This window comes from Muscardinus avellanarius (assembly GCF_963383645.1).
Source record: "Muscardinus avellanarius genome assembly, chromosome: 2".
Classification (NCBI taxonomy): domain Eukaryota; kingdom Metazoa; phylum Chordata; class Mammalia; order Rodentia; family Gliridae; genus Muscardinus; species Muscardinus avellanarius.
Window position 1 is genome coordinate 139,458,867 of NC_137787.1, and position 288,358 is coordinate 139,747,224.

Consider the following 288,358-nt stretch of genomic DNA (forward strand, 5'->3'; position numbering starts at 1 on the left):
GGAGCACTTTGGCAGAAAGCCTTCCCTAGCTTAAGTTGTTGTTGTTGTTGTTGTTGTTGTTGTTGTTATTTGGTACTAGAAATTGAATCCAGATGCATTCTACCCCAAATCTATATCCTCAACCCTATTTTATTTTATTTTTAATTCTCTTTGTGTGTAGTACTGGGGACTGAACCCAGGAGTATTTTACCTCCAACCTATACCCAAGCCCTAGTTTTTATTTTTACTTTGAAATAGAGTATTGCTAGGTTGATATGAGTCTCACTACTTGTTGAGGCTATCCTCAAACTTGCAATCCTCCTGTCTCCATCTCCCAAGTACTTGGATTACAAGTGTGGGCCACTATGCCCTGCTTATTTTTAAATTTGAAGTGGTCTCTCTAAGTGGTGAGAGTCATGCTAAGTTGCTGGGCTTGAAACTTAGATCCTCCTGTCTCAGTCTCCCAAGTAGTGGAATTACAGGCATGTCCCACCACACTCAGTAAGTCTCCATTATTTACCTACACAACAACATTAGTCAATATTCAGCCAATATTTATCAGGTTTATAACACAGGCACTGTATAGGAGAGGAGTTTCAAATATATCAGAGAACATAATCTACCCTTTATTTATGATGTATATCATAATTTTAATTCAGATAATTATCTAGCTCACTGGTTAGTGTCTATCTTATTACTAGATTGTAAATTCTATATAGACATAGATATTGTCTGTCTTTCTTTCTTTCTTTCTTTCTTTCTTTCTTTCTTTCTTTCTTTCTTTCTTTCTTTCTTTCTTTGGTACTGGGGTTGGAACTCAGGGGCATTCTATTTCCAAGCTATATCTCTAGCCATATTTTTTATTCTTTATTTTTGAAACAGGGTCTCACTGAGTTGCAGAGGGCCTCACTGAGTAGCTGAGGCTGTCCACAAACCTCGATCCTCCTGCTTTAGCCTCCCAAATGCTGGGATTACAAGCATGCGCCACCATGCCCAGCTTTGTCTGCTTGTTTTCTAATGCCTGACTCGAAGTAAGTGTTCAGTTAATATTTGTTTTTTTTAAAAAAATATTTTTTGTTTTATTTTGTGGTACTGGGAATTGAACCCAGGAGTATCCTACCTCTTAGCTATACCTCCGGCCCCATTTTATATTTTATTTTGAAACAGGGTCCCACTAGGTTGCTGAGAGTCTTGCTACATTGCTAAAGCATTCTCAAACCTGAAATCCTGTTTCAGCTTCCCAAGTTTGAATATTAAGGTTATGTGCCACCATACCTGACTTTCAATTAATATTTGTTGAAGAAATTAAAGGAGCTTTGGGATCAGACAGACCTGAATTTGACTATTTGATAGACTACTTACAAACCATGTAACTTGGGCACAGTTTCACCATCTATAAACCTACTTCACAGGGTTAATGTAGTATTAAATCATGCATGTAATGTGCTTGTAACAGTACCTTATACTTAGTAGGCACTTGTGCAAATGAGCTACTTTTGACTAAAAAGAATTTTATATCACATTCATGTGACAGAATCATAATTTTGAGACTTTGTCTATTTATTGCAGTCTGCATTTTCCTGAGTCATATCTTCCTCCAAAATGATAATTTTGTTGTTACTCAGTTTAGCTAACTGCACTTGCTTTGACTCTTTCAGTATTTTTCTGAAATCTTGAACTGATGCAGCATTTTTTGGTTTGCTATAAAATTTCCCACTTAGACTAAAGATTTTAAACGTGCATGTATATTTGTGGGGAAAAACAATAGATACCTTTCAGGAGGACTCTGTGTCAAAGAATTAGCAGCAATGAACCGGGGTAGCTGGATCTCAAAGAACATGGTAGATACAGATCAAATGGACAAAGAGGAAGTCATATGGCTGCTGTGTTTACTTATCCTGATCAGGATCATTTGTAGCAAGTCTTGGTTTGTGTTTCTGATGAAGGTTTAAATAAGTAGAAGAAATAGCTTAAAACATACCCACCAAACTGCTCCTGGAGTTACCTTGGGAAAAAAGATGCATAGAAGAGGCTTTAAGTTTTATTTTGGTAAGAATCCTTTCCAACAAGAATATGCAAAGAGGAAGAGAAAGTTGAGGTCTCCGTCTTGGCTTCTACACAAAACTATCAGCTAAAGAGAAAACTTTTTTTTTTCCTCTTTAATGTGAAGGAGAAAGCGAGGAAAAGCAGAAAGAGGGACACTGGAGAAAGGGAGGCTGGCTACTCAGACATATTATGTAGCTTCATTGTTAATTTAAAATATTATAAATTTCTGAAGTATTGAAAAGTATTCATCAACTATTTGCTGAATGCCTTCTTTGTGGACGTCATAGTGCTACATAAGCCTTTCAGTGGTCAGATGAGACAAGCAGCAGACCCGGGACACATGCGACAATGGGTTAAGTGCTGTAGGGTGAATATTTCTCCGTCAAAGGTTGTACAGTTTAATGGAAGCAGAAATCACATTGTGGAACATGTGAAGGGTAACATTCTATGAGGAGGGCACAGAACGTGAGACAGAAATTTCCATCGTGTTAGAGCAAGAAGTCAACACCATGCCAGAGGTGGAGCTGGACAGTGTACAAGGAAGGAGCAAGGAACCCCAGGAAACTAATACAGGTAAATGTATCCTTCCTCCCAGAAAGAAGGCGAGAGAGAGCAGCATTGGTTGTTGGGGTTGAAAATAGTTTCTTTTTATGTTTTGTTTTTAAAATACAAGAGACCTATGATAAACTTGGATTTAGGCAATGATAAAGGGAAAGGATGGGGAAAAGAATAGGTAAACAAAGCAAAAATACTTTAGAAGACTCATGAGAGGCTGAGATGAACACAAGTGGATTTGTTTAGAGTTGGAAAATATAGGGTATGCCTGGGCAGTAGATACTCAGCATGATTATCATCTTTGTTGGTGAAAATAGGAACATTTAGATATGGAAAAGATAGCTTTAATCTGCCAGACAAACAAAGAAACAAAGAGGAAGTGAGGTCATTTTTGGGAATGTGGGGGTAGGAATGGGGTTTGAGAATCTATAAAGTTTTGGTACAGCTGCTATGGGGAACTGGAGAAGCAGTCAACTATATATTATTTGGAAGGGATATATATATATTTTGGGGGGTCAGGGAAGATATATATATATCCCCAAAATTTACATATATATATATATATATATATATATATATATATATATAGAGAGAGAGAGAGAGAGAGAGAGAGAGAGAGATAGATAGATAGATAGTTTCAAGAGTTGGCAATTGTTATAGTCAGGTATAGAGTGCCCCCCTTAAGAGCTCATATATTAATGTTCAGGGTTGGTATGGCTTGGTTGTAATCATATCAGTAGATCAATCCATTGTAATAGATTTATCTGGGTGATAATCTGGGTTGGTGGGTGTGACTGGAGAAGTGGTCTCTGGGGGTGTGGGCTTGGAGATTGTGCTTGTGTCTTTGAATCCTTTTGCTTGCTTACTGTCTTGCTTCTGGCCTCCATGATATGAGGAGAGAGCCAATGTGCTTGCCCTCTCTCCACTTCCCACTGCCATGCCCTGAGATCTAGACACTGGCCTCACATGGACTAAACCCTGAATCTCCAAAACACTATGAACAAATAAATCTTCTTCCTCTAAGCTGTGTGGTCAGTCATTTTGGATATATCAGTGAGAATGTAGACTAAGACAGCAATTAAGAGTAAATAACTCAGATTTGGAGATGACTCAATGAATATTTTCTTTGTGGCCAGTAATACCTGATAGATTTAGGATTACAAGTGACAGAATGATAGTAAGTGGTCCTAAATTGGGAGCTGAACAGGAATGTGTAAATGTGAAATTCAGAGAGACTATTATACAAAAAAAGCTTTCTAAAAACCTCCAGAAATGGAGTAGATTGCCTTCAGAATAAGTTAGTCTGCTCACTGGAGGTTGTTATAAGCTAGATGACCACTGGGAACTGATGTTCAGGATTAAGTACTAAATGAGTGGTTGGGTGATATGGTCTTCTAGCCATTATACTCTTAAATTTTGTGATTCCAAGCCGGGCGTGGTGGTGCACGCTTGTAATCTCTGCGCTTGGGAGGCAGAGACAGGAGGATCGCGCAGGTTCCAAGCCAGCTGTGCTGGCTTAAGAGACCCTGTTTCCACATAAAAAAGTATAAAAATAGGTCTGGGAGTGTAGCCCGTGGGAGTGTAGCCGGAGGTAGAAGGGCATCCAGGAACCCCAGTATCACCACCAAAAAAAAATATATATATATAATAATAATAATAAATAAAAAATTTAAAAAATTGTGATTCCAAAGTAACATTAAGAGAATTAATGCCAGCTGGTGATTGGCAGTGGGTGTGGTGGCTCATGCCTGCAATTCCAGTGTACTAGAGGATCACAGGTTTGAGGCTAGCCTCAGCAACTTTGTGGGACCCTATCTCAAAATAAAATATAAAACAGGGCTAGGGTGTGTAGCTCAGAAGTAGAATACCTATGGGTTTAATCCCCAGTACCAAAGGAAAAAAAAAGAACATTAATGCCCAACACATCAAAAGCATCAGTGAATTGGAGCTGAGTGATGTTGCACCTTCAAAGGGAAAGAATATGCCTCTATTCCCTCCCTTGTCTCCATCTTGCTGCTGAATATAATTAGACATCTTGCACCATGATGTGAAGGACCACAGTCTAGGTGTCAGAGTAATAAGGTAACACAAGCCTGGGTCTCAGGCACTGTGAAGCTGCCATATTGACCTTGAACTGCTTAAAGTTATACTTTAATACTGTCTTGTGTTAGAAAAGTCAAAGTAATATAGGAAAGTCTTTTAATTGTTGCATAGTAAGCTGGTTCAGTAATAACTTTGTTGTGAAATATATACTAAAACTGTGTAACCAACTTAGGCTTTTCCTGAGTGGTGCTACTCTTGGCTCCAAGTTGTGACTTCTGCTGTTCTCTCTCACTTTATAGCCACAGTTGCTGAACTGGAGCCAGAGCACCCATGACTGAGTTCCCATCTGAGCTTTGACATATAGCTATCAGAACCAACTCTGGACTCTTTGAACCTTTTCTCAGCAAACTTGACAATGTGACGGCATGTGGTCACTGTCCTTATCCTTGTTCCTGAGGTACCATCTTGTCTTCTGATGGAAAGTAAGAACTGGAAACTCAGGCTTCAGAGACCTCCATAATAAATAAGGAACAACGTAACCCGTTCTAAAAACCCCACTGAGATGACCATTGATTTAGTGCTCATTATTGTTTGAATGTTTTCCTATCCAAGATCATGTGCTGGAAACTTAATCCCCAAATCATATGGTAATGGTATTTGGAGGTGGGGCCTTTGGGAGGTCATTAGGGTTAGGTGAGGTCATGAGAGTGTGGGTTGTCATGATGGAATTAGTGGCTTTACTAGAAGAGGAAGAGAGATTGACCTAGAATGCTTGCTCTCCCTCTCAGTGTGATGCTTTCTGCCATGTTATGGCGCAACGGGTAGACCCTTAACAGATGTTGAGCTGATGCTATCTAGCAACATGCTCTTGGACTTCTCATCCTCCAGAAACATGAACCAAATAAACTTCTTCTCCTTAAGAATTACCCAGTCTCAGGTATTTTGTGACAGCAAGAGAAAAAAAGATAGCACTGTTCATCTTTAGAGTACAAAATTTTTATTCTGAGGCCAACATTTAAGAAATTTTCTTTAGTCACATGGAGAACTCCTTTATCATTATATAGCTTGAAACTTGTTCTGGTTACCATATAAATGATGTAGATTTTCTCTACATATATTTCTATATAATTTTTATACCCCAATAATTCAAAAACTGATATATTTCTGCCTCTCATTTATAAACATTTACTGTGATAAAATATAAATAATACAAAATTTGCAATTTTAACTATTTTTAAATATATAATTTAGTGGCATTAAGTACATAATCATTGTTGTGCAACCATCACTGTTGTCATCTAAAGAATTTTTTCATCATCTCCACTGGGAATGACTATTCTTTCTGTTTGTATTAATTTGATTATTCTAAAACAGGGTCTTGCTAAGTTGCTGAGGCTGGCTTCAAATGGGAGATCCTCTTGTCTGGGATTACAGGATTAATGGGATTATACACATGCACCACCATGCACGGCTTGGCTTATTCAATTTTGCATAATGTCTTCAATATTCATCTATGTTATAGCATGAATCAGACATTCCTTTCTTGTTAAGGCAGAATAATATTTTATTGCATGTATATGTCACATACTGTTAATTCACTTACCTGTCAATGGATATTTGAATTGCTTACACTTTTTGAGTACTTTGATCAATGTTGCTACTATCATGGGTGTACAAATATCTCATTAAGTTTTTGTTTCCATTTCTTTTAGGAATATATCTAGAAGTGGAATTGCTAGATTAAATGGTAATTCTATGTTTAATTTTTTAGAACCATACTGTTTCTCACATTAAATGAATTTCCATTTCCATACTATTTCTACTAACAATGCACAAGTATTCCACTTCCTCTAAAACCATATCAACCTCTATTATTTTCTACTTAAAAATAAAATAGACATTATAGAGATGTGAAGTTGCATCTGTCCCTAGATTTTAATATCTTATATCAACGAGCATTTTAGAACTCCCTACCAATTGGTACTAGTTTGAATCTTCTAGCCCTGATTGCATTCTTTGATAAAATGGTTAATGGAGGAGTTATACATGGATAGAACTGGTGGCCACCTTGTCTATTAGTTTTCACACCTCATTCTTCAAAGCTCTTTCCGCAACTTTCAACCAAATTCCTTTGATTCTAATTTCATCTGTTTTACACAGTGCATGTCTAAGTGTTCATTTTTGTTTTTTTCACCTATGCCTTAAGTGGCTATATCAATGAGGCAATTTGGTGCAACAAACTTTTAAACATTTGTGCACTGGAATGATTATAGAATAAATAAATAAGTGTTAGGGTAGCATTTGGCAATCTATTACAATAGTTCAGGTAAAAAGTAGAGTCCCATAACCAGGACAATCATAAGATAGGACACAGATGGGAAAGGCAGAAGTACAAGGTATAAGATTTTGTAATTCTGTGTACAGCAAAAAAGGAAGACAGATAAACATGACTGTGTAAGAATGAGTAACCAGAGGAATGCTGGCGCAGGTTAGGAGGAGCAGCAGGTATGGAATTGAGATAGTAGGTGATTATGGGTTTGGTTTGGGATCTGTTGGTGAGAAGATACTAATTGTCATGCTAGTCAAATTTTCCAGCAGACACCTGGATTAAGTATAATTAGGGATATATTCTCAGAAATCTTGCATAGTGCTAAGAGTTAAATCCATGCATAAGACTACGAGAGAGCAAAAGTTCTCAAGGAAGTTGTTAAAGATTGGATGTTTAAAGTCCCCTAATGGCCCATGAGCTAAAACCTTGGCCCCCAGAGAGATACTACTAACAGGGGAATCTTTTGATAAATGTTGACTAGTGGGAGGACCTTCAGTCACTGGGACATGTCCTTGAAGGGGATAGTAGAACCTAGCTTCTTTCTCTCTTTTGCTTCCTTGTTATCAGGCAAGTAGTTTTGCTCTACAACACACTCCTGTCATGATGTCCTACTTCACCAAAGGCCCAAAGACAATGGGGTCAATTCATCCTGGACTAGGACTTCTAAAACCATAGCCAAGGCAACCCTTTTCTCTTTATAAATTAATTGCCTCAGGTATTTTATTATAGTGACAGAAGCTGACTAACACAGAGGCTCTCTGAAGGTGAAGTGTTGAGAGATGATTGGGGAAGAAGAGGCAGAGATTGATTGGTTACAATGGTAAGAAGAGGACATATCATATTTTGGAAATACAAGGGTAGCATATAACTTATATTTGCTCCTCTGAATTTACTATCTACCTTCTGTCTACTCTCAGCCCCTGAGGCTTCTTTGCATGGCTCCATGTTCCTTGGCTTCAGGATGGGTTTAGCTAAAGGAAATCTAAATGAGAGAGGGGAGTGAGTTTACATTGGGCTGGCTGTAACCTTTATTCAAAAATTTCTTCTCAAGGTATTTGCTATGTATGATTCTTTCTCTGTATAGGCTCCAGAATGTTCCCTCTCCTCCTCCCTTTGGGTCCCAAAGAAGTAATTGCTCAACTTTTGAGTTGTACCTGTCCCTCATTATTCCCTTAACCAGCTGTGTTAGTCAGCTTTCCATTTCTATAACAAATGCCTGAGATAATCAACTAACAAAGAGAGAAGGCTTGATTTGATTCACGGTTTTGGTGATTGTAGTCCATGGTCAGTTGACCCCATCGCTTTTGGGCCTCTGATGAGGCAACACAACATGGTGGGAGCATGTGGCAGAGCAGACTGCTCACTTCATAGCTAGAAATAGAGAGGAGAAGAGAGAAAGAGAGAGAGGAAGACAGGAGGGCAGGAGTTCCACAATCCCCTTCAATAACATACCCCCACTAGTCTAAAGACCTTCCACTTGGCCCCACCTCTTAAAGTTTCTACTACCTTTTAGCATCAAGCTAGGAACTAAGCCTCTTACATATGGGCCCTTAGGGAACATTCCAGGTTCAAGCTATAGCACCTTTCCTTAAATTGGTCTGTTATAAACCCTCCTAAGTGGGCATGGTAATCCCAGCATTTGGGAAGCTGAGTCCAGAGGATCACAGTTTGCGGACAGCCTCAGATACTTTAGTGAGGCCCTTTGCAACTTAGTGAGACCCTGTTTCAAAATAAAAAATAAAAAAATAGGGCAGGGAATGTAGCTCATGGTTAAATGCCCCTGGGTTCCATCTCCAGACCCGCAATAAATAAATAAATAAACCCTCCTAAATTATCGTAATGTGATTGTTCACTTTTTTTTCTTATTGAGGCACAGACTAATATGCTTGTGATGCCTAATAAACCCTACCATGAACAGGTAAGTGTTGGCCAGGCATATGACTGGGACCACTGATGCTGTTCTACATCCAACCAATAGCTCCTTTTACTTATTAAAATTAACAGAAAATTTTAATTTCAGTCCAATTCGATCTGGTCCTTGGACTCCTACCAAGATCTTGCCATGCAACTGAGTAAGAGAGATCTTTGGTTAATCAGACTGTGTTGATCAGCTCTTTGTCACTGTGGAAAATACCTAGCAAGGTATTTAGAGGAGAAAATGTTGATTTTGGCTTGTGGTTTCAGAGGTTCAGTCCATGATTAGTAGAAACATCATGACAAAAGGATGTGGTGGAGAAAAGCTGCTTAGCTTGTGGCATTTAGGAAGGAGAGAGAGAGAGAGAGAGAGAGAGAGATAGGTACTGACCAGGGATAGATGTAGTCCTAAAGGCCATGACCTCAGTGATCTATTTCCTCTAGCCATGCCTATAGCCATCTCCCAGTAATCCATTCAAATTATTAATCAGTAATGGATTAATAATATCCATCAATGGATTAATAATGCATAATGGTCAGAGTCCTTGTGGTTCAATTATTTTACCTCTGAATATTGCTGCATTGCCTAGCACATGAAAATCCAAACCATAACACAAACCAAGCTTCTTAAAATTAATCTCACACTTTGGAACAAAAATGCTAATTATACATGAACAATGTGATCACTACCACAGATAAGAGGGAGGCATCCCTAATCTTTTTTTTTTTTTTTTTTTTTTTTTTTTTTGGTGGTACCGGGGTTCCTGGAAACCCTTCTACCTCCGGGCTACACTCCCAGACCTATTTTCTATTTTTATTTGGAAACAAGGTCTCTTAAGCCAGCGTGGTTGACTTCGAACCTGTGCAATCCTCCTGTCTCCGCCTCCTAAGCCACGCCCGGCGTGGGAGGCATCCCTAATCTTGATTCTCTTGAGATGCTACCAGAGAAGTTCTGCAGGCTTACTATCTCTGCTCCCAAGTGAATCAACTCAATTAGCTGAGGTTTATCTAGCTGCCACCTATAGGTAGCCTTAACATTGCTGGGCCTGGGTTGATGGTCATAATGTTGATCATTGATTTTTTTGCCCTGAGTCACTATTGCTACTTGTGCTGCACTGATGCGAGAAACTCAGTCCCTATTGCTGGGAACATGCCTTGTAATTTCATTTCCAGATTCTGGTTCTTACTGTTGGAAATCCCTGTCCTGAGCTCTCCATTTGCTTAAAGCATTGGTAATTGCTTGCATTCTCCCCAAATGAGTGAATTCCCTGGATCTTAAGTCCTGAGTCTCTGCAGCTCTCTGTTTTGGACTGATTTTTTGTGGTTGTGGATCTGCCTTCCACACTTACATTCTTGTGCTCTTATTCTTAGAATCACAGATTGGCTGGGCTCTGAGATTCTCAGTTACGACATAACCCTGCAGATCTGTCTTCATTCCGGAGCCTGACAGAACATAATATGGCTCATTTCATTGCCACACAAGCTTCCCAGGAGATTAGTGGTATTAAGTACATTTTTCACCCCATGCAATGTATTTCAGTGTGAGCATGTACATCCTCTATACATCAGTTCACTAAGAAAGTTATTTTCCTCACTTTACCATGAAGTAATAGAGCTTTAGGGGTGTTAAATAGCTTTCCTGGGTAAGTTGGGGGCAGAGATGGGACAGCATTCTTCCTTGAAGGAAATTTTTACAAATACAAATTACATCAATGCAAAAGGGATGTCTGCAGAGTTCAAGGAATCCAGAGTAAAAAATGAACAACTTCTGGCTGAAACAGTCATAGATGAGTGAGAAGATGGCCATGAGGATTGGATAGGATTCTGGTAGGTCTTGCTACAGCTAGTGAGTTAGTCAGGGAACCAATTGTGTGTGCATGCCTGTGTATATGTGGTGGTGGTGGTGGGGTTAGGACACTGGTTTATATGATGATGGTTTGGCAAGTGTGAGTGCTACAAGGTGGGCTGGCAGGGAGTAACCAATGTTGCAGCTGGAGCCCAAAACCAGTCTGGAGCAGAATCCTTCTTTCTTCCTGAGGAGACCTCAGTCTCTTAAGGTCTTTCTCTGTCTTTGTCTTGTCTTCTGGGATCTGCTAGGGCTCCACCACTACTGAGCTATATCCCCAGCACAACTTTTTCCCTTAGGCATTCTATTGATTGGACAAAGATCACGTATATTATAGAGGATAATCAGCTTTACTCAGACTCTACTGCTTTAAATGGATTAATCTCACCCCAAAAATACTTCCATGGAGACATCTGAACAAATATTTGACCACATATCTGGTACTGTACCCTACCCAAGGGAATATAAAATTGTAGGCAAACCTACAATACCAAGCTCACATGGAGAAGGGCAGAACAATAAAATGGAAAGCAGTCAGCCTCGGCTACTTAGTGAGGCCCTTTGCAACTCAGTGAGACCCTGTTTCAAAAATAAAGAATAAAAAATAGGGCTGGGGATGTAGCTCGGAGGTAGAATGACCCTGGATTCCATCCCCAGTTCTGCAAAAAAAAAAAAAAATTAAAATTAAAATTAAAAAATTTCTGGGGATGTAGTTCAGTTACAGGGCACCCCTAGGCTCAATCTCTATTATTGCTGCTGCTGCTGCTGCTGCTGCTGCTGCTGCTGCTGCTACTACTACTACTACTACTACTGCTACTATTGCTACTACTGCTACTGCTGCTACTACCACCATCACCACCACTACTACTACTACATAAAGACAAAACAAGGGTAAGGGTAACAGAACCTTGTCAGCATGGGTGAAGCATGAAGGAATAGATTGTTATCCTATGTCAGGTATGTATGGCACACATTGTTATATTTAATACTACCATCTTAAAAAGTAGGTTCTACTTAATGAATACTTGAGACCACTCTCACCCCTACTCCTAGTGAACCTGCTCCAAATCTTTAACTAGTCAGTGGTGGAGACAAGATTCAGACCCAAGTCTGATTAAAATCTATGCTATTATTAACAAAGATGATAGCAAGAGAACTAAGAAAGAAGTAGGCAGAATATAAAAATATTGTGGAATTAAAAGAATGCGGTAAACAATCAAATGTTCTAGTGACAGAGACAAAGATAACTACGTTTTGAATCTGGCTGGATTTTTAGCAGGAGAAAACTGTTGACTTTCAGGAAAAACAGGGTTGTCTGTACAAAAAGCTAGGTTTAGAAGAGTCAAAGATTTTTTTTTTATTCATTTAAGAAATATTCATTTAATGGCAATTGAGTACCAAATATTGTTCTATGCATTGGAGATCCTTCAGTAAACAAAGCAGACCAACACCCTGATCCCCATGCTTCCCAGCATGGAGTGACAAAAGCAAGCAAGGAAAAACCAATAAATATGTAAACTTCAGCTTATGTCAGTGATAAGTATTGTGGGAAAAAATAGAGAAGGGAAATAAGGAGCGGCAATGGCCGGATGTTCAGGGAAGACCTCACAGAGAAGTCATAGAAGAGAAGAACTTTTTAGTGACTTTTGTTTCAGGTTGCTTAATTTGTACTTATAAAAAGTGTGTTATATTCACCTGTGATGAGTTATTCTTCCCACAGGCAGTTACCTCATTCTTGCTTGGATTCTCTCTCTCCCTCTTTTTCTTTCTTGTAGTGCTAGGGATTAAAACTAGGAGCATTCTACCTCCAAGCAATACCTTCAGCCCTTTTTATTTTTGCTTTTTGAAATAGGGTTTTACTAGGTTGCTAAGTCTCACTAAATTGCTGAATCTGGCCACGAACCTGTGATCCTCTTGTCTCAGCCACCAAAGTACTGGGATTACAGCCATGTGTCACAATGCCTGGCAATCCCCGTGTTCTATATATTTAGAAAAAAGAAAAAAAAAGCGAGGTCGGGCATAGTGATTCACACCTGTAATCCCAGTACTTGGGAGGGTAAGACAGGAGGGTCTCAAGTACAAGGTCAGCCTCAGCAACTTAGCAAGGGTCTCAGCAACTTTGCTATACCCTCGTTCCAATAAAAAAATAAAATGTCTGGGGGTGTAGCTTGGAGGTAGAATGTCCCTGGCATTTCAATACACACACACACACACACACACACACACACACACACACACTTAATAGAAGTAAAACTGGCATTCCTTTCAGGCAAGATCCCTTTTTCACAGAAAGAGGCATTGAACAATTCAGAATGTTCTGTATTTTCCCCGATAGACTCAAGGCTTGCAGACCTCACACAAGTGCAGTGTCCCAAAAATGTCCTCCATCTTGCCTGTGATTTAGATTTGACTTTTATTATCCTAAGTCAGCAATAATCTCCTCTTGGTTGCATCTCATCAGAAATGCCATAGTACACTGTTATCATGGTTATCATTTGATCAGACCTTTTCTGCCTTGCCTCATCCTGTCAAGCGTCCATCCCCTTTACCTCTTGTTAAATAGGCCACACAAATTTCCTTCTGCCTGGAAGTGCTCCCACCCTTTAACCCTCTTATATTACTTTGTCTGAACACATTTAGTGACTGAGAGCATGTGCACATTATAACTGTCATAATTAAGAACAATCTTCTAGCACATAATGAATTCTAGGCTGAACATTTTTCAATTTGGGAGCTTCAGGTTTCAAAAAACATATTTTTGCATTTCCTTGCCAATACTCATTAACACAGAATAAACTTGAATAGACTAGTAGTAGCAATAGCCAGCACTAGTTGAGCGCTTACCATATGCCAAGCACTTTCTATACTTTAACTGGTTTAATGCTTACAACAAAATTCTATGAGGCATACATTACTATTATGCCCATTTTACAGATGGGGCAATCAGTTTTAGGCAATATAATAGCATGCATATCACAGAGACAGAAACTGTATTTATTTGTTGTGGGTTTTTTTTTTGTTGTTGTTTGTTTGTTTTTCTCTTTTGGCGGGTCTGGAGGTGGAACCCGGGGCCATTCGACCGAGCTACACCCCCTGCCCTATTTTTTATTTTGAAACCGGGTCTCACTGAGTTGCAGAGGGCCTCACTAAATAGCTGAGGCTGGCTTCGAACCTGCGCAGTCCTCATGTCTCAGCCTCCCAAATGCTGGGATTACAAGCGTGTGCCACCACACCCCGGTTGGCTTAGACCATTTTCAAAGAACTGCTTTTTTTTTTTTTTTCTTTTTTTGTGGTACTGAGGATGGAACCCAGAGGCATTGAGGATGGAACCCAGGGGCATTCTACTTCTGAACCACACCCCTACCCCTATATTTTATTTTTTAGTTTGAAATAGGGTCTCACTGAATTGCAAAGGGCATCACTAAATAGCTGAGGCTGTCTGTGGACCAGGATCCTCCTGTCTCAGTCTCCCAAATGCTGTGATTACAAGCGTGTGCCACCATGTCCGGCTTAAAGGACTGCTTTTTTTAAAGAATGTTGTAACAATGCTCTGGGATATGAAGTAGGAGGAATACATTCACTTAGGGAGTAAAAATGCAAGTATATCCTGGAATAGAATTGCATATAATTCTCTCCCTTTTTGTTTCATATGTTAAAATAGACAGTCTTAAGATGTTTTATACTGTTATGCTATATCTTAGGAATTATCACCAACATAAAGATGTTAGGTTTTGTTCTTGCCCTGTATTGCCTGTAATATATCTGTTTTGCAATATTCTGCCAGAGCTTGAGTAACAGAAGAAGAGAGATTTCTTGATGTCCCTGAAGACTTAAAATTTAGGCGTCATATTATGAGAACTATTTAAAATGATGATGTAGAGATTTCAAACAAGAATTTCCCTTTAAATGCTGTGATATGATGGGTAAACCTACATATCTGTGGCATAGCAAAATGTTTGAAATGCATATTATAAATCAGACAAAATGAAAGCAACTCACACAAAAAATGTTCTTAGTGGTTCCTTAACATTTGATTTACTGAAACTGTTTGAAATATTTTTATACCTGAGAAAATAAAGCAGAACATACTTTAGAAAGTAGTTCATCCACAATGCACGTGTGCATTATTGTTTGATTTTTAAAATCTACTGTGCCAGCCGGGCGTGGTGGCGCACGCTTGTAATCCCCGCGCTTGGGAGGCTGAGACAGGAGGATTGCACAGGTTCGAAGTCAGCCTCAGCTACTTAGTGAGGCTCTCAGCAACTTAGTGAGACCCTCTTTCCAAATAAAATATTAAAAAGGTCTGGGAGTATAGCCTGGAGGTAGAAAGCCTCTGGGTTCCACCCCCAGTACCACCAAAAGTTGCTGAGATATACCCCAAGCAATGAAGCATAAGCTATCAATTATATTTGAGTCCTTTCAAACCTGTGATTAGACAGAGATTCTGGAATTAAATCAAACCAATTACTAATATCATATTTTAACAAACTCAAAGGTATACTGTAAAAATACACTAAGTCCATGAGGTTTATAATGCTATTAAAAGTGAAAATAGGATAGTATGATACATGGCTCTAATATCTTATTTCTTTCAGTAATTCTCATGATATTGCTGGATCCTTTAGAAATATTCAATTTTGTGTGGGTATGGCCAAGGTATTAGATTATTATCCACATGCTATAGAAGCCTGCATGGCACCAAATTTACTTTCAGAAGTAGATGTTATGTGGCAGGTACAAAATGTGATGATCAATTTTGTGTTCTCAAGTGATTAAACTCCCTTATTTGGTTAAACAGCCAGTGTATACCAGAGTTCTACAAAGGTCAAAATTATATCACTTTCAGAGCAGCAATATGTGATCCAAGATTTTCTTGATAGTGCAAAAGATGCAGTTTATAATGATCTCCAGATTCAAGAGCTCTTAGGCTGTGCCTCTCCTGAGGACAAATCTGTAAATCATATGGCTTTCCAGCCCTCCCTAAAAACTCAGTAATATACTGGTGTGTGCATTTTCATCCAAGAACTCATGTAAGAATAGTGAACGATTTGGTTCAGAGGGGAGCTTTTTGGCTTGCGTGGCCATGGATCCTAAGTAATAGCCCTGCTCATTCTGGTCAGGGTGACCACATAACATTTTGTGTATCCTGTATAATAGAAAATCCATAGAGTGACTGGAGCTCCAGCAATAACAGTTAAATTGCTGAAGGTGGCCTTGAACCTATGATCCTCCTATCTCAGCCTCCCAAATATTGAGATTACAGGCTTGAGACACCATGCTCTACCCTGTCATTTTTCTTTTTTCTTTTTTTTACTTGTGGTAGTGGGGATTGAACTCAGGGGCATTCTACCTCTGGGAAACATCCCCAGCCCAATTTTATTCCTTATTTTGAAACAAGGTCTCACTAAGTTGCAGAGAGCCTCACTAATTAGCTGAGATTGGCCACCACCCTGAAATCCTCCTGTCTCAGCCTCCCAAGTATTGGGATTACAAGAGTGCACCACCACACCTGGCATTAAATTTTTCAAATTAGGAGTGGGGCCAGGCGTGGTGTCACACACTTGTAATCCCAGCATTTGGGAAGCTGAGACAGGAGGATCACTCAGGCTCAAAGCCAGCCTCAGCTACTTAGTGAGGCCCTCAGCAACTTAGTGAGACCCTGTTTCCAAATAAAATATAAAAAAGTATGGAAGTGTAGCCCAGAGGTAGAAGGCCCCTGGGTTCCATACTCAGCACTGGGGGGGAAAAAAAAAAAAAAAAATATATATATATATATATATATATATAGTATAGAAAAAAGTTAGAAAAGTACTATCTGGCTGGCTAAGTAGTATGGGAAAAAATAAAAATGTGCATTTTATTTCAGTTTTTTTTTTTTTTTTTTTTTTTTTGTGTGTGTGTGTGGTACTGGGGGTGGAACCCAGGGGCTTTCTACCTCCGGGCTATACTCCCAGACCTATTTTATATTTTATTTGGAAACAGGGTCTCACTAAGTTAACAAAAGGCAAGCAAGACAAAAGCTCAACCATGGTAGTTAAAGACAAATTTGAAGATATACGTGTGTGTGTGTGTGTGTGTGCGTGTGTATGTAAAATTAATTGGATAAGAGTGTCAAATACTTTTAGCCACTGTAGAGGAAAAAAAGATAAATCCTACAACCAAGGGGGTAGAGTTTGTTTTTTAACTTTGTCAAATGAAGTCATCATTTAATTATTCATTTTTTCTATTATGTTGCTTTTATTGTCTTGGATTGTATTTGGAGAGCAAAGCTGAATCAAAATTATAATGCTCAGATCTGAAAACTAAAACTATAATGTAGCTACTAATGACATCAAAGGCCATATATATGCTATATAAAACCTAAGAGGAAGAGCCCGGCGTGGTGGCACACACTTGTAATCCCAGCATTTGGGAGGCTGAGACAGGAGGATCCAGGTTCATGGCCAGCCTCAGATACTTAGGCCTTTTGTAACTCAGTGAGACCCTGTTTCAAAATAAAGAATAAAAAATAGGACTGGGGGTGTAGCTTGGAGGTAGAATGCCCCTAGGTTCCATTCTCAGTACTGAAAAAAAACAAAAACAAAAACAAACCCAAAACCTAAGAGGTAAGTCATTTTCATGAAACAAATATAGTTTCAGGCATGGAGGAGAGCAATCATCATAGGCCTCAGAGCCAGGTCTGAGTTTGAATCCCAGCTCTACAGTCCCTGTATGAGACACACATTTTCGCTGAATGTCTTCTCTCCATGTGACTCCATTTAGTGGAGTAATAACTATTCACAATTATTGTAAAGAGCAAGGCTTGGTGGTGCATGCCTGTAATCCCAATACTGGGAGAGTGAGACAGGAGGATCACAGGTTCAAGGCCAGCTTCAGCACTTGCATATTTAATTTACTTTAAAGAAAATGTTGAGACAAATGTTTTATATGAGCTAATTTCTTGTCTACTCATTTAGAAACAATTTCTATGATAAAACCCAGGATAACAAAATATTGCGTGATGCTCAGTCTTCTGTTTCATCATGAGATTGACTACACAAAGTATATCATGTGTATGAGATAGTTGTTCGCTCCAGATGCTTTTATGTTCATGAAATTCTGCTAAATATTTTACTTCTTTGTGTGTGTTTGTGTGTGTGTGTGTGTGTGTGTGTGTGTGTGTGTTACTGGGGATGGAGCCCAGGGACATTTTACCTCCAAGCTACACCCCCAGCCCTATTTTTAATTCTTTATTTTGAAACAGGGTCTCACTGAGTTGCAAAGGGCCTAAGTAGCTGAGGCTGTCCTCGAATCTTGATCCTCCTGTCTTAGCCTCCCGAATTCTGGGATTACAAGCATGTGCCACCATATCTGGCAATATTTTACTTCTATACTTGAAAAATGGTTAATTTTCTTTCTTAAGATATTGGTGCATTGTAATCACATATGATGAAGTTCATAGTGATAAGGATGTGCATGCACACAACAGTTGTAAAATAGCATATTTGTCTTTTCCCTCATATACCTTGCATAAAACTTCTGGTAGTCTTGCCCTAGTGGTAATACCAATAAACTAATATTGCTTTTGACTGAAATCAGAAACCCAGTGATCCTCAAAGGTACATGTTTTGAAGGTCAAGGTCTTCACTTAGCCATATATAAATAGTGCAAATAAATATCTGTGGTAAAATTGTAGGGGCTCAATGGGTGTTATTTTCCCAATATGTCACCAATTTGAATATGCTTTACTTCTGATAAAATACATAATCTAATAATACAATAAAATATCTTCCAGCTCACAAAACATATGGAAAGAAGTCATTTATGTTTTAAATTTATGAGATCATAGTGTTCTTTCATTGTCCAAATGATAATCTGGGTAGTTGAATGAGTTTTTAAAAGTTGCTGAAACCAACATTTTGGTGCCAAATGATAGTTTAGTAAAAATTAATTTTTCTAATACAAGTATTTTATTGCCATATTGGATTTAGTATATGTATGAAAACACTTTTTCATAATGGTTATAAAAGAATTTGGAATGCCAGGTGTGGTGGCACATTCAGGAGGCTGAGACTGAGGATCATGGTTTGTGGACAGCCTCAGCTACTTAGTGAAGCCCTCCGCAACTTAGTGAGACCCTGTTTCAAAAACAAAGAATAAAAAAATAGGGCTTGGGGTGTAGCTAGGAGGTAGAATGCCCCTGGGTTCTATCCCCAGTACTGCAAAAAAAAAAAAAAAAAAGAATTTGGAGACATCACTACTAGTTTTTTTTTTTTTCTAACAAAATAAGAGCTACCAGTTTTTCAGCAACTGCTAAGTACAAGATACAAGTGGGGAATCAAGGTCCTGCAGTGGTAGAGATTGTCTGTGCTGCCCAGTGTCCATTCTTTCTTTTCTGTTTTTCTGACTGCCTTAGTTTTGCTGGAGGTGGCAATATGCCCAGCCCCAAACTACATTTCCCAAACTCCCTTGCAGACAGAAGTAACCATGTGACATAGTTGACCACCAGATCTATGAGGAAATTATTAGGAACAGTTCCAGAGAATCTCTTTTTAAAGGAAGGCCAGCTCAACTGGCATGCTTTCTTCTTCCCATTTTTCTAACAAGGCAAACCTACAATATTTAAGGCAAACCTACAATACCAAGCTCACATGGAGAAGGGCAGAAGAAGAAAATAGAAAGCTTAGTGCTCCTGATGACATTATGAAACAGAGTAGACAGATGAGGCCTGGACTGCCTGTCTTCGACATACATGATAAAAATAACCCTTGGTTTTCAGGTTTCTTATTCATAAATGAATGAACTTGAACTGATTCACCTGTAAAGACGATGTGGATCTTTAAATCAGTGTCTGACAGGAGGTAGTCCAGCTGGTAGAAAAATCATTTGATACCTAGGCATCAGAATAGTTCCTAACTTGATTTAAAAGAGCTTTGAGATACTTAGATCTAAAGTGTTACACATAATGGGGGAAACAGAATGTAAAGAACTAGCTAAACATTTCTATAAATTTTATTTCAAGGCATTTTTACATTGGCAAAGTTCCTTTAACCCTAGTCCATAGTTTTATTCTTTTTGTGTGTATATGTATGTGGTACTGGGGACTGAACCCAGGGGCATTCTACCTCTAAGTTACACCTCTAGCTTTTTACTTTGAAACACTGAATTAACCCATGCTGACCTTGAACCTGTGATCCTTCTAAGCCTATAAGTATTGGGATTACAGTAGTGCATTACTGTGCCTGGCTAGTGTACTCTTTTTTTTTTTTTTTTGTAGAGAATGTTGTTGGAGGTTGAATCTAGGGCCTGCACATGCTAGGCAGGCACTCTATGACTGAGCCACTCTCCAACTCCACAAGAGAAAAAGAGAAATACACTAGATTATTTATAAGAACCAGGACAATCCGGCCGCCAAGTGCATAATTCCTGGTTATCTTATGAACACTAGTGAGTCATACATGTCTCACTGGAGTATGTGTATATGTGTTTATGTGTGTGCATGTGTATACACACATGCACACATATATACTTAAGAGGAAGTCTATGCAAACATGAATAGTGTGTACTAACATTTCACGTGAAAGTGTTGAAAGGACTCATGAGAGAAAGTTATTTTTACTTTTCTAGCCAGATTGTGCTTTTATAGGAAGAACAACCAAAAGTGCTTTACATATACAACCTTAAGTATAATAAAATCTCTATTATCCAACATAGGTAGGTGATTAGTAGATGGGGTAAGTCAAGTAAAACAAATTAAGAAAAGATATATGGTTTGGGCAATAGTTCAGTGGTAGAACATATGCTTACTTTATTGTTTTTTTTTTGGGGGGGGGTACTGGGGTTCCTGGAAGCCCTTCTACCTCCGGGCTATACTCCCAGACCCATTTTTACATTTTTATTTGGAAACAGGGTCTCCTAAGCCAGCGCGCGCGGCTGGCTTCGAACCTGCGCGATCCTCCTGTCTCTGCCTCCCAAGCGCGGGGATTACAAGCGTGTGCCACCACGCCCGGCTCATATGCTTACTTTATATAAAGTCAAGGATTTGATCCTCAGCACCAAAAAAAAAAAAAAAAACAAAACAAAAAAAAAAAACTTAGGAGTTGGGTGTGGCGGTGCACATCTGTAATTTCAATACTTGGGAGACTGAAACAGGAGGATCACAGGCTCTAGGCCAGCCTTGTCAACTTAGCAAGACCCTCAACAACTTAGTGAGACTTTAAAAAGGGCTGGTGGTATAGCTCAGATATAGAATGCCCTTGGGTTCAATCCCCAGTGCCAAACCAAACAAAACATCCTACATATTCTAAACTTTTAACTATGAATGTAGTTTCTTCTCCTTCTCACTCCTCCTCTTTCTTTACTTAGAATTCTACTTTTGAGGGATTCTACTTTTGAGTTTACACTCCCAGTCCTTTTTCTGTTTGTTTTTGTTTTGGAACAGATTGGATTTTGGAACAGATTGGATCTCACTAGGTTGCTGAGAGTCCCTATGTTACTGAGGCTGTCCTTGAATCTATGATCCTTCTGTCTTAGCTTCCCAAGTACTGGGAGTACAAGAATGTACTATCACACCTGGCTTTGTCTGCTCCTTTTTCTCCCCCTCCTTCCTTTTTTTTTTTTTTTTTTTTTTTTTTTGCGGTACTGGGGATGGAAGCCAAGGGAATTCTACCTTTGAGCTACACCCCAGTCTTATTTTCTATTCTTTATTTTGAAACAGAGTCTCACTGAGTTGCAAAGGACCTCACTAAGTACCTGAGGCTGTCTGGGAACCTGCTATCCTCCTGTCTCAGCCTTCCAAATGCCGGGATTATAAAGGTGTTCCACCACAACCTGCTCTTTGTCCTTGTCTCTCTACTTACTTCCTTCCTTTCTTCCTTCCTTCCTTCCTTTCTTTCTTTCTTTCTTTCTTTCTTTCTTTCTTTCTTTCTTTCTTTCTTTCTTTCTTTCTTTCTTCTTTCGTGGTACTGGAGATGGAATCTGAACTACACTCCCATCCCTATTTTTTTCAAGTCTTTATTTTTTAATTCTTTTTATTTATTTTATTTTGCGGGTTTGGGGATGTAACTCAGGGGCATTTGACCTCCAAGCTACACCCCCTGCCCTATTTTTTATTCTTTATTTTGAAACAGGGTCTCACTAAGTTGCAGAGGGCCTCACTAAGTAGCTGAGGCTGTCCGCAAACCGTGATCCTTCTGTCTCAGCCTCCTGAATGCTGGGATTACAAGTGTGCACCACCACGCCCAGCTTCTTTTTATTTTTCAAAACAGGGTCTCACTGAGTAGCTAAGGCTGTCTGGAACTGTAATCTTCTGGTCTCCACCTCCATCATGCCTGGCTTCTTTGTCTTCTTTTAAAACAGTTTCTCATTAGGTTGCTGAGTTGCTGAGCCTGACCTCAAACCTGCATTTCTCCTGTTTTAAATCCCAAGTACTAGCCAGCAGTGGTGGTGCACGCTTGTAATCCTCGCACTTGGGAGGCTGAGACAGGAGGATCATGAAGGTTTGAAGCCAGCCTCAGCTACTTAGTGAGGCTCTCAGCAACTTAGTGAAACCCTGTTTCCAAATATGATAGAAAATAGGTCTGGGAGTATAGGCCGGAGGTAGAAAGCCTCTGGGTTCCACTCCCAGTACCAAAAAATAAAAAACAAATCCCAAGTACTGGGATTATAGGTGTGTGCCCTCATGCTAAGCTCAAAAATATTTCATTTGATAGCAAAATACTTGTAGACTTTTACTATTTCTTGACTTTTGCAGTTGTCTTGCTCACAAATAACTTAATAGCAATTTCTTCAGTAACTTTTGTCTCACATTTTCTTGGTTTATATAACATCTAATTAATTAACATAATTTCAATAACAATTTTAACTGGTACAAACAGGTTTGGGGAAATTGCAACTGACTACATGAGCATATAAGTTGTAGTGGGAGCAGAGGTTCACAAATGTGTTAGAGGAAATCTATAGAATGAGAGCACCAGTTAATCTGGCAAATTAAGTGAATGTCATGAGGGCTCCTCTGTGCTCATCATCAATGACAGGTACTTTATAGTAAGATGGTAAGCCATTTTATTCAATCTTTAAGAACACAGAACTTCGGAGATTAGTAAGCTGAGTATTAAAAAATGATGATACCACTAACTTTCTTTTTTATCCTCACCATCTTATCTTATGGACAAGTTCTTGCCTTAGAAGTTATTTTGTTGATGGTCTTCCTGTCATTTTCTTCTGTGTCTGAGTGACGGTCTTGGGCCCTGGTTCCTATAGTCATCATGAGGATGGGAGGCTGCCTGTAAGCCGTCCACTACCATGGATGGGTAAACAACTGCTCTCAGCCTTACCCAGCATTTTGCCTCTTGATTTACATCCAAGTTCTAGTGCCATTTTGCTTTGTAACCTTGGATTATATTAACACAATTTATTCTTCATTTCCTTTCCTGGAAATGTATGATGACTCAGCTTATAAAGGTTTGTTTGGTTACATGAGCACAGGGAAGCCCTAGCAAATAGTGAAGTGTTTGTTTTCTTCTCATTTCATGATGCCAATAACATGTGGTCTTTGCCTGTTACTTCTCCTCCTGTCCCTGGCATAGATTCTGAACACTCGCAGTAATGTTTATTGAATCTCCTTGCAGTTGACCACTGCCCTGCTGTCATCTGTCTGTTAAGAGCCCAGGTGATCTGTGTGCTTGTCCATACTATTCCTTAGTAGTTTCTCTGGAGCATCGAGCTTGGCCTTAGCCTCACTGGTCACCTTGGGTTGCTGTCCTCTTCCCATTGCTTCTACCTCTGAATTTGTCATTCAACATATATTAAACATATTTAATGCTGAATATATTAGGGTACTCCAAAGAAATAGAACCAATGGAAGATACATTTAAAAATAAAAAGACTTAGCTTCCACAATTAGGGAGGCTGAAAAGTTCCAAGGTCTGTAGTCAGGAAGCTGGAGACCAGCAGGCCTGATGGGAGCTTCCAGAGTGCATCTGAAGGCCCGAGAGCCAGGAAAACTGGTAGTATAGTTCCAATCCAAAGGCCAGTTGACTCAAGACCCAAGAAGAGCAAATGTTTTAGTTTGATTCTGAAGGCAGGAAAATCCACATCCCAGTTTTAAACCATAGGCAGAAGAGATTCTTACTCAGCATTTTTTGGGGGCGGCATGGGGAGTTGAACCCAGGAAGATTCTACCTCTAACCTATATCCTCAGCCCTATTTTATTTTTTAAATTTATATCTAGGGATTGAATCCAGGGACATTCTCCCTCTGAGCTATACCCTCAAACACTTTTCTTTTTTCTAACAGTACTAGGGATTGAACCCAGGGGTGTCTACCTCTGGGCTTTTGAAACAGGGTCTCAAGTTGTGGAGGGCCTACATTGCTGAGGCTCACTCTGCACCTGTGATTCTCCTATCCCAAGTACTGGGATTATAGGTGTGTGCCACCATGCCCTGCTTAAATTTTTTGTGGTGCTGAGGATTGACTCCAGGAGCATTCTACCTCCAAGCTATACCCCCAGTCCTATTTTCTTTTTATTTGAAAACAGGGTCTTGCTAAGTTGCTGAGGCTGGCTTCGAACCTGTGATTCTCCTGTCTCAGCCTCCCAGGGAATGGAATTATAGTCTTAGCTACCAGCCCTTCTTATTTATTTTTAAACAAGGTCTTGCTAAGAGGCCAAGGCTGGCCTGGAACCTACACTCCTCCTCCCAAGTACTGAGATTATAGGATCACAGGCCTACACCACTGTGTTTGGTTCTTCTTTTTATTTATTTATTTTTGTATGTATGGTGCTAGAGATTGAACACAGGGGCATTCCACCTACAAGCTATATTCCCGGCCATTTTCTTTTTTTTTTTTTTTTGGTGGTACTGGGGTTTCTGGAAACCCTTCTACCTCGGGGCTACGCTCCCAGACCTATTATATATATATATAATTTTTTTTTTTTTTTTTTTTTTTTGGTGGTACTGGGGTTCCTGGAAGCCCTTCTACCTCCGGGCTACGCTCCCAGACCTATTTTATATTTTTGAAACAGGGTCTCTTACGCCAGCGCGGCTGGCTTCGAACCTGCGCGATCCTCCTGTCTCCGCCTCCCAAGCGCGGGGATTACAAGCGTGCGCCACCATGCCCGGCGTCTATTTTATATTTTGAAACAGGGTCTCTTACGCTAGCGCAGCTGGCTTCGAACCTGCGCGATCTTGTCTCTGCTTCCAAGTGCGGGGATTACAAGTGTGCGCCACCACGCCTGGCTATTCCCAGCCATTTTTATTTGTAGTTTTTTGAAATAGTGTTTGGCTAGGTTGCTGAGTCTTGCTAAATTGCTGAGGATGGCCTCAAACCTGTGATCTTTGCTCAGCCTCCCAATTACTAGAATTATAGATATGTACCATGGAGGCTAGCTTCAGCAACTTAGCGAGATCCTGTTTTATTTTTATTTATTTATATTTTTGATACTGGGGATTGAACCCTCGGGCATTCTACCTCCAAGCTACACTCTCAGCCCTATTTTATTTCTATTTTGAAAGAGGGTCTCACTAAGTTGTGGAAGGCCTAAATTGCAGAGGCTGTCCTCAAACCTATGATCCTCCTATCTCAAGTCTCCCAAGAACTGGAATTATAAGCATGCACTACCACACCTGTCCGAGATCCTGCTTTAAAGGGTTTAAAGTCCAGCTCCAAGGTAGAATGTCCCTGGGTTGAATTCCCAGTGGGGGGAAAAATAATTACTAAGGGCATAGAATTGCCAGAGTCAGTAAATAAAAATATTGAATATCCAGCTAAATTTGAATTTCAGATAACACACATATTTTTAGTATGTTTGAATTTCAGATAACATATAAATATACTAAAATATTATGTGCTGTTAACCTGAAATTCCAACTTAATTGTCCTATATTTTATCTGACAGCCCTACTGAGGGTAGGGATTAGTTCTATCAGACTTAACATTGAATTCCTAAAATCTAAAAACAGTAACTCTATACTATAAAGTAAATAAATATTATATCAAAAATATTTAATAAGTAACTGATGCTCTGCCTATCAGAGAACCTATATTAGCAAGCAATATTATTAACCAATAGTAATATTGCTTTTTATACATTAAGTACCAGCAAGGAATATTATTAATATTTATTGCTATAAGAAATGTTATTGAACACCAGCAAAAAATATATACCAACAGATAAAACTTTAATCCAGTATATCAAACCACCAGTGTTTTGCTATACTTCATGAAACCCTTTGTGATGTGGCCCAGCCTCCACTTACACACTCTTACACACACAGGCTTTAGCCCTTCCACCTGTTTTTACCTACTCACACATCCTCAAGTGGTCCATCTGCTTGAACATCACTTATTTATTTATTTATTTATTTATTTATTTATTTATTTATTTTTGTGGATCTGGGATGGAACCCAGGGTCATTCTACCTCCGAGCTACACCCCCTGCCCTATACTTTATTCTTTATTTTGAAACTGGGTCTCACTAAATTGCGGAGGGCCTAAGTAGCTGAGGCTCTCTGTGAACTGCGATCCTCCCGTCTCAGCCTCCCGAATGCTGAGATTACAAGCATGCGCCACCGCGCCTGGCCGAATATCACTTTATAAAGAGTTCTATCCTTAGTGCTCTTTATTTATTCTAATAGTTATTTTAATAGCTACGGGTACTAAATCATATTTTACCAACTCTAACATGTACATTTCTTTCCATTTTAACTTTTCTAAAATTGCAATGTGACTTACAATCAATGGAATCTTTACAATGTTGTCCCCACAAAGCAGTTACGAAGTAGTTATTATAGTCTGCGTATGTGTGAACTTTGTGGTTACTTCTGGTGGCATGACTAGGCAATTTCAAATGCTCAACTTTTCGGTAAACTATTATTTACTTTTGTGGTACTGGCATTCTACTTCTGAGTTACACCCCCAGCCCTATTTTATTTTTATTTTGAAACAGGGTCTCGCTAGGTTGAGGAGGGTCTCACTGCTTGCTGAGGCTGTCCTTGAACCTGTGAGACTCCCAAGTACTGGGATTACAGGCATGTATCACCACATCTGGCTTCAACTAACCATTTATTTCTTTATTTTCGTGGCACTGGGATTGAACCAAGGGGCAGCTGCCTCTGAGCTACATCCCCTAGCCTTATTTTATTCTTTATTTTGAAACAGGGTCTCACTAAGTTGTAGAGGGCCTCACAAATAGCTGAGGCTGGCAGTGAACTTGAGATTCTTGTCTCAGCCTCTCAAGTACTTGGGATTTCAAGTATGCACTGGCTTCAACTAACCATTTAAAACAAGAATTTTAAGTCCTGGTTGTGGTATGAAAGAAAAGCTTTCAATTATACTACCTTCTACTGGATCAAAGAAACACTAGCAACAAAACTCAGACTGGATGCCATGAGTTTAGAAAAAAATATTGAAGAAATGAGTATTGTGTAAAAAATGCTGTATCACTAGTGCTCCTGTTGGCACAATTGAGTATTGTGTAAAAATTTAAGTGATAAAAAAAACCCCACTGAGCTGGGCATGATGGCTCATGACTATAATCCCAGTACTTTGGAGGCTGAAAAAGGAGGATGGTAGGTTTGAGGCCAGTCTCATCAGCTAAGCAAGACCTTGTTTCAAAATAAAATATAAAGCTGGGTGTGGTGGTGTATGCTTGTAATCCCAGGGTTTGGGGGGCTGAGACAGGGAGATGGCAGTTTGTGGACAGTCTCAGCTACCTAGTGAGCCCCTTTGCAACTCAGTGAGATCCTGTTTCAAAATAAAGAATATAAAATAGGGCTGGGTGTAGCTTGGTGGTAGAATGCCTCTGGCTTCAATCCCCAGGGACTACACAAGTGAGCGTGTGCACACACATACAGACAGATATAATTATGTCATAGTTTAAAGTATTTCCCTCACCTCCAGAGTGGTCCAAAAGCAAGTGTTTCTTACAAATCATGGCATCCCCAAACTGATGAAATATGATATATTACCTTAAATTTCCAAAGTTACCCTCTAAGACAAGTCTTATGTGATAGCTGGGATCTGCTTATATAATACTGTATTCTCATTATCTGTTTATCTATATCCTGTCTTTCTATTAGATTGAAAACTCTATAAGAGACTACCATAGCGACTACTTGTCACATATTAGGTGTACAATTAATACGAGATGAAGAATGACAAGTATCCATGCTTTTTCACTCAAGAAACTTCAACTCTGATTCTAATTCTTAACCTGGATGCCCATTTTCAGGACTGATCTTGAATTGTCTGAGAATTGAACTATTACTGTGAAACACTGTTGAAAAGATCTACTTTCTTCTTAACAGAAGAATAACTGAAAAATGCTAAAAAATATAGCATTTTTTCTCCTGAGGACTAATATTAGTATAACCCCCCCAAAATTTATTTATATATGTTATCTAATTACACTGGCTCATTGGCTGTATGGATTCACATCTAAGGTTTTTTTTTTTTTTTTTTTTAGGTACTGGGGATGGAACCCAGGGGCATTCTACCTCTGAGCTACACCCCCAGCCCTATTTTTTATTCTTTATTTTGAAAACAGGGTCTCACTGAGTTGCAAAGGGCCTCACTAAATAACTGAGGCTGCCCACAAACCGCAATCCTCCTGTCTTGGCCTCCCAAATGTTGGGATTACAAGCTGTGTGCTACCATGCCAGGCTCCACATCTAAGTTTTTATGTGTACTTTCCATGTTTTTTGAGGTTCTCAGTATCGCTATTATGTTCTGAAAGGGAGTAACATAGCAGAGCTGAGGAAACAGCCAAAAGAAACTTTGTTAGGCTAGATATAAGGAACACTAGGTTCTTTCAGGTGAAATATCCAGATACTATATACTGTCATTGGCACATAATTATTTTTAAACTGTGTCACCCTGCTTACTTGGTTTAAAATAATTTGAGAGGGCTCTAGTTGGCTCCTACAAATAAATCTAATTCATCAGCTTTTAATTTTGTTACAATAACTTCTTTTCAACAAATTAGGCTATTGTTTAAGCCAGGTGACCATTCTTTTTTTTTTCTTTTTTTTTTCTTATGGTACTAGGGATTAAACCCAGGGATTTTCTACCTCTTAGCTATATTCCACTTGTTTTATCTTTAAAAAGGGTCTTGCTAAATTACTATATGCTGGCCTTGAACTGGTTTCTGACTCCCAAGTACTGGGATTACTACAGGCATGGGCCATCACACCTGGCTAAACACAACCTTTTTCAGGTCTTTTTCTTTCCAGTGCTGGGGAATGAACCCCTGGCCTTGCACTTGCTAGACAAACATTCTACCACTGAGCTATATCTCCAGCCTAGGTTATTTATTTATTTATTTATTTATTTATTTATTGTGGTACTGTGGATGGAACCCAGGGGCATTGTGCCTCCAATCTACACCCCCAGTCCTACTTTTTAGTCTTTTCATTTCTGAAACCTGTGAAGGGCCTCACTAAGTACCTGAGGATGTCCGTGAACTGTAATCCTCCAGTTTCTGCCTCCCGAATGCTGGGATTACAGGTGTGCACCACCATGCCCGGCTTTTCTTTTCTTTTTCTTTCTTTTTTTGAGCTCAATGGGTGATGCTGATGTATGTGTCTTGGTTAAGAACCACTGTTTTAAGCCATTATCAGCCAATAGATAAATTGTCAGTGACACTAAGAATAAAATTGGCCAATTTCACAATTTTATCTAGTGAATTCTTGTTTTCCCCTGGTTTTTGACTGACTCTGGATTTGCTATATATGTCCTGATTTTTTTCCTGTGCTGCCCCGAGGCCTTGCCTTCTACTACTTCTGGACTTCTGAACTGGAAACTTGACCTATGATCTCAGAAGCCATCATAAGCATGGGTTCAGGTTATACCCTCTAGTTATGCTCTCTCTTGGTTTTCTTGATCTTTGCATCTTTTTTCTCTGTATACCTCCACTCATGACCCTAGTATGATAACCTGCCAACACCACTGAATCAAGGAAGAGTAGTCACATTGCTACTGGAAAATAATTTCAAATACCTAATAAGATCATTATTAACTTGGGCTAATCTACTTCTATTAGTCTGACTCTCTTGAAATAATGCTTTGTACTTAGCACATTTCAAAACTCTCCAATTTATAAGGGGGAAAAAAAAATCTCTTAGCTTAGAATAAAGGCCCTCTACTGTCCAGATCTGACTTGCCTTTGTGAATCTTACACTATTCTTCATACATCTGGTGCTCTAGCCTAGTTGAAATTACTGTTGTCCAAGAAACCATTGGCAATGCTGTCTTAACTTCCTTTCTTCGTCAGTGTCTGGATGGATTTTTTTTTCACCAGTAGCTTCCCCTTCCTTCACCTATATCCAAATTCTACCAAGCTTTAAAGCAGCATTTCTCAAACCTATGTAATGTTCAGGAAAAAGAAATTCTTATGATCTAAATAATATGTTTTCAGACAGGCAGGGGTGCATAAAGCACAGCTGAAAAGCACTGATATAGAAAATGAAAGACCAATTCCATGGAAATTATGCAATTTCTTTGAAAGAAAAATATTGTTAAAATACTTTATATATTGTAGAACTATGAATCTTATCTTCAGATTTACAATTCCAATTTGAGAAACATTAAAGCACATGCTAACCTTGGAAAGTTTTCATCACCTCAAGGTAACAAATTTTTTCTTTCTTAGTATCTAATCACTTTGCCTTACTGTATCTAATAACGTGTATGTAATATTTTTCTAGAAAACCATATGCTCTTTGAATGCAGGGACATCTCTCTCTCTCTCTCTCTCTCTCTCTCTCTCTCTCTCTCTCTCTCTCCCTCTCTCTCTCTCCTCTCTCCTCCCTCTCTCTCTCTCTCTCTCTCTCTCTCTCTCTCTCTCTCTCTCTCTCTCTCTCCATACTCGGACATAGCAGGTCCTCCCCAAATATTGGAGGTCAGACCTGTATTTCATCATACTTTGTAAATCCAAATTTCTTAAAAATATCACATTTCTTTCATGGTCCAGACCTACAGAACGGAGTACTACTGAAACAGCCCATCATAAATTTTAAAAATCTTTGAGAGACTTATTAAATATGAGGAAAAGTCTAAGTTCTAAAACTCGTTTAATAAAAAAATACCCCAAAACATGTCTCTTCTGTGTTAATGTTAATTGGATCACTTTATACTGATCAGTAGACAAGAATTTCAGGGTAAAGAATGAAATTTAGAAATGTAAGGCTAGGAAAGATTCCCTGCAAATATCTACATAGTCTTAAAAGGGCTGTATGTCTGTAATTCAAATTATGTGTATGGCAGCATATTAATAGTCTTCCAACAAGATGTGAGGAAACTGTTCCTCAGACTTGCAGGAGCGGCTTCATGACTTCAGGTTTGGGGACAGGTGCTTTAACAGAGAACGTTTCCCCTCACTCAGTATTTAGATCGAGTCTGGGAGGCAGGGTTATGGGGAAAACTTTCTCTGGGTTACCTGGGAAGGCGGAAAAGCTATGAAGACAGCGTACTATGGTCTGCTAAGGTCCCTTTCAGCTCTGAAAATGACAACCTCTTGCCCTAACAGGGGTAGAGAAAGGTATTTCTTCGGGTAGTCCAGTGGTTTTTCTGTAGATATTTGGGGCTTCAGCGAAGAAGGGCAGGGCTGGTGGTTCTGCTGCTGGGGTCCGGGCGCAGGGCTCGGGCCGGCGGCGCGTCCAGCCGGCGTCGGGCTCCCCGGCCGCGGAGCCGGGTCATAAACAACCCCTCCCCTCCCCTCCCCTCCCCCGCCGGCCTCCTCCGAGCCTTCCCCGGGCGGCGCGCCCCGCCCCTTCCCCTCACCGGGGTCACTCGGCCCTCCCCGCGGGCCCGCGCTACAGGGAGCTCGGAGGGGGCCGGGGCCGGGCTCCGCTTCCCTTTCCCCCGACCCCTATCACCTCCAGCCGCTAAGGAGAGGCCCGCCGCCCAGCGCGCAGGCTCACAGCCCCGCCGCCCCGCGCGCGCCGGCGCAGCCCCCGCCCCCACCCCGCGGGCCTCCGCGGCCAGTCCCCGCCCCTTCCCGGAGCCCGCCTCCGCGTCGGCCCGCCCGCCCGCTCGCCCTCGCGCGCACCCGAGGCCCCGCCTCCGCGCGTCCTCAATAACTGTCCCTGGAGCCGGCCTGCAAGCTTCCTCCGCCCCTGAGCTGTTTGAATATGTTAATGAGAATCCAGGAACTGGCCAATAGAACAGCGGGGCGGCGCGTCACGTGGCTCGAGGACGTGTCAGGGGTGGAGTCTCCACAGCCCCTGCCCGAGTTAAAACCGGAGTGTGAGAGAGAAAAGCGCTTCAGTAGCGAGAGGGGCTGAGAAAGTGGTGGCACCGCCGGGGTGCGGAGGGAGTCCCTGAAACTTCTCCCAACAGCCCCAGGGCCAATCTCCCCTCAGCCCACTCCCCTCTTCGCCAGCTCCCTGGTCCCCACTCCCTGCACCGGGGGTGGGGTAGGGAGCCAGGCCCGTCTCCCGCGGGGACACACACAGGGGCCGGGAGCGGGGACGGGACCCCCAGGCGGGGGGGACGGACCGACAGACAGACGGCCGGGCGCCCGCCCCAGCGGGCAGGCAGGCAGGAGGCGGCGGAGGCGGGGGCACGACGGGGAGGACTGGGTCTGGGGAGTTTCCTCTCAACTATCGGGGGAGAAACTCCCCGCAGCCGGAGGAAAGACCCAGACGGTGTTTTCCTCCCGGGGGCCGCGCTCCCCCGCCCCGCGCAGCGGCGGTCGCCGCCGCCGCCACCGGTGCCTCCACCTCTACCATCTCTTTCTCCACCATCTCGGGCCCCGGTGTCCCCGGCCAGCACTATGCCCATCTTACTGTTCCTGATAGACACGTCTGCCTCTATGAACCAGCGCAGCCATCTGGGCACCACCTACCTGGACACGGCCAAAGGCGCGGTAGAGACCTTCATGAAGGTACCGGCTGACCGAGCCCGGGCGGCGACCCCGGCCCGCGGCCGCGGTGGGGGAGGCGGCGGCGGCGGCGGCGGGGGGTCGGGGGCCTGGTGCGGGCGCCGCCGGCCGGGCCCCCTCCCCCACCGCGCGGGCGGCGGCGGCGGGCGGCGAGCGGGCGGCCGCGGGTGCGGGGCGCGATCGGGTGGGGGGCGGCGTGGCGGGCGGCGGGCGGCCGCGGCGGGCGGTGGGAGCGGGCCCGCGCCTCCCGCCCGCTAACCTGGCCTCTCTCCCTCCCTCCCGCCCGCCCCGCGCCCCGCCGGCCGCAGCTCCGAGCCCGGGACCCGGCCAGCAGAGGAGACAGGTATATGCTGGTCACTTTCGAAGAGCCGCCCTATGCCATCAAGGTAACAGCCCGCGCCCTCCCCCACGCCGCCGGCCCTGTTCCTGCCGGCTCGCCCTCCCCGCCCCCCTTCCCCTTCATTCCGCGCCCCTCCCCCCGCCCCCCCCGCGCCCCCACCCCCGCCCAGGGCGGCCGGGCGCGGCGCGGAGGCGCGGGGCGGCCGCCGAGCCCTCCCCGGCCCGCCTCGGCCCGGCGGCGCGGCGGCGGCGCGGCGATCAACATGGCCGACATTTCCCCTCCGCGGCGTGAGCGGCAGCAATGAACTGTGGGGGATATTTATTCAAGTTAGCCCGAGTGACAGCGGCCCGGCCGCGCCGAGCCCCGGTGTGCATTAAAGGGGCCTCGGCGGGGCCCGGGAGGGGCCCCGGGGGCGGCGAGGCCCGGCCCTCCCCAGAGCCGCCCTCGCCGGGCCCGGGGCCGCCGGGACAGCTGGGGCCAACTTCGGAAGTCCTGCTCTCCGCCGAGACCTTCGCACCCCCCTGTGCTGGGTCTTGTGTCGGTAGCACATGTTCCAGCGAAGTTAAAAGTGCTAAGGACGTGAGCTACCCAAAGCAGGTTTAGTGTTGGGCGTCTCTGGAAGAGTTCCCTCAGCCAAGATACAGTATGAACAGGTTAAGCAGAGCAACCCCAAAGTGAAGTTAACCAGAGGCCCAACCCAAAGTGAAGCACCTCCTTGGTCACGGTCGTATTATAATGGCTGTCCGTGTGTATGTGGGTTTAAAAGATGAAAAAAAAAATGCTTACGTTTTTCTTTTCAGGCTGGATGGAAAGAGAACCATGCAACGTTTATGAATGAACTGAAAAACCTTCAGGCAGAAGGACTTACGACTCTTGGCCAATCCCTAAGGACAGCTTTTGATTTATTAAATTTAAATAGATTAGTAACTGGCATAGACAACTATGGGCAGGTAGGTTGAATATTAAGGTGGAAAAGTAGTTGATATATTTCTTTGGTGCACAGTTTAGTCCAAAACTCTATAATATAACATGGAAGTATAAAACATTTCAGATTGAAATGCAGTGCGCACATAATTCACAGGTGAAACCCCACTGTTGATGGTCTTATATCTTTCATCGCCCCCATCACTCCCCCCATATGCCTGTGTACTCAGAATCTGAATTCTGTGCTATAAAGTTGACATGAATTGGTTTCAGTCCCTTGGAAGTTCAGTAAAGACATAAAAGGGAAAATACTCTGCCCCAACATACCTGATACTCTACCCTCAGGCACATGCTTAATCATTGAACTGGTTTAGAGACACTGTATATTAGAAAAAGTAAATTATTCTGTATGTTTTATCAAGGCTTAATTTTACCATATTGTGTAACTATTCTGATAGGTAAAATTTTCATTGGAGTGCAGTAACTGGCTGAGTATAAGGATTTGTCCATTGAAGCACACACCATTAGCCACTATTACAGGAGGAATACTGATTTATTTATTTTTTTTGTGATACTGGGGGTGGAACCCAGGGGCTTTTCTACCTCTGGGCTATACTCCCAGACCTAGTTTATATTTTATTTGGAAACAGGGGTTCACTAAGTTGCTGAGAGCCTCACTGAGTATCGGAGGCTGGCTTTGAACCATTGCGATCCTCCTGTCTCAGCCTCCCAAGTGCTGGGATTACAAGCATGTGCCACTGGGCACGGCAGGAATACTGATATAACTTGCAGGTGCAGAGTTTTGTTTTAAAATTCTAAAACCTTGGAAATAAGGCCCTCTAGAAAATGGGAAGAAACCTTTTCTGTCTTAAGTCCCTCTCTTCTTTTCATCTATTTGGGGATGAGGCAAGATCTTTATGTCACACAGTGGTTCACTACAGTATAGTGTGAGGTTGTGTGTTAGAACTTTTTATGATATTGCTGCCCTGGAAATAAAAGATAACGAATGTGTATTGGTACACATAACAAAGGAATAGTATACCCAACAAACTCAGTTCTTACGTTATTGTGCAAAGCACTATTAACCATAACAGTAGGTAGACATGTGTTCTTTCCCAAGTTCCATAATCCATAATTCTCCTGAGTAATATTTCAGAGAGGGTTTTCCTGGGAATACAGCTAAGCACTGAGGCATCTTTAGAAATGGTTAAATTTAGTTGTATAGCATTTGAAGCAAACATTGCAATTTAGTGACTTTTGAATTGTCCTTTTGTCATTTCATGAGGTAAATCTTCTTTACCACATTGATATTTTTTTTCCTTTCTTGGTTCTGCATTATCTTGCAACTTGTTTACCTGTTTTTGTAAAACAGTCTTTCATATTCCTTTGCTCTATGTAATGCTACATAATCTTTCATTGCTTAACATTTTGATCCCAACTTTTATTCAGACACATTTGAAACTTGCGAGTACTTTCTTTGGTTGTCAGTGTATAGCAGACCTATTAGTTTCCTGTTTTTCTGCATCACATTTCATAAGTGGGAACGGCATTTGGACACTCACCTCCTACCACATATTAAAAATATTTCTTAAAGTGGTTCCCTAGAAAAACGGCTTGTCATGGAGAGGATGTGAGGACATTTGTAGCTTAAACTTGTATTTTTATTTTCCTAGTTTTCATCTCTGCAGAGAACACTTTGGTTCATATCTATAAATCTTAAAAAAAAAAAAAGTTCGAGGTTGAAGGTGGTCCGGCTGTGCTATTTTCACTTTGACCAAGAGAAGAACCCAGAGATTGAGCTGTTTTGCATGTTAGGGTTTATAAACAACAGGCAGAGATAATGCTTCTCAATTATCTTGATGAATAAGCAAGGATTGCAGGGAGCAATATTAATGCTTGTGTCCTGAATTGGCACATAAACTGAAACTAGCATTAAAATAATTAAGCCCTAATTTGTGAATGAAAATGAAAATGATAGAGTAAAATATTCAATTAGAAGACGATATCCCTCCAGAAGATTTTTTCATCAAACTATTTTTCTTGCTGATTTAAACATTTCATACAAAGGATATAAACTGTCATGAAGTTTGGATGTGTCATTTAATGCTAAATATTGGTTGTGTGTTTTCTTTGTTAAAGTACTTTGTATTTATGTTTTCTGTGGAATATCTTTATTCTGTAACCTCAGTATTTTTCATATAAATACTTCATACTTTATACTAGAATCTATGCAGTACACAGTATTGTAGATAATTTTACTAGTTGAAGGAAATAAGAAAAGGTGAGTTGGGTGAAAGACAGCATATTTTGATTTCACAGAGCATCTAAAAACTTTATGTAAATTTTTGAGTTTCTTTAAATATCCAAATAAGAGCTAATGTATATATATTTGTATATCTACATAATTCTCCCATATATAGGCACATATGCAATTTTTTTGATAACTAATTGCAAGAATATTAATACCCATATTGCATGTGTTAATTTACTTAGCATACTTAATTCTTCTTCTTTTTTTTTTTTTTTTTGGTAGTACTAGGGATTGAATCCAGAGGAGTTCTGCCTCTGGGCTATACTCCAGCCTTTTTTATTTTATTTTGAAATAGAGTCTCAGTAAGTTACTGCATGCTGACCTTGAACCTGTGATTCTCCCGTCTCAGCCTCCCATGTACTGGGGTTATACTGCTTTCATACTTAATTCTTTGAGTATGAGCTAGGATCCTCTCAGAATTTGCAAGAGATCAGGTTAAAATAGCTGAGAAAAAAAAGTGATTCTTGGTAGATGTTTCCTCAGTACTTTAGATGTCCTACTAAAAATTTTCTGCTTATAGAAGTCCTCATAAATTTTTGATTTTTGGTAATCAGTACCATTTGTTTATTTCTACAGTCATAGAATAATATGTAGCCTCTAATTTCTCTATCCCCTTATAATAGCATCTTAATAAATTTTCAAAATTTTAAGTAAATTTTATAATTTTTCTGAGTATGCCAACAATTTCAAATAATGCTGATCTTTTCAGCCACTGAAAATTTGAACCAGTTCAACTATTCACAATTAGGAAGTTATAAGGTTTTAGAGGTCTTAATTAAATTTTATGTGTAGTTTGGTTTGTTTCCATACTGTTTCAAGTTACTATTTTCAACCTTTTTTTTTTTTTTTTTTTTCCTGCGGGTCTGGGGATGGAACCCAGGGGCATTCTACCTCCAAGCTATACCCCCAACCTATTTTTAACTCCATATTTGGAAACAGGGTCTCACTGAGTTGCAAAAGGCCTAAGTAGCTGAGGTTGTCTGCGAACCTTGATCCTCCTGTCTCAGCCTCTCAAATGCTGGGATTATAAGCTGTGTGCCACCATGCCCAGCTCCTTCTTTTTCTTTTTAAATGTAGGTTCTAGTTAGGTTTATCAGCTAAATCTTGCTCTGGCTTTCCAGTCATTATTTTTGTTGCTGGCCTGACTCCACACCTCCATTCCCTAATACACCACTACTGATTAAATTGTTTTGTTAGATTCGTTAAAATGGTACCTGGTCTAATGTGTAACTTTGTTGATGATAATTCCTGGCCAGTATCTTAAAAGGACATAAAACTATGTATTTATTTATTTATTTTTTGTGTGATGGTACTGTGGATTGAACCTGTGGGCATTCTACCTCTAAGTTAACATTCCTAGCTATTATTGTTTTTTAAGATATGGTCTCACTAAAGTTCTCCTTGAACCTGTGATCCTTCTGTCTCAGCCTCCCAAGTACTGAAATTATAGACATGCCACCATGCCTGGCTATACATTGAGTTTTTTGAGGATTTTAAATGTTGAACATTTACTTCATTGAAAAATGATTTTTGCCTAAGATGAAAATGGGTGATTCTTAGGAAGTATATTTTTAACTCATTTCATTCTTGTAATAAAGGTATATTTGTGAAGTTAGTAGATAATCTTGGTAGAGTTCTAATAACATTACTTTTTCCGTTTACTCAAGTAGTAGGTAGTACAAAATACAGGATTTCCTTTTATTTTTATTTTTTTTGGGGGGTTTTGCTTTTAGTTTTGAATTCCCATTTGGGTTTTGGTTTCCCTCAGGCTATCAACACTTGGTACTTATTATGCTGTAGACATACTTTCAAATAAAAGTAGATTAGTATGCCTGAATATAATAACTGTGTTGAATGTGACCCGGAAACACAATAATGAATAGTATTTTGTGATTTTTAAATTTTTTTCGTGCTGGGTGGAACCCCAGGGCTTTGTTCATATTAGGCAAGCCCTATTTTGTAAATTTTACTGGGGATTAAATTCTTACATATGCTAAACAAGTACTCTATTCTAAGCTATTTCCCCAACCCTTTAAAATTTTATTTCGAGATAGTATCTCACTAAGTTGCCCAGACTGGCCTGAAACTTGAGGTATCCTCCTGCCTCAGCCTCTAAAGAGGCGGGATTATAGGTATTGTACTACCAGGTCTGGCCTTTTTTTTTTTTTTTTTTTTTTGCGGGTCTGGGGATGGGATCCAGGGGCATTTGACCTCTAGCCATACACCCCCTGCCCTATTTTTTATTCTTTGAAACAGGGTCTCACTAAGTTGTAGAGGGCCTCACTAAGTAGCTGAGGCTGTCTGCGAACCTTGATCCTCTGGTCTCAGCCTCTTGAATGCTGGGATTACAAGCGTGTGCCACCACGCCCGGCTTCGTTCTTTATTTTGAAACAGGGTCTCACTAAGTTGTGGAGGGCCTCACTAAGTAGCTGAGGCTGTCCGTGACCAACAATCCTCCGACCAACAATCCTCCAGTCTCAGTCTCCTGAATGCTGGGATTACAAGCGTGTGCCAGCAACCCCGGCTCAGGTCTGGCCTATTTTATAATTCTTTTTAGTCCTTAATTAAAAGCAAGATTTTAATTATGAATAAAACTTACCCTATTAGCTTTTTTTTTTTTTCATGCTGGAGATTGAACCCAGGGATAGTCAACCTCCGAGTTACACCCCTACCCCTTTTTACTTCTGAAACAGTATTGTAAAGTTGCTGATGGTCTCACCATGTTGTTGAGACTTGCAGTCTTACTGTCTCAGCCTCCTAAGTACTGGTATTACAGTCATGCACCACCATACCTGTCCATCATAGCCATTTTTAAGTGGTAGTATTTAGTACTGTTAAGTGTAACCAGATATCCAGGACTTTTTCATCTTGCATAATTGAAACTATACCCATAGGCAGTAACTCACTGTTTCTTCTTATTCCGAGCCCCTGGGGGTAATGATTCTGTTTTATATTTTAAATGAGTTTGACTACTCTAAATACACCATAGAAAGTGGAATCAAACAGTATAGTTCGTTCTCCCACCTCCAAGGGTTTCACATCTATGAATTCAGCCAACCACAGATAAGAATATTTGAAAAAACAATTGTGCATGTACTGGACATGTAAGACTCTTACCATTGTTCTGAAAACAATATAAGCACTATTTATATAGCATTTACATTGGGTTAGGTAGAAGTGATCACATGATTCAGTGTATATAGAATAATGCATAGGTTCCATGAAAATATACCACTTTAAATGAGTATCTTGAGCGTCCTTGGGTTTTGGTATTTTGGTGGTAGGGATGGGTATGGGCCAATTTTGCATGGATACCTAGGGACTGACCATATTTGTCTTGTGACTGTCTTATTTAACAATGTTCTTAAGTTTTATTCATATTATAGCATATGTCAGGATTTCTTTTTTTTCTTTTTTTTTTGGTGGTACTGGGGTTCCTGGAAACCCTTCTACCTCTAGGCTACACTCCCAGACCTATTTTTATACTTTTTTATTTGGAAACGGTCTCTTAAGCCAGCACGGCTGGCTTCGAACCTGCGCGATCCTCCTGTCTCCGCCTCCCAAGCGTGGGGATTGCAAGCGTGCACCACCATACCCGGCTAGGATTTCATTTTTAAGGCTGAATCATTCCATTTTATGTATAAGCCATATTATGCTTGTCTACTCAACTGTTTGTGATCACCACCTCTGGTCTACTATGAATAATGCTGCAGTTAACATGTATATGTAAATATCTCTTGCAGATCCTGTTTCTTTTTGACATATACCTTGAGGTGGAACTGGGCTTGGTAACTCTCACCTGTAATCCCAGTACTTGGGATGCTGAGATGAGGATTGCAGGTTCTAGCCTATCCTCAGTAACCTAGGATGATTCTGTTTGTTTCAAAGTAAAATGGGGCCAGGGATGTAGCTTGAAGGTAGAATGTCTCTAGGTTCAGTCCTCAATACTATATACACAAAGGGGAGGGAGGAAGCTCTGAATTGAAATTAATTGAATCGTGGTAGTTTCACTTTTAGTTTTTTGAGGAAGTACATTCCATACTGTTTTCCACAGCAGTTGTATCATTTTACATTATAGTTCATAAGGGTTACACTTTGCATCCTTGCCAACCACTTGTTTTTGTCCTTCTCTCCTTCCCTGCTTTTTTAATGGGTATGGGGTGGTCTCTCATTGTGTTTTTCATTTGCATTTTTCTAAACTATGTTACCATCTTTTCATATGTTAGTTGGCCATTTGTATACTCTCTTTGAAGAAATGTCTATTCTAGTCTTTTCTACTTTTTAAATTAGGTTTATTTATAAAATTTTTGAGTTCTGGGGTTCTTTACATGTTCTGGATATTAACCCCTGGTCACATGATTTGCATGTATTTGCTCCCATTTTGTGGGTTCCATTTTCACTTTGTTGGTTGTGTCCCTTGGAGCACGGTTTTAAATTTTTATGTAGTCCAGTTTATTTTTATTATAGCCTTTGATTTTGGGGTCATCCACAAAATTATTGCTAAATCTAGTATCACTGAAGGTTTTTCTTTTTAGAGCAAGTTTTCTTTTTAGAGCAAGTTTCCATATATGTTTAGGTCTTTATTTCAAGGGGTGTGTGTGTGTGTGTGTAGGTAGCACTGGACCCTCTCCCTTTTTTAAAATTTTAAACAGGGTTTTGCTAGGTTGCCAGCTAGTTGTAAGTTGCTGAGTCTGGTCTTGAATCTGTGATCCTCCTGTCTCAGCCTCCTGAGTACTAGGATTACAAGCATGAGCTATTATGCCTAGTTGTTTCAAGGTAATTTTTCTGTATAATGTAAGGATCCAACTTTTCTTTTGCATATGGAGTCTAGTTTCCCCAGTATCATTTCTTAGATTTAATTCCACTTTTTCATAGAATGTTCTTGAAAAAAATTTTTTTTTTTTTTTTTTTTTTTGGTATGGGGATTGAACCCAGGGACATTCAATCCCTGAGCAACACCCCCAGCCCTATTCTTTATTTTTTTGTTTTAAACAGTCTTACTAGGTTGCAGATGGCCTCACAAAGTTTCTGAGGCTGGCCACAAATCTATGATCCTCCTGTTTCAGCCTCCCAAGTATTGGGGTTACAAGTGTGTGCCACCATACCCAGCTCAAATGTATTTTTAATAATTATCGGTGGAGGGATTGGTGAAGTTGCTCAGTGATAGTGTCATGCATGAGGCCCTGGGTTCAATCCCTAGTATTCAAGCAAAACAAAAACAACAACCAAACAAATAAAACCTCCCACAGCTACAGCTGGAGGCTGGAGAGGGACTTTCAATGTTTTCTCCCTATCTCTATTGTGTAGAAGAAAAGCATCTAGAAATAAGACAATTGGAATTCCAGTTTTGACCTTGAGAGGGAATTACTATGTAACATTGAGCAGTCATATTACCACCTTGTGCCTTTGCTTCTTATTCTAAATAGGTAATAATGAAACCATTGTACTCTGTTTATATAATTGATGAGAGTTTTAAATGGGATATATATTTAAAATACATTTTAAGATTATAAAGTAGAGCTGGGTATAGTGGCACTTGGCTATAATCCTTGGGAGGCTGAGACAGGATCTCAGGTTCGAGGCCAGCTTGGACAATTTAGTGAGACTCTGTCTTGATGTAAAATAAGGGCTTGGCTGGGCATCGTGGCGGACGCTTGTAATCCCAGTACTTGGGAGGCTGAGACAGGAGGATCACACAGGTCCAAAGCCAGCTTCAACTACTTCAGTGAGGCTCTCAGCAACTTAGCAAGACCCTGTTTCCAAGTAAAATAGAAAATAGGTCTGGGAGTATAGTCCAAAGGTAGAAAGCCTCTGGGTTCCATCCCCAGCACCACACACACAAAAGAAGTAAAATAAATAAATAAATATTAAATAAATAAGGGCATGGAAAATAGAACTCAGTGGTAGAGTGCCCTTGAGTTCAGTCTCCTGTACCATACACACAAAAGAAATGCTCAGTAGATAGAAAGTTACTTTTTAAGAGTAGATTTGTTTACCTCTAATTTACTGTTTTTTCAGCCTTAACTTAGAAGTTTTAAGTGAGATTCAAAGTTGAAAGCCGGGTGTGGTGGCGCATGCTGAGACAGGAGGATCGCACAGGTTTGAAGCCAGCCTCAGCTACTTAGTGAGGCTCTTGGCAATTTAGTGAGACCCTGTTTCCAAATAAAATATAAAATAGGTCTGGGAGTATAGCCCAGAGGTAGAAAGCCCTTGGGTTCCACTCCCAGTACCACCCCCCCCCAAAAAAAAAAAAAAAAGATTCAAAGTTGCCTTCTACTACATACTTTGAGATCTAGTAGTATATTGGGTATGTATTTTTTCTTTGGCCTTGTACTTGATCCTAGGGAAGCAGGTGTGAAAGAAAATGTAATTGTCTTCTCATTGGAGGTAAGCATGGGACAAAGTACTGGAGTGGTATTTTTTTTTTAGTACATAGTGTAAACTGGATGTCAGTAGTTTAGCAGATAAATCAGAATAGTGGCAAAAGCACATGCTTTAGGATGTTTTCAAATAGCGAGCTCCCCCTAGTGTGTTTAAGATGAGATTTACACAAGTTCGATTTACATGGAACTTTGCAGCACATCTGTTGAGTAAATCATGGGTTATTTTAATAAGATTTGACTGAGCTCAAAGTAGCATGAAATGGATATGATTTATTTTCTACTAAACATTAAATTTTAATGATAATTTAAACATTTCAAAACTCTGATTTTATCTTTCAAAACACTTTGTATAATTATTCACAATTTTATAATCTAAGACTCTGCTCTAAAGAATCAAAATATTGGTCATTATCTTTCAGAAGAACCAAGAAACAGTATTCTAAGGACATAATTGTAATCATAATTGTATTCTTAATCCCTTTTTTTTATTCTTTAATTTGAAACAGGGTCTCATTAAATTGTGGATGTCCTCACTAAGTAGCTAAGGCTGGCTGTGAACCTGCGATCCTCCTGTCACAGCCTCCCAAGTACTGGGATCATAAGCCTGCGCCACCAATGCCCAGCTAGGTTCTACTCTTATATTTTTATTTTCTCTTCATTTAAAAGAATGTCAGCAGTTTTAACACTAAATTATATATGACTAAAAAAATTAAGAGACCAGGAACAAATCTAACATTTGAATGGGAGAATTCTACATTCAACTATTTTGAGGTCTTCCATGGTCAGACTAGCTAAAGAAATTTTTTAGACACATATTTCTTCAAAAAGATTATATTTTATTTAAAATGTTCCTTAAGTATTTAAAATTACTTCAGCTATTATGATCTTCACTCAGATTTATACTCTAGTTATTGGTGTGGTTTGTTTTTTATTCTTAGTTGAGTGGGAAATAAACATTTCCCCTGTTTTTTAAACAAGTAATTTCCTTATTAAGCTTTATTTCTATTAGCTTTATAATCTATATAATTTAGGTGTACTATAAGCATAATACTAAGGTTTTTTTTTTTGGTGGTAGTTTTGGTTTTGTTTATCTTTTATCTTTTTTTCTTTTTTTTTGTGGTGCTGGGGGTAGAACCCCAGGGGCTTTTCTACCTCCGGGCTATACTCCCAGACCGATTTTATATTTTATTTGCAAACAGGGTCTCACTAAGTTGCTTAGAGTTTCACTAAATAGCTGAGGCTAGCTTCAAACCTGTGCAATCCTTCTGTCTCCTCCTCCAGAACACTGAATTACAAGTGTGCGTCACCATGCCCAGCTTGCTTTGGTTTATCTTTAATCATTGTTTTTCTCTTCCTCACACCCAATGCTTTTTATTGAGATATAACTCATATATACAGGTTGGAAGTGCAAAATTTAATTTACATATATGCTTTTGAAAAGAAAGCATTATACTTTAGCATCTAACAACTTTTTATTAAACTTAGTAGATTTTATTGTGATTATTGTTTTGTTAGGTTTTAGAATGAAAGTGGCATTAGAAGTTTACTCTGAGCTGGGCGTGGCAGCACACACTTGTAATCCCAGCATTTGGGGAGCTGAGACCAGAGGATTGAGGTTTGCTGACAGCCTCAGCTACTTAATGAGGCCCTCTGCAACTTAGACTGTTTCAAATTAAAGAATAAAAAAAATTGGGCAGGGGGTGTAGCTCACCCTGGGTTCCATCCCCAGACCCACCAAAAAAAAAAAGTTTATCTCATTTTACAGGTGAAGAAAGTCAGGTCCAGAAAAGTTAAAATACTTAAGTTTCTTTACATGAATGAAATATTTAAAAAATAATAATTGGTTTGGAATAGTTATGTAGAATTTGTTAGTAACTTATGTGCTATTTAATAAATATTATTTAAAGGTATAACTATAAATCTGAGTCACTTTCTTGGGTTGTGTCTTTAAGTGATGCAATATGAATTCTGGGAACATTTTACTTATTGTGTTACATTTGGCCATTCTTGTAACAGTTCATCTAATACTATTTGTTACCAGTTTCAATTGCATTTCTTCCCCTTGTTTGGAAAAATATAAGAATTTGAATGTAGGGGATAGTTGACAGAATCTTATGGCATCACTTTTAGGCCTAATTAGATTCTAATACATCTTTCTATTTAATTGCATTTTTAAGTTTTGCATTTCAACCAGGAGTGGTGGCACATGCTTATAATCCCAGTACTTGGGAAGCTGAAACCAGAGGATCACAGGTTTGTGGCCAGCCTCAGAAACTTAATGAGGCTGTCTGCAATTTAGACTGTTTAAAAGTAAAAATAAGCCAGGCATGGTGGCACATGCTTGTAAATCCCAGCATATTTGAGAGGCTGAGACAGGAGTATTGTGGCTCTCAGCCTCAGCTACTTAGTGTGGCCCTTTCAACTCAACTCAGACTCTATTTCAAAATAAAGAATAAAAAATAGGGCTGGGTGTGTAGCTCAGAGGTAGAATGCCCCTGGGTTCCACCCCTGGTACTGCAAAGTAAATAAATAAATAAATAAATAAATAAATAAATATAAAGCTGGGATATAGTTCAGAGTTAGATTGCCCCTGGATTCAATCCCTAGTACCTGTATGTGTATATGCATATGTATGTGTGTGTGTGTATATATATTTGCATTTCATAGTCTTAATTTTGTGGTATAGTTAGTTAATAGTGGTATTAGTAATAGTTTATAATAGTTATGTTAAAATAGTAATAAAAAGTGATATTAACCTTGTCAATCTGTCAATCAGTCCACTTTTCCAAGGTACTTTATTAGCTAGCATTAGGGATACACTGCGTGTGTGTGTGTGTGTGTGTGTGTGTGTGTGTGTGTGTGTGTGTGTGTGTATGGCACTGGAGACTGAACTTGGCTCTTCTACCTCCGCTACATACACAGCCCTATTTTATTTTTTCATTTTGAAACAGGGTTTCACTAAGTTGCTGAGGCTGGTCTCAAACCTGTGATCCTCCTGTATAAGACATCTAAGTAAGACATCTAAGTACTGGGATTACAGGCACGTACCACTCATTACTCCTGGCTTCACTGGTAGTTTTGTAAATAGTAAATAACTATATGGTTTTCTTCTATTTAAACTAATTTTGAAAATATCTAAATATGTGTCTTTAAGATTCAGAAAAATATGACTGGCTTGATTTATGAATTTGCGTCCTAGCCATAAATTCTAACAAGTTACATGACCTCTCGGCCTGTAATCTTGTAGGATTGTGGTGAAGATTCCCATGCAGCATAATTTATTATTATAATAGCCAGTCATCAGTTTTATGAATTTCTCATTTAATTTTTTTTTTTTTTTGTGGGTCTGGGGGTGGAACCCAGGGACATTCTACCTTCGAGCTACACCCCCTGCCCTATTTTTTTATTCTTTTGAAACTGGTCTCACTGAGTCGCAGAGGGCCTCACTAAGTAGCTGAGGCTGTCAGCGAACCACGATCCTCCAGTCTCAGCCTCCCAAATGCTGGGATTATACCCGGGTCTCATTGAATTTTAAAAATTACGGGTAGAGAGGTTTTTCTTTATATTAAATTCTGCTTTTTTTTTTTTTTTTTTTTAAGAACAAGCAGTGTGGTGATAGGAAAAGAACTTTATTAGAACCTCTTTGAACTTCAAATTCCTCATCCACAAAATGGTGTCAGTATCAATCTTGAAATTTTTTTTTTTTTTTTGGCAGGTCTGGGGATGGAACCCAGGGGCATTCGACCTCCGAGCTACACCCCCTGCCCTATTTTTTATTCTTTGTTTTGAAACAGGATCACACTGAGTTGCAGAGGTCCTCACTAAGTAGTTGAGGCTATCCACGAACCACGATCCTCTGGGTCTCGGCCTCCCGAATGCTGGGATTACAAACGTGCGCCACCATGCCTGGCTCAATCTTGAAAATTTTTATAAGGATTAGAAATAATGTTTGTTAATCATCCAGCAAAGTACCTGCCTAGCACATGGTAGGAACTCAGTTGATAGGATTATCATCCCCAATGTTATGGTAAACACTTAACAAGTTAAAATCTTTCTAATCTGAAATTTGTGATTAGAAGTTAAAAGTGTTCTGTTTGCAATGGATATTCATGCAAGAAACTAGAATTACCTGACTTTAATAGTTCCATTTGAGTAGAATTTCTTGCAGTAGGTGACATAATGGTTTTTGACTTTGAGTTGAATTTTTTTTTTTTTTGTGGTACTAGGGGTGGAGCCTAGGGGCTTTTCTACCTCTGGGCTATACTCCCAGACCTATTTTATACTTTATTTGAAAACAAGGTTTCACTAAGTTCCTGAGAGCTTCACTCAGTAGCTGAGGCTGGCTTTTAAACCTGTGTGATCCTCCTGTCTCAGCCTCCCAAGCGCTGGGATTACAAGCGTGCACCACCATGCCCAGCTTGATTTGAAGTTTTATATAGATTGTCCTGAAAATAATTTTTCCCTTGGTATTACTGAAGTATGTTTTTTAAATCTCGATTTAACCTTTAAGAGGAATTTCATAACAATTGAGTACTTAACATGTTTTTGATTTTCAAAGCAAGAAAAGTCTAAGTCTTTGAGGGAATTTAGAGCAAAGTTTACTTCTAGGACTTATAAATGTATATTTTGGATCTCAAGTTGGTGATTATTGGAGGAAGAGGAAGATGTTTTTGTCCAGAGCAAAGGACAGTGTGTGAACTGTTTTGCCTATTTTATTGTTTTATATATTTCTGTGGGAAAAAAACATAAAAAGATAAATGTAGAGGGATTTTTATATGAAGATATTTTTCTGAGTCATGTGATTTGAATTTGATTATTGGTATATTGAGAAGAAATAGTTGTACATGAAAAGTACTTTGACTTAAAAATCTTTTAATGAAGAACCAGGCATGGTGGTGCACTCTTGTAATCCCAGCATTTGGGAGGCTGAGACAGGAGGATTGGGGTTCACGGTCAGCCTTAGCTACTTAGTGAGGCTCTTTGCAACTCAGTGAGACCCTTTTTCAAAATAAAGAATAAAAAATAGGGCTCGAGGTGGAGCTTGGAGGTAGAATGCCCCTGGATTTAATCCCTAGTAGTACCACACACACACACACACACACACACACACACACACACACACACAAAAGATAATTGTAACCAAAGGACAAAATTTTGTCAGTCTAGTGATTAGTCTTGGCAAAATTTATTCTAATCCCTTATGTATTCTTCCTCTTTTGATTTAGCTCTAGAAAGATTTTTATTTAGCTCTCGAAAGATATTTTCATGCATTGAGTTTGTTCAAATAAGTGTGGGACTCAAGGTAAAGGGGTAAAGGATCTTAGTTATATCAACTACAAAACTTCATTATTGACATGAAAACAGCTCTCAGTATTTGAGAAAAAATAATCCTAATATTGTTAGATGATACAGTATATAATTAGTAAATGATAAGATTTGTTGTCATGGTAAAAGCTGTTTTGTCTTAAAGCTCATGAACCTCATTAGAAATTAGGAAATACATACAGTATTGCAACAATACATACTTGTAATCCCGTACTTGGGAAACTGAGACAAGAGGATTGCAGGTTTGCAGCTAGCTTCAGATACTTCGGCACTCTGCAACTTGGTGAGATCCCTGTTTCAAAGCAAAGAATAAAAAATAGGGTAGGGCCATGGGTGTAACTCTGTAGTTGCTCAAAAAAAAAAAAAAAAAAAAGAAAAGAAAAATTAGGAAACATCATTAAAGTCTTATGATTATTTTGGAATTTCAATACTGGAAATAACTAAATGGAGTTATTCTGAAGGAGTGAAAAACTTGTTACTGTAAATTAGAAATTGGGGGTGACTGAGTATGCTATGTGCTTAAAAAAGATTAGGCTGTAGATTATAGTGAGTGATGTTACAAAGGCTGAGTCCACAAGATAGTGATGAGGTACAGTACTTTTGAGTTATGAATTAGCAAAATATCTTGTTGGCTTCTGATATTGCCTGGATTTTGATAGTTCTTCATATATACTTTGGCAGGTAATAATGGATATAAAATTTTGAATTTTAGTTGTGCAGTCTCATTCTCAAGGCAGTAAATCAGAAAAACAATCAAGAGGTTGCATCCAGAAAATTGTATCTAAATGAAGTAATAGAGTAAAAGGTATTACAAGAGGTAATATCCAATCTCAAATGAGGTTTATTAAATACAAGTCCTTATGTAAAAAAAGTTATCTTGCTCTTGTGGCATTTCCATTTTAATGAGCTGTAGTAATGTTCTAAAACATGTAGCAGTCTGTAGTTATCATATGTGACATCTGCTTCATGAGACATATTTCTACTGTGAAACTATTGGTGTGTTTGTATGTACAGTTAGAAAGGCTTTTAAATTTTTATTTTTTGAAGGACAGGCCAAAATAATATGACTTGATTTTTGATTGCCAAAAATGTTAATCTGTTTTGAAAATTTTAAATTCTTAAACACTTAGGAAGCTATTTAGCAAAAGCAGCAATAAATGTTTAAAATAGAATCTAACAAGAATGGATTACTGGAAACTCTTACTCAAATACATATACTTACATGTAAGATTTGGAGAATTTAATATTTCTTTTTCAAAAATCTTAGTGGGCAGGGCGTGGTAGCGCACACTTGTAATCCTAGTATGTGGGAGACTGCGACAGAAGGATTGCAGGTTTGCAGCCAGCCTTCATAACTTAGTGAGGCCCTCTGAAACTTAGTGAGATTCTGTTAAAAAAAAAAAAAAAAAACAACAACAACAACATAGGGTTGAAGGTGTAGCTTTGAGGTAGACTGCCCCTGGGTTCAATCTCCACACCAAAACAAACAAAAATCTTAGTGGATTGATTTCTTAGCAATTTAAAATCCACATTTGTTTACAAAGCAAGGTCCTTAAAATATCCAGTTAAATTAAAATTGGTCCACGGCCATAGCATATGGAAGTGATACTGTCAGTATTTCCAAGTTTTTTTCATGATTTTTTTTTCCCTCTGCAGTAGTGAAGATTATACCTAGGGTCTCACAGAGTAGGTAAATAGCCTACCATTGAGCTACACCACTAGCCCCCTTTTAAGTGTTAATTTGAGGCAGAGTCTAAGTTGTTTAGGTTGGCCTCAAATTTTGCAGTTTTTCTGCTTCAACTGTCATTACAGGTGTGCACAATCAAGTCTGAACGTCAGTGTCTTTTTTAAACATATAATGTTTTATTGTTTATATTCCTGATCTGTAACATTTTATTAGGCAGTTCCTCTTCATTTTCAGTTGTCTCTAAGCTTTTTATAGAGAAGGCTGTCAGAATTCTTTTTCTTTTTTTGGTACTGTGGATTGGAGTCGGGGCATTCTACCTCTGAGCTATGCCTCTAGCCCTTTTTTTTCTTATTTATTTTTTTGGTGGTACTGGAGATGGAACCCTTCTCCTGGCTATACTCCCAGACTTTTTTTTAAAAAAATATTTTATTTGGAAACAGGGTCTCTTAAGCCAGCGAGGCTGGCTTTGAACCTGCGAGATCTTCCTGTCTTGATTACAAGCGTGCGCCACCACACCTGGTGCCTCTAGCCCTTTTTATTTTTCATTTTTAAACAGGATCTTGTTGCTGAAGGTTTCATTCAATTGTTGAGGCTGGTCTTGAATCTGTGAACCTCCTGTCTCAGCCTCCTCCCAAGTAGTGGGATTACAGGTGTACACCCCCATGCCCAGCAGTTCACTTTTTTTTTCTTTGAAATACTTTGAATCTAGGGGCATTTTAAACCTCTGGGTTAGACCCTCAGCCCTTGTAATTTTTGTTTTGTTTTGAAACGGTTTTGCTAGGTTTCTGTAAGTCTCACTACTGAGGCTGGCCTTGAACCTGTGTTTCTCCTGACTCAGCCTCTGAAGTACTGATATTACAGGCGTGTTGCCACAACACCTGACCAGTTCTTTAGTTTTTATGGTGAATATGTCTCCCTCTTGTGTGTGTGTGTGTGTGTGTGTGTGTGTGTGTGTGTGTGTGTGAGAGAGAGATACTGGAGATTGAACTCAGGCGTTCCCCCTCTGAGGTACACCCACAGCCCTATTTTTTATTTTTATTTTGAAACAGGATCTCACTAAGTTGCAGAGGGCCTCACTGAGTAGCTGAGGCTTGCTGCGAACCTGGATCCTCCTGTATCAGCTTCCCAAGTACTGGGATTACAAGTGTGCACCACCATGCCCGGCTGTCTTTTCTTTTTTATGTTATTATTATTTATTTGATCTATTTAAATTGAATTCCAGGATAGTGAGTCATTACATTAAAATAAATATGGGATTCCCCTCTACTTTTTGCTCAGTCATTTTTATTTTGTGTGTGTGTGTGTGTGTGTGTGTGTGTGTGTGTGTGTGTGTGTAGTACACTGGGGATGGAACCCAGGGACATTCTACCTCTGAGCTATACCTCTGGCCCTATTTTATTCTTTTATTTTGAATCAGGGTCCTACTAAGTTGCAGAAAGCCTAACTTAATTTGCTGATGTTGGCTGCAAACCTTTGATTTTCTTCTCTCAACCTCCCAAGTTTTGGGATTATAAGCGTGCAACATCACACCTGGATTACTCTATTTTTAATGCTGTTTTTGTTCACATAAGGAATTATGTGGCTGGAAAAGGAATTATATTAATACATGACTATATAATAGAGTTACTTGAAACTAAAATGGTTTCTTTTAATGTGTAATTTCAACATGTTTTTCTGTAGTTATAGACCTTATGTAGTTTAAGGTAGTAGATTTTTACTAGCTGATTTTAGAAAAGCTTTATTTTGGGATACTAAGCACATTTTAAGAAGTGTTTTGAATTTGTAATATACATGGTTAAAAAAATCGAACTATTATAAAATTATAAAGTTGCTCATTTTCACTTTTCAGCAGCAACCATGGTAATTAGTTCTGATGTATTGTTCAGAGATCTTTCATATACAGTCAAAGGTATTATTTTAAAAGCACTAATTTCTTAAGATGAATATTTTAAGAGTTTGACATCAAAAGACTCAACTTACACCATGTCATTTGAGATCTTAATAATAAAAGTAATAATCTTGTTGGGTCCTAAAACAAACATAAAAATTTTAAATCTGACTCTGGAATATTGATTTAAATGTTAGCCTGTCAGGCTTTATTCACTTCAGTAATTATATTTTGTTTGGATATATAATTAACCAATTGTATATTTGTTTCTATAATTCAATGAACCTGCCCATCCTTTAAAAAATTAACAATATTAATAACAATGATTTATTGGATAGACAAACATAATCAGCACCTCAGAACTCATTTCATAGGTCTTGCTGTTATATTTTGATGCTAAAAATATGGAACTGATAGCTGGGTGTGGTGGTGCACACTTGTAACCTCAGCATTTGGGAGGCTGAGAGGATCACTGTTTGCAGACAGGCTCATCTACTCAGTGAGGCCCTTTGCAACTTAGTGAGACCCTTTTTCAAAATAAAGAATAAAAAATAGGGCTGGGAGTATAGCTTGGAGGTAGAATACTCCTGGGTTCAATCCCCAGTACCACACACAAAAATAGGAACTGATTTTGAAAACGTTAAGTATACAGATATGAGTACAGGTAATAAGCAGACAGGGAAAAATTCTGATTGTGGTATGCAATGTCTTGAGGTTTAAGTATCACTGATCTAAAAAATGTTATTCATTCCTAGTTGACTTACTTTGCATAATATATATTAAATAAGGGGCTTTCCCCAGTCTGTATAGTTGTGACAGTATTATTATCTATGATATGATTTAATACATTTTTGGATGTGAATTGCATTCCAATGTCTAATTCTAGAAATAAACTGAAAGTAGAAGAACATGTTTAATATTAATGACTTGTATATTAATATTGGCTTTGCAGAACTTGAATTTTGACCAGTTCATATAGCCAAGTGTTGGAGAATATTTCTAAAGGAATATGGAATGGTTTTTCAATTATAAGAATATGTTACCTTTTTTATTCATGGGAATAGAGTAAAATAATAGGATAGATACTGCAGACTTAATTTTTTTCATATTTTTACTTATTAGATTCAACAAAGATGTCAATAAAGGTAAACAACATAGTCTAATTTAGTCTATCAGTTTAACCAGTGCATGATTTTTAACAATCTTGTGAATTTTTTTTTTTTTTTTTTTTTTTTTTTTTGTGGTTCTAGGGGTGGAACCCAGAAGCCTTCAACCTCCAAGCTACACCCCCAACCCTTTTTTTTTTTTTTTTTAGTACTGGGGATGGAACCCAGGAGCATTCTACCTCCGAGCTGCTGCATCCCCAGCCAAATTTTTTATTCTTTACTTTGAAACAGGGTCTCACTGAGTTGCAAAGGACCTCACTAAATAGCTGAGGTTGTCTGTGAACTGTGATCCTCCTGTCTCAGCCTCCTGAATGCTGGGATTACAAGCGTGTGTCACCACGCACGGCATGAAACTCTTATCCAGTGTATACTACCAACATTTGGTGATGTAGCACTTATCTCTCATAGAAAGCGTTTCCATGTTCTAACTATTTTGTTTTGTTGCTGTTGTTTGCTTTAAAAGAAAGTTACAGATTGAAAAAGCTCTAGCCATTTCTAGAAATTTTTTTTGTTTTGTTTTGTTTTTGATGGTACTGGGGTTCCTGGAAGTCCTTCTACCTCCAGGCTATACAACAAGACCTATTTTTACATTTTTATTTGGAAACAGGGTCTCCTAAGCCAGCGTGTGTGGCTGGCTTCGAACCTGCGCGATCCTCCTGTCTCTGCCTCCCAAGTGCGGGGATTACAAGCGTGTGCCACCACACCCAGCTCATTTCTAGAATATTTAAAAAAAAATTTCATATTTGGCAGTATCAATGGCCTATGGATGTACATTGTAACATTTGTTGAATTGTATTGGTTAATATTTTTCTGTCATATAGCAAAACACTGAGAGTAATTTATAGGTATAGGGAGCTAGGGAGCTGACCTTTGGGAACTATCAGAAAAGTCTAGTAATTTTCAATGCTTTACAGTTGTTGAAAGGGCTAGCATGCTTGAAGGCACAGGCAGAACACTTGAGTCCTTTGGTCCAATAGCAGATATAGCCACTACAATTTGTACTGAATGATTAGGCTGGTGGTTTTTTTTTTTTTTTTTTTCCTTCACAAGATTAGTTAGGAACTGCTTATGGGTATTTAAAAAAATCTTATGCCTTTGCATATTTCTAGCTTTTTGATTTATCTTGAGATCCATGTTAGTTTATATTTTGGGGGAAATTACCTTATTTTTACATTTTTAGAATTATTTTCAATATAACTTGTTTTAACATTTCTTAAAGTTTTATTTTGCAAAAATAAAGTGAATTCTAGTAGATAGTATCTGCTTACCTAATTATGTTAAGTTTCATTGAAATTTTATGTTTTAATTGAATTATTTAACACCATGATAATCAATTGTTGAGAGAACAGTAATAGGAAATAGTGAAAGTCTTTAATATCTGCCAATATTAGAATCAGATTTTCTAAATGACAGAAATACTCATATTAGCAAATAGCTATATAAGCAGAACATTATACTTGGCATAATATTTTCTACTGATACATCGGAATTTCTTTATGCCATGTTCCACTGTTCTGAGAGTAAAACTTGTGAGTTTATTCTGCTAATGACAAAAGCAAATGTTTAGTCCCTCTGCTGGCTGCCTTTGTTGCAGCAGTCTCTTTTTTTATATATCATCTTATGATAAAAGGCTATTACAACTATGACCAAGATAAATATTGCAGGAAATTATAGTGAATTGTCTCCAGATTGTCAGACTAAAACATCCTTAAGAAGACCAAAAGTGTAAAATAGTGGCTTTTGTTTGTGTGTAAGTGTGTGGTACTGGGGATCAGTCCAGGGCTTGTGTATGCTAGCCAAGCACTCTACCACTGAGCAAAATAGTGTCTTCTAAATATAAAGTTGGGAAATGACTGTACTGCATAGGCGTGATAGGAGAGAGCTAATAGCATTATATTTAATAGTGATTAAATTGTAACTCCAGACTTTAGAAATGTGAATAAAGTTTTCATAAAAACAAAGATTTATATTGGCAGATAACTAAAACATTTAGTTTGATTGGTAGACAATAAAGTTGAAAGAGGAAGATGCCAGTTATTATGTATCCACAGAGAATTAGTTACTGTAAAAGGCTGGGGAGGAACAGTGTCAAAGTGTATGTAAGAAAACTTTCAGGCCTGGGGGATATAGTTCAGTGGCAGAACACCTGTCTAGCATGTGCAAGGCCCAAGGTTCCATCCTTAGCATTACAAAAAAGAAAGAAAAAGAAAAAACTTTCTTGTCTTGGAGCAATGTGTTTTGGTCATTTTTTGCTAGTGATTTAGAAATTTATGCTTAAATAAATTTGTTAATTTTAAACATTTACATAATAGTGGTAGGGCTATGTTTTCCTGGAAGAAGTAAACTTTTTTTGTATAAATTACATTTATCTAACCATTATTTATTTATTTAATATTTTGAAACTGAGTCTTGCTTTATTGCCTACTCTTGAACTCCTGGCCTCAAGGGATCCTCTTGCCTTTTCTTCCTGAGTAGCTGGGACTATTAGGCACACACCGTAGCACCCAGCTTCTACTTTGATTTTTATAGTAACTGCTTTTTTTTGCTTTTTAGCATGATCTTTGTGTCATCTGAGAGATGAACAAGTTTTAGACATGGTAGTAGGGATTATTAAATTGGTGCAAAGATTATTATAATTTTATTTTTTGTTGTTGCAGAACTGGGAATTGAACCCAGATGCAGGCATTCTACCTATGACTACACTCTTATCCCTATTTTTTATTTGTTGTTTGAAACACAGTCTAAGTTGTAGATGTCCTCATTAAGTAGCTGAGGTTGGCTGCTAACATGTGATTCTCCTGTCTCAGCCTCCTAAGTAGTAGGATTGCAAACATTTGCCACCACACTCAGCTAATTTTCATTATTTTTATCTTTAATCTTTGCACTTTCCAAAATATAAAGCTATTTAAAAAATACTATGTTTTATATTCTTGTGTATGCTCTGAAAGTTAGCAACATAGGTCTTTTGTTTTGTACTGGAGATTCAACTCAGGAACATTCTTCTCTGGGCTATACCCTCAACCCTTTTTATCTCTAATTTAGAAACACAGTCTTACTCTGTTTCACTTGCTAAATTCCTGAGGATGCCTGAAACCTTCAGTCTTTTTGTCTTAGCCTTTTAAGTACTGGGATTACAATAGGTGTGTACCACCTTCTGGTTTACGTAGGTTTTAAAAGTAATCATTCCTATATATTGTGTGTCTTGGGGGAAGGTACATTGATATACAAAAAAATAAAAATAAATAGGGAGTGAGAAATTAGAACATCAGGAAACCACCATGTAGATGAATAGTACTACTGTAGTTAAAATCACTGCAGGTAAACTATATTAAAAAGAACAAAGCTGGGAATGATGGCACATGCCTGTAATTCCAGTACTTGGGAGACTGAGTCAGGAGAATTGCAGATTCAAAGCCACTAAAGGTCTCTGAAACTTAGAAACTGTTTGAAAATATAAAAATAAGTGTAGTTCTGAGATAGAACTCTCCCTGAGCGCGATCTTTAGTAACACACACACACACACACACACACACACACACTATCTGATTGTAATGACATTTATAATTGGGTGAATAGGAAACAAATGAGATTGGAATAGAATTGTATTCAAGAGAATTTAGTTGCTACCTATAGTCCTCCTTGTTCCAGAAAGACTGCCATTTAGAGTTAGAACATCTTTTTTAGGTTCTGACTTTGTCACTTATCCACTATGCCACCTGAGATATGGCATTTAATCTCCTTTAATATTTTATCAAACCAAGTTTTTAAGGGTCAAATGAACTAAGTGCTTTATTGTGATAAGAGCTGGCTCTTACAGTAATTTTATTTTTTTGTGGAAATACTGGGAATTAAATTGGGGGACATTCTACTTCTCAGCTACAACCCCACCCCTATTTTTTTTTTTTTCGGTATTGGGGGTGGAACTCAGGGGCTTTTCTACCTCTGTGCTACACTCCCAGACCTATTTTATACTTACTTGGAAACAGGGTCTCACTAAGTTGCTGAGAGCCTCACTAAGTAGCTGAGGCTGGCTTTGAGCCTGAGTGATCCTCCTGTCTCAGCTTCCCAAATGCTGGGATTACAAGTGTGTGACACCACGCCTGGCCCCACCCCTAATTTGAAAAATTTAATGATTTTTTATTTTTGAAACAAGAGTCTCTCACTAAGTTGTGGAGGGTCTTTTTAAATTGCTGAGGCTGACCATAACCCTGCAATCCTCTTGTCTCAGCCTCCTAAGTATTGGTTTTATGGGACTGTGTCACTGTATCTGAACAGTAATTTTATAAATAATCTCTGCAGAGATTATTATGTATGTTGTAAGACTAGTAGAGTATCGACTGAAATATTTGTTTTCTTGTCTAAGAAAAAGTAACTTTGACTTTAGTATTTGAATTTTTAGCTTAAATTTAATAATGCAGTTTTCCTGCAAAATTTGAATGCATTTTAACTTGATTTTTTAGACATTGTGGTCCTTAGAAAGTGTATTATAATAATCTTTTGGAATTGTATGGGATTGGTTCTAGGACCTCTGGGATACCAGAAATCCTTGGTTATGCAATTCTCATATAAAATGGCACAGTATTTGTATATAACCTACATATATCTTTCTGTATACTTTAAATAATCTCTATAATACCAAATGCAATATAAATCGTTGTACTGTATTGATAAGGAAAAGACTACATGTTTAGTATGGAGACAACTTTTTTTTTCTTTTTTGAATATTTTTCATCTGTGGTTGGTAGAACCCAGTGATAAAGACTCCATAACATAGCAAGGACCTGGTTTGATCCTCAGTACTGCAAACAACAACAAAAAATCCATGGGCACAGGGCTGTATTAGTTTTTGGTTGGACACCATCATCATCATCATCATCTTCCATTAGGATCTAATATTATTGCTTTTTAATTGCAAATATGACTTATTCTCTGGCTTCCAAAAGATCATTTTCAGTATACTTAAATAGGAACGAGAGTCACAAAATTCAGCTTTGATTCATGTTAAAACAGAAGTGATACAAGTATTCGATCCGTAATGTGGTGGCTTTAGGAACTCTGTCGATTTGTTTTTGAAAGGCAGCATATGAAGAAAAGCAGTTTTAGCCGGGCATGGTGGCGCTAGCTTTCGTAATCTAAGCATTTGGGATTTGGGAGGCTGAAACAGGAGGAGCTCAGTTTCACGGACAGCCTCAGCTACTTAGTGAGGTCCTTTGCAACTCAGTAAGACCCTGTTTCAAAATAAAGAATAAAAAATAGGCCTGGGAGTGTAGGTTGGAGGTAGAATGCCCTAGGTTCTATCCCCAGTACCGCAAAAAAAAAAAAAAAAAAAGAAAAGAAAAAAAAAAGGAAGAAAGAAAGTAGTTTTAGCTAAAGAGCTAAAGGGTGAAAACAAGATATATTAATCGATATGATAATTGAATATATAGGGACATGTCAGTTTTATTTCCCTTTGCCAGTTTTTGAGCTAAAGTGATATTGGTAGGGACCAAGAAAGGAAAGTGTTTGTTACGTGTACATATGTACATACATACATTAGAGTAGAATTTATAGAAACTATGGGTCATGCACCTGAGTAGATATAGGAGGGATTTAGTACTTTTTTTTTCTTTTATGCAGTACCTAATTCCTTTTTATACCCTTGTAGTTCAGCAAATTCATTAGTTGTATTGAGTTTATGGAACACTCATTTATATTGAGGTGAAGGTAACATATTTACATTTTTGTGTGTGTGGTACTGGGGATGGAACCCAGGGGAATTCTACCTCCGAACTACACCCCCAGCCCTATTTTTTATTCTTTATTTTGAAACAGGGTCTCATTGAGTTGCAAAGGGCCTCACAAAGTAGCTGAGGCTGTCTGTGAACCACAATCCTCCTGTCTCAGCCTCCCAAATGCAGGGATTGCAAGCAGGCACCACCATGCCTGGCTCCTTTTTTATATTTGAAATAGGGTCTCATTGAGTTGCAAAGGGCCTCACTAAGTCGCTGAGGCTGTCCGTGAACCATGATACTCCAGTCTCTGCCTCCCAAATGCTGGGAGTACAAGCGCGTGCCACCACGCCTGACCTTGAACTACTATTTAAAAAAAAAAAATAGAAGCCAGGTGTGGTGGCATACGCTTGTAATTCCTGCACTTGGGAGGCTGGGACAGGAGGCTCGCACAGGTTCGAAGCCGGCTCTCAGCAACTTAGACCCTGTTTGCAAATAAAGTATAAAATAGATCTGGGAATATAGCCCATAGGTAGAAGGCCCCTGGGTTCTATCCCCAGTACCACCAAACAAACAAACAAAAAACAGATAAAAACACCTTACATGAAATTTGCTATTTTAAGTATTTCTAAGTCTATAGTGCAGTAGTGTCAAGTGTATTTACATTGTTGTGCAGGATGGCATATATTTAAATGTTATTTTGTTTTGTTATATTTTTGAGATGAGGATCTTGCTATGTTGCCCAGTGATCCTCTCAGTTCAGCCTCCCAAGAAGCTGAGATTATAGTTATGCACCACCATGCCTCCCTTTAGATTGTATTTAAATTAAAATTGGGGCTAGGGGATGTGGCTCAGTGGTAATCCTTACCTAGTATGTATGAAGTCTTTCATTCAATCCCCAGCACCTCAAGAAAAAAAAGAGAATAAATGATGTATGTTGTAGGAGAGTGGTGTTGAAAATGTGTTCCACAAAACCACTAAAAAATTCTAATTTTATTTGAAAGAACATTTTATTTATCTTATTAAACTTATTATTTTTTGGTACTGGGGATTAAATTTGTGCATTCTACCTCCAAGCTATAAACCCAGCTCTTTTAATTTTTATTTTGAAATAGCGTTTCATAGACTTGCTGATAATTTTTCTGTTGCTGAAACTGTCCTACAACCTGCAGTCCACCTGTCTCAGCTTCTCATGTATAGGCTTATGGGTGTATGCCACTGTGACCAGCTTTTTAAAACTTAAAGTTAGAAAATTGCACTATTAGAATTTGGAGAGGTAAGAAGGTAACTATTGAAGGCAAGAATAATAAGGGAATGCTTCACGGAAAGAGATAAAGATTAAAACTGGGCTGTAGGAAATGAGTAGGAATTGGATATGTTGTGAGCAGGGAAAAGGGAAAGTATTTGAGAACAGTCAGGTGGGAATGAACATTGCCAAGATCTAGGTTCATGAGAGGAATGCGTGTTAGAATTCATTTTGAGGATGAATAGTGTTAGGCAATATGGCGAAATGTTTCCCAAAATGCATTCCATCAAACAGGGAGGGGAGGATGGTAAATCAGGTCAAGACGCTTGTGGGTTTTTTTTTTTTTTTTTTGGTGGTACTAAGGATTGAATCCAGGGGCAGTCTGCCTACACACCCAACCCTATTTTTTTATTCTTTATTTTGAAACATAGTCTCACTAAGTTACAGAGGGGCCTCACTAAGTAGCCTAGGCCGTGAACCTGAGATCCTTCTGTCTCAGCCTCCCAAGTACTGGGATTACAAGCAAATGCCACCATGCTTGGTGTGACTCTTGTAATTTTTTTTAATGCTGCTATGCATTCAGAATCTTTTAGAGGTTATATCCAACATATTTTAAGTTTATGTGACCAATGGAATCTGTGACTTACTGGAACCATTTTTTCCTGGGTGCCAATTTGAAAAGTATGCTTGCCACTTTATGAGTTGTATGACTTGATCGGTGTTTAATCCAGCAAGTTATAGTCATGTAATTACTGTTGATGGTAAATTTATTCAACACATATTGAGAATATACTATGTTAGGAATTGAGAGTTATTAAATGCAAGGGAAATGTTATAGAACCATAGATCATTGTATGCACATAACACCTATACTTTTTATTCTTAGTAATAAGAATATTATCTTTTATCTTTTGTCATTGTATCTTGCTAGAAATGCAGCATCTAGGTCTCTATCCCGTACCTACTGAGTTAGAAACTGCATTTTATCAAGGTCTCTATGAGTTTCTACACACATAACTTTGTCATACACTGTTCTGCATCACATCCAACAAAACTTCATTTAGTTCTTGCCACTGTTAGTAGCAGAAAATTGGTATCTTTCAATTTCCTTCTTTCTCTACTTTCTGTCTCCTTCCCTTTTCCCTCTCTCTCTTTTATTTTTTTTCTTGTGGTACTGGGGTTCCTGGAAACCCTTCTACCTCTAGGCTACACTCCCAGACCTAGTTTGGTAACAGTGTCTCCTAAGCCAGGGCAGCTGGCTTTGAACCTGCATGATCCTCCTGTCTCTGCCTCCCAAGCCCGGGGATTACAAGCGTGCGCCATCATGCCCAGCTCCCATCCTCTCTTTGAGACAGGGTTTCTCACTGTGTTACCCAGGCTGGCCTTGAACTCTTTTTTTGGGTATGTAGTACTAGGGATTAAACCCATGCCCATGTGTGTTCTACCTCCGAGTTTACACTCCTAGCCCTATTTTATTTTGAAATAGGGTCTTTCTAGTTGTGGAGAACCTTCCTAAACTGCTAAAATTCTGTCTCAGCCTCCCAACTACTGGGATTACAGGCTTGTGCCACCATGCCAGGTTGGCCTTGAACTCTTGGGTTCAAACAGTCCTCTGCCTCAGTCTCCAGAGTAGATGGGATTACAGGTGTGAGCCATCAACTTCAGACACAGGATTTATACTCTTGAAATTTCTATCCTTTGGTCTTAAGTTTTGTTTTAAAGAGTTAACAGCAATGTGCTTAAGCTCAAGTGGGAAACATTTATATGTAAAATGCAAGCTTATGTTTTGAGTCTCTTATAAAATATATCAACTAGAACGGATCATCTTACCCAGGATAGTGTGGTCTGAGATTGAATGAAAAGTATTTCACCTTCTGTAGACAGCATCTGAGAGCCATGTAGCATATTGTTTAATTGCCTCTGCTGCCATTGTTCTTGTCTTTCTCCAGGCATTTTCTTTAGGTAGCCATCTTAATTTAAACTTTAAATCTTGGACTGTTAAAATTTTCCTAAGCTCACTTACAGTATCCCTAATACTTCATGCTTCTATGGAGCCAGTTCTTCATACACCTAGTCACTTGTTCAGCTTTGGTTACAGGCATAGAACCTGGTAATATCCACTGTCTTGCCTTCCTTTCAAGAAAGTGTCTTGGAAAGTACTATCTATTATGGTAACTTGTAGCTAAAAGAAGTGAAATTAGAATTCAACTACTAAGGTTCATTTTAAGAAATTAAATGCTTTAAATTTTACAAATATAAGTACTATAAAATTAATGCAAAAATAAAGTGAAAAACCCATCTTTTCTCTATCTAATTTCACTTCTTAGGTGGTGGTTATTTTTTGTTTTTCTAACCCTTTTAAAAATGTAGTGTTTAAACTTATTAACTAAAAAGGGGGATTGCATATGATTTGCTACAAGAATTGGCTTTTTAGTTAAAAAAAATTAGGTCAAAGTCTAATCCTTAGTATGATATGTTTTTTTTTTTTTTTTTTTTTTTACTTCAGGGAAGAAACCCTTTTTTCTTGGAGCCAGCAATAATTATTACAATTACTGATGGGAGCAAGTTGACTACTACTAGTGGAGTCCAAGATGAGGTAAGTTTGTTTATATTACGTGGATTATGCAAATGTAGCTGAACAATCTTTGTTTGAAAATGTACTCTAGGGTATTGAACTTTCTAAAAGGTTTTTTCTTTGAATATTTGATGCAATCTAGAGTCCTGTCTCTTAGGACCCATCTACTTTATAGTTTTAAAAAGAAGTTGTCTCTATATTTTCTTGAATAGGATTTCCTTCTGTGAAGAGTTTTTGAATATACCTCCCACTCCAAATATATGTGTATTTATCTGGGGTGAGACTGTCAGTTTGTATGGTATATGTTAGAAAAATTTTTATTTTAAGGGTATAGAAGATAGAAACAACACTAATAATTTCTTTTCATATTTCTGTGGATTTTTATGATGGCTTTCTATCACTGTGTCAAAATGTCTGAGATAAATCAATTTTTAAAGAGGAAAGGTTTACTTTGGCTCACAAAATAAGTTTTAGTCTTTAGACAGTTGGCCCTATTGTTTTGGGGCCTGTGGTATGGCAGTACATAATGGGGTAAGAGTGTGGATAAAGAGGCTGCTCATCTCGTGGAAAAGAGAAAGACAGGATGGTACCTTAGACTCAACATGTTTTTCAATAACCTAAATTCCTCTAACTAGGTCCCACCTCATGGGTTTCCCCAGTAGTACCATGGACTGCAGACCAAGACACTTAATACATGGGCACACCCAAATTACATCAGTTTTGTGTGTATTTCACTGTGGAGACTCCTAGGCTAGAGTACAACCAAGCCAAGAGGAGATTAAAAGTAGGAATAGTGGAGATTTAAGTACTTTTTTTCTCTAAGTCAAAGTGTAAATAATTTATATCCAACTATTCTTTACCAGCATGCATTATGCAGTTTGGTATGGTAGGGTGGATTCAATAGCTTTTTCTTTTAACTTTAAAGTGTTTTTACTGTAGTACTTGAACTGCTTTTAACATTATATTTGGCTTTTAACATGCTGGTATAGAAAGGTGTTTATTCTTCTTTGTTTTTGTTTTAGAATCTCAATTTTGTTTGACCAGTTGATACTAAAGGGAGTTTAAGACATAATTTATGAACATAGAATTGAAAGTTTTAGGTAGATTATAATGCATAATTAAATTTATGCTCACTATATATAATCAGCATGCTTGATAAGCTGAATTTAATGGGTTATTGGGTTTTCTTAGACTTAATTGACATGTATAGTCAATCACAGTCCTTATAACAGGAGTTAGTAGATGTTGATTATATCTGTCAACATAAGCAATAGATATGTCACTAAACTTTAAATTTGAAAATTTCAAGTTGAATTTTGTCTCCTAATAGGGCCCATAATAATTGACATTTTATTTAGGTTATTTTGCATAAGTTAGAAGTCATTTGATTTGTTTTTGCCCTTGATGATTTTGGTTGAAAATATATTTTGTTTCCTCATGTGAAATACTTGTACATGTGAGGCTATTCATTCAAGGTCTGTTTATTGATTGCCTTTGTAGAAACACCCTTTGAGGTAGAATATATTTTGTTCCCAGAAATCTGGGGCTGTTTGTTCATAAGATTTGTTTTGTGGGACCTCTTCTACTTTAAATCTTGACATACATATGCATATTGGATTTGCTCACTTTTCATTCTGGGTCCTTTCTTGGGATGTTATTGGAAAAATGTGGCTATAATTTTATGGTCCCCCAAACTTGTTTGCTAATAAGGTTGGTAAGATTTTCTTGTGGGCAGAGATCTTACCCATCTTACCTTTCAGGTCTTTTACAATATTTAGTAAAGTACTGCAAACAGTTTATATTTAAAAAATATGAATTATAGACTTTGTAGTGAATCTAGTAGTCAAGTTCAAAATTGGTTACTATTGCTACTTTTTATCTGAGGTAGAATGTTCCTTTGTTTTAAGCCAAATATTTATTTTGATTATGAAGTTGTAACATAGGCCTGTGAGTTGTTTCAGTATACAGGTTTAGGAATGTCTTTGATCTCTTCTTACTCTTTTTTCTTCTAGTACTGGACATTGAACTCAGGGCCTAGTGTATGCTAGGCAGGTACTCCACCACAGAGCTATATCCCCAATCCAAGTTTTGTTTTGGTTTGTTTTTTGCAGTGCTGGGAATTAAATGTAGGGGTCCTTTATCACTGAGCTACATCCTCAGATCTTTTTACTGTTTATTTTGAGATAGTGTCTCACTGAGTTGCCCAGGCTGGCCTTGAATTTACACAGTCTTTTTGCCTCTTTGAGTATCTAGGACTGTAGGTATGTGCCAAGGTGCCTTGCCCATGCTTTGTTCTTAATATTACAAGAAGACTCCTCTTGAGCAGGGTGTGGTGGCACATGGCTTATAATCCCAGTATTTAGGAGGCTGAGACAGGAGGATTGTGTTTGCAGCCAGCCGCAGCTACTTTGTGAGGCCCTCTGCAACTTAGTGAGACCCTGTTTCAAAATAAAGAATGAAAAAGGGCTGGGGGTGTAGCTTGGAGGTAAAATGCCCCTGGGTTCAATCCCCAGTACTGAAAAAGAAGAAAAGGAGACGACTTTTACTGGGGCATAGAGAAAGTGTACCCCAGATGTATGCATTATTGAGGCTTAATTTTTGCTGAAATAATTGTGAAATATTCTAGCCTAAGCAGTTAAATTAGGTGATATATTTTAAGGAGACTTTCAATTTATAGAAAAGCCTAAAGATGCTTTTTGTATTGCTCTTGTTTGTGTATATATGCATGCGAATGTGTACTCAATGTATGATCTATTATTGTTTCCATTGGAGAAAAACAAACACTTTTGCCCTTCTATCTTTTTAAAAATCTGGTAACCTTTGCCTTTGGCAACACTTGATTCTTTTTTTTTTTTTTTTTTGAATGAGTGTTTCAGTTATTTCCATCTTAGAAATGTGTGTATATAATCCTTAGTTGACAGTGCATGCTATGAATGTGAGCTATAACTATTTTTGGATTTGTGTGTTCTACCCACATATCCTTTGCACAGGAGTCATGTCATCTATGGTGGTATATTTGTTTTGTTAGTACTGTTTTTCATAAGTAGGTGATCCTGCTGCTTTCAAATCATTTCATAGCCTGTGAGGAAATAAAAGACTTATTAAATATTACTTTTTATTTTACAAATGAGGAAATTGAGCAAAGAGGTGGGGAAGTGTTAATGTGACCTATCTTGCACATGTTTTAGATTCTGTGTAATGTGAAGTTTTCTAGTATGATTTTTTTTTTTTTTTTCATTTTTGGTGGTACTGGGGGTGGAACCCAGAGGCTTTCTACCTCCAGGCTATACTCCCAGCCCTATTTTATATTTTATTTGGAAACAGGGTCTCACTAAGTTGCTGAGAACCTCACTAAGTAGCTGAGGTTGGCTTTGAACCTGTGCAATTCTCCTGTCTCAGCCTCCCAGGCGCAGGGATTACAAGCGTGCGCCACCACGCCCAGCTCTAGTATGAATTTTTTGAAGGATTTATTTATTTATTTATTTATTTATTTGTGGTACTGGGGATTGAACCAGGGGCATTCTCCCTCTGAGCTACACCTCCAGTCCTATTTTTTTTTTTTTTTTTTGTGTGTGTGTGTGTGTGTGACACTGGGGCTTGAGCCCAGGTGTATTCTACCTCTGAACTACAACTCTCAGCCCATTTTACTTTTATTTTGCAACTAGGTCTAACTCTGTTGAAAATTTCACTAATTGCTGAGGCTGTCCTTGAACCTGCAATCCTCCTATCTCAGCCTCTCAAGTACTGGGATTACAAGCATCCATCATCACGCTCATCTCTTTTATTTTGAAACTGGGCCTCACTAAGTAGCTGAGGGCTGGCCACAAACCTGTGATTCCCTTGTCTCACCCTCCCAAGTATAGGGATTGCAAACATGTGCTGCCTTGCCAGGCTATAATTTTGTTTTTTGCTGGACTAAATACAGGATCTCAGGAATGATTTGATACAGTATGGGCTCATTGCTTATATCTGTGAAACGTATAAAAGAAACTCAGTGTGAAGTTTTGGTGGTTTTTTTTTTTTTTTTTTTTTTTGTGTGTGTGGCACTGGGGATGGAACCCAGGGGCCTTCTACCTATTTTATATTTTATTTGAAAACAGGGTCTCTAAGTTGCTGAAAGCCTCACTAATTAGCTGAGACTGGCTTTGAACCTGTGCGATCTTCCTTGTCTCAGCCTCCCAAGTGTGGGAATTACAAGCATGTGCCACCACACCTGGTAGTGTCAAATAATTTTGAGCCTAGAAAATATTTAATGGAAAACCTGGTGGTATATTAGCTCTTGACCTGGCTAAATATGTACAGGCCCAAATGACCCAATTTCTTAGAATGTGTTTATCAAAGAATCATGTATTCACAGGAATACTGTGATCTCTGTGGCAGCTCATTGCTTAGCAGTGTGTTATAAAAGGAGAGAAGAGTATTAGGTTTGTGTTATGGGAGAAAATCTTGAGCTATACGTAATCATTTCACATTAATTCACGACTATTTTCTTGGTCCTTATTTAACAGAAGTTCATTTTCTAAGGTGTCACAGATGTTTTTTTCTAGTTCAGTATTTTAGGATAACTGTGTCTAGGAGTTTTGATGACTGCCCAGATTGGAAGTGTTTATGTGCTATTTTGGTCTCTGTCTCTCTCTCTTTTTCCCCCTCTCTCCTCCACCCCTCTTCTGATATGTAAGAAAATATTATTCCTTATTCTGTAGTAGTTATTTTTGATGCTGGTAAATATTCCTGTGCCCACAATACTAGTCATAATATATTACTGATGTTATGAAATGTTTTGGTAGAATTACCAGTAATAAGAATATCTAAAGAAGAAATTCTGATTTTTATTTTCTGTAAAGATCCTTTGTAGTATGGCTTTGCAGTAGAACACTGCTATAGTGATTCCAGAAACAAGTGGCTAGCTATATTGCTCAATAAAGTAGTCCTGAAGAAATCCTGCCAGCACCTCGTAGTGATGAATGACATTCCAGAATAGTGTGATAATTTTCTTAAAAGTGCCAGAAGTAATATTATCTTTTAAATACTGAGATTACTATATGAGGAGTTCTGCATCTTTTTATCATGATGGTTATTTGCAGTCACACACTGTTGGCTTTGTTGATACCAAGTTTTTGCTTTCTTTACTAGTTTTCCAAGTTTTTTTAAGGCCAACAAGAACAACTAGTTTCACAATATCTTTGTTAGATTTTCAGTTAGTATGTATTTATAAAAAATAAATGAGTAATGTCAGCTCTGTATTCACATAGCTATAGATTGGGGTCTTATACTCCAGTTTGTCAGTTCTCAAATGCTGATTAAGAGCTAGGTACAATGGTATACATCTATAATTCCCAGCTGCTTGGGAGACTGAAGCAGGAGGATCACAACTTCAAGGTATAGCAAGAGATACTGTCTTAAAGTAAGAAATGAAAAGGACTGGAGTGGAGCTCTTTTAACTTTTCTTTTCAGTGGTAGAGCACCCTTGGGTTTAATCACCAGTCCTCTGTGTGTGTATATGTGTGAGTACCTGTACTCAAGTCCATCAGTTTTTGAGATAGGATTGGTAGTGATTTATTTATATCATTTTAGACAGTAGAAATTGTTTTAGCCTACCTGGCAATGATCTATAATTATGTCTTGTGTTTTACTCTGTGTGTGTGTGTGTGTGTGTGTGTGTGTGTGTGTGTGTGTGTGTGAGAGATACTGGAGATTGAACCCAGGGGCATTTTACCTCCAACCTACACCCCAGCCCTATTTTTTATTCTTTATTTGGAAACAGGGTCACACTGAATTGCAAAGGGCCTCACTAAGAAGTAGCTGAGGCTGGCCAAAAACCGTCATCCTCCTGTCTCAGCCTCCCTAATGCTGGGATTACAAGTGTGCACCACCACATTTGGCTGCATGTTTAACTCTTAATGATTAAAAAATAATCTAGAATTTAAAAAAAACCTGTTTTTAGTATTTTAAATGATTCCGAAACCACAGCTCCCTCCCACCATAAATTTTTTATTCACTAAAATTGCCAAAGGCTGTTTCACTAAAATATTCACTAAAATATTTGCCAAAGGCTGTTAAAACTATTTTAATTGTGTAAGTAAAATCTGTAAAGCACAGATTAAAGTTAGTTTCTTCCTCCCCAAGGTATTTAGGATTATGGGGAACTTTCTCCCTGTAAGGACTCTTGAGGGATGCTGTAGTAGTGTGAAAGAATATATCAAACATTCTGTGTAAATATGTTTCTGACATTTTACATTTGTCCTGTTGTTGACTCTTCATATTGCTATTACTAGAAGTTTAGTAACAATCTTAAGATGATAGCCTTTCTGATTTATGATTCAACTATTCTAAACATATACTTTATAGATTTTATTAGTCTCGATCAGTTCAACTTTCTAACAACATTTAGTAAGAATTCATTGGATGCAGATCATTTATATTATCTTGTTCTTTCTTCTTCTTTTTTTTTTTTTTTTTTTGGTGGTACTGGGGTTCCTGGAAGCCCTTCTTCCTCCGGGATACACTCCCACGGGCCACACTCCCAGACCTATTTTATAACTTTTTTTTTTTAATGTGGAAACAGGGTCTCTTAATCCCGCGCGGCTGGCTCCGAACCAGCGCGATCTTCCTGTCTCAGCCTCCCAAGCGTGGGGATTACAAGCATGCGCCACAACGCCCGGCTATATTATCTTTTTCTATACACATTTTTGGCCTTATTCTCTCAACCCCTACTGCTAGTGTGTTATAGAAGCATACACATCTGCAGTTATTAGTTTATTAAAAATATATAATTATAATAAATTTATATATATATATATATATATTTTTTTTTTTTGGTGGTACTGGGGTTCCTGGAAGCCCTTCTACCTCCGGGCTACACTCCCAGACCTATTTTATATTTTTGAAACAGGGTCTCTTACGCCAGCGCGGCTGGCCTCGAACCTGCGCGATCCTCCTGTCTCCGCCTCCCAAGCGCGGGGATTACAAGCGTGCGCCACCACGCCCGGCTATAAATTTATAATTTTAAAGAAGTTGATAATTTTTTGTGTGCGTGGTGGTACTGGGGATGGAACCCTTCTACCTTCGGGCTACACTCCCATACCTATTATATTTTTTTTATTTAGAAACAGGGTCTCTTAAGCCAGCGAGGCTGGCTTCAAACCTGCATGATCCTCTGTCTCCGCCTCCCAAGCGTGGGGATTACAAGCATATTCCACCACACCCGGCAGAAGTTGATAAAATATTTTAATGTACATTTTTAGCAGTTCACATTTACAGCAGTACTTTCATTGAATATCTTTTTTTCAAGGTCACATGGTAAAAATAGAATAAAGTAAAAAATGCTGGTTGATTACTCTAATGAAGCTGTATGACTACAGTAACTTATTAGAAATCTATGATAAAATACACCAAAATAGTTTTTATTCTGGGTACAGCATCCAATGAATTCTTAATAAATGTTCTTAGAAAGTTGAATTGATTGAGACTAAATTCTATAAAGTATATGTTTAGAATATTTGAATCATAAATCAGAAAGACAATCATCTTAAGATTATTACTACATTTCTAGTAATAGCAATATGAAGAAGAGGTTACTACAGGACAAATGTAAAATGCCAGAAACACATTTATACAGAATTTTTGATATATTTGAGCAAAGTTTTATTCAGAGACTTGTGTTCTTTATTTTGATTTTTCATATGTAATTATGCACTTTAGAGCACTGGCTTTCAAATGACTGCATCAGAATCACCTAGTATGCTTTATCAAGTATTTATGGCTTGGCTCTAATTCTGGAAATCTTGAGTCAGTTCATCCGTGCAGCAAACAGGGAATCTGTATTTTGCAAAGTGTCTCAGTTGATTCTGATGCACAATCAAATTTGGAAATCTAAGCCTTAGAACACAATATAATTGCAGATATTTTTTAATTGTGCCAAGAACATGTGAAAAATGAGCAGTTTTAGCAAAAAAAAAAAAGTAAAAATATTTTTGACTTATGAGGCCAGCATAAAATTATTTTAAGATACAAATAAATAATGATTTTTTGACCTTTAGTATTGTTAACCTTTTTTTTTCTTTTGGTGGTACTGTGGATTGAATCCTGGGTGCTCTACCTCTGAACTACACCTAGAGCCCTATTTTATTGTATATTTTGAAACAGGGTTTAAGTTGTGGAGAACCTCTCTTAAGTTGTTTAAGGTTGGCCTTGAACTTGTGATCCTCCTGTCTCAGCCCCCCAAGTGCTGGGATTACAGGTATGTGCCACTATTGCAGGCCCTACAATTGTTAAATTTGGTATTAGGTTTCCAAGAGTTGTGGAATGGGCTTTTCGTGGATATTTTTAATAGGATAACTTATAATGTGTTTGTGGCTTAGATTATTGGAATGTTCTAAAATACTAATTTCCATGCAGACTTCAGTCAGTTTAGAGTCACCGCTTATTGTATACTCTATTGAGCACTTTTCTTAAATCCCAAGTATGAGATAGGGTAGAGGAATACCACAGCTAAGAAGAGAGGAGTAATTCCTATTATATGTATTGTGTTCGCTGTCCTTGTTTTAGAAGTTTTTATCCAATACATTAGTATTTTGATATTCTTACTAAGCTATAAATCCTGGTATGGATGTCCATGTAACTACCATAATTTAAAATATAAACATCCCTGAGAATTTATAATAATTTATAAATAATTAGTGGCTCATTACACTTGATTTCCTAGAGAGTTGCTGCTAAAAATAACCTTTCAGAATGAATTCTTGAGATTTTGAGTTGCTGCTAACAATTTTCATTATAATATATAGTAAGTTTGTTGGCATTTTTGGGTTTCAGAAGGCTCTATGTGCTTTTTGAAATTGTATCTAAGCATTGTCCATGTACATGTACGTTTTTCTGGGGGAGAGATCCATGGCTTTTAATCATATTTTCAAGCAAGTTAAAAATTGGTCTAATATTATTTCTAGGTTTCCAACTTGAGTATCTATGTGGATGCTGGTAGTGTTCACTGAGATATGGGTAGAAGGGGGATAGATATAAGAAGCTAACACAATGATAGACAAAATAGCATAACCTTTTGAGGTAAGGATGTTTTAAAAGAATTATGAGCCAACTTTAAAAACAATTTCAGACTTTTTTCCTGTATTTTAATATTTTATCTGAGGAAATGCATTTTGTATTTAAAAACAAAAATGAGTTGAATTTTTTTCGCTGGATTCTGATAGTTAAAAATTTTTTTTGAAGCTGATTAAATAGAGAAGGTTATCCTAGTCATTTAAGAATACCAGTAAGCCAGGCGTGGTGGTGCACACTTGTAATCCCAGCATTTGGGAGGCTGAGACCAGAGGATCGCGGTTCGCAGACAGCCTCAGCTACTTAGTGAGGCCCTCTGCAACTCAGTGAGACCCTATTTCAAAATAAAGAATAAAAAATAGGGCAGGGGTGTAGCTCGGAGCTCGAATGCCCCTGGGTTTCATCCCCAGACCCACACACACAAAAAAAAGAATACTAGTAAATTGATTTTAACTGCATTGATAGTTTCCTGTTAAGCTCAGCTATTTGGATATTTTCAGTCTTTCTGAGTCAGATTACAATTTGAGAGAATGATGCCGGGTGTGGTGGTGCACGCTTGTAATCCTCGCGCTTGGGAGGCGAAGACAGGAGGATCGCGCAGGTTCGAAGCCAGCCGCGCTGGCGTAAGAGACCCTGTTTCAAAAATATAAAATAGGTCTGGGAGTGTAGCCCGGAGGTAGAAGGGCTTCCAGGAATCCCAGTGCCACCAAAAAAAAAAAAAAAAAAACAATTTGAGAGAATGAAAATGTTAAGTATTTGGTCTCCTGATAGGGCACACTCAAGCATTAGGCTGCTAGTTGTTTATAAATACATTGATTATCCTTACTTAGCTGTATTCCCAGTTATTTAATTTTTCACTTTAGCTATTTTTATCAAATGTAATACAGATTTTTAAAATTTTTTAGATTTGCAATGAGAAATTTGTGCAGCAACTGGGACACTATTGAAACTATGCTCATTACATCAAGGCAAGGCTTCATTTTTATATAGACAAGGCTGTTTTGGGTTATTTTTCCCCACGCTCTGTCTTTTCAGATTAAATTACTGATTTTCCCCTTTGTTTTGTTTGTTGTGGTTTTGATGTTTCTTTTCCTTTCAGCTAAAGGAGCAGCCCAGTGGTTTTCAAGAAGTGCCAAAGTGCACTGACTGTCTCATGATGACTGGTGCCTCAGGGAGGGTCATGATTCCTGGATACAGGATCGACCTGATCCTGGATGTCACTTCAAGCAGTCAGATCGTGGGGAAAAGCCTTGTCTAATGGCTAGCCTTCCTCAAAAGTCTGATGCTAGTCATCTCAGAAGGCCTCAGAAAAAGCCTTAAAGGTGAGCAGAGTAGAGTGTAGTTCTCTCTGGGGGCTGTGAGTATTTGTTGGAGAATCTGATTCAACATAGAATGAAAACCCTAACCTGATAAATACAGGTTCTATTGGTAAATTAATTTAAAGCTTATAAAATTGTTGATGATCAGACCCCAATTTTTGAGGTTTTAGAAACTACTTTTCTAAGCTTAAGATCTGTAAAAGGAGGAATTTGCTATTTCCTGGGCTCTTCAGAGCCTTAGGTTATTACCTATTGTCTTCAACAGATATAGCCTTGCTAAGAACACTTTGGGTTTCAAAATTGCATTAAGTTTTTAATTATAAATAGAATTTTAAAATATTTTAGCTAATGAGGTATTCTCTTAGTTTGTATGTTTATCACATACAATTATTTAGTAGGCAGTTGAGCTTCAGAGGTTAGAAGGACAAGTTTGCATTTGACTTTTCTGTCAATGCAAACTAAAAGGAAAGCTGCCTTTGAAGCAATTTTGGTTTATGTTGCTTATATTTATTGCATTCAACTTGAATTTTAGTACTATCTGCTTTACTTAATAACATTTTTAGCACCATATAAAGGTTTTTGAGAGGTTTTGAGCACTTTAAGTGGAAAAAGTTTAATTCCAGGTCTTTTTTTCTCTTATGATCTGAAGCATGAACCTACTTGCTCATGTGATAACCTTGATTGCTAAATTTAAGTAAACTCAAAACTTATCTGTGACTTAACAAATTTTTTTTTTTTTAGTTTGTGTTTTTTTTTAGTTGAGCCACATAGATTACTAAAAAAATAATACGGGCTAGTTGGGCATGGAGGGCACACATGTACTCCCAATGCTTGAGAGGCTGAGACAGGAGGCTTGCAGATTCATGGTCAGCCTCAGCAATTTAGCGAGGTCCTTCACAACTTACTGAGACCATGTTTCAAAATAAAGAATAAAAAAATAGGGCTGGAGGTGTAGCTTGGAAATAGAATGGCCCTGGGTTCAATCCCTAGTACTGCAACAAACAAACAAACAAACAAATAATATTATGGGCATTATGTACCATCTCAAGAGTGTGTGTATGTGTGTTTATTTTAATTAAAAATTTAAGCCGGGCGTGGTGATGCACACTTGTAATCCCAGCATTCAGGAGGCTGAAACTGGAGGATTGTGGTTTGCAGACAGCCTCAGCTACTTAGTGAGGCCCTCTGCAACTCAGTGAGACCTGGTTTCAAAATAAAGAATAAAAAATAGGGCAGGAGGTGTAGCTCGGAGGTCAAATGTCCCTGGGTTCCATCCCCAGACCTGCAAAAAAAAAAAAAAGAAAAAAAATTATATATATATATATATATATATATATAATTGCTATTTTTGTTATATTAGCAAACATATAACAATAGGTTAAAATGATAAATTTATACAAAGGATATTCTGGAATTTTTCTTTCTACACAACATGGATTGTGAAATATACTAGGGTTGGCAAACTCTTTAAAAGGCTAGATATTGGACATTTTAGGCTTTTCAACACACATAGTCTCTATTAGAACTACTCAACTCAGCTGTTGTGAGAAAGAAGCAGCCGAAGATAGTATATTGAGTGAATGAACGTGTTTGTGTTCAGTAAAATTCTCTATATAAAAATAGGGTGCAGAGTGGATTTGCCTGGTGTACTATAGTTTGCTGAACTCTATAGTTCCCTATTTTTTAGACCAATGTCCTAGACCTTGGAATTGTGTTGTACTACTACTTTTAGGTCCTTTCTACATCAATTTTAAGAGTGGACTATCCTTGTGATTGATCTTCCTTAATAAAGTAGGCAGAGTAGCACCTAGTAGTCACAATGTACTCAGTTTAATTTAACAAATACTTATTGAACCACAGTGAATCTTAGACACAAGGCTAGGTCCTAGGTTATGAGTTTGATAAGATTTGGCCTTGTGAAAGAAGTATAAGGATTAAAGTACAAGCTTCTAAGATGGTACAGTTAAAAATAGTGAGGTAGGAACTGGCTCTGTGAAATGTCTCTAGTTGGGCTTTGAAAGATTAAGTTTTTGAGATAAATGGGTCCAAAGATGTGAAGGGCTAAAAGAGTGCTTGTGAAAACCATATGTACCTCCGTGGGGGAGAGAGGAGCAAGAAATGAGACTGGACAGATTGTTCTGCCAGAGAACATTTTTATTAGAGAAAAAAGTGATTAGATTTGTATTTTAGAAACATTGTGGCAATAGTGTAGAATATATAAGGAGTAGATTCTTTGGCAGTTCATCTAATTCTGTTTCATCATAAGAGAATTCACAATGGTTTATTGGCTAATTTACACCAGATGTAAATTTGAAATATTATTTAGCAATAAAAAGGAATGAATACTGACATGGAGCAACATGAGTGAAACACAGAAACATTATGCTAGATGCAAAAAAACCTACATATTGTATGATTCTGTTTATATGTAATGTCTGTAAGGCAGATATGAATGGTTGCTTGAAAGTGAAGTAGGGATGAGCTACAAGGAGGGCACACATATCTCTTTAGTGTATTGGAAATAGTCTAAAGTTATGTGTAGTGATAATGGTCATATAGCTCTGTAAATTTAATGAAAAGCATTGAATTGAAGCCTTAAAATGGATGAAAGTTATGATAATTATAAAGTTATTAAAAATTAGCACACTTGTAATCCCAGTATTTGGGAGGCTGAGACAGGAGGCTCACAGGTTCGCAACCAGCCTCAGCTACTTAATGAGGATCTCTGAAACTTAGTGAGACCCTGTTTCAAAACAAAGAATAAAAAATAGGGTTGGGGGTGTAGTTGGGAGGTTAGAATGCCCTTGAGTTCAATCCCTAGTACCTAAAAAAAAAAAAAAAAAAAGTTAGACAGTGGTCATAGTGGCACCTTCCTGTAATTCCAGAGACAACTGAGGGTGATGCAGGAGGATCTCAGATTTGAGGCCAGCTTGGAAAACTTAGTGAGACCCTGTTTCAAAAAACAAATGGGCTAGGGATGTAGCTCAGTGGTAAAGTGCCTGAGTTCAGTCTCCAGTACCACAAAAACAAAACAAAACACAGAACACAACAAAAATTGAGACAAGAAAAAACTTAGACTTTAGCATTGCAGTTTGATGGAGTAAAACCTTGTTCCTTTTGAAAGTATTTTCAGCTGGGTTTGGTGGCACATACCTCCAAGCCCAGCTACTTGGGAGACTGAGGCTTATGGATCACAAGTTTTAGGCCAGCCTAGGCAACTTGGCCAAGACTTTGTCTAAAATTTTAAAAAAGGAGAATGGTTAGTGTGTAGCTCATGGTAGAATACTGGTATAGTATACACAAAGGCCCTGGACTCAATTTCTAGTAAAATAAATAAATAGATAAATAACACACATATGCACATGTTTACTTAAAAAATATTTATGTCAAAAAAATTGAAACTAAGACTTGGGAAAAACTGATTGGTATTTATGTATTTTTGTATATAGAAAGTACAAGCTGGGCTTAGTGGTATATATCCTTTACATATCCTTTATCCCAGTACTTGAGAGGCTGAGATAGGAGTACCTCAGGTTCTTAGCAACTTAGCAAGTCCTTGTTTTAAATAGAAAATAAAAGGGACTGGTAGTGTAGGTTGGAGTTAGAATGCCCCTGGGTTCAATCCCAACTATAAAAAAGGAAAGCATATATATGGTAAATATATAAACAAGATCCTTAGTTGAGGAGGATTCTGCCAGAGTGCCACGTTGGGCCTCGCTGTAGCACAAGGGAGGAGCCGGCTTTGGGCTCTGGGCTTTTGGAGCAGTTGGGTGGTGTCTGGTGAGTTGGGACAAGAGTGGACAGTGTGCTGAGGACCACCGCGGGTATCTGTGATGATGTGGCACCTTCATCACAGAGTTGGAGGGTTCTCTTCAGCAGATGTACATGACCAATCAGGAGCAGCTACAGGAAATTGAGTATTTGATCAGGCAGGTGGAGCTTCTGTGGCAAATGAATGAACAGCACTAATTAGAAGTTCCAGTAAGGGAACTGGAAGAAACAAATTGAAATCTAGTTGCTTCCAGCAAGTCTGCACAGCAAAAATTCTGAGCCTGACTGTAACAACTGTGTCAACAAACCAACATTGATCCACCTCCAAAGCTAACTGAAGGAACTAAAGTCCTGGCCAAGGAAGGAAGAGATGGGAAACATCACCAGAGAAATCCATGCTTAGCTTCTCCTGTCTGAACACTCTGTTATGACCATGTGTTTGCCGAGATCACTTCACTTTACAAAGTCAACTTGATAGGAAGAAAAGGAAGTCTTGAAGAAGACAGTGATGATGCTACAGACCCAGCTGAGCCTGGAGCAGCAGAGCGGGTGAGCATGGAGGAGTTCAGGCTGGTGCTGAGGGAGAACAGTGAGCTGGAGCCACAGTTGGGGGGCCATCAACACCTACCACCCACAGGTGCTGGAGTTGGAGGCCTAGGTGGCAGAGATGTGGTAGATGCTGCAGGCGGAGCATCCTTTCGTGAATGGAGTTGCCAAGTTCCTGACAGACTCTCTCTGCCATTCATAGAGCCCAGTTGGAGCCTGCTGGAGGAGATGTTCCTGACTGCCAGAAGCACCTAGAAAGTCTCTCAGGCACAGCAGCAGTGAGCCAGGCCTCAGCAGCTTGGCAGGGGTGACATGAAGGGCCATGAGGAGACCTGCATCAGCAGGGGCAAGGCTGTGAAACAAAGTGGTATCACCCTTCTGCATGAGTGAATTACTCAGTACAGTGCACTGAGGGTGATGTATGAAGACCTGCTAAAGTGGTGCCAGCAGGAGCAATACTCCCTGTCAGCCCTGTGCTAGCTGGAAACCCCATCTCTGCCATCCCAGAGCCATTTGGTTCTCTGCACCTTCAGAATGCTGTTAAAGGAAATCTGTAGTTGCATTTAAAAAAAATACTAAGCAGGAAATAGGTGAACGGAGAACAAAGTACTGATATTCTCTTAATCCCCCCCCCCCCCAAGAATTGGGGATTGAATGCAGGAGCATTCTACTTCTAAGCTATACTCACAGCCCTATTTTTTATTGTTTATTTTGAAATAGGGTCTCACTAAGTTGCAAAGGGCCTCACTAAATAGCTGAGGCTGGTCACAAACCTGTGGTCCTCCTGTCTCAACCTCCCACATACTGGATTTATAAGCATGCGCCACCATGCCTGACTCTCCTCTTAGTCTTAATCAAACTTCTAACTCTACTACTAATTTGCCTTTCTTATCATGCCTCTCTCCTGTTCAGACTCCAAAGCCTGATGTTGCTCATGATATTTGCTTCATTGCTTTGCTCATTTAGCACATGCAGAGAAGGGAAGGAGGTTACTGCTGGCATCACTTCTACAATCCTTGTCTTTTAAAGCTCCTAGGAAATCTAGTGACAAATGGCCTCAGGCTGGTGCACTGAGAGGCTGTGATTCCTGGAAAAGCCCCAGAACCAGTGGAGGTAGATCCATCCTCCTAGAGAAATCAGCCTGGAGTGACTTCAGTTGCATCAAGAAAACTAGTAGTATGGGGAAAAGGGCAGAGTTGGAATGAAGCTAAAGCAATTCCTAATGTCTTCTTAACTTATCAAAATTATGTTAGAAATTACAGGGCTGTCAAACTCAGATTTTTTTGCAAATATGGCTAGATATTATGAATTTATTTGCAAGAATGTTCAGGAGAGAGCAGGAGTGTAATCCAAAACGAATGACAATAACAAATACTCCAAGCCCCTGAGATTTGTTATACCTGCCACCAGTTGAACTGTGCGACAAATATCCAAATCCAGCTCAATACCAGATTGAAATGGCAAGCTTTGGTTTGATCAAAGCTCCTTAGTTTATGCCCCACAGGGCCCACTACCTCCCACATTCAAGTGTTTTTACTCAAAGGTATATACACTGTAGAATAGGTAACTAGCTACATATGGTGGTGCAAAACCATAATCCCAGTACTTGGAAGGCTGAGAAAGGATTTCAGGTTTGAGGATATCTCCAGAATGTAACAAGATCCTATTTCAAAACAAAAAATAAAAAGGGCTTGGAGTGTAGCTTGGAAGTAGAATGACCCTGGGCTCAATACCCATTTCCAACAATAACAAGAACAAAAACTGAAGTATGATGCTTTTTAATGTTTTCTCATAATCTTTAATAGCTATAGAAAGTGAATTAAAAAAAATTTGGAAAACAGTTAATTTCATTCCCTGTGTATTTATTTGGGACTACTATGCTAGGCATTGTTTCTTAGGAATATATTGCGAAGGATTTATTACTGTGTTTCTTTATTTTCTGCTGCCAAAATAACATGAGGTTGAGTTTAATTATGAAGAAATCCTATATAAACTTAATGGTGTAACTTTTTGCTATTTAAAAGTAACTTCACATTTCTTTAATACTTCTGTGAGTGAGAAAAATAAATCTTAGTAAAGTTAATTACCAGAGTAAGGCAGAGCTGGGACTTGACCATGGTTTTTTTTTTGTTTTGTTTTGTTTTTTTTTCTGTTTCTTCAAGTCCATCAATTGCTCTTATACTTTTTTCAGTGTGGGATTTAAACAATGAAAAACAGTACTATTAGCTGGGCATGGTGGCGCACGCTTGTAATCCCCGCGCTTGGGAGGTGGAGACAGGAGGATTGTGCTGGTTCGAAGCTAGCCTTGCTGGCTTAAGAGACCCTGTTTCCAAATAAAAATATAAAATAGATCTAGGAGTGTAGCCCGGAGGTAGAAGGGTTTCCAGGAACCTCAGTACCACCAAAAAACAAAACAAAACACAACAAAAAACAGTACTATTCTACTTAAGGATAGTCATACAGGCCAGTGGAATAGAATTGAGAATCCAGAAATAAACCCATACATTTTTGGTCAGTTGACCTTTTTTTTGGGGGGGGGGGCAGTGGGAACAAGACATTGAGAAAATAATAACTTTCTCAACAAATGTACTGGGGCAACTGCATTATCCACATGCAAGAGAATGAAATTGAACCCTCCTATCTGATCCTGTCAGCGAAAATTAAAATGAGCCAAAGACCTACTGTAAGAGCTAAAACTCTAGAAAACACATACAGATGCAAATATTCATCACCTGTGATTAGGCAGTAGTTCTTTAGATGTTAAGTTCAGAAGCACAGCCAAAGGAAAAATTAGATAAGTTGGACTTTATGAAAATTAAAAACTTGTATGCTTCAAAGGATACAACCAAGAAACTGAAAAGAAAAAAAAGAATGGGAAAGTATTTGCAAATCATTAATCTGATAAGGGCCTACTATCCAGAATATGTAAAGAACTATTACAACAAATATAAAAACATTAGGCATTTTTCTAAAAATATACAGATTTCAATAAGAAAATGAAAAGATGCTCACAATTATAGTGAGATACCATATCATACCTGCAATAATAGCTGTAATATAAAAGGTCAACAATAATATGTGGGTGGGAATATAAAGAAACTAGAATTATTAATGATGGCTCTAGTTGAGCATGGTGGCACAGGCTTGTAATCCTAGTACTTAGGATCACAGGTTTGTGGCCAGCCTTGGCAGCTTAGCAATGTCCTCTGTAACTTAGTGAGTACTTGTTTCAAAATGAAATAGGGCTGGGGGTATAGCTCAGAGGTAGAATGCTCCTGGGCTCAATCCCCAGTACTACTTATAAGTAAATAAATGAAAATTGATGGAGCTATTTTGGAAAATTTGGCATTTTTCAGAAAACTAGACATTAGTGTTATTCCACTCCTGGATATAGACTTAAAGAAAAAAAAAAGTTAAAGCTTATGTCCACACAAAAACCTATAAATGGTTGTGAGAGCTGTATTATTCATAATAGCTAAATGGTGGAAACAACCCAAATATCCAGCAGCATATAAACAAATATGGTATCTTTGTTCAATGGAATATTATTTGGCCTTTGAAAAGGAATAAAATTCAGAGACTTGCTGCAGTATGGGTGAATATTGAAAACATGACAAGTGAGGTAAGTGGCACACCAAAGACCACTTACTGCAGGATTGCGTTTATACAAATTGTCCAAGAAAGGCAGATCCAGAGTGGCGGCCAGTGGTTTAGGGTAAGCAGAGGCTGCTCATGCATTTGGGGTTTGCTTTTCAGGTTTTCAAAATGTTTTCCTTTTCAAAATATTCTGGAATTAGACACTGGTGATGGTTCTATAACTCTGCCTTCTTAACAGCCACCATCAAGAAATGAAATTAGACAAACCTCAAGTTTTTACTTCCCCATAATCTCTTTCCCTTTGTAGTGACTTTCTTATTTCCTGTTATAATAAATTTAGAATTATTTCTGTTAATTCCTTTACTTACCTACTTTCTTTTTATCTCTTACTCTATTAGAATCTGGCTTCTCATCCATCCATCCTTCTTCACTTTCTTTTTTTCTTTCTTCCTTTCCCTTCCTTCCTTCCTTCCTTCCTCCCCCCCCCCCCTCTCTCTCTCGTCATGCTGGGGATTGAATCCAAGGGCCTTCTACCTCCAGGTACACCCCAGCCCTATTTTTCTTATTATTTATTTTGAAACAGGGTATCACTAACTTATAGAGGGCCTCATTAAATAGCTGAAGCTGGCCATGAACCCAGATCCTCCTGTCTCAGCCTCCCAAGTACTGGGATTACAAGCGTGTGCCACCATGCCTGGCTTCTACCATTCCTTTTTTTTCTTTTTTAAGGAGTTTATTAAAAAGATAGAAATACAGAAGATAGTTACAGCCTCATGTTACCCAGGGGTGACATGAGGGGGTGCTTCGAACGAAATCACCCTCTACCATTCTTAATAATGTGAGTAATACACATCTTCTAAATTCAAATTTTTTATTTTGCCTATTGCATAATGTTTTTCTAGTACTATTGAACACTGTGTGTGTGTGTGGAGGGGGTACTATGGATTGAATACAGGGCCATTTTACCTCTGAGCTACATCCCTAGCCTTCTTTTATTTTGAAACAGGGTCTCACTAAGTTACTGAGGCTAGCCTGAAACTTGTGATACACCTGTCTCAGTCTCACAAGTACTGATGCTACAGGTATGCACGACCATGCCTGACTTTGAACACACTTTTAAAGCTTCCTTTGACTTTTGTGTTTATACTCTTTCAGCTCTTCATTCTATTTTAATCTTCATGCTTGACCTTAAGTTTGTTTCCCTGGCTCTAAGTGTTCCTGCCTTAATCTCAGGTTTTCTCATTCTTTTTATGGATATACTCACGGGCAGATTTATGCACTTTCCTGGTTTCATTTATCCACCAGTATACATGTATATCCATCTATAAACAGATGTGTAAGATTTGTTGTGATGCTATGTAGAAATTCTGCCTCTTTTTTTTCTTGCCTTATATTATCTTTTCTCCCTAACAGAACTTAAAATGCCTTTTATGATTTAATTTCAAATTTCTGTGTCTTATTAACTTTTTATTGCTTCTAACTCCTTTATCAATACTGAACTCTGCATTGTTCCTTGAGGACATCACTTCCTCATTCTGGAATGCTTCCTATTTCTTTCCATCTTTCTGTCTCCCCATACTTATTTATTGAGGTAATAGCCAAGTGCTACTGCCTATGAAGCTTGCACTATTTTCTAAGTACATGTAGAATGGAAAATGAATGAATGACACCTTCTGGAATGTTCAAGTGGGATGCGTCAGTTGTTTGAAGGCATTGAAGTAATGTACAGTTGAACATTAAAACAAATATTTGAAAAATTTTAAAGGCATTTAAAAATATTTATTTTTGTACTAGTGGCTGAACCCAGGGCTAATTCTACCTCAGCTACACCTCTAGTACTTTTAATTGTTTTGTTTTATTTTATTTATGGTACTGGTGATTGAACCCAGGAGCTTCTAACCCTGAGCAACATTCCGGTCCTATTTTATATTTAGTTTTGAAACTGGCTCTCTAAGTTAAGGCACCCTGGCCTTGAACCTATCATCCTATCTCTGGGATTATAGTCACCACTCCTGGTTTAAAACATTTTTAAAATAAGTGTTGGATATTTTTCCAAAGTCTTTTGCCTTTGGTTAGATATCTTGTGAGCTTCATTGGGTACTGCCAGCTACATCAATGGCTATTTATCATGCTGTGCTGACAACTCATAAACCAACATCTTTTCCTTTCATTTCATTTTCATCTTGCTAACCATGTACTGGATACTTAAATTTGGATGTTTTATGGTTATCTCAAACTCAGCACACCCAAATCTGAACTTGTATTCTTTCTTGTCTTTGTGGAAATTATATTTGCTTAGGTGTATTAGCCATTCTATCACCTCCCCCAGTGGTACTAGGGGTTGAACCAGGGACATTCTACCTCCAGGCCACACCCCTAGCCCTACTTTATTTTTTATTTCATCACAGGTTTTACTAGGTTGCTGAGAGTCTTACTGTGTTGCTGAGGCTAGCCATAAACCTTGTGCTCCTCGTGTTTCAGCCTCCCAAGTACTGGGACTTTAGACCAATTCTTGATTTCTTCATTCTTTTACGGGGGTGGGGGGGTTGGTATTGGCCATGGAACCCAGGAGCCTTCTACCTCTGGGCTATGTCCCCAGCCCTATTTTATTTTTTATTTGGAAGCATGATATCACTAAGTTTCTGAGAGCCTTGATAACGTTGCTGAGACTGGCCAAACATTCAAGGTAATTTATCCATTCCATCTGCTTATTTATTTATTGATTGATTGATTGATTGATTGTGGATCATATTGAAAACGGCATACATTCAGACTGTGCCTGGTGCCCTCTCCCACTCTTGCTTCCCTTTCCCTCCCTCTTAACAATGACTGTCCAGGTTAACCATGCCAAATTCATACTTTTACACATATTCGGATGTAGCTCCTCCAGTAATCAACTCAGCCTTTTCCCTCTCTTACCCTTCTAGCTTTGCTGAGGTTTCCCCTCCATTATCTGGAGTCCCTCTGGTATTCCTAATAGTCCCTAATTTAGGCATATTGGAAAAAATATATGTCCCTTCTCTTTCTGTGCTTGGCTGATCTCACTTATCATAATGTTCTCCAGGTCTTTCCATCTTCTTGTGAATAGCCTGATTTTGTTCTATATTTATAGCTGAGTAAAATCCATTGTGTGTATTTCCCGTAATTTTGCAGTCCATTCATCTGTTGATTGGAGACCTAGGTTGGTTTAATGTTTTGGCTATTACGAATTGTTCTGCTATGAACATGGGTATGCATATGTTTTTATAGTTCTCTGATTTCAACTCTTTTGGAAAGATACCCAGGAGTGGTAGAGCTGGATCATATGGTGGATCCATCCCCACTTTTCAAAGGAATCTTCACACTGATCTCCTTAGCGGCTGAACTAGTTTGCACTATTTTTCATGGAGCTCTTTAGCTACCTGCTAGAGTCTGTAAGGTTTTTTTCTAGACATATGATAAGTAGTCTTCCTTGAGATTCTGTTTAGATCATGAGAATTCCTTTCACTTCTCTCTTTTGGGTCCTTTGTTTTCTAGATCTTATGTTACCATCTTTCTTGTTTTGTTTTCCGTTGTTTATGCTTTTATTGATTGTACAATCTCAGCACATTCTTCAGTAGCTTCCTGAGAAAAAGGATTCATAGGAGGTAAATTAAGACTTTGGGCTGCTAACACCTCTTCTAGCCTTCCTCTTGATTGATACTTGATTTTTGTTGGTTTGGATCCCTAGTTTGGGAATGATTTTCCTTAAAATATTTGGAAGACATTGTTCTTTTGACTTATAGCTTCCATTTTTGCTATTTAAAATACAGTCCAGTAATAGGGCTTTGGGGTAGATCACTTGGGTAGAATGGCCAAAGCCTTGGGTTTGATATTCCACACATTCCAAAAATAACACAAAATCTAATGTCATTCTTATTTCTTTTGGTTTTTTGGTTTGTTCCCTCCCCCCTTAAAATTTTAGGTTTCGCTGGGCGTGGTGGTTGCATGCTTGTAATCCCCACTTGGGAGGCAGAGACAGGAGGACCAGGACTGAGCAGGCTCGAAGCCAGCCTCGCTGGCTTAAGAGAATCTGTTTCCAAATGTGTGTGTGTGTGTGTGTGTGTGTGTGTGTGTGTGTGTGTGTGTGTGTACCCCAGTACCACCAAAAAAAAAAAAAAAAAGTTTTTTTTTTCCTATTTATTGTGCTAAGCTCTTAAAAGGCCCTTTCAATTTAGAAAAATATTTTTAAGTTTTAGAAATGTTATTATTTGGCAGTTTTCTCTTCTTAACTGTTCTTTCTTTCTGGCTATCAGACTTCTGAATTGATCCCTTGTTGGTTTGTATATTTTGGTGGTACTGGGGGATAAAACCCAGGGGCCTTCTACCTACGGGTTACACTCCCAGACCTATTTTATATTTTATTTGGAAACAGGGTCTCTTAAACCAGCCAAGGCTGGCTTCAAACCTGTGAGATCCTCCTGTCTCGGCCTCCCAAGCTCGGGGATTACAAGCTTGCGCCACCACTCCCGCCACCACACCTGGCTGATCCCTTGTTATTTAAAATTTTTTTTTCACCTCATTTTGTATTTGTTCTTTCTGATAATTTTTCCTTAACTGAGTTTGGTCAAGTGCTTGCACTTAGCTGTTGATGAGATTTGCATATTTTTAAATTGAGGTGAAATTCACATAACACAATTTACCACTTTAAATGGTTTTTTGGCATTTAGTACATCCCTTCTATGGATGTGAGTTGCTGGGGATTGAACCTAGGGCCACTTGCCTGGTTACCACCCTAAGCCTCACCCCATCTCTCTAAATAAGACCCTGTACTTGGAAGAGTGTGAAGTGCTATAACAAAAGAGCACTTTGTTTAAATTGTAAATTTTAAGTTAGGCAGATATTGTTTCTGACCAGATCATTTCAGTTTAGAATTGTTTTTTGAAATAATTAGAAAAAGTCCTGGGAATTAGGATTGTTTTGAAAGGTAGAACTTTAGGGGAGAGAAAAGTCGTTGAGGGACTCAATCTTGAATCTTGGAACCATTCCTGTGTCTATTGGATGGGATGATAATATGAATCTATAAGTGTATATCACTTATACTTATTTTATTTTTATTGTATTTTGAATAAGACCTACGGCTATATTATGTTTGAAGAACCAAATTTAAGAAAATGTTAAGTTTAACAGTGGATACATTAGTATTTCCTTTGAGCCAGGTGTGGTGGCACACGCTTGTAATCTCAGCATTTGGGAGGCTGAGACGGGAGTAGTGCAGTTCTTGGTCAACCACAGCTACTTAGTGAGGTCCTCTGCAACTCAGTGAGACCCTGTTTCAAAATAAAGAATAGCCAGGTGTGATGGCACACCCTTGTAATCCCTGCACTTGGGAGGCAGAGACAGGAGGATCACGCAGGTTCGAAGCCAGCCTCTCTGGCTTAAGAGACCCTGTTTCCAAATAAAAAAATATAAAATAGGTCTGGGAGTGTAGCCCGGAGGTAGAAGGGTTCAATCCTCAGTACCACCAAACAAACAAACAAAAAAAGAATAAAAAATTGGGCAGGGGGTGTAGCTCTGAGTTCAAATGCCTCTGGGTTCCATCCCCATTCCCGACCCCCACCCCCCAATTTATTTTTCCTTTGAAGCTCTTTTTTTCTTTCCCATGTACATTCCAAACAAATCTGAGTTAAATGGGACTAAAGTGGGACTTGAGGTTGGGAGTGCCAGTTTTCTATCAACTGAATCACAAGAGCATTTAGCATTAGATTAGAATATGTGTATTCTGCCCTTAACATGTTATGTCCCCTTTGAATGCTTATTATTATTTTTTTAACAACAAAGAAGAACAAATTGACAAGCATCTAGCAGAATTTGCAAGGCTTCTAAAAGGCTTCTGGCAAGGTAAAGTTTTTTTTTTTTTTTTTTTTTTTTCAGAATATGGGTTCAGCTGTTCTAATTGGGACAAAAAACAATAGTGGCTGAAAAAGATAGCCTTTCTTCTTCAAAGACAAAACTGATTAGTAATGTAGGAGTAGGATGGTTCTGCTTCAAGCTATTGAAGGGTTTCAAATTCCGTCACTTTTCTTGCTTTGACTTTGTCATTTGAATGGTTTATGCTGGTCTTCTGAGTTTCAGCATATGGGAAGTAGTAGACTGTAGAGGGCAGGCAGCTTCCTAAATGTGAGAATGAGTTGTCAGAGCACTCAGAACTACAAGGCACATTAACAGCAAGGCAGAGTGGAAAGTGGAATGGAAACTAACCTCTGAGGCAAGCTAAAACTGGGGTTTGATAAGTAAAAGGAAGGACAGTTTAGGAGAAAAGTTGTCAGCTTTTGAAATTAAGAGTGGCAAGGAAATTAAATTTTAAAAACTTAAAGCTGCTTTGCTTTCTAGTATGACATCTTGTTCTAACCTTATCTTGTACATTTTTTACCTCAGATCTGCAATCATCTCAGGTTCCATGTGTTAGCAAATAGTTTATGGTTATCATAACCTGGGCTTTAGAGTTAGATTGTAACTTGATTATTGCTATTGAGTTGGCCATTATTTTCAAGACTTTTCAGTGGACAGATACAGGAACTTTTTTCCCTACCAGAGAAAATAATACATGAATTCATACTTACCCAATTTAGATTTAAAGTATTCAAATTATACTGGATTAAGAAAGTTTATTTTGAAAGTAAGTTTTGATTACTCGCTCTGCCAGTAGAGAGATAATTTTGTTCTCTCTTACTCAAATTTTCAATGTCTTTATCTTTAAAATGGGGATAATAAAAATGACATCTTATGGTTATGATTAAATGAGATAAGTGTTCAAGAAATTACACTGATTTTTCTATCACTGTACTCTTAATTCTTATTGTAGGGCTTCAAAAAGACTTGCCTTGCCAAGTGTGGTGGTACACGCTTGTAATCCCAGTACTTGGGAGGCTGAGACAAAAGGATTGCAGGTTCATGGCCATCCTCAGTTACTTAGTGAGCCCCTCTACAACTAGACCCTGTTTCAAATAAAGAATAAAAAATATCAGAGACAACAGTATCAGATACAAGCTGTTTGTCTTGTTTCAGCAATTAACACATTTTTCTGGTCATGTTTGCTGTATATGCTTCCCACCTACTATGCACATTGTTGGTATGTTATTTTAAAGCATATAGAAAAGTCATTTTGTCCATGAATACTTCTGTATGCATCTTTAATGTATAAGGATATAATTATTTTATATTTGTGTGGTACTACGGATGGAACCCAGGGTCATTCTACCTTTGAGCTACACCCTCAACCCTATTCTTTTTATTCTTTATATTGAAAAAGGGTCTCACTAAGTCGCAGAGAGTCTCACTAAGTAGCTGAGGCTGTCCACGAACCACAATCTTCCAGTCTCAGCCTCCTGAATGCTGGGGTTACAAACCTGGGATGACAAGCATGTGCCACCACACCCAACTATTGTTTTCAGTGGAGTTATACAAGATTAAGATCTGAAGACTGCACAATTTACTACAAAAGAAATAAAGTACAAATGAAGATCATGACAGAGGGGCTAGAATGTAGAGAAGTTTTTGTTTTTCCTGAAGTATATTTTGAAAAGGAGGAAGTAAAACAAGACTAATGTGTTTGGAGAATAGAAGAAAAGGGATTATAATACAAAAGGAAAGGGGAGGTTGAGCTTGACTTTTGAGGCCATGCTAAGTAATGTTATTAATATAAAAGCAATGGGATGTGATCAAGGATTTTATTTAGAGGTAGGGAGTAGAAGAGAGACAAAAGTGGATGTTGGAAAACCAGATAGTCATTGTTATATTAGTATTGGCAATTAGCTTGAACAAGGAGTTTGGTGCTACCAGACAAGATGAAAAGAAGCAGCAATTTCAAGAGATACTTAGGAGGTTTAATCAATAAAATTTGGTGACATATTGCTTTTGGGGTTTAAGGACATGGAGATGGCTTCTGCAAAACTGCAGAGATGATGATGTCATTTTCTGAGCCTAGGGAATGTTGAAAAAGGACCATTTTGGTTGGAGGAAAATCAGGAGCTCAGTTGTGAATGTTTAGTCTTTGAGATACCTTTGAGTCATTAAAAAAATGAATGTCAGGTAGACAGAAGAATAACTTGGTATTCAGACATAGATTCGGCTTGTACGATATTTGAATATTTTTGAGCGTAAAAGTGAGTAAAGCAATGGGTAGTTGGGTTGAAGGTTAAAAGTGTAAATTGTCCAAGGCCTATGACTGAACCTTGAGGATCAGCAGCACCTAACAGCTAGGTATTGAAGGTTCCTTCTGGGTTGGTGGTGAGGGTAAAAAACAAAAGTAGCATAGCTGGAGAATGGAAGGAAAACATAATACTTGTGTGTAAAAGCCAAAGAAATATGTTTCAAAACACTAGTTCTGAATGCTGCTTGGAAGCCAGATCTGAAAATTTCTACTAGAATTACCACCTTTAGTATCAGTTTGCTGTATAACAAATCACTACAAAACTTAATGGCTTAAAGCAGTTTATTATTTCTTAAGATTCTCTGGGTTGGCTACATTTGTCTGGGAGCTTAATTGGGTCCAGAACATACAAGATGGCATTCTTTATGTACCCAGGGTTTTGATGCTCATTGGCTGAGGCACCTTGCTTCTCCTCCTTTGTGGCTTCTGTCTCTCCGTCACTCACTTAGTAATTGAGTTCAAGCTTCTTTGCATGGTGGCTGGTGTCTATAGGCATGAAAATAAGCTGCAAGGCCAAGTAACACTTAGGCCTTGAATGCTTTGGCCAACCACAGTAACCCCAAAAGACCATTAAGACTTAGTGTGAGCTGTTTTAGTGGAGTGTGAGCACTGGGAAATGACTAAGGAAAAATTTCCAATAATTTCTCTGTATTTTCTTCAAACTTGACCTAAACTGCACTGTTAATTTCCCAAATGCTTTCTGTCTCTTCTCACATGCTCCCTTTTCCTGACTGCTGACTGCTGTTTTTGTCTTCCCATATTAAAATCCAGACAGTTTATAAAAGCTTCAGGCCTTTCTTTAAAGTGTTCAGTCTTTCTCTTCCTTTGCTCTGTATGCCCCAGCAGTTCTGAAGTTTAGTTTTTACCCCAGTACTTGTTTTATCCACTATTTTGTGCTGCCTGGTCCTTTATTTTATTTGTGGTACTGGGGGTGGAACCCAGGGGCTTTTCTACCTTTGGGATATTTTCCTAGACCTATTTTTTATATTTTATTTGGAAACAGGATCTCACTAAGCTGCTGAGAGCCTCACTAAGTAGCTGAGGCTGGCTTTGAACCTGTGCAGTCCTCCTTTCTCAGCCTCCCAAGCTCTGGGATCATAAGTGTGCGTCACCACGCCCGGCTCTACCTGGTCTTTTGATCATAGTCTCCCCCCCCCCATTACAGTACTAGGGATGGAACCCAGGGACATAGTACCTCTGAGCTACACCCCCAGCCCTATTTTTTAGTCTTTTTATTTTTGAAACAGGATCTCACCGAGTAATGAAGGGTATTATTGCTAAGTAGTTGAGGCTGTCCGCAAACTATGATCCTCTGGTCTCAGCCTCCTGAATGCTGGAATTACAAGCATGCGCCACCATGTCCAGCTAGATCTTTGTATCTCTCTCTCTTTTTTTTTTTTTTCCGGGTCTGGGGATGGAACTCGAGTATTCGACCTCCAAGCTACACCCCCTTCCTGGAAGCCCTTCCGGGCTACACTCCCAGACCTATTTTTACATTTTTATATGGAAACAGGGTCTCTTAAGCCAGTGCGCGCGGCTGGCTTCGAACCTGCGCGATCCTCCTGTCTCTGCCTCCCAAGCGCGGGGATTACAAGCGTGCGCCACCATGCCCCGCTACACCCCCTGCCCTATTTCTTATTCTTTATTTTGAAACCGGGTCTCACTGAGTTGCAGAGGGCCTCACTAAGTAGCTGAGGCTGTCCATGAACCGCGATCCTCTGGTCTCAGCCTCCTGAATGCTGGGATTACAAGTGTGCGCCACCACGCCCAGCTTTTGTACCTCTTAAGAAGGCAGGAATTTGAGGTTATGTTTCATATAGGCTTTAGTAGAAGTATATCCTTGTTAGAAGTATATCCTTGTGTAAATATTCATTATAAGTATTGTACACTGAATTGGATTAAATAGCTGCTGTGGCACCAGCATATGGTGGGATATTTGTTGCTTCAGGTGTTAGGGGGGTATTACAACTCATGCCTTTGTATCCTTTGTCCGGCTACATACAGGAGCCATTCAGATGAGCTAGTTGGAGCCATTCGGATGAACTAGTTGTACATAGGGAGAGAAAAACACTCACAGTGCTTGGAGATAGACTATTTTGGTTCTGTGACCACATATTCCATGAGAGAGAGACAGAGACAGAGACAGAGACAGAGAGAATGCACGCGTTGGGATGGAGGTAGGACACTGAGAGATACCTGTGTTCTGATTACCACCCTCATCATCTTCCTCTCACTTTTGTACTTTCCTTTAGACTGTGGGAGAGACTTCACTTATTCTTTAATTTGACAGTTACTGTGGGGAGAAAAAAACAATCAGATCCTCTTTCTCTATTCTAAACTGATAGGCAACCAAGTAAAAGGTTATTACAATTAAAAATTAAATGGGAAATAGGAAAGCGCATATAATTTTTTGAATTACTTCATTAATAGAACTGTTTGGCTGAACATGCTAGTTGAATGGGAATCTTGTTAAATGTTGATACAGATCAACCTTTACTCATGGTGGGTTGTGGTTAGGTTGGATGCCAGGAGATAATTGTTTAGATTCCAGAATTAAAGATGCTTTAATTCTGTCTTTTACTGATTGTTGACTCTACTTAGTTTTATATTCTACAGCTGAAAAAAAGGTTTTGTATGAGAATCCTGGTTATATTAGGTTTTATAATAGTTTTCTTAGAATGAGCTAGCTAAAACATCTCCAATCTTTTTTGGCTTTTTATGTCCTATTAAATTTTGAAATAGTGCCATGCTTATAACTATTTAGGGGTGTGTGTGTGTGTGTGTGTGTGTGTGTGTGTGTGTACTGGGGATTAAACCCAGGGGCATTCTACCTCTTAGCTACATCCTTAGCCCTATTTCTTATTCTTTATTTTGAAACAGGGTCTCACTGAGTTGTGGAGGGCCTCACTAAGTGGCTAGGCCTGCGATCCTCTTGTCTCAGTACAAACCTGTGATCCTCTTGTCTCAGCCTCTCAAGTACTGGGATTACAAGCGTGTGCCACCATGCCCAGCAGTAACTATTTAGTTAGTTTATAAACAACTAATTAATTAAAGTTGGATATTACAGTTCATCTTAGCAAAGTCATAAGTAAGTAGAGTCTGGATCATTATCGAATACAAGATAATGAAGCTGGGCATGGTGATACATACCTGTAATTTCAATACTTGGTAGACTGAGACAGGAGGATTGTGAGTTCAAGGTCAGCCTCAGCTACTTCGACCCTGTTTCAAAATAAAAAATAATGTGTATCTATGTCACTATCACTTTGAACTATATACTGATATAAGACTACAATGCACCAATAAAAGTATATAAAAATAAATGTTAAAGCCTAAAGAATAAAAGTAAAAAAGGTCTGGGGTCAATCCCCAGTACTAAAAAGTATATATATCCATATACATACACACATATATGATAATTACATATATATGATAACCAAAGAGGAAATTGTACTTTCATAAATACATAAAGTTTGAGCATGCCTAATAAAGACTATCACGAACCTAATCTACCATTTGTTTTTCAGACCAGTGTTAGAAGTTTTAATTTTTGTTGTTAAGTTCAGCAAGAACTCAAAAGTGAAGGGGGGTTAGTAAGGTCTTCAAAGAGAATATAGAACAATCTTCTTAATTTTAAATTGGAGTTAATACTTCCGTTTCTCTCAGCTACTAAGAAATATATATAAGATACCTGGTAATGCCACTAAATATTTATCTCAGCTACTAAGAAAAATACATAAGATACCAGGTGATACCAGTAAAATCAATCACTTAAAATAATATAGAAAGCCTCAATTGTATGCAAGTTAAATTCATTGTTAATTACAATCTTTTTTTTTTTTTTTTTTGCTTACTAGTCAGTCCATTAGAAGCTTTGACAAACAATCTTATAAAGACCCCAATAAAGGCCAATAATATAGTTATGGGAAAATTACTGTATTATTAAATCACACCATGATTATTCAATTTTTAGATTTTATAGTTTTCCTTAATCTTTTAAATTAATTATACAATAGGGGTTACTTGAGTATATTCTAAAACATTTTCTAACATACAGTCTTATATTGCATTTTCATTTCTAAAAGGAGGATGATAATAGCAACTTATATCATTATTTTTATAGCTCTTACCCATGTATTGAGAATGGAAAGGGAAAGCAAAAGGGAAGAAAGTGTATTGTTGTTCCTTACTGTTGGATAAAAGAGTAACTAGGGAAGCCTGATTTGGTGGTGCATGCTTGTAATCCCAGCATTCGAGAGGCAGAGACTGGAGGATCGCAGTTGATGGACAGCCCCAACTACTTAGCAAGTTCCTTTGCAACTCAGTGAGTTTCAAAAAAACAAAAAGACTAAAAAATAGGCTGGGGGTGTAGTTAGCAGGTACAATGCCCCTGGGTTCCATCCCTGGTAGCGCCAAAAAAATAAATTTTTTTTTTTTAAATGGGAGAAAAGTATGGGATGTCATTTAAAACCTTTTTTTTTTTTTTTTTTTTTTCCAGTACTGAGGATTGAACCCAGGGGCATTCTACTTCTACACTCCTAGCCCCCTATTTTTTTTTTCTTTATTTTGAAACAGGATCTCATTGAGTATCACTAAGTAGCTGAGACTCACCATGGACCTGCAGTCCTCCTGTTATATCCTCCCAAGCACTGTAAGCGTGTCTACCATGCCCAGCTAAAATCACTATTTTGATTCAGAAGATAATTTAGAAGTTTTTTCCTGAAAATAGCTTCTTTTATAAATGTTTGCCATTTCCATTTAATGATTATTCTTTTTATATCAGTAGCTCAACATTTGATTTTTTTTGGGGGGTGGTACTGGGGATCCTGGAAAACCCTTCTACATCCGGGCTATACTCCCAGACCTATTTTATACTTTTTTATTTGGAAACAGGGTCTCTTAAGCCAGCGCGGCTGGCTTTGAACCTGTGCTATCCTCCTGTCTCCGCCTCCCAAGCGTGGGGATTACAAGTGTGCGCCACCATGCCCGGCACATATGATGTTTTAAAATGCAATTTATGTTTTCAGCAATGGCTAGGTTATGTAATGCAGTGTTTAAGAGTACAGGGTCTGGAACTAGACCACCTGGGCTTAAATTCTGTCTTCTTTTTTACTGTTTATGTATCTTCTGAAAAGCTGAAGTGCTTCTGTGTTTCCTTCTCAATTCTAAGCAGGGGTTGTAATTATACCTGTCTCATTGGCTTTTTTTTGTGGAATGAATGAATAAATGTTTGAATTTATATAGATAGAAATGAATTTTTATTTTTTTATTTTTTTATTTTTTTTTAGAAATGAATTTTTATATATGATCACACACACACACACACACACACACACACACACACACACACACGTTTAGTGATGCTAGGTACTGAAGCCAGAGTCCTGCACAGCTAAGTAGACACTCTACCACCGAACTGCATTCCCACCCCAATGGCCAGTTCTTAAACATTATAATTAGACACTTAAATTTGAATACTTATTCTCAAATCTTATTCCTAAGATTAAGCTTCAGAAAGCAGTTTTTATAAAACTATTTGACTGTCCATGTTCAGAAATTAAATCCTACCAAATACCTTGATAGCTAGTACCATAATTTTCAGTTTTCATCTTTCTGTTTGTTGGCTTCACTTTAAATCTAAATATGTCTAATATTTGGTTGTTACCAAAAAAATGGTGTGTGAATGCATGCGTAATTTTTCAGGACGTATTCTACTTTCTTGAAATATATTTTAATACCTGATCAAGTAGAATTCTTTTAGGATTCTTACAAATTTCTGAGTTTTGTAATTGTATTTATTTTAACCTCTCTCTTATCAAATCAAAGCGCATGAAGTTTTCTTATCTTGGTATTATAAAATAATGACATCGTTATAAAAGAGACCAGTAGATACTTGAATGAATAATTTATTGGCTTTGATAATTATCTCCGTATTAATATATTATAGTAATTTGGGAAGGAATATACTGCCTTATTTGCCTACTTGTGTTCCTTTTTGCTTTGGATTTTTATTTATTTTTTATTTTTTTATTTTTTTGGTGGTACTGGGGTTCCTGGAAGCCCTTCTACCTCCGGGCTATACTCCCAGACCTATTTTATATTTTTGAAACAGGGTCTCTTACACCAGTGCGGCTGGCTTCGAACCTGCGCGATCCTCCTGTCTCTGCCTCCCAAGCACGGGGATTACAAGCGTGCGCCACCACGCCCGGCCCTTGCTTTGGATTTTTAAAAAATGTAGAACATGAAACAGAACATTAGAAATTAGTATGTCATCTCTTCTGTTTCTTGGTGGAGTGTCTTTTTTACTGCTACTTCTTCCCAGAAGCAACAAATGTGACTTCAGTGTGTAGTCTTCTGGCCCATGTTTTCTTACTTTACTGTTTGTATTATGTTACAGGGAGAAAAACAGCATTAAATATTGTTTACTTTAAAGAGTGTAGAGAAATGCCATTCTGTGCATACCATTTTACATATTGCCTATTTTTTTCATCTGATACTTTTTGACTCAAAATAGATTTACACGTGTATAGTCATCTAATATAAGAAAGAGGAGGTGGTCTAGTTCCTCAAAGAAAGGATGATATTTTTACTAAATGATGCTAAAAGTCAGTTAGATACTCATTTGGAGGGGAAACATATCTTCATCCCACCACTACTCAATATGCAAAGCTTGATACCAGATGTATTTTAGGCATAATTAATAAATTGTAAAATACAAAAGTTTCTATAAGAAAATGTAGGAGAGTACCTTCATGATGATTGAGTATACGACAGCACTAATTGTGAAAGGAGAAAAATAATTCTATTTATCAAAAGTTAGTACTAAAATAATGAAAGGGTTCATGAAGTGGGAGAAAATATTTGTAATATCCAACAAAGGACTGATAACTTGGAAAATAGTAACAATTCTCTAAATAACAGATAAGCAACTGAATTAAAGATGTGCACTTCACAAAAGAGCACATTGACTTGGCAATAAGTGTAAGAAATGGTGATCAACTTCCATAGATATCAGGGAAATTGGAAACTCTCTGAGGTACACATGCATGCATGCCCCAAAATGGCTAAAATGAAAGATAACCAGTACTTTTAGAGAAAGAGAAATGAAGCAGCTGGTTCTCTCATACACTTCTGGTGGAAGTATTAAGTTTCTTTTCCACTTTGAAAAACTGTTTTAACAGTTCATATCCTTTGATGGAGCAGTTCCATTCCTAAGTGTATACCCAACAAAAAAAATGCGTGCATATATTTAACTATAAAGGCATGTACTTTTCTTTCATATATACCCAAATAGTATAAATTCTTTTCAACAACAGAAGACAAAAATTACAGTATATTCACACATCCAGTATGACAGTAGGTATGAATGATCTACTTATATAAAGCTCCAAATCAGGCACAACTGATCATTTGAGTAGTTTGTTACTGAAGGAGACAAAAGTCAGACTACACAAAAGTGCACTTGACTTGTGTAAATTCATCAATCTGTACATTTATGATGTTATTTTATTTGTATATGTCATGTTACCAAAAAACTGTTTTGAGATTCATCCATGTTGGATTTTAGATATTTAGTCTATTCAGTTCAATTATGTTATATGAACAGACCACAGCTTGTTTATAGGACTTGTTAGATTTTCCCATTTTTCCTCTGTTTCAAATAATGTTGTAGTGTGTAGTCAGTATTCTTAATAATGTGTGGGGGGGTACTAGGGGTGGAATCCAGGGGCATTCTACCTCGATCTACACCCCCAGCCCTATTTTTTTATTCTTTATTTTGAAATGGTCTCACTGAGTTGCAGAGGGCCTTACTAAGTAGTAGCTGGGGCTCTCCGCAAACTGCAATCCTTGTGACTCAGCCTCCCAAATGCTGGGATTACAAGCATGCACCACCACACCTGGCTTCTTAATAATGTTATAGTAGGTATTTTTGTTGTTGTTCTGCTGGGGATTAAAGTCAGAGCCTCCTACATACTCAGTATATGTTCTACCACTGACCATACTCCCCAGTATGTGTGTGTGTGGGGGGGCAGGGGCATTCTACCTCTGAGCTATGCTGCCAGCCCTATTGAAACAGGGTGCCACTAAGTTGCTGAGAGTCTCACTAGTTGTTGAGGCTGGCTTTGAACCTGTGATCCTCCTTTCTCAGCCTCCCAAATACTGGGATTACAGCTGTGTGCCACCACTTCTAATATTCTTTTATACCACTTTTTATGAGAATATGAGTGTTTTTGTAGGAGAGGGCATTTCTGTACTAGGATGTGCTTATTTCCAACTCTACCTCATGATATCAAATTATGCTCTAAATGATAGTATATTTATTGGCCCATCAAGAGTATTGGAGGGTTTTGCTTTGCTCTATAGTCTCATATTTGCTCTGTAATCTCATAATCACTTGGTATTGTCAGACTTTTAAAATTTATGCTCAACTTAGGGTGTGAAACGTTATCTCATTGATATTTTAATTATAATATATTGTAATATTTTACATTATTTGATAACTAGTATATTTGAGCATATTTTCACATGTTATAGGCCATATGAACTTTTGCTTGGGTATTCTCAAAATTTTCACTTTATTGAAATACTCATTTTTCTTGCATGTTTTTCTAATGGTTAATATTATTCTTGTTTTACATGCAATTTTCTTTAATTTTCAAAGTTCATATAATAATGAAGAGAAGATTCTTGTGATTTTTAAAATGTCACTAGATTTTTAGCAATAAACTTTGAATTTAGAGTAATTCTTTTTAAAGTATTTTTTCTTTATGTTTTTATATTTTTTTCTGTTCCTGTTTACCATTAATCAACCCTACTTACTAATATATTCTCGCCACAACTACTTCCTTTTGGTAATGAGAGGTTGGTGATGATGAGAGGGAAATAAGAAAAATTAAAAAATAGGCAAATGTTACATAAAACTCAAATATAGTTATGTGTAAAATACTTAGAAATATTCCTGTGGCCCTTGCTAGCTCTTTTACTTGAAATACATTCTAGAATTAGCATTGTATAGCCAAAGGCCAATTATTTTATTGGATATTGTCCTCCAAATGGCTATATTTATAGGCCACTAGGAGTGGGCAAATACTCCTCACTACATGATTACTTATGTACATGTGGTCTGTGTAGTGCCTGTTGTCCCTTGGAGTTTTGAAACAGTTTCACTGTATCATTATTCTGCAGAAAACTGCATTAACAGTTTTCAAAGTACAGGTGCCACTGGTACTTTGTTTCTGTGACCTCAGAGAGAATGATGGCCAACAATTTGTAGCTGTGTTTCCCATATTCAAAGGTGATTGGTTGTTCTGGGGTAAAAGGAGATGATGTAAACCGTACTTTCTCATTTATTTAGGGCAGTGTACAATAAAAGTAGCAAGATCCTAGAGTTTCTGAGTTGTTTGCAAGTGTTGCAGAGCCTTTGAGGTTGGGGTACCTTCATCAAAGAACATCTTGGCCCAGATTTCCCTTCCCTATTGCCTCTGCTTTCTGACTTAAATAAGGCCAGTGCCAGAGGAAGAGCACATGACTGCTGTCCATGGTCACAAAATCTTGGCTGATCTTGATAAAGAAGTCTTGTAGCAAATTCTCTTGGCATGGATCTTTGGGAGAGAGGTGCCAGCACAGCAGAGCTTCACTAACAGCTTTCTTCCTAGAATAGAATTGGATTTTTAAAAAGAGTTTGATGTGAGTCAATGAAGAAACTTGAGACGAACATCAGTGTAGGATGGATTGAATTCCTAATATTATCAAGGTCAGAAATTTTTCTGTGAGATTTAGGAAGGCTTTAGAGCAAATACTGTTAGGTCTTGCTTTATGAAGAAATTATTTGGAAGTGATAATTTAAAAGCACATTCTGTATATTTTTTAAAACCTCAAGTACTTTTTGAAATAATAAGTCCCTGAGTGTGCTGATCTTAAACTTTATTTTTATAATTGATAAGGGAGTTTTGTTTTCTGAACCCAATCATTAACACACTTAAGGTATTATTAATTACAGTAACATATATTTCAGTTTCCTGATTCCCTCAGAAATCTTTGTTTTTATTTTGTTTCTTATTGTGTACCAGTTCTAACCTTCCCCTGGCCTTTTTTTTTTTTTTTTTTAACCCTTGGCTTTTTCATGCCATCAGTTTATTAGACAAATTAGGGCTTTCATTCTATAAAATGTTTTACATTCTGGATTTGACTGCGTGCTGCTGCTTTTTTTTTTTTTTTTTTTGTGGTACTGGGGATTGAACCCATGGGCATGTTACCTCTGAGCTACATCCCATCCCTATTTTTTTTTCTTTATTTTGAAATGGTCTCACTGTTTCAGAGGGCCTCAATAAGTAGCTGAGGCTGTCTGCGAACCTGTGATTCTCCTGTCTCAGCCTCCCAAGTACTGGGATTACAAGTGTGTGCCACCACGCCCGCCTTGATTGCTTCATTATGGTGCTTAATTTGATTGTATCCCCCAAATTCCCTGTAAAACTGGTGTTTAGATCTGAAGTCTTGATTTGATTCAAAGCCAAACTTTTCTTTCCTGTCCCCCTCTCTATTTCTTCTTTCTGTCCCTTTCCCTCCCCCCCCCACCTCTTTTTTTTTGGTGGTACTGGGGATGGAACCCTTCTACCCTCCGGGCTACACTCCCAGACCTATTTTATATTTTATTTGAAAACAGGGTCTCTTAAGCTACCAAGCCTGGCTTCGCGTACAATCCTCCATCTCCACCTCCCAAACACAGGGTTTACAAGCGTGTGCCACTACGCCCAGCTCTCCCTTTTTTTTCTTTACTTGAGCTCTTTGGTGTTATGAACTTCCCATTGCATCACATCTTGAGTAATGTGCTATCTGATTTTCCTCATTTCAGTAATGCTAAGATTGATGATGGAAGGATCTTGTTGGTGTACACTGTTTCTCTATTGGTACAGAAATGCCTATTAAAATAATTTTAAAGCTTTCCAGATTCTTAAGAATCTTATTATTAAGAACCTTAAAGATGGTTGAGGTGGCTGTGGTATAATGGAAAAAAGTACTGACACGGACCTAGGAAGCCAAAAACTGTGTGTGTGTGTGTGTGTGTGTGTGTGTGTGTGTGTGTGTGTGTGTACTAGAAATAATAAGATATCTGTTAAAGGCATGTTTTTACTTGATTCATTTGGAAGCAGTACAGAGCATGGTGGTTAGTTGAGTACAAATCTGAAACACACTACAATAAAACAGGGTGTTTTTATTTTTAGGCTGGTTTTTGGGTTAACAGATTCAATGCATTTTTAATATATGTTACTAAAGTGGCTTAGAAAAAAATAGTGGTGGAAATTATACTGATTTCTTTTTTCTTTTTTCTCATTACTTTCAGCTACATTTACCTCTTAATTCTCCTTTGCCTGGAAGTGAATTGACCAAGGAACCTTTTCGTTGGGATCAGAGACTCTTTGCATTAGTGTTGCGATTACCTGGCACCATGTCAGTTGAGTCAGAACAGTTGACCGGTGTGCCTTTAGATGACTCTGCAATCACACCAATGTGTGAAGTGACAGGCGGTAAGTTTTTGGCTGTCAGTAATTCAGAGACTTAACAGCAGAATTACCTGAATGTGTTAAAATGTGCACTTCCAAAATGCTATATTTGTTTTTGTTTAACAAGTAAATGTTTGGAATAAGAGACATAGTTTGAAACTACATTTATTGATGATGGGTTATGATCTTGATTTGAATAGACCTGAGTATTGTTCGATCTCATAATGAACACTGATTTTTTTAAAAAGCAATATAGAAAATGTTGGTATTTGAAGTTAATAATTTTTCTTTCTACAAAGGTTGCCAATGATTTAGAAATGCCATAACATTATTTTTGTAAAGAGTGTTTTGAGAAACATTTCATTACCCATTTGATTTACCAGGGTAATGGAGGTAAATAGCTTAGAGGAAACAGGTGATGAGGTTTTATCCAGCTTTATGTATCACTCACTCATTAGATCAGGTAGTCACTATGTTCAGTGAACATTAATGACTATTTTCAGGAGAATAATGTAGAATTGGTTAACAGGTAGATTAATTTGATATTGATAATGTATCAAATGCCTACTGTGTACCAAGTATTTTTCTGTGCTTTAAGACTTCATTAATGAATAAGACATACATGGGGGTTTTGCTTTCAAGGAACATTTTAGTTCTCACTGATGGAAGATAATATTAAAAATGTCTAAGTCTGGCATCCCATCATTTAACCTCTGAAAGGGGCCTCCAACTGTCTCCAGACACGGTGCTTTACTGAGTGCTTAGCTATATACACTAAGAGAAATTACAACTTTTTTTTTGTGTGTGTGTATAGTACTGGATATTGAGCCCTGGGTCATTCTACCTCTGAGCTACACCCCCAGCCCTATTTTTATTCTTTATTTTGAAACAGAGTTTTGCTAGGTTTCAGAGGGCTTCACTAAGTTGCTTGAGGCTGACTTCGAACCTGTGATCATCCTGTCTCAGCCTCCCAAGTACTGGGATTGCAAATGTACACCACTATGCCTGGCTAAAATACAATTATTACTTTAGATGCTTTTCTTCTAAAAACCTGCGGGTTTGGGAATTTGCAGAAATCTCAGGTGAGCCAGGTGTGTACAGGTACATGTGTATATTCTAGACTTGTGAGGTAGAGACAGGAGGATCCCAGTTTTAAGGCCAGCCTCAGCAATATAGTGAGTTCTTGTTTCAAAATAAAAAAAGGGCTGGGGTATGTAGCTTACCCCAGGGGTAGAATGCTCCTGGGTTTATATACCCCATTAACAACCAACAAACAAAAAGCTCAGGTAAAAAAGATATAAGTAGTCTTATATCTATGTCTGTGAAATAGATAAAGTAATTGTTTTCACATTATTTAATACTTCCATTATGTAGAAGTACTCTGTGAACTGTTATAATGCCTTCACAATTTAGTTTACAGGAAAAAAGAAAGCATATATATATTTTTTTCAGGGATAGCCTGTCATCTAAATTTGAAAATTCATTGTTAGCAATGTCCTGTACATGTATAGAAATTATTTAATGGTTGTCTTAGTGATTTATATGATAGGGTCCACAATTATACTCATGCAGTTTTTGCTTTCAGCTTTGAACTGATCTACTTGTTAAATTCCTCCCCTTCCTCTCCCCCCCTCTTTCTTTCTCTCTCTCTCTCTCTCTCTCTCTCTCTCTCTCTCTCTCTCTCTCTCTCCCTCCCTCCCTCCCTCCCTCCCTCCCTCCCTCTCTCTCTTCCCTAGGATTTTTTACTTAACAGATTGCACAAGGCTTCGAGGCTATAATTTAGACATTCTCACATTGAAAATGTCTTACTATGAACTACTTAGTTTGATCTTAGAATTACAATTAAGTTATGGGCTATGTGTACTTTTATCTTCGAGGATCAGGAATATTCGGAGTGTGAAATGAAGTGAGTGGTACAATCAAAAAGGATCTGTAAAGAACCTTGAGAATTATGTAGTAGTTGATATCCTTGCCTTTGGGCAGTAATGTACTAAAGTTATTTTATTTATTCTTTGAAAGGAACATCTCCAGAGGAGAAGATTCTGAAGTCACCTTTGGTAATATCTTTCAATGACCAAAAATTTTAGTCAAGAAATAGGAGGTTTTCTCTAAATATACTTACTGGATCCTTCTTCAAGTAGTAGTTTATTTGCCCCTTTCATGCTCTTGAAGCAATAAGAGAAGCTGCACAAATGCCACTCACCTTTTCATATATCTGAATAATGTATTTCTTCATTTTTTAATTTAGAATAATTCTTTTTAATAAAGAATGTCCACTAAAGAAAGGTTTGGAGATAAAGCACCAGAAAAGTAGCAAGAACAAAAAAGCTAATATCAACTCTACAAATATATACTCACTACTAACAATTTCTGTGTATTTTTTTAGCTTAGTCTAAGAGGTATACATGTGTATACACATTTGTCCATTATAGAATAATTCATATTCATTAGGAAAAAAATTAGAAATTTTCCTATATTGCTAAATAATCAATATATTGTTATAGTTTTATATGTGCTTTAAAAGATGTGCAGTCATTATTATAAGCATTTTTTCTTTGTTATCAGGTAATTAATGAGTGCCTACTTTATGCCGAGGTACTGTTCTAGATGTTGGGAATACACTAGGAACTATGGGCAGAAGGCATCTTGGACTAGGGTGACAGATAATAGTCATCTAAAAATTTATTCCTCTAAAATGAATAAATTTTATTATTTATTATAATATTTAATTATTATTTATTTATTATAATATTTTAGGGAGTGTTGCCTACCCTGAAGAGGGAAAATTAGGGCTGGGGAGAAGAGAAGAATTTGAGGCTGAGAATGAGTATTTTTATAATTTTCCTATGAGGAAGTGACATTTGAACAGAGACCAGGAAAATGTAGTTAACCACAAGAAGATCTATAAAGAGGAAGTAGTAAGGGAAGAGATGTGCTGTGGGAGCAACAGGAAGGCTTGATGTGGCTCAAACTTACACAAGGGTGAGAAGAGAGCAACAGCTAGGTTTAGAGGAATAAACAGGGATCAAATACTGAACAGCCTTTAACCAATAATAACTTTTTTATTTTTCCAATTTTTGATATTTTCCAAGTATGATAGGAAACTATTGGAGGGCTTTTTATAGGGAGCAACATCTGATATATATATTTCTGAAAGATTACTTCAACTTTTAGATGAGAATATATTATAGAGTGGCAAGAATGGAAGCAGAGACACTAGTAAGAGATGATAGTACTTTGGTCTAGATTGCTAGATTTGGAAGTAGCGAGAGTCTTGCAAAGGAGAACCAAGGACAGGGGCAGCGAGGGAAGAAAGAATGAAGGATGATTCCCAGATGATACAGTAGGCTCATAACACTTGTGATGAGTGCCCGTGCCATGAACTCAGATAGGTATACTGGGGAGAAGAAGCAGGATAGGAGGTACAGGGTTAATAATAGCAAACCAAAAAATGTCTAATATATATATTGGTAAAAATGTCAAGGACAAAGTCATTTTACAAAATTTTCTAAATTAATTTTGCTTTTTTAGTACTATTGCCTTAGAAAAAAAATTATTATTTTTATGCCTCTTCTTTACCAAAATGCTAATACCAGCTTTAAAATTCATTGTATTGTTCGGCTTTTTTTTTATGGTCTCTGTGTTAACCCAAAGATATGTGTTAATATACTTTTTTACAATAATAATTAGTGATTCCAGAAAGCTATAAGCTTCAGAACAGAGTGTCATATATTCTGAGGCATGATTTTTACATAGACAGATAGGATGTAGGAGGCTCATTTTGTGAATACAATAAAATTTGTTATCTTTTTTTAACCTTCAAAATAATTAATGAATTTTAATTTTTTACCAAAAGGCTCATGTTTATTCATTTTTCTCTTGTTTTATAAAACATGATTACATGATTGTTGGTAATTTTATTTCATACTAAGATCATAATTGATTTGCATATGTTTCTAATCAACTAGTGGCTCAGCCTAATTAGGGGAAGTAGAGGAAATTATCAAGTAATGTACTTTAAAAGTTTTGTTTTTAATGGTACCTTGGGAAGATACTTAAATGTGATATAAGATAAACAACTTTTTTATAGTCTACTGCATATTTTGCATGTAAAAATGGTCAACCATTTTATGTATATGCTTAAATTGACTTAGAAAAAAATTTTAATTTACCAATTCTTTCGAATAACCATGACTCTATGTAGATTTATTTATTTTTTTGTACTGGAATTGAACTCAGGAACATCCTGCCTCCAGGCTACACCTTCAGCCCTTTTTATTTGTTAATATTGAGATAGGGTCTTGCTAAGTTTCTTAGGATCTTACAGCAAGGCTGGCCTTGAACCTGGGATCCTCCTGTCTCCTCAGCCTCCCAAGTACTGGGATTACAGGTGTGTGCCACCACACCCAGCTAGATACTTTATTTTAAATAATAATTTTAAGTTAACATTTGATTTTCAGGGTACAAAGGATACCCAGAGTAACGTTTCCTTCCTTCCTTCCTTCCTTCCTTCCTTCCTTCCTTCCTTCCTTCCTTCCTTCCTTCCTTTCTTTTCTTTTCTTTTCTTTTCTTTTCTTTTCTCTTCTTTTCTTTTTTCTTATCTTTTCTTTCTTTCTTTTTTCTTTTTTTTTTTTTTTGTGGTACTAGGGATGGAACCCAGGGGCTTTTCTACCTCTGAGCTATACTCTTAGACCTATTTTATACTCTACTTGGGAACAGGGTCTCACTAGTTGCTGAGAGCCTCACTAAGTAGCTAAGGCTGGCTTCGAACCTGTGTGATCCTCCTGTCTCCTCCTCCCAAGCACTGGGATTACAAGCATGTGCCACCACACCCAGCTACTTAGAGTAAAGTTTTTAATACCTGTATTATACCCTGGTTTGAATTTTGGCTGTACCACTGTTCTTGGTTAACCTCTCTGTGTCTTAGTTTTCCCATTTGTAAAGTGGATAAAATACCCTGTATGATTATGATTGTTGCTAGGATTAATATGATAAAATAATTAGAACAGTGCCAGGCACATACTCAGTAATTGGTGGCTATTTTTATTATTGTAGTCATCATTTTTATATTATAACAAATATGCAGATAAGTTGTTATGCTACTTGTTTTTCTAAGTAAAATTAGCTTCAGTGATTTACTGCCTTTAATTTTTCCTTAGCCTTTACAAATCATATTAACTGTAAGTTGATATAGGTAATTTGATATGTCAAATATGATGTAACTTGTGTTCTGAAACTATTGACTGAATTTGTATAATAGTAGGACTTCATATCAAGCTGATTATAAATAACATTGCAAGATGTTTAGTTGATGATTTTTAGCTATCAATATTTGTAATTTTGGTCTGAATCACAACTATATGATGAAAATATAATTCAGGTTTTATATGTAATTATAAATTTTATGGTGGCCATAAAAATAAAGAGAATCAAGCAAGTGTGGTGGCACATGTTTACAATCACATTACTTGGGAGGCTGAGACAGAAGGATCCTAGGTTTGCAGCCAGCCTCAGCTACCTAGGGAGGCCCTCTGCAACTTAGTGAGACCCTGTTTCAAAATAAAGAATAAAAAGTAGGGCTGGGAATGTGGCTCAGAAGTAGAATGCTCCTGGATTCAAAACTCCGTATGCCCCCCCCCCCAAAAAAAGAGAGAGAGAGACGTGGTAAAATTAATGTTACTGACATTTAAGTGACTATTTCTAAAATATTTCAACATGAAATTGATACTTAAAAATTATTAATTAGATATTTTACATATTTTTATACTGAGGCCACAGAATCAGGTGTAAAATTTATGCTTACTGCACGTCTCAATTTGAACTATCCATATTTCACCTTCTTAATAGCCTCATGTGGCTGGTGTTTACAGTATCAGACTGCAAAGATCTAGGTATTTTTTGTTTTGTTTTTGTCAGTACTGGGGATCAAACCCAAGGCTTTGTACATGCTAGACAAGCACCCTATCACTGAGCCACAATCTTAGCCCTCAGATAATGTTATTTTTGTGGTACTGGGGATGGAACCCAGAAGCATAGCATTCTACCTCCAAGCTACACCGCTAGCCCTATTGTTGTTGTTGTTGTTATTATTATTATTATTATTATTATTATTATTAATAATTTTGAAACGGAGTCTTACTGTAGCTGAGGCTGTCCACGAACCACGATCCTCCTGTCTCAGCCTCCCAAATGCTGGGATTACAAGTGTATGCCACCATACCTGGCTTCAGATGTTGTTTTTAAATGCTAGTATTTAATGCTTCTCAGTAAAAGTGTTTTAGATGAAATTATACAAAAGGGGAATTGGGTAATAGTCAGGAATATAAGCCAAATGAAATTTAGAAGAGTACATGCTGCTCTTTTTATATTAAAATGAAGATATTTAATATGTACAGTAATGTAGCATATCAGTTAAATTATTATTAAGTATCTGCTGTGTGCTCAGCATGAGTCTTAGGGATATTACTTTTGTTAAGTAGGAGTAAGAATTTGGGGGAATTATTACTATTAGATATTGTATATGAATAATAGTTGGAGATAGTGCCTTATAAAGAAGTAGATTATGTGATTGTTTTTCACTGTGGTTTGATAGACCAAGATTTCTGTTTTGTCTACCATAATAGGAGGAAAAAGAATTACCTACTTTCATAAAATAGGATTGTTTGTTGGTTGGAAATAACAATTTTTGTTTATTCTTCCTTAAGATCATGAAATAAGTCAACCTTTACCATTGGATATTTGTTAGTGTTGTCAGAAATCCTACAATAGTTCTCGCTAAAGGCAGGAATTCTTAAACTAACTGTTTTTACTTTATCTTTTTTTTAATTTCAGGCCGTTCATACTCTGTATGTTCTCCAAGAATGCTTAATCAGTGTCTGGAATCCTTGGTGCAGAAAGTACAAAGTGGGGTGGTAATAAACTTTGAGAAAGCAGGACCAGATCCTTCCCCTGTAGAAGGTATTATTCTACTTTTTTGGTAAACATTCTGAAATTGCGTTGTCAGTTCTTCAGTTAGAGCCAAAAAATTACTAGAAATTGTCTTTAAGATTAACAAGGTCACTTATCAAGATGACAAAGGAAGGGAAGATCGAATGGGAAGGTAAAGGTAAACTGATGGGAGTTCAATAGCCTTACTTTTTATATTAACAATTGTTTCATAGCTTGAAATTTAGTAATAGTCAAACACCTTTTTATGAGATAAGCAAACTCATATTTTCTTTTTAGTATTATTATACAATTGTGTCTCTCTGGTACCTTTGATCTTCCTATGTTCCTTAATTCTCAGAGTGTTCAACCATAGGTGTTTGCTTAATTTTATAGCTACTTTTGTTTAAAGAAACAAATTGGTTAGAACGTAATGGTTTGTGTGTGTCCAAATATGAAGAATCGCCCTGGCGTGGTGGCCCACGCTTGTAATCCCAGCATTTGGGAGGCTGAGACAGGAGGGTCGCGGTTCAAGGACAGCTACTTAGTGTGAGGTCCTTTGCAACTCAGTGAGACCCTGTTTCAAAATAAAGAATAAAAATAGGGCTAGGGGTGTAGCTCGGAGGTAGAATGCCCCTGAGTTCCATCCCCAGTATCACAAAACAAAAAAAGTGAGGAATCTGTCTTGGCTATTACACTCGATGCTTTTTTTGGCGGGGGAGGTACTAGGAATTGAACCCAGAGGCCTTCTATCTCTGAGGTACACCCCCTAGCTCTATTTTTTATTCTTTATTTTGAAACGGGGTCTCACTAAGTAACTGAAGTTGTCTGCGAACCTGTGATCCTCCTGTCTCAGCTTTCCAAGTATTGGGAAAACAAGTGTGCACCATCATGCCCAGCTCCATTTGATTAATTTAACTTAGCTCATACCCACCTGGCTTTATTCTCAGCTTCTATGATCGTGAACTATTAACAATAGCCTGTGGGTCTAGGGAGTTATATTAGAACCAAGGGATATTTTATAGTTGAGATCCTCTTCATTATATGAAACTTAGAATGATTCACTAGGGTGGCTAGTAGAAGAGAAAGGTCACAGAAATGAAAGAATGAGTATTATAGATAAGCAGCAGAAAATGATAAGACTAAGTTGTACCGTTATGTCTGCTTTAAAAAGCAAACTTTTAAAAGATTAATTCTAGCATCAGACATTGCATGCATTATTTTAGAATTATTTAATGCTTGGCTTAGACTTTGGAATTAAGTAAATGTTTATTGAATTGATAAAGAGTTATTTTGCTAGAATTATTTTAAAGGTAGATATTTTGAGTTTAGATTTGCATATTAAGTTTTTTTAAGTTAGGCTTTAGTTGAAATGATTTCTAAGAAATACTCAATTAGCATTACTAAAGTAGTATTTGCTATGTGCTTGGCATTATTTTTGACACTAGAAAGACAATGATGAAGCCAAATTGGTTACTTGACCTTATCACTTGGTGGGGAAAATATACCATTCACTAAGCAGATGTTTATACTCAGAGTTTGATTTGCATGTTTTGGTTGGGCAAGCAAAAGATGTCGTGGGACTTTCTTCCAGTTGGTGAACTCATAGTAAAATATGCAGATTTTACTGTGAATTACAGTCTAGTCTGAATGTTTAGTTGTAGTAGCCTGCCATTTGAGAAAAAGTATTAGGATATTTTATTAAGTAATAATGAATATAATTTAACTTTTTATGTTTTTTTTTCTTAATTATAAATGCTTTCTTTGTCTTAATTTCTTTGTTATAGATGGGCAGCCAGATATATCAAGGCCTTTTGGATCTCAGCCTTGGCATAGCTGTCACAAACTCATATATGTCCGACCAAATCCAAAAACTGGGGTTCCTATAGGTCACTGGCCTGTTCCAGAGTCTTTTTGGCCAGATCAGAATTCTCCAACATTAGTAAGTTCTAGAAGGACAGTAACCATGTAATACTGAATTATTTAGTTGCCTTTCTTATTAGTTCTAAGTACTGTTGTCAGTTAAAGGTGTGGTTTATTTCCATGAATTAGACAGATGTTCAAAGTGCTGTGATAAGCTTTTTGCTGTAGTGTACTGGATTGTTCATTATGAACTAATAGAAAGCATCCATTTCTTTTAGAATCTTAATATTGTGCTTACATTTTATTATTGGCATCTGGATACAGAACTCTAAGTGTAAAATTTCCTTGCATTCTCGACATAATGTAGCATGTGGATTTGTCCTTAGGACAGAATTTGAAATTTAAGTGAAGGCTTAGAAAATTATTCTGATTATTTTTATTCTGATTATTATTACTATTACAGTCTTAGTAATAGTATTATTACAGGTCTTAGTCTTTAAAAATTATGTTACTTTGCATGCATTCATGCAAATTTTAGTTATATTCAGTGTTGCAGTTTAGAAGTTTAAGTTAGAAAAGATTTTTGGGTTTTGTGTACATTAATTATTTTTAGAAACAGTAATGCTTGTTGAAAGATCATATTGAATTATCAGTATTTGTTATTTGTTCTAATAATAATAGGATAAATTCATACAATGCACATCAGTTCAGTGTTATTAATGCATTATTTTAGACTAGGTTTTTTGTTTGTTTGTTTTACTTTTTTCCTAGTATCTCAGGGCACCAAGGAATGTTCCACACAGTAGATTTGGAAGCTACCAGGTTGCAGTTAGTAATTGAGGCCAGTGGAGTCCTTTATAACTGAAATCTCACATTTCCCTAATAGCTCATGTTTTTGTCACAATTGGTAATGCTTTTAGGAAGGGTACTATTGAGGGATAAATAGAGTGACATGCACTTTTTAAAGAAGTACTGTGTTTCTTATACCTCGAGAACAAGGATCTTCAAAGAAGGGTGTGTGTACCACACGGATAAGCAGAATAATCCACTGGGAAATAGGGACACATTCGAGCTTTGGCTTATATTTATTTTTCTATTAATATATATTTTATTATGTATACCTACATTAACGTGTCTAATATTACATATTCTAATACTGATTAAGGTATATGATTGGTTAAAAGCTGCTAATATGTACAAGTAGTTAAACTTCTATAAATGAGAACTTGGGGATTTCTATACATTTCTTGTTTCTTAGACATAAAAATTAATAAGCATTTAAATTGAAATTTTTATATTTAACTTTTGATAAATTTGATTTTAAGACCTAGGAAGATTTTTGTTTTATATGGATTTTGAAATAGTTTGTCTTTTTCTTGTGGATTAGTTTAAGTATTTTCAAGGATTTTCTTTCAGGCTAATGGTGCTTTTGGTAGTAAATCAAACTCTTTATAACCAAACTGAGGAACTGAGTAAGTTTTGACAGGGAAGCATATTTAAAGTGAGTTTGTTTCTGGTATTTTGTGTAGATAATGATACTAGACTTTCTCCTTTAGCCACCTCGTACATCTCATCCTGTAGTGAAGTTTTCCTGTACAGACTGTGAACCAATGGTTATTGACAAACTGCCTTTTGACAAATACGAGTTGGAACCTTCACCACTGACTCAATTTATCCTAGAAAGGAAATCTCCTCAAACATGTTGGCAGGTGAGCTAAACAACTATAATGATTAAAAAAATTAAACTTAAACGAAATGTTTCTTTTAAAGCTAAATTGGATCAGTGGTTTGCATTAACATTCTTTGGAGGTTACTAAATATGAAATTTTAATCACTCCTTTTTAAACAGGTATATGTGAGCAATAGTGCAAAATATAGTGAACTTGGTTATCCTTTTGGTTACTTGAAAGCTAGTACAGCACTGAACTGTGTCAACTTATTTGTGATGCCTTACAATTACCCAGTCCTTCTTCCCCTTTTAGGTAAGTCACTTTTATCATGTTCTCTATTACTGGCACATATGGACAAACTTGGGACATATCCCTTAGCAATTTTTCTTATCTTCTGAAAATTAATAAAATACTACGATTTTAGAATATTAAACCTATTTAAAGAAACTAGTATAACAACCTGTACATGTTGGTGATAAATTGAAAGTCTTGTATTAAAACACTTTTTAGACTACAAACTAATAATGTTATTATATTTAAAAATTTATTAAATATTTTAATTTTTCTATGTGAGCTTATTATTTATTTATTTATTTATTTATTTATTTATTTATTTATTTATTTATTTATTTATTTTGCGGGTCTGGGGATGGAACCCAGGGGCATTTGAACTCCGAGCTACACTCGCTGCCCTATTTTTTATTTTGAAACAGGGTCTCATTAAGTTGCGGAGGGCCTCACTAAGTAGCTGAGGCTGTCCGTGAGCTGCAATCTTCCTGTCTCAGCCTCCCAAAGGCTGGGATTACAGGCGTGCTCCACCACACCTGGCCTCATTGGCAAATATTTAACAAATGAATTTGTTTCAAAATGTTATGAGAAAACCTAAAGTTAGTTTCTAGGTAGATCTGGCTTTCATTTTCTGAGGGGTATTATTGGAGAAAACTTTCCCTCCATGAAATCTATCATATTTAAAAGTTATTCATGAGCTGGTTGTGGTGGCGCACGCTTGTAATCCCAGTACTTGGGAGGCTGAGATAGGAGAATCTAGGTTCTCTGCCAGCCTCAGCTACTTAGTGAGGCCTTCCACAACTTAATGAGACCCTGTTTCAAAATAAAGAATAAAAAATCAGGCTGGAGGTAGAATGCTCCTGCGTTCAATCCCTAGCACCACATAAAAATAAATAAAAGTTGTGGTCAAAATATTGGTAGTTAGGCTGGGCGTGGTGGCGCACGCTTGTAATCCCCGCGCTTGGGAGGCAGAGACAGGAGGATCGCGCGGGTTCGAAGCCAGCTGCGCGCGCTGGCTTAGGAGACCCTGTTTCCAAATAAAAAATATAAAATAGGTCCGGGAGTGTAGCCCGGAGATAGAAGGGCTTCCAGAAACCCCAGTACCACCCAAAAAACAAACAAACAAACAAACAAACAAACAAACAAAAAATATATATATAGTAATATTTTAATGGGAAACATGCAAACTTTGTTTCTGTCCTAGGCAGGATATAGATTTTACTTGTATGTTTTCTGATTCCACTTCCTTATTACAGTTAATATTTAGGTCATAGTTGACACCCTTTCATTTTTATTTATTTTTCCAACTTTTTTTCTAGAACTGGAGATTCTATCTCTGAGCTATACCCCTATCCCTTTTTAGCTTTTATTTTGAAATGTCTCACTAAGGTACCATGTGCTGGTCTCAAACCTGCATTACTTGCGTCTCAGCCTCCCAAGTGCTAGGATACACACACACACACACACACACACACACACACACACACACACACACACTAAAGTGATAATTAAATGATATCAAAATGTATTAATTAAATAATTAATTCTTCATTTGTGGTACTGAGGATTGAACCCAGGGGTATTCTGCCTCTGAGCTGCACTCCAGCCCTATTTTATTTTTTTTTAATTTGAAACAGTGTTTTATTAAGATGCAGAGGGCCTCACTAAGTTGCTAAGGCTGGCTGCCAACCTATGATTTTCCTGTATCAGCCTCCCAAGTACTGGGATTACAAGTGTGCACTACCACACTCAGCCCAAAATATATATAATTTAAAAATTTTTGCAGAAATAGGGATTGAACACTGGTCCTCACACATGGTTGGCAATGCTCTGCCAGCCAGCTACATCCCCAGCCGCTGTTCCATCTTCAAAATGCTTTTACAGGTAGAAAACACCAGAACTAGAAGTTTTACTGCTTTTAATTTTGTTAAAAATTTATATCTGATGTTACTCTCTCATAAGCAACAAAGCATATTTCAAGGAAGAAATTTCTTTGACTCGATTTTTATGTGTGAAAACAATGATTGATGATGTTTTGTTCACAATGTGCATTTCTTAGATGACTTGTTTAAAGTGCATAAAGCAAAACCAACATTGAAATGGAGACAGTCGTTTGAAAGTTATTTGAAGACTATGCCTCCCTACTATCTTGGGGTAAGACTATTATTGTTAAAAATAGAATCAGTTGAATGGTGGAAGGAGATTGGGGGAGGAAGGTGAGGAGGGGAAAATGAGGCTTGAGGAAGTAACAATAAAGTTATGTCCCTACATGAAAGTATCACTACCAATTTCACAAACGTGTGGGCAGGATATGGAGGGATCTACACCAGGTGATGTGTGCGTTTATGTTTTATGTTGAATCTCACTCTGATATATAATTACAATGCACCAATAAAAGTATAAAAATAGTATAAAAAGTATAAAAATATAGAACTTGTTATAAAACTTTATAATGTATTGTAGGTATTTAAAAACTTTTAAAAATTGCTTTTATATATTAAATGGTTTGAAGGTTGAAGATATAAATGTATAGATGCAATGATAAGACAGAATAATGACTGATGGTCATGAGAGTATTTATATACTGCTTACCCTAAGCACTTTTTTCATACAGTCACTCTATGAGGTTGAAATGATTATTGTTCCTGCCTCACAGATGAATCAGCTAAGATTTAAAAAAGTTAAATAATTTGTTCAGGACTATATAGCTAACAGAGAGCTAACTTTTTATATAGATAAAACGTACTGGTGCTCAGACTGAATTTTTAAGCAGTCTGGTTTTAGAATTTAGACTTCTAGCCTAGATTGTTTTACTACATATGTGGGTATGGGTATGTATTTTGTATTGGAGATTGAACCCAGGGATGTTTAGCTACATCTCAGCCTTATTTATTTATTTGCATATTTTTATTTTGAAACAGGATCTCACTAAGTTGCTGGGACTGGCTGCTACTCTGATCCCTCTCTCTGTTTCCCAAGTACTGGGACTACTGTCATGTGCCACCATGCCTGGCTGTTGTACTTTCTTTTTAAATTGCAAATTGCAGTTTTATGATTATTTTTCTTTAAGGGTAAGGTATATATCATCATTTTCTAAATCTCCAGATACATGAAGAAGGTATTCATCTAAAAATGGTTTAGAATAAGTACATATTTTCATCAAACCATGTTCTTTTAGAAAACTTGATTATGTCAAAAGTAGTGTGTCATACTCCAAAGCAAATAGCAGTGTGTCATACTCCAAAGCAGTACATCTGTCTCAAGTCTAAAGCCTCTTTAAAACATTACTTCTGCTGGGGCTGGTTTTGTTTGTTTGGCACTGAAGATGGAATCTAAACCAGGCAAATGTTCTACTACTGAGCTACACAGCTCCTACTACTGCTTTTTTTGTGTGTGGTACTAGGGATGGAACACTGGGGTGTTCAACCTCCGAGCTACATGCCCAGTCCGATTTTTTTTTTTCTTTTTTCTTATTCTTTTATTTTGAAACAGGGTCTTACTGAGTTGCAGAGAACCTCATTAAGTAGTAGCTGAGGCTGTCTGTGAACCACAGACCTCTTGTCTCAGCCTCCCAAATGTTGGGATTACAAGTGTGAGACACCACGCCTGGCCTACTACTGCTTTTGATGCAGAAATATTATAGTATTTAGCTGCAACTAATCTTGCTTTAAGTAGTTCCTAATTATAAAATGAATTTCTTGAACTTTGAAAATCATAGTTATGAGATAACCTTTGCTAAATATAGTACATAATATCTACCATATAAGAGTGAAAAGAAACACTTTGAAAAGAACTGATATGTAAGTTGATTCACATTTCATAACTCCAAAGACTTAGCCAAAGCTGCATAGGTATTAAACATCAGAGCTGGGATTTGATTTCAAGTTGATACCAGTACTTTTAAACTTTCTGATATATCAGTGGTTATGCCTTTTCTGGCTGTGTCCCATTCATACACGCTGAACTCTTCAGCTAGAGATCTTTTTATTGACAAAGGGATTTTCAGTTGATCTCTCTGTATGGTTGATCTCTCTGTATGATCTCTCTGTAAGGTTTTTTTCACTGTACCACATTCATTGTAAATATTAGATGTTTTCCTCCTTATTTTTTCCTTGGAGCTTGTTTGCTTTTCTCAACTAATGATAATAGTAATGATTATCACCCATTGAATGCTTGCTTACTTTAGTGTGTCAGATGCTTTAATAACTACTTTACATGTATTATATAATCCCATGTCATCTTTATAAAGGTATAGCTACTATTATTATCCGCATTTTACAAGAAAATGTCGGGAAGTTAAGACATAGAGAAGTTATATAACCTGGTCCAGCATGCTAATGAGTGATTGAACCACAGTCCAGTCAATTACCTAGTGTAGAAATTTTTTATTTCCCTTGAGTGTTCTTTTCATTTACTATCTAAGTTTTATCAGATCTTCCTTTCTAATGTGTTTACTGTCTGGTTTTTCCAAATATGTGTCTTCCAATGATACTAAGCAGTCTAGGACTTTACCTTTCAAGCCTTGGGAAATATTATATGGCCTCTAATCCCTTTTTAACTGTTTCATACTGCTTTTTTATGCCATTGACACACAAATCATTTTACTGAATACAAATTACTTCCTTCTTGAGGAAAATAAAAGGAAAATTTTGGAGGAAAAATTCTTTTAAATGAACTCTATACTTGGAGGCATACATTTTTAACAAGTTTAACATTAAATCACATTTTCTTTTTTCTTATAGCCCTTGAAGAAAGCTGTTAGGATGATGGGAGCACCTAACCTAATAGCAGACAGTATGGAATATGGACTCAGCTACAGTGTCATTTCATACCTCAAAAAATTGAGTCAGCAGGTAATGTTGAAAGTACAAGTAAGCCATTTAGTGTTTGAATTGTTTTTAGCTAATAAGGTTAACAGGCTATGAAGCTAGTTCTTCTTATTATATTAATATGTTTTTTTAAAGCCATGTATATCATCTATTAACATAACTGTCTCAAGTAAGTGGATGCTGTGTTTTTTGTTGTTGGTTTTTTTTTTTTTTTTTTTTTTGGTCCTGGGGATTAAACCCAGGAGCATTTACCTCTGAGCTCTACAATTAGCCTTTTTTGTGTGCATGTGTGTGTGCATATATGCTACTAGGGATTGAACCCAGGGGCATACTTCTTGAGCCTAATCTACCCCTGGACTTATTTTTATTTTGAAACAGGGAGTTGCTAAGTTGTTGAGGCTGTCTACGAACCTGTGATTCTCCTGTCTCACTCCTAAATACTGGGATTATAGGCATAGGCTACCGTGCCCAGCTGTTTGCTGTGTTTTGAAATGTTAAAGTTTATAATTATTGCTAATTTATGACTGGTTTCATTAATGTGACTAGATTTCCTATATGGGATCATAACTTTGTGTTTTCTTTTGAGAAATTTATATTGGAAAGTTATTCTTAGAAAGATATAAACAATTTCTTTTGCTTAATTAATTAATTAATTCATTTATTTGTTTTTGCAGTACTAGGGATGGAACCCAGTGGCATTCTACTTCTGAGCTACACCTCCAGCCCTATTTTTTTATTCTTTATTTTGAAACAAGGTCTCACTGAGTTGCAAAAGGCATTAAGTAGTAGCTGAGGTTGTCCACAAACCACAATTCTCCTGTCTCAGCCTCCCAAATGCTGGGATTATAAGCATGCACCACCATGCCCGGCTGCTTTATGTTTAAAAACCTGTAGATTTTTCTTGGAAAATGAGTTTCTTTCAAAATGCTTCTAAAAACACTAACTTTTATCATTCTGGCTGTTAAATAGATACTGTGTTAAACAGTATAAAGTTTAACTGCCTGCCAATGTCCCTTGCAATACATAATTTTTTCATTACTTCTGACATCTCTCTCTTAACTTCTAATTGAAATGTATTTTGGGAAGAATCAAAATATTGTTACTCTTTCAGTGAAAAGGCAGTACCAACTTGATTTGCCTTATTTATGAATGTTTAATTATGTGCTAATATCAAATGTCTTTAAGCAAATATTAATGTTTATTTGTCTAATTTCCTAATTCCTCCAAAACAAAGCATTTATACTTAAAAGGTTTATGAAATGGATATTAATAAAGTTGTATTAGTTTGTCCTCCAAAAGTTTAGAGTTATAATGATTTAGAATTGTACTTTATTGTTTAAACTGTTTCATTTACCACATAATTGACAAAACCTAGGCTAACTTGAGGTCTTTTCTCTTGTAAAAATATAATAAATACTTATAGGAGACCATAATGATTAGTGTCTGACTAATAATCAATTTAGATTATGTCAAGACAATTCTTATTTGTTTTTACTTTAGGCCAAAATAGAATCTGATCGAGTCATTGGATCTGTGGGCAAAAAAGTAGTACAGGAAACTGGGATTAAAGTCCGAAGCCGATCACATGGTTTATCAATGGCATATAGGAAAGATTTTCAACAGCTACTCCAGGGAATTTCAGAAGATATCCCTCACAGACTGCTAGACCTTAATATGAAGGAATACACTGGGTTCCAAGTTGCTTTACTAAATAAGGTAATTATCAACTTAGCACTACCAATTTAGCACTGTTATGTTATGTTGAGTTAGTGAATACATCACATTTTCTGCTAACTGACATTGTTTATCTAAACTTAAAAAATTACTTGCATATTTCTACAGAATAATGATCATTAATACTGTCATTGAATCATAGAATTATCATCATTCCATCAGCCTTTTGGTAGAAACAAGCAAGCTGTTTCTAAAATTTATATGGAAATGTAAAGATTCTGGAATAGCTAAAACAATTTTGGAAAAGAAGAACAAAGTTTGGAGTACACCATCTGATTCTAAAACTCACTGTAAAGCTACAGTAATCGTGGTGTGATATTGGTGTAAGGATAAACATACAGATGAATAGAGCAGAAGAGAATCTAGAAGTAGATCCTGACACATATAGTCAAGTTTTAAAAAGGTGCTAAAATAATTAAGTCATTGAAAAAATCTTTTAGATAGAAGATGCTGGAGCAATTGGATATCCATCTGCAAAATAATGAACTTGACCCTTACCTCACATTATTTGAAGTGATCATGACCTTAAGAATATAAATTAAACCATAAACTTCTAGGAAAAAAATCTTCATGATTTTAGGTTAGCAAATATTTCTTAAATATAACACAGAAAGAACAAACCAAAAAAATATTGATAAGTTGGACTTCATTAAAATTAAAATATTTTGCTCTTTGGAAGAAACTTAAAAAAAGCAAGCTATATCCCAGAGAGAAGCATAATAGATGACTTGTATCAAAATAAATAAATGACTTATGCAACTTGAAAATTAAAAAAGAAAACCCTCCAAATGGGCAAAATACTGTAATTGAACAGACTCTTAAGATCTACAATTAGGGTATATGAAGAGGTACTTTATTTGCCATTAAGAAAATGCACATTAAATAACTATAATGATAAATTACTTCATATATACTAGAGTGGCTAAAATTTAAAAGACTGAAAAATATCTAGTGTTGGTGAGGAGGTAGAACAACTGCAACTCTTACACATTGCCGATTGAAAATGGTTTATGGTTTCTTAAGAAGTAAAATATATATTTTTTCTGTACAGATAGCAATTCTGTTTGTTGGTATCTACTGAAGAAAAATGAAAGTATATGCCCATCAGAGACTTTTTGCTTACAAATATTCATAGGAGCATTATTTAAGAGTTAAAAACAATCCAAGTATTTAGCTATTACAGATAAAATGAAATACTCCTGGAGAATAAAAAGGAACAGACTACTCATAATACATGAACAATGTGGATAAATCTTAAGAACATCATACTAAGTGAAAGCAACCATATACAAAAAATTAAATATTGTCAGATTTCATTCATAAAAATTAAATTAATATAGAAAAATAGGAAACTTAGGGATTGACTACAAATGGGTATAGGGAACTTTCTGGGATGGTTGAAAGTATTCTAAATCCGAGTTGTGATAATTTAACAACTCTAACTTACCAACCTTCATTAAACTATATATTTACAATAGGTGATTTTATAATATGTGAGTTATATATCAACACTATTTTAAAAGCCCTTCAGTTTTAAAATTTTGAAAGTTAGTTTTTTGTGAATTTGAGATTATTTCATTGAGCTTACCACCAAATTTCTATCTTTTGGTTCTAAAACAGTACAGTAAGACTATATCATTGATATATCCTGTTTTTTTAAAGCTGAGTAGTCAAATTATATATCTGATTTTGAAATTTATGCTGCAGGCTAGAGACTTTAGTCTCTTATAATTCTGTTTGAAAATAAATTTTGTCCTTAAATGCTTTTAAATAGGATTTGAAACCTCAGACATTTAGAAATGCATATGACATACCAAGACGGAATCTTTTGGATCACTTAACAAGAATGAGATCTAACCTTTTGAAGAGCACCCGCAAGTTTCTTAAAGGACAGGATGAAGGTTAGGTTTTGCTATTTGGTATTTTTTTCTTTATCATCTGAAAAAGCATAGCATGGTAATATAAATTTTAAACTATTCTCATTTTAAATTCAAACAAAGTAAAAGGTGAACCATCTCCGATTTTTCTACCTCCCTTCTTACCATCACTGTCGCCCTCACTTCTGTTCCCCAGAGGTAACAACCTTTCTTGTCAGTTTAGTTTCCTTTTTAGCTTTCCTTGTTCATTCAACACATACCTGACATGTTAGAATCTCTTCGGTTTAACTCTGGGTTGACAATGCCTGGAATGTTCTGATATTTCTTTACTATATCCAATCAAATCAGATGACAATTTACCCCCTCGCCATCTTCAAATAAGCATTCTAACAATAGCTTTATATCTGTGTGACTTTTCGGTTTTACAGTACTCTCTACAGATTTTACTATAATTAAATTTTGTTTATTTGGGAGACAGTAAAAGAGGTATACATTTTTATGGCAAGCTTACACATACTCTACTGAGAATAATGAAGACTTTTTGGAAAATGAAATCAGTATTTTTAAATTTACTTTAAAAATTTCAGCTGGGCATAGTGGCATACACTTGTAATCCTCACGCTTGGGAGGTGGAGACAGGAGGATCGCGCAGGTTTGAAGCCAGCTCTTTGCTGGCTTAAGAGACCCTGTTTCCAAATGAAATATAAAATGGGTCTAGAAGTGTAGCCCGGAGGTAGAAGGGTTCTGTCCGCAGTACCACCAAAAAAAAAAAAAAAAAAATCAAAGATTTTGTAATAGTATTTATAATTGCATCAAACTGTGTAGAATTAAGCTATCTATAGCTTAATTCATGTATTTGTTAACTAGATCTAGTGTGATCATCTTGAGGTTAACTTTTATTTTATTCTCTCTGAAAAGATCAAGTACACAGTGTTCCTATAGCACAAATGGGGAATTACCAGGAATACCTCAAGCAAGTACCTTCTCCACTAAGAGAACTTGATCCCGATCAGCCTAGAAGGTTACATACATTTGGCAACCCCTTTAAGCTGGATAAAAAGGTAATTTTGAAATGTTTTATTGTATACTTTGCCTGTGGTGTAATCACTCTCAATTTAACAGCTCCTAATTCAGCTAAAGTAAGCTTAAGCTATTTTCCTAATAGTATAATAAATATCAACATAGGATATAATTGTTTAAAGTGAATTGGGATTGGTTTTATCATTAGAAAATTATACATGAATCCAAGAAAATTATGTTTTATTGGTACAGAGAGTAGAATGTAGAAACCAGAGGCTGTGGGTGAGAAAAGGGAAGATATTAATCAAAGAGTAGCACATCTCAAGAGGAATAAGTTTTAGTGATCTATTGTGCTACTTAGTTACAATAGTTAATAATATATATTGCTAAAAGAGCAAGTATTTTATACTCATCACAAAAAATATTGGTGCGTTATGATGGATGTGTTAATTAGCTTGATTAGTCTTTCCATAAATATCCCAATTTATTTTTTGTCAGTTTAAATAAATGGCAAACATAAAAATCATGTTTAAATCCAAGGAATTTACATTCTTTTTTATTATAGGGTATGATGATAGATGAAGCAGATGAATTTGTGGCTGGACCTCAAAATAAACATAAACGACCTGGAGAACCAAATATGCAAGGGATCCCTAAAAGACGTCGGTGTATGTCTCCACTGTTGAGAGGCAGACAGCAGAACCCTGTTGTAAACAATCATATTGGAGGAAAAGGACCACCTGCTCCTATGTCTCAAGCACAGCCAGACCTTATTAAACCCCTTCCTCTGCATAAAAGTAAGGAGTTTTTAAAAAGTTTATTATTTGGTTCTTCCTTAGAGATTTTCATAATACACTATAGAAAAGATCAATAAAGCCCATTGAGTGTCTAGAGAAAAGATTTGTTTATTGTAAATTGGCCTGCAGGTAGGGGTGTGTGTGTGTGTGTGTGTGTGTGTGTGTGTGTGTGTGTGTGTGACAGAGACAGACACACATAAACATAGAATACACACAAGAACTCAGGAACATTCTACCTCTTAGCTTAAGCCCCCCAACCCCCTTTTAAAATTTTTTTTGTTTGTTTTGAAACAGGGTCTTGCTAGATTGCTAAGAGTCTTATTACATTTCTGAGGCTGTCCTCAAATCTGGGATCTTCCTGTCTCAGCCTGCCAAGTACTGGGATTAAAGGTGTGCACCACCAGATCCAGTTTAATATATCATTAATGAATGTTTATTGAGGATTTCACATATTCATGATTCTTAGCAAATCTCAAATATTTTTTTAAAATATTTTTAAAAAATATTGAAAGGAGCATTATCAACATCAGAAGAAAAATGGCTTTCATCATTTTCAGTTAAATTCAACAACAAATTATTAAATTATTATTTTGGACAATACTAGGCATTGAGACGTAGCAGTGAACACAGACAATAGTGATGCTTTCTGCCCTTATAATGAGCAAGAAAAAAATCATTAAGTCATTAGAAATGTGATGAGTATTACAAACGATAAATTAAGTACATTGTGGGAGCATTTGGCAAGAGGATTTAACTTAGTTTATGAGGTCATGGCACTTTGCCCAAGGAAGTTATGTTGAAAGATGAATGGGAATTAAACAAAGCTTTGCATTTGCCTCTGCTTAGAAGAGCAGTCTAAAAAAAATATGTGTAAGTATAATAAAGAGAGGTCATAAGGGACCTGAATTATAGTATAGGAAGAGCATTGGGTATGAGATGAGAAATAAGAGATAGAAGTTAAATCATGGAGGGTCTTGGAAACTATTGTAATATTTCTCTATGCTAAGGACAATGAGAATCCATTGAAAGAGTCAAAAGAGTTGGGGACCTGATCTAAGTAGTATTTTATGAAGATTAGGCTGACTAATGTGTGGGATATTATCAGGAAGAAGCAAAGTCAAATGTAGGGAACTCTTGAATTTTAATGGATTTTTAGTTATAGGCAGTGATGATTCCTGGCTTATAACATCTTAACTAAAAAGAAACCAAATATTATTTATTTTCTGATGGAATTATATAATACTACCTTTGAAATGGACTTGATCATCCCCCATTAGATTGAATTGTCATTATGAACAAGCTTCTTGATCTTAACTACTAATTCATAGGAAATACAAAGGACAAAACCAGGGATATAGTCAGTAGAATCTGAATTGTAGGAAGGAAACTCAAGGCAAAGAATCTGTTGTGGTTTGTTTGTCCTGTTTCTAAAATGCGTAGTAAAAAGAGGTACAGAAGGATTTTAGAAATTCAAAGGAAGTTAGGAGCCATATGAATCATTTGCAATACACTGGCCTGATTTGGACCCAGAATCGAACAAATCCTACTTTAACACAAATAGAAAATATATAAGGTGATTAGAGAATGTGGACACTGACTAAATATTAAATAATCTTTGTGCATGCACGGGAACCAGGGAAGAGATGATTATGACCTGACTGTAGTTACGAGAGGTTACGTTCAAGGAATACTTGGACATACAGCAAAGGACTGGTTTATAGATTGAGTTTGGGGATCAGGGCAGAGGAAGAGTTAGATTTTTGTCTTGAGACCCATTTTGTAGGCTGGAAGAAGAAATGAAGTGTGAGTTTAGTTTAGAAATGTGTATTATATATCCAGGTGGCAATCCTAAGGTGAATTTGGGACACACAATAGGAGGATAGTGGACTAGAAGGGTAGGGTAGGTATGGGAGGTAGTTTACCACTTATTGGAATGACAAAAAATTTTACCAAGCAAAATAGTAGGACAAAAAAAAAAAAAAAGAGCCCAGAACAGACCTTGAAAGTGCTAGTTAAGAGAAGAAGGAACAGAAAAGGAGATTGAAAAAGAAGAATACAGGAGAAAGGACACCAGGAAGAATATAATGTCATGAAAGAGAATGAATGAAATGGTTGGTGACCTAACATACTTAACAAACAGACCAGTCACGGATTGCAAAGATCTGTTGGACTTGGCTCTCTTAAATTTCTGTGGAGTAAATCAGGCAGAACCCTAATAAAGAGGGTTAAGGAAGAACTGAGAAAATAGAATGATTATAAACAATGAGTTTAAAAAGTTTATCTATTAAGCAGCTAGCACTATGGGACATGCCTTGTATACCTAATACTTGGGAGGCTGAACCAGGAGGATCGCAGGTTTGAGGCCAGTCTCCGCATCTGGGGGTATAACTCAGAGGTAGAATGCTCTGGGTTCAGTATCTAGTACCAAAATAATAGTCATAATCATAATAAAATTTTATCTATAAAGGGTAAGTGAAAAAGTGAATGGTAGCTAAAAGAAGGGTTCATGGAGTTCAAGCAGTGATTTCTGCTTTATTTTTAATATCAAAAAGAGTTGAGTGTTTAAATGAAATGAAGGGAACTAGTAGAGAGGGAGAGCTTGAAAATGAAAGATGAGAGAAGGCATAATCAGCACAAAATTGCTGAGAAGGCAAGAAATGGCCCAGAGCCACTGTGTTAATTTTGAACATATTTTTCACTGAAGTATTTAAGACCTACTTGTTTAATGCAGGTGCCATAAAATAGAGCACAGAACTAAACACTGGTTGAAATTCACTTTATTTTTTATTTTTTTCCTAAGGGCACAGATGGTATGATTTTGTAAATACTTTGAATACTTTGCATTGAAATCCACCATATCTTTGACAAAGCTTAAAAACAATTACATTGTTAATTTGCATTTTTCAGGGAAATCAGTTGTGATTTGCTCTAGTGTTCTTTTTGTAGCTTTTTTTTATTGTGTGCATTCATACTGGCTTTCAATTTATTTATCCTTATCTTTCTTTTTAGTTTCAGAAACTACTAATGATTCAACAGCAGATGACGTGGTTGAAAATCATGTTGCAGACCAACTTTCATCAGACATCACACCAAATGCTATGGATACTGAATTTTCAGCATCTTCTCCAGCCAACTTACTAGAAAGACCAACCAATCATACAGAGGCTCTTGGTCATGATCATTTAGGAAATAATGACCTCACTGTAGGTGGATTTTTAGAAAATCATGAGGAGCCAAGAGATAAAGAACAGTGCGCTGAAGAGAATATACCGGCATCTTCACTCAGTAAAGGAAAGAAGTTGATGCATTGCAGAAGCCATGAAGAGGTCAATACTGAACTAAAAGCACAAATAATGAAAGAGATCCGAAAGCCGGGAAGAAGTATGTATTACTTAGAGACAAACCTCAGATTTAATTTCTGTATGTGCTCAGAGAAAATGAAAATAAGTCATATTACCCAGTAGTATAGATTTGTTTCTAGATCAGTCTTGAACACTATCTGAATTACATAAAATCTGATTCTTTTATTAAGCTAACAAAGGCAGCAAAGAGTGAAAGCCAAAGAATACTACACAAATCAATTACATATAGTTTCTACCACAACTAGGAGCCAGGACTTGAATATTCTAACCAGCAACTGGAACTTTAATATAGCGGCCAAACCAAAAGTCTTTAAAATTCTCATTACAATGTCTGCTGAAGATTCAGAGGATGTTAGCAGGCCACCTGCTAAAATGGTACCGTGACCTAGTGAGTAAGACTGAGTCCTAGCATTGGAGCTCATCATCCTTGCAGGTTGTATGTGAGAACTTAAAACTGGAGTAGCATCCTAACATATTGCCCCCTTTCCACTAATCCCCCCTTGTAGTTTAGAATTTAAATTATAAAGATAGGTTTTTGTAAAGGTCATTTTTCAGTGGTACTATCAGAAAGCTCTTTATTCATTCTTCTAAGCTTTTTGTTTGAAAACTTAATGGGAGCTTTGGCCAAAATAAAAACAAAGACACATGTGTGACAAGTTTTTAAATCATTGTTGATACATATTTTCTTTCACTTACAGATGTTAAAATATGCAGTAGAATAAAGTTTTTAGAATGTTTTGTCTTATTATATCTTAATGTAAAATATTACAAGAGAAAAATTGAATAAGAGTATAAATGAAAACCACTAAATTTTTTTCTTTGCTTTTTTTTAAGAATATGAAAGAATCTTCACTTTACTGAAGCATGTGCAAGGCAGTTTACAAACAAGACTAATATTTTTACAAAATGTCATTAAAGAAGCATCAAGGTAAACGGTTTAGTACATTATGAAATGGTGATGAGTTTCCAGTTACGTAGGCAATATTTTAACAGTATCTGTGACACAACGCACTTACTTTATACATGCATATGACATGTTGAAATGTACTTGTATTTTTGTGCACTTTTTCTTAGTTTATTGAAAGGTCAAAAATTATAAATACCCACACAAATTCTTCAGAAACTGTTACCTTTTCTCTTTACAAATTACTAGGTAGACTTTAAACATTCTTATTTATCCTCCTCTGTAGCTGTTTGGTGTATCTGTATTTTATAACTTTCAAATTTTTACCTTTATGTATTAGTATAAATTGATGATTAGATATAACCTAGAAAATGAATATTTGAATACAGCTCATTTTTAAATGGAAAGACATACAATCAAAAGGAATCATAGTTGGACAAATATACTTACTCTGATTGTCCAATATAGAAAATGTAATCAAGGTTATACATGTAACTTTGATGTATAGCTAATTGGAAGGCATAGTAAAAGCTTAAAAATATTTTTTCTAGCCAGGTGTGGTGGCGCACACTTGTAATCTCAGTACTTGGGAGGCTGAGATGGAAGGATCGCAGTTTGAGGCCAGCCTCAGCTACTTAGTGAGGCATTCTACAACTTAGTGAGATCCTGTTTCAAAATAAAGAATTAAAAAAATAGGGCTAGAGCTGGGCATGTTGGCACATGCTTGTAATCCCAGCATTTGGGAGGCTGAGACAGGAGGATCCAAGTTCATGGCCAGCCTTAGCTACTTAGTGAGGCCCTTTGCAACTCAGTGAGATCCTGTTTCAAAATAAACAATAAAAAAGTGTGTGTGTGTGTGTGTGTGTGTGTGTGTGTGTGTGTGTGTGTGTTAGTATTAAAAGAGAACTCTTAAGGTTTATTTCATCTGACTTTCCAAATATAAACATACTTCTCCTTTAATTAGTCCCCTGTCTCTTCTAGGCTATATATAAAGATTTTAGAGCAGTTTTTTCTCTTTTGGGTGGTGGCTAGATAATGGGCTACTTTGTGAAGGTTCAAGATAATAAAGGTCATAAAATTTCATTTAATTTTTAATAATTAGCATATTCTGCTCATTATGATAACTTTATTCTGCTCTTTGATGAGCTCAAACATCAACCTGGAATTAGCTGTATTCCTGGCACCTGAACTTCACTTTTGCCACCTTTTAGAGAGTTGAGTAATATGTGACTATTTGTATTATTTTACAAGTATAGAAGTTAGGAATAGGATGTGTCCAGTATTTGGAGATATTCTGGAAAGCATCAGTCAAATTAATATAGATGAATGTAATTTTAGCCTACAAATATTTATTGCTGAAAAATTTTAAGAACTGCCACTTGAACTGTTTTTTGTATTTACATAAGTATCCTTATTTGCTTGTTTTCAAGTTATCATAGTAGAGCACCATAATTTTTAAATGTAACTGCCTGATTTTAATTTCCTCTTCATAATTGTCATGCTTTGTTCACATTCCTTTCAACACTTTACTTTGAAGAAGATACTGCAATAATTGCTTTTGAGCCCAAATTTTATTGAAGTATGGATCCTTTTTTTATATTAGTATTCTCCCATCCCCCTTTCCTTTTTCTCTTTGGTTGTAGAAAGAATAACCCCTTTGTCATTGTTTCTAGGACAATTATTTGTTTTAGAGACAAACTATAATACTGTTCTGATATAAAGAATAATTTCAAAATCTTTCCCAAAGCAATTTTTCCTCTATTTTTAAAGTACTATAGTAGTATATATTATCCACTAAGATGTAATTGAGTAGTGCCATTATTTGTTTTGTTTTTTACAGGTTTAAAAAACGAATGCTAATAGAACAACTGGAGAACTTCTTGGATGAAATTCATCGAAGAGCTAATCAGATCAACCATATTAATAGCAATTAAAAAACATAGAATGTGGCTGCTTATTTCACTATCTTCTCCAAATACAAAGTAAATACGAGACTGTTGTGATCTTGAATTCATTTTTTGACATGCATTGTTGGCTATTTGAAATACTAAAGCAAGTCTACAAATCCTTTTTCCATCATTTTACAGTGACCTTTTCTTCATTTTGGTTTATTTTTGTAATGTGAAAAGTATCACTCTAAAAACCATTTTTATTTAACAAACTAAAATTATTCCTCCAAATCTCTTGCTTGTCATTGACTCTTGCGTGTCAATTTCCCTCAGGTTCTATTTTCTTAAAACCAACCTTTAAAATTGTCACCTCTGTTAAGGTTGAACTTTGCCAAAAAAATTAAAAAGAAGTTACTTTGTAATTTTTGGGGAAAAAAGCACATACATTAAAACTAGGTAATGTTTTGTATATACAGTTATTTTGGATATATTATTGTAAGTTGTACAAATGTATTTTGAAAAATATTTAAGAAAAGCACTTTTGTTATTCCATCAATAAATGCTCTATTTTACTCTTGTGTGGTTTAGGAAATAATCCCATTTAAAGTTATCACTTAAAACACCCTAAGACAATGGAATTTTAAAGGCCTTGCTTTTTAGCTTCGGAAAATATACTATTTGAAGTTGGTATTTGTAAAACCTAACTGTAATTACGTTACATAGTCTGCATTGCCTTCTTACTGTATGTTTGTGGTTGTCCACACCAACACACTCCGATTTCTTCCTGGATAATGGAATAGCTATGCCTGTGGCAGATAGGCAGTCTTTAAAAGCTGCTTAAGAAGCAGGCAGTCTGGAACATACTGATTTCCTTACCTCCCTTCAAACCTTTTTCCTTTCTCACTAGGATTGTAGATGTCACCAAGTTGAAATCATTAGGTAGGAAATGGTAAGTCTGAAGGTATACTGCACACTCTGAACTCTCCAGCCAGAAAGTTTGTCCATGCCAGGCTTAGAAAAGCCCACAACAAATTAGAGGTTTAGAGGGATTTCTTCATTCTGCTCTGCAACTCCCACACTTAAACTCTCAAGGAAACAGATTTAAGATTGCTTGTTATGCATTACCCAAATTACAGGATGAGAGAAACTGGCATTTTATTCTCCACCCTCAATCCAACATGACCTTAGTGAGGATGAGATTCTGTGGCCTGATTTATTCATCATTCATATATCACTGCTGTGCCTTTTAGTGGTTTGGGGGTAATTACCAGTAGAAAAGATAAAACATTTTAGATGTGAATTAAAAGAAGGCAAAATAACATATACAATTATACTTAGAGTATTTTTAGGTTCGTAATATTTGAAGATCAAATACTCTTTTTTACACTTTTATCAGAACATTTTTTAAATTTCAAGGGTATAGCAAAATGAAATTGTAACTTTTTATGAAGAAACGCATATATGAAAGAGCATTCTTGAGGTCTGCTAATTTACTTAAGGGGATTAGAAACTCTCCCAATACTGAAGACAAACCCTGTCAAGAAAAAGAAGTGTTTAATGTAACATAGTATTTTCATAATACAGTTCTTTGAGACTTTTTTTTTATCTCTACAAAATACCTTCAAATAAAGGAAGATATAATTTAATAGATGGAATTACTAAAGTAATTACCAACAGTCACATTACCAAATTTTGCAAGAACTACACAATATCCAGAATGTACTATCTGGTCTTAAATGTATTTAGATTCTGAAATTAGTAGAAGGTATTAGATGTCATTTAGAAAGAAGTTCATACTTAAGAATATATGCAAAAAAGATTGTTCTAAATAGTAGCTTTCCTTATCAGAAAGGTCTTGTTTCCATTTCACAGGTTGCTCATGGACTAATAATCCTTCAGACCCTTGGACCTGTAATATGTTATTCAGAATGAACCCTAGGGGGACTTGGAAAGTACCTGTTTGTTACCATTTCCTCTTTTTGTCCTTTATTTCTCTGTCATGTTACACTCTTATCCCAAAACCTAGTCACAAAGTTTGAAACTCATCAAAACTAAAGCTTAATGACCCATTGTCAGGAATTTTCTTTTTTCATTTAAAAAAGCTGTTGTCATGTTAGTTAACATAGTAAAATACTCACTTTAGAATGATTTTTGTCAGCAGTGAAGAGGGACAGTATATCTGGGTTGGGTATATCTTGTTTTTTAGGCCTTTTAAATCACCTTTGGTTGGACAAATATTCTCTGAAAGGTTAATCTTGAGGTTTATGGATTGTTCTTAATGTTCCCTTATGTGTTAATTAACTGATTCATTAGTAGTTCTTATCAGTTAGGTTTGACAGTTGAATACTGAAGGCTGAGATTCATTTCTAATACCTCAATAGCTATCAGTAGCTACTTTGTCTTATGTGATGTAGGCAAGTGCTTCCCAGAAAGAAGAAAAATTCATGAAGACTAAAGTGGATTCTGGAACTGGTTTAGGATTAGCCTTTTTTTTTTTTTAATTCTAATTACTAAGGTAGTTCAGAAAACTCATATCATTGAGATAATGGTGTGTCCTTTCGTAGTTCAAGAATTGTGCATTATTTGAATGCAGTTGAATTCCAAAAACAAAATCTCTTAACTGTCATCAACCTTTATTGGCTATTAGCTTTGGGCAGTGACTTTCCTGTTCAAGTTCTCTTGGTTTCTCGAGGGAGTAGAACCTGTCTTTTTTTTTTTTTTTTTCCATCTTTCTTTTTTTTTTCTTCTTTTTGACATGTATCCTTTCTAAGAGAGGGCTCTCTGCTACCTGAGTGATAAAAGTGACATTTTCATCTAATCACTACGGGGTTGGGATGATCATGTGAAATACTAAGTGGATATATTCTGTTGCTGGAATTTTCTTCCCAGATAATTCCCTAATAGATTATTTTTGAGTAAATGGTTATCTTCATCCTTTTTGTCACAAAAATGTTCCTTTAATTTCTAGCATAAGTTATGGCAGTGTGCAAATGATTCTCAGATAAAATGATGTTGACAGTATTTCCTTAACAATTTGTGTAAAACTTTGCTTAATTTTCATAATTCTAACTTTTGACTTTTTCTCTCCATAAATAAAAGTAATGCCTGATGTTTAGTTAAAGTAGATCCACCTTTGCTTGATTTTATTAGTCTTGTTCCATCCTGTTTCTTTTTTTTTTTTTTTTTTTTGGTGGTACTGGGGTTCCTGGAAGCCCTTCTACCTCCGGGCTACACTCCCAGACCTCTTTTTACATTTTATATTTGGAAACAGGGTCTCCTAAGCCAGCGCGCGCGGCTGGCTTCGAACCTGCGCGATCCTCCTGTCTCTGCCTCCCAAGCGCGGGGATTACAAGCGTGCGCCACCACGCCCGGCTTCATCCTGTTTCTTTTTAATACACTGTTTAGACTTGCCAACAACTCTTTACTGAGAATCTCTTCCTTCTAAGGCTGATAAATAATTGTCAAAGGGGGAGGAGGAACATTAAGAGAAATGTAAAAGACTTTGATCAATGTGGTTGAATCTGAAATGTTGTCTGTCTCTGATGTGCTGAATAAGGCCTTGCCTGTACTTTACTCTGAATTAAGATTGTATTATGGGACTTAAAAGTACTAAGGCAGTATTTGATTTTTGAGAAAGATAAACAAAAATGGCATAAAAATCTAGGTGAATTCACCAGAATACTAGAGTTCCTGACAGTCACTAGACTTTCTGATACACTCTAGTGGCCTGAACAAACTTACGTTTTTGCAATATGACAAGAAATCTAGAGGATAGCTAGGATGGGGAGAAAAAGGGCAAGATTTAGAGTTGCAGTTACAACCCAACAGTAGAGCCCTTTGCCTAGCAGCTAGTGGCTCCTGGGTTTAATCCCCAGCACTGCCAAATAATGATAATTTTGTTTACTTTCATCATTTCTCTTAGTTTTCCCAAAAGGAGAAACATTTTTTAAAAAGGATATGAAATGGTATCTTTCTTCATGCTATAAGATGTAGCATCTGGGAAGCTTCTGAAACACTAGAAACAGCTAGAAGGAATCCTTGTTTTAGGCTGAGCTGAACAAAAGAGCCCTTGTTGATAGATGCTGATAAATATTTAATTATCTGAGTCCTATCTAGAAATACTAATACCTGTGCTGGGTTCTCTCAGGAAAAAGATGAATGGCCGATCTGCTTTAAAAACAGGAATCCGGGACCTTTTCAGTAACAACAGAGCTGTAGGAAAGAGAATGAATAGAAGAATCTCAATGAATTTTTTATTCACTTGAAAACACTATTTAAACTGGATACAAAATCAGTTATATACTTTGATATTTAAAAACATTAAAGCATACTAAAGACATTTCATTTAGTGTTATGATAGGTGAAAATGGGAAAAAGTGAAAAGACACCACTTAGCTAACCTTTTTCTCAGAAGCATGGGATTGATTCCTTACTGAAGGTAATTTTTTGAAATTACCTATCTTTTACTAATGGGCCAATAGTAGAAATCCTGTTCAAAATAGATCTTTTCTCCCGTCATTAAAAAAAAAAAATTTCTTTCTGTTAACATCTCTATAAAAATATCACATCCAAACTTTTTTTTTTTTCCCTCTATATGAGGGATGTAATTCAGGGACATTCTACCTCTGAATTACACCCATAGCCCTATTTTTATTCTTTATTTTGAAACAGGGTCGGTCTCAGTTACAGAGGACCTCGCTTAGTAGCTTGGATTTAAATGGGAAGGTTTAGAATGATGAAGATTAAGCTGGGTACATTGAACAATAGTGGAGATAGGCAAGCAGTGTGCAATGGGCCTTACTGGCTTCCTGCCTTACCTGTGGCTGCCAGTGCTGTGGTGCCTTCCTCTGATACCTCCACCTTGGCCTTGTGGATTGCTTCAGAAACGTAAAAGCCATCCTGACCTAACCTCAGGAAATGATTAAAATATGAATTAGTATTTACTTTTTGTTTCCTGCATTCAGTGTAAGGATTTAAGTACATTTTATTTTTATTTATTTATTTGCGGGTCTGGGGAAGGAACCCAGGGGCATTAACCTCCGAGCTACTGCCCCTGCTTATTTTTTATTCTTTATTTTGAAACCGGGTCTCACTGAGTTGCAGAGGGCCTCACTAAGTAGCTGAGGCTGTCTGCGAACTGCAATCCTCCGGTCTCAGCCTCCCGAATGCTGGGATTACAAGCGTGCACCACCACGCCCGACTTTAAGTACATTTTAAAAGAATGTGTTTAACAATACTTGCAGTAGCCAATGCTACTTACTGTATAGCTAAAATGAGGTTTATAAAATTGGCAAGTTTTAGTATTTTTATGTAACTGAAAGCCGCAGTTTATAACATTTACCTAAGAATTCCCCCATTAATATTCAGACACTGTTCCATGTTTTCTGTAGTTATGCTTTTAAAAATTATTCCTAGTTAATATTAAAAGTCTCTCCTTCACCATTTCTAAAAGTTAAGGACTCATATGTTAAACAGAAGATTCTACAGTCCAGTAATCATTTTTGGCAAGCTTTGTAGATGGTTTCCTTTGAATGCTCTCTTGAACTGCATTTTTATGCAACTTTATTTTGCAGTACTGGAGATGGAACCTTAGGGCTTTTGTGTATGTTGGGCTACTACTCAGCTAAACCCAACCCTAAAAGCTACTTTTAAGTGGTAAAGTTACAAGTTTGTCTTAAGGGCTTTGAGCAGGATAATTCAGTGTATGAAGAGTGTCTAATGTTAATAGCTGCATTCTGTACACCCTTTTTTTTTGGTGGTACTGGGGTTCCTGGAAGTCCTCTTACCTCCGGACTACACTCCCAGACCTATATTTTTATTTGGAAATAGGGTCTCTTAAGCCAGCGAGGCTGGCTTCGAACCTGTGTGATCCTCCTGTCTTTGCCTCCCAAGTGTGGGGATTACAAGTGTGCGTCACCACGCCCAGCATCAGTTGTGCAAATACCTACCTCTTGAGCTAGAATCTTCAAAGAAAATGGAAGGCAATAGCGATAATTGTTCTGTGCACTGTTTCAGAGATAGAAGCTTAGCAAATAACTGAGAAGAATTGGTGGTTTTTCTAACTGAACCATTAACTATTAAATAATTCTCCAAAAATGAAATGGTACATGATGATGTCATCATTAGAACCAGAAGAAACTTTAGAAATTGTTCAGTCTAATTCATTATAGAGGGGCCTACTGGGTGCCCAGACTAACACAGACATACATTTGCTGTGTTTTAGTTTTATATATAAGAGATTTCATAATAAGATTGTTTCATCGTTTAAGACGTTCACTGTACTAAACAGTAATAAAGTCACAGAGAGAGTAAAACCATCTCACAGCTGTCAGTCACTCTTTATCCCAAAAATTATTTTTAATTTTGGCACTGTAACTGTTTGCTCAATGCATAGTAAGGGGCTAGTTACTGACAAGATTTTTTTCTTTTCTCAAAGATCCTGCAAAGGCCAACTGCTAAGTAAGTCAGGTTCTTCACTGGTGCCAAGTTACTTTCCATTGACTTTTCCCTTCCCTGATGCTGAAAAATGATTGTCCTTTAGAGCAAATATAGCCAACTCACAGTATTCTGTGTATACCTTACTTATAAGAGAAAAGAAATGCGGCACATTCTGTATTTGGGGCTGGTTTTCTCATATTACATTAATGTATGTGCATGACTATTGCAAACCAATTTAGTCTAAGAAAAAGTGAAACATATACATCAAAATTATCTTAATACTCAGGCTACAGATCCCTTTCCGTTAGCATGCTGGAGCTGACTAGAATGCAGCAATGAAAGGGGATGTTTGATCTCAGATGACTTAAGAGCCCCCTCTATAATGAATATACTTGTATGGGTGAATCTTCCCAGAGATTGGCTAAGCTATTTCAATGTTTTAAAATTGGAAGTGAAAAATTTCATTCAAGTAGCTTTTCTCCATCACACTACAAGAATGGGATAATTGATGTTTTTGTTTGTGTAGCCATAAGACAAGCTTATCTGAGCTGAACTATTTAAGTGTTTTAAAATTGCAAGTGAGTTTCAATCAAGTAGCTTTTCTTCATCAGACTACAGGAATGAAATGATTGACATTTATGTTGGTGTAGCCATAAGCCAAGACCCATAGCTTGTTGTGCCTCAGTATCAGCATCTCTTAAATTTCATCTCTGGTAAGAGCTGACATTTCAAAAGACTTATAAGTGTGATAAAAATTAGAATTTGGGCATGATCTGTGAATTAGAGGTTTTATTTTGCTCATATTAACCATCTCTCCTTACTTTTATTAAGTAGCTTTGAGATATTATGCAACTAATTAATCAACCTAGAAGTAGTCAAGCATGAAGGGGTTTTCTTGCCCTTCTCAAGTTTTGACAGCTGCTTAGTGCCATTGAAGGTCATACAACCTGTTTTTCCCAAATTTGCTCTTAAAAGTAATTGCTGGTACTATCCCATGAATAAGTGTGAGAGACGTGGATTAAGCCGTCTCATACTTTTGAATAGGGGGCTTCTTAGATGTGAAATGTTTGCAGTGAATATCTACAGAAGGATCACAGTATATAGTAGTATTTAACAAGGAACCCATCTATACTACCCTCTGCTCCTGAATTTACTGGATTCACATTCTGAGAAACATACTTTGAGAAACCATAGCCCACCATAAATCCATTCTCTCCTATGTTGCATTTCAGTACCCAAAGCAAAGGAGTCAGATCTTCCTGATCCTTCCTCTGGCAGACTCAACTCCTCTTCCATAACATCTACTGGTGGTGTCCCTCCTTTTTAGACTTATAACTTGACGACAGAAATGGAGTCTCGGTCACTTTAAATACATCTTTGCCCAACTTGCATAATACTTGTTACATATATGGGTTCGTTAAATATTGGATAAGTTAATAATAGATACCTTTCACACTGCCCATTTGTTCTGTTTCTCCATAATTTTTTTTTCTTAATGTTCTTTCACCTGGTTAAACTTATAAGGGAATGTTGAACCATAAGGGCACAGCACAGAATGGGTCTTTAGTGAGTCTCAGCCAAATGATTGTTTCAGTTCCTCCAACTCTTGTGTTGGTGGATACCATTAGCCTTTTGTGTATGGTTGCTCATATTCTTAAAAGGTTTAGGAATCTTCATAATGTGACATATTAATATGAGACTCATAAAATGCTGATGTTTCTACATTTGATCCTTAGGTTCTTATCATGCAGCATAAACATCATTTTCTGATTCTTTTTTCTTTCCAATTATCGTTATTTACTTTTGCAGTTAGTGGCTTTTTCTTTCTCCTAGAGACAGAGTTATTTAGGAAAGCAAGAAATACACACTCAAGGAAGAGTCGCTCAAGGAAGAGTGTGGGTCTTATTTAGATCTTTTAAAAAGATTTTGTCAGAACTTGCTTCTAGTTTATCTTCCTCATCTTTTGGTCACTTAGTTCTGAGAGATGGAGCATGCGTGTGTGCCTGTGTGTGAATGTCACATAGCACCCAGCCCATGATACAGAGAAACAGCGCAGTGCTAAGACTCTGAGGTGGCTACTGAACTTCGGCTGTGGTTAGTTGCTTTCTCCATTATTGCTCCTTCCTAGCTCAGTCTTCATACCTTTCTGTGCAGCTCTGGCCAGAGAGCTAGTGTGGCATATGTTAACTTATGTACTCTGAGTGGTTTGCTCATTTAAATCATAGTCATTGAGAGCTTGTACTTCATACTGAGCAGGGATTGAAAATAATTACTCAGTGTTTCTTTAGAGTTTTGACTTTTCGTACAAGAAGTATTTCCTAGTCTAGGGGACATGGTTCTGTATGGAAGCCTACTGATCCTGAAGAAAGGGCTCAAGAAGACTCTACTTTGTCCCTTTAGTGTAAGACAAGAATTACTCTTAAAAGCTTCATAACAGCTAGTGTTAAGGATGTTGGGGGGGGGGCTATATCCTGGGCTTAGTTGACCTTTGAAATGAGACTGAGTTCTTTGAACAACAAAAAAAGGGTTTGATACCAACAGGAAGAGACAAGTGACTTTTAGATAGGGAAAAACCTAAGAAAAATGATCCTGGGCTTTGCAACCAAATGTAAGAGGAAGGCTGAATGTTTCCTGTGATTGTTGGGCTTTCATCAATAGCACAAAACTGGTGACCTCTTGTTAATTGAAGGAAAGAAGAGTAGCATTCTCTATTCACACCCTCTATGGTAAACCCTTTGGGATGCTATGCTGTATGTTAAATCATTTCATTTCCACAAGTAAGGTGGGTGCTGGCCATCCCTAATTCAGAAAACTGTTTATTGGAGAGATTCAGTGGCCCTGTCTCAAGAATAAAGCCAGAAGCCCATTTCAGCACAGCTGTGACTAATCTCTCCATTGTGTTTAAAGAAGGGCACTGGAAAGCAATACATTAATTGACAAACTTTCTACTAAGGGTTAACATTTTAGCCATTGCCAACCTTAATGTATTTGTTCCAATGACTCAACTCCACCTTTATAGCAGGAAAGTAGCCATAGATTATTTGTAAATGTATGAATGGTTCATAGTACTTTATGATGGTCCATTGTTTGCTGATTCTTGTTCTAGAGGAACAAAACTCTATGGGAAAAGGTTATAAGGCTGGTTCGTCTTGTCAAGCTTCACATTTGACATGTGGAAACTGCTGGATAATTATTAAGTGAGCCAGAACCCATGAGCCTATATTTCTGTTGATTTGAACAATTATAAGTAGACTTGAACTGCATTTTTTTTAAAGTGAGATGTCCAAACAGGGATTTTTAAGACTATGTGCTGAACTTATGAACCTTCGACATCTTTTCCAATAGAGGGACTGCAAGATAGTTCTGTTAAGATCAGTCCCATTTGAGGATGTAGGATTGGTGGTATTTTAAGATATTCTAGGACAAGAGGGGAGAAAGAGTTATGAAAGAACAAGCAGCAAGCCATAGTGATCAACTGAATATAGTGGTGTGGAAGCAAAGATAAATGGAATGACCATTTTGAGGGAGAGGGGACATACTGGGGATTGAGCCCAGGACCAAAATTTTTTAACTTGGATGATGAAAAGAAGAATAGAACTGCTATCAGCAACAGGGATGACATAGCTGAGCTGTGGAGACTCAAGAGAGAGTAGCTGGGTTTGGCACATTATTAAAGGTAGAATGCACCTAATTCAGCCCTTGCTCTTCCCTTATCCTTCATTCATTTAGTGGAGTATTTTTCCTTTCCCTATAGTATCAGATTATGCCCATGCCGCTAAGGAAAGCAATATTGTCTTGGAAACTGTGGCCAAACCTGACTGTTGCTCTGCCTCTTGCCTTGTATGTTTAGACAGTAAATACAGAGATGGTGATTTTTTCTTAAAGTGCTGAAAATTAAACTCAGGGCCTAGGGCTTGCTAGGTGAGTGTTCTACCACAGCACAGAGATATGCATCCAGACCCAAGATGGCAGACTTTTAACACTCTAGAAGTAGACCCTCCTGTTTTTTGTTTCTTTGCTTTTTAATAAAACACTGGGTCTGTTTGGTCACATCTCAAGACCAAGCCATGTCCATCTTACAGATCAGACTCCCATTATTTTTGTGATGGCTTAAGAAGGAAGACTATAAACAAAGCTTTAGGAAGCTTTTCTGTGTTAGGATAATCTAACATTCAAAAGAATTATTTTAAGTTCATCAAGAGGAAATTCAAGGCCAATAAGAATGCCTGTTACACAGTATCATTTCCACCCATGATTTGCTATTCAGAGTAGAAACAAACCTACAGCCTTTGAGTTGGCAAATAGTTTAGCCAGTGGTCTGCTGAGAAGATTCTGGAATAGAGGTTCCACTCCCTTTTTTTATGTTCCACATAAGTTCAGATCACAAGCAAACATAGGCCTTAATGATTGGCAATAGTATGTCAACCCTGGACGAAGAAATGTCATACAGATGCTTGGAAGGGGAACATTTAGGGCAAGGTTACAAGAACACGGGTGATTTGAAGAAAGAAAATTGGGTAAAGGAAGGAAAAGTTCAGGCTTGGCTCCTTAGAAGAGGACTGAGGAGTACAAGAAGTGAGGACAGGGGAGGAGGTAGAAACAGAGGGCACCCGAGGCTGGCATGACAGCTGGAGACCCAAATGAACTCTTGTGGAGCCAGCCCCTGTGCGCCCCTGGTCACAACCACAGAGTGGCGAGCTGCTGTGTCCCGGCTGCCTTGTGAATGTGGTTCCAAAGACCACGCTTGAAGGTCTCAAATGATTTTCTCCTCTACCAAGTCTGACCCAAGTTTAGCTGTTACCAAAAGCAACACATTCTCCTGTGAAGCAAAGCACTTTATTCCTTTGCATAATGTTTGACTCTGTTCAGTGCTGAGGACTCTATGGAAACAATGAGGACCCCTTAATTAAGGCATAACAAAGCGTCCCAAACAGTGCCAAAAAGCTTGGCAGAAGAATTGCCGTTACCTGAAATTCCTTTCAAGTTAGCTTTGAGTGGATCAAAAAGATCTATGACTCCCCAGGAACGGAAAATGCTCTTTAAGTTGAATTGATTCTGGATCCTAAATCTAAAAGAAACAAAAGCAAATCATCACTTTTCATTTAGAATTCCCAGTCAACATACTTTCATACCTACCGCATGAAGTCCAAAGTTGTACGTTGGAAACCGAGTCCCAGCCAGATCTTCCGTTGCTCCTTCCCGTAAGCACTACGTCCCGGCCAGTTCTGATCACTTGTAGCTCTTCCCCCTGCCCGCCTCTGCCCACACTGGTCATTCCTCATTCCTACTTTTCCCTTGATTGCTTTTTAAAGCTTATCCATCCATGTCTTATTTGTTACTCTTCCTCTTCTCTCCAGCTGTTTTGTTCTTAAAGCCTCATTAACATTCCTTCTACTCATATGTATAGAACATTCTGCTTGCTATTGCCATTGTAAACTACCTGAGAAGAGAGGCTATCCAGTTATTTTTGCTTCTTAGTATTTATTGATATTTAATTAATCGTGCTAGGCAGTAAACGCTTTATATGGATGATCTCATTTAATCTTCACACAACTATGTTATTATCTTCATGTAACAGATGGAAAAATTGAGGCTTAAAGAGTGTATGAAACCTGCCTGAGGAGTACATTGGGGATCCCAAATCAGCAAGACTGAGTGAGTCCAGTCTCTGATCATCTGCACTTTGCCTCTTCTTGTTCTAGGTGGAATCTCACACATAGGTGCAGAAAAGTTGTTGGCAGATTGCTAATTACCACGTTTATATTGGGTAAGACATATTTTCATGTTTGCTGTGTGCAGTGTGCACCTTTCACACACAGCAGTGAAGGAACATGACCATGGTTTTCCTAGTAAGCCCATGGGAACAAAAAACATCAGTGCACCTACTTTACAGTATTTTTCTCAAGGGCAAGACATTTAAAAATTTACTGCTGGAGAATCCTTTAAGTCTGTCGATACTACTTTTCTTTGAATATAAAAAAGTTTGAAGTGGAATTTAAATGGTCAGTTTCCATAAACCAGGTAGAATTTACCGGAGAGTAAAAATCCTGGACAGGACTATTTAACATCAAAGGTTTTCATTGCTATACAAGACAATGTAACTAATACTTTAAGAAAAAGTATCAGACTTTCTCATAAAAGCATCTTTTGGGCTTTCACAATATTTTCCCAAAAGAGATATGTGTTTTCTCCAAAGTATGCTGACATCATTCAAAAAAATGTTGAGATGACCTTTTCTGCAATTTTCTTAAGTTCTGAAAATATTCTTTTTAAAACTAAATGGTAAAACATAGTGAATAAGAGCATGAACTTCAGAATCCATTGCCTGGGTTTGGGTCCTAGTTCAACTTCTTACTAGCTGAGGAATTAGTTATTTTGCCTCTGGGCCAAGTTAATCTCTCTTTCTCTCCCTCTTCTACCTCTGAGAAATGCGAGAAATGCCCTAAACCTTTTTATGTTTTTTATCTTGAAACAGGGCTTCTCTCGATTGCTGAATCTTTATCTTTCTATTGCTGAGGCTAGTCTTGAACCTGTGATTCTCCTGTCTTAGCCTCCCAAGTACTGGGCTTACAGGCCGGTGCCACCATGCCTGGCTACTTTGCCTCAATATTCTTTTTGTGAAATGAGCATAATAGTAGTGCTTGTTTGTAAGGTTATGAAGATGCGATGAGGTAATCCTTATAAAATGTCTGAACAATGCCCAGCACAGCATGTGCACTTATTGTTACCAGTGTGGTTTTATTGCTATTTCTAAGATATTGAGAAGAGAATTAGGGTTTGTTTGAAACCAAGAATGGTGATTATGGTGGGTGATAAAACTGAATAGTGTCACTTTTAGTAAACTAAAAAGAGCAGTAAAAATGAGGTACAACTATAAAAGATTAGAGTGATTTTCTTGGATGGCCATGAAAGTAGATTAAGAAGAAATACTATAACTAATGCTTGGATAAGAGAAAAACACAGAAAATACCCTTTACCAAAACTAGACAAAGAATATCACAAAAAAATCTATAGACCAATGTCTCTTATAAAAACAGTTAAAGCTGGGTGTGGTGGTGCACACTTGTAATCCCAGCATTCAGGAGGCTGAGACCGGAGGATCGTGGTTCGCGGATAGCCTCAGCACATAGTGAGGCCCTCTGCAACTTAGTGAGACTCTGTTTCAAAATAAAGATTAAAAAATAGGGCAGGGAGTGTAGCTTAGAGGTCAAATGCCCCTGGGTTCCATCCCCAAGCCCCCCACACAAAAAAAGTTACAAAATCATGAACAAAATACTAGCAAACTGAATCTATAAATCCCACCACAAACAAATGGGATCTATACCATAAATGTGGCATATGTTCAACACATGAAAATTAACTAAGATAACACTCTATGGTGATAGAATAAAGGGAAGAAATCACAGGGCCATCTCAAGAGATGCAGAAAAAAAACTTGACAAAATCCAACACCTTTTAATTATTAAAAACAAATACTAAGTATCAACCAATTTGGGATATAAAGAAGGACATCTATAAAAAAAAAAACCCACTCTTAGCTTCATACTTTATAATGAAAAACTGAACTCTTTCCCATAAGATCAGGAACAAGAAAAGGATGTCCACATTCACTGCTTCTATTTCAGATTGTACCAGGGTAGGCAGAACAATGAAAAAGAGGAATAGAAGGCATCTGGATTAGTAAGGAAGAAGTAAATCTGTCTCTATTCACAGATCATTTATAAATAGAAAATCTCAAAGAATTCACTAAAAAATCAATTAGAGCTAATAAATTATTTTGTCAAAATATAAAAATCAATCGTGTTTCTAGACACAGACAATAAATAATGTGAAAATGAACTTGAAAAATAATTGTGTTTATCATAGTATCAGAAGGAATAAAATACTAGAGATAACTTTAACTGTAGAAGTGTAAGACTGGTACACTGAAAACTATAAAGCCTTGTTGTAAGAAACAAAAACCTAAATGAAAGACATCCTAAGTTCCTGGTTTGAGACACTCATGTTATCAGAAAACAATACAGCTAAATCGGTCTATAGATTAATCGCAATCTTGTTTAAATTTTACTTGTCTTTTTGGCCGAAATCTATATCATGGTCTTAAAATTCATATGGAAATTTTAGGGGCCAAGAACAGCTAAACCATCTTGAAAAAAGAAGAACAAAGTTGAAGGACCCGCACTTCCTGATGTCTAAGCTTTCTACAAAGCTAAGGTAATTACAAAAGAACAGACATTGTCCGTAGAATAAACCTAAGATTCCAGGAGTAAAATAATACATCTGTCAATTGATCCTGACAATGGTGCCAAGAAAGAATAGTCTTTTAAACAAATGATTTGGGGAAAAATGAATAGCTACATGCAAAGGAATGAATTTGGACTTCTACCTCATACCATATACAATTGACCCATGAACAACATGGATTTGACTGCAGAGGTCCATATATATATATATATAATTTGGTTTACAGCAATTTGACAAAAAAAACAGAAAACTTTTAGCCTAGAAATATAAAAAATAAGAAAAAGGTATGTCATGAGTGCATAAAATATATGTGGATAATAGTCCATTTTAACATTTACTATCATAAAATAGGCACAAACTATTATAGAAAGTTAAAATTTATGCACACAGAAAAAACTTATACACACACTTCTGTGTGCATTACAAACCACTGTGCATGTCCATTTGCAGTAAAGAGCAACATAAACAAATGTAAAGATGGATTATAAGCCACAACTGTATAGAACTAACGTGGCCCATACCCCACTGCTGTGATACTTCTGTACCCACCTCCCATTGCTATTGTGAAGATCTGCTTAAATGAAGCTAATTATCCCTCCAGGAGCAGTTCATCTCTCCAGCACCTTGTGTGTCACAGTGAAGAGTGATCACTAGCATATTTTCCACCATAAATAATGCATATAACATAAAATATGTGTGATTGACTCTATGTTATTAGCAAGTCTTCTGGTCAACAGCAGAATATTAACCACTAAGTTTTTAGGGAGTCAAAATTATATGCATATTTTCCACTGCCTGAGGGTCAGTTACCCCAACCTCCACATCATTCAAGGGCCAACTGCACAATAGTCGATTCAAAACACGTTGAAAACCTAGATCTAAGAGGCAAACCTATAAAGCTCTTAGAAAAAAACATAAGCATAAATCTCTGTGACTTTGGCTAGACAATGGCTTTTTAAATATGACATCAGAAGCACAAGAAAGAAAAAAAGAAAGGTATGAATTTAGCCTTGCCAAAATTAACTTTTATGGTTTAAAAAACACCATCAAGAAAGTGAAAAGAGCCTACAGAATGGAAGGTAATAAAAATCATATATCTGATAAGAGCCTAGTTATCCAGAATAAATTATAAAGAACTATAAACAACAAAAAGACAATATAAAAATGGACAAAGAATCTGGATAGGTATTTTTTCAAATAAAGATAATATAAACCACCAACAAGCAACTGAAAAGACGCTTTACATCATTAATCATTAGGGAAGCAGAAGTGAAAGCCACAATGAGATACTACTTCATATCAACTAAGGTGGCTATAAGAAAAAGGTGGATAATGACCAATGTTGACAAAAGGGTGAAGAAACTGAAACCTGCTCACACAGCTTACAGGAATGTGGAATAGTGTAACCCCTGGAAAGACATTCTGGCAATTCCTCAAAATGTAAAACGTGGAGTTACTATATGAACCAGTAGTTCCATTTCTAGACGTATGTCCAAGACACTTGAAAATAAGTACCCAAACAAAATACATGCATATGATGCATACCTATGTTCACAGCAGCACAATTCATAATAGCCAAAATATGGAACCAACCCAGGTCTCCATCAACAGATGAATGGATAGCAAAACTATGGGAAATACACACGATGGAATTCTACTCAGCCATAAAGAAGAACAAAATCATATCATTTGCAAGAAGATGGCAAGTCCTGGAAAGCATTATGTTAAGTGAGATCAGCCAAGCACAGAAGGAGAAGGTACATATGTTTCCTCTAATATGCCCAAACTAGGGAATGTAGAGGATACCAGTGGGTGTCCAGATAATGGAGGGAAATACCATCAAAGTTTGAATGGAAAGATAGGAGAGGAGGAAGGCTGAACTTGATTAATGAGGGTCTACATCTGAATATGTGTAAAAGTATGAATATGGCATGGTTACCCTGGACAATCATTGGTGGGAGGGGGGAAGGGAAAACAGGGTGGGGGGGAGAGGGAACCAAGTATAGTTTAAATGTATACCATTTATATTCAATAAAAAATTTGTATTAAAAATAAACTAAATACAATTTGATTTCTTAAAAAAACATACATATGAAATGCTTATATTAGTCAAAAAGTGGAAATAATCCGAAAAGTGTCTTGGCACTCAAAAATTTATAAATTAATGAATGGCTAAACAAAATGTAGTATCCATGTAATAAAATACCATGTGGCCATAAAAAGAAATGAAACACTAATTCATGCTACAATAAGGATAAGCTTTAAAAAGTTTATGCTAAAGCTGGGCGTGGTAACTCATGCTTGCAATCCCAGCATTTAGGAGGCTGAGACAGGAGGATCCTGGTAGGTAGACAGCCTCAGCTACTTAGTGAGGCCCTTTGCAACTCAGTGAGACCCTGTTTCAAAATAAAATAAAAAATAGGGCTGAGGTGTAGCTTGGAAGTAGAATGCCCCTGGGTTCCATCCCCAGTATTGAAAAAAAGAAAAGTTTATGCTAAGTGAAAGCCATATATGAAAGACAAGACTATCATTATATAATTTAATTCATGTGAAATGTCCAGAAGAGGCAAACCTATAGAGATTAGTAGTTGCTAGGGGCTGGTAGGGAGGGAATGAGGATGGATTTTTCTGTATGAGGTAGGAGTATAGGAGTTTATTTTTCTTGTTCTCTTCTTTGGTATTAGGAATTGAACCTAGGGGCCTTCTGACATCAAGCTACATTTCCAGTCTTTTTTATTTTGAAATGGTCTTGCTAAATTGCTGGTGCTGGCCTCAAACCTGTGATCTTCCTGTCTTGGCCTCCCAAGTACTGAGACTACAGGTATGCACCATCACACTTGGCTTGAGTGAATGTCCTTAGGGAACTAGGGTAAATTCTTGCCTCAGATCTGACTTTGTCTCTACCACAGTCCAAGGTATCTATCTAAATCTAGGCCTAAAACATTTTTTACTTATTTTTGGTTTATTCTCTAAAAGGTTTAAAGCTAGATCTCTCTCTCTCTCTTTTTAAAAATAAGTTAGTTTTCCTTGTGAAGTGGCCTCACTTTTGCCAAACCTTCTATCCAGGAGGCTTGGTAGCCTCAGGGAGCTGTAACAAGCTGTATTAGAATGAGGTCAAGTGTTAGCTGATTGCTGGTTCACTGAGATTCCTCCCTTCCCTCCCTCCCCTCTCCTCTTTCCCACACTCTAGTGTTTTTTTTTTGTTTTTGTTTTTTTTAGCATCATTGCTGGAGAGGTCTAGACTTCCAAAGGCCGAATCAGAAGACAGTGGAGTGTTCTCCAAGGAGCTGGGCATTTTGGTGGCTTGCAAAGTCATGGAACTGTCCTGGGGATTCAGTGGGTCAGGAATTTGCTCCATCCCGGACACCTAACAGTGCCAAGCTCTTGGAGGAGACAGTGGAGAGTTCTTAATGGAGCTGGGCATTTCCCTGGGGGTTCCTCTTTACATCAGCTGCTCCAGGATGAAACAGCTATTTGTCTCCTAAATTCGAAATGATTATGGCAAATCCCTGCAGCAAACTACATTTTCTGTCTACGTTTGATGGTGAGAGTTTCTTTTCCTCCCTTTGCTGAGCTTCTCTAAGATATAAAAGATCAGGTTTGCTTCTGCTGTGTGCCACAGAGAACTGTTTAAATACCCAGGCTTGGGCTTAGGTTTGGGAGTCTGAATATTTGGTTTTGAAAGATGGACTTTATCTGAGATCGAGTTCAGTTCTGCCCTGGACTCTGCCCAATCCCACTTTAGCCCTTGGCCCTGACTCCCTGGGTCTGTCCTTTGTATGTTTTTGTTCCAGCACATGGACTTATTTTTAACTACTTCAGGGAGCATTGCCAAGGCCTCCACCCTGTCCTGCGAGAGCCCTGGCTGTGGAGGGAGGACAAGGTGGCCAGTGGACAGGGCATAAGGAATCCACACGCTGTAGAGGAGTTTGTCTGCTGGTCTACAAATTTATTACAAATTCACTCTGATTTTCATTGCACCAGGGAAGCTCTTCACTTAAGTCCTAGGCAGAATACCTTTATAAAGTAATGAGTTTTACTAATGTTGTGTTTTGGAAAAGTAAAATCTTCTCCCATCATTTAACTTTTGGAAATGTTTATATGTGCCTATTGAATCATTCTTTAAGGAGGGGGAGTCCCTGTCTCTAGAACAAATGAGGACTTTTAGCACAGAGACTTTAAGTCTTAAGTTTCTATGTCTTAATTTGGCTTCTGATCAGAATTCTATCTGTATTTGCTTAACTACATAAACCATCTTGTCTTCTTTGGTTTTGAAATAATGATCGTTGTATTTAAGAGTTGGGCACATTCATACAAGGGAACCCCACTGGGCTTCCTCCCTGTCCTGACAGTGGTGGTGGCTTGAAGCTGGAGCAGGGTCCCGGGAGCTCGAGTCTGCCCAGAGGCCAGAGTACCTACCCTTGGGGAGACCCCAGGAGCTGAGTTCATTTCAGTCCATGCCTTGAGCTAAGGTACCTTGTTTGTTGGCCTAAGTGCTAGGAATGGATCAGACAAGCCAGCCCCATGGAGAAGGACAGATGCTGCACTCAGACCTCGTGGCTCCGAATCCAGGCCCTATGACTTCTGACTGCAGAGTGCCTTGTAGGGGGCCACAGCCACTTACCTGGGGAGAAACACATCCATCCTGGCTCTTCTCAGCCTGGTGGCCCACAGGTGGATGACTCTGGCTGTGAGATGTGGCTCAAGGAGGCTCAGGGGGGTTCCTTTGTCACGGGGCAACACCAGGAACAGGCTTGCCACATTTTCCAGGTAAGGCAGCTCCAGCACCTGCACCTGATGGCCTGCAGAGTCCTGGAACTGGCCTGGGGAGTCAGTGGGTCAGGAATGAGCTCTGTCTTAGAAGCCAGAGAGACCCAGCAGTGTGAGATCCTGGGAGGAGGCAGGCTTACAGGACTGGAAGAGGTAAAGCAGAGTATGCACCTCCCCCTCACGAAGCAGTATGAGGCCATGGACTGTTGGCTCACCTTGTCTCTTTACTGATCCTAAGGCCAAGTCTCTTAAACATCCTCATGGGGCCTGTGTCAGGGGGCCTCCAGTGGCTGGGCATAGTGAGGATCATGTTACAGTGTAAAACCAAATATCCTGTCTCAATTGGGCAGACCCTGGTCTATGGAGATCCAAGCCTCATGTGCCAGATCTCCCTTTTTAAAAATTTATTTATTTATTTATTTAATTTTTGTGGGGCTGGGGATGGAACCTAGGGGCATTTGACCTCCAAGCTACATCTCCTGCCCTATTTTTTTAATTCTTTATTTTGAAATAGGGTCTCACTAAGTTGTGGAGGGCCTCACTAAGTAGCTGAGGCTGTCTGCAGACTGCGATCCTCCGGTCTCAGCCTCCCAAATGCTGGGATTACAAGTGTGTGTCACCATGCCTGGCTCAGATCTCTCTATTTTAAAATAAAAGCTCTAAGCTGGGCATGGTGATGCATGCCTGTAATCCCAGTATTTAAGGAGGGGAAGTCCCTATCTCTAGAACAAATGAGAGCTTGGGAGGCTGAGACAGGTGGATCACAGGTTCAAGGACAGATTCAGCAATTTAGTGAGGACTTCCACAACTTCGTGAGACCCTGTTTCAAAACAAAAAATAAAAAGGGCTGGGAGTGTATGTAGAATTCCCCTGGCTTCAATCCCCGATACCACCAAAAGGATAAAAAAATAAAAATAAAAACTCTAAATCCAGATTTCTTAGGAGATTTTGCAACTTTTCAAACACTATACAGACCCAACAAAACATGAGTCCACACTTGATTTGTCCTGGAGACTGATCAATTAATTATAAACCTGCCACCCAAACAAACAGGTCTCCAAAGGACAGCTGGAAGCTCATGGGCAATGAAAACTGCTGGCCAAGGACAATTCAGGCTGCTGGGCAAAGCATGACCTTAGAAGGGTGTGATGGGAAAGGTGGCAGCAGCTACAGGTGACCAGTGACAGGGAGACCCGCCAAGAGTTGCTATTGAAGATCCAGGCAGGGGCTGGTGAGGGGAAGGAGATGGCAGTGCAGGGGCGAGGGAAGCCGTGGGGTTCCTCTCCTTGGAGATGGTGAGGCCAAGGCCCTGCTGCGTGCCAGGAGGTAGCAGAGTTGGCTGCCCATGGAGGCGGAATCTTAGGCAAAGATGGGGATATAGTTCCTACCACTTATCTCACCCACGTCATAGAGACTCGCTCTACGATCATTCTGCACCAGCCACGTGCACTGCGCAGTGTGTCCTGGTAAGAGCAGAGCCATGAGGAGCCTGCCCGCCATCACTTGACCCACGGTCAAAGTAACCAGTGTGGTCACGGCAGCAACAATACAAGGCCCAGAGCAAGAACAATAATGAATTGCCCTTGTACACATATCCAATAGACACCTTTCAGTTTTCAGCTTACTTGACCTCCACGAATAATTATTGGTTGAATAAACAAATAGCTCATTTCCTCAGCCCTCACTATGGACCCGCGTGGAATCAAAGCAGGACGACTAAACTAGCTTTCTAAGTGCCAGAGTTCCCAAAATGCTGACTGAAGTCTCTCTGCCTCTTAAGAACATAATGAGCCCCGTGCTTCAGGGGCTGAGCCCCAGGAGAGCTGAGAGGCTGGTGGTGGGAGGACGGGTGTGGAGAGGGGTGGGTGAGGCTGCTGGAGGCCATGGCAGAGTGTCGTGCTGAGACAGGGACTGTCGGATGTGCATGGGAACCCCGTGAGGCGGGCGGGCAGGCGCACAGGAGTGACTGATTTCAGGACCAGTGGGACCTTCAGTCTGGGGGCCTTTAAAGAGCTTTTTATGCTCAATCCTCATTTTTGCTCAGCACCCACTATGCCAGGGTACCCCAAGTGAGGCAGTCTGATCCAAACATTGTGTGTGTGTGTGTGTGTGTGTGTGTGTGTGTGTGTGTGTGTGTGTGTTTATTAGGGATTGAACCCAGGGGTATTCTACCTCTGAGCTACAATCCTATCCCTGTTTTTATAAATTTTTTTTGAAACAGTGTCTCACTAAGTTGTAGAGGGCCTCACTAAGTAGCGGAGGCTGGCTGAGAATCTGCAATCCTCCTGTCCCAGCCTCCCAAGAACTGGGATTTCAGACGTGCACCATCACACCTGGCTTGGTCAAAACATTTTTGGTTTGATACTAACTCCCTTCTAACTAAGTGCAGGGGACAAGGTGGCCATGAGACTGGGTTCTCTCCACCTCTGCAGCCTCATGTCTCCTCCATGGGCTCCTCCCTGAGTCTCTCGTCACGCTGGGCCTTGCTTTGCCCAAACACATGGCCCAGAGGAGGGAACTGCATGGAAACACATCCTATGCCCTGGAAGAGCAGAGGCCAGGCCTCCCCTCTGTGGCCACCTCAGACCGCCCAGGGGAACGGGCTCACCATAGTTGACCTCGGCCATTTGGTGCATCATGGGGACCTGGAGGGTGAAGCCTTGGGCACAGGTGAAAGGCAGCAACTGCGAGTCGGTGGAGGAGAACCTCCTCTGCCAAGTGCTCTGGAAAGTCACGGTGCTCAGGAGCGCCAGCTGAGCAGACGTCGCGCTGACCTGCTCCCACGCGGGGCCGCCCAGGCCCTCACCTGCGGTGGGTGGAGGAATGCGATATGATTTAACTCAACACAGTGTGTCTGTGGATGAGGAGTACAGAGTCAAAGTGCAAAGCCAAGGTCTTTTATGATAATTTTATTTTTTTTATTTTTATTTTTTTTTGGTGGTACTAGGGGTGGAACCCAGAGGCTTTCTACCTCTGGGCTATACTCCCAGACCTTTTTTAAAAATATATATATTTTATTTGGAAACAGGGTCCCGCTAAGTTGCCGAAAGCCTCACTAAGTAGCCAAGGCTGGCTTCGAACCCATGCGATCCTCCTGTCTCAGCCTCCCAAGCGCGGGGATTACAAGCATGCGCCACCTCGCCCAGCAATAATGTGGTATTTTTGTATCTTCTCTCTCTCCCCTCTCTCTCTCTCTCTCTCTCTCTCTCTCTCTCTCTCTCTCTCTCTCTCTTCTCTCTTTCTCTCTCTCTCTCCTCTCTCTTTCTTTCTCTCTCTCTCTCTTTCTCTTTCTCTCTCTTTCTCTCTCTCTCTTTCTCTCTTTCTCTTTCTTTCTCTCTCTCTCTTTCTCTTTCTCTCTCTCTCTTTCTCTTTCTCTTTCTCTCTCTTTCTCTCCCTCTCTCTTTCTTTCTCTCTCTCTCTCTCTCTCTCTCTCTCTCTCTCTCTCTCTCTTTCTCTCTCTCTCTCTCTCTTTCTCCCTCTCTCTTTCTCTCTCTCATGTTCACAGTTAGGTTATTTATAAATCTTTCTTCAGTAAAATGGAGACAAGCCGGGCGTGGTGGTGAAACGCTTGTAATCCCTGCGCTTGGGAGGCGGAGACAGCAGGAGGATCGCTCAGGTTCGAAGCCAGCCGTGCTGGCTTAAGAGACCCTGTTTCCAAAATAAAAAGTATAAAAATAAGTCTGGGAGTGTAGCCCGGAGGTAGAAGGGCTTCCAGGAACCCCAGTACCACAAAAAAATAAAATAAAAAAATAAAATGGAGATAAACACCTTATTTGCATATAACTTTTTCTTCTTTTCTTCTGAATTATTTTCTTACCTTAAATTCCCAAGAACCACTATTTTGGCCCCTGCTACATTTTGCTCTGGTGGGGTTAATTATAGATGAGAGCGGAGCTCAGTGGGAACTCCCCTGGGGGACAGTGGCATGGGATGACAGCCTACAGGGTGTGCCCAGAGGTGGGAGGGTCTGGGGAGCACTTCTCCGTGACCTTCTTGTCATGGAGGGGGTAATGTTCGTTTACCTGTGGTCCAGCTAGAGGTCCCTCCGCTGGCCTGAATGATGGCGCTGTCAGGCTCACTGAGGGCAGCTGGCCTCAGGCTGCTGTTGGCCCACCGGGAGACCTGCTCCACAAAGCAGGGGGACAGTGGTGTTCCCGCTTGCACCAAAAGGGTACAGGCCAGCTCCATCTCAGCACCTTGGCTGGAGTTGCGGAGTGCGGCATAAACAGCGTACAAGAACTCTCTTACCCTTGGGTCTGTGAGGAAGGAGTTGGGTAAATCGATAATGGTGAGTTAGCACAATCCCATCTGCACATGGCATTGAAACAGTACCCCAGCAATGCCTTCTGCTTTCACGAGGTGCATCCCACAGACAGTGGATTCAGAAGAGTCACAGCTAACACGGCTCGGGAATCAGCCTGGCACCACATATTCAAAATTAGGAAGAAGCTATGTTAGATCTGAAAGAAATCCAGCTACACTGAAGTCTTCCAGTTTCCTATAAGTGAAAGAAGCTGCTCCTTCCTAACTTCCTGAATCAGGAATATTGATGAGTGCTGTCATGGAGATTCTAAAGCTGGGAAAATGGAGGTCCAAGAGTGCTGGGTGATGGGCTTTTAAATATTTACAAAGTCCAGAGACTTATGTGCAATGTCACAGGGAACAGTGACGGGCAGTGGTCAGGATGTTGTGTTGTCGATACCCCTTGTCTGGGGCCTCCTGTGCATGCTCACGGCGGCACATGTGCTGCGTCATGAGCATAGATAGAAGGCCTCAGATCAGGGTGCCATTTGGATGCAGCCTCTTTTAACGTGAGAAATAGAGAAGATAAGAACTCCTTCACTCTGTATCTCCCTATGATCAGGAGACACCCTGTGTTATTAAGGTCAGCAAGGACCTGCAAGAGCAATGAAGAACCAAGCATTAGAGAGTGGCTGGCTTCCGCCTTCTTGGCAGGCAGTTAGACTTCTATTTATTTGTTATTTACACAGGAGATTGCTTCCATTCCTCCATAACCAACAGTGGATTTTGTTTTCATGCTATTATTTGCAAGCTGTAGGTTCGACTCCCCTAGATATCCTGTAACTGGAACAAGGCCGTGGGCTTACCAATGAGTCTTGACACAGTCGGTGACCCAAGCTTCTTGGCCCATGCAAGCTGGGCGTGCCCAGGACTGAAGCCTTGTGCTTGTGGGTGGCCTGTATGACACCTCCATCCTGTCCTCTGTGGCTCTCAGAAACAGCCCTATAACTGTTCACAAAATCCCTCTGCAATACACACTATAAGAAGCATCTTTCTAATATTGATATTTTAATTGCCAGAAAACTAAAAGAGGGTTTAGATTGCTCTTCAATGAGTTGTGTCGGGCTGATAGGATGATAAAGACAACTCTGGTGAGAAACAGGCCTAGGTGCTTATATACTACTTATGAAACTGTTCTATAGCTTAGAGTGCGGCCGAGGAACCATGGAAAGAACAGAGGATCTGGAGTCAGAAAATATGGGAGTCGAATCCTGGTTCTGTCACTTACCCATTGGGTGAGCCAAGTTTTACCAAGTCATTCACCTCTTGTCTTATTTGTAAAATAGAGGCCTAGCAATTGTGTATGATTTCTGTAAGGACTGAATGACGTAAGGATTATAAAAGTAAACTCCACATGTATCGTGAAATGGAATTCTTTCCCAGGGGTCAGAATTCCCACTACCGTTATCTCTGAGACCTCTGCTCTTAGTACTGTTCTTGTGCTTAATAGAAAGTACTGACTTGGCCTTTATTAATTTATCTGGAAGGAAGTGAAGATCTCTAAAAATTGGGACATTGGGAAACTGTGGGCTTCATGTAATGAAAACAAGTTCCTCTTTGGAGAAATCTCACATTGTGCTTCAAGACTAGCAGATGGGCCCCTGGCAGAGATCCTGGTTGTCACATTAATGCCTGGAAACAGCAAGAAGACAACGTTAATGTGTCCTGCTGCAAGTTTGCATAGACCCTTCTGTTGATTAAATGGCCACAATGCACAAGCCAAGCCCAGAGGTATGCTTTACTGTTGCTTTTACCCCTGTGTTATTGATCTGTATAGACTTAAAAAGCTTGGACAGGGCAGGTGGTGGGCACTGGCACCTTATTTTAAGTAGTATGCACATGGTTTTCTGAGCTATCTTCATGCAAACCAAAGCACAGGGATAGCATATTAACCAGCACTCTGAAAATGAAATATTCTTGTTCATCAGAATTAACTATGGCTCCATAAGATAATAAAGTAGTTTATGACCAAGTTAAATAGGATTACTGTTTCATGGAGTATGGCGAGCGACCGTTCTTGACATTTGGTGTTTCTGTAATGGCTCTATGCAAGCCCTGATCATCATCATATTTGGTTAGCCAGGTACCATGACTGAACATGATGGCAGAGAATTGGTCATATACTTCCCTTCTCTGCAGGATAGTGGCACTTGCATTTCTCTCTCCCCCCCTAATCCTGACTTCTTTGAGACTCTATTTTAAGGCCGAATTGTCTGCCCTTTCTTTCCCATTCCTCTTTACTTTTCACAACCCAGGTCGAATGTCATGTCTTCTGGGGAGCCGTCTGATCTGCCAGTGGAATCAACCATTTCCTCCCCTGTACTAATTTAGGTCACACAAATGCTCTTAGGGTGATGGGTTAGATGTACTTCTATGTGCAGAGCTGCCTGTGTGCAGGGTTTTTCTTCATGCCTGGATGCCACGTCCCTTGCACAGCACTGCCTCACACAGGGGAAGCACCCACCACCGCATGCACTGCATTGTGCTGACTCTAATGTGGCAGAAGAATAACCCTGTGCATATGTGCACCACTGTGATATACTTACTACAAACAATTACGTTCAATCAACTATTGTTAATGGTTAGATAATGTCCCCTGAAAGAGCTCATGTATTGATGTTCAGAGTGATAGAATTAGACCAAGAAGATTGTAATCTCATCAGTGGATAAACCCATCGTGATGGATTTATTGGGTGGTAACCTAGGCAGGTGGGGTGTGGTTGGAGGAGGGGGTCACTGGGGGTATAGCCTAAGGAATTATGCTTATGTCTTGAATCCCCTTGTTCTCTCTTGCTTCACACCTCCATGATGTGAGAGCAGAGCCCTTGCTCTCTCCCTCTTTCTGCCTCCCACTGCCATGCCCTGAGATCTGCAGATGTAACATGGCCTGCCATAGATGGAACCCCTGAAATCTCCAGAAGTGTGATCAATCTTTCTTCCTTTAAGTTGTGGTCGGGCTTTTTGATCACAGCAGTGAGATTCCTGAGACAACTATCTTCAGCACACATTTGTCTGTGGCCAGCATGATTGAGAGGATTGCTTTGGTAGGAACGAGGTATGGCTGGGAAGGAGGAGGCTGTGGCTGGAGAGGGATGGGACACTCAGCTGGTACCTTGTGGCCTGATGTGTCAAGTGCTAATCTCTGCTTGCCAACTCAAGAACCTATCCCATAGGAAGCTCTTGATTAGTTCTTGTGCTTTCTGACAAGTATTAATTTATACAGAGGTCACTCTCATTCTTTTTCAATGACATCCTATTCTGAAAGAGAGAGGAAAAATCTAGTGTGTGAGCATCTGCCTTAGCATGGAGTTGGTTGATGGATACTGAGGCCAGCATTGAGCTGGGACCTCAGCGTAGCCCAGCAAAAGCCAAGGAGACCCTTGTGTTGGTAGAGCTGCTCTGAGATACAGAATTCATAGATATAATCTGGCAGATAAGACACTGGCAAGTAGTAACTTTTAGATTCATGGGCTCTGGAACCAGACAGCTTGGGCTTGAGTCCAACTCTACCCCACACCCTACTGGCTGCATGATCTCCAGCAAGTTGCTTCTACTCTCTGTGCCTATTTGCTCATCTCCAAAAAAAAAAAAAAAAAAAGGCTACACTAAAATCACCAACCTCAGTGGTGTTGTTGTGGAAATTAATTCAATTAATACTTACGAGGTGCTTCCAGTGCTGCCCGGCATCTAGCCAGCCAGGCACGCGAAAGGGTATACAAAATGAATTGAAATATTGCCACAAAAGCCGACATTAGAAGGAGACCTTAAAGATCAAGGGTAACCTCGCTGCAGAGCCCAAATGCCTTTTGTTGTGTTCCTGCCCAGGGGCCATCCTTCTGCATGCATGGCTGGGACATGAGCTCCCCATTTCCCTGTCGCCTGAGCAGCGGCACAGAGAAAACCTGACTTGGGAGTGAGCAGGAGAGGCAGTGTGGGCAATGGGCCTCTTACCATGCACAGTGTACCCCAAGGCGCCTGCCAGCTGACGGCCAGTGTTCCCCTGGGCTCCAAACTGCAAGATCTCCAGGGGGAGGGACACGCCAGCAGGAGAGATGACAAAGTTGGTCCCACTGCTTCCTGCTGCAGCACTCCGGTAGAGGCGAAGTGCAAAATCCGTCTTCAGCAGCAGCAGTCCTTGGCGGAGGTGGCTGCTCCCTCCTCTGGGGAAGCAGTAGGGAAGGAGGAAGAGAGCGACAGGCAAGAGAGGTGGCATGGAGGCTGGGGCTCCTGAAGTTCAGAGAACGGAGAGGCAGGATGAGGAGGGATGTTCCAGATGCAGTGGTTTCTATCCCGCAGAGAGCCGGGCTGCCAGGCTCTGTTCTCAGTGGCTGGGAAAGGGTGTCTGGGGCAGACATTTATTAAGCCATCCTGCTTGCCCACCCACAGTCCCACCTACTCAGATTGCTTTACTGCATCCGGTGGATTTGGGAGTATTCTCTGGGATCCTGTTGAAAGCTAAGATGTGGGTCTGAAGATCTGCACCTGTCACTTATTGGGTGTGGATCCAAAGAAAATGTACTGGGTATGGAAAAGAAATGTTAGAAGTACGTTCTACTCATCTTTCTCTAGCCAGCTTATAGCTGGTCATATTTACCAGTAATAATAATCATTGTCAATACTCAATAATTATCTACCATTTTAAAAAGGACTCTGTAAATTCTCAGCTTATTGCTTCAACAGTCTTACTAAGTAGCTGTTATTATATTTCAACTATAGATATGGTGATTGAGTTTTAGAGAGCTCAGTGCTTCTTTTACATGGGAGAAAGAACAAGGCTGAGACTCAACAAAATATATAAATGCATTAAAATATTGATACATAACTGTTGGCTAGATTGCCAGAATTCTTGTGATATGAATTATTCTTATAAAAAAGAACATTTTCATAGAGAGTAGAATTATACAATGAAAGCTCTTTCCACAGAACTGTATCCTTCCAAGGAAGAGCATCTATTAGCTGGAAATTAATGCCAGAAGAGAAAAGGCAAAGGAAAAAGTTTCTTCAATGACTACGGCTCACAGCCAGCCAGCAGCAATTTTCACTATGTGGTCTAACCCTGGAATCAGACGAGATTTCCTATAGAAGTTTGCAAGCTTGACCCTCGGTGTTCACATTAGATAAAAGCCCAAGATAGAAAGCCAGCCTCTTCTCTGACTCTTCCTCCTGGCAGCTAAGCACAAATGTCCTTGGTGCCACAAGAATGGATGTGATGTGTGTGTGTGTGTGTGTGTGTGTGTGTGTGTGTGTGCGCGCACACACACGTGCATGCCTGTGTTGTCTGCAGGTAGTGTGTCCCAGACCAGGGTCATTTGTGAAAGCCTCAAGCCCTACTTGAAGAACCCTTGTAGCACTCAGCAGTTAAACCTCGATGCCCCGGCTCCCCGTGACCCAAGCCCCGATGTAGTTCACCTGGGTTGAGCCACTTACTCACAGACGCTTGGATGAGGTGGTTACGTGTCCTTGCTTGATTCTGTTCTTGTGGGTCTCCAGCATTAATGTGCTCCCTTTTAAAAAAAAAAAAAAGTGGAGCAGAATCTGCTTTGAATCACAAGACAGAACAGGGAGGAAGCTGGCGATTGCCGTCTCTGCCGGCGATGTCTCTACCACTCAGTCCAAATTCCTGGAGCCTGGAGGTCCTGCAGGGAGCCAGGAGAAGGAGCCCAGCCCTGGGCAGCAAAGCCCAGATCGGGAACAGAGTGGGGCTCTGGGGACAGAGCCAGCCACACCCGTCAAGCCTTCTTAGGCTTGTGACCTGGTTGTACCAGCAAGGAACCCTTGTCTAGCCCTTTGTCACTTTGAGGAATTCCACTGATAACTCTGTGTCCCGGCTTTTGCTGGGTACCAGGTACCTAACACTTTGCCCCTCCTCCTACGAAGAAAACAATAAATCAGTCTTTGGGCAGGACCTGCCTGAAAATTTTTTGAAATTCTGCAAAAGAGAAGGAAATTCACAATCAGTTTGAGCAGGGTGTCTTGCCTTATTTATTATTAATGAAAGTGAATGCACTCATTTATGTGTGATATTAGCACTATTAACAATCTTCTCAGATACAATAGTTAATAAGGCCAATGCCTTAATTTGAGAATGAGAATCTGTTATCAATGACTAAATGCACAGTTTTGGAAAGTATGACCAGGTTTTGTCTATCTTTGTGACCAATTCAGAATTATTTACATTTCTATTAAGGTCTTAGGTTTTGCATTAAGTTCAAAATAGTTGGTAGGTTACATGTTATCAAAGACTAAAGAAAAGACTTTTGAAAATGAATGCAATTTTAAGTAATTACTTCTCAGGTACATCTTAGTGTTAAAATTTAAGTTAATGGACTATTTTTTACTACCTGACAACTATAGTTAATGAGTAATTCATTTTTAAAGCAGAGGTATATTGCTGATACCCACATCTGGGATAGTGAGTAGGTCTAAAGATATTCTATCATTTCTTCCCCTGAAATATCTCCAAATCATTAATTTCATTACAAGTTATTATTGCATGCCTTGGACTCTAAGGTACAGTATGACAGAGAATAAATTTAACTAATTCTATAGTACCCAGAGAAGGCATACCAACCATTTATCCATCTACTTAGCCATAAAACCAACCAAATCTCCTGATCTCCAGCCAGGTGTGGAAGCTCCAGCGTGGGTCCTAGGGATCTATCTATGAACCAACAACCTGAGTTCAACTCTCATGGGACTTAGAGTCTTATTGAGTACACACATTATTATTATTGTTGTTGTTGTTGCTGTATTGTGGATTAAACTCAGAGGTGCTCTACCACTAAGCTACACCCTAATCCTTTTTATTTTTATTTTGAAACATGGTCTAAATTGCCGAGGTTGGCCTCGAACATGTGATCCTCTTGTCTCAGCCTCCCAAGTACTGGGATTATAGGTATGTGCCACTGTTCCTGGCTACTGAGTAATTGCTTCAGATGCTGGCATAATGGTGTTAAGGAGGAGCCACAGTAACTTAAGAGGGCTCCACTACAGCACTGTGAAGTCCATATGGCTGCAATTATTTGAGCTGGTCCACTATTTGCCAGTGGTAGGGTGGAGAGATACTTACAGAACAGGATCAGGCTATGTGACTTCTATGAACATTCTTCCCTAATTCTAAGAACAAACCATTTTAAATTGATTTAAAAAAACATTTTCAAAAAACAATGCTAGGGCAACAACATACCAGAGATATTTTCTAAGTAGGTTAAACATTTCACGAACTTACCTTGCGTGTATTCGCTGTGAACCCTGGCCATCGGGGACTGTGACCATTTAGGTAGACAGTATCATTTTTGTTTCTACCTTGCTGGGATGGATATTGCTTTTACTTCCAGAAAGGCTCATAACTATAACAATAAAAACAGTGACTATTCTTGAGCACTTGCCGTGTTCCAGGTACTCTGATAGATACTCGACACTCCCAACAGCAATGATTCCTCACAACAATCCTATCAGGCATGTATACTCTCTCCATTTTGTAAATGAAGAAACTAAGGCCAACGAGCTCAAGGTCTTGCCAAGCAGGCTGCACTGTGGTGTGAACCTAGGTCCACCTTGACTCCGAGGCGTGTGTCCTTCATCACGGTCTTGCTGCTGTCTCTCAAGGGCCAAGGATTTCTCTTGAGATCCTTCCTGATTGTGAGATTCTAAAGCATCTGGCGCCATCCCAGACTCTGTTGGCCTACAATGTGTGGCGTCCACTCTGTTTGCATTTACCTGGGATGCCGTGGCGAGTCACCTGTAGACAGATTGTGAAGCGGTATAGTGCCTTTTAAATTGGGGCTTAAATTTTCTCTTGTTGATTTCTCATAGAGATTAACAAATTACTTTCAAACCCAGGGATCTACCAAGCTAATGGGATGGATAAAGGCATTGCGTTGTATTTTAGTTGGGATGTAATGTAATTAATATATATGTATCTCCTCTTTGTTGTGTGAGATGCTTATCTGGGGTTGTATAGAGAAAGTCTTCATTTGTAGCGTTGCCCTTGAGGAGTCCATCATAGAAATAGAGCATGCTGACTGATGATACATGATCACCCATGAATGTCACTGGGAGAAGTCCCAGGGTGTGGCCAGACAAAGCCAGAGAGCAAGGCAGGGACGCCCAGCACACAGTCCAGAGTTAGACTAGACCCTCAGGGAAACTGTGCAGCTGGGCCTCACTTGTCCTTCCAGGAGGAGAAAGGTGGAGAGAGCCACCTCTGGGTTTCCTGTTTTCATGACTGACAGCTGTTACATAGCCCTCAACTTCTCCATAGGTACCTCATATACAGACACAGGACCTCTCCACCTTCCAACACATTTCAGTATGGCCTAGGGGATTTCTCTGGACTGGATTTTCTCTGGATTTCTCTATTGGATAACTGGACTGTGGCTGGGCGTCCTTGCCTTGCTCTCTGGCTTTGTCTGCCACACCCTGGGACTTCTCCCAGTGACTTTCATGGGTGATCATGTATCATCAGTCAGCATGAAGGTCTGGCTTCAAATAACTTCCTCTCACTAACTGTAGTCCTTGGGTAGTCACTGAGCTGCTCTGAGCTCTAGCTAACTCTTCTGTGAAGTGGGCTTATAACATCTCACTGTTAGTATGCAACGAGACAGCTTCTGTAAGCATCAAGCATGGTACCTGATGAGGTTTTTTGGGTTATATCCCCCTGTGTTAGTTAGTTTTCTGTTACTGTGACAAAATATCTGACACAATCAACTTATAAAGAGGAGTCTTATTTTGGCTCACAGTTTCAGAAGCTTCAGTCTATGGTCCCTTGGCCCTGTTGTCTTTGGGCCCATGGGAGGCAGCACACCAACGCAGGCAGCGTGGGGTGAAGCAATCTGCTCAGCTCTTGGTGGCCGGGGAGCAGAGGGAAAGAGAAGAGGGGTAGGTAGGGCCCCAATATCTTCTTCCAGGGCACACCCAATGACCTCACTTCCTCTAAGTAGCTCCACCTCTTAAATGGTCCATCACTTCCCAATAGTACCATGTGCTTGGGAACAAGCCTTCACACCTGGGCCCTTGGGGGCATTTTAGGTCCAAACTACAGCACTCTACCCTCTATCTCATCGTAAAAAAGACTGTTGAGGTCACTTTCATTTGCACATAGATGGGGCTCTAGGGACCACCATGTAACTGGCTGGGATATGAATTTGTGCTGTTTTACATAAAAGTGTGTGTGTATACACTTTTCTTTTCTTTTCTCTTTTTGGTGGTAGTGGTACTGATGATTAAACCCAGGGGCATTCCACCTTTAAACTATATCTATTTCTGAGCCACATCCCCAGCACGTGTGTGTGTGTGTGTGTGTGTGTGTGTGTGTGTGTGTGTGGTTCTGGAGATTGAACCCAGGGGCATTCTACCTCCAAGCTACACCCCCAGCCAGATATTTTTTATTATATTATTATTATTATTATTATTATTATTATTATTATTATTTTGTGGTACCGGGGTTCTTGGAAACCTTTCTACCTCCAGGCTACACTCCCAGACCTATTATATATTTTTTATTTGGAAACAGGGTCTCTTAAACCAGAGAGACTGACTTCACACCTGTGCGATCCTCCTGTCCACCTCCCAAGTGCTGGGATTACAAACATGTGCCATCACGCCTGGCTATTTTCTTTTTTGAAACAGGGTCTCACTAAGTTGTGGAGGGCCTAAGTAGCTGAGGCTGGCCACAAACCTGGACCCTCCTGTCTCAGCCTCCCAAGTACTGGGATTACAAGCGTGCACCACTATGCCTGGCCCAAGTGCTTTTTATTTTTTATTTTGAAATAGAGTCTCACTAATCTCACTAATCTGAATAAAAAATAGGACTGAGGGTATAACTGAGAGGTACAATGCCCCCGAGTTCAATCCTCAGTACCACACACAAAAAAAGCACATTCATTAGAATCTCACTAATATGCTGAGACTGGTCTCAAACCTGTGATCCTTCTGTCTCAGCCTCCCAAGTACTGGGATAACAGGTGTGTACCACCACACCCTGCTTAAAAGTGTATTTTTTTTAATGTCATGTAAGAAAAAGTTTGGAAACTTTAACGAAGGCCTCTGGAATTTTTATCTAAATTGTAAAATTCAGCCATTCACTGTTGAGTTACTGCCCCTCAGTCCATGCTGGTCCCACATGAGCCCCTCTTGCTACTTATTTTCTTTCCTTGAATGAACGTGCTTTAAAAACTGTATATTGCTATTTTTGAGGTACTGGGGATTGAACTCAGGGGCATTCTACCTCTGAGCTACACCCCCAGCCCTATTTTTATTCTTTATTTTGAAACAGGGTCTAAGTTGTGGAAGGTCTCATCTAAGTAGCTGAGGCTGGCCTTAAACCTGTGAGTCTCCTGTCTCATCCTTCCAAGTACTGGGATTACAAGCATGCACCACCACGCCAGGCTGTATATTGCTATTTTGTGTGCATCCATTTCAGATTTACATATAGGCTTTTAGATATTTCCTAATGTTTTAAAATAAACACTATGTTTTAAGATACACTATGTGGTATCCAGGCATGGTGATGCGCACCTGTCATCCCAGGGAAGGCTGAGACCGGAGGATCGTAGGTTTGAAGCCAGCATCAGCAACTTAGTGAGATCCTGTCTCAAAATAAAAAGGGCTATGAGTGTAGTGTAGCTCAGGGGTGGAATACTTCTCGGTTTGGTTCCCAGTGCCCTCCCCCCCAAAAAAATCTGTGGTGCTGTCTTTGCCACAGCTGTAGGCAGCACTCTCCAGTGGTAGTGGGTGCCACTACTTCAACTACTTCATTTGCTTTACCCATCTCCCAGTGATGCTCATCGAGGATGCCTCCGATTGTCCCCAGTGCAAACAGCCCTGGGACCCATCTTGCGGCCTATGTGGGCGTTTCCCTAGGATGTTTCTAGGGAAAGACAATTTCAAGGCAATAGGACAAGCTAACATTAGTTAGAGTATTTGGCTCCATCCATATACCCCACCAACATCCTCTATCTCTGCCAACAGTATTTCTCTCTCTCTCTCTCTCTCTCTCTCTCTCTCTCTCTCTCTCTCTCTCTCTCTCTCTCTTTCATGTTGTAATAGATGCAACGTTGTATTGCACGGTTACTTTGCACTTGGTTGATCACCAATGACTTTGAGAACTTCATAGTATACTTGTTATTTTTCTGTGTTTCTCCTTCTGAAACTGCTTATACATGTGCTTTATACAGTTTTCTATATTGTGGGTCTTTTCCCTTGATTTATAGTCCATAAAACCTTTGCTGATTTTGGATGTTACAAGTATCTTTTCTCTTTCTGGCCATTATTCATTAACTATCTTCATTATATCTTTCATTGAAAAGAAGTCCTTAATTTTGAAATATTTAGATTGCTCTTCTTGTTGACTTGCAGTGTACCTTTCATACATGTCAGGTCTCTTTGTACACATGGGTGTGTACATGTGCTTTCTAGACTGTTCTGTTGTCTGCTTTGTCTTTGTCAGACTGTTTGCATGCTATGGCTTTAAAAGATATCTGGTGTGATGGCACATGCCTGTAATCCCAGTACTTTGGCGCCTGAGATAGATGATCACAGGTTTGAGGACAGCCTCAGGAACATAGAGAGGCACTCAGCAACCTAGTGAGACCCTGTTCCAAAACAAAAATAAAATAAAATATAAAATAAAATAAAGGGCTGTAGTTGTAGCTCAGAGGTAGAATGCCCCTGGAGGAAATCTCAATACTGACTGCACACACACACACACACACACACACACACACACACACACACACACCCCGTATCTTACTATGTAATAGGGCAAGCTCTTCCTCTCTACTATTCTTTATTTCCTTTTCTTTTGTTGTACTGAGTATTGAATCCGGGGGCATTTTACTTCCAATCTATAACTCCAGCCCTACTTTTTTTTTGAAACAGGGTCTTATTAGGTTTCTAAGGCTGGCCTTGAAACTCTGATCCTCTTGTCTCAGACTCCCGAGTACTGGGATTACAGGAGTATTCCATCATGCTTGGCTTTTCTACTATTCTTTTTAAAGGTTTATTCAGCTTTCCATAAACTTTTATTGATTCTACAAATCAATTTTAAAATAATTTCATTAAGTGCCTTCAAAAACCCAGTTGAAATTTGATTTTGATGGTACCACATCTAAAGATCATTTTGGAAATAATATCTTCATAATATTGTTTTCCCATCCATGACAGTGGAATATCTTTCCACTTATTAAAATCACCTTCTATGCTATATTATTTTAATACAACTTTATGTATTCTTGATTAAATTTCTATGCTTTATATTTATTGCCATTTTTAATGGATAAGGTGTGTGTTCATGTGTGTGTGTGCATGTATGTGTGTGTGATTGGAGATTGAACCCAGGGGCACTCTACCTCTGCTACACCCCAGTCACATTTTTTAGTTTAAAAAATAATTTCTAGCCGGGCGTGGTGGCGCACGCTTGTAATCCCCGCGCTTGGGAGGCTGAGACAGGAGGATTCACGGGTTCGAAGCCAGCCTCAGCTACTTAGTGAGGCTCTCAGCAACTTAGTGAGACCCTGTTTCCAAATAAAACATAAAAAAAGGTCTGGGAGTATAGCCTGGAGGTAGAAGGCCTCTGGGTTCCACCCCCAGTACCACCAAAAAAATAAAAAATAAAAAAATAAAAATAAATAAAAAATAATTTCTTTTTTGGGGTCATACTAGGGGTAGATCCCAGGGGCTTTTCTACCTCTGGGCTATATTCCCAGACCTATTTTATACTTTATTTGGAAACGGTCTCATTAAGTTGCTGAGTGCCTAAGTAGCTAAGTCTGGCTTTAAACCTGTGTGATCTTCCTGTCTCAGCCTCCCAAGCACTGGGATTACAAGCATGTGCCATCTGGCTAATAAATTGTTTTTTAAAAAAAGTGTTTTTTTTTTTTTTTTTTTTTTTTTTGAGGAGCCGGAGATGGAACCCAGGGGATTCTACCTTTTTTTCAAACAAAGTCTCACTGAGTTGCAAAAGGCCTCACTAAATAGCTGAGGTTGTCTTTGAACCACGATCCTCCTGTCTCAGTTTCTCAAATGCTGGGATTACAAGCGTGAGCCACCACACCCAGCTTAGATCATTTTAAAGCAGCTTTAAGTTTCTAGAAAAATTGAGCAGAAAGTCAATATTTTCCCATAGCCACAGGACATATGTTACTAGACATTTTTCACATGCCCAACACAATGAATAGGTCAAACTTCACAGGTATAATACTGTTTTTCTTCTTATGCATACACAATTATGATCAAATTTACAAATGAAGCACAGTAAGAGATTTACAACAATACTTAATATTAAAATAGATTATAACAACATATTATAGTGAAAGTTACTCCAAACATATTTCTGAAATTTTCGACTTAATATTTTGTTGACTGCAGGTAATGAACTTACAATGTGAAACCTCAGTAAGGGGCCTATTGTACAGAGAGCCCCACAACTACTCCCCACCCCATTTCTTCATCAATTAACATATTACATTGGTGGGTGTGTTTGCTATAGTTAACACATTATTAACTAAGGTCCAGAGTCTACATCAAGGTTTACCTTATGGTACTAGCCTCCTGAGTCGTTGCATTGATCCGTCTATTTCATTCCTCCTCCTCTCCTTCCTCTTAACCCTGGCAATCACTCCTCTTTTTACCGTCTCTGCAGTTTTACCTTCCCCAGAATGTCATTTAGTTAGAATCATACAGCGTGTAGCCTTTTCAGGTTGGCTTCTTTCATTTAGCAATATGCATTCATGATTTCAGCTCCACATCTTTTTGTGGATTGATAGCTCATCTCTTTTTTATAATCACTGAAGGATATTCCAGTGCATGGATTTGCCACCGCTCATCTTTTTCCTTAATTGAAGGACATCTTGGTTGCTTCCAAGTTTTGGCAATTATAAATAAAATGCTCTAAGTTTTTGCAGGCAGATTTTTGTGTCAACAGAAGTTTTAAGCCCAACTGGGTAAATAGGAGATGATTCCTGGATTGTATGTTAAGATTGTGCTTGGCTTTCTAAGAAACCACCAAACTATCTTCTAACATGATTAGGCCATTTTTCATTGCCACTGGCAATGAATGAGGGTTTCTTCTGTTTCTTTCTTTGCCTACATTTGGTATTGTCAGTGTTTGGATTTTAGTTATTACAATGGGCAGGGAGTGGTACCTCACTGTTGACTTAATTTGTAATTCCATAATGACATGCCATGTTGAGTGTATTTCCATAGATGTATTTGCCATCTGTGTATCTTCTTTGTGAGGCATCAGTTTAGATCTTTTGCCCACTTTTTAGTTGGGTTGTTTGCATTCTTACTATTGAATTTTAATCATCCTTTGTCCAGACTGGGTATCAGTCCTTTCTTCAATTTTGTGACACGTCGTTTTAATCTATTAACTCATAGAACGTAAAGTGGTAATGTTTACCAGGTTGCAAGGACTTCAGGGAAGAGCGTGGGAGCAGACACCATGTCAATACATCAATGTGATCTTTTTTGTCTTTTGGTGGAGAGAAGAGTGAAAAGGATAGAGAAGAGATGAGGAGAGCAACAAGTAAAATAGATTTAAGCACTGGGAAACGCTAGCCTTGCAAGCAAGCCCTCGGCACTGTGTTTTGGGGGCGGATGTTCCACCCTTGGGGTGCAAGGAGGCTGTACTTCCGCTGCAAAGGTGGATCCTGAAATAGCACAGCAGGCCCCAAAGGGACAGGTGAGGAGGATGTTTGAGAAGCAGAGGCAGAATTCTAGCACACACATTTTGTGAATACACCTTTAGGAGATCAGGAGGGGTTGGGGTGGGGTCCAGATTTAAAAGCTTGATTTCTGCCTCCAATATTTAATGCTATTGATAGTGGTAGTGATGAGATTCAGTTGGAGGCAGGGCAGAGGGAGGAAGTATAGATGAGTCTGGGGGAAAGGGCAGTGCAAGAAACATCAAAGACAGGCACTGTTCTGGAACGTTCTAGATGTACAAGCTACAGACATGGCAATTTTTTGTTTTTCAAAACAAAAAGAACAGATCCATCCTCCACCCCAGTTCTCTAACCCCAACTAGTTGATTGGGAAGGGCAGAGGGTTGGTGTTGGGCCGTAGTACAGACCCTGGTGGGGCCTCCCCCTGAGGATGGCAGGGTTGACCTTTTGGATGATAAAGGCTTATGCATCCTGCTGGCCTCTTAGCCGAAAGTTCAAGGGGTAGAAGTCTTGGTAGATGATTCAGGGCTGTCACAAAGTTATCACCTTGGGGAAAATGTCCTGCCTTGAGGGCTCAGTGCATTACCCCTTAGAGCAGCCCCACTCCAACAGAGCTGAAAGCCTCATTATGTGTGAAGAAATTGGGAAATTTTTCCATTTCTCCAAAGGGCTCCCTGGAAACCTTTCACTGGGCTTGTCAATCTACAACACAGTACAACTGGTCTTTTTATATCAAGAAATCACTCCTAATGTCAAAGCAAGAACTCAAGCCAGATGTGGTGGCACACACTTATAATTCCAGTGCCTGGAAGGCTGAGACAGGAGGATTGTAGGTTCGAGGACAGCCTCCGTATGTAAGGAGACTCTCATGAACCTAGCAAGACCCTGTTTCAAAATTAAAATAAGAGAGGCCTGGGGATGCCGCTTGAAGGTAGAATGCCTCTGAGTTCATTCTTAGTACCACAAGTAAATAAATAAATAAATGAATACAATAACCCAGGTTTAGGATGTCAAGGAGTAATCTCACACACACAGAACCACTTAAAGAAGCTGAGGGGCAAAGGCATGCACCACCTGTGGGGGCTGGCTAGTCTCCCTCATTACTTTGGGGGCCACTTGGTCTTGGCTGGCAGAGGTCTTGGTCTCCGTCTTCCCCAGGGGCAGCACATGGCCTTGTGGCTTCCTTATGGCCAGCACGTGGTGGGTGGCAGCAGCTTGGGACATTCCTGGGAGATGTAGGGAGGCAAAGCTCCATGGTGCAGCAGAAAGGGGAGCCTGAGCAGCTGGGGCTCCCCTGATAGCCTATCGGTTTGTGCTTACATCTACCTACTGGATGTACCCCCAGATTACCCAAGCAGTTACATGATTGGCTGCATGAGTTGTTTTCAAATTTGATCACCACTCATCAATCTATTCTATAATTTTTCTGCATAGCCCCAAACATATTTATGACTTTGGGGTACAGCAGGTGTTTATCTGCTCTGAAGGAGATAGTCATATGCTCCTCAGTAGTGGTATAAACATGTTTATGACTTGAACTACTTTTGAGAAAAACATATTTATTGGCAGTCTAACATTTTTGGTGGAAAAGTTGTTTACCACTTTTAAGTACAGCAAATTGGTTTTTATTCATGCCTGCTAAAATGTAGCCTTTTATTTTATTCCGGTTTTTGACTGTTTGGACTAGCCCCACTCACATTAGGGTGGGCCATGCGCTTTACCAACCTACCAATTCAAATGTTCATTCACCCAAGAACACCCTCACAGGTACCCCAAGAATAATGATTGACCACATGTCTGGGCATCCTGTGGTCAGATTAATAAAATTAACCATCATAGCAGATCGATTTCTCTAAAACTTCTGGATCTTTTCCCATTCCTGTGAGGCCTGGAAGATCAGCTGACTTCACGGGTAATCACTGTATTACCAGATGGGAATACAAACTGGCTTGGATGAGGGCAAATCTACCATCAATAGGAAGGTAAGCCCACTGGAAAACAACCCAGTGCAGACCCTGGAGCGTCATCCACCCGCTAGGGACAGTCGTGGCCTCAGTGCTGCATGAGCGCCTGGGCTGAGCAAGCCAAGCTCTATCTCAAACGCCCGGGAGAAGGAGGCCGGCCAGGCCCTCCAACCTGGGCAGCTTTTGACAGCATGGTGCCTGTGAGAAGGAGGATGTCTAGATGAGAATTCATGTAAAGAAGCAGGTGTGCCCAAGAGTCCTGACAGTTTTCCTAACAATAGCAATGCTGTTTGGATTCTTCTGCATCTCTTAAATTTTGTTTTTCCCAGTGTGTCCCCCTCTGCAGGCCGGGCAGAGTGTTCACTGGGTCTCATTAAAGGAGGCAGCCGGGACTGCATAGCACTGATGCCAGGGAGCTGGTGCTAAGGAGGAGGCTGGGTGACCTTCGGGAAAGTGTGCCTCGGGCCTCGGCACCTCTGAAGGGACAGAGAGCATGTGGCAGTGTTAAACACTTCATGAGTAGGATGCCAGCAGCGAGTGCAGAGTGCACAGGGAAAGAAGGAACCCCTTGCCCTGGAGGTGCTCCCGCTGTAAGGGGAGACATACTTGCCAAAGAGCCCTGTGAGGGTCTTTCAGTAGTGCGTACAAAGACCAGAGGAGGGCAGAAGAGGGAGCAAAGAGTTAACATACTGATCATTACAACAACCCTCCCAGATATGAATGATGCCCATTTTTACAATTGCAGAAACTAAAGTAAGAAAAATTCCCTTCTTGCCTCCCTTCTCTCTTTCCTCCATTTTTTCCTGTCCCTTTTCTCTACCATTGTACCTTTCTTCTTTCTTCCCTACAGTTTTTCCCTCCCTCTCTCCTTTTCCTTCCTTCCTTCTTTTTTTTTTTTTTTTTGAGGTACCCAGGATTGAACCAACGGGCTATCCATCACTGAGCTACACCCCCAGCCATTTTAATTTTTTATTTTGAGACAGGATCTTGCTAAGGTGCCCAGATTGGCCTTGAATCTATGATCCTCTTGTTTCAGCCTCCCAAGTACTGATATTATAGGCATGCATAACCATGCTCGGCGTTTTTTACATTAAACAAAATTTACTGGGCACCTCCCATACCCTGTGATGTCATGACCTTTGTTAGGTGCTGGGAATTAGTAGGGAAAAAGATATGCATAGTCTTTTTCTTCTCAGGCATTTGCAGTCCAGTGGAAGAATAGTCCACACATACTTAACAGCATAGAAAACAACAAAACCAACTGCTCTGGGGGTTCTACCTTAGTCTGGGGGTGTGGACCAAGGTCACACAGCTGGTAAGAATCAAGCCCCCATTACTGCTCCTTGAGCCTGGGTCTTGCTTGCTAGATATTAGAAAGGGAAGCTGTGAGCACCTGCTTAGATGGGTCAGGATCCGGCATTTGAAGAAGCAGTGATTTCTTGAACCCATGATTGTGACTTCAGGAAAGATCCCCATCCGATTAGCGGTGGTGTGGGAACACTCCAGCATAGGCTGTTTCTAACTGGCATAGCCAAGGGGCTTCCAGCCCAGACATAGATGGTACTCAGGGATGAGAGTCACATCTGCACCCATCGCAGAATCTCATAAGGGTGCATCCTTCCATCTAATGTTTATAGAGTGCGCCAAACTGCTGGGCACAACAAAAGAAACTGTGTGCAAATGGGACACTCCCTTCCCGAGTGTAAGCTGAAAGTGAACTTGACGGGCACATCACCTCTGATTATAAAAATGTGGCATTTTTATGGAGAAGGTAGACCTGAAATTAGTTAACAATAGCAATAAAGATTATCCAGTCATCCATCCATCCATCCATCCATCCATCCATCCATCCATCCAAAAGTATTATATTTCAAGTATATATGTGGACAAAGGCACTAGGATAGGTATTGGAGACTGAAAAAAAAGTTAAGATATTTTATTTCCCCTTGAGTCTGGGGATGGGGAGTCAGCACATTTCTAACCTGTGCTGAGCTCACCAGGAGTCGTGTGTGGGTTTCACAGGAGCAAAGAGCCTGGGTGCCTGAGGCTGGTAGATAGCATCAGGCAGAAAAGATTTCTTGGGGAGGCAATGTAGACAAGACAGGGTGTTGGTTAGTGAGGATCCTGCTTTCTTACAGGGAAAGGACATTCCATTCCTGAAGTGTCTGAGCAGTAGAAGAGTGTCCTTGTCAAATGCACGTAAGGTGAATCTCAGGGAAATGGGGTGGGGACAGCTTTGAAGGGATGATCCATAGGAGACCACACCATATAAGAGGCTGACATAAGGCCGTACCCAGCGCTAAATAGGGATAAAAGCAAGGCATGGGAAAGCCCTGAGGAGAAGGCATGCTTGGTTCTGACTTGGAGGGCTGTGGCCAGGCTTCATCTGGGAGTTTCTGGGAAGGATGGGGTTGGGGTGAGGGCACACACCAGGCTAAGGAGAATTCATATACGACCAAAGGCATAAATGCTTATGGGACACTCAGCTTTGACTTCCAACCCCAGCTGGCCAGTAGACAGCTATTGGGATAGCTGCAAGCTCCCTCCATCACCTGACCAGCTCCACAGAGGTGGAACTCTGGCAGCTAGGTGTGTACTATGAGACACAGGAACCCTGGCCCAGTGATTGGCCACGGGAGTACACCTAGCCCAAGTGGCTTGTTCTCCCTCTTGAGACTAGAATTTAGATATTTAAAGGCTGGGAGAAGGTGATCCTTCCAAAAAATTTTTGAGCTTTTGTTGTTTGTAGTGAAAATTATATTAGCGATGTGCTTTTTAAGGCCAATTTCTCACCCACCTGATCTGACATGGGCTGGGTATGATGGCTTTAGCATTCCACGGGGCCTGGTTATTCCCAGGGTCCAATACGCTCATGCTCAGGCTGGAGTGAGGAGGGGGGATAGAAAGGAGATGCCAGGGTGGGCCTGACTGCACACAGAGTCACCTTTCAGTGAGTGTGACTAGACTCTGCCAGGGCCCAAATTTGAGTGTTGTCTCTGCTCAGGCTGGAGGAGGGTGGCCTGATGACAATGATCCAATTATATGTTCACCATTTCTTCCTTACATTTTCACAGTGTGTCTTAGAATCTCATATTGGTCAGGAGGTGACGTTAGCCTCTCCCAAGGGACTTAGCAGGATGCTTGAACAACATCCACTCTGGGTGCATTATAAATTTAATTAATTTGCACAAGAACATCTCCATTGCTTTCTCCTTCCTATGAGAGAAATCCGTATGATTTCCAATCTGTTTCTATGGTTCCCTGCCTCTCTTCAGATGCATTAATCAGCCTGTCAGTTTATTATAGGATTTCAGTGCCTCCCCACCCCCCTTCAAATCTGAGTCCATATTAATTTAGTTTTCATTTCAATGGTGTTTAAAAATAGAGCAAAATTATTTTGACTCGCACACAATGGGGCCTGTAAATGTTTAAGGAGTTTGTCACAGCGGTCTAAATTCCCATTGCTTTTCTCCTGCCTCAGATGAGATGTGGCTGCGATGCCCTGTTTTGCCTTGTGGCAAGGTAAGTGGGCCTTAATCTTGCCTATAAGATTCAGTTTGACTTAAACATCCCCCATTTCTTTTGGGCTCCAAAATGCACCAGGTTTCTTCCCAGGGTTAGTCTCGGCAAATGTGACCGCATGGAGGATAGATGCTCTTACCCACTGGCATGAGCCCCGTGTGCTCAATGGCCAGTGGAGCGTAGCAGTTAAAGACTTGAATGCTGGAGTCTGACCTGGGCTGGGTTGCTGAGCTGTAACTGGCTACGAGATCTTGGGCTGCTTCTTAACTTCTCTGAGTTAACTAATCTAATGATTCCTCACCTGAAAATGAAGGCGATAAAGACCTACCTCTTAAGGTTAAGGTGAGGTTGGCGCTTGGCATGGAGTAAGTCCTCCACTAATAGTAACTACTGCTGTCTGGATGTTGAATGACTCCCAAAGGCCCAAGTGTTAAAGGCTTGTGCCCAGGGTGGTGTGATTGGGAAGTGGTGGAATCTTTAGAGCTGGGGTCTAGTGAGCGGCTCCTAGGTCACTTGGGTGTGCCCTCCAAGGGGGTTGTGGGACCCTACCTACCTCTTCTTTATTTATTTTCTGGATGTGAGGTAGAAGTTTGCCCTACCAAGTGCTCCCTGCCATTGCCATCCAGCATCCCCATGGAGGCTCAGAAGCAACGGGTCTACCCAGTCACCAGCTGGAACCTCCAGAAACCTGAACCCAAACAACTTTTTTCTCTATAATTTTAGGTATTTTGTGACAGTGACAGAAAGCTGACTCTCACATCTCCCCTCCTCCTGTTATATGCTCCCTGTTTTTAGGGCTTTCCTTGCTTCCATTGGCTGTACTTGTTTATTTCCTTTTTAAAAAAAGAACCACCTATGGGCCAGGCATGGTGGTGCATGCTTGTAATCCCGTACTTGGGAAGCTAAGATAGGAGGACTGAGGTTTACCAACAGCCTCAGCTAATTAGTAAAGGTTCTCTGCAACTTAGTGAGACCCTGTTTCAAAATAAAGAATAAAAAAATAGGACTGGGGGTGTAGCTCAGAGGTAGTGTGTGTGTGTGTGTGTGTGTGTGTGTGTGTGTGTGTGTGTGTCTGTCATAAGACTGGTCAGCTGTCTGATATCAAGGCCTTTTATGGGGGTCAATCAACAATTATTTATCAGTTATTCCTGGTACTGTGGAAACACACACACACACACACACACACACACACACACACACACCACCTATGAATGGCAGGCACTTAGTTGGACATTTCTTATGTAAGCTGTTTGGTTTCATTCTCACAGGAATCCTATGAGGAAGGTTTTCTTACCCCCATTTGCAAGTGAGGGCCCTGAGACTCAGAGGCTGAAGCTTTTGCTAAGATCACACAGCCAAGCAGGGGCAAGATCAGGAATCAGTTCTGGTCCTTGCTTACTTACTCAACTCTTTTATTTTTATTTAACTTTGAAGATCTTAAGCCACATCAGTTTCAACTATACAATCAGTTTTTTGATGGCAGGAACCACACATCACATTTCTTTGAAATTCCCACAGTACCAGGAATAACTGATAAATAATTGTTGATGGATCCCCATAAAAGGCCTCGATATCAGACAGCTGACCAGTCTTATGACAAGCTTTTCTCTTTGAGAGCCTTCAGATCCACAAGTTGGCTCTAGGACACAGGATGAAAGCAAGTATTATGTTTGAGGATAGGATTGGGCATCAAGTCTGTAACCCTGGAAACCTGTTTTGCCAGTAACAGTGAGCATGAGTCAAGCTCATGGTTAAGGTTCTTAATACTTTTTAACCTTCCATGCCCTGCACACAGAGACAGGCAGTCAGCATGGATTAAGAGAGCCCCAGTCGACCCCTACCTCTTACTATGTGGTCACTGTGCAGAAGTGGGCTGCCAGGTACTGAAGATTAATGGGTCTGGATTGCCTTCCTGGGCAGATTAGCTGGCCCAAGGTGGAGCGGCTGAAGACCCTTCAGCTGACTGGAGCTCATTGTAGGTCAGTGCAGTGGAAAGTTCTGTGTAAGGCAGAGGTCTTGGAAGTGTTCTACTTTCTGCAACATCATGTGAACGCATGGTCTGCTCCACTTCCCATGACCACAGGGTGGGCAGGACTGGTGTCTCCTCAGCTTCAAGATGGCATCTCCACCTGTGTCCTCTCAGGCTGCTCCTCGGGGCCTCTGTTGTAATCGCCTTCTACAAAGACACCAGCGATTTTGGATTTGGGCGCACCCTGATGACCTCACTTTAACTTCTTACCTTCTTACAGTCTCTATTTCCAAATATATTTGGAAGTATTGAGAGTTAGGGCTTCAGTGTGTATTTTTGGGGAGTCAGGTAACAGGCTTTAACAGTGGGATTCGTCAGTGTACCAAAGAAGGCTGTGATAGATACACCAGCGAGTATCCTGACGTTTGGGATTGTCAAAGGAGCTTGTCTCCTGTCGTGCCTGGGTGGGCTGTAAGAACGGGGCTATCTATAAACTTAGGGATGCCTAGGGGACACTAGCACACCCTCTAGAGCCTGCAGGAGGCCAGTGTGGTGGGAGCAGGGAGCGAAACAAGGGGCAGATTGACAACTTAGCAGGGAGTAGCTGCTGAAGTGGCCATGGTGACCATTTATCACCTGTCTACACACACAGTATGTATAGTGTATATATGGGCTGTAGTATGTGTCTATGGATATAGTGTATGTATATATACACAGTGGCTATGGTGTATGTATTATAAATGTGTGCATATATAGTATGTATATGCTGTATATTTATATTATATATAGTGGGTATAGTATATATATTTTATATATGTGTGTTTATTTATGCACTATATATTTAGTAGTATGTATAATGCTATGGTATGCATATTTTATATTTCTGTATATAGAGTGTTTATATAGTTTATATGTAGTAATATATAGTGCTATATAATGAATATTTTATTTATTTTTATTTTTATTTTTATTTTTATTTTTATTTTTTGGGTGGTACTGGGGTTCCTGGAATCCCTTCTACCTCTGGGATAGACTTCCACGGGCTACACTCCCAGACCTATTTTTTAACTTTTTTATGTGGAAACAGGGTCTCTTAAGCCAGCGAGGCTGGCTCTGAACCAGCGTGATCCTCCTGTCTCCGCCTCCCAAGCGTGGGGATTACAAGCGTGGGCCACCACGCCCGGCTGAATAGTTTATATATGTATGTATATATAGTATATATATGTATATAAAGTATATATGTAGTAGTATATATAGGTTCAAGAGTATATACATTTTATAACTGTGTATATATAGTATATATGTATACATAGTATATATGGGGTGATCATATATATGTGTATATATACATAGGGCATATATGTGCATGCATTATGTATATAGTAATATATAGTGGCTATAGTATATATTTATATATGTGTGTATATATAGCATATATGTGTGCATCAGTATATAAGTAGCAGTGCATATGTGGCTATAGTATATGGTCCTTGGACCTCAGAGACTACCCTCTTTTCTGATCACAAGTGCTCATTAAGTCCTAGACATGATTTTGCATCCCTTCTAACTCCACAGCACTGCGGCCTCCTTGGAGCTTTTCATCCACCAAGTTCACCTCATTTTGCAGTAATGACAGCCCCCAGGAAAAGCACAGATTGGATTAGCACACGGCACTGTTATTTCAGCACCCTGGGGATTCACAGCTGTGATTCACAGCTGTGAAAAGCTGCTTCAGCCCCACTCACTTTCTTTAAATCAGCAATGACCTAAACAAATGAACCCCAATGCCCAGGAAATTTAGCAGGAGTCACTGCTCTGAAAACTGAAAGGCACAGGACAGAATGAAAATTTTATGGTTTCCAACAGCTGAAGCTGCAAGCCAGAATTTATTAATTTGTCCGTGTAGCCTTCTAGAGCTCAGATTTCTCAGGGAAATTGCCAAAGTGGTTAAATGCAAAAAGCTGTTTCAAGTCTTCCTAGAGAGTTCAACTTTATCACAAGACTAAAGTTTGTGGATCCATTCCTTATCTAAACACTTTTAAGTCAAACTTTAGTTCTGTACGATGCATTTTTGGAGCCTCTAAAAGGAGTAAGGTGCAACGTGGAATTCCTGAAGTAATTCAGTAAGTAGCAAAGGAGAAGTCCTGTGTCCTCAGCGCCCATGTTAGGCCCTCAGAAGGAGCCCCATGTAAGCTAGTGTGAGGGACAGAGCAGTTCTGATATATGCATGGGGTGCAATTTATGAAGCGTCATTTCCTTCTGCAGATGATATGGGAACTGGGTCTTCTCAGACTTTATCCCTCCCTTTGCCCTTCAGAAAGAGAGACGAGGGGGATTTGGGAAAGGGGAGTACACACAAAGGAACCACTTTGACTTTGGACTTGAGAGCAATGGTAATTCGGGCGAGGAGAATGAGACCTCATGAGGGAAATCTGCATGTAGATGTTAAAACGACAAGGAGCTGGGACATGAGGCAGGGATTCCCTGTGAGTGGGTTGGTTTGGGAAGTTTCTCCTCAAGAGAATCAGGACCCACTGGCCAGTTAACATAGAACAGGTGCCAGGTAAAGTTACATAAAACAAATGGGTAGCAATGCCAGCTAGAACGTTGGTCAAAATGTCGAATTGGTGAAAATGAATGCGACTGTTTTTTCAGATATTGAAAATTTTATCTTGCCAGATAGGAGTTCAGCAACTTGTGTGTGCATGTGTGTTACTAAAAACTTTGCTTATTTTCAGAACTATGAAAAATTTTTAATTTTAGATTTTTTTTGGTGTGGTACCAGGGATTGACCCCAGGGGCAATTGATCTCTGAGCTATATTTCCATCCCTATTTTATGTTTCATTTTGAAACAGGATTTCACTAAGTTGCTGAGGCTGGGCTCGAACCTGCTATCCTTCTGTCTCAGCCTCCCAAGTACTGGGATTACAGGCCTGTGCCACAATGTCCAACTCTAGATTTTATTTTATATATATATTTTATTTCCAGTTTGCTTTCAACATCTGATTGTGACTCGCTCATTGGTAAATGTTTTCATGAATTTTTAAGAATTTGCACTTAGATATTAGTGAATTCTCAATCTTAAATGAAAATTGGTTAAAAAGTAAAAATTTTAATCACCTCTTCATGTTTTTGTATGAGCTATAAAAGTCTTGCTTGCATATTTTGCCCACTTTAAGCTGTTACTATTATTTTTAGTTGTTAGCTCACTTTCAATTAGTAGAAAAACAACTGTCCCAGTTTTCCTGGGACTGAGGGGATTTTCTGGGACATAGAACTTTCAGTGCCCAAACTGGAGGGTTCTGGGCAAACCAAGATGGCATTCACCCTAGGTGGCAATGCCTGATGTGGCAGGACAGCCAGTGTCCCCCACACAGTGGGCATTCCCGCCCAGCCAGAGCTCATTGCCCAGCCTCCCTCACACCTAAGTGTGGCCATATGATGGTTCTCATCAACGGCTGCAATGTGAGAGGTGATGCAGAAACGAAAGCACCTTCTCTACCTTCTCCTGCATGAGCTGGATGTTGGCACCCAGGGTAACTTTGGGAATACCATGTATTGACGATGGCAGGGCTTCTGGCGCTCTGGGTTCATGAATGACCACATGTGGCCGAGGACCCTGCCATCTGCCCTGTACCGCTGTCTGGTGCTTCACACAAGCAGGAAACAAACTCTATTAGTTAAACCAGTGAGATGTCAAGGTCTGTCTGCTTCAGCCCAGACAATTATCATCACTATTATATCCATCCAGACTCTTAAGCCATAGTTTTACTATTTCGATGACATATTCTTATTAGAATGAAAAGGCTAGGGAGTTCTAACATAAACATTGTTTTTACTATTTCATCTATAGCTACCATTTGATATTTTGCTGTCAATTCTGAAGCTACATTGAAAAAACTGAGGCCCAAGTTGACTCGGTCTGAATTTTGGCAGAGAATGCTCAGAATACAAGTAGTGGTCACGCCTGTGAGGAGAAAGGTCCTGGAAGATTTCCTGTTTGAGAGGAATTGGAATGAAGGAGGGATATGAAATCACTAAAGGTAATAGTTTTCTTTCCATTTGAGCTACAGCATGATGCACATATTTTTCCTTCCCCGAAGCTCATGAAAACTGTCTGCAATTGTCACTTGGCCCCAAATCTAGAATTTCTCTAGAAAGCTAAGCTGGCTGGCAGCTCAGTGAACATCAAGGGTACCTATAGTCGCTTCATCAACCAGAATTACACTTAGGTTTAAAAAAAAATCTGGGGATAAGCCAGGCATGGTGGCGCACACTTGTAATCCTAGCATTTAGGAGGCTAGACTGGAGGATCGCGGTTCCCAGGCCGTCTCAGCTACTTAGGCTCTCCACAACTTAGTGAGACCCTGTTTCAGAATAAAGAATAAAAATAGGGCAAGTTGTGTAGCTTGGAGGTTGAATGCTCCTGGATTCCATTCCCAGACCCACACCCACACCCACACCCACGCCCACACAAATCTGGGGATAATAATCTTTACCTTTATAAAGTAAATTGGACAATGAACTTAAAAATACCTAGCGATACCTGACATGTAGTAGATGTCCTATCCATCGCATTTTCCTTCTTTCATTGCAAAAGTAATAGCATTATTTTCCTTTTCCCTCTTGCTCACAGAATTCAGATGTTTCAGGGCAGTCTGTCAATTTTCATCTTCTGAGAAGCAGCTGTTAAGGTGGAGGTAGATGTGCATCTGCTTTACTGAGGAAGGTACCTGGGAGGAATAAGGGACAGGAGGAGGCACAGAAGGTACTCCAACTGTGATACTGGCCTAACAGCTGGGAGGAGAGGAGGAAAGAGGACAAGATGGGCAGCAAGAACTTGAGAGTTTGTACAGCTGTGCAGAAGTCTTGTCCAGGCAGTGGGGAGTCTTGGAGCAAAGATTGCCTATTAGGGGATCCTGACCTGGGCAGGAATGGCTTGGTTTTAAAATCCCACTTTCCTATGGGAACAGCCCAGGGAGAGCATGGCTTTGCACAAGCTGCTTTGCATCTGAAGGCACAGCAGCCAACAGCCAACTACATCGCCTGCAGCAGGTTCCTTGTAAAAGGGAGAGTTGAACTGTGCATTTGCATAGTTGTTAGGGAGAGAGAGAGAGTTCAGTCTTTTTTTCTGTCACTGGGACCAAAATACTTGGCATGAACAACATAGAGGAGAAAAGATTTATTCTGCTCATGGTTTCAGAGGTACATCCACAGTTGGCCAACTCCAAGGCCGACATCATGGCGGCACAGTGTGGTAGAGGAAAGCTGAGCTCAATTCAGTGGCAGCTGGAAGGCAGAAAGACAGGAAGCGACCAGGGACAGATATAGTCCCCAAGGCCACACCCCCAGGGACCTACCTCCTCTACTTGCCTACATTACCACCTAGTAAATCCATTCAAATGATTAACCCTTCAGTGAATTATCACTGACAAAGTTAGAGCTCTGCTATAATTATTTCACCTCTAAATATTTTTGTACTTTAATACATGAGCTTTTTCAGGGGACATTCTATATTCAAACCATAGTAGAGGGGGAGGGTTTTTGTTTTTTTTCCAAATGAGCAAAAAACCAACCACCGCCTTTACTATTATTGTCTGTGGAGGTTTTCTCAGAGATTTCAGGTTACAGCTAAAACCCAAAACTTCAACAGCTGAACAAAACAAAACTGGTACAAAGTCCTGCTAGGACAGATTGAATTTTTCATCATAGCAAGTAGGTGGAAAAAGCCTCCCACACCATAAAATTGAAAGCAGCACAGTGGTTTAGCCTGATAATTCAGGGCTTCTTGGGTTAATTCCAAGTTTCCCAGATGAGACTGCAGTGTGTCACATAGCCAAGGTTCTGTGGCTAGGTGAATTAAGCCTGATAATTAATTCTCCACTTTTAAGACATAGAATGAGAAGTTCACAAGGTCTTGATTTGAGCACGTTGGGAGAATGACAGCACTTGAGGATTAGCAGACTAAGGCTTAAGGAGATTTTGGGGAGAAATCTATTTTTGTTTTCCAAGCCCCAAAGAGACACAGGCTTAAAGGAGGAATTTAGAAAATTAATGGGGGGAATTTAGAGACCTGGGCTTTGTTTCCAGCATTTTCACTGGCTCAAGTTACTGAGCTGATCTGGATATCAGAGTCTTAAGAACAAAACAAAACAAAACAAAACAAAACAAAAAAGGGTGAATTTTCCTGCATGGCTAGTTCTAATCTTCACATGGGAGATTGACAAATCTAGTTTTAAATTGCTAGTGAAAACATGGTGTAGATCCAAGTTTTGTTGAGCCCGAAGTTCACATAATTTCTAGGGAAAGGCACTTTTAGAAAAAAGGATAGGTATCATTAAGACAAATTAGGTAGGGAAATTAATACTTAGGATGAGAAAAAAAAATCACAGCAAATTCCAGGTTGAAAATATATCTGATAAGTAGCACATAACTCACACACACACAACCTCCCCCCCAAACCCTACAATTTTTTTTTTTTGTGGGTCTGGGGATGGAACCCAGGGGCATTCGACCTCCAAGCTACACCCCTGCCCTATTTTTTATTATTTATTTTGAAACCGGGTCTCACTGAGTTGCAAAGGGCCTCACTAAGTAGCTGAGGCTCTCTGCAAACTGTGATCCTCTGGTCTCAGCCGGGATCCCAAATGGTGGTATTACAGGCATGTGCCACCACGCCTGGCAAAACCCTACAATTTTAGTGATATCTCTAAGACACCTCTGTAATACTTTTTCCTTATATTTTTTTCAGCTGTATTTCTCCTCTTCTTTCTCCTCTTTCTTCTCCTCCTCCTTCTCCATCTTTTTCTTTTACATTTATTTATTTATTTATTTATTTATTTATTTATTTATTTATTTATTTTGGTACCGGAAACTGGACTCAGGGGCATTTACCTCTGAGCTACACCTCCAGATGTATCTTTTTTTCTATTTCGAAACAAGGTCTTACTAAGTTGCTGAGAATCTCACTGAGTTACTGAGACTGGCCTTGAATCTGTGATCCTCCTATCTCAACCTTCCAAGTACTAGGATTATAGGTGTGAGCCACTGTACCCGGCTTCAGCAACATACTTTTGATCATATTTTCTTTAAAAATAATATGTATTCTAGCCGGCATGGTGGCACACGCTTGTAATCCCCATGCTTGGGAGGCGGAGACAGGAGGATAGCGCAAGTTCGAAGCCAGCCGCGCTAGCTTAAGAGAGAGACCCTGTTTCCAAATAAAAATATAAAAAATAAGTCTGGGAGTTTAGCCTGGAGGTAGAAGGGCTCCAAGGAACCCTAGTACCACAAAAATAAAATAAAATAAAAATAATATATATTCTTTTTTACTTTTTATTTAATTTTTTTGGGTGGAGTCCTGGGAATTGAACCCAGGGGCTCATAAATGCTAAGTGCATGCTCTGTCACTGAGCTATGCCCCAGCCCATGGTCACTTCTTCTTATAACAATGATTTAATAATATTAATTTCTATAAAAAGTCTAGGAAGATAATTCAGACTTTCCTCTAACAGTTGAGGAAAACAAAATTTTTAATTGATAGTGAGGATACATATAAAGTGATGTCACACACTGTAGTACAAACCATTTACCTTATTATATTATTGCCTCTAAGTTTGTGTGCAACAGGAATTCTCATAAATTACATTTTATGTAATTTCCATAGGAAAGAATGATGATTCAAGATATGCTTATAATTACGTATATAGGTAGATATGTATTTTACTGAGTATATTCTGTGTGTGTGTGTGTGTGTGTGTGTGTGTGTGTGTGTGTGTGTGTGTATGTGTGTGTGGTACAGGGGAGTGAACCCAGGGTCATTTTACCTCTGAGCACCCAGCCCTATTTTTTAATTTTTAATTTTAACTGGGTCTCACTAATTTGTTGAGGGCCTTGCTAAGTTGCTGAGGCTGACCTTGACCTGTGATCCTCCTGTCTCAGCCTCCCAAGTACTGTGATCACAGGTGCATTTCATCAATCCCAGTTATTACTGAATCTGTTCTTGTCAAGAGAGAACTCCTGTTTTGACTTGGTATCTGTGAGAAATGTTAAAAATAAAATCAGATCAGATAGAAGTTTATAGTTATAGGAAAAGAACAGATCTCAGTCTGGAGACTTTTTTTTTTTTTTCTTTTTTTGGTGGTACTGGAGTTCCTGGAAGCCCTTCTACCTCCACACTACACTCCCAGACCTATTTTTTACATTTTTATTTGGAAACAGGGTCTCTTAAGCCAGCGCGCGTGGCTGGCTTCGAACCTGCGCGATCCTCCTGTCTCCGCCTCCCAAGCGCGGGGATTACAAGCGTGCGCCACCACGCCCGGGTTGTCTGGAGACTTCTAAGTGGTAAGAAGCTAGCTTTATACAAGATACAGTGCCATTTCATTTATAAAGCATAAAGGAAATATTCTGACATTTTTGTGATTGGCTGTTATACCTTAACTCCGTGTGTGTGTGTGTGTGTGTGTGTGTGTGTGTGTGTGTGTGTGTGTGGTGTCCCAGGGGCATTCTATCTTCAAGCTACATCCCCAGCCCTTTTAATTTTATTATTTGGAAATAGGGTCCACTAAGTTGCTGATAACCTCACTAAATTGCTGAGGATGGCCTCGAACCGGTGATCTTCCTGTCTCAGCTTCCCTAGTACCAGGATTACAAGCAAACAGCACCATGCCTGATTTTAACTTTTTTTTTTTTTAAAGGGTGAACAGAGCTGTTTAAACTGGTTTGTCCCCACCAAACTGGTTTAATTTCACCAAGTCATGCTGATAAGGAGATAAAGCTTATGCTCAGAGTTTAAGATCAGAGATAATATTTCAAGGAAATCAGGATGACTTAGTTTGCATTATGTAGCTATTGGCAGTTAGCCTCAGTATATCTAAACCGTGGCTTCCAGTTTCATTTTTCATTAACAAAACTGAAATCTCTGCTCACATTTTACATGCTGGGGGATTGGGTGGATTAGAGTCTCCATCTAGTGTGAGAGACTCTGGTTCAGATGAAAGTCAAATGGGGACGCTGAAGGCCTGGCCCCTGCGCCCTAGGGAGCTGCTGGGTCTCAGCATTCCTTCCCAGGAGGAGGGCTGCAGGCCACCTCCTCTGATTGGTGATTATTAGGTCACAAGTCCTCGGGCCACAGGAAGGGGTGAGCTGGCTTCAGTAGCCTCCCAAGGCAGCTGCCCTACTGTGGTTCTTGAGTGTGTACCGGAGAAGTGTGGGAGAGTTCAGGGGCAAGTGCTGTCCGAGCAAACTCCTGGACATGCTTCATGGTCTTAGTTGTACCTGAATTTGATTGTGTCTAATGTTGCAGGACATGAATGGACTGCTATGTGGAGTTGATTTTTTTCTTTTTTTTTCTTTTTTCTTTTTTTGCTAGTTGGAGGCTTCTATTGTAATTGTTCTTGTGGAAAAGACTGTTTACAGTGATGTTTTGAACCCATGCTTCTCTCTTCATGTCAATATCTCTGTCACTTCTGAGGCAGTCTGGTGACAGTGTGCTTTCAGTGCTTTATTACTTGTCTTCTAGACTTTTTTCTTTCATTTCACAGCTTTGGCAGTGGGGAGAGGAGTCCCTGGGTTATATGTGGAAAAAACAACTCTAATGGCCAAAATACTATCAAACTCTATTAGCTTGTATTGTCCAATTTGCCTTTGATCTCCAGGAGTCTCCAAGATGCTAAATGTTTTATTAATTGCTCATTTAAAGGTAGAGGTATCTATAATAACTAAACAGAGAAGGAAGCCCTTACTATCCTTTCCTCTGGCTTGTCAGAGCACAGGAAGAGACAAATCCTAGCATCTTGTGCTACTTTCAAGAGTCCTATTGACCTGAATGATAAAAGGCCTCAGTTGTCATCAGGAGCTGAGTCCTGAGTTTGTGGGCATTGACTTCCACCAGCACTTCGGGTGGTTTCTTGAACGATGCCTCTGAATGGGAGGTCTGGTTGCAGAGCTCTGATGTAGGATATGTTGCCTTTCTCAAAATGAAACTAATGAAACACCACTGCTTGTTATGTGTGCGTTGGGCTTCAGTAGTTACAAAGCACCATTATAATATAATATCTCACAGAGACAGAGAAATTGGAGGAAAGTACTCAGAGCTCCTGGGGAGTATTAATATGCATATATGCCTACATCTTGATAGCATTTGTACAATGATTTATAACTTACAAAACACTCTTACTAATATATCCACTCAAGGGGAGGAAGCTACTTAGTGCCCTTGCCCTCTTGGGGATAGATAAATATTAAACTGGGCTTAATAGCACCAGGATTGCTTCCTCTTTTAAATTAGATCCTTTACTTAATACTTGGACACCAGCAGACGTAGGACCACTGATTCGTATCAGGAAGGATGGAATTATTCTGCTATTACAAGCCCCCTTATCACCCCTTGCCAAATTTTCCCTCCACGTGTTCCTGGTTTCTTACAGCTGGGAGCAGTGAGTATACATCTCTCTGCCTGGATTTCCTGCCAAAATTTCTCATTCTTCTTTTTACATTTTTCAAGCCTCAGGTAAATGGCCATTCAGTTCGGACACTGGTGAGTGCAGGGTGGGTTGGGGCGAGTCAGGGTAACTGGTGGAGGGCTGTGCTTATACCCACAGGTACCATTTTTGAAGTCAATTATATTTTAGGGGCTCAGTTTCCTGTGTGGTAAGCTATGCCTTTTCTCAGCATTTCTCTTTTGTGTAGTGGTGGTTTGATGGAGATTGAAAGCACCATGGGATGGTTGGATGGGGGGCTGCGGATCAGAGGTTCCCGATTCTGCGCTGGGCTATTGCCTTCTTTCTGGCACCTGCTCTGCTTTCAGAGCTGACTCAGCCTGTGTGTCCTAGACCCAGTGATCACAGTAATGAAGCAATGAAATGAGAACTGTTCCAAATGTGTACTCCCAGAGCCTTTGCTATACTCTTGAAAGAATTGACCCATTTTAAAGAAATCTGACGTCCCATCTCAAGAAGTACCTTAAACTGTGCTTATGGTTAATCTTAAAAAAAAAAAAGTCCCCTTGATCTTCATTTTGCTTTCTTCCTTGTGGTAGCACAGCTATTTGAGTGTTAGGTGGGCATGAGGCCTCTGACCCCAGACCACAGTTCCCAGCCTGAGTTTGGGCCAGTGACCTGTGAGTGGAGGATGTGATGTGGGCAGAGTCTGGGTTTCTGTTTAAAGAGATTTGTCCTAACTTCTTTCATTCTGAGGGAAGCCTGTGTGCCCCCTGACAAGGGCTGCAGACCTGGTCCTGCTCCTGCAGACCGCGGTATTTGACACAACAGCTTGGTCTATTTTTTTTTTTTTTAACTAATATAGCAGGTTGTTTTATTTTATTTATTTTGTGGTACTGGGGATGGAATCTAGGGGCATTCTACCTTTGAGCTACACCAGCAGCCCTATTTTTTATTCTTTATTATGAAACAAAGTCTCACTGAATTGCAAAGGGCCTCACTAAGTAGCTTAGGCTGTTCAGGAACTGCCATCCTCCGGTCTCAGCCTCCCGAGTGCTGGGATTACAAGTGTGCACTACCATGCCCAGCTATAGCAGGTTCTTTAAAATGTTAAAAATGTGCACCCTTAAGCCAGGTGTGGTGGTGCATTCCTGTAATCTCAATACTTGGGAGGCTGAGGCAGGAGGATCACAGGTTGAAGACCAGTCTCAAAAACTTAGCAAGACTATCAGCAATCTAGTGAGACCCAATTTCAAAACAAAAACTAAAAAGGCTGGAGTGTAGCTTGGAGACCCCTGGGTTCAATCACCTCAGTAAACCCCCCCCCCACAAGTGTACTCTTCACTGTTAGAGAGCATAGTACAGGCCAGTGGAAGCCGTGTGTGTGAAGGGAGGGTTTCAGTGACAGGCCACTGGAGCTGGCCCCTGTCTTCACCCTCTCCTTCCTCAAATCACCCTCAAATAGCTGTCAAAGAGAGGCCAGTCTGCTGCATATAGCCTCTTGCTGGTTCCCCAGGCACCTTGAAAGCCGAACATTCAGTTAGCACCACGGTTAGGACACAGATGAGGCAAGATCAGCATTTGTTTTAGCTGACAACCACATACTTACTGACTCAAAATAAGTTAAAACCAAGTGAACCCTAAGAAATCTCCACGGCAGTGTTCCCAGGGTTGGTTTAGAGCTGCCCTACTTTTTTAGTTCTCTTGACCTCATGGTTATGAGGCCGGGGTAACGGCTTCAAGCCTGTCTAAATGCAGGAAGAAAATCTTTCCCAGAAATCCCTGGCAGACTTTCTGCAGAGCCTTTTGACCAGACAAGAACCACATGTGTGTGTCCTGGCTGTAAGCTGACTGGGCTGTGAGGGATATCGTGGCAGGGAAGGTGCCTGTGACACACAGGGCGACAGTGTGTCTATAGCGATGCTTTACATACTTCCCTGAAACAAATGGGACTGAGTGTGGGTGTTAGCACATCCTCTTTCCCACCATCGCATTTCCCCCAAACAGGACAAACAAAATGTGACCATAGACCCATTACAAACATTCCTTCTGAATTTTTGTTGCAATGACTTCTTAGTACACATCTGGCCAAAGTAATATACAATATGACTTCTGATAAATAATGAAATAAAACAAATGCATTTTAATTCATCAGAAGTCCTTTTCATAATGCTATTAAAACATGTATGGCTCTGGGTATGGTGGCAAATACCTGTAATTCCAGAACTTGGCAGGCTGAGACAAGAAGATCACAGGTTTGAAGCTAGCCTCAGCAACTTAGTGAGACTCTGTTTAAAAAAAAAAAATAGGCTGGGTATATAGCTTGGAGGTATAATGCCCCTGGGTTCAATCCCCAGGTTCACACACACACACACACACACACACACACACACACACACACACTCACAGAACCCTGTATGGCAGAAGGATATTATTTGTTGTTGGAATGGGGTGGGGTTAGTGCTATTTACATTCTGATTTGCATGTTTGTAAGTTAAGCATTCAGGACCCTTGCTCACAAAAGTAAGTTGATGGGAATAAAGGACACTTTATGATAACAAGTTCATCAGTTCCTTGGACCTCTTCTGAGTCATGTGCTAAAATGCACCTAGTACTCTATAATAAAAATTAGATATGAGGTGTAGGATGGGTGAGAGGTGGGCTTTTTCTTGTTAAGTGATAGAAGGCAGAAATGGGATTGTGGGAAAGAGGCCTTCCTCACACCCACACCAAGGCGTGCTCAGTAGGTCGGTCGCAGAAAGAAGGCAGAGGAAAGTTGAGGGCTGAAAATTTATTCTCTCAAAACCTTCCCTATCCAGCCTTTTCCCCTTAGGAAGTTCTTGAGGCCCCAGTGATACGTGGATCCTGGTCTAAACACTACTGGTGGTGAGGGTCAAATGAGGTAACATAGGTGAAGGCCTTTGCTGTGCTCTAAATAGTGTGACAGGTGTCACTGAAATAGATTTATTCTCTATTGTGTATTTCCTATTTGCTTTTTTCCCCCTTTTTCAAAATCACAACTCTGTCCCACAGAGTAAGAAAAGGTTTGAAGTACTTGATGTTCTAAGTCCTAGAACTGCCCACTCTCGGGCAAGCCAGCTCCCCTCTGAGCTTTCTAAATCTCCCCCTCCTGAAATATGAAAGGGGGGGGCTAGGAGGCCACCTTTAGGGGCAGGTTCATGGGGAACAGTGCCCTTCTGTCCCCTGGCTGGACGTCTGCTCCTCTCTGGGAACATGTGCTGATCAAGTCCGGTCTCTGTGAACAGAGGGAGGAAATTTGGAAGGAACCATTGTCCCCTCTACTGTAGGACACATAGAAAATGTAATCTGCCCAGGTGCTCAGGCCCTGCAAAACTGGGATCTTGGGGGCGTGTCAGGCTGCAGTGTGGGGTGAAGAGGCTTCTCTGGAAGTGCTAAGCACCATCTAGGGGCACCTGTGTCATGGGGCCTGTCAGTGATTGGGGAGCTGCCTGGGGTTGTGGTACCTGCCAACAGGGCTTGGGGACCACAAGTTAGGCAGCTGATAATAACCACCGAAAGGGGAGGATCATCTTCAGTCCCACCATTATGCGATTGCTTGGTGTGGAAATGCCTCTGGCCTTCCTGTCCCCCTCCTGGCCCCAACACCAGAGGAGCAGGCCCAGGGAAGGGGACAGGAGAAGGGCCAAATCCCTCTAGGTGCCCCATGGGATGTACTTCTGTTACTATCATTCTGCAGTGCCTTCCTTCCAACTCGGTGTTGATCAACATCACCTTAGTAGCTTCAGATCCACCATGGTGGGAATATTTAACATGAGACTCTTCAGAAGCCACAGGCCGGAGCTTCCCCATGGGACCAAATGCAATGTGCTTGCCGTTGGTGAAGGCAAAGCTGCCAAACACCATCAAGAAATAAAAGAAAGCAGAATGGTTCCTTGTAGCAGGCAAGGAGTGCACTGGAGATGATTCTCAAAGTGCTATCTCCCTGGGGAAGCTCATAAATATTCATAAAGGAGAGACTTCTCATCACATGTACAGGTGGACACATCTCTGAGCACTCACGCAGTTTAAGGTCACACATACATCACATATTCAAAATATGGTGGAAGGCGGGCGTGGTGGTGATACATGCCTGTAATCCCAGTACTTGGGAGGCGGAGACAGGGATCACAGTTCTTGGATAGCTTCAGCTACTTAGTGAGGCCCTCTGGAACTTAGTAAGACCTTGTTTCAAAATAAAAAGAATCAAAAATAGGGCTGCGGATGTACCTTAGAGGTAAAATGCCACTGGGTTCTACCCCCAGTCCCAGTACTGAAAAAAATATGATGGATATGAATGCCTCTGAGGGAGAGTTTAATATTGCAAGGAACAAAATTTACTCTAGATCACCTAAAAAGGTGAATCTGAGTGACTTCACAATTTTAGCTGGTTTCTTCTAATTTTCTCTGGACAGCCTATGGAAAACCAACCAACAAAAAACAACTTTTAGGGACATTAACAGTCATTTAAAAGGGCAACCCCTGATCCCCCAAGTACAGATAATTGTCCCTAAAAGTACCTGCCTCACTGCTGATACTCCACCTGCTAGCTGGAAGTTGAGGTGGGTGTTATTACCAGCACACCACTGCATCCAAGACCCCAGGATCGGGAGCCTAGCATGGGGGTGTGTGTGAGAAGATGAGTCAAAGCAGATCAAGATTTTATTTTATTTTATTTTTGTGGCACTGAGGATTAAACTCAGGGGCATTCTACCTCTGAGCTATACGCCTAGCCCTATTTTATGTTTTATTTTGAAACAGGGTCTCCCTAAATTATGGAGGGCCTTGCTAAGTAGTTGTGTTGGGGTGCCAAAGATGTTGGGGTGAGTTCTCGGCTCAGGAACTCGGGTCTGCAGGGTCCTTGGCTAACGTGACGGAAAAGAATTTCAGCACGTTAGAGACATAGAGGTTTATTGGGGAAAAGGGGAGGAAATATACATTCAAGAGAGAATGCGGGCCACCTCAAGATGAGGAAGGCATTTTGGGGAGTTCAGGGTTCTCTTCTTATAGGGGCCTTTCGTGAGGGGTGGGCTAGAGAAGGTATGTGAGGATGAGCTCAGTCCGGTAGTCCCAAGGTGGATTATGGTGGGCAGGTGGTCTGGTCAGCCTTAGGGTGGATGAGCTCAGTCCAGTAGTCCCGAGGCGCTTCCTGATGGTCTGTGGTCTGGTCAGCCTTAGGGTAGATGATCTTGGGTTGATTGGGGTCCTCATTAGTTGACTGATGGATAAGCTGGGATATCCTAAATTATAGGTTTTCTCAGAAATATTGTTAACTCTAGGATCTACAGGTTTTCCCAAGAATTTATGGTAGAGTCATGCCTGGGAAAGAGAACTGGTTTGTGAACTAGAGGCAGAAGCAATTCAGCTTCAGGTTTCTATATCAAAGTTATATTTTTACTTTTCCTTCCTGTCTGTCTCCTTTCTACCTACTTATTCCTTCTATCCTACATCAGCTGAGGCTGGCCAGATGTCCGCAATCCTTCTGTCTCAGCCTCCTAAGTACTGGGGCTAACAAGTGTGCACAATCACGCCCTGGAGACTGAGATTTTAAAATGGACAAGACTAAAGTCTGGTAACTAATTCTTTTTTATCTTAGTAGAAAATAATTGCAGTGCTATTAAGTAGAATGGAAAGTATCTTTAGGGGAGCCTGTTATCTAGTTGAAATGTTGAATTTGGCAAAACACAATGATATATTAGAAAAACAATGTTTTTTCTCTATAAATATACATATATATACATACATATACATCTCTCTATATACATATATACACATACATAATATGTTGGGGTTTTTGTGTGTCCTGGGGATTGAACCCAGAACTTTTTTTTTTGGTGGTACTGGGGTTCCTGGAAGCCCTTCTACCTCTGGGCTACACTCCCAGACCTATTTTTACATTTTTATTTGGAAACAGGGTCTCCTAATCCAGCACGCGCGGGTGGCTTCAAACCTGCGCAATCCTCCTGTCTCTGCCTCCCAAGCGCGGGGATTACAAGCGTGTGCCACCACACCCGGCTGAACCCAGAACTTCGCACATGCTAAGAATACACTCTACAACCGAGCAACACTTCAGCACCATATCTATATTTCACAATTGAACCTGCTCAATCAAAGGGCACACCTCAACAAAACTAGAGGTGTTGAGAAGGGCCCGTTGTCACTGAGAGTGGCTGGACATGCTAGGGAGTGTTGGGGTCTCTCCCCAATGTGATCCAGTTGGCTGTCAGCCCTTTTCTACCCCTGGACTTGAATGACTGTGGATTCCTGATCTCACTGCAGCAATGAGGGTCTTGTCTCCTGGATTTTAGAGGTCTTATCTCACTGCTGCTGAGGTGGGGTCCATGCATGCTGGCTGGGGGCTCCCCTCCTCTGGAGGAGCAGGGATGAGGCCACTTTCTGTCTTGGTCCAGCTGGTTCTGGCTTGAAGAAGCAGATTCTGCAGAAGCATGGGGATCACCCTCCCTCTGGTACTGAGGCTCTTTTTAAGGACGAGCAGCTGTGCAGAGAATTAGTTCTTTTGCAGTGCAGAATCCTTCAACGAGACTAATTGTTTTTTATAATAGGACTTTCACAGGAAGGGGGGAAAACCCTCTCATAAAAGCAAATGGATTCTCTCTCTGCTCAGAATGCACATCTTCTGCCCAGCAGGTACTACGATGCAGATGGTGCGCTCACATTCCCAGCTGGGTATTTAATGAGGAAGGAAGGGGTCCAGCTCTCCTCTCCCCCTCTGCCGCCAACACGCAACAAAGCATTTCCTCTTCTTAAGATCCACTTGGAGGAGGCATATCTATTTTAAACAGAAGGTAAAAGATTCAAGATTTAGACGGAATTTAGATCAAGAATTTAAAAAAAGGGGACCTTCACAGTTATTTCTGGGACTGACAATATTTTAAGAACCGAGCCTGTTGCCCAGGAGGTGCTTATTCCAGGTGATATCAGGAATATCAAGAAGGTTTTGGTACCAGTCAGCACTAGGCTTGGCTGAAACAGAAACGAGACCATGAAAGGGAAAACCCACAACGTGAAGGGGCCTGTCTTCCATGTAAAGGGTCTGCTGTGGGCATCCAGGGCTGGGCCAACTATTCAAGGAAGCCACCAAAGGACCTAGTACCCCCTGGCTTCCCTCTCTCCCTTATTAGGGCAGACAGCTCCTGCAAGGTGGCAGGGGCTTCTTCCTCTTTGGGCATTGCCTCCAAATGGCAGGCAGGATGCAGGGGATTAGGCAAAATGCAAAGAAGACAGGAATGAACCCACTGTCATGCTCCTTGGTATTTACCAAATGAGGTCAATCTCTCTCCATGTGAAAATCTGTGCACAGAGGTTTCCATTAACTTTCTTCACAACTGCCCAGACTTGGAAGCAACCAGGTTGTCTTTCAGTTAGCGAATGAAGAAACAAACTGTGGTACATCCAGAAAATGGACTATCACTCAGCACTAAAAGGAAATGCGCTACCAAGTCATGAAAAGACAAAAGGAGCCGGGCGTGGTGGCACACACTTGTAATCCCCGCGCTTGGGAGGCGGAAACAGGAGGATCGCGCAGGTTCGAAGCCAGCCGCACTGGTTTAAGAGACCCTGTTTCCAAATAACAAGTATAAAATAGGTCTTGGAGTGTAGCCCAGAGGTAGAAGGGCTTCTAGGAACCCCAGTACCACCAAAACAAAAAAAAAAAAAAAAAAAAAAGACACAAGGAATCTTAAATACATACCACTACGCGGAAGAAGCCCATTTGAAAAGCTGCATACTGTTAAGATTCCAACTTCCAGATTTGGAAAAAGCAAAACTATGGAGACAGTGAAAAGGTCCTGGGGGTGCTGTTCAGACAAAGAGCGCTCATCTAGTGTGGGCTAAGATGCAGGACTGGATCCCAAGCATTGCAAAGAAAAACAAAAAACAACAATAACAAAATAACAACAAACAAAACAAAACAAAAACAAAGAAAAAGAATAAGAAAAGAAGAAAAAAACCAGTGGTTTCCTGGGGCTGGCTGTAATCCCAATACTTGGGAGGCTGAGGCAGGAGGATCATAAGTTAAAGGCCAGCTTCAGCAGCATAGCAAGACCTTCAACAACGTAGCAAGACCTTGTTTAAAAAGAAAACAATAAAATAAAATAGGCTGGAGGTGTAGCACGGGAGTAGAATGCCCCTGACTTCAATCCTCAGTAACGTACATAAGCACACATACACACACACACGCAAAATATCAACTTAAAAAAAGTGATGGGTTGGTTGAATTTGTTCCTTTTTGTTAGTTAACAAAATAGCAGTTTACCTCTCAGTACATTTTTGCTTGTATATAAAGGCCCAAACTGGGTCACCTGGCCACTCAAGCTCCAATGAATACTTTTTTATTTCTTGGTGGTACTGGGGATTGGATCCAGGTGTATTCTGCCTCTGAGCTACACCCCCTGTTATGGAGTATGGATATCTCGCAAAAGAGACCATAGACTCAGAAGATGTAAAGAGTTTATTGGACTTTGCACAAAACTTACTAAAAACAGTTTGCTTCAGCATGACAGGATGCAGACCCAGATAAGGTTATCTTCCCTGGAATCATACAATCATTAACTTATGCCTTCGTCTTCCCAAAGACTGTAAAGTCATTGACGCATGCCTTTGTCTTTCTGGCCAAGGAACCAGGTGCAGTTATCTCACAGTTCTAATCTCACAGTTCTAATCTGGGCTGCAGGGAAGGGGGAATGCCAGTATATTTCTTTTTATATAAAAACTTGAGCCATTTCTGTGCCATATATCACTCCAGCCCTATTTTATTTTTTGTTTTGAAACTGGATCTTGCTAGGTTACTGGGAATCTTGCTATTTGCTGAAGCTATATCCTCCTGTCTCAGCCTCCCAAGTACTGGGACTACAGGTGAGTGCTGCCACGCCCGGCTGATGAGTGGCTATATATAAGTAGCACATTGCTGTACCCTTCCATACTAAATCAACATTGTTAATAAGGAAGAAAAGAAGAATGAGATATCGGGAAGGTCACCTGGCCTGGTGGCCTCTGCTTCCCCAGCTGTTCTCCGTTCCATTGCTGCTTGACACCAAAAAATGGCCACACAGTCTCACCATCCCTAGAAAAATATCCCCAAATGACATCTCTCAGAGTCCCTTGCAACTAAGCGCAGTATGTGATTTACCATCAGCTAGTCAGACACGCTCACACAGGACAGGAAAGGGGTGGCCATCTGGGGAGACCGTGCTGCTGGACGTGGTGGCAGAGGCTCTGGCTTCTGTGAGGCTGCTCCGGTGGAGTACCTGACGCCTGGTCCCATCATGCCTAGGGCCTCTGGGTCAGACCACAGGTGTTTCTGCTGGAAGCAGCCCAAAGAGTGGTTTGGTATCAGCTCTGCTGCATTATTTCTGTGGTGTGGCCTTTAAACCTGTACCTCTGTCCTTCAGAGACTCTCGGATCTGCCTGGCATCCCTTCACAAATGTCTGCCTACATTTAGCTAGGAGACTGTATTCTGCTGTCCAGGGTTAAGATTCCTTCAAACCCAAGGGGTGAAAGCATGGTGCTGTGCACTGAGTTAGAGCAGGGTCTTGCAGTCAGACAGACTTTGGTTTGAAACTGGACCCAGCTAGAGATTTGCTGTACACCACCAAACAGTTTCCTTCCTCTCACCAAGTTTCCACCTCTCAAGGATAAAATAAATAAAACTCATCCTGTGGGCCGTTCTAAAGATTAAAAAGAATATTTGTAAAGCACTTAGCATAACACCTAAGATGCAGTTGGCACTCATTGACCACGAGGGTAGCTAGTCTAGTGAGGTGTGCATGTAATCTCTTTTGACCTATGAGATTATTTTAGAAGTTTTCTGCCATCAACATGCAAAATGAAGGTTTGGAAATGGCTGGAGGTAAAATCTCCTCCTCCTGTTCCCTGTGGAGGTGGTTTTCCCACTATACTGATCCACGGTGCTTTTGGAAGCCAGGGACAACGTGGGGACAAGTACTGCTTCCCCAGAATGCTGAGTGCTCATTCCACACTGGACACTGGCTTTCTCATGGGCTCTGGCCAGGCTATTGCTAGAGTGACCCAGCAGAGAGTCACTCGAATGGATCAGTGATGCAAGAATACGGACATCACTATCGGGCATGACTTCAGCAAGGCTTTTGCAACTACCGTTCTATCCCAGGTGATATAAAAACAACCTGTTTATTCATATCTCTTTGTCCCTTATTAGACACATTTAAATCTTCCATCTTGGCTCTCTCTCCGTGTGGTCCCAATATCCTCTTGGTTTACTTCTGGGCCAATGTTTAGGACATGCTGATTTATGGTGGCTGGCTGGAGAGACGAGCTGCCACGTGCTATGGGAGCCGCTCACAGTTCTGCAGAATGGTATTCCCGAGGCAGACGGGAATCTTAGATGATATCCTTAAAGGAGCAGACAAAAATCCGGAAGGTGGGCTAGTTCTCTGAAGGCCACATGTTGATAAAATCAAATACATTCTCCAATTGATTTTACTTAGCCAAGGGAAAGCTGGACTGACTCTGACTTGAGAGAAGTCTCATACACTTTGGTCTGTGCAAATGACCTTTCCAGAGTAAAGTCCAGGTATGGGCTGGGACTCGCTGGTCTGTATGTTTCAGATGCCTCCCACTCATTGCTCCAAAAGCAGTGGGACTTGCTTTTCTGCCTAACCCTCCACTCCACTGTACCCTCCGGCCCTCCCTGACTCCAGGTGAAGAGTACAAGTTATCCAATCGGGTAAATCAGTAGTAATTTTGTTTTGAGAAGTTTGAATTCTGACTTTTATAAATAGTTGGATCTTGGCTGCATTATTATTCTTTTCTGAATCTTGATTATCCTTTTTTGTGTGATGAGGGTTTTACTTATTTATTAATATATTTATTTTGGTTCTAGGGATTGAACCCAGTGGTGTTCAAACTCTGAGCTATATCCTTTAACCCTATTTTATTTTTTGTTTTGAAACAGGGTCTCACTGAGTTGCTGAAGCTCACCTTGAACCTGGGATCCTCCTGTCTCAGCCTCAAGTATTGAGATTACAGAGGTGTGCCATCATCACCATGCCAGACTCTGATGAGCATTTTAAAACACTGGCCCTTCATGTATCTCATAGGGTACTGTGGTTGTATAAATCCCCTCTCCTCTTTAAACCAAAGAGGATGTGAGTGCTTACTGGCACTGAAGACACTGTATGGAGTTAAGACCTCCCAGAAATGCTGGGACACCCTACCGACTTTACCCCTGGCCCCAAGGTCACAGTGGTGAGGCAGAGAGTTTGAGTAGAATTTGCCTAGAGTCTCTGAAACCTGAATTTAGATCCAAATAACAATGTACTACTTCTACCAGATTTTTACCATTAGATTCATTTAAGTGTTGTGCCTGAGAACAGGATTGTGAATTGTGAATACAATTAAATGTGTGACTAAATAAAATACATTAAGCCGGGCATAGCGGCTCACACTTGTAATCCCAGTACTTGGGAGGCTGAGACAGGAGAATCACAGGTTCTCAGCCAGCCTCAACTACTTAGTGAGGCCCTCTGCAACTTAGTGAGACCCTGTTTTAAAACAAAGAGTAAAAAATAGGGCTGGGGGTGTAGCTCAGAGGTAGAATGCCCCTGGGTTCAATTCTCAGTACTGTAAAAAAAAAAATACACTAATTTATTTGTGTGTGTGTGTGGTGCTGGGGTTTCTGGAAGTCCTTCTACCTCTGGGCTACACTCCCAGACCTATTTTTAAACTTTAAAAAATTTGGAAACAGGGTCTCTTAAGCCAGCACGGCTGGCTTCGAACCTACGCGATCCTCCTGTCTCCGCCTCCCAAGCACGGGGATTACAAGCGTGCGCCACCATGCCCGGCTTACACTAATGTTTTATTAAAAGAATGATAATACTAAAATAGGCACTGCTGGATGTGCTGGTTTTATCTTTCTTTTTTTTGTGGGGGGGATGCTATGGTTTGATTGCTTTTCTTCCAAAACATCTGTTGGAAATCTGAACACCTCACTGTGACAGTATCAATAGGTGAGGCTTTAAGAGATGATTAGGCCACAAGGGCTCTGCCCTCACAGACGGATTAATGTCATTATCTTTGGAGTGGGTTCTCTTAGAAAAGGATGTGGTCTTCTGCTGTAGAAACACAAAACGGATAAAAGCAAGAGAGAGCTTGACTTAAGAAATGTTTCTGCTTAGAAGGACTTCCTCACATCTCACTCTTGAATTCTTACCCCACGTTCAAAGCCCCTTGCCTTTGCAGGAGCAAGTCTTCCTTCTGTGGAAGATCAACGTGCCCGGGTTGCTCCCCCGCTGCGCTCTTCCTTCTAGGTATCTCTAAGTTTTTTGCTTCATTTGCTGTATCGTTAAACTTCTTCTTCTTCTTTTTTTTTTTTTTTGGTGGTACTGGGGTTCCTGGAAGCCCTTCTACCTCCGGGCTACACTCCCAGACCTATTTTTACATTTTTATTTGGAAACAGGGTCTCCTAAGCCAGCGCGCGTGGCTGGCTTCGAACCTGCGCGATCCTCCTGTCTCTGCCTCCCAAGTGCGGGGATTACAAGCGTGCGCCACCACGCCCGGCTCGTTAAACTTCTTTAGCAGAGAGTTCACATCATATACAGCTCCACATGTCTAGAAGCAACTGGTCAGACTTACTATATTTATTTAAAAGAAAGAAAGAGGCCAGGCATGGTGGTATATGCCCGTACTTGGGAGGCTGAGACAGTAGGATTGCAGGTTCAAGGACAGCCTCAGCAACTTAGTGAGACCCTGATTCAAAACAAAAAATAAAAAGGGATGGGATTTACTGCAGAAGTAGAATGCCCCTGGGTTCTAGCACCACACACACACACACACACACACACACACACACACACCACACACACACACACACACACGAATAAATGATGAAAGTCTACTACCGGCTAGTTGTGTGATCGTGGGAAATGTCCTATTCTCTGTATGTCTATATACATGTAAAATGCTGATAATGGCAACCTTCAACACTTAAGATTAAATGAGATTATATATATATATATATATATATATATATATATATAAACTTAGCATAAAGCCTGCCACACTGAATTCTGAATGAATGTGAGCCATTTATTACACCATTATTATCATTAGCTTTTCAGTGGGTACATCAGGGTAGGGTAGTTTCTTTGCTAACCACAGGTGCATTGGTAAATGAAGGTTAGCAATGAACAGCAGTCATCCATAAAAACATAGTATCAGCAATAAAGCCAGAGTAATTTCAACTGGTAAAATGATACTATAAGTTCTTTGTACAATAATGGGCAGTTTCCAGAAGGGCCTGATATATTCTGAAGCATACATTTCACACACACACACACACACACACACACACACACACACACACACAGACTCAACCTTACCATAAGCTTGATCTACGGCCACCATAATTATGTCCATCACTGAGTGACTGGCCATTGTGCTGATCTCCCTATAACGGCACACAGCACATCTTGGGTGGCTTCTCTATATCCCTTTCCTCTGCATCATGAGCTCTCCCTCAGGCTCTCAGCCTGGGGATACACATTTTCCTCCTTCAGAAATCTTTTCCTATTCCCACCAGGAGTTCACTGCCCTCCCCCAAGTGGCACAGATTTATTCTCATTTGTACACTACCTCATTTTAGGGCAAGGGTATGTTTAAAGGTTTGTTTCTACCGGAAGACTATGGACCACAAAAATGAATGGATTTTGTTTGTGGGTGTGGGTGTGTTATACTCAGTCCAGGACCCCTAGGGGAGAGAGACCACCACCACACACAATAATGCAAAAGCAGGAAGGGGGGGTTATTGGGGAACTAGCTCAAGCTAGGGTCCAAGTCCCTCCAACGCAGTGGAGTCTTTGTTCCAAGGCAGTTTTATACATTTCAGTCATTTGGGCGGGCTGTGATTTACAAAGGAGTTATCTTTAAACCAAAAGGAATCTTTGCTGCTGTTATCACAGGCAACTGGACAGGATACTTGGTGCCTCTCATTTAGTTTGTGCCTTCTGGGGTTGGTTGGGAGTTTTTCATCCTGACCCAGGTGCCAAAACACACTTAACTGTTAGTTGTATTCCTGGGAAACTGAAACTCAGGCCTAGCGTTTGCTGTATGGATGAAGCCTGTCATGTCTCTGCTCTGTTCCTACAGGTGTGCGTGTGTGCGTGTTTTACAGGGAATTGAATCCAGGGACATTCTACCTCCGAGCTATACCTCGTTCCTATTATTTTTATGTTGATACTGGGTCTTGCTAGGTTGATGAGAATCTAACTACTTGCCGAGGCTTTCCTTGAACTGGCGATCCTCCTCGCTCAGCCTCCCAAGCACTGGGATGGATCTGGTTTTGATAATCTACCTTGTACTAGAAGGTCTGGGAACAGCTCTGAGTCCTTCTTTGCATCTAGGGCACAGTACCTGTCTGCTCTAGTGGCCATAGTGGCCACCTACATGAACTGGCCAGCCCCTACCTGAGCTCCCACTATCACATAAGCCTGGGTTATTAGGTGAGCCCTGGGAAGGGTGTGGGAGCCCCAGGGAAGGCAGGGATTGGTTTCCCTATGGAGCAGTGGGTGGGTTCTTGGGACATAACAATGTAGAGACAGAGGAATCTGTTGTATCATATGCCCTCGAGTTGTGTTCTAAAATTATGCAAAGGATGCCGGGCGTGGTGGCACACGCTAGTAATCCCCGCGCTTGGGAGGCTGAGACAGGAGGATCACATGGGTTCGAAGCCAGCCTCAGCTACTTAGTGAGGCTTTCAGCAACTTAGTGAGACCCTGTTTCCAAATAAAATATTTTAAAAAAGGTCTGGGAGTATAGCCCGGAGATAGAAAGCCTCTGAGATCCACCCCAGTACCACCTAATAAAATAAAATAAAATAAAATAATGCAAAGGAAGGTTTGTCATTTATCCAGCCAGCCATCCATTCACCCATCCCTTCAATATATAGTTATTGAGCCCTGCTACATGCTGGGCCTTGAAGGGTGATGGTGTGTAAGTTAGAAGTAGCTTCTGCTCTCACTGAAGATATAGTCAGGGCGTCAGATAAATATAATGTAATATATATACACAGATACACTCATAAATTATGCTCAATATACAGATGCATGCTGTGATCAATATCACAAAGGGAAAAGTCCAGGGGCCGAGATGGAAAATAACAGGGAGAAAAGGGAGGCATGCACGCATGCTGAGGAGGTAGACGACAGGTGGAGGTGAAAGGCCCCTAGAGAGGTGACATCTACACTGAGCCCAAAGGATAAGCAGAAACGGGAGCAAGAGTAAGGAAAGAGCATCCCCGGCAGAGGGGTCTGCATGTGCACGCATCTTGCCAAGGATTTGGAAGACTGACGGAAGTGTGGTGGGATTGGCAGCTCCAGAGACCAAGACAGAAGGGGTGGGAGTCATCTTGGGTTAAGATGGAGAGGCCGTATTGTGCAGGGCTTGGTGGCCTTGGGATAGAAAACTGAAGTTGAGTCCAAAGCCAGGGGAAGCCGCTGGTGGACTTGAAGCAGGATAGTGACATGACCCAATTGACCCATGCTGTCCCCTGTCATTGTTTTAGTTTTTCCCCCCTACGGGTTGTGACTTTCCCCTGAGCTCCAGCAGCCTCTGTCTTGTGGGAGGATCTTCACCGTATGCCTACAGGTGGCCTTATAGCATCCCTCCTCCCAGGACAGACTGGGGCATGCCTGTCCTCCAGTCTCTGCGAAAGGTGGGCTCCAAGCCTGAATGTGCTGAGAGGACTGGCTAGAGTCAACACTGGGCACAGAGAGGTAGCCACTCACCTTGAACCAGGCAGGCTGCCACCTCCTCCTCCTCCTCCTTCCCCGTCACACTTCCCAGGAAGCTGAGCGCTGGTTTTCCATGTGGATATTATGAAAAAAAAAAAAAAAGTAAAGATTTTTACAGCTACTGCACAGATGTGGTAAAGATGCCAAGAGAAGAGCAGGGTTTTAGAACTGTAGCTCCAGGTAGCCACTGATGCTCCAAGAGGCTCGAATGCACAGCCCCTCTCCAGCCCAGGGGACGCCATTTGCTGACTTACATTATACTCATGGCTTTGGAGGTGCAGATGATGACCCAGAGAGAAAAGTTGGAAAGTGACATTGGAAATGATTTCCAGTCTGGAGCAAAGAAACAGGTCACTTACCTGAACTCTCAGTGGCTCCAAAAAGCTCCAATTCTAACCTGACAAACAGGGAAGAGAGCAAGTAAGTGCAGTCGAGCCACGCGAGTGTCCTTCCCAAACATGTGGGTCCTAGCCAGTGGGATTTGGAATCCATTCAGTTCCTGTTTTTTTCCCCCAAGAGTTTCATGGGTGAAAAGTTTAAAAATAGTTATGTACATATAGGATGTATGCAGGGGAATGTGGGTAAATTCTAGGTTGGAAAAAGGTTCTATAAGCCAGCTCCCTCAGTGTTTGGACCCAAATGTTAGCAAAGACTAGAGATATGTTAGAGATCAAAGTAGCAATCTTGTCTTATTCTCGGTCCAAACCAGGGTGCCTTGATTGATCTGTGGGTCTGGATAGAGTGATGTAGAAATATGTCATGGGGAGAATTAAAGACCTAGGAAAAAAGTAATTAAAATTAAAGAAGAGGTGAGGGGAAAATAGGAGGAGAAAATCCCATGTGCATAGGCTGGGAAAGTCAGGGCTCTTCTGTCCCAAAGGAGAAAGGCAGCTAGGATTGGAACCTGAGCAAATCAGCGGCTGAGGGTCAGGTCAGGGTGGGCATGCTCAGTACTGAACTCAGTTCTCCCTGGTGACCTAGGGCATCTGGATTGAGTCTTATGAAATGAACAGCCTGCTCAGGGTTTTTCATGAAAAGCACACTTGAAAGATAGCTGTGGAACTCGGCTGCCCACAAAGAATTCACTCACACATTCTCTTAAGTCTTGTTTATGGAGGTGCTATTTTGGAGTAAGGGCTAGTTTATCATTTGCCTGGATAGGTAGTCTTGTGCCGACATAGCCACAAGTATAGTGACCTGTGATTTGTTCTGAGCCAAGAACAACTGGTGCAACATGTTTCAGCAGTGGGAAAGGTGCTCTGGCAGGGATAACTGGGCAGGCTTCCTGAAGAGGCGGCGTGTGCCCCAGACTCTGGTAGATGGTGGGAGTTTGATAGGCAGCGGGGGTGAGTTGGAGGAATAACTAGAGCTTCAGCCTGCAGGTGGGAAGCAGTTTCAAAATAAAAAATAAAAATAGGGCTGGGGGTGTAACTCAGAGATAGAATGCCCCTGGGTTCAATTCAGAGTGGGGATTGGGCTGGAGGGAGGGAAGGAACAGGGAGCAGGTGATGGGCGGCCCATGGTGCAGGCCTGGGGAGTGTGCTGGCGAGGGCAAGAGAGCGCCATAGGAGGATCTTGGGCAGGGCGTGTGCAAAGTACTTTTAAGAGAATAATTGGCAGTTGCATGGAGGTGTCAGGACTGGCTTGCTCAGGGCCATGGAGACCTGGGTGTCTACAGTCCTAGCTTAGGAGATGGAGAACACAGCTCACACTGACAGAAGATGGGTGTGACAGATGATGGGCATGACTCTTGGCAACAAACTCAGGGCTGCAAAATACACTTCGCTTCCTTTATATCAGATGCGTTCTGACTCAAAGACATCGTCCTGTATGTCACCGGAAAATCCCACTGGAGTCATAAGTGCAGACCCCCTACCCCAAGGAGGGCCACACCAGTGCCTGGGAGGGTCGTGTGGCAGGTGAACCCAGGGCGGGCTCTGGTCCCTCTCTGGTGCCCCTGCTGCCGTCTCCACTGGCAGTGTCCGTCACAGCGTGTCCACACTATGAAGACGCATTCACAGGGTGGAGCAAGCGAAAGTCCTATGTTTACAGATAAGAAAAATGAGTCACATGAGGTTAAGGAACTGGTTAAGGTTAAGGATTAGAAGACTTGCTCTACCCACTAGTATTCACTGCCTATCTGTCTAGGATGGGCGGGGTAGGATGGGACAGAAGCAGGAAAACCCCACAGAACATGAAGAAGAAGTAGGGATGGACTTGATGTAAAAATTGAGGATATTTGAAGGGGGCTGTGTTTCTCCAGTTTTCTTTACTTAATTTAAATAATGAGATTAATAAAAGCGTATCATAGAAAATATGTCAAGTTCAAAAGGGAAAATGAAATAGAAAAAAATAAAATAAAAAACTATGGATGATTCTACCCCCCAGAGCAAAAGCGATTCAACTCTGACCTACTTCTTTACAATCTGTTTTTCTCTGCTTTGTTTTACAGTCAAGAGAATTTTACATATTTTACATTTGCCCTCTTTTTTTTTTGAGTTGAAAGTTTTATCAAGCTTTCTCTTTTGTCATTAAACATTCTTCAAAGCATTATTTGTCGTGGTTGTACACTATTTAATTGCATGGGTACCTAAATTACTTTTCTTTCCTTATTTGCTAATCCACTGCACATAGGTTGTTCCCCAATAGTTTGCTGTGACAAATAAGTAAGTCTTTAGCTCTGTTTTGCAGGATTTCCTTGGGGTAGAGTCCTGGAAATAAGTGATGAGACATAAGCATTTTAAAGATTACTGATATGTCTATTGCCATGCTTTTTTTTCTAAAATATTGGTACCAATTACTAAAAACTAAAAGTGATGTACGGACATAAGCTGAGAATTATTTTTAAACATGTGTTAATTTGAAAGGTAGAAATGCCTGGCTTTGTCTCCTGATCTCATGTATGCCTCAGAACGACCCTTGCTCTTTAAAAATACCATTAATCTTAAAGTTCATACCTGAGGCAAGGGTCTCAGTCACCTTACCCTAGTTTCAGCTCTTTTTCACACTTTGCAAAGGAAGAAACTGAGACTGAGAAGCGAAGTAACTTGACTAAGTCACAGGGCTTGTAAGTCTCAGTTGTGAAGCTACAAGGCAGCCGTGTGACTTCAAAGCTCTGTTTCTTTCTTAAACATTCTTTAAAGCATTATTTGTTGTGCGTGTATAATATTCCACCGTGTGGGCACCTAAATTACTTTTCTTTCCTTATTTACTAATTCCAGAGCAGTGCCTTGCTCTGGGATTTTGAATGTAAGTGAGGAAAGAATTGAAACCATGAACAGAACTGAGAAATCCAGAAGGAGGGGCTCGGGAAAGAGGGTCCTCTTTGGTACATAAACGTGTGTGGTGCTTTGGCGTGGGTTGATTTAAGGGTGTAGGCAAACTCCCAAACCATGGGTATGTATCCAGCTGGAAACTTGGATCTACATCCCAAGAAAGCGTCGTCAGATGTGTGGAGAAGTCAGGCGATCCGCGGGGAGGCTGGAGCGCAGCCGTGGGAAGCGCCCAAGTTGAGCCACGGGAGAGCCAAGGCCGATGAGGCCCAGAGCTGAGCATGGCCCACAGGGTTCCCCAGGATGGTCATGTGTGGCTGGGCTTCAATGCTGACCCTGCTGCCAGGTGCCCGGGAGCGTGGCCAGCTCACCGTCTCTAACAAGGGCAGAGCTGGACGGGGGAATGCTTCTAAGGAGCTGAGGCCCGCAGTGAGTACTGACACCCAGCAGAGGAGCCAAGGGCACCTGCAGGTCTGCAGAGGCAGCCCTGTGATGGACTCAGGTCCAGACAGCTGCCCAGCTATGTGACCTGGGGGGATTCCAGAGCTCCTGGCACGGGGTGAGCTAGCTTGTACTGGGCACAGGAGGCTCCATTTGCAGGAAGTGGCACATGACCCTTGGAGTGGAAATCGGATGAGGAGTCTCCTGCTGCCCACACCAGTCTGAGTCCTGCCAGGCTGCAGACATCTGCCAAGGGCGAAGGGCAGGTCTACTCAGCAGCCTCTTCCTGCGTCTTAGCTCATTACCTTGTGCAATAAGGAGGGAGCCTGAGGAGGAACAGACAGTCTGGCATTGGCTGGGTGGGAGGCAAGGTTAGCGTCTGAGAGTAGAGCAGCCTAAGGTGGTCTAGGGCACAGGCTCGGGAAGGTGGTACAGGTGTGGATCCATGGAGCCTGTAAGAGAAGAGTGAAGATTGGCCCAATGGCAGAGGATGGGTGGCGTGAAGGGTGACTCCGCGCAGTGTGATGGGGAGGTTATGGGTTGGAAACAGAGCTACAGACAGAAGGCTGGAGAAGCACCTGTGCCAGGCTGCTCCAGAGGGTGGCAGTGTGGCGGTCAACCTGGGGCGCAGGAGGGCGGAAACCCAGGGCGAGGATGGAGGGAGCAGGTGGGCGGGGAGGTGGCCCAGAGCAGGAGAAGCAGGGTTTGCAGGCCCGAAGAGTGGCAGGGCAGGGGCAAGAGGGCAGTGGTTAGGGAAGGGAAGCTCAGAGTTGGTGATGTGGGAGAAAGAGTGACTGTGAGGGGCAACATACCCACGTCTGGCTTTGCTGGCGATAGTTTGAAATAGAGGAAGAGAAAAATCAAGGGGTGATGGAAAATGAGGTGGTCCTCATGTTTGTGATTTTCTGTTGGGTGGAATTCAGTCCAGAGATGATGAGCGGTGGCGATGCGGCAGCGGAGAAAGCAAAATCTTACCCACCCTCCTCTCACCAGAGGGTTGGGAAGGGAAGGGAGCCTAGAGCCTGCTGGTTAGAAGAGATGTGGTCATTCTTTAGCTGGAGAGAGAGACAAGTAGATGAACATTTGTAAAACACTTACTATGTGTAGGCAGCCTGGGGTTTTCTGCACAAATTGAAAATTTAATTCTCAAAATGATCATCCAGGGTAGGGATTGCTGCCCATATTTTTCAGATGATGACACTGAAGCTCAGAAGTGAGATAACTTGCCCTCAGCTCACATGGTGAGAGGCAGAGCCCAGAGCCGGGTCTGCTTAGTGCCCGCATCTGAGACTCCATCCGTGACGGCCGCTGAGGCAGGGGTTAATTCTATTAGGTCTATCAGGAGGGTTAAAAACCTACAGGTAAAGAGTAAACAGCAATGCTCACAGGAGGAGGTTAATTCCACGAGGCAGGGGCACAGTCCCTCCTCTTTACTCCTGGGTCCCCAGCACCCAGCTAGCACCTGACACATAGTCAGGACTTGCTGAATGTTGGATGAGTGGCAGTAGGCAAAGCCACTCAGAGTAACGGAGAAAGCAGCTCAGACACTCCCATGATTGTGATGGCAATTCCAGTCTGTCTTCAGGGGTCTCCGTGGAGGGTGAGGTGACCGCGCTCACCTGGAAGTCAACTCTGCAGCCTCCTTTAACTGCAGAGTGGGGACTGGGTGCAGAGGTGTTGCCAGTAGGCTGGCACCCCCACCCATGCGGGCTGGATGTCACCTTACCGCCTGCCTCCTGCTTTCCAGGCGTTTAAGATGCGGCTTCAGGAATGCTGGAGAAAGTCAGTCCCCAGGGGCTCTGCCAAGGGTGGAACTTCCCACTCCTCCCGGTGTGGTCTCTTCCATCCTCCAAGCCAGAAAGCTATTAACCAGGACCAAAGCAGTATCCCTCTGGAGAGAACCCCTAAGGTAAATCCCCTAATGAGAAGGTAGTTTTAGAAATCTGTTCTAATGCCGGGCATGGTGGTCCACGCTTGTAATCCCCGCGCTTGGGAGGTGGAGACAAGAGGATCGCGCAGGTTCGAAGCCAGCCTTGCTGGCTTAAGAGACCCTGTTTCCAAATAAAAGTAGGTCTGGGAGTGTAGCCTGGAGGTAGAAGGGTTTCCAGGAACCCCGGTGTGACCAACCAACCAACCAACAAACAACATGGAGGCAACTTAAATTATAATGAAAGCTGGGCGTGGTGGCGCACGCTTATAATCCCCATGCTTGGGAAGCTGAGACCGGAGGATCACGCAGGGCCGAAACCAGCCTTAGCTACTTAGTGAGGCTCCATAGCGCGGAGGTAGTGTACCCCCAGTACCATCAAAAATAAATAAGTAAAATAAAAACTAAATTAAAAAAATAAATTATAACAAAATGAGCCAATGCTCCTAGATTCTAGTCATAAAGGGGAGTTACTACAGCTATTTGCCTTTCCCTTTTTGCCCTGGCTCCCAGGACACTCGATGATAGTTTTTATTTACAGTAGACATATTTGCCTGCCCCTGACTCTTTCTCTCTGTTTACATTGTATTATTTCATTGTGATTTAAGTTGCCTCAGTATTTTGTAGAAATAAACAGCTGGAAAATGAAATGCAGAAATATAAACACACATGAAGTGTCTTCCCCTATTCAACCTGGTGGAATCTTGACTGGGCATTCACTGACCTTCCTGGGTATGGCAGCCACCAGATGGCACCAAAGCCTTCCCACAGGCCTCTTGGGTGGCAGGATTTGGCCTGAAAGTATTTCTGTGAAGCCAGCCATTTCTTGGATTGTGCCTCACAGGCTTGGAGTAGCTCCAGTCTAAAATTCTCTGGTCTAGTTCTAGGGACTGGCAGAGTTTACTTCAGGAGCTGGGATGGCTTTCTTTAGACACTCAACTTACTATTCTTTTTTTTTTCTTTTTTTTTTTTTGTGTGGTACTGAAGATTGAACCCAGGAGCTATACTCTTTTTTTTTTTTTTTTTGGTTTTGAAACAGGATATCACTAGGTTGCCAAGAGTCTCACTAAGTTGCTGAGGCTGGATTTGAACCTGTGATCCTCTTGTTTCAGTGTCCCAAATACCGGGGTTATAGGCACATGCCTCCAGGCCCAGCTTACACACTCAATTTATAAGATCAGGGCTGTAAATGTCTCCCATGGTCCAGGAGCACTTCCACCAGGAGTGAGGCTGTCAGGGGCTATCTCCAGGCACCTAGGGCAAGACCTTCATCCCTAGTAGAGGGTTCGGGGAGAGTGTTGTGGGGTGCGGAAGGAGCCCTTTTACTATCACCAGATGTTCTAGTGACATCTCTCTGCAATGAATACATGGCTCCTAATAGAGGTATATCACTGGACAGTAGTATCAATGCCTCTAAAATAAAAATTGAGTGTTAAGACGATCCAGACATACAGATACTACTGTTCCTGTTTGTTGCCCTGATCTTCAGATAAATAGTGTCACTTAAATAGCCGTTTGTAGGAGGGTGTGGTGGCGCATGCTTGTAATCCCAGCATTCGGGAGGCTGAGACTGGAGGATCGCAGTTCGCGGACAGCCTCAGTTACTTAGTGAGGCCCTCTGCAACTCAGTGAGACCCGGTTTCAAAATAAAGAATAAAAAATAGGGCAGGGGGTGTAGTTCGGAGGTTAAATGCTCCTGGGTTCCATCACAGACCCGCAAATAAAATAAAATAAAATAAAAATAAAAATAAATAGCCATTTATAACTATGCCCCCAATTAGTAAAAAGTTGTTGATAAAAATTGGAGAAATAAATGTGTGTATGTATGTATGTATGTATGTATGCATGTATTTTGTGTGTATAGTACTGGGGATTGAATTCAGAGGCCTTTTACTTCCAAGCTACAACCCCTGACCTATTTTAGTATTTATAGGGAAATAGGGTCTCACTAGGTTACTGAGAGCCTCACTAAATTGGCGAGGCTATCTTCCAATCTGCAATCCTCCTGCCTCAGCCTCCCAAGTACTGGGATTACAAGCACGCACCACCACATCCTGCTAGAAATGTACTTATAATCTTTACATTCAAGTTCTCAATCTCCCACAAATCCATTTGTTATAATAATTGTGACGAAACACGCTTCCCTTGAGAATCTTCCGCTCCCATATACATACTGGCTTTTCATGTTAGTCTTGTAAGAATCTGCAGTACCTGATCAATTGCATTTCTAGAGGTTTGAGAAGTGGAACCCATATGCCCAGGGGCACATATATCCCAGCCAGGCCCACAGAGCAGCAGGACCAGGGGCAGAGAAGAGAGTCACTGGCTGCTGGTTACTCTCACTGCTCTCCTGAAATCTAACCTGGGCTTCACTGGCCAGGAAGCATGGGAGGTGGGACTTTCCATGGCTGGCATTCTTTTCGTTTGCAGGCTGGGGATGGAACCCAGAGCCTTCTGCCTGCCAGGCAAGAGTCTCCCTCTGAGCTACATCCCTAGCCAACCTTGGTTGGTTTTATTTGCCCCAACACTATATTCAGGAATTCTGAGCTGACTCGGGTGCTCCTTAGCTGATGGATTGAAAAATTCATTCATCAATAGAAAGTAAGGGAATAGAAAAATATTTGCATTTCTGATTTCCTTGGGGCTGAGCTCTAGGGTTTTCTCAACAAAAGTAAACAATTGGTTTTGCCTGAGACATCCTAGCTGGGACACCCAATACACTACCACCATGTCTTTTTGCCCTTTGGGCCGTAGGGCTTAAGAACTAGCACTAAAACCCAATTTATTCCACCACATGTCACCCCTCCCACTGCCACAAAAAGGCAAATATCTTGCTACTGTGGGGCCCTCTGAAGCTCATTTTATTTCTTTATTTTGGTATTGGGGATTATTTATTTATTTATGTTTTGAAAGAGTCCCCCTAAGTTGCTGAGGCTAGCCTCAAACCTTCCATCCTCTTTTCTCAGCCTGCCAAGTACTGAGATTTCAGGTGTGTGCTACCATGTGCAGCTTCCGACCAAGTGCAGTTGGTCCACTCTCTTTCATTTTAACCAGTTAAGGCGACCCAAGATGATTTTTGTAAGGCTTTTCAGCTTAGTTGGAGATACACTGAAAAAAAAAAAAAAAAACAGTTGAACTTTAAGGCAGACACTAGGTTTTTAGTGTAGGCCAAGATGAGACCCTGAGCAATTCCTTAGAAAAGAGGTAAAAGACAGGAGGGAAACTTTCCCAGGGCACTTAATATCCTGGCCCTCCAGGAAATTCTGGGGAGGCCAACAACACAAGTGACATACTTCTAGGGCTAAAATGAAGACTTCCTACAGAGCCTGATTCAGGAGAAGAATAACTTATGAAATGATCGCAGTGATTTTTTTTTTTTTTGTGGTACTGGGTTTCCTGGAAGCTCTTCTACCGCAGGGCTACACTCCCAGACCTATTTTTATATTTTTGGAAACAGGGTCTCTTAAGCCAGCGAGGCTGGCTCCGAATCAGCGAGATCCTCCTGTCTCTGCCTCCCAAGCGCGGGGATTACAAGCGTGCGCCACCACGCCCAGTGATCGCAGTGATTTTTAACTGAACCAATTTATTGATCACTTATAGTATGCCAGCATTAGCCTAAGGATAATGCTCCAAGAGTCATGACTCACTGGTGGGTATCCGGAGTCCTCCTGGATGAGTAAAATGTTAGTGGTGTATCCAAAAATAGAAGCCAAGGCCTGCCCCCTCCCCTCCTCCTCCTCCTCCTCCTCCTTCTTCTTCTTCCTCCTCCTCCTTCTTCTTCTCTCTCTTTCTCCCCCCCACCCCAGTTCACTGGAAGCTGTGTCATCATCTCTACTACTTCCAGGCTATGGCACAGAAATGTGTGCATGTGTCTGTCGTGGGCTTCTCCATCCTTCTCTCCCTGTGTTAAGGGGGCATTTTCAAATGGTGTCTGACACCTTCTGAAAACTCTGCTTGGTAGACTAACTGTGTGAAGGGTGGGACTAGAGAGCTTGGCTGGGGTCTAACACAGCCCTAGATGTATGTGGGAGTATACTGAAGTAGGGGACCCATTTAGGATGCAGACAAGGCCATCCCTTGGTAGTCGGTCCACTCTCTTTCTACCTCATCAACTTTGTACTGATGAGCTCGCTCCCCTGCTCTCTGGAGGCTGTATCATCATCTCTGAGTTTCCTTTCTCTCCCCTCTGAGGTTGACGTGCTGCTTTCATCATTAGCTATTGACTTTGAGTCACAGTTCCAGGCAGGAGGTGACGGCTGGAAACTTTCTAGGAATTAGCACTGCAGAAAGAAGCCCCTTCCTGCTCTGGGCCTGTGTTTCTGTAGGCGTTATATTGGCCTGAACGGCCCATTTTCTGGATATTACATGCCATAGCAGCAGTTTCTGAATTCACCCAACTATGATAGGTATAACTGTAAAGAAAATCACAACAAAATTATAACAGTGTGTTTGGGTGCAGACAGATTTTTGTGGTTGACTGTGGCTGGAATCTTGAATCAAGTTTGGGCAGCAGTCTAGCTCAATGGCCAACCAACTACCACCTTTGGGCCAAAGCTGGCCCTCTGCCTATCCTTGTAAATAAAGCATTGAAAGGCAACCACTCTCCTTCATTTACATTTTATTTTTCATGCTACAATGACAGCAGCTGCAACAGAGACTGACAAAGTTTAAAATGTTTATTATTTAGCCCTTTATGGAAAAATCGTGCTGATTCCTGGTTCAGAATTAGAAGAGATTATATTTTAATTTGTTTACATGGGAGCAGAATATTACAATTCCAAGTCCTGGGAAGTCTTAGGAAGACTCTAAGGCTCTGAATACAAGGACTGCAGTTCAGGTGTGGTGCTTGGTAGCGGCTGCCTGAAGGCTGTGTTGGGAAGGATTCTGAGGCTGTGTCTGAGTTAATGTGGGAACTTTCAGAGAGATGCAAACTGTGCCATGAGTAATTTAGGCAAAGAGCACCAGATTGGGAAATGAACAGTACAGATCCATGTTCTTCCCCAAAGATAAAACAGCATCCAGGGATGGTTTGGCATTGCCCAAGACGCCATCGCTTGGCATCACTGAGGTCGGAATTGTAAACATACCCTTCCGAGAGGGTTCAAATTCCATCCACACTGTGGTTGAAGCAGGCAACAGACAGGAAAAGCCATGGTCAGGATACAGCACAACTTCACTAAGGCTCCTGCACTCACCGGAGGCTAGCAGGGCATCAGTGTTTGCTCAGGACAAGAGTTCATGCTGTTTCCATGTAGGGAAAAGGGGCATCTGTGCAATCAAAATACCAGCTAAAATGTACCAAATTCCTCAAAACTGAAAAGCATAGGATGCATGGCAATGTGTATTTACTGGAGAAAGTAGTATAAGATGTGGCTCCTGTTATTTATGTAGAGATGTAGACAGCCCTTAGATCGTGCTTTATAATTTGAAGAGTCACATGCCTATCTATCCATTATGCCTGATATCCTCTTACTTGATAATTCCACTAAGTGAGTCCTCCTCGGTGATTCAAATCAATCCAGAGAGTCTTTCGTGGCCCTCATTCATTATAGTGAATGCATTGTTGAAAATTTTTCATGCAAATCTAGGTTTTGGAACACAAATCATATTTTATTATTATTATTATTATTATTAATTATTATTTTAGTGGTAATGGGCTTCCCACGTCCGGGATATACTCCCAGACCTATTTTATATTTTATTTGGAAACAGGGTCTCACCAAGTTGCTGAGAGCCTCACTAAGTAGCTGAGGCTGGCTTTGAACCTGTGGATCCTCCTGTCTCAGCCTCCCAAATGCGGGGATTACAAGCGTGCGCCATCACGCCCAGCCCAAATCATATTTTAAATGCATGGAGAGTCTATTGCTTGTGCTAAACCCTAACAAAGCATATTAGCCACTTTTGCATAAATCCAGACTTTCAGCTGTTACATGGCTTCAAAGTGAGGTATCCTGAACCTGATGTATGTTGGCAGTGGCCTTATCAAGCTGACTTGTCCACTCTGAGCAGGACTTGAAAATTCCCAGGGCCACCATTCCCTGGCAATGTGAATACAAGGAGAATCCAGTAAGGAGCTACTGAGCACTAATGCCTCATACAAGTCCTTTAGTATCTTTCCTACGCCGAACATTTTGGCTTTAATTATTTTTCTTTCACAGCATGAAAAATTGCCAAATCAGCTCCGGCTGACTAGGTTTTCTTTTCATTTCAAATAATTATATGGAGCATTTAAATTGTATAAGGGCACTAAACCATGTCTCAAACTGAGTTGAGTGTTCAAAAATATATTTTATGAATCAAGTTTGTTGAGAATTCATTTGCATAAAAATGTCAGCAGTTTTTCACCGAGTCCCTAGAAATATACCACCTCTCAGCTAAGAGTGAGTGGCATGGCAAACGTGCTACGGACTCTCTTAAAATGCATAAGCCAGGTTCCAGACAGACCTGGGGTACGGGGCTGAGAACATGGTGTGTTCAGATGGCAGAGAGTGGGGGAACCCATCTGTACATCTGCTAAACAAGAAATGCTCAGATGTAGAACTCCTCCACGTCAGTCTCCCTAGGACCAGCCGACGCTGGGGGTGCTGACACGTCTTGGCCAGTTTGTGCGGCTTTGGGAGCATTGCAAGCAGGCTTGGGGGATGACTCTGTAAGTGAGGAGGTGCCAGAAGCCGGGGGAGCAGGCACAGCTGCCATGGAGGAGAGGAGGGAAGGCCAGGAGGCCTCAGTGGCCACCCCGCTGACAGCAGGCAGCGGCCCTTCTCTGGGACCTTTGCGCGCTGACCAAAGGCTGCTGCATCTTTCAGAGGGGAGGGGTGTATCCACTGTGCTGCAGAACCTACTGGGTGCGGAATATGCAGACACCACAGACAGGTCGGAGGAGGACAGCCGCAGGCCCGTGTCTACATCTGTCTCCTGGGCCCCTTCCAAGTCGTCGATGGAGAGGAGGTGGCCGCGCCGCCACTCCGATGTTCTGTGCCCTGGAGGATCTGTGTTTGAAAACCATTGCGGTTCAGAGGAGCCTGGGGAGGAGCCTCCTGTGGGCAAACAGAACAAGGACTTGCTTCTCTGGAAAGCCCAGGTAGGGCTGGGGGCGCTGCTGGCTTGTCTGGCAAATTCCTGCGGGTGCCCAGTGGGCAGGCCTGGCCGACTTCCACTCCGGCTACAGCTCGGTGCAGGGGCGCTTGGTGACGGAATGGAATGAGCCTTCTTCTCAGAGGAGTGGTGTGTTCTGCGGGGTTTGGGAAACTTCTTGTGTACCTTCTGTGCCTGTGGGGAGAGAGGGCAGATCTCATTAGTCAGATTCTCTCTCTCTTTTTTTTTTTTTTGGTGGTACTGGGGATTGAACCTGCTCTATCACTAAGCTACATTTAAGCCCTTTTTATTTAATTTTAAGACAAGGGTCTCCTTAAGTTGCCCAGGTGGCCTTGAACCTGCCATCCTCCTGAGTTGCTGGGATTCCAGGTGTGCTCCATTGTGACCAGCCAGGGATTCATTATGAAGCACAGCATGAAATACACTGTCTGATTATTGGAAACTTTTTTTTTTTTTTTTGGTGGTACTGGGGGTGGAACCCAGAGGCTTTCTACCTCCGGGCTATACTCCAAGACCATTTTTATATTTTATTTGGAAACAGGGTCTCACTAAGTCGCTGAAAGCCTCACTAAGTAGCTGAGGCTGGCTTTTAACCCATGCAATCCTCCTGTCTCAGCCTCCCAAGCGCGGGGATTACCACACCTGGCTTCTAGCAATGCCTTGCAAACATAGCATTACCAGAACTCCAAACCCAAGAGCATAGATGGAGACAGCAGAGCCTTTGCAAGCCTGGGGCTGACTTCGGGGTCCACAGAGTCACCTCCAGGCTGGGAGGAGATGGAGCTAGTCCTCTTCATGATAGAGAATAGTATCACTTAAATACACAAGCGAACGTGCCCAACAAACTAGCAAAAGAACAAAGGCCTGACTGCGCCTGCTAATGGGGATCAGATCACACGGGGAAAGAACGTGTGCAGAGTTATGCTTCTCTCCAGCCAAAGCATCTCCTTGGGCAGACACTGCTCCGAAGAGTCACTGAGGGCGAGATGGGATGCGTACCGACAATTCAGATCACACCAACACGCGATTGGGTTCCAGTACATGTGTGAGACCCGGGACCCAGTGCTGGGGTGGCCCACGGCTCAGGACTGGGAATCCACAGTGGGCGAGAGGCTCTTAGGAGGTCAGTAGGCATTTATTTGCTGTTAAGAATTACTGATTCCTCTCCATATTTTGCCTCTCAGGAATTAGGAATTCATTAGAACTGGGGACTACTGACAAGTCTTGAGGAAGCTGGGCTGGGGAAGACCCCTGTTGTATACACCCTTCCCTGGACTGCCCTGTACTGCTGCTGACTAGGAGCCTACCTCTGCAGCACGGAACGAGGACTGGGCCCTCTCTCTTTCTTGGCATATTCTGCCTGCTCCTTCTCAGATTCTCCTCTAGTATGTGTCCAAGTCCACCTTATAGTGCAAAGATTCAGTTAAACAATGGCCTTGAAGAGAGAGTGTCTGGTCTTATTTTGTATAGAGCCATTCATTGATTTATGAATCCCTGAAATAATAAAGGGTTCTGGCTGGGGTTTACTAGGTGGGATATTTCCTTCTAGTACATATCCATCAGGCTGGGACATTGGCCTTCACAACAAACATTACTTCTCCGTGGTTAATCAGGAACCTGGCTTTCCAACAGCTGGCTAAGACATTTTACTCAGTTAATTAATTTCTATATTTTTGGTACTGGGGATTAAATCCAGAGGGATTCTACTCAAAGCTACATCCCCAGCCCAATTTTATTTATTATTTGGAAACGGGGTCTCACTAGGTTGCTGAGAGCCTCACTAAGTTGCTGAGGCTGGCTGTGAACCTGTCATCCACCTGTCCCAGCCTTCTAAGTACTGCAAATACAAGCAGGCACCACTATGCCCAGCTTGACACATTTATTGAGTACCTATTATGGGCAAAGGAGGAGAAAACACAGTAAGAAATGTGTGTGTGTGTGTGTGTGTGTGTGTGTGTGTGTGTGTGTATGTGTGCGCACGCGTAATACTGAGGATTGAACCCAGGAGCATTCTACCTCTGAGCTATACTCAGCCCTGGATGACTTTTTATTTTGAAACAAGGTCCTACTAAGTTGCCAAGGCCGGCAGTAAACCTGTAATCCTTCTGTCTCAGCCTCTCAAGTACTGTAATTACAAGCATGCACCACCATGTCTGGGGACATTCTATTTTTTACCACATGAAATTTATACTTCATTGAATGATCGAAGACAAAAAGGCTTAGACTAGAGAATGTGATAGATACTAGAAGGGCCACTGAGAGAGAGACCTATTGGCCCAGTGTGGCAGAATGGTCTTTGGCAGAGGTGGCCTTCCAGGTGAGCCTTCCAGGATGGGCAGCTGTGCTCTTGGGGGAGGCGTGAATGGAGAAGGTGTGTGTTGTAAAGTTAACACAAGCCAAGCTGGGGGTTCACAGGCAAGCAATGGGCCGGCTCAGAGAGCAGCAGATTGGTCCTGGTTAAAGTCCTGAAAAGCAGTGTTGGAATCAGTTAGGAATGGAGACCTAGGCCACCTGGGGAAGAGATCCACAAACATAGCATTCCATTATATTTCTGTTTCTTCTCTGTGATCATTCCTTTTATCCACTTGTAAGATCTCCATTTGCCTACAGTCTAGTCGGCTAATTCTTTCAGCCAATATTTTTTTAAATTTTTTTATTATATTTATTTATTTATTTATTTTTCTTTTGGAAATACTAGCTAAGTTTGAATGGAAAGATAGGAGAGAAGGAAGGTTGATCCTGACTAATGAGGGTCTACATCTTTCAGCCAGTATTAACTGAGGGTCTTTCACACGGCTTCTCACCTGGTGTGTTTAGGCTTTGAATGGGTGACAGAAGGTACCAAGATACTGATCTCGTTCACAAGCAGCCTCAGGGGCCATACAGATATCACCATGATCACTTTCTATGTGTTCTCTGATGTGTTAAATATCTAGAGTGGCAGGCACAGTTAATTCTGAGAAGACATGGTCTTAGGCCTCGAGGATTAGCACAGTATCCTAGTCTAATAAAGTGGGCCACAATCCAAGTCTGTATAGGGCAGGCTGGGGCTGAGAGGAAAGAGCCGTCAACACAACAGAGGGGGAGGCCACCTGGGGAGAGGAGGGGAAGCTTGCCTCCGGAATTCATGCTCGGACAAAATATTAGAAGCGGATGAGGTGTGTGCCAGCTGGAGGGCAGTGTGGGCAGTATGGGGAGAGCTGTCAGGCACAGAAGCACCTGAACGGGGAGTGGGGACGTGAGCCAGGCGGTAGGGAAGCCCAAAGTAGTGAGAGGAGTCGTTGTGACTTCTGCATCACACACAGATAGAAGACACCTGCACTTCAAATCCTGATGGCTTCACAGCAAGATGATGGGACACCTGGGTTAAGAACGGAATGGACCAGGGAGGACTGGAAGCAGGAGCCCATTTAGGAGACACTGAAGTCGTCTTTCTTAAGCTTTGGGATAAATGAACCACGTGCAGCTGCTGTCTGCATGGGCTTCTTCTCAATCACGCATCCAGGCATTCAGGATATTCTATGATTTCTCTGCCTGGCATTCCTGATCCTCTCTGTAATCCTCAGTCTCTGCTGTCTGTTTTTGTGTTTTGCCCCAGGTCTTGCTGATATTCTCTCTCCCTTCAGGCTCTGCCTCGCACATTGAAATGCCCAAGTTGTCCTACTGAGGGCAGCAAAAGGAGCAAAAGGTGAAGGGCAGCAATTAAGATCTCTGAGGGCGTGGATTACGATCCTTAAGGAATAGGAGACAAGATGCTTTCAGGACAGGTGGTAACTGGGCGAGGGGTGGCTCTTCTGAAGGTCACACTCCACAGGCCACTGTCCCCATGCAACTTCAGTTTGGAGCAGCTCTAGACTTCATGGCCTCACTGAATGAGGGCTGGGAAGGTTCTGGGCAGAGATGGCTCCTTCCTGGGTCGGAACCTCACCAGGGCTCACTGCTTTGTGCTCCACTGTCCTGGGTCTACTAGTTCAGCTCTGCGATGGCACCGTGCCACTCCTGTTAATGCTTGATCTTTTCTGCAAGCCTCCGTGCTCTGTGAAGGAGACAGCTCAGCACAAGCTTCACCCAAGGGCTGATCTGTAGCAGAAGCTTAAGCGTGAATGGAGAGTCACCCCTTTATGACAGGGTTAAGTGGCCGCCCTGGAAGGCCCAGGTTTGCCTGCAAAGTGTCACAGCTGGGTGGCTGTTGGAGAAACCAATTTCCTCCATCATTTGAACTTGGCTGAATAAGAGAGAAAATGAAGGATGAAACTACTGAGAAAAAGAAGCCCCTGGGGATGGAGGCTGATTCTGGGGAAGGGGAGAGGGCAATGCTTGTTAACTGCAATGTCTGTTTTATTTTTCCTAAAGGCTAATTCTCCTGGTTCGCCTAGTGTCATTTCCTTCTTTTCTTCCTTACTTCCTTCCCTCCCTCCCTCTTTCTCTCCTTCCCTTTGGTACTGGGGATTGAACCCTGGAATGAAACATTCTACCTCTCACTAGGTTGCTGAAAGTCTCACGAGGTTGCTGAGGCTGTCCTTGAACCTGTGACCATACTGTCTTAACATCTGCTGAGGCTGTCCTTGAACTTGTGATCATCTGGTTTCAGCCTCCCAAGTACTGGGATTACAGTTGTACACTATCATGCTCAGCTTTATTTTCTAGTAGGTAAGTATGAACCACCTTGTAAGTTTCAGCTTGGGAGTCTTATAATAGAACATGTTTTTGATAAGGATGTTTGCATGAAAAAGGAAATTCTGTGGGTACTTCTTCATGAACTGCTAGGGACACCTACATATTTCCATTGCCAGGGAACAGTGGCTTACAACTGGCAGAGGATGAATATTTGTGGCTTAGCAGTGATTTTCCTTACTGTGATTGTTTAACAGAAATCCACCTGTGCCTTGTCTAAATTTTACTGCACGATGAAGGCAGGAATCCAAAGCAACCCTGTATTCTGCAGCTTTGAAGAGAGATGGCACCTGGTCTTTTTCCCTGAGGGGTGCCCCCATGCACAGTGGAGGGGCCTGCTGGGTGGGTGGAATTTGGGCTGGCACAACAACGTGGATAATGGCTGGCATCCTGGGGGTGGGAGCTGGAGGGGGGCGGCTGCAGAGCCTCCTCTCCTGCATCTAGGCCCAGGGTACATGCTCATGGGGGATATGCCCAGAGAGGACCTGGTGGTATCTTCCCAGCAGTGGGGTCAGCTTCTAAGAGTGCGGTCTTATTTGACCTTAATACAACTTCCATATGAAAAGATTAGAAAGTCTTTATATTCTGTTCCCTGTTGGTAGCCCTGTTTCCTGCTTCTGCCTGCTTGACCTGAAACACTAGAGGCTGAAAATGAATCACAGTAAATGTTTCCAGAGACTCTTCCCAATGGACCCTGCCAAAGTAAAACAAGAACTTGTCCCTTCTCCACATTGAGATAAAAATTTAGGACTATAGACAGAAAACTAAGTCTTCTTCTTTTTTTTTTTTTTTTTTTGGTACTGGGGATGGAACCTAGGGGTATTGTACTCCGAGCTGCACCCCCAGCCCTATTATTTATTTATTTATTTATTTATTTATTTATTTATTAACGGTATTGGGGATGAAACCCAGGGGCATTGTACCACCGAGCTACACCCCCAGCCCTATACTTTTTTGTTCTTTATTTTGAAACAGGGTCTCACTACATTGCGAAGGGCCTCACTAAGTATTTGAGGCTATATGCAAACCGCGGTCCTCCTGTCTCAGCCTCCCAAATTCTGGGATTACAAGCGTGTGCCACCACACCCAGCATATTTTATTTTTGAAAGAGGGTCTCACTGAGTTGTGAAGGGCCTCGCTAATAGCTGAGGCTGTCCAGGAACCACCTCCCCGTCTCTACCTCCCAAATGCTGGGATTACAAGCATGCGCGACCACACCCTGTTCCAGAAAACTGAGTCTTAAAGGAGAAATGCCCCTGTTGGAATGTGGAATGAGAGGCTCGTGGACAACCTGTGAACCTAAGGAATAGAAAGAGACCATTAACCTCATGAAGCTAAGGGCGAGCACTTGATCAGATCACGACCCTCAGGCTGGATCACCCAATTGACCACCAGACACCAGAGATGTTGGTATAAACTCAAACCTAGAGGCTGGGCCAGCCTCCTGAAGGGTAAACAGGGTCTTGCTCAATATTTCTGAATCCTGAAGAGAGTCCAGACCCTTTGGATGCTACATAGTCCACTTAATTATATACCCCAATAAAACCCTAGACCTTAAGCCCTGGTAGCACATCTTGTTCTCAAGAGAGTCCGCATTCTGCTCTACGATATGTATCTTTTTGTTTTCTAATAAAGCTCTTCCTCTCTTTGCTAAAACCTAACATGTCCTTATTTTTTTTTTTCTGTGACATGTTCAAGAGCCTGGAAGGTCTGCAGAGGTGTCCTCAGTCTCAGGAGACCTCCTTGGTCCCCCTTCGGGTGACACTGTGGCTTTCAGCTCCCAGGGCTGCTCTCCTGAGCACCTTCAAGTGGGGTCAGCAGTGGCCATGGCATTAGGGCCTTTCTTTCTCTGTGAAGCAGTGCAGGCTAGCTGCCTCAGTGGGATCCAGAAACTGCGTGCACTGCTATTTAAGGAACTTTCTTGAAGGAACAGAATAGTGTTATGTAAATTAATCTGCTTAGGGCAACCAGCCAAGGAGATCTGGTTATGCTCCCTTCTTCCATCACTAGAAAATTGGAATTCAGTGATAGGCCTGTTGTTTTCTGCAACTTTGAACATAAGTGCTTTGCGGTCAGGGAAATGAAGAGGTCTGCAGTGGCCCATCGCGTGAAAGCATCTTTTTCTAGGATCTGGGGGTCAAGAGGTTTATTCCCTAACACATCGGTAGAACCCTTTCCTCTTAAATTCATAGTACAGGTGATCACGCCCTTCCTCAAAACCGAGTGTTTTTTTTTTTTAAGGTCAAGTTCTCCCTCAGCCACATCCCTCCTCTTTCTGAGGATATTTCCTGCATTCAACTTGGCAGAAATGTGACTGGTATGGCACTGTCTGCTGTCTAATGAGTCAGCAATGAACCTTTTCACCCAAGGGAATAATACAAATTAGTCTTGTGGAAATGAGGCCAGGGGTTCACATGAGAAATCAGATTTTTGCCCTAAAGAAAACCTATTGTCCTTTCTTTTTGCTTTGTGTGATTTTCATATACTTGCAAAGGATATGACCTACTGCCCACCAGGAAGGCCTGTGTTGTATGTTTTTAGGTGGCTGGTAGAAAGAGAAGAGGAGGAATTAGAGGAGGAGGGCAAAGTAAACCTAAGTGGACAGAGCCTGTACACATCTTGGAAAATCAGTGCCATTTTTAAATAGAAAGCTTGAATACTGTCAAAGTCTTGGCTACACAGGATGTAGTTTGGGCAATCTTGGTTGGACTGTCATTTCTCACCCTCCTGTCCCCGTAGCCACTATGAAAAATAAGGCTTTCCAGAGAATCATCATTTAGAGCAGTATACCAATTCCATGTCTCATAGGATGGCTGGCAGTATAATTCAGGACATAAGAAAGGTACTTATTTCCAGAATTGGTAAAATGGCAGCAAAATGATAACCACCCAATTCAACTGGTTCCTTGCTAAGAATTAGAGTTCCCTCGGCTTCGTCCCATGGCTCTTGGAGTGATCTTTAATGGTGCTCTCTGTCGGTCTGCTCAGAGAACACCTGCCCACCTTCTGAGACAAATTAAATGTGATGCTGTGGAGCCTTATCTGCCTACCTCCGCTCCTTGGGAGAATAATCATTTCTCTTGGGCACAATTAGGAGCAGAATTGCTGGTGCAGGATGAGCAAATTTTTGGCTTTAGTATATACTTTCAAACACTTTCATCTAAGAATTATCTGGGAAGCTTTAAAAGAAATAATAAAAAGCAATGGAAATTAAGCCTCTGGGTGGTTCTCAGGCAGGAGTTGTAAAGTTCCACAGGGGATTTTAATGTCCAGCGGAAACAGGGACTGATCTGGGCCGACTTTATAATTTTCCTTTATGACAAGCCCCTTTTTCTTGTTCCGTGCCTAAACTTGTTTTTGTGGCTACTGAAGTGGTACTGCTTAGGATGACTGTATATTTTCTTTCTTTCTTTTTTTTTCATTATCGGGATGGAACCCAGGGGCATTCTACCTCCGAGCTATACCCCCAGCCCTATTTTTTATTCTTTATTTTGAAATAGGGTCTCACTGAGTTGCAAAGGGCCTCACTAAGTAGCTGAGGCTGCCCTCAAACCATGATCCTCCTGTCTCAGCCTCCCAAATGCTGGGATTACAAGCCTGCGCCACCATGCCTGGCTAGAATGACTATATATTTTCATAACAGTGAACATTCTTCAGCATTTAACCCTCTTTCTTGCTCTCTATTAAGTAAACTTTTGCAGCGTTCCAGCTCCAAAAATCTGTTCTTCTGGAAGACTGTGAAGATGAAGACCCAGAAAACTGTGTCTGGTACAATTTGCTGTGAGCAAGCCCATGACAGAGGTGGAAGAGCACATTAAGTATTTCCCTTCTCTTTGTCTTGTCCCCTATTATGTTAATTCATTTAGCATTCACCCCCCCCCCTTTTCATACAGTTATTTTGGCTAAAGCATACTGAACTTGTTTCCTCAATTAACGTCTGTCTGGAAAGTGATATGGATAATGGAAATTCCGGAGAATGAGTTTCCACTGCTGGATTCCCCTCTCAATATATATTTTTTTACTTTGTTTTTACCTACAAATCTATTTTCATAACAAAACGTGCTCTTTAGCCTTGAATTTTCAGTTCTAACCATTTCTATGGCTTATAAAGGTTTTCTCTAGCAGTATTGTCTGTTAACTCACTTAAAACAGAAAACGAATGAATATATTTGTAATGCGTATGCCAAAAACACAAGGCTGCCTACCTCAGAAGAGATCAACTAACCCACAGAACAAAGGCCCAGACTAACAAAAGCTCCATCCAGCCTCGTTCAGAACACGGGATGTCACTGCCATTGAAGATTCTGAATAGTAAAGAGGCAGATCTAATCTTTTCCGTAAACCTGCTGAACTGGGGGAAGGTGTTGATTATTGAGATTGGTCTTGTACTAACAATGCTTCTACTCAGCAAACAGAATTTAGGCCAGCACCTCAAAGTATCCTGGTTTACTAAGAAGCAGCCAGGAATGTGTTGGGAAGTCACTTTTGCTGCTATCCACAAGCAGCAGTGCTCTAAGTCCTGATGTGCTCTCCTGGCTAGAATTCTGTGTGAGCTTTCTGGGGTGGTAAAAAAACAAGTAGTAACATAGAATAATAATTTTAAAATCTTATCTTTGCTGTGTTTACTCCTCAAGGCACAGATTCAGGAACAGAAGGGCCTAGAGATGAGGGAGAACTCCATGTATGTTCAATGAAGCTGTGGACTCCCTAAGCATCCCCACCAAGGACAGGTGGGATGTGAGTATCATCATGCTGTAAATGATGAGTTATCTCAGGTCTGCATGTTCAGATATGGAAACAACCTGACATGTGGTCAGGTGGTCATCTGCCTGAAGGGCCAGCCTCTTTAAATGGATGTGAGGGCAGCAGGACGAATCTGAACACGGGGTCTCTGATTCAAGTTGGGTCCATCCTGGAGTTGCAGACAATCTTCAAAAGGATAGGCCAGATCTCCCACCTCCTATGGGATATGGGAGAGCTCAGAGTAGACTAGGACCTCTCTGGAAACTCTGGATTAGAATGTGTCCCCAGAACTGTCACACTTATCCTTAACTCTCCCCATTCAGCGATTGAGTTCTTGGAACTCCTACAGTCATGGGGACCTGCTCCACCTGTACCTGGATTAAAGTAGTCCTCCATTACTAAGGGTGTGCCTCTACAAAATCACTTGGAACTCTGGAGAGTTGATGTTGGTTTTCTGATCTGTCTTCCTGCATAGACAAAAAATTCAAAGCTATTTTTAAAAATTAATATTCAGGCCGGGCGTGGCGGCACACACTTGTAATCCCCGTGCTTGGGAGGCAGAGACAGGAGGACCGCGCAGGTTCAAAGCCAGCTGCGCTGGCTTAAGAGACCTTGTTTCCAAATAAAAAAATATAAAAAAAAAATAGGTCTGGGAGTGTAGCCCAGTGGTAGAAGGGCTTCCAGAAACCCCAGTACCACCAAAAAAGAAAACAAAAAAACAAAAAACAATGTTCAGGGCCAGGAATGTAACTCAGTGGTAGAGTGTTTGCCTAGCATGTGCAAGGTCTGAGTTTGATCCTCAGCAGTAAAATTTTTTTCAATTAATTAGTTATTAACTTCATGCCCATTTTCCCTTAAACTTATTGATTTATATTTAACTCATGGATCTTATTACTCTATTAATAAACCTAGTGGACACTAACTTTTTTCTTGCTGTGCTAGGGATCAAACTCAGAACCTCCTCACATGTGCCAGATAAGTGCTCCACCACTGACCTACATCCCCAGCCCTAATAATTGCTTTTAAAGGGGCTTGGTAGCTTAATAAATTTCCTTTAACATATTAAACTTCATTTATACATTTATATCTTTTTTTCAACTTAAAATTTTTTTATTCATTCAGCTTTCTTTCCTTTCTTTCTTTCTTTCTTTCTTTCTTTCTTTTTTCTTTCTTTTCTTTTTTTTTTTTTTTTTGGTGGTACTGGGGTTCCTGGAAGCCCTTCTACCTCCAGGCTACACTCCCAGACCTATTTATTTTATATTTTTTATTTATTTGGAAACAGGGTCTCTTAAGCCAGTGCGGCTGGCTTCGAATCTGTGCAATCCTCCTGTCTCCACCTCCCAAGCACGGGGATTACAAGTATGTGCCACCACGTCTGGCTTAAAATAATACTAGTTTTTGTTTGTTTGTTTGTTTGTTTGTTTGGGTGGTACTGGAGTTCCTGGAAACCCTCTACCTCTGAGCTACACTCCCAGACCTATTTTATATTTTTATTTGAAAACAGGGTCTCTTAAGCCAGCAAGGAGACCTCCTGTCTCCACCTCCCAACCATGGGGATTATAAGCGTGGGCCACCACGCCTGGCTATACATTTATATCTTAACTTTCCTTCTTTGTTTCTTTTTTGCAGTTCTTGGGATTGAGCTTAGGGCCTGTGCTCTATGTAGCTCTGAGCTATACCCAGCCTCCTTTACTTTCTAAGTAGTTCAGTGGTTTCATTAATAAACAGCACTTTTGACTTCCGGGAAGATGGTGACTGAGGGAAAAAGCACATATCAGTTCTTCTGACACTCAGTCTCTATTGCCATGAAAACAGTGTCTTGACAAGAGAAAGGAATCAGCATAAATTTGAACAGAGTATTGAAAATTAAAAGGTGGTGGAAACAAAGCTAGAAGGGAGAATAGAGAGCAGAAAAGTACCCCACCCGCCTCCAATGGCTGCAGCCGCAGGGGCCATGGCAGTGCCATCTTGCCTTACTGTACTGAGAATGCTGGCACTGCAGCCTTCAGAGATATCCAGAAAAAAAGCCAATGACTTGAAATGAAATATGTGGCTGCAGCTCATTGGAGCTGTAAGCAGTCGGCTCCTCCTGCACAGATCCTGGCTATATCCTGCAGCATGACAATTAAGTCATTGCAAATTGCCTGGGATTGTTTTCTAGCTGACTAAGGTTGTGCATGAGCAATGATTTTGGCTGTGAGGTGTCCCAGCAGGGAGGGAAAGGTAGAGCCACCAGTTAACAGGAATCCAGAACCCAAAGGTGCTGTTCTCGTGGCCCATCTCGCTTGACTTGAATCACTATGAAATTCATTTCTGGACTTCCGGGAAGATGGCGACCGAGAAAAGCGGGGCTTAAGAGCCCCGCTAACAACAAATCTCCATTACCACAAAATCAGCGCCTTTCATAGCCAGAAAACACCATCACCAGTGAAACAAAAAATCACCAGGCTCCAGAGAGAAAGTGGGCTGAGAACAGAGCCACAGAGGAGATACACTGGCCTACGCCCGAGGATGCGGCAGACGCGGCAGCAGCAGCGCCATACTGCTGGCGGCACCGGAGAATTCACGGGACGGCTACAGCAAGCCGAGGTGAGCCACTGCAGAACAGCCAGGCGGGATTTCTCCGCACAGAGAGCATCTAAAGCTCCCAGTGGCTGAGCTCAGCACACGCTGCAGGGATTCAGAGTGGAAATCAAAACCAAGAGAAAAACGCCAGCCCCAGAGCCGAGGGCATAGCAGCGGCGCCATATTGCCACCAGCGTCAGCAGCACCGAATTCAGCGAGGACAGTACAGCTCCATCTGCGTACTCAAGAACAGTGAGTCAAATTGCGGGCTACAGAGGAGAAATTCCAGTACTGTACTCCCTGGGACTTGACCCAGTGGGGGAGGGGCGGTGGCAGAGATATCACACCATAGGAGAACGTGAAACCTGGCACCCCCCACAGTCTAAAGCAGCCTCTATCGACTCTCTGGGTCGGAGACTCTGTGATACAACCCAGTAAAGGAGTAGTGGGGTCTGAGATACTACTGACTCGAGATCCAGAGCACCTTAAGTGAAGTCATAGTGACCCAAGGGAAGAACCCAGAGAAGGCACAAACTTCCGAAATCATGGGAAAGAGGAATAATACTGGAGCAATGAATGCTCACAACCCCACAACATCAGAACCCAATAAAACAGAAAATCAGAGATTTCTAGAAGATCAAATCAGGAAAATAACTGTAGAAATAATAGAGGTGCTTCGAAAAGAATTCAGAGAGAGCCAAAAAGAGATAAAGGATGCAATTAATGAAGTAAAGGCCTCAATTCAAAGCACAAACAACCGATTAGAACACATGGAGAACAGAATCTCGCTCTTAGAAGATGATCATTCCAAAAATGAACGCATAGTTTCTAATCTAGAAAAAAATATCCGACAGCAGGAATCTGATATTGAAGAAATATGGGCCCATTTTAAGAGAGCTAACCTAAGAATAATTGGAATAGAGGAGGGAAAAGAAAGTGAAACCAAAAGGATCAACAATCTCTTCAAGGAAGTAATAGCAGAAAATTTTCCAGACATAGAGCAAGAGGTCGATACGCAGGTCCAGGAAACTTATAGAACTCCCTTTAGACAGGATCGGAGAAGAGGATCCCCACGCCACATAATTGTCAAAATGACCAATGTGGAAGCCAAGCAGAGAATCTTAAAGGCAACAAAAGCAAAGGGCCAAGTGACATTCAGAGGCAAACCAATTAGAATCACTCCAGACTTCCCAAACCAAGTTATGAGAGCCAGAAGGGCTTGGAGTAACATATTCCCAATTCTGAAAGAAAACAACTTCCAGCCAAAAATTTCCTACCCAGCAAAACTTTCTATCAAATTAGATGGAGAAATAAGAAGCTTCCATGACAAACAGAAACTGAAGGAATTTATGTCTTCAAAACCAGCACTAGAGAAAATACTCAAAGAGATTAACTACAAAGAAGAAATAGGTAACACACACCAGAACCAGAGAAACAAGATTTTCCATCCAACAGACAACTAAGATTGGTTATCTGTGGAGATTCATTATTTATGTTAATCTTTTACCTATCTCTAAAAGGTATTGTTTGTCTTTATTGTTGTTAATTTTTAGGATTTCTAGTTGGAATATTAATATAACTACAGATATAGCAATTGGAAATATTTTATCCCATTCTATTAGTAACTGTTAACTCTGTTTACATTGTCTTTGGATATACAATTTTTTTTTATTTTTTAGGGAGTTTGTATACTCTTCTGTTGCCTGTGCCATTGAAATCATAACCAAGAAATCACTGCCAATTTCAATGTTGTGAGGTTTAATGACCCAGATTTTCTCCTAAAAGTTTATAGTCTTAAGATTTATATTTAGGTCTTTTATCTATTTTGAGTTAATATTTGTATATGGGATTAGGTAAGGGTCCAATTTTATTCTTTTACATGTAATTATTATTTTTTAACAATATTTAGTTAAAAGATTAATATTTCCCCCACCAAATGTTCGTGGAAACCTTGTCAAAAATAATGTGACAATATAGAGAAGAATTTAGCTCTAGGCTTTTATTTAACACCAATGGTTTATATATCTGCCTTTAGAATAGTACTACACTGTTTCAATTATTGTAGCTTTATATGGTTTGAAATCAGAAAATATATATCTTCTAGCTTTGTACTTTTTCAAGATCGTTTTGGGTACCTAGAGTCCATATTCCATATTAGGATAGATTTTTTTTCTGAAAAATAAATATATAAATATATGATAGTTTCACCTAAAAAATAGAAAAAAAATATTCTCTGGTAAGAAAGAAAGCAAAAAGAAATATTGAAATGTTATCTTTAAGTCATCAAAAGCTTGGTATCAGACAAATGAAACTGTTATGTGAGATTATCATTTTTAATTTTGGATAAATTGCCATAATACTAGATGTCAACTACTAAGCCAAGCATGGGAGGGAGGGATAGGGAGAGAATGGGGTGGGGATTGGGTGGGGGCTGACTGGGAAAAGTGTGCATGTATGTCTACAAAAGTATGTATCCTACTATGATGTATGAATACAGTGCACCAATAAAAAATAAAAATTAAAAAAATAAATAAAAAAAAAGAAATTCATTTCTACTGGTCAACTTCTGCAGCCCCACTCAGATGGTGGCTAATTTATAACACTGCTTCATTGGCTCTTCATGTCTTTCTCTTATGATATTTAATATTTTTCTCAGTTGGAGTCTATATCTTTCTCAAAACTTGGCTGCGTCTGCAACCCTCTGATAACCAGGTGTCCTTGGGTTAATGGAAGAGAAGGAAAGGGTTTAAACTGAAAAGCCCAGCTATTTGAAATGTCCCATTCAAATGTGGACCAAAAAAGCAACCCCAAACCAGTTGGGCAAATGAAGAGAGAAGCAGGATTAGGAAATAGGGATAATAAAGCTGCTCACAACTCAGCTATCAGCATTGTTACACTGATACTAAGATTGAAGGGATCTTAGAAAGCAATTGCACTTGCTGGCTGCCATGGTCCTACAACATGGCATCCTCTCTGAGGTTACCAGTGGGTTCACAGGCCTCCAAAGAGTCTCTCCTCTTCCTTCATCTCTGCCCAGGTCCTGGTTCCACATGTTTACGCCACACGATTTTGCTCCTGTCACCTAAGTGAATGAGCCAAGGGTGGACACCTCACCTAAGGGAATGCAGTTAAAAGGTGGACTGAGCCAGTGGGCTCTTCCCCCTGATCAGACGCATGGAGCAGTCACACCAACAGCACAGCAGACCCTGAATTAATACTACTTCCTCCAGTGAAAAGGAGACTAAAGACCATCTCCTTCCTCCTCCTCCCCTCTCCGTCATTCTTCTCCTCCTCCTCCTCCTCCTCTTCCTCCTCTTCCTCCCCTCTCCCTCATTCTCCTCCTCCTTCTCCTTCTCTTCCTCTCCCCCCTCCTCCTCCTCTTTCTTTTTCTTCTTCAACACATGCTGGCTTTATTTCTTTAGAAGTAGTCATTTGTGTCTTTTTCATTCAATATGAGTGCAGCATTTTTATAATAAACTCACAAAGGGCAATATAAAGAAACACCTACTGAATAGGCTTCTGTCAAGGAATTCATGTTTTAAAGTTAGACTCTACCCAAGTGCCACTGGTGTTAGAGCTATTCAATTTTTGTTTTCTTTTTGTCAAGTTTCCAAAGACCTTCTTATAACACTAGGAGAAGGTTATAAAACTGTTCCCTTATTTAATAATGACCAATCCCTGGAATTTCTCCTGGTCCTGCTTATTATTTCTTCATCTGTTTTCCTAACTCCTTTCTTATAGATAATGCTTTCCAAGAAGGAGATCATCACTGAATTCTGTCCACTAAGATGGGTATGCTACTTTTTGGTTATCAAGGACAGAAACCCAACACATACTATTAAGAAAGGAGGGATAATTTATATTAAGTTACATTTATATTAATGCACAACTTAATATATAAATGTAATTTAATGTAAATATTTCAGATAAGCAATACATTCGAATCAGACAAAAAGAGATACAGTTTGGAATTTTCAAAATACTCTATATATTCTATATAATATTTACTAGGCAAAACGAGAGGAGTAAATTTGAACATTAATACAACCATTTCTTCTAAAGGAAGTTTATCTATGGGTTTTTGGCTGTGTAACCAGGAAATTTTATCCTGTGTGAGGAAAATTCTTTCTTGACTAGAGTAACTAAAAATTGTTATGCTTTGTTGACTTAATATACAATGTTTTGATAAAGAGCTCAGCCTTGTATTATAAGTTCTAGAAAGCTAATTGAACCCATTTTCCCCCATAGAACCTCCTAACATCCTACATGATTTTTATCACCTCTCTTGTTTACTATCTGCCTCCCCCTGTTTAGTACATAATTTCACTAAGGCAGAGACTTTGTGATCATTCTGCACTCTATAAATTGGCTGAGTGAAGAACTGGTTAGTTTAGGCATGATATAAATTCCTCATGACCTAAAGATTACAGGTCTGTGTGATGCCAGCAACTGCCATAAGGATTAATTACAGTGGCAGATGCTGTGGTAGGACTTCTCTTGTTCCCAGGAGTTTGCAGAGTGGGCATGCATGGTGACAGCCAGGGCCCTGTGAGAGTGGAGGGAAAGGAAGGCAGTCACACACGAGGCAGGCCTCTCCTCCCGAGAAGGTGGCCTTGTCTTTTAGAGTGACAATGCTTGAGTTGTTTGCACTTGCTACTTACTCCTCTTTGTGGACATGTTTACAGTTGCTATAAACTTGCAGTGCTGATCCTGGTCAGCTGGTCTACACTGCTCACAATGGGCCTCATCACTTTCTAAGATTTAGTTGTCAAATTTTGGTATAAACAAACACCCAAGCACATATCTTTAGAACACTACTGAATTGGCTTTGGGGTTAGACAGGTAGATTCTTGGTCTCTAATCATGGAAAGCACAATTTTAGATATCTACTTTAGGATCAAAATGAAACAAAAAAAAATGGTGCTTGCTTTATATTTTATCTGGCATATGCTAGCCTTTAAATATTTTAAATAAAACTCTGACAATGTCTAGTCAGTGAACTTCATAGGTGAAAGGTCCTCCAAAGCTATCTCCAAAAAACGGTTGAAAATGTTTGTTCTTTTCTCCAATGTTTATTTAAAAACTTCTCAAATATCCTAGTGCTGAAAGAACAAAGCAAGAAATATCCCTAGTACCCCAAATTAGATAAAAATCATTTTATATTATTTTAATCTACATATATACATATATTACCATTTATCTATATGTAGACATATATGTAGAGAATATGTATATGTAATAGAACTATGTAGTTTCCTTGGTAAACCACTTGAAAATAATTTGTGGCATCTTCCAAGAATGATTTATATAATGTATATGACTGGAATGGACATGTGTTCACAGGTACCACCTAAGAGTCTTAAACTTTTGACTCAGGTAGGAAGGTTCCTTGCTGTAGTCTGTAGAAGGGCCATTATTGTGGGAGCCCTTGGCAGCCACTGAAGTCAGATTAATGGTGGAGCTGTCCTGTCTCTGTGCATTTAAATTCTTACTAGGCCACTATTAGTTCTGTGGCCTGGAATTAAATGGCTTAGAGGCTCTGAGGATGGTGGTGTTGATTATGATGATAATAATAGCAGTCGATTCTTAGTAGTTCTTACTGTGTGCCAGGATGTATTCCTCTAATTCCGTTCCCTATATTTCATTCATTTCATTCCCACAACAACTGTGGCCTTGAACGGTGTCTAATTATCTACACTGGAATTACTACAGAAAGCAGGCCAGTGTGGAAAGAATAGAGTGGTCGAGGGGGTGAGGAAGGGGAGATGGATAAAAGTCAGCAGTGGTGTGCTGATGGAAGGCCTGAGGCCCAAGCAAAGAGCTGGACAGGACTGCGGGGGCCACAGGATGCCCTTGGAAAGTCTTGATCTTGATGGAGACAGGATGTGATCCACCTTTGAGACTGATGTGCACAATGCACGCACAGGAGCTGTCTAGATCTGGAGTGCACAGGGTGAAGCATAGTGGAACGATCCTCACTTCCACATTTGCTCTAGTGTTTTACCCACAGTCACACAAACAGCAAGCCTTTCTCTATTTCCCTAAAAACAAGTCTTGCCTTTGTGTAGTGTTGAAGGGAGTATAGAATGGTGGAACTACTATGGGAAACAATATGGCAGATACTTTCCTCCACAAAGTAAATGCAATTACCATGGTGTTCCGAAATTTCATTTCTGACTGTATACCCCAAAGAGTAGGAACTCAATGTATACTATGTTTCGAGAAAGTTGTGATTCATTGCGGAGACCACCTGCTTTTTCTCGGCATCTGTGTGGTCTCCCACGCAGCTTATAGGCAGGATCTCAACGTGAGCAAAGCCCCGAGAGAGGGTGTCATCTCTGGTAAAACTACTCCCGCTTTTAGATATTCTTTCATAACTATTATTCTTTTAGTAATGATTCTTATAACTCTCCACACGAATTGCTCCGGTGGTGTAAGATCAGGACTGTGAGAGAAACTGAGTCCGTGGAAAACAAACTTTCTGGTAATTTGTCTAAGCTTCTAAACGTCCTCAGCTTTGTTCAAATGGTAATAAAATCTAGTTAGAATTTAGATGCAGTGGCAGCATTCCAGTCAGTAATTACAAATGCAGATTTCCCCTCAATCTCTGACCTTCAACCTAATCACTAACTTACAACAAAAGCCCTAGAAGGGAGGCAACCCGGTGCCTCTATTTACCCCTCTCTTTGTGATCCTGCCCAGATACAGGAAGACAAATGTTGGGTGTGACATCAAAGCAACCTAGTTTATGAGCAGCTAACACTGCCCAATACAATGGAGCCGATGGCTAGGAAGATTCTTGACCTTTACACCCAGTATGAGCGATGCCTGAGGCAGGAAGGTGCCACATGGCTAAGAAAAGGATATTGCAAAGGGTCTGGGACAGGAATATGGATTATTTATAAGATGAATAGGTTTCTAATAAGCCTATCGTTTGAGGAAAAGTGTCCAGCAGCTAAGGAAGTATATTTGACAACTAAATCTAAAAACTTCATGGTATTTTTTGGTGTTTATTTGCCAAACTGTGTTGTGAGTTTGCTTAAACTTTCAGAATTTAGAAAGCAAGGTGGGCGACACCTGGGAGAACTCTATCACATCCACCTGGATCGCCACATCTCCCCATGCCTGCCATATGGACTAAGCCCTAAAGATGGAAAGTTCCAAAAAAGTTAAAGAAGATCCCATGAGAGGCCTCCAAGCCCTGGGCGTGCCCGTTTCTCCTGGAAGTTGCCCTTTGGAACTGCCTGTCTGCAAGATCCGGAGAAGATCCGAGCTAATCTCTTGAATGCTGGACTAGTTTTTTTTACCTTTGTTTACATGTTATTCACTATTGTTTTACAGTGATTGCACCCCCCTCTTTTTTCTTATTATTAACCTTACTGGTAAAGGGTATAAATTTTTCTGGATTCTTGTAATAAAGTGTCAATAGCACAAGAAGCTTTTGTCCATGTCAGATTCTTTCCAGAAGTGCTGTAAATAGGAACTTAAAGAAATTTATTTCCTAGAAGGGAAAGAATCGCTGCAGATAAGCGGCTGCAGAACGGCACCTGTATCTTCGCCCATCTTTTTCTGAGATTATTCGATCGTGAGTGGAATCACGGCAATTTCGACTGAGCGGTTTACGGCAATTCACAATAGCCAAAAGGTGAAAACAACTTAAGTGTACATTCATGGATGAATGAATAAATAAAATGCAATTATTCAACCTTAAAAAGGAAAGAAATTCTAGCCGGGTATGATGCCTCACACCTGTAATCACAGTACTTGGGAGGCTGAGACAGGAGGATTGCAGATTCAAGGCCAGGCTCAGCAACTTAGTAAAGCCCTCAGCAGCTAAGTGAGAACCTGTTTCAAAATAAAAAAAATAAATTAGGACTGGAGGTGTAGCTCAGAGATGAAAGCCCCTGAGTTCAATGCCCAGTACCATGAAGAAGAGGAGGAGGAAGAGAAGGAGGAGGAAGAGAAATCTGACACAAGCTACATCACTGAAAGACAAATGCTGTATGATTCCACTTACATAAAGTACCTACAGTAGTCAAAATCACAAAGACAGAAACTAGAATGGTAGTTGCCAGGAGGTGGGGAGATGGGGAGTGATTTATGGGTACAGACTTCCAGTTTTGTTTTTATTTATGGGTCTGGGGATGGAACCCAGGGGCATTCGACCTCCAATCTACACCCCCTGCCCTATTTTGTATTCTTTATTTTGAAACCGGGTCTCACTGAGTTGCAGAGGGCTTCACTAAGTAGCTGAGGCTGTCCCTGAACCACGATTCTCCTGTCTCAGCCTCCCGAATGCTGGGATTACAAGCGTGCGCCACCAAAACCGGCTCCAGACTTCCAGTTTTGCAAAATGAAAGTTCTGGAGATAGGTGGTGGTGAAGGCTCACAACAATGCACAGCACACTATACTTAAAAATAGCTACAATGGTAGTACATTATTATGTGTAGTCTACCATAATTAACAATTAAAAGAATATCGAAAGAAACAGTTCAAATAATGCTATGTCCATATAAGGGGTGTCACTACCAGTCTAATGTGTATGGGGAGGAGTAGGGGAATCACACCAAGTGCTGTGTGCGTGTATTTTTGTACCACATTGGATGCCACTATGGTGTATAATTACAATGCACCAACAAAAGTGTATTAATAAAAAGAAAAAAGAAATAAACCTTAGGAGCCCATGCCAGTCTCTGATCACATCCTCAGTGGTACATTTCTCCCAGAGGTGGTGCCTCTTGCCATCTAAAGAAGACAAGAAAACCAACTGGTGCAATGGGATTTAAGAAGCTCTAAGGTGAAGAAAAGTCCAGCACTCTGCCTAGCAGCTTGTTTAAATTGGTAGTAATTCTTTGGGTCAGAATGTCTTGCCTTTTAAATCTTACTTGGAGGTTGGGTGTGGTGGTGCACGCTTGTAATCCCAGCATTCAGGAGGCAGAGACTGGAGGATCATGGTTTGCAGACAGTCTCAGCTACGTAGGCCCTTCGCAACTCAGTAAGACCCTGTTTCAAAAAACAGAAAGACTAAATCTTACTTGAAACATTTTGTTGGAGCTCCTTTCTCCTCCTGCCTTCGGAGGACACAGAGCACAACAGGTCATTGTATGGAAGGCCACAAACTCAGCCACCACTGTTACCTTGCATCTCTAAAGATGCAGAACAACTCTTTTTCAAGATTTTCCAGCTGCAGCGTCATTCTCCCTGAGGACTCTGAGCTTTGGGTCCTCAGCTGAGCTTTTGTCAGTGTGTCTAAATGGATCCCCAATCGGTCCTTCCCTGCATCGCCATGGCAGTGGTGGATTCCAATCAGGCCAGTGTCCTTGTCAGGCTTCTCAGCACCCTGACGGTGCACTACCCAGCCTGGCCAAGCAGCAACACATGTGCCTCCCTCAGTAAAGGATTAGACAACTGGTCAACCTTCCTCCTTTTTCTTTTTCTTTTTCTCTTTTTGTTCCCCTCTCCCACACCCCCACCCCCTACCTACAGGGGCAGGTGCTGCAAACCCACTCTTACTCCCTAGCTTTGAAACAACCTTTGGGTATTCTGTGACAGCACATTCTTCCCACTGGCACTCAGCAAAGCCACCAGGAGCTGAAGCCGGTGCCACCTTGTTTTTTCCCAGGTTCTCTTCACCAGTGGCTTTCCTGCACTGCACATGGCTAGCATGCCTGGCCTGAGCTGTGGGTACCCCATAAGAAAGAGCCTTGTGTGCCCATCATGGAGATTCTAGAGGTGCAGTTGAGGATGGACTGTTGACTCAGAACCAGGGATGCCTGTACATCTAAAGTACAGCTGACATTTCCCTCATGGACTCTGCATCACATCACTGATGATTTCCCATTTTGCTTGGATGGCTAGAAAACCCTAAGTCAAATTTGGAGCCTATTTTGGTAATGGTGCCATCCAAAAAAACTTTCTTTAGTGATGGGAATTTTCTGTATCTGCACTGTGGAATAAGATAGCCATTAGCCTAACATGTGGCTACTGGGCATTTAAAATGTGTCTAGTGTAGCTAGCCGTGGTGGCGTACACTTGTAATCCCAGCGCTTGGGAGGCTGAGACAGGATGATCACACAGGTTCGAAGCCAGCCTCAACTACTGAGAGAGGCTCTCAGCAACTTAGTGAGGCCCTGTTTCCAAATAAAGTATAAAATAGGTCTGGGAGTATATCCCAGATGTAGAAAAGCCCCTGGTTTCCACCCCCAGTATCACACACACACACACACACACACACACACACACACACATGTGTCTAGTGTGACTAATGAATAGCATTTTAAATTTAACTTAGTAGCTGGGCGTGGTGGTGCAGGTTTTTAAGCCCAGTACTTGGTAAGCTGAGACAGGAGGATCGCAGGTTCATGGCCAGCCTCAGCTACTTAGTGAGGCTCTCCACAATTTAGTGAGACCCTGTTTCAAAATAAAGAATAAAAAATAGAGCTGGGGGTATAGCTCAATGTTATAATGCCCCTGAATTTAACCCCTAGTGCCACAAAAAATTAAATAAGTAAATAAATAAATTTAACTTAAAATTTAAATTTCTAGCCGGGTGTGGTGGTGCACACTTGTAATCCCAGCATTCGGGAGGCTGAGACCAGAGGATCATGGTTTGCAGATAGCCTCAGTTACTTAGTGAGACCCTGTTTCAAAATAAAGAATAAAAAATAGGACAGGGGGTATAGCTCGGAGGTCGAATGCCCCTAGGTTCCATCCCCAGACCCGCAAAAATAAATAAATAAATAAATAAATAAATAAATAAATAAATAAATAAATAAATTTCGGTGACCACAGTGGCTATTGGCTACCACTGAATGCACAGCTCTAGAAGGTATATAGCAAACGACATCACTGTGGATGTTGTGGTTGGTTTATCTTATTTTCCTATCAACACTTGTCCTTTACCTCACATTCTTCTCTTGCACAGTATATTTCTTTGTCAACCAACTTCAATCTCTTTATTAATATGTGAAATCTACTTTTAAATATAATAAAGGTACGATAGTCACATTCCCAACCTTTTCTTGATTAGATACAACTCTTTTACCCTTTTTATACATTCTAGAGTAATAACATGTTTATTTAAGGGGAAGGAGTCCCAGGGGCCTTTCCTTCTGTTTCTGTCTCTGTTCTGTTTCTTTAGCTATGTGTCGCTTACACAAACGTTCAGTTTGTGAGAAGTCATTGAGCTGTATATTTATTATTGGCTTACTTTTCTGTATGTGTATTATTTATAGTCTTCAGTGAAAAGAAAACAAAAACAAGAAGGGAACAAATCCGGTTCAAAGTGGGAACTTCAGTTTAGTTCTCTGGGATGTGGAAAGATTTTATTAAATACAGTCTTTAACGCCACATGGCTGTAGTTCAGTACTGTCAAGCTCAGTGCAAAGTTCTTAGATGCATTTTCCAGAGGGATCTCAGGCAACTCCTGACACTAGTGACTCTGTACCGCTACCCCTCCTCAACATCAAACCGGACAACGCCAAGAGAGGAGAGATGAGTCTTTGAAGGAGGAAAGCATCTTCTCATCTTATCAGATCTTAGTAGAAGACAACTCCTAACTCTAGGAGAGGCTGAGCAACTTCCATAAAAATCATCTCACCTTTTCTTCTCTAGAGATATTAAAAAGGGAGGAAGAGGTCTCTGATTTATGAAATGGGAAGTCAATGAACAAGGAAAAGAAAGTCAAATATAATCTATATTTTAACAAGGCAACTAAAAACTACTCAGTCAGATTTTCTGCACTATGTAATACATCCAACTGAACAAAATTTATCTTAAAGATTAGAGCTGAAAATAGATTTTTGGAACATATAGGGTAAAAGAAAATGTAGATAAGGAATTGTTCTCTATATCTTACTTTTGCTGGAGACTGAAGTATAAATTTTTACCTTGAGATGGACAGGTGCACATCTCCAGGTGGACAAAAAGACTGCTCTCTGCAGATGAACAGCAGCCTGTCCAAGTGGCCATTATCAAGAGTTTTGAAGGGCTACTTGTCATTTCTATGTTAATTTAACATTCTACTACTTTGACAAAGGTCTCCATTGCTGAGTCCTAAGACACAAATTTTTTTTCTACATCTCTTACTAATTCGCCCTAACTTCAAAAGCTTACACCTGAATAGACTTTATAGCCATTTAAATGTGCAGATCTTCTTTTAAATATTCTCTCAGTGTTTCCTTTGAGCAGAGCATAGGCCAAGCTTTCATACTTTGTTCTTTCATTTATGTTATTAGAAGGATCAAGAGAAAAAAAAGTCCTCTCATTACTACAAAAAGGAAGAAATCACTTGAGAAATAATCACATTCACTTGGTCTTTTAGTATAAATATAATCCTTTGCATTTTGTTAACTTTTACTTGGTGCAAATGTATTACTATTTTTTGCATAAAGAGTTGGCAGTCTTCAAATGCAGTGGAAAATTTTCCTCATATTTCAAAAGGGATTATAGAGCAAATGGTAGCTTTTAGTTTACTCAATAGTAAAGCAAAATTACTTAGTTAATTTTCAAAAGAAAGTCTGAAAATTATCTAGTTCTCATAAATAGTATCTCAAGGTGACTTTTTTTTTAAAGACAGGGTCTTGCTATGTTGCCTAGTTTATCCTTGAACTTGAGCTCAAGTGACCTTCCTGCCTCAGAGTTCCAAATAGCTACAACCACAGGTGTGTGCCATCAAACCTGGCCAAGGTGACCCTTCTGACTCGACAATGGTATCCTGGCTGCATTTTGGAACAGTTATCTGATATGTGCCAAATTCTCATTTCATCTCATGATATGGGGAGTACAAGCAGTTCTAGGGTTTGGAGCCAAAACTAACAAAAACCGATTCTATTTTGTGATTCCACTAACCACAACCTCTGGAGACACCACCCCTCAGCTGGCTATCAGCTTTCTCTTTTCAGGTAGCCAAACATGAAAGCTGGCTTGCCAGAGGTAGAAGCTTTTCAGAAAAACAAAGCTTTGGTTAGTTCTAGAAGGCCTGTGGTGGAAAGTGTTTTTCAGGTTAAGGTCAGAGATAGGAAGTTGTTTGATTTTCATACTGAATCTTGAATTCTACAGTTCAATCAGTGATCTCTGATGTGTCTGAGACACCCACTGAATGGATGGGAGGAGGAAAGGGGCTGGTAATGCCACCAAGGTGTTAGCCTTGGAGAAACTGAGCCACTCTACTGTCCTTAAAATATGTTCACTCATCTGGGCATAGTGGTGCACACTTGTAATTCCAGTATTTGGGAGGCTGAGACTGGAGGATTGAGGTTCGAGGACAGCCTCAGCTACTTTTAGTGAGGCCCTTTGCAATTCAGTGAGACTGTTTCAAAAATGAAAAGACTAAAAAATATGGCTGGGGATGTAGCTTGGAGGTAGATGCTCCTGCGTTCCATCCCTAGTAACACACACACACACACACACACACACACACACACACACACACAAAGTTCATTCACCTCCTTCCCAGCTGAATGAACCCAGAAACTCCAAAGGCATTGCTTACTCCTTCAAAGATGTATGAGGAAGTCATCTTTCAAGGGACCATAGAATTTTAACAACCTCCTGCCAGCAGTGGTGGGCAGAAGGGCAGAAGGCAAGGGCAATACTAGAGGGAAGAGAACAGATGTCTTCTCTATGGAACCTCATATACTTTACTTTGCAAACACATAGGTGTTGGGAGCATTGTTAGTCATTTGCTCTGAGGTCACCTCGTTACGGCTTGGGAGGGGTACAAACTGCCCACCCAAGTGGGAATCATTTGCAGGCAGACAAGTTTCCAAGGACCAAATGAGACAGATAACCAGGGACCCTGACCGATAAGCAAAGACCCTGACAGTTTCTTTGTTTACCTTCTTCTTCCCTGATTCATCTGTGACTACCTTGGTGTTATTCCCTGAATCATACCATGAGTGTTCTGCCAAGTCCTGTGACTAATAATTTCTTATAATGTTTTGGTTATAACCTTCAATAAAAGCAAGATGGTAGTGGAAGGATGGCAGGAGTGGAGATATCTCTCCTCCCTGTTCTTCCCAATTGTCATGTTGACTCCGTTGTCATTCATATGAGAGAAAACTTCGAATCAATCAATCAGTCAATCAATCAACATCAAAAACATCCGATACAAGTTGGACATGGTGGCGCACACTTGTAATTCCAACATTTGGGAGGCTGAGACTGGAGGATCGCAGTTCTCGGACAGCCTCAGCTACTAGTGAGGCCCTCTGCAACTCAGTGAGATCTGGTTTCAAAATAAAAGAATAAAAAATAAGGCAGGGGGTGTAGCTCAGAGGCTGAATGCCCCTGGGTTCTCTCCCCAGACCTGCAATAAATAAATAAATAAATAAACAAATAAATAAATAAATAAATAACATCTGTGACACATAGGCTTTCCCGAAGTTCTGGCAAAACTCCCCAAACCTATGTGAGGGGATAAGTTCAGGAATTATTTTATTTTATTTTATTTTATTTTATTGGTTGAATGCACCTTGGATTTAGTCTATACCCCCCAATCCTTTTAATTTTTTTGTTTTGGCCAGACGCCTGGAGAAACCGGGCCCAGTAAGACGCTGGGTTCCAGGCGGGGGTCACGCGTGGGGCACGCAAGCCGGGGCCCGGGTCGCGGGACTCTGGGCCCTGGGTCGAACTGCGCGTAGCACGCCAGACCCCTGGAGAAACCGGGCCCAGTACCCTGGGACCCGGGCGGGGGTCAGGCGGGGCACGCCAGCCAGGGCCTGGGTTGCGAGACTCTGGGACCCGGGCCAAACTGCGCGTAACACGCCAGACTCCTGGAGAAACCGGGCTCAGTACCCTGGGTTCCGGGCAGGGGTCGTGCAGAGCACGCCAGCCGGGGCCCAGGTTGTGGGACCCTGGGCCCCAGGCGGAGTAGTGCGGATCACTCTGGAACCATGGGGAAACCGACAGTGTTACAGTGCTACTGAGTGCCTGATCCCACTACCTCCTCAAACCACATATACTGTCTTCTCTTATTAAAAAAAAAAAAAGGAACAGAAAAAGAAAGAAAAATATCGGAGAGGAGGTAAGAAAGCCGTTATGGATGCCAGGACACTGGAGATGCAGACAAAACTTATCTAAATGCACTGGAACTTATGGAAAAATTCCCCATGAAGGAGGACTGCTATTTCTCTATATTGTTAAGAATCTCGAACATCACCTGAAAGGAGAGAGTTTAGCGGAGACCAAGGAGAAAGGCAGTGTTGAAAGAGGTCTCCGCGATGGTGGTGGAGACTTGTATTCAGGAGAAGCAGAAACCGGATCCTACCAACCTTATTTTTTTGGAGAAATTACACCAAATGTTGAATGCTACCATCACACATGCTTAGGAACACTGGACAACATTCAGAGTGGAAAAAGTGCCTGGGAAGGATTTGAAATGGTGGAGGCAGTGGCAATGGCAGTGGCCAGTACTCAGGGGAGGCAGACATCTGATACATTACACCTGGAACCTTTGAAATAATAACCACAGAGACAGTGATCGGAACCTGCTGAGGGGTTAGGTGGGCGCCGGGGCCAGTGGCTGACATGGGAACTTGCTGTGAGGCAAGGCCACTACTGAGTTCTCCGTGGCCGGGATTGGAGCTTGCCGAGGGGTTAGACCAATGCTGGGGCAGCAAGGCTGGCATAGGAGCCTGCCATGAGGCAAGGCTGGTGTTGGGGCCTCCGAGGTCGGGTCTGGAGCCTGCTGAGGGGTTAGGCCGGTGCTGGGGCCAGCGAGGCCGGCATCAGAGCCTGCCGTGAGGCAAGGCCAGTACTGGGGCCTCTGAGGCCAGGATAAGAGCCTGCCGAGGGGTTAGGCCGGTGCTGGGGCCAGCGAGGCCGGCATCGGAGCTTGCCGTGAGGCAAGGCCGGTGCTGGGGCCTCCAAGGACGAGACTGGAGCATGCTGAGGGGTTAGGCTGGTGCTGGGGCCAGCGAGGTCGGCATCGGAGCCTGCCGTGAGGCAAGGACGGTACTGGGGCTTCCGAGGCCGGGATCAGAACCTGCCGAGGGGTTAGGCCGGTGCTGGGGCCAGCGAGGCCGGCATTGGAGCCTGCTGTGAGGCAAGGCCGGTGCTGGGGCCTCCGAGGCTGGGATAAGAGCCTGCTGAGGGGTTAGGCCGGTGCTGGGGCCAGCGAGGCCGGCACCGGAGCCTGCCATGAGGCAAGGCTGGTACTGGGGCCTCCGAGGCCGGGATTGGAGCCTGCCGAGGGGTTAGGCCGGTGCTGGGGCCAGCAAGGCCGGCACCGGAGCCTGCCATGAGGCAAGGCCGGTACTGGGGCCTCCGAGGCCGGGATTGGAGCCTGCCGAGGGGTTAGACTGGAGCTGGGGCCAGTGAGGCCTACATTGGAGCCTGCCGTGAGGCAAGGCCGGTACTGGGGCCTCCGAGGCCAGGATAAGAGCTTGCCAAGGGGTTAGGCCAGTGCTGGGGCCAGCGAGGCCGGCATCGGAGCCTGCCGTGAGGCAAGGCTGGTGCTGAGGCCTCCGAGGCCGGGATCGGAGACTACCTTGAGACAAGGTCGGTACTGGGGCCTCCGAGGCCAGGATAAGAGACTGCCAAGGGGTTAGGCTGGTGCTGGGGCCAGCGAGGCCAGCATCGGAGCCTGCCGTGAGGCATGGCCAGTGCTGGGGCCTCCTAGGCCGGGAGCGGAACCTGCCGAGGAGTTAGGCCGGTGCTGGGACCAACGAGGCCGGCATTGGAGCCTGCAGTGAGGCTAGGCCGGTGCTGGGGCCTCTGAGGCTGGGATTGGAATCCTGCCAAGGGGTTAGGCTGGTGCAGGGACCAATGGCCAGCATCGGAGCCTGCTGTGAGGCAAGGCCACTACTGCGGCCTATAAGGCCGGGACCGAAGCCAGCTGAGGGGTTAGGCCAGTGTAGGGGCCAGCGAGGCCGGCACCAGAGCCTGCCATGAGGCAAGGCCGCTGCTTGAGCCAGCGAGGTCTGGATCAGTCCACTGAGTAGCCAGTCCACTACTGGGGCCGTCAAGAGTGGGATCGGTACTTGCAACGCAGCATGCACAGAGAAATATCGCAGAAAATATAAATCAGATGCTTCTCTTAATCAGCAATAACTAGGAGGAAAGGGGCAACAGGAAGAGGTTGAGCTATAGAAAGGGCCCTATAGTGAAGCAACTAATGTGACCAGTCAGAGGGTATGTAATAGTAGAGGACGGAGCCTCTTTAAAACGCAGGAGGTACATAAACAAATGTATCAAAGTTAATCACCAAAGAAGCATGGGATGGAGGGAGGGGGAGGGAATGGGATGGGGGCTGGAGGAGGGCTAATTGGATGATGTGTGCTTGTATATCCTCTCAAGTCTTGTACTCCAATGTGATTGATATATGACTACAATGCACCAATTTAAAAAATAAATAAATTAATAAAAAAATAATTTTTTTGTTTTGAAACAGGCTCTTGCTAGGTTGTTGATAGTCTCACTACATTGCTGAGGCTGCCTACCAACCTGCGATCCTCTGTCTCAGCCTTCCAGGTACTGGGATTACAGATGTGTGCCATCATTCTTGGCTAGATTCAACAATTTTTATTTGTGTGTGTGCGCGCGCGTGTATGTGTGTGTGTGTGTGTGTGTGTGTGTGTGTGTGTGTGTGTGTGAAAGAGAGAGAGACAGAGACAGAGAAAGACAGAGAGGCAGAGAGATAGATAGATAGATAACTAGGTCTTGAACCCAGGGGTGTTCTACTTCTGAGCAATACCCCCAGCCCTATTTCATTTTTTTATTTTGAAACAGAATCTTACTACATTGCAGAGGGCCTCATTAAGTTGTCGAGGCTGGCCTTCAACTTACAATCTTCCTGTCTCAGCCTCCCAACTGCTGGGATTATAAGTGTGAGCCACCACATCGGGCTTAGAGTCCAGATTCTTTAATAGTAAATTACCCAGGTCAGGAGCCCCAGGATCCCCAGGAGCCATGGGTATTCATATGTAATGGGTGCTAAATCAGGGTAACAAAGGGGGCACCTACAAGAACTCTGAACATGCTTGCTGAGCATGCACCACTGCAGCGGAGAGGAAAGAACCAGTAGAAAGAACCTTTCGTGCCTCCTTTTTAGTCTGGTTGCAGGATAGAGACTTTGATTTGCTCTGTGACAGATGCCACCATTAATCTCTTCTTTTTCCTAAATCCTAGCTCTTTAACAGGCAGCTGGGGTTCTGGCAGAACTAAGTGATTTGTTTCAGAATTCTCACAGACAGACAGACAGACAGACAGACAGACACACACACACACACACACACACACACACACACCCTGGTACCTGCAGAAGGATCTTGTTGCCGTCGTGGTCCTCCGTCTGCCACCGCCCCTCACTGATGGGGCTGCAGGGGTTTGGCAGGAGAGGCACCAACTCGCCAATGTCCTTGACTCGGAACTCCAGCACTGAGGAGTCGGTGGGTACCGGGCTCTGGTCACGGGGCAGTCTTTTCAGGGAGAACTGGATGTCCACATCCAGGTTGGAGAAAATGGGGAAGATACAGAAGTCCACTTTCCTCTGGCTGGGGCTCCGGCGCAGGATCAGCTCATAGAACTGGAGGCTGTCGACGTAGCTGTCATGGCGGCAGTAGATGGTGAAGCGCACGATCTCCTTGCCGTAGTGCACGGGCCGGATGGCCCACAGTGGAGTCCCGGGGGCCAGTGTGAAGAAGTCCTGGCTGCAGGGCAGGTAGGGCAGGAATCTGCCCTGCACGCGCTCCGTGTGGTGGTGGCGCCAGGGCGGCCGCTGCAGTGTGCGGTGCAGCTGCAGGATCTGCTCCTCTCCATACTCCTCCTGCAGGAACAGCACCACGGCCAGCGCCGGCTGCGCGCCCCTGGGGGGCTTTCGCCTCCGCCTGCCTGCCCGCCTCTCAGACACCCGGAACAGAGGGAGGTCGGGGTGGATCCAAGCCAGGACCTTATCGATGGCCTCCTGCAATGGCTGGGACTCGCCTGGGTCTGCAATGATGTGGATGCTAACCAGGAAAGGGTCCTGTGCCTCTTCCACGGACAGCTCACCTGGGAGCAAGCAAAATTTAATGCATGATTGAATTAAATGGTGATTATTGCATTAAGGTGTATAGAGACATGTACTGCCTTGGCAGAAACAGAACTAAACTGAATCCCTGATCTGTGGTTTTTTGATCCTAAGTTCACTTCTGAATTACAGCCCCAGCCTTATTTATTTATTTATTTATTTATTTATTTATTTATTTATATTTTATTTTTTGGTGGTACTGGGGTTCCTGGAAGCCCTTCTACCTCCGGGCTACACTCCCAGACCTATTTTATACTTTTTATTTGGAAACAGGGTCTCTTAAGCCAGCACGGCTGGCTTCAAACCTGCGTGATCCTCCTGTCTCCGCCTCCCAAGCGTGGGGATTACAAGCGTGTGCTACCAGGCCCGGCCTATTTTTTTTTTTTTTTGTTGCGGGTCTGGGGATGGAACCCAGGGGCATTTGACCTCCGAGCTACACCCTGCCCTATTTTTTATTCTTTTTATTTTGAAACCGGGTCTCACTGAGTTGCAGAGGGCCTCACTAAGTAGCTGAGGCTGTCCGCGAACTGCGATCCTCCAGGTCTCAGCCTCCCGAATGCTGGGATTACAAGCATGCACCACTACACCTGGCTCGCCCGGCCTATTTTTAAATTTTGAAACAGGGTCTTACTAAGTTGTTGAGGCTGGCCTTGAACCTGTGATCTTCCTTTATCAGACTTCCAAGTACTGGGATTACAGGCATGTGACACAATGCCTGGTTTTCATTGGTTTTTGTTCATTTGGCAGACACTTAGGGGCTCCTCCCTATATGCCCGACATTGAGTGAGGCGTGGGCCACACAGTGGAGGACAAGATGCTCACGGGCTCACCTCCTGGCTCACTGTAATCGACAGGTCAAGGTCTGGCAGGTGAAGCGTCCTGCCCATGGTTCCCCCTATTTGGGGGGCTGGCTATAATATGCTGCTGTTGGAGACACAGGGACAAACAGCTTGAAGGACAGGTACAGCATTCCTGCTCTCTGCCGGAGCTCACTGGGGCTGTAGTAAGGAGTGGGGGAGGCACAGGAGTGGGGGCAGCTGCCACTGCCTCGTCTTCCTCGGTGTCTGCGCACATGACCCTGCGTGCATGACGTGGCAAACCTCAAGGAGATGAAGCCCTGAGGGGGCGTTGTCCCTGGCCAGAGTACTCCTTGCTCTTAGATATTCTTTCATAGCTATTGTTCTTTTGGTAATGATTCTATACTAATGGCTCCAGTGATGTAAAACGAGGTCCCAAAAATTAGGACTGTGGGAGAAATTGAGTCCGTGGAACATAAATTTTCTAGTAATATGTCTGGACCTTTAAACGCCCTCTGCCTTGCTCCAAGCTATAATAAAACATAGTCCGAGTTTAGGAGCTGTGTGAACAAATAGGCACGAGAGGGGCTGCAGAGTTCCTTTCGGTCTTTCCGCAGGCAGGTCCTTTGATCTACAGATTAGCTAGCCTGTATCTCAGCACTGTCTCTGTCACAGATCTGGCCCAGAGAGGGAGGCTGCAAATTTTCCCTGCCTCCAAACACAGGCTCCTACCTTTAGTTTCATCCTCCAAGAGGTGTGAAATTGTTTTCTCTGGGATCTGGGCCATTTGCTTTTCTTTTAGATATGTAAGGGAATCCCTTCCCTGGCCTTGGCCTAACAAAAGCCTACCGTTTGTGACTCAGCAGCAGGTAGAGGCTAGAGGAGTACATCTGATAATTAAATCTAAAAACTTCATGTTGCTTTTTGGGCCCTGTCTGCTAAAATATATTTTAAGTGTTGTTTAATAGGGTTGAAGCTTTCAGGCATCAGATGGTATTGCAGACAAAATCTGGCAGACATTCATCGCAATCCTCTGGATCGTCATAGACGTACATGACACGGATTCTCCCATGCCAACTACATGTATGAAAGCTGGAACCTCTGACTTCATCCCCATCCAGCTCAAAGGAGGTTGCTAGATAGAGGAGGACATTGGACTAAGCCCTAGGAACGGAAGGTTCTGAAAGGGTTAAAGGGGACTCTAAGAACTGAATTCCTCAAAAGATTCTGGGTGTGGAATTTTCCCTCTGAAGCCACCCATCTGCAAGGCCAAGGGGCTGACTTAAGTCACAAGACCCACCTGCAGGGTCAGGGGGCTAATTTTAATCATAAAAGACCTGTGATGTCACAGGCCTTACTTTTGTCTTGTTTATGGTTGGTGATTTACATGTCCTTCACTCTATACTTCACTATTGTTCTTTGGTGTTTACACTCTTCTACTATTAACTTCACTGGGGAAGAATATAAATAATCTTGGTTTTGGGAAATAAATTGTCAATTGCACAAGAGGCAGTTGTCCATGTCAGCCATTTCGGATTTCTCTTTCCCAAGCCCCCGGAGACGAATCCCCACGTTTGGCGTTGTGAACGGGGACTTGAAGGAGTTTTATTTGATAAGGGAGAGGAATTGCTGCAGAGAAGCCTCTGCAGAACTACAACCGAAGCCTTTGCTCCACCTTCCAGGAACCCTGGACACAAACGGGTTTCAGTGCTCCGACCGAGCCGGTCCGTCACAGGCAGCTCTTGGGGAAGGTTGCCTCTGAAGCCTCTTGTTGGGCCGTGCCCACCAGAGGCCCACATACTCTGACTGCCTCAGTTTCCCTCCCTATGACCTCTGGCGGAACACCTGGGAACACACGATGCCATGTGTGAAGCTGACTGTTAAGTTGGGGATGCTTTCTCATGAGTGACATGGTGCTGGCCACAGTGACATTTTTAACCCAGATAACTTTATACCTACGAAAAGATGCTTTGTTTGCCTTTAGAGAAATGTTTGTGATCAAGCTAAGAGGAATGCAGACATCTTTAGAATCAACTGTGATTCATCTGGAATCAGACCTGTCTTTACCCTGTGACTCCAATGTCCCCTAGGGGTGTCAGGCAGAGAATGACCAGCTGTTGAGACTGTCTGGGAACTGTGATGTGCTATAAGGAACTGTAACTATGCACGAGATGAAAGGTTATTGTTCAGTGTGACAGGTAAGGAAGATATTCTGAGTGGGCCCATGAGTCCAGTTTACCATGTGTCCTTGCAGTAGCGTGCCTTTAATTTTGTTGGCTCAAAAATGTCCAAATTTTTATCCTAACTCTGATAGATGCCTTACTTGAACATGGTTCAGCTGTTGGTGACCTCTGTCGCTCACTCAGGCATACATATATATTTTGAGCAATCTAAATGCACAAAGCACTGGGGAGATGAGGAAGCTGGCACCACTGAAGACTATGGGCGTCTGTTTATGCAGACTCTGGTGTGAATAGTGCTCCCTTAGGGTTGTGCGGTGTGCAACCTTTACAACCCCAGGCAGCAACACTCTAAAGAACCATAAGCCACAGGTGAAAACTTCATAATTTAGGTGATATGTGCAGACATAAAGAATTAAAATCAACTCTGATACATGCCAATCCAGAATGCAGTAGAAAGTATCTTGGGGCAGGAGTTATGTTCTAAAGTCAACATAGTATAAAGAGTATCTATACATAATATTACCACTGAAAATTTCTTGAATTTCTAATTAAGTTCAGATGATACTGACCTGTCACAAGACAACATAGCCAGATGTGTGCAGCTTCTTTTATGGTTGAACACCAGATGATATAGCCATCTTGCTGCAGGGGTGTGTAGAACAGAATAGATCCCCCCAACTCAGAAAACCAAGCCTGCAACTTTTCAGGAAGCTTTCAGGAGCTGAGAGGCTTCTAGAACACAAGGATGACTAACATGGTCTAAGTTTTCCCATGATCACCAGGCAGAATGGCAGGTGGAATTATTCTAATATTCTCCCACCTCTCCTCCCTCCCTCTGGCTGAGCATTCTCAATTCTGTATGAGTTAAACATGAGGCACAATGCAATCCTGACTTACCCTGGCCTTTCTCTGGAAGACTTCTGAGAAGGCATCCTGGAGCAGGCACCATGTGAACTGGATTTGAAGGGTACAAGGTACCCTTTTACTCTAACCTCGCGTGTGGGAGGGATTACTGTAGAAAGAGGGGAACCGAAGGCGCAGAACGGTACAGAAGATAAGCACATTTGGAAGGGGGTGGTGAGTAATTCTGAAACACAGCAACAGATGCAACTGGAACGATGGACTGGAGCCAAGCTGCGGGGGGCTTCAGCTCAGTTCATTAGGTTTTAATACAGGGATGACAGGATGAGGGTAGGATGGAGTCGACTACAGGCAAAATCAGGAATTAGAGGATTAGCAAAGAGTCTAGAGGAGGGATGACAAGGTCTGGTACAATTTGCATTATTGGCCCTAGTTTTATTTTTTTTAAGTCCTACGCTGTATCTTTGCTCTCTGCCACCCGACTTCCATTAAGTGTGTGTGAAGTATATTTCCCCACTCTTTGACCTTGGGTTAGACTATGTGCCTAGGTTTGGCCAGCAGAAAGTGAGCTGCGATTTGGCTTGCCCTCTCGTGTCTGACATTTCCACAGAAGACACACAGCTCACGCTGGCCACTGGTCCCAGGAGGAAGATGGACGGCACATGAAACAGAACCACCCCAGCTGTGCCCAGCCTAGAACAGACAACACTCATATACCCAGAGACACACACTGAGAGCCACCCAGCCCAGGCTGGTCTAGACTGGCTGATAGAGACACATGGAAACAACAAATGACTGTTGTTTCAAAGCATGACTGAGATGGGAGGCAGGCAGGAGGGCAGGCTCCCGGGGAAGATACGGAGTTGCACTGGGGTCACCAGGCTTGAGACATGTGGATGACTTCCGGGAGGGCTGTCCTCTTGCCACCTGAACATTTGTGTTGCTGAGGTGATGGGCTGCATTTAAGGACTGACCTGCTACCTTTAGACGATATTCTTGCCTCTGTACAGTTATCTTGGTAGCATGTGCCTGTATGGATTTGTTGTTGTTTTTTGTTTTGTTTTGTTTTTGGTGGTACTGGGGATGGAACCCAGGGCCTTCTACCTCCGGGCTACACTCCCAGACCTATTTTATATTTTATTTGGAAACAGGGTCTCTTAAGCCAGCAGAGGTTGGCTTCAAACCTGCGCGATCCTCCTGTTTCAGCCTCCCAAGCGCTGGAATTACAAGCGTGGGGATTACAAGCGTGCACCACCGCGCCCGGCACCTGTATGGATTTGAATCATGAAATTCATCATGATGGCTTGGAAAACGATTAGAACTTTTCTTCACTTGCTCTTTTGGCCTGCCTGGCATCTTTCCATTTCGTTGGACATTAATACCGCTATCAGCAGAAGCATAGTTGAAGCAAAAGTAGCAAAGATGCAAATCAGCGAAATTCACCCAGTTCGTAACTCCAGTAAAGGCAGGAGAAGATGCCACAGTCACTAAAATGTGGATTCCCTCTTCTGTGGTGGCTTCAACTCCCAAAAGTGGAGACAGGACTTTGCTAAATATCAGTGAATGTTCGATGTACAGCAGAAGGGCAGAAAGGCTTAGAAGAATCTGAGGATAAAGAAATTTGCCCAAGAAAATTACAGATGGTTTCTGGTTGAAATAAAAAGACATATGGAGGGGGGAAAAAAAATCAGAGCAATCAGGTGGTTCCTTTAAGATCCCGACCCCACCCACATGGTGTGCACAGAGCCAGGGACCCAGGGTGACTTATAAGCTGACATGTGTCCTTTTCTGACACTCTACAGGGGGTGCTATTGGTGTTCTCATTTTAGAAAGCTGGATCTGGAGGCACAGAGAAGTGAAGACACCTGCCAAGGCCACACAGCAAGTGGCCGAGCACTCTCTCTAGTATCCCACAGCCCCACCCTCGACTGTGTCCATTTCACAGCAGATGACCAGCAGGCACTCGCAGCCACATCTGGCCACGCCACCTTGCCCTTCTCCAAGGCTCTCCTGCCTCCTCCCGCTGGCTCTTTTCATGGTGGCCAGCCAGCAGCTGTGTCTTGGGGACTCATTTATATTGCTTTCCTCCAGCCCTGGGTCTCTGAGGAAGAATGTGCCAGAAGCTGCCTCCCTGTTGGCACTCGCCCAGGTCTTTCCATCTCAGCACCGCCCTCCAGGGCAGCTTAAACAGGTCAGAGGTCAGTGGGGCAAGAGACCACCTGCAGCCAGGGGTGGGGGAAGGCCCCGGCCCTGCAGAGAGGCCCTGGGGGAGGCAGCGTAGGACTCTCCCATGCTGAGCTGTCAGGATGCCCACACTCGTGCCACCTCTAGCGACCACACAAAGGTTTACCAGAGAACAGCAACAAAGCCCATGCTGAAGCTGCATGTATGCGTGGATGTTTACGACTCTGCAGGGGGCAGGATGCCCGTCCTGGGAGCCAGGATGGGCTGTCAGGGAGCCAGCCGCACCTGGTAGGTCAGGAAGACTGGGCCCCGGTCCCCGGTGCCTTGGTTTCACTGCAGATGCCAGGGAGGCGTCAGGGGCAAAACTCCTGCTCCCAGAGAGCTGAGGAGAATGGGCAGTGGCATTAGTATGCTCTGGCCATTACTAGTTGGTGCCCACTGCACATGACCCTGAAACACAGACTCCAAGAACCACAGAAAGCAGCTCTACACTGTCATCAGGCGCTAGGGTTACACACACCCCAGGGAAACTAACTGCCTCTGTGGAGCTGGCTGGGAAACTAAGTATTTGAGGAGAAGAGAAAATGTGAATAATTGATAGTCATGAAAAGCCTCTGAGCCTCCCTGAGAAGCAGAGACAGCGCAGGCAGCCGCGGGATGCGTGAGGCCTTTATCATATCTGTTACCTGTCTTCTCCTAGGACCTCAGAGAGCACCTGCTCAGCTAGGGCGAAACACAGGCCAGTCAGGAGCTGGGCAGTGGGAAGGACCCAGCTGAGGAGGGTGGAGCTGCTCACGCAGCACCCACCAAGCTTTCCAATTAGCGTGCACCTCCCGAAAGGAGAAGGGAGGCTCCCATGTGATTAAGGGCAGTTAGATTTTCCTCTGACAATGTAAAACAAAACTACTTTAAGGGAAGTCACATACACGAGGCCTTTTAATTTTATTATTTTGAAACAGGGTCTCGCTATATTGCTGAGGCTGGCCTTGAATCTGCAATCCTCCTCTCTCATACTCCCAAGTACTGAGATCACAGGTGTGTGCCACTGTGCCTGGTTAAGATCAGGCCTTTAATGAGAGAAAGTAGAGTATTCATGATTGTTTCCCCCTCAATATTTCACCTCTTCTGTACATATCTTTTATTGGCCACCTACCTTTAAAATTTAAAAATTTAGATAACGTCAAGCACTTATTGTTTATTGTCTGACACTGTCTTAAAAAGCTTTACATATATTATCTGATTTCATATTTGAAGAATGCTATGATTGAGGTGTATTCTCATTTTGCAGTGAAATGTTAATTTATTGTTCAAGGCCATTTGGTTAGAAAAGGGGTTGTCTGAACCCCAAATCTGCCTGAACCCCAAATTTCCCCATTACTACACTCAGTCACCTCTCAAGTCTACCACTGTTCAAATCAACCTGTTGTTTTTTTCTCCCTGAACCTTAGCCTACTCATTTGGAGGCTCTGAACTTGACACCACTCGGTAGCCAACTTGGGTGGGTGATCGATGAGAGCAGACTGACCATTTCTCTTAGGTGGGCATCCTAAGCTTGATGACAGAGGAGAGGGCGGGACCGAGGGCCTCCTGCCTACAGCCTTCTGGATGCCAGCCTGCCACTGGCTAACTCTGTGCTACCCAAACTACTGCTCTCTGCAGCCCAGGGCTTCACTCGGGCCTCCCTGCTCTGCCTCCCACCACCTGCGTCTGCCAGTCTAGTCCACCTTCCAGAACTGGCAAACTGGTGTGTCCCCCAGGCACCTACTTGCGGGTAGTGGGCATGTCCAGTTGAAGGTTAAGATCTCCCATTCCAAAGGGATGGCCTAAACTAGTGACAGGGTATGACAAGCTCAGACACCACTTTCTAAACTTTCTAAACAATGACTGATAACACTGTCATCTTAGCCGCGGTTTCTTACTGACACTTGGAAATTCGGTTGCAGTCATTTATTAAATCAGGGAATGTCTTTTGAACAATGACCATGAGCCGGGCACTACAGGATTCAACGGCGAATAAAACAGTCTCCATCTTCATGGATCATATAGTAATAGAGGAAACAGGCAATAAATAAACAAATACGTAAGGTGGAGTTGAGCAGCTCTAGATACTTCACCGAGAAAACACATGTTCATTGTGGGTGCAGTAAGAGGTTTCCATGGTAGCAGCCATAACCATGGATCACCAATTGAACAAACTGCCATTCCAGTGCCAAAATTACTGCCAATACCTCAGGAATCCCAGAAAGCTGAGGGACTTGCACAAGGCCTCCTCCAGCTACTGGGGCCCCTTGGTTTAGGGAAGTTGGCCCTAAGGCCTGGATTGAGGCCCTGTAACCTCACTTGAATAAGGAGGAATGAACTCTCTATTTGCATTTCTAAGCCCCACTTGGCAGCAACACTGAATAGCTCCCAGGGTTGGCTGCTGGCCTGCTAACCAGACCCACGTGACCCAGTGGCAGAAAACCCTGGTGAAGTGGGGGCCAGACACACAGCAAAGGCCTCAGGACACAGGCTGCATCATGAGTCAGGAAGACAGAAGACAGGTGGGGAAAGGTCCAAGGAACACAGTCCATAGGGGCCTCCCTCCTCCACTAAGCTGCGCTGGCATCGCAGAGCCAGGAGTAGGAGCCCCAAAGAGGGCTTCCAGATTCCTTCTGGGAGAGCCTATTCATTTGGAATTTAATGAATAACTGGTTTTGCTTTTTCCAGTTTTTTTTTTTAAAGCCAGTTCTTTGACCTTCAGAACTAATGAGAAAAGCATAAACAATTGCCTTGACCCACCAAGATTTAAGAGAAAATCTCAGACTTTCTTAATTCTTAGTAATTTTATAATTTTGACAAGGCTATCGGTCAGCCTGCAACTTTGGGCTGTCAAAGTGGTAAGGCTAGTCCCCATGTCAGATGCTAAGAAAGTTAAAATTAGATGCAGGGTTAGGAATCGTGGGATGCGGTGGCATCATGGTGATAAGTGGGGTTTTCATTATGGGGAATCCAAACTGTGTTTATAACATGGATAACATGGTTCTCCGCCCTGGGCCTGAATTCCCAGAACTTTTATGTGATTGCAGAACTGAACATAGGCTAAAATGGTTATGCCCAAACCAAGTCCAGTTGACACAGGAAAACAATAAAGAAGCTTTCTGACCCTTGGGCCCCTTCAAACTTTTGCAAGAAGGAGGCTTTGGCTGCAATTGCACTACTTGACTGCCCTCTCCGTTTTCACTTTCTGTTGTAGTGAATGCAGGGGTCTGGATGCCTGATTTGTATTCCTGAGCTCATTCTGAAACCAGGACACTATTAAGAAATCTAGAGAGTATGGCAGATTCTTCTACTTAAAAATGGAACCCCCATTTCATTTTAAATGTATGTCCAAGCTTCTTTGGGCCCATCATACTAAGACATACAGTCCTGGTAGGAAGAGGATGCAAAAGACAAAGATGCCGTCACAACCTGACAGGTCCTGCAAGAGGACCAGGAGGTCGGTATGTAATTAGTCTGAGGAAGTATGAATGCATCTAGAAACACTTTAGCATAGCTAATGTATCTGGGGAAGCCCTTTGGACTACAATGACTTCCAAGGTCTGTGAGAAGGTGACACAGGCCTGAGGCACACCAAGGTCTGGTACTTAATGATGACCCTTTTGTTAAAAACCCGAGGGTTTGAGAGGCCTGGTAAGCCTACGGCATTTCCCACAGGTCCTCTCTTCTGTTCAGTAACCTTAATTCATTCTAAACCACATTATGTGATTGTCATTTTCATCAGTAGCAAAGTCACTGTGAGAAAGTCCAGATCTCTGTACAGTCTTGGAGATTTGGAGATGCCGTGTCAGGGCTTGGAAACAACAGGATTAGAATTAATATTTATCTTGTTTAAAGAAATAAAATAAATCTGCCAAAACAAAACAAGAGGATAATATCAGCCAAAACCTATCCCAAAGATTTGAGAGAGAGGTTCCTAATAATTATATTAATAATATTTTTTAGGAACTGGGGATTGAAACTAGGAGCATACTACCTCAGAGCCCCAACCTTATTTTTTTATTCTTTATTTTGAAACAGGGTTTCACTGTCTCAAAGTTGAAAATGGTCTCACTAAGTAGCTGAGGCTGGCAATGAACCTGTGATCCTCCTATCTCAGCCTCCCAGGTACTAGGATTCCAAGCATGTGCCACCATTCCTAGCTTATGAAGAATCATTTTAAAAAGGGATTTATTGGGCTGTAGCTCAGTGGCATAGCTTGCCTAGCATACCCAAGGCCCTACGTTTGATCCCTTGGACTCCAACCCCAAAAATGTAATAATGAAAAGAGATTTATTCTGGCAGGGTATTGAGAAATCAGGTAAGCAATGATGAGTTATTATATCTGTTCTAAGAAAAGACGCTATGTAGCTGGGTGTGGTGGTACATGGCTATAATTTTAGTACTCGGGAGGCTGAGACAAGAAGATTCCAGGTTAAAGGCCAGCCCCAGCAACTGAGACTCTGTTTCAAAATTAAAAAAAAAATAAAAAAAATAAAAACGGGTGGGTGTGTATTTCAGTGGTAGAATACCCTTGGGCTTAATCCCCAGTACCAAAAAAAAAGAAGAAAAAGAAAAGATATTATGTATGTGTTAATAAAATACCCAGATGCCACAGTAGAAAAATCATGGTGGAATCTGGTATTGTCTTTGATCATGATAAGCCACTAATGTAGGACTGGAACTTGAAGAGTCATTATTTTGGCCTATAATGCAGTGGACTATTCAAATGCTTTGCCAATTTGGATATGGTACTGATATGCCCCTTATCCTTGTTTCTAGGTCTCCTTAGAAAGTCTTTAGTTCTAGGCTCATTTGAAGAGCCAGCCTCCTGGAGATGACTGGAAAATTAAAGTCAGGTGAGACATTTCTCCAGGCCCCTTGTTTACAGGTGAGGTTGGGCATCTTGCCCCAGTTGACTGTTTAGCCAATAGCAGGTCAAGAGACAGTGAATATCTCCCAGCTCCCACCCACTTCAGGGCTCTGACCTTTGCACCTCAGCTGTCCCTAGTCCTAGTGTATCCAATCCTGCTAAAGGTGCCAATGGCTGCAAAGTCGGAGGAGACAGCCTGTCCCTGTCATCAGAGAGTTTACAATCTAAAAGAGAAAGCAAGATGTTTGTGTATGATCGATACAAGAAAAATACCAATGGAGGATGACAAGTTCCAATTGATGGAGAGGCCAAAATGCAGGAATATTAACTAGGTTTCCCTTTCCTACAAATTCCCTATTGCCTTATGGCCTTCTGCCAGCAGAGTCCCTGTAGTTCACTACCTCAAGGACAATGGGAACAGATGAATCCAGTAATAGAGTTTCTGAAGTTAATTTTATTCATAACTTTTTTTCTCAACTCACAGCAAAGGCAATAGGCTGAAGGATGAGGCTCTCTATGGCAAGGGAGGGGCTTTGGGAGAGACCCACTGGTGGCCACCTCTTGGGCGTGCCATCTTGGAGGAAGACCTCTAGCTTCTCAGTCCAGGTCACCTGTGACCATACACATCTTAGCCTCCTTATCCTCAAGCCTGAAGCCATGGCAGGGTAACCATTGAATCACAGAGAAAGCACAGTTCCCCCCAGGACTGACAAAGCAAAGACTTCTTGAGAGTATTCTTGCTACCAAAAAGGAGATACAGTCTTCCAAGCACAGGTTAAGTAACTCAGCTTTACTACCTTTATGAGCCAATAATAATGTCAGACAGTGTTAGGGTGAGATTAAAATAAGAGGGGAGTGGGAACAGATGGGACATTCTTTCCCTTCCATGACCACTGTGTTGTGCAAAATAAAAGTTTAATATATGTGCAGGAAAGAGAAAGGGAAGAAGGGAGGAGACTGATGGGATCCTCTTGGTTTTATTCATCAATTCTGAACATTGGGAACCTTAAGAGGTTATGACCTGTGTTTTTGCATAACATTACCCAAATACTTTCAGCCCATGTATTATCCCATCAGACATTAAAGGCAGCAATTCTGATGCTGAATAAAGATAGAAACTATCTTTTTGGAGTGGGAAATACTTTTCATGTAGCCTGTGCAGAGCACCAATGGCTTTGCTGTGGCCATTACTGCTGCTGCCTGAGGCTGGAAGGGGGGTATAGTCAATACCACACTTCAGTGACAGAAACAAACAAGACTTCAACTTGAGAGTCTCTAAACCTTGAGTTCCCCTGTTCATAACCTACTCCACAGGGCACTTCTTTCTTTCTTTCCTTGTACATTAAATCACAATTTTTACACACACATATACATATGTATATGAATATATTTTTGTACATTAAATCACAGTTTTTATGAGACCTTAGCATGCTCATCCATGCCAGTAGGACAGCAAAATGGCACCCTTGGAGAATAAACTGTCAATTGGGATCAGAAGGTTTACAAACTGCATGTATTATTCTTACCTCTGGAATTGCATGTGTAGGAATTTATCTTTTTTTTTTTTTTTTTTTTGGTGGCACTGGGGTTCCTGGAAACCATTTTACCTCCGGGCTACACTCCCAGATCTATTTTATACTTTTTTATTTGAAAACAGGGTCTCTTAAGCCAGCAAGGCTGGCTTCGAACCTGCGCGATCCTCCTGTCTCCACCTCCCAAGCGCGGGGATTACAAGTGTGTGCCACCACGCCCGGCAGGAATTTATCTTAATAATGAAGGGTGTGCACAGAGTCTTAAGCACAAAGATGTCTTTGGCAATAGTTTTCATAATAAGGAAAACCTGACTACAGCAATAGGGCCCACACTATGGCTCTGGGGAATAAAGTATGGTGCAGAAACACAATGGAACACTACATGACGATACTCAAGCTACTGTAAAAGTCAGTTTTTTGACATTTAAAGTTGTTTGCAATATAGTTTGTGAGAAAATTGCCTCTTAAAACATTAATGCCAGTTTGTAGTAATAATAAGTGTATCTATAGAAATATAGCTGCTCAGAAAAAAATTCTATTAAAAAGTCATTAAAAAGTCAAATTATGAGCCGGGCATCGTGGCAGGCACATGCTTGTAATCCCAGCATTAGGGAGGCCGAGACAGGAGGATCGCAGTTCACAGACAGCCTCAGCTACTTAGTGAGGCCCTCTGCAACTCACTGAGACCCTGTTTTAAAATAAAGAATAAAACATAGGGCTGGGGGTGTAGCTTGAAGGTAGAATGCTCCTGGGTTCCATCTCCAGTTCACACACACAAAAAGTCAAATTAAGAATAATGGTTGTTTCTGGATGGTAGGGTTCTAAGTTTTTATCTTTTGATGGTTTGTATTTCCTGGCTTTTTCTATCATTACTATGTACTATTTGGGTGATAAAATTTATTCTAAGACTGAGAAAAGCACCACATACCTCACAGGCAGGTGTGGTGGCAGCTAACTAGTTTGTTCCCTGGTAGACCAGATGTCCCTGAGATGTCACTTTCGCTTCTCAACAAAAAAAGCAGTCAAGGGCAGTTTGTCTCCATTTTTCTTTCATATCCTGGGTAGAAATCAACACCATCTGTGTAGTTGAGGCTACACAATTAAAACTTATCTTTGAAGCCAGAAAGAACACACCATTTTTTGTTTTTTGTTTTAAATGGATGTCAGTGTCACAAGCATCAGAGGACTTATCTGTGCAATATATTGTCCTCGCCCTTTGATTTCCTGATACCTATCTTTGGTTATTGTTTCTTTCTTATCAAATGTCAAACAGTAATATTGTCTAGGTTTTCAGGCTCCCATTCAGGAAAAATATAGACTTCATAGCAGTCTAAATGCACACACGCTGTTGGCTTCAGTGGTTTCATTTATCTCAGAGGTTTTGTTTGCTACTTCCCTGATCCTAAAAATCACACTGCCCCCACTGCTCAAAAAACAAATAAACAAACAAAAACAACTCCCCCCAAACCACAAACAAAACAAAACCCATAAAGGGCATATTCCATGTTTTAAAACCAACTACTCTTAGTGGATGAACAATGTTTTCTTTTAAGTCATCAACGAAATAATTCAAATATTTATCAAATGAAAAATTCCCCATTCAGACTTACACAGCTCCTAGGATCTATAGATTATACAATTAAGTTATAATCTAAACATATGAAATTTGGATAAAGTCCAGTTATCAGGGATGATTTAAGAGCAGTCTTGCTTAACAGGGAGTTAGGCTAACTTAGTGCTTCTCAAACTTTCAATACATACTACTTGCCTGGCTTGGGGCTCAGTGGGATCAGGGATTCTGCATTTCTGATGGTGAAATAGCAGTCCCTGGACCATATTTTGAGCAGGAAGTTTTCCAGTTTGGTAATTTTATGTGTTTTTCCACGCTAAGAATTCTTTCTCTGGGCAACTGACAAAAACATGGGGCCAGTGAGATACACTGACCTGCATCTGCTGATGTTCTGTGGCTCTGAGGTTGTGGCTAAGCTTCCTCTTGGTTGTCTACAAACCCCAGGCCTGGAACAAAGGCAACACCCATGCCTGTGGCCTTTATATTAGTGTCACCTACAAGCTACAGGCTACAGGGTCCCATTTGTAAGAGAACAGCCCACAACATGATGAGTTTCCCAAACTTGAAGTCATACTCAAGACAAAAAGCCTTATGTATGGGGTGATAGAAAAAGCTGTTACAGGAGGTTCCTTCTTCCCCAAGGGCAAGCTGGAGGAAGAAGCCCCCAGAGTGCTTTCCCTCCCAGCCACACACATAGCAGCTGTAGGTATCCCAGATGCTCATGCCAAGGAAAGCAAGAGAAACTTCTAAGTTAATGCTTTAACCCTGTAGTCACTTGGAAGGTAGAAACACAATGGAGGTCAGAATGGACAAGGAGACCAGACGAATCTGCCCAAGCGCTTGGCATCTTCCTGGTTTCTCACTGGTTGATGCAGCCATGGTCACACACCAAGATGAAGTGTGTTGTCACTGATATCACTGTCTAACCCACTGGGGCTATAGTCATCTTAGCAGTGCAGCTCACCCTAAATCTCTTTTGGGAACAGTCTGCACATGAACACAAATGTGTCAGAACATGGTCCTAAACATAATAAAAATGAGAATCGGTCTTATCTGGAGTCATTTGCTGACAGTTGCACATTTAACTCTGGAGCAGTGGAGTAGAAATTCAAAACCCTATGATTTCCCTCCACAGGGAAATAAATATGCCATCTCCCCAGTGTTTTGATTTGTTTTATGTCAGCATTGGGTTTATAACTGTGTCAAATGACATCATTAGTATTACTGAGAAGCACTTTAGAAACTGAGTAGGAAATTGACGGAAACAGAGATGGACCTGAATTGAGATACTTCTGTCCCACAACTCTGTTTCTCTAAAAGGGTATGTTCTAATTTAGAGACTATTGGTGACTTTTCTTTTGATGCTTTTACTGTGGTGAGGGTGTGAAGCTGGGGAGTAAGTGGACTTTTGATTCCATCTGCACACCTGTGCACATTGGCAATTCCACGCTAATCACAAAAGTAAGGAGGCGCAATGGCCAAAACTGTTCTTCATGAGGATTAATGAATAAGTCTGAGTTTTTCCTCGGTATTATGGAATAAAACTCAAGAACATTTCTTATGAGAATCATAATGGGGAAACTACTATAAATAGAGGAGAAAACAAAGATTATAATGCTTACAAATGGATTAAAATTGGCTATTATTACTTCTTCCAAAATATGGATCTTCCTTGGGGGGGGGGCATGATCAAAACTGACTCCAAAGTAAGCAAAATCAGTCAAAAAGGTATCATCTTCTATAATAAAAACAGAAAGGAAAACAATAAATATTTCACTATACCATGTCTGCCTTCAGCTCTTGTATTTGGAAACACAGTTCATATGTGTTCAAATGTTCCCCAATAGCCATGAGTTCTACAGTATGCAATTGTGTTTTCTCACTATGCTGCTTTTCAAGCTTATAATTAAATCACAATGAGCTCATCTTTCTCTACAAACTGCTGAGGGGTTGCACAAATGTGGTCAAGGCCTGAATGAAAACATATGATCCTTCAGTGTCCTGAAACAGCAAGGAGAATGGAAACTACTGAGAAAGGGAATCAATAGCATTTAAGTGGAAGGATAGTGCTTACAAGAGTGACGCCCCCAGAAAGGGGTGCAAAGTCCTTCAGTGCACAGCATAGCCAGGCATAACTGTCAAGTCCCGTGATGGCTCCACACCAGTTCTTCCAGTGGCTTGCAACCAGCTGAGATGCTAGACTTTCCAATTTGAAAAACACCTGCAATCTATCTAGTCCTTGCCCATCAAGATGAAAGTATGTTCAGAGGCTTATTGGGGCTTGAGGGTGGTTCATAGATGTGGCAGCCCCAGGAAGGCCACAGGATAGGACTCCATCGGACCTGCAGCCCATGGAGGAGCTGAGCCAGCAGGGAGCACGTCCAAAGGGAACAGGGGACTACTAGAGTTACCTGAAGGACAGAGAAGGAAAAGAAAGCTAAAGGGAAAATAGAGGACAGCAGGAATCCGAGGCCCAGGTAAGCTGTAGAACAAATTCAAGAACTCCCTGCCCACTCATTTATGTGCCTTTCTTGCTTAGCGTATTATGTGTTCGTGGGCTGGAGTCAGCAGATCACATTGCTCCTGGACATTCCCCCCTCATTTCTACAGGCACAGAGAGTTCCTCAGCATATTGCCCTGGGGCTGGGAGAAACCTTTTGTATTACTTCTGTTGCTCTCTCACCATTTGTGCTTTTAAAATATTAATTAAGTAATCAATCAATTTATGTGTATTTATTGTGGTACTGGGGATTGAATCCAGGGGTGCTCTACCACTGAGCTACATCCATAGCCTTTTCCTATTTTTTTTTTTTTTTAATTTTGAGCCAGGGTCTCACAAAGTTGTCCAGGCTGGCCTAGAACCTGTGATCCTCCTGTCTCTGCCTCCCGAGTGGCTGGGATGGCAGGCCACTGTGCCTATCTTCTATTTGTGCTTTGAGAAGCCCAAATGGTCACAAAACTGTAAACTGTCACCAGCAGTTTGTAAGGTGCCAGATAAAGAGTTAATGTCAGTCCTGAGGTTTGAGGTGGGACAGTTTTAGGACAGGTAGAGAAGAGTCCTGCTGAACAGCCTCAGAGAGAACGAGCCACTTCTTTGACTTCATCCTATTGGCATTGTTTTACAGCTAGGTATCCTTAAGACATGTTATGCATTCCTAGAAATATAATCTTTACACTCCCAGCATCTTCTCAGAGTAATTCTCCCAAGTATGATTACGATCTTTATTTGAATGGAAATATTCAATCCCACATGATGGAAATTCCACTAGCATTACGTGGCACACTTGACTTTTTCCCCCTGGCATAATTATTGTTTTTATTTAATCTTGTTTATAAAATTTCCCTTTTTTATTCAAATAACTTAATAATACAAATTATACATCATTGCTTGATTATCTTCTCACCAGATTTCGGCAAAAACAACCTAAGTGTATGAGAGTAAGAATTAAACTCATCTTCCTTATGACTTACTGATATTTCCTGGGTGCCAAATGCATGTTTAGCTTTTTGGAAAGTGTAAAGGAAAAGCCTGCTTTTTTTGGTAGCCTAAAAGAAGCAAATGGACTGATTGCACCTGGAAAAAATTCACCCACATCATATCAAGCCAGGCATTAAGAAAGCCCTCAGGCACTCAGCCCCAGACCTGAGTATTGCTTCCAGGGGACAGGAACAAAAGGCCGCCGCAGCGGCCCACCAGATCTCTCCTCCCTCAGTGGCTCACAGTTAGCTCACAGGGCGGAGAAGTTCTGATTCTGAAGGGCCTCCCTTCAGAATGACCCAAGGGCGACGCCCAGTCCATCAGAGCTTTATTTTGGGTTAAAGAGAGAGCAAAAAGAAAAAAGTACAGGTTCCCCCACCCTCTCCTCTTCCTCCTTTTTTACTGTGCTCTCTTTTACAGTTTTGAAGGCACTCATGTTTTAGCACCCTACAACAGCTGGAAGGATCCTTAGAGGCCATCTTTACTTGGGGGGGACAATGAGACTCAGAGAGGAGGCTATGGTTGTCCCTTGGGGGAAAACCATAGGTTTTACAGGGCTTTGTCCCAGTGTGAGGATAGGAGGGGTGCAGTGGGAAATAAACAAGCCACTGTGGGTCACAAATCCTCCAGAAGTTATTGCTGTAGTTCTTGTGACACCCCAGCCAGTTCCTACAAGAGTAAGGACTTATGAAGGTGACAAGACTGGCCTCTTCCTGTTCTCTGGGCTCCTGTCTCATGCCATGATTTCTTCCACATATACCATTGTGATGCCATGAGGCCCCTGCCAAGCTGACCAGGCACTGAAGCCATGTTTTTGAGCCTACAGAAACCTCTTCTTTATAAAGAGACCAGCCTTGGACATTTTGTTATAGCAACAGAAAATTGACTAAGACAAAAGGGGAATGAGTATCCAGAGAGCTCATGGCTAGTTCATGGTGGAAGTGGGACTAGAACTTAGAATACCTCTTCAACCACTGCCCTTGTACCTTGTCATATTTTGTCCTTAGTGATAATCTATCTTCTTTCCTTTTTCTCTTTCCTTTCTTTTTTTTTTTCTTTTTGTACTGGGGATTGAACCCAAGGGCCTTCTACCTCTGAGCTATACCCTTAACACTATTTTTTAGTTTGAAACAAGGTCTAAGTTGCTGAGGCTCTCATGTGAAATTACTGAGGCTGACCTCAAACATGCAATTCTCTTGTTTCAGCTTCCCAAGTACTGGGATCACAGGCATGCCACCACCACATCTAGCTAACCTTTCTTTTTCTCCCACCAGGGTGGGAAGCATAGAAGGCAGCCCCCTGCATTTTGAAGGAAAAGATGACAACCGAACAGAGTGACTGACTGGTGTTCTCTGCAGGAAACACTCATGATAATTCCTAGTAATAAAACCCAGCTGTGGACAGATAGGCAACAAGGTTGGTGCTGATGCTGGTGGCCCCAGAAAGCTCCTTGGAGCTCAGGCACAGACAGGCAGGGAGCAGCATGTGGGTGTTGAGTAGGAGCCACCAGCAGACATAGGAATGATCAGCATCGAAGCTGGAATCTTAGAAAACAGGCCCCACATCGGGGTCTGGCCATGACCATGAGATCGGGAGCTGTTCCCAGGCCCTCAGCCACTCAGAGGTGCTGGGCCCAGGCACGGGGTGGGGACAGGGATCCTGCAACAGCACCCTCAGGGCAAACAAACTCTCTCAACCCTTGGGTATGGTGATCTAGTTATTTTAACAACCTATTTGGAAAATGCCTTTTTAAATTGCAGCACAATCAGACTTCTGCTTTAAAGGATAGATTTAAGACTCTAGGTTTTTATCTTTTTGGATTTTTTTTTATAAGGTCCACTCTGTTATCTTCAACTGACTGCTCAGGGAGCCTCCCGTGTGGGGGTGGGGCAGGACTTCCGCTCTGGCAGGCCAGGTGCCTGGCATCCTCTCTCCACCTCTTCGTTAACTAATAGAAATGCCTTGGCGGCAGCAATGGAATCAAAGGAAACAACATGTCCAGATCCCCTGGTGCCTAGAGATAAACATGTGGCCGGGATCTGCCCCGAAGAGCTAAGAGTAATTACTGAGTAGAGCCTTTGGAAAAACTCCCTAAAAAGTGGGATGACTCACTGGGCAAGTGCCTTTGAACCTTCCTTTTTCTTTCTTCCTGGTAAGAATAAGGATGTGATGGCTGTGGTGGAGGCAGCTGTCTTGTAACTCTGAAGCAGCCCCGAGGACTGAGGGGAGGAGTTTCCACAGTGGGCCTGCGCTGCCTCCTCTGGACTTTTTTTTTTTTTTTAATTATAGAGGGAAATAATTCTTACTTGCTTAATCATTATTTTTCTTCTTTATAATTTGCAATTATAATTTTCTAACTGAAACGCGCCAACACACATACATACACACTCAACAAGAGGTCCCATCACTGAAGAGTGTGAGCAGAAGGAATTATAACCAGCAAATATTTAACGTGAAAGGAAAGAGCAATAACCGGGTATGGATCCCAGGTGCACTCAGAGAACTCCAACTCAGAGACTACAATTAAAATAATGGACAGAAAAACACCACAGACCAAATTACCCATTTCAATGAGGAGAGAGGTGCTTTGTTGTGACCCAGAGGACTGATTTGAGGGCTACAAATTGAGCAAAGGCTTCAGGCACATGTTTTAGAAAAATTGTTCTTAAAGAAATGTAGCCTCTGGGCCAGACTGGAATGAAAAATGGCGGATCAGAGAGCGGGTGAGTTCAAGAGGCTCTCTCTGCTATCTGCAACGCTAACACTGCTGGGGATGAGTGCCGGGCACCAGAGCGCTATTCTCGTGATTACTAATGGTTCTTAATAACTAAGGGGCGATGTCAAGTCTCTGGTTGGCTAAAATGATCAGAAATTGCTCATTGCAGTTGTACTAATAACTAAATACAATTTGGCACTAAATTACAATTCTAGACATACGGCTTTCCCACAGTCCCTTGATGCAAAAGGAAACCGAGCCAGGGCATCAATAAATAGAATAATCCAATTAAGTGGGAACGATTTAGAATTGAGAGTTTAACAGGATCACGAGATAGGGCAGAACAATTCTGTATTTACTGATTCAAAAAAAAAAATCAGGACTTTTATTGTAAGACCATTTAAAAAAAATTTAAAATAGAGCCGGGTGTGGTAGAACACGCTTGTAATCCCAGTGCTTGGGGAGGCTGAGACAGAAGGATTGCGGTTTGCAGCCAGCCTCAGCTACTTAGTGAGACCCTGTTTTAAAATAACAACTAAGAAAATGGGGTTGGGGGTGTAGCTTGGAGGTAGAATGTCCCTGAGTTCCATCCCCAGTACCCCCCCCAAATTAATTTAAATAAGCATTCAATCTGAATGGCTTATATAGCGATTTTAATCACTATAAATTCTATATATTATTTCCAGACACAGGCATTTTTGTTATGAAAACATTACTTTCATTTCAATACTAAATATAAGCATCTTTTTAAAATGCTCAGAGTATCTTTGTAAACATATTTCCAATCACTTCTTAACCATATATAATAATCACTCATAAGCTAGGACTTAGAATTTCAGAAAGATTGATTGATAAAAATGTCTACGTTCCCTTCAGCTACGTGTAAGTGGAGAAATGATAGCTAAATTGCCTAATTATAGTCTACGCTGCAATCGCTGTTAACATGCTTGGCAGAATTTTTTGTCAGAAATGGACGTCCCCTCCATACTGGGAGGGGATGACAAGGCTGTTGAGGCAGAAATACAAGGGAGGATGTCTGCAGAGGGATGAGTGGGAGGAACCCCGCGATGTGCTGGCTGTGCTGAGATTTCTTTCTTTCTTTCTTTCTTTCTTTCTTTCTTTCTTTCTTTCTTTCTTTCTTTCTTTCTTTCATACTGGGGATGGAGCCCAAGGGCATTCTACCTCTGAGCTACACCCCAGCCCTCTTTTTTATTCTTTATTTTGAAACAGGGTCTCACTGAGTTGCAAAGGGCCTCACTAAGTAGCTGAGGCTGTCCTCGAACCATGATCCTCCTGTCTCAGCCTCCCAAATGCTGGGATTACAAGCGTGTACCACCATGCCTGGCGTCTGTGCTGAGATTTCTGTTCACTCGCAGGTAGCAGGTATTTGGCTAACTTGATGTTCAGCTGATGTTAGCCAAGGCCTGGGGCACATCCTTTAGTCTGAATTTCTGTAAGGAGAGGGGTGCCATATCTGGTACTGAAATCAAGGTATAATCCAGTTCTCCAGGATAAGCCTCCAGTCCCAAGCCACGAGCCTCTGTGTCACATTCTTGGGTAAGGACTTGTTTGCTGGTTGCTACTTACTAGTAAAGCATGTACTACACACACAGATGGCCTCTGTGGCACTGGCCTCCAGGGGACAGTAAAGATGATGTTGAAGGACATCTAAAAGGTACTTATTAACCGGGCGTGGTGGCGCACGCTTGTAATCCCAGCATTCAGGAGGCTGAGACCCGAGGTTCACGGTTCTCAGACAGCCTCAGCTACTTAGTGAGGCTCTTTGCAACTCAGTGAGACCCTGTTTCAAAATAAAGAATAAAAAATAGGGCTTGGGGTGTGGCTTGGAGGTCAAATGACCCTGGGTTTCATTGCAAACCCGCAAAAAAGAAAGAAAGAAAGAAAGAAAGAAAGAAAGAAAGAAAGAAAGAAAGAGAAGGTACTTACTGCTGGTGGAGGACAGGTGACTGTAGTCAGACCTGAAACACAAGACCACGGTGTTAGTAACATTATACAGCATTTTTATTATCCAAATGACTTATTTAAGCTAGATGTTTACATAGTGGTGAGTAGCATTAAACAGATGAAGAAATGTCATCTTTAAAAATGACAGTGGGCTGGGCATGGTGGCACACGCTTGTAATCTCAGCATTTGGGAGGCTGAGACAGGAGGATTGTGGTTTGCAGATGGGCTCAGCTACTTAGTGAAGTTGTTTGCAACTCAGTGAGACCCTGTTTCAAAATAAAGAATAAAAAAGAGGGCTGGGGGTGTCACCCAGAGGTAGAATACCCCTGGGTTCAATCCCTAGCACCAAAAAACAAAAACAAGCCGGGTGTGGTAGCACACACTGTAATCCCAGCATTTGGGAGGCTGAGACTGGAGGATCATGGTTGGCAGACAGCCTCAGCTACTTAGTGAGGCTTTTCTTAACTTAGTGAAACCCTGTTTCAAAACAAAAATACAAAATAGGGCAGGAGGTGTAGCTCGGAGGTCAAATGCCCCTGGGTTCCATCCCTAGACCCACACACACAAAAAAAAACAAAACAAAAAAACCAAACAAAACAACAACAACAAAAAGTGCTGGGGCTTTTTTTGTGTGTGTGTATGTGGTACTGGGGGTGGAACCCAGGAGCTTTTCTAACTCCAGGCTATACTCCCAGACCTATTTTTTACTTTGTTTTGAAACAGAGTCTCACTAAGTTGCTGAGAGCCTCACTAAGTAGCTGAGACTGGCTTTGAACCTGTGTGATCCTCCTGTCTCAGCCTCCCAAGCGCACAAGCGTGCGCCACCACGCCCGGCTTGCTGGCAATTTTTGAATGGTTGTTTTTCTGGGGAGAAAAGCCCAAAGTTTTCAACAGATTCATATTCCCTTCCCAAAGGGCTAACCCTCTGCAGATGAGCCCCACTTCTTTGCTGGCATTTGCAGCTAATCCCTGTGGGCAGGAACAGAATCTCTGCCACCAGGGCATCCATACACACATCAGCGGGGAACCTGAAGGCATAGTGATATTTCAAAGGATTTTGGTTCCTCTGAAGAAATCCTGCTGGATATTAGAGTCACAGGATTCAGGCTGTGCAAGGAAAGCAAAATGTCCTCAGGGCTCTGGTGAAATGACCCACTCGGATTTGATGTCACAAATCAGCGGCTGGGATTGAGCCTCCAAGAGACCAGGAATCTGGCCAAGGATCTGCCTTGCTTAATCTCGCTGTTTCTGCCCTGTTTGTGTGGCCGTGAAACCTTCCCTCCCTGGCCAGGAATTTGGTGCAGAAGTTATTCCCCCACCCCCAATGTCCTAAAGTTATACTCGGTAGAAAATTAATCACTTAGGCACATAGGGATTTATTCTGCCTGGGTAGTTAGGGGATGTAGTTATGCAAATAAACTGCTTAACTATGTTTAATTTTATAGATCCACATTCCTTTTATTTCCTTAGTCTCATGCTGCCTTTCTTGAATCATCTAATTTTCATTCCATTGAACTTTTTACCACTTAAAGAAATCGCATACAAAACCTTTTTAAAGATCACAAGAAGCCTGCCTCTTACTAGTTAAACACACACACACACACACACACACACACACACACACACACACACACACACCCTGTATCTCTCAGACCAAATGATACATGGATTTATTGGTAGAGGTACCAAATGGGAAAAACAGCATGTGGTTTTCTCTTTTTCAAATTAAATATTTTAGTAGTCATAGAATCATTGAATTTTAAAACTGGAAAGAATAACAACTACTAACATTTGCATATCACTTTCTGTGTTGCAAACTGCATTTGCATATATCTAATTCAGTTTTGGTTTTATTAATTGGAAAGCAAAAGTGATACTATTTTTAAGGAGAGCAAAACGGTGAGGAATGCTGAGGGTTTAGAGTCAGTGCGCCGGCTAGAAGGTCGGCGCCCTGACAAGGCCATGGAGACGCGCCCCCGAGGGAGACGAAAGTGTCAGGGGTGAACCCAGGATTTGTTACCCCAGCATGGGCACGTCACATTCTTTATGGAACCAGGCAGGGCTTAAATAAACTTCAGAAGAATATTTAAAAATGTAACTACATATAAATGCATTGAATGCTCAACAAATATCCACTGTGGTTGCAGATGCAACACCTAAAAATCATTCCACGGCGGTGGGATCATCTTAAGATGGCCAGGCTTGAAAGAAATCGCATGACCATCCAAACAGAACATATAATAAGAATGTGTAATATCACCATAGCTCTGTATTAGAAATGTGTCAGTCTTTTCAGCTAGCATTTTCCAAATACTCCTGAAGCAGATGGGATTCACATATGCAGGCGTTTTAAAGATCCGCATACAGATGGATATGTATGCAGAATGAAATTTACATGGGAAACATAGTTCAAAAATCTTAACTTGCAACGGCAGGATTTTAGGATAGGTGCCAGCAGCAAAACTAGTGCCCCTTCAAGAATCCCTCCCCCAGTCTCTCTGGACTAAAGGCACCGCCTGGGTTGGGTCTGCCGACTCATCAGTCTTCAGTAGTTACTCTGCCCAAATCCTTCCCACACCATAGCCAACTTTGCAAAGCACAAACCTAGTCATGCCTCTCACTGGGTCAGCTCTCTAGTTAAAACACAAACCCCTTTATCTGCGACGGATAGTCTCTGTCCAGATCCACGGCCCAGCTTCCATCTCTGTCCACCGTCAAAACAGAAATCAAACAGCAAAAAGAATTGCCTAAACCCTCATGGTACTCTCCATCCTCTGATCTAGTTGATGTGATTTGTACTCAGTTTCCATAATGATGGAGATGCAATTCTGAACTGCTCTTTTTACTTAACACCAGCCTAACATGCTGCTTACATAGCTCCTGTAATTATCATTTTAGATGAAGCGATGTACTGTAATTTATTCAACCATTCCCTTTTGTTGGCCATATGATTGTTTCTGATTGTTCACTTTTACAAAGTACAGAATGATAAGATGTTTTATGAATATAGCTTTAATATTATTTTCTTGTCCTTAGAGAAATTACCATGCGTGGGAATACCAAGTCAAGGTAGGAACACTTTTATAGGTCATAAAATATATTCCAAATAACACCGACAGATTATTTGCTGGAAATATTGCCAGTGAAAGACAAACTGCAAAGCTTAAAACAAATTTCATGCATGAATAAATTCAAATAATTTCAGAGAACAACCAGATATCTGGCTGGGTTATTCTGAAGGAATCTATGGTCTCCATCTTTTTAAGGTGGGAAGGAACAGCAACGGGGTACCTGCTTTGATACTTCTGTTTACTGTTTTCTCATCATAAGAATTTTCCTGGGTGGCTCTGCATACAACATTCAAACCTGCCAGAATGAAGCATGAAATTTAGCATGGATTTTGGGATGCAATTTCTTCCTTCCTCCCTTCTTTCCTTCCTTCCTTTCTTTCTCTTTCTTTCATTCTCTCTTTTTCATTTTTGCACTGGATACTGAACCTAGAGGCACTCTACTTCTGAGCTACACCCTTAGCATTTTTTTAATTTTTATTTTTGAAACAGGGTCTTGCTCAGTTTCTCAGATTCTCACTATGTTGCTGAAACTGTCCTTAAACTTGAAATCCTTCTGTCTTAGCCTCCCAAACTCTGAGATTACAGGCATGTGTCACCATGCTGGGCTAGGATACAAAATTTCTGAACACATGATATAGATGAGCACAATAATAAAAAGAAGTATATATTTTCACAACATTGACACATAGACATATTTCCAAATATTTATTTAATATCAGTGCTAAGCTGGGCCTGGTAGCCCACGCTTGTAATCTCAGTACTTGAGAGGCTGAGACAGGAGGATTGCAGGTTTGAAGCCAGCCTCGGCAACTTAGTGAGACCCTGTTTTCAAATAAGAAATAAAATCAGGCTGGGGGTATTGGGGTATAACTTGGAGGTAGAATGCCTCTGAATTCAATCTCCAGTAACACACACACACACACTGTCAATAATAAAAAGTTACATGTAGTCTCTCTAGTGTTTTTAATATAATTATATACAAAGGGAATATATAAAGGCATTCTATAGTTACAATAGTTTACCGCTGTTATCAGCCTACTTGCCAATTTAAACATATATTGATTTTCCAAAATGAATACCATCCTAAATTTTCTCTTTTCCAGGAAAACCATGGCATAAGAATTGGGTCTTAGTGTTTCTTTTTTTTTTTTTTTTTTTGGTGGTACTGGGGATAGAACCCAGGGGCCTTCTAACTAATGGCTACACTCCCAGACCTATTTTATATTTTATTTGGAAACAGGGTCTCTTAAGCCAGCTGAGGCTGGCTTCGAACCTGCGAGATCCTCCTGTCTCAGCCTCCCAAGTGCGGGGATTACAAGTGTGCACCGCCACGCCCGGCTCTTAGTGTTTCTAATAAAACTGATCTTGATGTTTCTGCAAAACACCAACTCAAGGCATCGTGGACCTCATCTGTTAACTCTCAGTGAGCTGATTAAATACGATGGTGGTTTAAAGTTAGCTAGCTCCTCCCTGAACACAGAGTTAATGGAGCAGTAATAAACCATCTTGTCTTCTATACCAGATTTTCTCTTTTCCTTTCTTAAAAAACCTGTTCCATTTTAAAATTTATTCCGCCTATTCTCTCCCATCCACCTCTTTAAACTCTCAACAGAAGAAGTTTTTAATCCCTAAAGCCGCAATGAAGTACGGGTGGGAGGTCATCCAGAGATGTAGGGCAGGGTATGACCCTGACACAAGTGGGAAGTCCATTAATGCCAGCCAAACAACTGAAGGAAAACAATCCATCAGGTACCGGCACATGTGAAAGAGTGGCTTAGAGGCTAGATCACGGAGACATCGCCAAGAACAGTCATTGTAAAGCACAAGGGACTCTCTGTCCCTCTGTTAAGGGCTTCTGTTTCTGAAGGTAGCTCACATCAGCAGCAGTTGGCTTGCCAGTTCTTTCAAACAGAAAGCACATGGGAGCACAAGGCTGGCTTTCAGGTGGATTTGGAAAATGGAGGTTTTAAAATGACATCAGTCGCCACAGAAGAATACTAGCTGTCTGAAGTCTTGACCTGTGTTAGGTAGATCAGATAGCAAATTCAGCATTTCAGGTAAAAGAAAAGGAGTTGAAAACTAAAGTTAATACAAATCAGAGAGTCCTTTAAGAGGCGAAGTCACTGGTGGGAAGTACACTGGAGACAGGACTTTGGTGTGGGCTGCTAAGGAGCCATGTGCTTTCTGAATCTCCGTTTCCCCATCTGTAAAGTAATAATTATTATAATATGGAGGCACTCCCTGCAGTCAGTGAGATGTTCTGAAAGATGATCCAATCGCTTAAGGTATTTAAAAGCATCAGAATGTTCAGTGTGATAAATTAACGGAACTTATGGCCTCAAGTTCATTACCATTATAGAAATCTCTAAGTTATCATTTGGAGTCTTCTTTTGACAATCACAATGGTATAATGAGACATACTAATGGGCCGAGGCACTGTTGATGCTAGGCATTGTTCTAGGGACCTTAAATGTACAGTAACCTTGTGAGGGAGCTGTTATTGCTCCTACTGTAAGAAGGGGAAACTGAGGAGAGAGACGTAACCAAATGGCTCAATGACTCCTAAGTGGAGGAGCCTGGATTTGAACTTGGGAAGGCTGGCTCTTGTGATTTCTCTTTCAAGGTGACAAGCAGAGTTGGCCCACTGTCAGTGGGACTCAACGGAGTTTCTTGGAACCATCTCTTTGATCTGATAGATAACAGGATCAATAATCATCTTAGACAGGACCCTAAAATCCCTCGCTTCTCTGTTTTTTTTCTCAGCCGCCCAGCCACAGTGCCTTCACCCTGGATCTGTGAGAATGCCAACCAGCCCTGGCTCTCTCTGTCTGAGCCTAGGTCCCCAGGGCGTTAAGCACCTAGTAACGTAGGAGAATAATGGCAAGTTCTTCCCACCAGCAGCCCTTGTAAATATGCAATTATTCAATTCAACATCCCCAAATGATGGTTTTAAATCTCCCTTCTATGGTATGTGATGGGGGTTGTATTTATAATGACTGAAAAAACATCTTCCTTTCCCTCTCTCTAGCTATAAGAGAGTTACCCCCCCACCCAAAAATGATCCTTCCACACGTGGTGTGAGGTCTACTCAACCTCCACCTCTTCAGAAGGCAGACATTGGCGTGATCATCCTTTTTCCTGTGTCTTTATTCTTCCCCCTTCTATATAATCCTTCCTTCTTCTCACTCTCCCCTTGGCTGCTGTTTCTGTGGGCCCCTCTATTTTCCAGTCAAATAGCTCTAGCTGTTACCTCCTCCTCTTTTCTAGACCCACTCTAATCTGACTTCTGCCTCTAACATTATGCTGTCAAATATTCACTTTGTTATCTCCACTAATCGACAAGATTCCTAGTCTTTATCTGTTTCTCAGTAGCATAGCTGATCTCCTTGCCTTCCTATCTCCAAAACTTCCCTGGGCTTCTAGGACATCACCTTCTTCTTTCTTCCATGCCAACCCATCCTCAGGTTCCTTTACCAGCTCATCCTCCCTTAAATGTTGGGGTTTCTCAAGGCTAGTCTTGAAGACCACCCAATACAGTGAGCCCATGAAGCATAGGTGACGTATAGTAAATGCTAGGTAAGTGTCCCCCATAACATTTAGTTGATTTAATCTCTCCCAGGGGTTTAAGTGACATGTTTAGGTAGACAGTATCCAAAGGTGATGTCACCATGCAGACCTCCCCTCTGACTCCAGACAAAGCGACACCCAACTGCTGACTCATCATCTTGACTTGGACGCCTCTCAAGGCCTCAGACATGTGTTGAAAATGAAACAGCTCATACTCTGCCCAAACTTGGTTTGCAAGAGATCATAGGCTACTAAGAAAAGGCTGGGGGAAAAAATAACAAAAAAAAGTTCTCCTTTCATAAAAATTCACAAAGTGTGTTCTCTTGCATACAACCTGAAGCGATCCACGGGCCCCAATTAAAGATCGCTGCCTTAGTGGATGGGTCACTTGAGATGGGTCTTGGAAGAAAGGTAGAGTTTCACCTGGTGGACAGGCATGTCAGGTGGAAAGGGCAGAGCTGGCAGAGAGGGCAATCTGACGAAAGCAAGAAAGCCAAGACCTGCTGGGTACAGCTGGGTACAAGGAGCATGGGATCTGTGCAGACAGGACCAGGGGAGGAAGGTCGCCAAGGTCGCAGCTTACAGGCCTCTTTCTTTAACTTGATAGACAACAGAGGCAAAGGATTTGGAAGGGAGAGAGACATGATCAGATTTAAGTTTTAAAAATAAAAATGACAGCAAGCTGGGTATATTGGTGCACGCTTGTAATCCCAGCATTTGGGAGACTGAGACAGAAGGATCACGGTTTGCAGCCAGCCTCAGCTACTTGGTGAGGCCCTTTGCAATTCAGTGAGACCCTTGTTTCAGAAATAATAATAATAATAATAATAATAATAATAATAATAATAATAATAGATGATGATGATGATGATGATAATGGCTGGGGATGTAGCTCAGAGGTAGAATGCCCCTGGGTTCCATCCCCAGTACTGCAAAAAATAAAAAATAAAAATGACAGCAAACATTTGAGTGATTATTATGGGCTGTATACTCAGTCTCCATAGGTTGCTCTAGGAAAGCTGAAAAAGCAAGGAAACTATGAGCAGCTTTTCTGGTAACTAAACTAAAATTCAAGTGGTAAAGGACTAAATGGTAAATACAAGACTAATGAATATGCATTCAAGCTATTTTATTTCCATGCATGCCATTTACCTTTATGTTTGGCTTAAGGGTGCTAGCAATGCGATAAGAATTCTTTAAATGACTCTGTCCTGCTGCAGCCACACTCTTTAGTGACAGAGGTGGACAGCAGTAGCTCTGGTGTCAGCGTGATCAGAGAGCCCCTCCCAGCAACAACCCTGGCAGCTGCCATGCGGATGCCTGATTCCTGGGGTGACGTCACCCCTGGGGTCAGGGCTCCCTCTCCCTTCTCCAAGGCAGAGCTCTTGGAAATCCTTTCAAGGTCTGTTGTAGGTGAGTTCTGTAAATTGAAAATGAACGGACTAGTGAACACGTTATTTAATCCCTCTATAAAAGAGCTAGTTAATTTTGCTTTGTTTCTTCCATTCATGGGCCAGCTAAGCAGAGGCAGGAGAGAGAGAGAGAGAGAGAGAGAGAGAGAGAGAGAGAGAGAGAGAGAGAGAGAGAGAGAGAGAGAGAGAGAGAGAGAGAGAGAGAGAGAGAGAGAGAGAGAGAGAGAGAGAGAGGATAGAAAGAATAAAACAAACCTTAAAGTTAATAAATGATGCTGAGGATGCATCTTGGCGATAGGACACAAAGTCCTGGATTTGATCCCCAGCATTGCAAAATAAATAAATACAGTTGATATGCCACTCATATAAAGTGTGGGAACACACAAGGAAGTTCAGCAGTTGGAATTGGGTCACTCCATCATGAAGGATCCAAACTTGGATAACAGGGAAAGCCCCGCTGTGGGGGATGTGAAGCCTCATACTGGACTGGGGGGCGGTGGAGGCCAAAGGGAAGGGAGGGGGAGGTTGGGAGGCAGGAAAGGCTGAGTGGGGGACTTTCTGGGGTCAGGGTCCCTTCTGGGCCTGGTCTCTCTTCCTGCCCTCACAAGGTCGCCCAATCCTGAGATTAGCTCGAAACCTCCCTGAGCTTCCTGGAACGGGGCTTCTGGAGTCTCCAAGGGTCCTGCCCTCTTCCAGGGTTACTCTAGATAGGAAAAGACTCATTTCCTCCCGCATCCTCGATATTGCCTGACGCTGCACAGGAAAATTTTCTAGATATAGGGCTGGCTGGAAGCTTTTGCAAGGGCATTCATCTCTGGAAAGACGTTAGGCCTTTGTGACTGGCAGGAAAACAGTGTTGTCAGGAGAGGACTAATTAGTTTCCAAATGCCCGAACTAATTATTTGCATTCGTTGAAGCGAACAGGACATAAAAAAAAAAAAAAAAAAAAAAAGGGCCAGATCATCAACAGTACTCCCCCTGGCCCCCGGTCTGGCTGGGACAGGTGCGGCGGTGGAGAAGCCGGGCGGGGAGGCGGCTCCCAGCGCGCGATGAAGAAGTCCCACAACTTGGGCGCCGGGCGTCCCACCCCCTTCCCAGCGCCCCATCCCCATCCTCAGAGCCGCGGAGCGCAGAGGAGCGAGCTCCGGGGATGGAAACAAGTGCCGCGCGAGGGGTGCTGAGCGCCGACTGCGCGCCCCCACCCGCGACCACCGAGCGGGGCGCGAGTGCTGGCCGGCCCCGCTCCCCTCCCCGGGTGGGGCCCAGCTGCCGGCAGAGCGCCCCCCGCCCCGCGAGGGTCCCGGCGGCAACTCCGGAGCCCCCGCCCGCCGGCTCACCCTCCGGTCTCGGCGCCTGAGTCCTCGCAGTCCTCGTCGCCTCCGCCCGCCTTCGCGTCCATGACGCGCAGCCCGCGAGCTCCTCCGGGCCGCCCAGCCCAGCCCAGCCCCGCGCCCGCCCGCAGCCTGGCGCCGCCGCCCCGCCCCGCCGGCTGCGAGTGCGCGGGTGTGCACGGGCGTGCTCGGGTGGGCGGGTGTGCACGGGCGTGCTCGAGTGCGCGGGTGTGCACGGGCGTGCGCGAGTGCGCGGGTGGGCGGGTGTGCACGGGCGTGTGTGAGCCCTCTAGTTCCTCTTGTTTGTGTGTGGGGGGCGTGTGCGTGAGTGGGGGAGCTGTGTAAGGTCTTCTGTGCCTATGTATGTCTGGGGTGAGGTGTATTCACCGTTGCACGACTGTGTGTGTGTGCCTGTGTCCGTCTGCGGTGTGTGACCGCGTGGACGGTGTGTGTGTGTGTGTGTGTGTGTGTGTGTGTGTGTGTGTGTGTGTGTGTGCGTGCTGTGCGCACCGGAGCTGCCCCTCTCCACCTGGCGCGCAGTAGGGAATCCGGAGTCCCAGGGATTGCCCCCTGCACACCTGCACGGCACAGACAAGTAGGCAGACCCGCTGGGGAAGCCGGGAGGGCTGTTTCCCTTTTGGGACCAGTTGGAACAATGGTGTTTTCTTCTAGTTTTTCACTCAGAATTGCAAGCTCTGAATTCATTATCGCCTCTCTCAGCCCAGGTCCGAGTGAGTGGCTTCTCATCACCGAACTTGCAGGCTTACTATAGGTGCCATGTATTCTTTTGTTACTAAATATGCCTTTAAAAATAATGTAAAGCGCATGGGATGGCTCTACACTCAGGGACCCAGGCAGTATGGGGATGTTGGATTTCACTGTGGCAGCCCCTGGAAGGCTCTTCTACTTCTCTTGGAAGGTAAGTTTATTGCCTCATCTAAATGTCCACAGACATGATTGCATGTAATTCACAACAGAGACAAAAGACAATGGCCATATTTTATAGATGAGGCAATTAACTAACTTGTCTTTGAAGAGAAGAAGAGCCTTGCAGGGGCTGCCAGAGTAACATCCAAGCATCTAGGTCCCTCTTTCCCTACCCCCAACCTGCCTCCAAGAGGAGGTGACCCCTCCAACATGAACCCCATCGAAGTGCTGAAGGTACCTTAAGACATCCAACATCGTTGCATAAAATGACACCGGCAACGTGAGCCATGGACGTGAATGTGACAGCGCCAGGGAGTCACCAGCAGATCATGGTTTGCTAGTTAGAGAGGGGAAGGACGGATGTGATGCCAGCCAGTCCAGATGGAAGGGAGTGAGGAAGTGGCCCAACAGCAGTGGGCAGCCATCTTCATCCTGCTTTGCCTATTCTGTGTGGGGACATCTTGAGCATGTATCACACTGAATCCTCAATGAAGCTCTGTGACGTAGATTTATTTTCCAGATAAGTCAAGGAAACTAAGCTGCATTGAGCTCGAAGGTCTTGTCCCTGGTCACTGGAGCAACGACTAGGGGAACCAGATGCTTTACTTAATGTAGACAGGGTCCATTCTGTCCACGGAGGGCTAACAGGTGGGCCAGTTGTATTCTCAGGAAGAGGGCAATAAGAAAAAGTCAGGGAAGAAGGGCCTTGGGAAAAGAGATGCTACTCAAATGATTCCAGTCTTTCTCTACATTCAGAAAAAGGTGTGACAAGACCCAGACCCTGGACCACATCTCAAAATGACGCATTGCACCAGGTTTGCCCTGCCCACGGGAGCACCAGTGTTCCTGTTCATCATTGGCATAGCTGTTGATGGCAACTTGGTGATGCTTGTCCTATCCGGAATAGACACCTGAATAGCGTCACTGTGCTCCAGTGTGGGTGGGCTCCTGCTTCAGCTCCCAGGTCTCAGTAGCCTCGTTCATTGTGTTTTTTGTATAAGAGCTGTGGGCAGATAACCAGCATGAGATGAGGACTTTGTATTGATCAGCACAGAGTTTTATTTGTATTTAGGCCATTACCCTTACATGGCTCCTCCACTCGATTTTCAAGCTCTTTGATGCCCTCTTTCCTTCCCTGTAAGAGGGAGGTAGAGGAGCGTTACGGTCTGCTTCAGGTGCTCTGCCTGCTACCCCAGAGATGTTCCATCTGAGCCTAAGGACAGCACTGGACAAACACCACGGTATTGCAGGAACATGTATCAAGTGGGCAGACATGGACCCTGACTTTGCACTTGAATCATCACAGACTAGTTGTTTAAATATCAGGTGTTGTGCAAGGGATTTTACACACACACACACACACACACACACACACACACACAATATCTTTAATTCTCATTTTAAAAAATCTTGTAAGGCTCATATTTCTCTTAAATAAGTGGTTGATATAAATTTCACAGTATATTCAAAGCCCTTTAGGAAATATGACACAGATGCAAGATGTCATTGATTTTTGCAAATCACCTTTTCTCAGAAAGTTCTGAACATCGCTCTCCTGTTTGTATTCCACTTGTGCTGCTAGTTTCTTTCTCTGCTGCGATTGTTGCTGAGTTGCTGTGTTGGAGAACAAGGCCATTCATTCCTCTATTTGTTGAATGCTCAGTGTGCCAGGCAGTGGCTGGTGTGAGGGATACTTTGGGGAGCAGCCAGAGTGTGTTCTTGGACTACTAGAGTTTTTGAGGTCACGAGGGCAGTTAATCATGGAGCATGGCTGGAGGGCATGGCTGGCCTTCCCACCAAGCCTAGCCTTCCTTGAAATACCACACCCTCACCAGGCACCTTACCAGTGCCCTTGGCCATTCCAGTAGGACCTAAATAGCAAAGCCCTTTACTGAAAGGAGCAGCTCAAAGTAACCAGTGGTAAAAAGCATCAGCTTTGCTAATAAAAGAGGTGCTCTAGTAGTCCAGATGGCAGAAAGTAATGGGGAGAGGACTAAAGTTCCAAGCAACAGGAGGTAAATGGAATTAAGATGAGAACTTCAAATCAAAAGACTGAAAACAGAAATAAAATCTCCAGGACAAGGGATTTGCCTGGGTTTGGGTTCATGGGAGAGGGGAGCCAGGTCACGTTTATAGTGTGACCTGCACCGTTACCTCTAAGGCCAACTTGCTCTGATAGGCCCCTTTAAATAAAGTATGTGTTAAGGTTGTTTTGGAGTGACCACTGGGGAAGACCACTCAAACTTAGTTTAAGCCAAATACAAAGTCTTTATTTTCCAGCTGGCGACTACACTGCAGGGTGTTTAGTCCTGAGTGCAGCCACAAACCGTTTCTCAGGGCTCCTTTGATATGTCAAAATCACAAGCTCAGGAGTAGAGTTTAGGTTCTCACATAGATGGACAGCTTCTTTCAGTGGCTGTGCAAGTCAAGCAGAAAGTACAGAGACCAGGAACATCATTGTGCAGCTCAGCAACCCATGCCGGTCCCTTCTGTTGTCCACCTTTTGATTGTTTAAAGGATAGAAAGTTCCTCATGACCATTGTTTCTCTGCAGGTGCAAGCTAGGCAGGAGTGACAGAAGCCAAACAGGCAGCTATGCGTGACCCGCGAGGTACCTGGTGACGAACATGAGTTCTCAGGCTGACAGACACGCGTGCTTTGGGGTCACCTAGGGAATATGGCGTTACTGAAGCCTAGGCTCACTTTATCACAAGATTATCTAGGAGCAAAAAGAACTGGAAGATAAGTTGGGGAAATTTTGTTCATTCATTGTAGTTAATTAATTAAAAAATATTCCCTAGACACAAAAATTTTAGGTTAGAGAGCCATGAAAATAAAAATCACTTTCTTCCAAGTCTCCAGAAGAGTTTGTCAGATGTGAAAAATAAATATTATGATCATGACAAGAAAAATTATAAACTATTGACAAATCTACTTAGACAAAGAAAGCCACTAGCCCTACACGCAAGCATAAGGGGACCAGATGGCAAAGGGATAAATGAAAGGAAAGATAAACTGTCGAGTTGGAAAATAATCCCATTAAAATATAAATGACTTTGCTTGGATGAGGGAGAGCAGAGACAGTGGTCCTGCCCAGAGCCTCCCAAGGACTCTCAGCCTGCAGTTTCAGGGATGAGATCTGGAGTCTAAGCCAAACACCTGCCCCCTGGAACCCCCCAACTGGCAGGCTGGTGGGCGTAAAATGAGACAGGAGTGTTAAAGACTTCTAGAAAAGTACTGTGGCAATTTAAGAATTGGAAGGAAACTCTAGACCAGGGCACTGGCCTGCAGGCAGTTAAGGATAGGTGTGCCTTCTGGGAATTGTGGCCAACTCACTTATGTATAGTGACATGCGGGACCTAGATTTGGGAAGCATCAGCCCTGTGCTCTTCTCAGACTCACCCTTTCTTCCAGCCATCCTGAGCTGTAGCATGCCAAGATAGCCATAGCGAAATTGGCGTTAAAAAAAACAAGGCTAGTCGGGTGTGGTGGTGCACGCTTGTAATCCCCGAGCTTGGGAGATGGATACAGGAGGATTGCGCAGGTTCAAAGCCAGCCTTGCTGGCTTAAGAGACCCTGTTTCCAAATAAAAATATAAAAAATAGGTGTCTGGGAGTGTAGCCAGAGGTAGAAGGGTTTCCAGGAACCCCAGTACCACCAAAAAACAAAACAAAACACAAGGCTATTGTCCCAGTTCTGGAGGTCAGAGTTCCAAGGACCAGGCATGGGCAGGGTGAGGCTTTGTCTTAGGTCCCCTTGGTGGCTGTGGATGGTTATTTTTTTCCTGTGTGCTCACCTGGTTGGCATGCACATCTTCGATATCTCTGTGTATGTCTTCTAGACACTGTCAGATTTGATTTGGGCCATTATAATGGCCTTATTTTAACTCTACCATTTCTTTAAAAGTCCTATCTCCAGGTAGAGTCACATTCTGAGGTCAGGGGGGCACAGGTTCAGAATTTCAGGGGATGCATTTCAGTCCTTAACACTACCTTTGAAGCTGTCTCATGTAGGAGCAAAAGCTTACACTGGGTGAGACCAGAGCTTTGACTTCAACCAGACCACCTACATTCAAATTCTCCCTCTATCACCTGCTAAGTTTGGGATCTAGGGCAAGAGACTCAGTTTTCTTGTTCATGTCACAGGCACACTGAAGTCTTTGTGAGCACTGAACCCTTACTGCATACAGAGAGCTGAGGCTGTGCTAGCTTGTGGGAAGTATTGGGTACTGAAGATTTACAGTCAGTTCCAAACCTCAATCTTTCTTCGGGACCTCTATAAGGCTCTGTGTCTGACTGTCCCAGCGTTCTCTGGCCCTCTTCACACTAATAGCCGGTAATTGTGTACTCATTCCTCAACATTTTAACCATCTGTCCTGCTGGGCATGGTCAAAATAAGATAGAGAGCCTCACCCTGAACCCCAACTGTCATTAGTGGGAGATCCAGGCAAGCTACCTCCAAACCTCAGTACATTGGTGTATGCAGTTCAGTTCAGAAACATGAACTACTGTGAGCTGAGAGAGGAGGAGAAATAGTACATCCTAAGGAGGGTGGGAAGGGAGAGGAAAAGAGAAGAGAAAGTGATGGGGGAAGGTGTCATAGAATACATAATGTGAGTTGAGTTTTAGAGAGTGAATAAAGTTCACCCAGGAGACAGAGGAAGAAGGGCAGACACAGTTCTCTGGATTTGGTACCCAGGCCCTCTCTGCACTGTGCAGGTGCAAAGATGCTGTGGATTTTCTGATTCCTTTGCCTGCCCTACTGAAGACCTTGCCTTTGGCTCAGGATCATCCTGACCACCTCATTTTGCACCTTCTCTGACTAAGCAATTTGAAACTCCAATGTATGGCCAATATATGCTTCCAATCCATCCTATTCTCATTTCTGCCACTCATTCCCCTTCCTTTCTTCTTTCTTTCTTTCTTTCTTTCTTTCTTTCTTTCTTTCTTTCTTTCTTTCTTTCTTCTTTCTTTCTTCTTTCTTTCTTTCTTTCTTTCCAGTACTGGGAAGGGAATTAGGGGCATTGTATATCTGAGATATATCCCAGCCCTATTTTTTTTACCTCTGAGCTACACCTTCAGCCCTATTTTTTTAATTCTTTTTTTTTTTTTTTTTTTTTGGTGTGGTACTAGGATCCTTGATCTCTGCCTCCCGAATGCTGGGATTACAAGTGAGCACCACCATGCCCAGCCCCCATCCCTCATCCTTAAAGACCTCTCTGTTCATGCTTCTCAGAGTGAAGCTGGCTAAACTGCCTTTGGACACACCTGCTACCTAAAGAGCTAATGGCCCACAGCGCAGCTTGAAGAGCTTTCCTGGCGTTCCTCTCTCTCTACCCTCCTTTCATTACTGAGATGAACCCTGTACTCCTGGCTCACCAACTAATCTGTATCAGAGAACTTGACCTTGTCAGTCCCCACAGTGACCACCTTCAAAATAAAATCTGTCCACCTGAAGCTCCTGTGCCCCTTGCTCTTCTCAGGATGGCTGCCCTCGTGTTTGCCTCCTCTCTGTGTATCTCCAGTCTTCCCTGGGTTTTCTTCCATCAGTATTTTAAAACACTCAAATCTTTTCATGTAAAGAAAAATAATAAAGTTTTTTTTTTTTTGCAGTACCAGAGATGGAACCCAGGGGCATTCTACCCCAGACCTACATCCCCAGCCCTATTTTTTATTCTTTATTTTGAAACAGGGTCTCACTGAGTTGCAAAGGGCCTCACTAAGTAGCTGAAGTTGTCCATGAACTGCCACCTCCTGTCTCAGCCTTCCAAATGCTGGCATTACAAGTGTGTGCTACCATACCCAGCAAAAAAAGAAAGTTTTTATTTAAAGCTCCAAATTCTTATTCATCATCGCCCCTATTTATAGTCTCGATTTACCTTCCATTGCAGGTGGGATGCAGTTGCCTTAGACACTCAGTCAGCTCTTCTCTCTTTCTTAGAATGGAATATTTGCCTGGCTTCTGGGGGATAAAGGCCCCTGGCTTGGGTCCCAGCCCTGCGTGTATCTGCTTCGTCTCTAGGCTGCCTCCTCTGCACGGCCTCAGGACTGGAAGCTTAGGTTTGTCCTCAGGCCCATCTCTCCTGCATCAGCTTATTCTCCCCTGGCCTGTGATTTAGATGATGCTCATCTGACCTTCAACATACATCTCCAGCTCCAGCATCTCTGTGTCTTGTGCTTGTCAATCTCGCTGCCTCCAGAAGCTCTTCTCTTGCACATCTCGTAGGCATCTCTAATTAAAGTCATACAAAACTGAACTCACGACCACCAGCCTCGCTCCCTCCTCCCTGCCCCACCCCACCCACCATCATTCCCCATTTCCTATCTCAGTGGTGGTTACCATCATCAGTCCTAGCATGCAAGCCTGAGATCTAGCTGGCTAGATCACTCATCTTTGAAAACTCTTCCCTCAACCATGAATCAGTCCACTGCCAACTCACCTCGTTCCCGTTTGCTAGATGTGCCCTGAAATGTTTCTCTTGTCTCTAATTCCACTGCCACCATCTTAGCCCATTCTTCTCCCCTCTCTAGGCTGTCTTACTGCCATTCAAATGACTTCCCACATCCATTCTGACCCCTCCCATTCTGCCCATAGTCTAGCCACAGGCCTTTTCCTGGAAGACAAATCTGGCCATGTCATTCCCTCCGCAGCCAAAAGGATTACAATAGCTTGCTACTTCTCCTAGGATGGTGACCAGAATGTAGCCAACCTCCAGCCATGGGTCATCACACTTCCCTCTTTCTTTCCATGTTTTCTTTTTCCTTCCTTCCTTCCTTCCTTCCTTCCTTCCTTCCTTCCTTCCTTCCTTTCTTTTTCTTCTTCTTCTTCTTTTTTTTTTTTTTTTTTTTTTTTGGTGGTACTGGGGTTCCTGGAAGCCCTTCTACCTCTGGGCTACACTCCCAGACCTATTTTATATTTTTATTTGGAAACAGGGTCTCTTAAGCCAGCGAGGCTGGCTTCAAACCTGCTCGATCCTCCTGTCTCCACCTCCCAATCGCGGGGATTACAAGCGTGCGCCACCACGCCCGGCTCTTTCCATGTTTTCTGTACTATAATTACAATGGCCCTCTTTGGCTCCACAAAAGACCAAGTGTGCCTCCTCTCCGTGCACAGGGCCGTTGCATATGCCAGTTAATCTACCTGAATGACTCCTCCTGACCCATCTTTACCTGGTTCACTCTTGCTTGGTCGTCAGATCACCTTTCAATCATGATTCCCTCCCTGAGTAGATCAACCCCTACTCTAAGTATTCAGAAGACTTCAACTATATTTGTTTGTGTGATTTTTTTTTTTATCATTCCTTCTTTCCACCTCTAACTTGTAAGCTCCATGAAGACCAGACTATTTTCTTACCATAGAACCTTCATTGTCTAACACAGTGCCTGGCACATGGTGAGTGTTATCACATGTGCTGTGTGCCAGCACCCAACACCCAGTTGAGCACACAGTAGGCATTCTGCAAGTGCTGCTGAAAAGTAGACTGATCACATGAGCTGTGACACTGATGTCTCTTCTAATTAATTCCTTGGAGGAAACTAGAAAATTTTCCATATTTGTAACTCTCTTAAAAAGAAACTCATAATTTCATTGAAGTTTTTCTCATAGGCAAGGCAGAATGCATAGTAAAGCAGATTTAGTTCAAACCATTGGTTCCTCTCACTGGAAGATTTGCTGGAAAAGGCATGAAAACAGGGTACAAGGAGTGACAATGGATAATTACCACAACCCTTCAAGTACTGACCCAAGTGGATGCTGGGTGACCTCTGGACTCTTCTAGGCATGAGTAATCTAGTCTGGAAAACATTGTGAACTGGCTGTACTCTGATGTCTTCACTTTTTCAAAACATTTTCCAGAATTCAAAGTATTATATCTGAGTCACCTCTAGGTGATTTAGGTCCTTGCCTCCCAGTCCACTTGTGACTGACAATCTCTGAACATGATGGTTTTGGGTTCCAGGTCCCCCCAGGGTGCTCACAGGTAGAGGTTGCTCAGCACTGAGAATTGTCTGTTGGAGGTTGTACAGTCTTGTCTTCTGGAGGGAAAAGGAGCTGTCTTTTAAATATGGAGATTCCTCAGCTCCTTGGGTTTAGGCTCAATGTCCTTTTGCTGAAATGGAACAAATCGATTCTCTAAGTTCCCTAGATCTCATTCTGCATGATTCTAGGATCCTATTAATGTTTGACAAAAGGGCAAGTCTAAGTGTACCATTCCGCATAACCCCTGATTTTTCTCCTGGGTTGAAATTGAATAGAAAATGGAATGTATCACAGTGATGAGAATCTGGCTGTGTGCTTTGGAATAGTAACTAGCTGCAGGGCTTCGTCACCTTGGAAACAGGCAGAGTCCAATATGGGGATCGAGGAGGGCTTATGCTACTGACTCAAAATTTATCTGGATTTGGCCTAATGGTGGGAGGGAATGCATACGCTGTTTATCTGTGAGTCTCAGAACACTGACAAATGAAGCTCTAAGTGATTTAAGAAACCAATAATGTGGAAACCAAAAGAGATCAAGGGGGCAACCACTGGCTTCCAGTTAAGAAGATGGGACTGTGAACGAGTGATGGAAAATTCACGTTGTTTTGTATATGATGCTAAATATCAGGATGATCTGTGGGGGGAGGGGGTACCAAACATCTGCCTGTTTAGTTTACATGATGTCAGACATTGAAATATTTGAAAACATTCTAATGTCTGGTACTGGAATGACAAATTTCTAGATGAACAATTATGTGCCCCCCCACACCCAGTTTTTCATTTGCGTGCTGTACAAATCATTTTTGCAAAGTTTATTTTTATTAAATATAACTGGAATTTACATTGCATTTCCAGGGTTTCTTTTGTTTTGTTTTGTTTTGTTTGTGGTACTGGGGTTCCTGGAAGCCCTTTTACCTCCGGGCTACACTCCCAGACCTATTTTTTTATTTTTGGAAACAGGGTCCCTTAAGCCAGCGCGGCTGGCTTTGAACCTGCGCCATCCTCCTGTCTCCGCCTCCCAAGCGCGGGGATTACAAGTGTGCGCCACCACTCCCGGCCCAGGGTTTCTTTTTTTAAAAAAGACTTCAATTCTATCATAGAATTTCCCCCAAGAGTAGGATGGTGGAATCTTCAAGCTGCCCTCTGGGCAGCAGCCCACACAGATGGTTGAACCCTCCTCCTTAGTGCACCCTTTTCCTCGGCATGCAGGACATTACCTCTGCTGGGTGGTCTCCTATTTGTCGGGTACTGCTTCTTAGGTTCCTTCACTACATACTACAGCCTGTAGACTTAAAGACTGGAGTCTCTCTGTTCCAACCCCTATCCCTGCCTCTCTCACTCTTCACTCATTCTTTTGGTGATCTAGTGCATTCTCATTAATTAATACCAATACCGTTAAAGTGCTGATGACTCTGCATTGATATCTTTGACCATCTCTTCCAGCTGAGCTTCAATCCCAAGTCTAATTCCCCATGCAGCCTCTTGGTATGTCTTCTGAGACATACCAAGTTTAGCATGCCCCAAACAGTAATTATGATTTTCCTCCCCAAACCTCACTCTCCACCAGAAACCAGGAAACATCTTCCACACATCTGTCTTTTCCACTTTCACGTCCAACCATCATACCTCATAAATGTCATTTGAGTTGTCTTCTTCTCTCCACTTCCAGTGCCACCCCTTCAGTCCAGCTGATGTCATTGCTGACTTAGGTGCTAGCTGTAACCTCCTATGTGGAACCCATTCTTCTGCCCTCTAACAACCGGTCTCTACAAAAGGTGGAGAACTCTTACAGAAATGCAAACCAGATCTTGCTGAGATTCTGCTTAGTCCTTCTCTGGTCTCCCAACACCTCCGGCAGTAGCAGGAAGAATGGGCTTGCAGGGCAAGACTGAATCATGTCTCAGAAATACTGAGCTTGAGATGCCCGTGGGACATTCAAGGGGAGTTTATTCCACAGCTGCATATAGCATTCCTAGCAGAAGCTTGCCTTAGCTTGGGCTGCTCTAACAAAATATCGTAAACTGGATGGCTTCCTGAAGTTCTGAAGGGTAAACTCCCATATCAAGGTGGCAGTATCTTTGGGTTCTGGTGAGGGTCCTGCCTTCTAGACTGCAGACAGCCAGTTCTCATTGTATCCTCACATAGGAGAAAGAGAGCAATCTAGTTCTCCAGCCTCTACTACAAAGGCACTGGTCCCATCTGCAGGGCCTCCACTCTCATGATCTAATTACCACCCAAAGCCCCACCTCCAAACGTCATCACAGACTCAAGAGTTCAACATGAATTTTGGAGGAACACAAATATTCAGTCCTCCACAGAGATAAAACATGGTAGTTGCTGCAGCAATTAGGAACCAAATGGAGATGCTCTACAGGAAGTGCCTTGGTTCACTAATTAATTAATTAAGAGACCCTGTTTCCAAATTTAAAAAAATATAAAATAGGTCTTGGAGTGTAGCCCAGAGGTAGAAAGGCTTCTAGGAACCACAGTACCACCAAAAAAAAAAAAAGAAAAAAAAGAAAAAGAAAAGAAAAGAAAGAAAGGAAGGAAGGAAGAAAGAAAGAGAAAATATTGAGCTCAAACTACATCATAATTCAAAGAGTAACTCTATACTCCAAATAGGGCCCAGCTAGAAGACTGTTCTAATTTATTAAACTTTTGCCCTGAGGAAGACAGAGCAGTTTTGGCGAATGGTCATTGGATTCCTCTTTTCTGCTTAGGTCTTAGAAAAAGAAATAAATGAAGAGAGATAAGCACCATGCTTCTGATATAATTGTCTTGGGGGAAAAGAGCCAGAAGTGAGCTCTGCTCTGATGAGCAGAGATCAGGAGAAACACAGTGAGAGTCTAAGCTCTAAACTGATGAGATTCGTGTTACTCCTCCTGCCCCTCCCTCCTTTAGGGCAATATTGAGCTAGACGCCATTCTGCTTCCTGTAGATGCGTGAACTCCTGGAACCCTCGCACCCTACTGAGCTAGATGCCTTACCCCCAATTCAAAAACAATCAAAACGATGTACAGTGGCACGGGCAACTTGCTACAGCACACAGCCAAGAAAGTGAAACTAGATTTGAATTTAGGGGATTTGATCCTGAGCTCACCGTTTCCAGGGCTGACCACTTCTCCTTGCTCTTCCTGGAAGGTAAAGGGCATCCCAAGTTCATGATCCTTGATCCCAGGGAAGCCACTAACACAGCGTCTGTGGCAAGGCAGAGCCACTGAAGGAGACAGGTGTGTGAGCATGGGGTGGGTCCTAACCAGGACTCGGGGGTGGGATGAGTCTGAGGGAGGCACTGGGGTGTTAGTGTCTTTCAAATTTTTTTCTTCTTATCCTCATACTCCAAACTGGGACTCTTCTTAAGTGCCCTGGCTTTGATTGCTTACCTTAGGCAAACTGAGGGCCATGTGAGCCCCTCGGTCACCTGTGCACCCCCTCTCGTCTGGTCTACATGGTAGATGCATGGGCAGTGTGGCACGTGATTTTCTCCAGGCTATCTACTGACCACATCCTTCTGCTCCGGTCTTTTCCCAGGAGGAGCAAATGTTGCTCAGATTCCAGCTTTCTTAGTTAAAAAACCCCACTCTAGTTGTGCCCCTGTGAGATGAAGCTGCTCCCAAGCAAGATTCACAAAGCACATCAGTTTTGTATTTCACACACACTCTCCTCATTCCATTATCTACTATGCCATTGGGTTTATTTTTTTTTAAGATTTAAAGAAGTTTATTAGAAAGATAGAAATACAGAAAATAGAAATACAGCTCCATACCAGACTGGCATGGAGGGGTGACTCGAAATAAATACGCCCGGGGTTTCTGTTTAACACACGGCAGGCGACATTATTTATAAGCTGCAATGGTGGTAGCCATCGGGTAGGGGTGGAAACAGCTTCATTTCTTATGAGTTCACACTGGGAAAATGTTAGAAGCATCTTAGTGAGAGCCAGTGCCAGGAGAAGAGAGAGGAGAGTCAAAACAGACCCTGGGAACATGGCCATTTAAGGGAAGAGCACAGGAAGGAGGCACTAGGAAGATCACTTGCTCGCAAGTAGTGGGAAACTGTCCTGACAGCCAGAGCTGGCAAAGTTTGGCAGATGATATGCAGAGGTCCAGAAGGATGAGACCTCCGAGGAAGCCTGCTTGGGGAAGTGAGCCAGATGTCGTCACAAGGACGCAGAAACTGGGCCCGCAGTCAGAGATGTGGAAAATCAGGCAGTGCACAGACTTCTGGGTTCCAGTCCAGGTGGCTGCAGACTCAAATCAGACTTGAGAATTAAGCGATGTGACCCCGAATCCAGGTATATGGGCTCAGAGAGGACCCCAATAGGCAGGAGTGAGCTGGATGTCTTTCTCAGGATAGTATCTGTAAAAGGAGGCCCAAGTCTTACTCAAGGGCATTTTCAAATTGCCCTGATTATCTGCAACCGGTTAATAAGCAACTTGCATTCTCAGAAGAATCACCCTGACATTTTTGGTCCTGTCAACTGCTGCCTTTAAAACAGTAATCCTCATTTGCTGGAGATACTATTTTCTTAGTTTAAGCCTTTAACCCCAACTATGAAAAAAAATGAGGAAAGCAGACCAAATGTATTGTGTTGACATCTCATGTCAAGTTTAGAAATGATCTGTGTACATCTGAAGTGTAAAGTTTAAAGTAATCTAGCAGTGTTTGACCATGCATATTCTACCTCAGGGCCTTTGCCCTCTGCTTCTCATCTGCCCGGAAATGTCTTCCTTCTGATAGCTTCATGCTTTGCTTTATTATACCTTTTAGTCTTAACTCAAATATTGACTTATTAATAAAACTTTCCTTTATTA

At 41.2% G+C, this 288,358-nt stretch overlaps 3 protein-coding genes across 3 annotated transcripts; 1 reads left to right on the top strand and 2 right to left on the bottom strand.

Annotated features, from left to right (window-relative positions):
• Nucleotides 1-32,464: 32,464 nt before the first annotated feature.
• INTS6 (integrator complex subunit 6) lies at nucleotides 32,465-127,282 on the top strand (the record flags this gene model as incomplete). The annotated part of the gene is made up of 18 exons (XM_080689065.1): nucleotides 32,465-32,575; nucleotides 32,881-32,958; nucleotides 33,713-33,862; nucleotides 62,057-62,146; nucleotides 99,921-100,104; nucleotides 106,912-107,037; nucleotides 108,792-108,946; nucleotides 110,424-110,576; nucleotides 110,717-110,849; nucleotides 112,885-112,979; nucleotides 115,568-115,678; nucleotides 117,155-117,370; nucleotides 119,163-119,289; nucleotides 120,184-120,326; nucleotides 120,851-121,082; nucleotides 124,092-124,463; nucleotides 125,279-125,372; nucleotides 127,189-127,282. The coding sequence occupies 18 exons, from the start codon at nucleotides 32,465-32,467 to the stop codon at nucleotides 127,280-127,282; spliced, it is 2,664 nt and encodes an 887-aa protein (XP_080545191.1).
• Nucleotides 127,283-128,727: 1,445 nt separating this feature from the next.
• On the bottom strand, nucleotides 128,728-155,204 carry SERPINE3 (serpin family E member 3; the record flags this gene model as incomplete). The annotated part of the gene is made up of 8 exons (XM_080689452.1): nucleotides 128,728-128,771; nucleotides 131,366-131,449; nucleotides 132,055-132,141; nucleotides 138,643-138,743; nucleotides 146,544-146,742; nucleotides 149,298-149,495; nucleotides 150,712-150,945; nucleotides 154,943-155,204. The coding sequence occupies 8 exons, from the start codon at nucleotides 155,202-155,204 to the stop codon at nucleotides 128,728-128,730; spliced, it is 1,209 nt and encodes a 402-aa protein (XP_080545578.1).
• A 56,320-nt stretch (nucleotides 155,205-211,524) lies between these two features.
• Nucleotides 211,525-274,709, bottom strand: FAM124A (family with sequence similarity 124 member A; the record flags this gene model as incomplete). The annotated part of the gene is made up of 4 exons (XM_080689453.1): nucleotides 211,525-212,265; nucleotides 242,330-243,063; nucleotides 265,242-265,273; nucleotides 274,648-274,709. The coding sequence occupies 4 exons, from the start codon at nucleotides 274,707-274,709 to the stop codon at nucleotides 211,525-211,527; spliced, it is 1,569 nt and encodes a 522-aa protein (XP_080545579.1).
• Between the last annotated feature and the right edge of the window lie 13,649 nt (nucleotides 274,710-288,358).